The 288358-nt window shown below is 39.5% G+C and overlaps 1 protein-coding gene and 2 non-coding genes across 3 annotated transcripts; all 3 read right to left on the reverse strand.

The window, feature by feature from the left end:
- Positions 1-11157: 11157 nt before the first annotated feature.
- SPAG17 (sperm associated antigen 17) lies at positions 11158-225594 on the reverse strand. The gene is made up of 48 exons (XM_021690132.1): positions 225508-225594; positions 190557-190697; positions 189855-189938; positions 159580-159711; positions 146243-146429; positions 144514-144708; positions 141903-142084; positions 137916-138077; positions 136722-136794; positions 136404-136516; positions 132495-132632; positions 132293-132406; positions 131556-131706; positions 128299-128526; positions 127985-128203; positions 121758-121819; positions 121071-121184; positions 113197-113351; positions 108834-109012; positions 106946-107040; positions 94391-94630; positions 93302-93413; positions 91291-91449; positions 89972-90085; positions 77717-77892; positions 75238-75361; positions 72383-72561; positions 70350-70509; positions 62441-62658; positions 56862-57006; positions 54846-55000; positions 44796-44984; positions 42949-43094; positions 42513-42643; positions 40112-40239; positions 37704-37886; positions 36627-36740; positions 36048-36093; positions 34073-34172; positions 33806-33853; positions 30892-30991; positions 30045-30147; positions 27646-27774; positions 20177-20313; positions 18767-18951; positions 16732-16792; positions 13887-14031; positions 11158-11297 (listed from the first exon to the last, which is right to left on the reverse strand). The coding sequence occupies exons 1-48, from the start codon at positions 225592-225594 to the stop codon at positions 11158-11160; spliced, it is 6678 nt and encodes a 2225-aa protein (XP_021545807.1).
- LOC123324774 lies at positions 50302-50371 on the reverse strand. The gene has a single exon (XR_006540039.1). It is a non-coding gene; the product is annotated as a small nucleolar RNA U2-30 (small nucleolar RNA).
- LOC123324775 lies at positions 50532-50611 on the reverse strand. The gene has a single exon (XR_006540040.1). It is a non-coding gene; the product is annotated as a small nucleolar RNA U2-19 (small nucleolar RNA).
- Positions 225595-288358: the final 62764 nt, after the last annotated feature.

Below are 288358 nucleotides of genomic sequence, written 5' to 3' on the forward strand. Positions count from 1 at the left end.
GTCTTTGGGCCTAAAATGAGTCTCTTGCAGACAGCATATCGATGGGTCTTGTTTTTTAATCCAGTCTGATAGCCTGTGTCTTTTGATTGGGGCATTGAGCCCATTTACATTCAGGGTAACTATTGAAAGATAGGAATTTAGTGCCATTGTATTGCCTGTAAGGTGACTGTTACTGTATATTGTCTGTGTTCCTTTCTGGTCTATGTTGCTTTTAGGCTCTCTCTTTGCTTAGAGGACCCCTTTCAAGATTTCCTGTAGGGCTGGTTTTGTGTTTGCAAATTCCTTTAGTTTTTGTTTGTCCTGGAAGCTTTTTATCTCTCCTTCTATTTTCAAGGACAGCCTAGTTGGATATAGTATTCTTGGCTGCATATTTTTCTCATTTAGTGCTCTGAATATATCCTGCCAGTCCTTTCTGGCCTGCCAGGTCTCTGTGGATAGGTCTGTTGCCAATCTAATGTTTCTACCCTTGTAGGTTACATATCTCTTCTCCCGAGCTGCTTTCAGGATTTTCTCTTTGTCTATGAGACTTGTAAGTTTTACTATTAGATGTCAGGGTGTTGACCTATTTTTATTGATTTTGAGAGGGGTTCTCTGTGCTTCCTGGATTTTCATGCCTGTTTCCTTCCCCAAATTAGGGAAGTTCTCTGCTATAATTTGCTCCATTATACCTTCTGACCCTCTCTCGCTTTCTTCTTCTTCTGGGATCCCAATTATTCTAATGTTGTTTCGTCTTATGGTATCGCTTATCTCTCGAATTCTGCCGTTGTGATCCAGTAGTTGTTTATCTCTCTTTTTCTCAGCTTCTTTATTTTCCATCATTTCATCTTCTATATTACTGATTCTCTCTTCTGCCTCATTATTCTAGCAGTTAGCGCCCCCATTTTTGATTGCACCCATTAATAGCCTTTTTGATTTCTACTTGGTTGGATTTTAGTTCTTTTACTTCTCCAGAAAGGGTTTCTCTAATAACTTCCATATTTTTTTCAAGCCCAGCTAGTATCTTTAAAGTGATGATTCTGAACTCTAGATCTGACATCGTACTAATGTCCGTATTGAGTAGGTCCCTGGCAGTCGGTACTACCTCTTGTTCTTTTTGTTGAGGTGATTTTTTCCGTCTTGTCATTTTGTGCAGAGGAGAATAGATTAATGAGAGAACAAAATGCTAGCAGAGTAACAACGTCCCCAGAAAATATACTCTAAACAAATCAGAAAAAACCTGAAGCAGTGGGAAAAGAAAGGGAAAGAGAGAAAAAAGAAAAAGAAAAAAAAGAAAAAGATAAAGATAAAAACAAAAACAAACAAATCAAAACAACAACAAAAAAAAACCAGAATGTGATCAAATATGATCAGGCTGGTATATAGATCAGTGCCACACACTAGATTTTGGGTGTATTTTGGTCTGTTAGAAGAAAGTGCCTCCCAAAATTTTAAAGAAAGAAAAACTTATATATGTACAAAAATAAGGGTTGATATGATGAAGGGATGGAATATGACTGTAAAGATGGAAATTATAAAAAATTTTATAAAAGGAGTTGATAAGAAGTTGTTTGAAAAAAGAAAGAAGAGGATTTAAAAAAAGAAAAAAAAAAGGGAGAGGATGTGATCAGGCAGGGGAATAGAAAACACCATATACTAGAGATTTGGGGTATATTTTGATCTGTTAGAAGAAACTATCTCAAAATTTTAAAGAGAGAACAACTTATATATATATGCCAAAAATACGGGTAAATACTATGAAGGGATAGAATATGACTCTAAAAATGAAAAATAAAAATTTTTTTTTTTTTAAAAAGGGATTGATAAGATGGTTGAAAAAGGGAAAAAGAAAAATTCAAAAAGAAAAAAAAAGAAAAAAAGACAGTTAAAAAAAATTAACTTTTAAAAACTACAGAATTATGGTAAAAAAGCCATGAATTCTATGTGCAGTAGTCCCCTAGAGCTGGAGTTCTGCCGTTCTCATTGATGGGTAAACTTGGTCTTGGCTGGCTGTTCTCGCTGATCATCTGGGGAGGGGCCTGTTGCCGTGGTTTCCAAATGTCTTTGCCGGAGGCGGAATTGCCCCGCCCTTGCCCCCTCCCAGCTAAGTAATCTGCTCAGGTTTGCTCTCCGGGGCTTTTGTTCCCTGCGAACTTTTCCTACAGCTTTGGAGGCGGAGAGTGAAAATGGCGGCCTCCCAATCTCCGCCGCGGAGGAGCCGAGAACTCGGGGCCCCGCTTCTAAGTGAGCCCCCAGAGAAAAGCCGCCAGTCACTCCCATCTCCCCGGTCTCCAGCCGCACTCCGTGCTCACCCGGCCTCTGACCGCGCGTTTCTATCTCTGGCACCCGACCCCGGGTGGAGTCTCCAAACCCAGCAGATCCCTGCGGCGCACTCCCGCGCGGCTCCTCCCGGGGGGGAGGAAGGTGAGTCTCCCCGGATCTGCCGCTTGTTGGGTCCCTGCTGGAGGAGCAGGGGCCCGACTGTGCCGCGGATCACGGTTTATGGCAACCCCGAGCTGAGAGCCCGCGCCTGGGCTCCGCCTCTGCAGCCGGCTTCCCTGCTCCGTTACCTGGGAGCTCTGCCACACTCAGGCACCCCCGGTCTTTCTGTGACCCCGAGAGTCCTGAGACCACACTGTCCCGGAGGGTTCCACCCCCCGCTTAGCCACCAGAGTGACGTCTCTCAGTGGAGCAGACTTTTAAAAGTTACGATTTTGTGCTCCGCGGCTCTATCACTTGCCAGAAGCGGCCGCCGGAGGCCCCTCCCCCGCCATCTATCCTCCCGAATATCGCCTCGGATTCACTTCTCCGCACGTCCTATCTTCCAAAAAGTGGTCGCTTCTCTGTTCAGAGAGTTGTTGCTTTTCCTTTCTTCGATCTCCTGTTGAGTTTGTAGGTGTTCAGAATGGTTTGTTCCCTATCCAGCTGAATTCCTGAGACCAGACGAAATCCAGGTCTCCTACTCCTCCGCCATCTTGCTCCGCCTGTCTGGCTTTCTTTTGACATCCATTTGTGTGATAAATACTTCTCTGCCTCCTCACTTTCAGTCTGCAGGTGTCTTTAGGTCTAAAATGAGTCTCTTGTAGGCAGCATATAAAGGAGTTTTTTTTATCTGTTTTGACACCCTGTGTCTTTTGATTGGAGTGTTTAGTCCATTTACATTCAAAGTAATTATTGATAGACATGTATTTATTGCCATTTTATTACTTATTTTCTCGTTTCTGGAGATTTTCTCTGATCCTTTCTCGCCTTTGTCACTTTTGGTCTCTCCTTTGCACTCACAGTCCCCTTTAATATTTCTTGCAGAGCTGGTTTAGTGGCCACAGATTCCTTTCATTTTTGTTAGGGAAGCTTTTTCTCTCCTATTCTGAACGATAGCTTTGCTGGATGGAGTATTTTTGGCTGCAGATTTTTCCCATTCAGCACTTTTGAATATATCATGCCACTCTCTTCTGGCTTGCCATATTTCTGTTGAGAAATCAGCTAGCCTTATGGGTTTTCCCTTGTGAGTTAGGGACTTTTGTCTTGTTGCTTTTAAGATTTTTTTTCTTTATTACTATATTTTGCAAATTTAGTTACAACATGTCTTAGTGTTGACCTGCTTTTATTGATTTGTTGGGAGTTCTCTGTGCCTCCTGAATCTGGATATCTGTTTCCTTCCCCAGATTAGGGAAGTTTTCTTCTATTATTTCTTGAAATAAATTTTCTGCCCCCTTTTCTCTCTCTTCCTCTTCTGGAACACCTATGGATACAAATATTATTATGTTTGATGGAGTCACTAAGTTCCCTAAGTCTACTCTCATGTTCCATAATTCTTTTTTCAGCTTCTTTATTTTCCCTTATTTTCTCTTCTCGCTCAGTAATTCATTCCTCTGTTTCTTCCAGCCTGCTTGTCATCGCATCAAGCCTGTTTCCAATCTCATTTATTGCATTTTTCATTTCTGATTCTTTTTCAACTCCTTTATCTCTGTAGTAAGGGTCTCACTGATATCTTCTATTCTTTTCTCAAGCCCAGTGAGTATTCTTATGATTGTTGTTTAAATTTTCCATCAGTTATGTTACTTATATCTCTTTTGCTTTGATCTCTGGCCGTGGCCTTATCTTGTTCTTTCATTTGGGATAAATTACCCCGTCTTGGCATTTTGTCTAGTCTCTGCCTTTTCCTGTGTGTTAGAAAAGCCAGTTAGGTTTCCTGCCCCTGGTAATGGCCTTTATGAAAAAGAGGTCATGTAGTACCCAGAGCCTGGTGCTTCAGGGAGTGTCTCCAGTGTGTGCTGCCTGCACTCTGCTGTTGTGTTTTGGCTGTTCTGTCTTTTAGGCCAATCGTCTGCAGAGGCTCTCCTTGCCTGCTGTGGACAGTGTTTGGTTCCTGGCCTGAATGTGGTGAGTTTTAACTCGGTGTGCTCTGGTCTGCTTATGAAATGAATCCTGATACCACTTCCACAGAGGCGCTGCAGAACTCTCTGGTGGGGAGATGTGGTGTGGGCAGGGGTTTGTGCTGGTCTTCTGGGGTAGTGGCCCACCACGCTTGGACTGAGGCAGGCTTGACTAAGAAGGCAGTCCTAAGAGCTCAGGAGTGTGGGGTTTCATGTAAGCAAGTTGGACAGCCAGTGTCAGTCCTGAGCTGCTTCCTTCGGGTGGCTCTGTGTTTATGCTGAGGGGTGGTGGAGGGAAATGGCACCAGCCAGCTCCTTTGTTCCCAGAGAGGTGTCTCTGAATGTTGATAATCCCCCCGCACCCCCCCATGTCCCAGGCATTTTTTCACGTGGCTCTTTCCATGCTGTCTGCACCCAGGCTGTTTTCCTGCCTTCTCTTCTGGAGCAGCACAGTGCCCTCTGGGCTCTATCCCAGCCAAGCTTGCTGACCTTTAAAACTCCAGGCTTTAAGCTCCACTGGTTGCAAGAACTCACAAAATTAACCCCTTGTCATTTTCCAGGCCAGTGGCTTCCAGGAAATATCCCCTGGTGTGTTCCACTGGCTGTTCCTCTCTCTTGCCCTTCTCCATGACCACAGCTCCCTCCCTGCCAGAACAACCATGATTCATTTCTCCCCTAAAACACAGCTCCACACTTCCTGCTTCTTTGATGTGGCCTCTTCTATCCCTTTGGCTGTGGAGCTTGTTCTGTCAGTCTTAAGGTCGATTTCTGGGGTATTTATGCTGATTTTATCATTATCTAGTTGTGTTTGTTGGACAAGATAAGCCTAGGGTCCTCCTACTCCACCGCCATCTTCTTTTCTTTCTCTGTGTCTTCTTGAGTCAGTTTCAGTGGTTGGTGTCCTGTGAATTTGTCCATTTCATTTAAGGCGCTATGTTGTGGTGCCACCATTTTTTTTTTTGCCAGTCTCAGAGCTGCAGTTCTTGTGGTGTGGTTATCCGAGGGTCCCTAGCCACAAGTCTAGTACTATTCCTGACCATAACAACACAGTCACTGAAGTAAGGTAAGGAACATGGTGGTATTATTCGTTGTGCAGAATATAAGTAAAGATTATTTTAGCATATAGTTCCTGAAGCTTAAGTATGAAAAGGTAAGAGAAGAGATAGTATGGTGGATTCTAGGTGCTTCTAGTCTGAAGAAGCAGCCTTTTCTTTAAGCGTCTGTTCCTGCCACTAGGGAGAGGAGTTAGTTACCTATTGAAAGATATCCTAATTCTTGAATGAACAAAGGCTGAATCCATATCATGTCTGTGCTTCTTGGAAGTGTTCATCAGAAAATAGGAAACTGCAGCATTTCCCATTAATGTTTTTGATGTTTTCCAAACCAAAACAAGATCAGGAGGGTACTCTACTTGTATTTAAAAGTGTTGCTTTCCCATAGCTTTGCCATCAGTTAACATGGATTGTAGCAGGGAATTTAAAGGTGTTTCTGTCTGGTAGGTATTACACAAATCAAAGAGAAGGAGAGCTTATGACAGATGAAATGATGTGTATAGGAAGTGACTGAGCTCTAACTTTTGGTCAAAATACTTGAAACTCCTTAACCCTAAAGGTTTAAGGTTAACTGGTCAGTTAAAAAGTTAATTTTAGGGGTACCTGGGTAGCTCAGTTGTGGGATCAAGCCCCTCGTCAGGCTCCATGCTCTGCAGAGTTTGCTTTAGATTCTTTCTCCCTCTCCCTCTGCCCCTCCCTGCTTGTGCTCTCTCTCTCTAAAAATAATACATAAAATCTTAAAAAAACCAGTAAACTTTAAAATTTTAAGCCAAGCCAGTTTCTAGTCATTAAGTCAGCATTTATTGGCTTAGCCAGCCATTGGCTAGATATAATCCTTAGTACAGGAACCATGTAAGGAGTAATAACTCTTGCAAATCATGCAGTGTTACCTGTAGAAGCTGGTGATGCCATAAAGAAAAGCCTCATGATGGTTTATTAGGAATATAACATCTAAGCGTTTAAATATTTATATATGTCTCTATGTAAAGAAGATATGCTTAACCATTTTGAGATTCCCTGGCTGGAAGTTAGGTGCTTGGTATACTTGGTTATTAAATTGTTTCTCAGTTCAAGTGTCCTAAGTCCTAGCTCCCCCAAAGAAATCTCTAAATCTGGGAGGTGACATAGGACAGTGACCAAGGAGGCAGTGGTGTCTGTCATTGGGCCCAAAACTGTTTCTAGGGTTCCCCTTCTTATCAGCACAATTGATGAGCCTGCTCAATGTAGCCTTTCCAGGCCAGCCATGAACTCAGGAAGAAGCCACCTGGCCTACATACACTCTCCACAATCTGCCCCCTTTCCTCACAATTTAAGATCCTAAGTTTTGAGATGAGACTGAGGTTCTTAGCAGTATCACCTTATATTCTAAGTCCTGTCACTATTTCTGAAATGTTGTGGGCTCCAAGCAGCTCTCATGTGATTTTAGGATTGAGCACACATGGTCCAACAGTCACTGGCCCCAACCTTTGTTAGGTCAAGTTCAAGTTGCCCTTGTGTAATTCCTTCCCTGTGAGTGTGGGCAGGACCTAGTGACTGGCTTCTAAAGAACAGAATACAGCAAACGTAATAGGATGTCTGTTCCAAGAGTGGGCTATAAAACACTGCATTCTGCCTTGCTCACACTCTCAGGCTCTTGTTCTGATAAACCAAGCTGCCCTGCTCTGAGATTCCCTAAGGAGAGGCCCACATGACAAGGAACTTCATCCTGCCAACGACTGCCTGAGTGGACTGAAAGCACATTCATTCCTAGTTAAGCCAGAGTATCCAACTGCACTCTGTCTAGATTCTGGAACCATGGAAGCTCTGAGATCTTAAGTGACTGCTGCTTTAAGCCACAAAGTTTTGGGTTAATTTGTATGTAGCAATAGATAACTAATAGAGCTTCTATAGAGCGAATTACCTAACATGGTGATGTTTCAGATTCCTCATCTATAAATTAGGCACAATAGTGTCTACCTTCATAAAGTTATTGTGAAGTGCTTACTGCCTCAAACACAAGATATGGTACTACTGTTACTGTGTGAGCTACACAAGATCTAAAACTACAGAATGATTCCAGTACGTACACACATAGAAGGGATGGGAAAGAAATATACTAAAATGTTATCTGTTAGCTCTGGGTGATATAGAGAATGTTTACACTAGATGCTTGTCTTTAAAATAAAAGAATAAGTACAGTAGGCATCTTTCAATCTCATTAACTCTGTGATAATATGAACAGAGGCATAAAGACAACATCACTTTAGACATTTCTTCTATTAGGTAGATGCACAAAGTTACTTATGATAGATTGGTGCCAACAGGAATTATGTATCTATTCGAAAGCTGTTTTGTAGTTTTTAAGAGTTGTCTAGCTAGTGATGGTTTCACCACTTCTCAGTTTAGAGTAACTTCTGAAAGTCATAGAGTAGAACTGACATAAACCATGATTTCAGTGGTTCCCAAAGTATATTTTAAGACCCCTGGGGGTCTGTTAAGACCCTTTCAAGGAGTTTGCAAGGTCAAAAATATTCTCAAAAAATATTAAAATCTGTAGTAGTTTGAAGAGTGGTCTCCAAAAATTCACGTCTACTCAGAGCCTGTGAACATGACCTTATTTGGAAATAGGGTCTTTTTTTTAAAAAAAAAAAGATTTTATTTATTTGACAGAGAGAGAGACAGCGAGAGAGGGAACACAAGCAGGGGGAGTGGGAGAGGGAGAAGCAGGCTTCCCGTGGAGCAGGGAGCCCGATGCGGGGCTCGATCCCAGGACCCTGGGATCATGACCTGAGCTGAAGGCAGACGCCCAACGACTGAGCCACCTAGGCGCCCCTGGAAATAGGGTCTTTATAAACGTAATTAGTTAAGATGAGGTCATGCTAGATTGGAGTGGACCCTAAATCCAGTGACTGTGGCCATATAAGAATGTAATGTGAGGGGACACGGAGAAGGAGGCCACATGACCACAGAGGCAGAGACTGGAATTGGTGTGATGTAGCTATTAGTTAAGGCACACCAAGGACTCTGGCTACTGCAAGAAGCTAGGAGAGAGGCAGGAACAAAATCTCTTTCAGCCTCTAGAAGGAACCAGCCCTCGAACACCTTGGTTTCAAACCTTTGGCTTCCTGAACTCCCAAGAAAATAACTAACTTGTCTTAAACCACCCAGTTTGTGGTAATTTGTTATGGAGGCCTCAGGAAACTACTAGTGATACCAGGAAGTGGGGTGCTACTGGAACAAATGCCTAAAAATGTGGAAGTGGCTTTGGAATCAGATAATGGGTAAAGGCTGGGAGAATTTTGAGCAGTGCAATAAAAAGTCTAGGTTATCTTGAAATGACCTTTGGTAGAAATAAGGACTTAAAAACAATTTTGGTGAGGGCTCAGAAGGAAGCGATGGGGAAAGTAGAGAAAGCTGTCATCTCGGAGAATTTCTACATCATCATGAACAAAATGTTGATAGAAGTACGAACATTAAAGGTGCTTCTGGTGTGACCTCAGACAGAAATGAATGTGTTGTTGGACACTGGAGGAGAAGTTAAAAGGTGGCAGAGACCTTGGCTGAATTGTGTTCTGCTTTTGGGTTTAAGGTAGAACTTGTGAAAAATGACATTGAATATTTAGCTGAGGTTTCCAAGCAAAATATGGAAGATGTGGCCTGGGTTCTTACTGCTTATCATAAAATGCACGAGAAAAGAAATAATTTGAGGAAGGAAGTGGTTAGCAAAAAGGAACCAAAACATGATGAGTTCGAAAATTCACATTCTATCCATACTGCAAAACAATGCTAAGGCATACTCTGGAGCGGTCACCACGGGTGTGTGGTGGAGAGATTAGCTTTATGACCAAGGAAACAATCAGGCATCTCAGCAGAAGCCAAGAATAGAGGTCCGGTTATCCAGGAAGGATCTCTCGAGAAGCCTCATGTCTAATGATGTGGATCTCCTTGACATCCATGAAGACTGACAGATTTTTGAGAATGTTAAATCAGCAGAAATGCTGCTGGTTTGGCCTGACAGGGACAGAGATGGGACAAGATGAAGGAAGACTGCCAGACTTCTGGGATTCTAAAAGCAGGAAATGGGCTTTTTTTTAAGATTGTGTCCCAGGCTGAGGACGAAAAGGGTGGGGACAACAGGGCCTCTGAAGGTCTAGAGGTTGGGGCTGGTGAAGCCTCTGTGGGCCCAGAGGGCAGATCAAGCCACAAATGATTATTCTAAGGCCTTGAAACTTAATGAAATTTGCCTTACTGTGTCGCACACTTGCTTTAGCCTAGTGACTCTATTCCTTCCACTTTCTTCCTTTTGGGTATATCTATCCTATGCTTTTTCCACCATCGTGTTCACACATCCACCAATGGAAGGGAGACCAAGGCAGGTCATACCAGCATCTTACCCATACTTGATTTCAACGGATGAGATGTGAGTTGATGCTTATTTTGATGAGAATTTAGGTTTGGAGTTAATGCTGGAACGGGTGAAGAATTTGGGGAATGTTGGGATGGGATGATATATCTTGCATATGGGATGGATGTGAATATTGGGGGATCAGAAGCAGATTACACTGGGTTTGTCTCCACAAAATTCATGTCTACCAGAAACTGTGAAGATGACCTTAAGATGACATTCAGGATTACGGTAGCCCCTAAATCTAATGAGTGGCATTCTTATAAGGAGAGAGACAGAAATATATACACAGGGAAGAATGCCATTTGAGACAGAGGCAGAGATTAAAGTGATGCAATAATAAGCCAAGGAACACCCAAGAATTGCTGGCAACCACCAGACGTTAGGTGAGAGGCATAGAACAAATTCTCCCTCAGTCTCCAGAAGGAGCCCCCACCCCACCCCCGACACCTTGATTTTGGACCTCCGGCCTCCTGAACTACAAGAGAATATCTGTTGTTTTAAGCCATCTGGTTTGTGCTACTTTGTCATGGCCAGCCCTAAGAAACTAATAAAGATTTGTTAGAGTAGCATCCAAGATACTATTTTGCTTTTTCTCTCATGAGCATACAGTAGAGTTTTCCAGAGGCTGTGTGTTGTCTGATATCGTGACAGACTGAATATAGAGCAGGCGGGATAATCCAACTGTGCTCTATTAAGCCATACATTGAAGAAATTTGTAAAAATGTAAACAATGTCCCATGAATAATAAATTTTTGTTTTGGAAAATAGTTATTTTTCATTAAAAAATATCTATGTTAATATATTGGCTTTATTATGGTTTTTACATTGTAAATTTTTCCCAGTTTTCATTCCAATTTGGTAAATGTGATAGCTATGACCCACATGAATGAAAGCTCTTTGGGATCCTTAATAATTTTTAAGAATATATAAAGAATCTCGTGTCCAAAATGTTTGACAACCATGGGCTTAATTGTAAATTTTCAAGTCCAGAAGGACATCCTGGTGTTGGTGCTCCTGCTTTTTGGAAGGTCAGCTTAACATTGAAAACAGTGCTTAAAAGAACAAACTTCAGAATCACATTGAAGTAGGTTAGATTTTTACATCATCTACTTAAGATTCTCTGAACTTCACTTTCCTTATTTATAAAGTGGGAAAGATAATATCTATCTTATCGGTAGTATGAGGATTAGATATGATCATGTACAGAGGGGAGTAGCCATTATAGTTATTTAAAACAAGTATTTCCATCCCACCAGCTTAAGTGGCTTATTGGTTTCTGGCTGTAAGGAGAGAGGAGCAAACATGAGGTCTAAGGCCTCACATGTGAATGGTTAATGATCAAGTTCCCATTTGTTACTTACTGGACCTAATGTTGAGAAATTTTACGGGACATGAAGATTCCAAGTGTAGAGGAAGAAATCGTAGAAGTCCTGTGGACCGTGGGATTTTCTTTTCCCTGAGGAAAATCTTTTGGTCTGTTATCATAATTCCTACTTGTTAAAACTGGTAAAATACTTGTTAAGGCATATGACTTTCATGATCAAATGATTTGTATATACAAACTCATAACATTTTAGAATCAGAACCTCTTCTCTAGCATCATCAGCTCCATTTTGGGTACTTTTCTATGCAATGTGAATTCTACAGACTCAGGCTTATGGAATGAAGGATGGATATTGACTTCCTGGATTTCTCCTGTTCACTCGGTGTATGCTTCTCTGCTGACTGTGGCTAGTTTTCCTGTAGGAGCCATCAATTACCATAACCAGGTCCCAAATCACATCAACATCCAGATGTCATGCTTTTTTTGTGGGGAAGGGATAGATCTCGGGAAATGGGCTATGAATTCTCACTATTGATTTTATAAGTAGATAAAAGATCTAATAAAACTCTCTTCCCCCTCTGTCTGTGCCTAACTGATAGGTGGCTTTTAATCTATGAGCACGGAAATAGACACTTTATTAAGCAGAAATGCAAAATGACTTAATTGCTGCGACCGGCAGCAGGGATCAGGTACTCTGGATCAGTATCCAATAACCTGCGTGAAGAAGATATGAAGACTTGACTTAATTCCTAGAGGAAAAAAACTGGTTCTTTGGCTAGGTTCCTTCTATCACTACAGAAGAACCCTGCCATCACATTCCCAGTGAGGTCTTTCTGAGCACCCCACTTCAAGTTGGAATCCTCCTTAACACTCCCTGTGCCCCCTTTCCTACTTTTCATTTTTCTCCATTGTACTATTAGCACCATTATAGTCCATATTTTACTTATTTTTTGTACAGGCTCCTCCCACTGGAATGTAAGCTACATGAAGGCAAGGATTTTTGTCTTTTGTTCACTTTGCCTAGAGCAGTTCCTAGCACATTAGAGACACTTATCTTTGAAATAAGTGGACAAATGAATTGAGCAGCTCCATTTCTACTGAAATCAAGGTCATTTGACAAAGTTCCCCTAAATTTCCCCTTCACCTCAGAATGTCTGGATCCTTAGCCATCTTTGCCCACTCCCTCACCAAGACCAACCCTTCGGCTCTGTTCTTGATTATTCTCCTGCTCTCCTTTGGATCTTGCTGCTTCAATTACTTCCTCTCATTCATATTTTTTAACGTTTCTCTTCTGATCCATTCCCTTCAACCAAATCTAGCAATCTACTTAAATCTGAATTTTCCTTGACATCGCTATAGTATCTGTCAACTATGTCCATGTTTTCCTTGAAACTCTTTCTGTGGCTTCTGAGATATTTCCTGGCTTTCTAATTGCTTGCCCTGTCTCCACCAGCTCCTCTTCTTCCTCCTACTCCCTGAACAGACCCCAGATCTCTGCTCCTTTCCCATACCTTCAATCGTCACCTCTGTGTAGATGATGCTTAAAATGATTACATCTCCAGCTCTAACTCCTCAATTGAGATCCAGTCCTGCACATCCATGATTCATTACTTGAGCCTGAAACCTTGGAGTTGAACTCTTATGTCCTCCTACTTCCTTCTATCAATGGGTTCCACCTCAGATTTTACAGCACACCCCCATCCCCTGCCAAATGTCTTTCCATCCATGTCTCTCTCCCACTTTTGCCACATGATAGTTCTGTCCTTACACTTGGCTTACTGAAGTGGCCTTCCAGTGCCTCTTTGCTTCTATTTGCATCCAGTTGCTCTTCTTCAACATATCCAGCACAGTAACACTGGATTCAGTTTTATGAAAATATGCTGATTATATCATCCACTGGATCAGAAATCTTCAGTGATTCACTCTTGCTTTATAATGAAGTTTAAGCAAGGATTCAAAGTCTTCCACAACTTGATTTCAACCAACTTCCCACTGTGTTTCCTAATACTCCCCAAGTTCTCAACAAATTGAACTCCCTACCCTTCCCGACACCTGGAGCTCTCTTATTGCTGTGGATTTGTTCATTCTTTCTATTTTAAGTCTCCTTTCATTAAAAGTTTTTGCATTTATAAGACCCAGCTCAAATACCAAATAGATGAATAACTACAACACAAAGTACTATATGCTTCATGTCACTGGAGTACAAAATAATATAGGAATCAGGTGGGAAGAGTTTATTTCTACTTCTAGATTATATAAGGCTTTTAAGAAAGTGTCCAATTATCATTTTTATGTATGAAAACATACTTTGCATATAATAGTTTACTTGATCTCTGTATGGTATCCACATGCAAGAGACACCAATATGAAGGTGTGTGTGTGTAATCCCGTGAGTATCCATTTATCCTTTATCAGAAGAAGGTATCTCCTACTCCCTAACAAGATTACAAGTTTGTTTTGATGACAAAGACTTGCTTTTCAAAACCATTCTGATTGTCTGATACCCCGTAGACAGCCATTAACATTGGCATTTGTTCAACTCACAGTTACTACTGTGCAGGTACTCTGTAACAGGCATCTTGCTAGATGCTTCCAAAGATGAAATTAGCTTCCTCCTAAGAAACTAAATTCTATGGTCTTAAAAAATTAATGAAGCTATGGAGTATGCGTGTGAGGGGGTTAGGGAATAGCATTTTGACTTCTGTTTTCCCCTTGTTCAAATGTAATTTTTGCTCCACTTATGACCACTTAAATTGAGCTTTAAAGGATATTTGCTTCCACAGGTAAGAACAGGACGTCATGCTCAGTCATAATCTCAATATTGTGTGAGATGTGTGTTGATCCCTTGGCACCATCCCCTCCAACGGCCATGGCAAATAACTCCACCTTCAGTTCAGTCTGCAAACCAGCTGCCACCTATAGGACACAATGTAGCTTTAGAATCAGACATATCTGAGTTCAGATCTTGGTTTTAACCTGAATTTGGGCTAGTTACACTCTCTAATCTTATTTTCTCATCTATATGTTTGGCACTCATGAATGAGTGCCGTTATGGCATCTAAAAGGGTTACTGTGTAGATTAGTTAGGTAGAGTTGCGTTGAGCAAATGGGACCCAGGACAAACTGTTGAAGGAGAAAACCAGATGCTATTTAGGAAGAAAATGTCAGCGTACTGGTGGTGAACTGCAGGCAAACTTTATAATGCCCGTAGTTGTGCTATTTCTTGAATGTCAGCAGTGAGTTTCTATGGGCATCCTTGCAGATAAAGGTAAATTTAAACCAAGAGAGTACCTGAGCCCACAACTTCCCTGCCCTGCCCCTTGGTTTATAGTGTTCCTAATGGAGGACCTCTGATGTGACCAAGCCAGCAGAGGGAGACAGAATGAGTTTAAGTGCCAAACTGCTTAGGTCTGAAAGCTATGTGGAAGAGGTCTGGACAGACAAAGAAGAAACCCAATATCTAATGAAGAAGAAACATAGCAAGGAATGGGCTTCTTGCCTTGTTCCTTGAAGAGAACACTGGCCAGGAAAGAAAGAGCTGTTTGTGTTCCTAAGCTACCTCTCCAGGAGGCAGGTTAAAAAGCAGACTTGAGAACAATTATCTGGAAAAAATACATCAGAAACCACCACATGGAAAGCAATTAAGATACAAATATGTTTTTTTTTCTTCAGTATATTCTATAAAAATAATAGAACTGAAAAATGTTTCAACTTCTTCAGCAATGTGCTTGTGAAGGTCTGCTTACTGGAGGGTATCCAATGCTCTGTGTCTGAGGACCAGGCCCTTTGCCCTGGAGCCCAACGATGAGGGTGGGGCTGGGATGACATCACTCTGCCCGAGGCAGCTGGCATCCTGCCAACGACTCAGGTCTACCTGGACTCTGGGCATATTCATTCAGTGTTGGCAACTAAGCAAGCTGAATAGTGGTTAGACTTACATATGGAGAAGTCTGTAGATTTTATTTTTGCAGAGCCAAAACTGACTGGCAAAAAGGAAAAAAGTAATAAAAAAAAAAAAAACCTAACAGTAGACAGTGAGCTTCAAAGAATACACGCTGGGTTTTTAATACCTACAAAGGTTGATCCAACAGTCATTTTTGGCTGTTGGCATCGCCCCCACTTTAAATGAAAAAAATTTGCTAACTTCTCAGAACAGTGGAAGAAGAGCTCGCTTTGATTTTTGCTTTTGCTTTATGTTGCGAAGTTTCTGGAATCTTGACACAGTACAATGATGAAATGTGACAGAGAGGTACTCATGAATTGGTGGATCTAACCCCAAAGTATATTTCCGTTTGGAACTGCAGCCCGCAAACTACTGTTCTATAGACCATAAGATATAAGGGCTGGAAACGGACTAAGAAATTATCGGGTCCAAGCAACTTCTTTTGCAGATGAGGAAAGCAAGGTGCAGAGGGTTAATTAACCAACATCACTGAGCTGCTGGTAAGAGGCCAACTGATTCTGCACCCTATCAAATGGACCCTTCTGGGTCAACATACAACTGTGAATGTTTTAAGGTCTTGGGACTTTGTTTTAAGGTCTTGGGACTCAGTGAACACCACGTGCTGGTTCTGGAAGTGGACGCCCTTGCTTGGTATTCCCATGAGACTGTGTGTTCCTGTCTGTGATGAACAAGCATGTGTCTACCAGATGTCCTCACTTCATTCTGTCACTTAGTCATACATCGCAAGTCCCCACTATGTGTGCAGCTCTGGGAGCAACTTATATATGTCTACCCATTTTTAACACCCCCTGTCCCCTGTCCCTATCAGTGGTATTCAAAGTTTGTTGAATGAAATGGAAGGAATGTTAAGATGATGCACTGACCAAGAAATAAATGTTGAGATTTACAAGTGTGATTTTATTATGTTTTATGTGTTATTTTATATATTATATTTTGTCTATTTATATATTTGTAAACTTTTGTTTACTTGATACTACATTTCTGAAATTATAATTTAAAGCAAGTGGCAATATACAGATTTTTTTATTAAACACCCCATTTTGGGGAATGTAGCAAATAAAATTAGAATAGGTTGACATTTTAAAATTGGTATTTTCAGAGCTCTTTGGAGAAATGAGGCAGCTGATGACTTTAATATACTACTATTTCTTAGAATGTCATTAAATAATATTCTCTGGCAAATAGCAAAAGAACAAACCAAATTTATATAAAATACAAAAAATAGAATATTTATTTTTCCAAGAGATTTTTTTTTCATTTTGCAGAAAAATTTATTACAGGATACCTTTAGGTAATCAGCTTTCCAAGTGCATGTCAAATCATATTTAATTTTTAAAAAGGTATTTTTCATGCAACTGTGCATAACTGTAGTATTGGGACAAATGAGTGAACTTCAGAAAAGTTTCCATAGCTGGAAGTTTAACTATTTATGCAAAGGATCTGTCTCACGGCTATTACATGCAATACGCAAGGTCAAGCCACACGGCGTACCCAAAAGGCATCTTTTGCTTATGATACTAGAAAAGTTAGACTTACACATGATTTAAACTGAATGTGTAGAATGACTTAAAAAGCCCACTTCCCTGGAAACACACACACATTCACATGTGCACACACATGGACACACACAACAGGTAGCGCATAGGACTTACAGGCCCGGGTTTGTAAGTCACTTTCAGTCCTGTGCTGGGTGGGGGCTGCTTCACCCTAAACCTACCAGGCAAAAAGATGGGAATAAATGTATGCCATAAGGAAAAAGCAATGAATAAACCGGGATGTTATAAAATCAGGAAGGTGTTAATATTTGCTACAAAGGAGCAGGGGGTCCATACCATTAAGAGAGATACTCTGGTTTCTCTTCAGATCGCATAAATCTTTCGCCTTTTACCATACCATTAGGAGAACAACCTAATCATCACTTGGTAGAAGAATCTGGGGCCCATTTCACAACTGCCTTTCCAACAACAGTTTTCATCAGCGTCAAACAGACTCCAACCCCAGTTTCAACCCTCGGTTATCGGATGCTGCCGAGCCGCTTGGGCTCGGGCAGACTGTCATGAATGTTTGGCTTCTGTGTGTGTTGCAGCGTGGCCACCAGCATGAACACCGAGGCTGACTGCCAGCTCATTAAGCTGAAGAATAAAGGCTCTTTTGGAAAGCTCTGGAGCATGGGAGCCAGGCTTGCTCTGTCGTGGTATGGCGCTTGCATGTTTGGGCAGAAGAGAAACAGAAAAGGCTCAGAGAATGTTGGAGAACTTGAAAAGCCCTGTGCTCACACGTGGGGCTTTATTGATCTCTTTCCCTTCCTGTGGTTTGTGGGTTCTGCCTGAAGGTTAAAGACCTGGAGTAAATTAAAATGCCAGGGAAAGCCTACCTCCACGTTGACCTCAATCCCACTCCTTCTACCAGCAACTTTGCTGTGTGTGCTGTAGCAGCTGAATTTAACAAGCTGAGGAGTGAAATCTCGAAAGCTAAAATTCTATACTGAGTAGATAGGATCTGCGCGGATGAGTTTTATTAGTTTGAAGTTGATTCTCTATTTTTCCCCACCCACTCTGTTGGCAGCAATCTAAAAAAAACCAATAATGTCTGATCTGGTGGCCTGGTTGTGTCTGAGAAACAAACATAATTCCTGAAGCTGGGTATTTGCCTCAACTAAAATGGGATGTGGATCTTTTCAGCTGGATGCTTCTGTAGCTTTGTTCCATCTGATTTCCAATCTTGAGCCCAGAATCATAAACTGGAAGCACTTGCCACTTACACTGAGCATAACTCTGCAATTGAAATAAACATTTATTCCACTTTTTTGGGGGGGACCCACATTACACCCAAGTTTAATGCAAAATAGAATAGGGGAGCTTTTGTAATTGGGAGTTGTCCTGTATAGACATAGAATATATTGACCCAATGGGAAGGACTGAACTCCCATAGGAAGCAGTGACCACAGCTTTGCTGATAAAGCTCCGTGCCACAAACAGGTCCACAGAAGACTTGAGATCCAGCCTTGCTCTAGCCTACAAGACCTTAAAACATATTACTCTGATCCTTTATAATAGTCTCTAAGGTCTGTCTCTATAAGTTCCACAATTCTATTGATCTGGAAACAAAGGACTCTTTTTCTTGTCACTGAATGCCAGATACAGAGTATTTTCAACTGGGAGGACAGGTTGTGAGTTACGGTCAAGTCAGATCTTCAGAGGCAAAAGGGCCCTAATGACTCAGGTGATTTTTTTTCCCCTTTTGCCCCAATTATGCAGAAATAAGGTAATGAAAATCACTTTTGGATCAGAGAGGGCAAACAGATGTCAGCCGGTATTACAGTTGGTGGCGGATTTGAGAAATAGACTTTCAGGTTTTGTGCATTAGTTCCCATAACACTTGCACAACTCCCCCTTCACTCTTTGCTACTGCAGATCAGTCCTGAGTTGCTTCTGCCAAAGTATGAATAATGATTAATGGGAGGGCCAAGAAGTGCCCACCACATAGTTGAGGCTTGATAAACACTGAGCTGAGGAAGAATGAATGAATGAGTGAATGAGTAAATGATGAATGAATGATGTGAAGATTCAGGAGTCAAGGTATAATTAGAGTTCAGTTCAAATAAACATGCGTTGATGGAGGCAGCTGAAGACAAGTCCCAGCATAGGAGAAGGGGACCTGAGCAGACCTTTGGTGCCTAGGCCTCACCTGCAGAAGTCCACTCCCACGTTCTTGAGCTTTACGGTGGTGGCATAGATGTGTCCCTCTTTAAGCACTCCAAACTTCACTGATGGTGGGAGAAGGTGGAATCCAAAAGGGGATGAATTCACATTGTTAATGGCAGCGGATGCAACAGAGGATGTTTTCACTCTTCCTCCAACCGAATCTTGCACCTTTGCATTAAAGGAACAGTAATCAAATAAAAGAAAATCGATTTCTACGTTGTGTTCCCAAGATAAGAAAAGGGCTCAACTGCCAGAGGAAAATAACCGCTTGGCCGTGGGAGGAAATGAGCTTAACAGTCTTATGTAATCCTTGCAAGAGCGCTGTAAGGAGGTATTTTAGGTTTTGCTGTAAGGATAAAGAAGCTCAGGTTCAGAGAATTTGAAAGACATCATTTGCTCAAGTGGTAAGTGGCGGAGTAAAGTTTCAAACTCGAGTTTGCCCGATTCTAAACTTTATGCTCTTGGTGCCAGTGATTATCAAACTTCAGCTTCCATCAGAATCACCCGGGAGGCTGGTTAAGACCCAAATTGCTGACTCCACCCCCAGAGTTTTTCAATCAGTAAATCTGGGATGGGGCCCATGAATTTGCATTTGTAATAAGTTTCCAGGCCCTTCCAATGCTGCTGGTCGGGAAATCACACTTTGAGAACCACTGCCCTATGCCCTTGTTATTCCCCAGATCAGCAGCACAGAGCTCACCTGGGAGCTTGTTAGAACTGCAGGCTCTCAGGCCCCAGTCACTCAGAATCTGCATGCTAACAAGATCCCCAGGTACTCCTATCACATTATCAGTTACGGACATTGCAGTAAGTTCTGTGGTGACCATGAACACGGACTGCCATGTAAGCATCGAAGGCTGACTCTCAAAACTGGATTGGTTGGCTCAAGGCAGGGTTCCCAGCAGAGAGGCGAGGGAATCTTAATCTTAGAGGCCCTGAGGAAGGAAGGAGCTTGGTGCTTTTGGAGAACTAAGAGAAACCCACAATGGCTGAAGTGAGTATGGGGTATAATGAGGGTAGAGAAGCAAACAGGGCTTGTCATGATGCTGTCATTTGGATTTTACCCTAAGAGTCATGAGAAGGGTGGCCAGTGATCCCCTTAGCCAGTAGCGTGCTGGTAACCTGGCTCTTTGCAAAGAACAGTTGATCGGTAGCATTTGCTGATTTCCATGGTGCAAGAATCCCGAGTAGGCTGATTTCAAGCTACCAATAGCTTAAGAGCTGGCTCAGCCTTAGCTCATCTCTGTGTGACCTGAATGCCTTCATGGGGAGGTGATCTCGCACGTACAGTGAATAGCAGTTACCCAACCGCTAGAAATCAGCAACTTCAATGAGTCAGGATTACATAAAATGCCGGCTGGCTCTGGGAACTTGGTTCCCATGTCTGGTTTACCTTGGTGAGAGGTTGAGACTTGGGCTTGGAACTCAGCAAGTAGTGCGGCAACCTCACTTTCTCTTTCCTTGCTTGTCCTGAGACATCCTGCAGCAGTGACTGGGTTGGAATTTTCACGGGCGCACAGGATTCTGGGTCTGTTAGAAAGTTTAAATTATGCCACATGGACATTTTATTCAAAGACATCTGAGGTCCTACCAGAGTTTATGAGAACATAAACCAACTTGGGAAACGTTTCTCCTTTCCTTTTTAGGTGAATTCACATTGTTAATAAGTTAAAGAACTTACTCAAAGGAATAAAGGTTTTTTTTTTTTTTTTTTTTTTATCAATTCTAGTGTTGCATCTTTACATTTTACAAAGAGATTTTACCTAACGTCAATTCTCACAACACCGCTGTGAGATGGGCAGGGCAGACGTTTATTAGCATCATCTTTCTAAATAGAGAAAAGTCAAATTCTGAGAAGCTGAGTGACCAGATCTCCCCAGGGTTCGTTCCATTAAATCAACAAGGTACAACACAATAAACACTGACTCTAAAGATCTCTTAAAACCAATGGGAGAGAAATCATAAGTTTTTTTGGTTCAACTCCTACATTTATACTTCTAAAAAGTGGCTTAGTAATTACAGATAAATTAAGCCAGGGAGTTAAATCCTCAGATCACTGAACTTGGCAAAGGAGTGAGCAAAAGTAGGTAATTTACATAGCTGTAGCTGTATGCATTTCTCCAAATATCCAGGAGGTTGAAACAAAAACAGTATTTTAAATCATCATATTTAAATATCTTTTCACACATTCAAATCATCAAGAGAGGGAAGGCAAGGAAACAAATATTCTAGTGCCCATCATCTGCAGGCACCACAGGTATGTTTTTACATACAGCATCTTACTTAATCCTCATAAAATCCTACGAGCTGAGGGCAATGGTAATTATAATTATTGTACGTTCAGCACTCTCGCCATTGCCCACCTCTACCCCCAACTCCTACCACACATACTTCCGGTGCCACCACATCTCTGGCCCCAGCCTTCAAGATGGCACATAACTCATGTACAGCCAAAGCAGGCCCTTCACCAGGATATTCCCCACAGAAGGCGATGGGGATAATCCCAACTTGCCTACTGAGTTATGGATCTGGAAGAATCAAAATCTTGGACCTCTATTGTCATGGTACTTGCCACATGGACATAGTCTGTTCTTTGCAGAAGAGGATAAACCGAACAGGGACAAGTAGGGACGGGGCAAGATGGAGGCAGGGGGATACCCAGAGAGAGGGGCAATCAGACAAAAAGACACCCCGGAAAAGCTAGAACACCTGGATCCAGTCATCCCTGGGCTGGCACCATGTCCACTACTCTGTGGTTTGCTTTTGAGCACCAAGAAATGTCCCCCATTTTTCTGTTCAGTGAGTTTGAGTTTGAATTCAGTTACAAATCAAAGCGTCCTAACAAATAATAGTATCTCTCTCTCTTTTTAACAAATGAGGAAACTGAAGTTAAAGAACTTGTCCAAGAAACTAAAAGAAGTGGCAGGGCTGGAATGTGTGCCTAAGTGAGTCAGCCTCCACCAGGAATGTGCTCCTACTAGTGTGAGATAACAGAAAACCTATATATTGGTTTCCACCCCTGGTTCCTGGCACAGAACTCCTAAAACCCTGGGAATTTCCTAGATGATAAGAGTGCTAGGAACATCTTTTGTTCTAAGATTTGGTCTTTGACCCAGGTTCCTGACATGGAACTCTTAAATGTGTTGGACTTTCCTGGGTGATTGCAGTGTCTTTTGATCCGATGAGGCTACTCTTGGTGGGCTCCTGGATGGTTTCAAGATGGGGGCCGTTCCCCAGAAAGACCAAACCATGATTAGAAGCTTGGAACTTCCAGCCCCACCTCCATCCTCTGGGAAGAGGAGAGGAGATGGAGATTGAGTTAGTGATTGATCATGCCTGTGTGGTGAATCCTCCATAAAAATCCCCACAGTGCGGGGTTCAGAGAGCTTCTGGGTTGGTGAACACATCCATGTGCCTTGAGGGTTTGCACCCCAACTCCACAGGGAGAGAAGCTCCTGTGCTGGACCCTTCCAGACCTTACCCTATGTACCTCTTCATCTGGCTGTTCATCTGTGCCCTTTATCACATCCCTTATATAATAATATATGAGTTCTACCAAATTGTAAAACCCTAGAAGGGGGTCCTGGGAACTCCAGTTTATAGCTGGCTGGTCAGAAGCACAGGTGATAGCCTGGACTTGTGACTGGCATCTGAAGTTGGGGGACAGACTTATGGGACTGAGCCCTTAACCTGTAAGGTCTGCACTCACTGTGGTTAGTGTCAAAATTGAAGTAAATTGTAGGAAACCCAGTTGGTGTCGTGGAATTCCTTGGTGTGGGAAACCCCTCCCTCCCACATCTGGTCACAGAAGCGTTCTGTATGAATAGTGAGTTTTTCCTAGACAACTACCCCAGTGTATCCCAAACTCATCCGTGCATCATAAAGCTCCTGGGCTAATTCTAGAAAAATAGAGATTCCCAGGACACTTGCCAGACAAGCCCTATTATAGACCAAAACAGAATCAAAATCTCTGGCGAGGGAACTCAGTGAGCAGTTTTTTAACGTATTTTATTCTCTTTGGTCACCATTTCCGACATATGCAACCATTCTAATGGCTTGACATGTCTTTTTGTTTGTATTCCTACCATATGCATATACTGTTTTATGTGAATGCATTTTACCAGTCTAATGGGTTCTAACTAATCGCTCATACTGTTGTTATTAATAGTAAATACAGATACCACGTTTACACATGCCAGGCACTACTCTAAAAAAGCATCTTACAGATACTCATTTAATCCTGACAACGCCGTGATGTATATACCATCATTTCCCCCTTTACAGAAGAGGAAACGGGAAGAGCCAGAGGGCTTAGACAGTGTGCCCAAGGTTACACATCTCTTCTCGAAGGAGCCAGGTAGAGCCTGGATTCTTAGCTCTGCTCTGTACCATGCTGCCTCCCATAATACAGATGCACGATCACCCCACTGAGCTGCCCCTGGGCTTCAGCAGGGATTGAAAGAGGGGAGAGGAGTACTAGAGGGTCTTAAAGCAGCTGATACAGAGGTACTTTAATATTTGAATTGGGATGGTCCTCTAGTGGTATCATCTGAATATGACGTCTGGGCCTGACCCCCCTGAAGAAGCTGTCATGGCTCCCCATTTCTGCACTGAGGCAGACTAGAGTATCTATTCACAATAATTTTTTTCCCCTTCCTCTTGGGGCATGGCTTTATTTGCTTCCTCTCTGAGCATGTCTTCCCTGCAGGTGGAGCCTATTTCTCTGCCCCACTGACATTGAGCTCCGCTACAGGACTTGAGCTGAGCAGTGAGAGTATGGGTAAGGGGCAGGGGGCCAGCTCCAAGCAGAGGCTGTGAGGGGCAGTGCACATTTCCACTCACCTCTCTTGAGCTTCGCCCCTCTGCCCTGGGAGCAGCTAGTCCCAGGGGGTGGCAGCTCCTTTCATTTGGGAGCTCAGACACCCCCACATTTCACCTGCAGCCCTTGGAGTGCTGGTAAAAGTTTAAGAACTGCCTCTCTGGATAAAAACTGCCCTGGTTTGGACACTTTGCACATTTGCAGTATTTGCTGATTGCTCGCCTGGCCAACTCAAGCTCTTGGTGTGGTGTCACCGAGTGTGGATTTGGGAAGGGAGGTGCACACTCAGATCTCAGGGGCCTCGTGGGGCCCCTAGTGTGTCCACCTGAAGCCTGGAACAGAGGCTCCCACAGCCCACCCCCACACCCCAAACCCTTAAAATGCTTGTTTTAAACCACTATTGGGTTTATACAATTTTATTGCAGCAAATGCCAAGTACATTTTTATTTTACAAAATCCAGTCCTCCTCTACCTGACTCTATTGATGACCAAATAAGAACCACTGAACTATTTATGCTAATTTCCAGTTCATTTCTACCTTCAGGGTTTGGAACACATTACCTCCCCTCCTTTTTTTTTTGGTATAAATATTCTTTCCTTCTTCCTACATCCGGAGGGCAGCATAATAAAATATAGAAAATGAGGAGTCCAAAACCTCATTTTCTTGCCCTCCCAGATTCACTGTATGATTTTAGATGTTGCTTGACTTCCTCTAGGCTTCAGTTTCCTCAAGCAAAATGAGGGTTTTTCTCAGTGATCCAATTTTAAATCTTAAAACCTCTGAAATCCAATCTCTTCTAGGCTAGCTCTCCCAGAGAGCTTTCCCCCACTCTCTTCCTATTCTGAACTTCCTTAAACTGTATTGTTTAAATCAAAATGTAATCTACTACTTTCAGCGAGTTGCATTATTTTCTCTCATTTCAGAATCTCCAAGCCTAGGGGTGCGATAGGTGTCCTCGTTTCAAAGACTTTTTTCCCTTCTTCAAAAACTCCTGTTTCTTAGAAGCTCGTGCTATCAGACTGTATTCCCTATGCCGTCCCCATGTACCTGTCATCTACTGACCTCTCAATTGTTCCCTGGATTCCCTGGAGATCTTGACACCCTGGATGGACTTCCAGGCCACCTCTCGGTGACATCACCTGGACAACCCACCCAGCACCCTGCACTTCTCCCCCCAGAAACTCCCATGGTCGAATCTTGACCTCGCCAACACCAATAATGTTCCCATTTTCAGAATCTGTTCCTGCTTTCCTCTCTAGGTCACGACCTCTTAATCTTCTAGCTCATTACTCCATGGTATCTGGCACACAACATTTGACCTCGCTGACACCTCTAATCAACTGACACTGTCAACTGAAACAATCGGTCACCCCCTTCCTGCTTTGCTTCCTTGTTTCTCTGGAATGGACTTTCTATTCTATCATTATACCCACTCCTCTGCCATCAGACTTGCTCATCTGCCTCATACCAAACATGCAAACCCACCTGCCTGTGTACCCATATTCCTTCTCCTCTCTCCTGTCACTATGGATGAGGTGGCCCTACTTACATCCAAGGTCATCCCACTCAGGGATTGCCCCAAATGTCATGTCCTCTCACCTTCTATAGAACTTTGCTCTCCTACAAGTAGGCTTCCTCCTCCTGCATTGTAAATTCTCTCTCGCTATTGGATTATTGCTTGCAAATCAACATCCTCCCGTACATCTAATTTTTTTTTTTAAGATTTTATTTATTTATTCATGAGAGAGAGAGAGAGAGTCAGAGGCAGAGGGAGAAGCAGGCTCCCCGCGGAGCAGGGAGCCCAATGCGGGACTCGATCCCAGGACCCTGGGATCATGACCTGAGCTGAAGGCAGACGCTTAACCGACTGAGCCACCCAGGCGTCCCAACGTACATCTAATTTTTTTACATCTCTCCCTTGGTCACGCATCTGCCCCCATCTGCAATGCCATTTCTCTCTTCAGCAAATCTCTTGTGGGAAGCTGTGCATTCCTGCTGCTGGTTCTTCTTCAGCTGTTCCATACATAGCCCACAGCCCACTTCAGTTGGCTTCAGGCTCCTCCATGTCCTGAGAGCGCTCTTGCCAAAATCACCAGCCATCTCCATTTTACCCAGTCCTGTGGGTATTCCACATCTCACTGGGCCTCCTGGGGCCCTTTGAGCCACTGGAAACACTGATTTTCATGCTCCTGTTTTTCTCCTACCTCACTGGCTTCTTCTCAGTAGCGTTTTGTGGTCCCTCTTCCGCCTGATTTTTACATTCTACAGTTTGCCTTAGGGCCATGGTTCTCAAAGTGTGATCCTATACCAGCAACACTGGTATCACCTGAAACTTGTTACAACGACACATTCTCAGCCTGATGACTGGTCACGCGGTACATACCCTGGGAACCACCCTTGGTTTCTCTTATTCCTCAGCCACACATCCAGTGGACCAGCAAGTCCCGTTGGCTCTACCTCCAGAATATATGGTTCCAGTTAATTTGCTTCCCACCTTCTCTGCCTCCACTGCCCTTGTCAGGTCTTGGCCGGGGCTCACATGTCCTGCCGTGGTGGCTTCCTCCCCCACCACCGTTTCTACTTGTCTGCTCCCCCTTTCCTCACCATGAGCTATTATCCACACAGCTACTGGGATAATCTTGTAAAAATAGAAATTAGTCATGTACCTTCCCTATTCAAAACCTTCCAGCGGTGCTTGACTACAAACTACACTTAGACTAAAACCCAAAGCTCCTTATGCGGCATCACACAGTCTTATCTCTACCCCTCCCTCTGACCTCACCTTCCTTTGCTTCTTCCTTTGTTCATTTTCTTCTAGCTCTATGCCCATTTTTCTGCTTCTTTTCCCCTAAGGGTCTTCATACTTGCTGTTCCCACTACTTGCACCATTCCCCTCCCCCACTGGTTGCATGGCTGGCTCCTTCTTGTCATTCTGTCTAAGCTCAGATGTCCTTTCCCAGAGGGGCCTTCTCACCCCCTAATGAAATGCCGTCCCTCTCCCCAAGACATTCTCTATACATTATATATGGTTTTAGTCTGTGCTAAGCAATCTGAATTTATCTATTTCATGTGCCTACTTACATTCTACTTATTGTCTAAGTCTGCCCATAGTAGGCACAGCTCTATAAGACTTTAGCCTCTTAACTGTTGCATTTCTGGTGCCTAGAACATGCCTGGTGCACAACAGGTATTGAGCAAATTATCCACTAAATGAATAAACGTTATACAAGAGATAACTTTAAAATTAGGAAGGCAAAAGGGAAATCCCTTAAGTTACCCAAAAATGTGGCAAGATGTTCCCTCTGTAAGAGGTAATTAAGACCTACTGGCAGACTCCCAGCTCGCTTCCACTATGGACCATGTCCACAGGCATCAAGAAGTGCAAATTCACCTACACAATTTAAGTTACTCTGTTTTTCTTTTTTCTGACCAACCATAAAGTTGAATTAACTTCAGTGAAATCAGTGTAATGTGATTCCCCGGTACTATAATTGCTTTGTATTATTCCATACTTTAATTTCTGCTACCTCGATGAGATGATGTGCTGCACAAGCTAGAGACTCTATGTTTCTCTTCTAGCACCTGCAGACCAAGAAAGCACTGAAATGGTAGGTAAATCTGAGTCCAACTACCAAATTACTGACTGCTTCATAAAAGCTACCAGGTTCCTGATCTTTAGTAAATAAGGCAAGCTCTCAGATCCGTGAGGAATAAAATCAAATAAGGCAATAAATTAATTAAAATAAAATAAATAAAATAATAATATAAAATAAAGAAATAGAATACAATAACAATCTAGAAAAACATATTTCCCATCTTTTCCTTTCAATCTTGGACTTGTAGTCATTCTCAAAATATTTTTTGAGATACTTTGATGTGCTAATAAATCTTACAAAGTTCTTTAGCTCCAGGATCTGTGACCCTTTAGAATTTATTCTGTAACCACAAACCACACATTCAGCTACCAGTGCCATCTTCCCTAGTCCCAAAAGACAATGTTCAGTTTTGAGAAAGAATAGGATAAAACAAATGACTACCATACCTTCAGTAGGTTTTTCTAAATTTTCAGTTTGGTTCTGGCCAGCATTCTCCTTGATATTCACAGAATTCTTCAGTTTTGGAAGACCCAGTGGGGATTGTGGGGATTCCTCTTCTGAATCTGGCTGGCCATCTAGAAAATCCCAAACAAATACTATAATAAGTGATACTCTGGACAATGATACAGGGACTACTGATATTTTTATTCTTCTTTACAATAAACAAGGTGCTCCCCCATCCCCGCCTTTAGAAAGATGAAATGGAAGAAGGCCATTCAGAGGGAGAGATTCTTCATTATATGATGCAATGTCTGCCATTAAAGAACAGGACAGTATCTGCAAAGAACACAGTCCCCGGGAGTTAGCTGGTTCTATAAGATAATGCGGTAGTTATCTTGGTTGGACTATGAAGCAGAGACCAAGTAATTTAGCTTACTTTTACCTAGCAAGAGAAACTGAGATGTGATTTTTTTAAAAAGTTTCCAATCTTAAATCCATTCATTATTATGACGATGTAGCTCTTTATTAAACTATATCTAAGTACAACATGAAACAAATTTAAAATAAATCTATCAAGGGGTGCTTGGGTGGCTCAGTTGGTTGAATGTCCCACTCTTTTTTTTTTTTTTTAAGATTTTATTTATTTATTTGACAGAGAGAGACACAGCGAGAGAGGGAACACAAGCAGTGGGAGTGGGAGAGGAAAAATCAGGCTTCCCGTGGAGCAGGGAGCCCAATGTGGGGCTTGATCCCAGGACCCTGGGATCATGACCTGAGCCGGAGGCAGATGCTTAACAACTGAGCCACCCAGGCGCCCCGAATGTCCCCCTCTTGATTTCGGCTCAGGTCATCATCTCAGGGTCCTGGGATCAAGCCCAGAGTCCGGGATCAGAGAGGAGTCTACATCAGGATTGTCTCTCTCCCCATGCTCTCTCTCTCAAATAAATAAATCTTAAAAAACAAATCTAACAAGGACTGGGGATGCAAACACATTTCAACTTGTATGTGGGCCACCCTGGCTGAATGCTGGTGGCTGCCTGGAGGATTGTTGAGGAACCTGTGCATTGCCCCCTTTCAAGGGGACAGTAGGCTTCATTGATTAGAGTTGTCTGCCTGGGAGCAGATGGGCACCAGCACCATCAGCCTTCATCTCTGATTTCTCCCATCTTGTGTCTAAGTCATTGTTCCAGCCTTACTCTTTGCAAACTCTGTGATAATCAGATATTTTCTTTGGCTGTGCTCATTCCAGGCAGTTGAGCCTCTGTATTGTGCTGTGCACTAGAAAACTCCTCTATCTGGGTAGTTTAACTACCCAGTTTATTAAAGAGAAAGACTAAATTCCATTTCATCCCTAAATTCTCCAACATGCATCTCTTGAAATGGAGACATTGTTCTACATACCCATAACACCATCATCACACCCAAGAAAACTCAAAGATATTCCACAATGCCCTCGACTATATAGTCCTCTATTCAAACTTGTGTAGTTGCTCCAAAATATCTTTTATAGCTCTTTATTTTCTCAATACAGCATCCAAATTTATGTGTAGCATGTAGTTTATATGCCTCTTAAGTCTCTCTCTTTTTTTTAAGATTTATCTATCCATTTGAGAGAGAGAGAGTGGGGGGGCAGAGGGAGAGGGAGAGAAATCCTCAAGCAGACTCCCTGCTGAGTGGGGAGCCCAATGTGGTGATTGAACCCGGAGATCATGACCTGAGCCAAAATCAAGAGTCAGCCGCTTAACCAACTGAGCCACCGGGTGCCCCTAGTCTTTTTTAATATAGAAAAATTATCCTATTTTTTTTCTTTTAATGCCATCGACTTTTTTAAAGAGCTCACGACAGTTATTTCACAGAATATCTACATTCTGGATTTGTCTGATTGTTTTCTCTTGGTTAAATTCAGGTTAAGGATTTGGGGCAAGAATTCTACATAGGTCCTAGGCACTTCATATTGCATTACATGAGAAAACAGCTAATGCTAGGCTGTCAAAATTGGTAGAAATTTGATCACTTGGTTAAGCTGGAAAATGTTACAGCTCTCCATTGTAAAGACACATTTTCCTCCTTATAATTAGGTATTATGTGAGGTGATAACTCGAGCCTGCATTTTTGCCTTGTTCTCCACCAACCTTTCATTACTCCCCTGGTTTGTACATTAGTCAGGTCTTCTAAATGTTTTTAGGTAAATTTTAAGCATACAGGATGAAAACTACATTTTATTTATATCTTGGTTTCCTCAAATAACTCAGCCAAATTTGTAATCTACAAGTCACAATAGGTTATGCCATTAGCTAGTCCTGGCACAAAAGCTGGTAGGAACTGGTTATGTCTTAAGAGGCCATTGTTGGGCATTCTTCTTTTAAGCACATTAACAGGAATGACAGCGCCATGAACACATTACCTGGATGAAGATCGGATGTATTCTGAGGAGTTGCTTTGTTTGTATCTTCCTCTCTCTTTGTAAAAGGAGGCAAGTTTTTAGAAAGGGTGTCCAGATAATTAAACTGAAAGGAAAAACCAAAAGACTTACTTTAGACTTATGCAAGCCTGGAAGGCAATCGCCGCAAGCACATTAAATTGACAAGCAACGATGAAAGCAATTTTTTTTTAAGGCTCTGAAAAGAAAGTTTACAAACTAAAAGTTTTCCAAGAGACTGTTTAACTCAGTTCTAGATTTCGTCAATCTGTCATAACTTCCTATAACTTCTTCTCAGGCAGCTTTTGGTTAATAATAGAATCTGGAGAATCCATAGCAATATAGGGAGCTCAAAACACATGAAAATATTCACTTTGCTTGAGAGTGTCAAGGTTTCATAGAAGAGGAGTGCTCTGTCTCCATGGGCTTCCAAGAACTCATAATAATTTAGTGCTATTTCAGCAGCAGACGGGTGCAGACATTTTAATGGAATAAAAACTTCAAAATGGAATCTATAAGAGGATAAAAATAGGGAGAATTTGACCCAAAAAAGGGCTTAAAAGAGAGGGGAGAGGGTAATTAATAGTGACAATGCAAGGCAGAGAGGTGGAGTGGTAGTAATACATTGGCAGTGAACTTCTCCTTAGGTGTAAGACCTGAAATTAGTTTTCCCTCTCAAATCCTTGTGAGGACATGGATTTGATGAAAGGTAAAGTCAGTTGGGCTGATGCAGGAAAGAAACGACAGGAAAGGTTGATTACATAATGACATATGCATTGCATCAACTTTTGTAAAGACTCTTACTCAATTGTTGTTAATTACATTCAATTACCTGAGACTGACAGAACTTGCTCAATTCAGACTTGAAGTAGGGTGATACTACTTTGTTTCTAATTTCCCTTAGGTAGTTTTGTGTGTTTTCAATTTCCTTCCTGGTTGATATTTCCATAATGATAAAAAGAAGACACAGAATTTTAGCTTTAATTCCCACAGAAAATGGAATCACCAACACTAAAACTGGTAAGAATTAACTCATTAGAAATTTTTTTTTTGTCGGGGCGCCTGGGTGGCTCAGTTGGTTAAGCGACTGCCTTCGGCTCAGGTCATGATCCTGGAGTCCCAGGATCGAGTCCCGCATTGGGCTCCCTGCTCGGCAGGGAGTCTGCTTCTCCCTCTGACCCTCCTCCTTCTCATGCTCTCTGTCTCTCATTCTCTCTCTCTCAAATAAATAAATAAAATCTTCAAAAAAAAAAAATTTTTTTTTGTCAGTTTGCTTTGGTTCATTTTCTGCTCCTTCTAGAATCAGTCACATTTCCTACTTCAGAAATCAGACTTTCCTTTAAGATAGGAAATAATGATGCCAGGTGGTAGTGTGTTTTTACAGTTGATCTCAAAAGACTAAAATCCACACGGTTGACCTTTTTTGCATGTCTTTCAATTCTCTGAGGTTTAAATGCCAGTTTAATTCTACTGTTTTCTATAATTTCAGTAGGAGGGGTAACAAAAGCTAAAACCCAAACCTAAGGAATGGTTTATGACTAGTGTGATCAGTGATTAAGAAGTAAAATAAAAGCAATCATGATAACCCTGCTAGTTGTCTTTCCAATATCAGAACCCTATATTGGGGAGGTGATACACCAGCTAAAAACTTCACTTCCCAGCCTTTCCTATATACAGGGAAGGCCAATGACAAGAAACTGAAGCCACTGGGTAAGACTCCAGATAGCCTTTAAAGAGGGCTGATGCAGCAGAGAGGCTTTCCCTTTGTCCTTGTCTCATCTCTTTTCCTACTTCCTGGAATATGGATGAAATGGCCGCAGCTGCAGCAGTGATTTTGCAACCCTGAGGCAAACTTGAAGATGGAAATCATGTGCTAGGATTGATGAACAGATAAAAAAAGAAATCTGAGTTCCTGACAATGTTGTGGTGCTGCTTACCATGGACTGCCCACTTCTGACTTCTTTTACATCAGGAAAGGTAAGCTTCTTTCTTGTAAAAGCGCTGACTAGGGGGGGTTGTCTGTTAAATGTAGCTGAACCTAATCTTATCTGAGATAGTTCTCATTTTTAGGTCCTTATTACATGCCAGAAATTTTACCAAGTGCTTTACACATCTAATCTTACACTAACTCTATGAGTTACTTTTATTATCCCCATTTTACTGGTCAAAACATCAAGGTGTAGAAAAGGTAAGTAACTTACCTTAAATCACATAACTAGTAAGAGGTGAAGTCTGAATTAAAACCCAGGTTGCCTGCCTCCAAGCCCATGATCTTGATAAGTGCATATGCTAGTCAGCTATTGACCACCTAATGTGTGAGCTGAAAGATACTTCAGGTATTAAATGGCCCAATCATCCTCATTTTACAGATAAACACACTGAATTCCTGAGGTAAATTTTACTGAACTAAAACAACCAAATTTTACTGAACTAAAACAACCAATCATTCAGCTGTAAGTAATCAAACTGGAACTGACTCTAGGTCCACTGGCTCTCAGACTAGCCCCTTTCTCTTATACTAGCTGGCCTGTCAGAAAATACTGACCAAATCAAAATATCATCTTACTTAAGCAACTTTAATTTCCTATTAAAATATCTTCTCTCTACTGCCTCACCTGATTCATTCCTCAGTCTATGGCAGTGTGGCCTATTGCCTACAGTCTCTTAGAGCTGGTCTCACAAAATAAATCTCCCAGGTGATAAACCCAAATTCCTCTTTCCATTCTCCTTTCTGATTCCTCCACAGAATCTGACACTTGTTGATCACCCTCCATTTCCTGGAAACTCTCTCATTTCTTAACCCTCCTCCCCAGATCCATTTCCATGCTGCCAACACTTCTCTTTCTATGACACAAATCTAATTATGCGTTTTACTGTCTTCTTCAGAAACTTTCGTTGGCTTGCCATTATCTTCCTGTAGGTTAAAATCTGAAATTGTTAATGTTTCAAAATTTTTTTTAATGTGAACGGATAACACATGCACATAATTCAGAAAGTATTAAAGAGTATGTAATAAAAAGGAGGTCTGCATCCCACACTGTCCTCTAACCTCTCCATCTCCTTCCCCATAGGCAGTCATTGTCACCAATCTCTTAGAACTCCTTTCAGGGATATTCTATGAAACAATACATACCTTCTAGTTTGACCTTGAGTATAGGGGTGGCCCATAGACGGAGGGTCCTATCTTACCACTTCTCCCACACATTCTACAAGGTAACCCAGACATTTTTATGAAGAAGAATCTTCATCCTTCCTCCAGTCATTGTGGAGAGGAGCCATGCAAATGTGTGTGACAGTACCATATGAACCACTATATACTCAGTAAATATATCTGGCTTCCTTTCCTGATGGGGTGGTATCCTCAGCTAGGAATAAAAGGAAACCAAAGCACATAATGCTTAGAGCACACTCCTCATCTGAATTATAAGAACCTTGAAAGCTTATGACTAGGCTCTGCATTAAGTTCTAGGATATTTATTAGTATATTAGAATTAACAGAGCACAGAGAGTACCTGAGAACTTTCTTGCTTATGAAAAGGAGTGGATCTACGTAACGGTCAAATGGGCTTCCTTTAGAAATGGCGACATCCTCACTCATAAGCTGAGTAACCACTTGGAAAAATGTAGAAGAGATTCAAATAACAGCAGAGAGCCTGGATGGTAGGACCTTTCAACCTATCTCATTTCCATGACCCCACGAAACTGGTCCTTTTCACAGGCTTAGATATACTTCAAGATAGAATTACCTCTTTTGTGCCAACTTTTCTTTCCAGTGCTTTGCTTGTGTTGTGTACCTGGGGGAAAGGAAAGGAAAGTATGATGGAAAAGGGCAATGCTCTCAGCTTACAAAAATACAAGAAAAGCCTCCACTGTATGATAAATTGTTGACAGTGTAGGAGATGAAAGTCTGAGAGTTCATGGATGTCATCCCCCAGAGTTAGGATACTGTCTCTCCATTTCCTCAGTCACTGTATGCTTCACACTAATTGGAACACATTATGGGATGAGCTTACCTCCATTTCTTTTCAAAGAAACCTGAATCCAGTGTTTCTGGCAGATGTTTTGGAGCAGTAGGCAAAGATTGCTTGAATAAATCGGTTAGGTGGGCTGCAACTTTAAAAAGAGACAAATTTAACTTTTATCCTCACTTCTTGATGGCACAATGCATGGTCAGTGCCCGATTACTCACTTGAGAGGATTTCTAAGAGCCTACCTTTAATCTATCAAGTGTTTTCTAGAATTTCCATGACCGAGCTGTAATATAACCGTAAACCAGACCACTTTTAGGAAATAGCCTATGAGAGAACACACATCTTCTTGTCAAAATGTAAAATGTAGTGACTCTCGTTTCTCCCACAGCATTAGGGGAATCAGTGTTTTGCTTAACTGAATTTCTTCATATCTAAAACACCAAAACTTAAAAAAAATTAACCATTTTGTTAAAATTGTTTTTCTAAAAAAAATCTATGGATATGAACATAATACCATAGTTATTTGATAATTTGGGCAGTTATTCTGAGCCTATTCCTCAGAAGATGGTCTCAGTGGGATGTTAACAAAGATTTAAAAAATTAAAAAGGTTCCATGTTTTATGGTTATATGAGCTTGGGAAACATTGATTTATACAAGGTTAAATATGTTTTGTTAATTTACACTGTGGCTCTCTAAAAAATAAGGCAATATACAGGATTATCCAAACTTATTTTATCATAAAATTCATTTTTGGTGCAGCCATTTCATAAATGAGTGTTTTGGGAAATACTTTGGGGAGAATTGACCGAAAATCACCACTCTTAATATTTCAAGGGCAGCTGTGAGCATGCAAGATCTTGTTTGACTCTTGTGTCTGTTTGTATGTTTGAAAAATATATTTAGTTCGTCCTACATTATTAGGCAACCTACCCATTTACCTCTATGGTGATTGTTCCCTCATGCCACAGGTTACAAATTCAAATGCTACAAGGTAGAGATCCCAGATAAAGTATAGGGCATCTAGTTACATTTGAACTTCAGATGAGCAACAAATAGTTTTTTAGTATAAGTATGTCCCAAATCTAACATGGAATAAACTTATACTGAAAGGTTACTTGTCGTTTATCTGAAATTCAAATTTAACTGGGCCTTCTGTATTTTTATTTGCTAAATTGACAATCCTACTATAATGGGCTTCCCAGGTGAAAGAGTGACAGGAGTGGCAACTGAGGGTTGTGATCGATTCTTCTGTTCATGGTCATTCTAAAGGGGCAGCTGTTAATCTCTTCAGCCAAACGTCACTATGTGGTAATGTCACATTTCAGGAGATGGAAAATTCAGATAAACAAAAATAAGTGTGCAAGCCAAACACTGTGGGGGACACATAATACACATCTGTGGGCTAAATGAAGCCCATGCCTGCCAGTTTCTGACCTTTGTCATATGGCCAGAATAGAAAAGGAAAAAAAAAATCCCAGACCACCAAATTGTTCTGGGCTTGACTGTTGTGAACTATGAAGTCATATAACTAAGTTTGCTGGGGATGTATATTCCCCAAATGAATATGCTTTGAATGAGGCTATTTTCTTAGACTGCTTGAGATATATAGTGCAAAGTTTTGGTGATACCTATAGTTGCTCAAAAGTTCTGTGTGTGTGTGTGTGTGTGTGTGTGTGTGTGCCAGGAGGAGAGTGTTGGCTGGTTGACTGTGTCCCTCTTGTATCTTAGCTATGTTGGAAATACAAGCTGAGGTTAACATAAACGTCAAATGTCAACTGTTTCCTTTCAACAAATCAAAGTTAAAAATAAATTAGAGGCAGTCATAGTTTTCAAGGATCTCACAGTTCAGGCAGAAAAAAATATGTAAAAAATCATTACAATCCAACGTGGCCAATATGGCAACAGAAATATGTACGTGGTACTTTACTGTCAGATGAAGGAATGACTGAGAAGTATATTTAAGATTTTTAAATATTTTGCAGAAAAATATTAAAGTTAAAATATTAAAGTAGTTACCTTCAGTTACATGACTTTTTGTAGTTTTTTCCATTTTAGGGAATGACTGAAACGAAGATAGAATTCCTTAATGATGATGATTATATTACATACACATTCACTTTGCTTAAAAGCATTCTTCATGTGCTCAATAGATCTTTTATGGAAACTACTATAAAATGAATTAGTTTTTAATGCCAATACAAAATTTATTAGATCTTTTAGCCATTCCTTTCACTTAACAAATTTTTTAAAATGCAAATCATTTTAAGTTGTAGAAATTCCTCTTTCTTCCTTCTTCCTATTTCATTCATTTATTAATTCATTCAACATTTTGATGAACGTCAGTTTCTCAAAAGACAATATAAACTTTTATTTAAGAGCCTTCACAATTATTTATGATTTAAGGAAGAGCCTAAAAAGCATTTGGAAAATTCAGTACATGAGGAATCAGATTTCCCCAGAAATAAGAAATTACAAGGAGGGAGCAAAGGCTCCATAGAAGTGGCAGAAACAGCTTTAGTTGTAATATTTTATCTTGAAGCACCTAATATTGAAACAACAGTAAAAATATTGGTACATAAACTATTTTGTTCTCACCATAACTAGCTTGAGGAGATCTGCAGCGTTGCCCCTCTCCTCCTCAGTTCTGGAATCTTTAACAGTCATTTCCTGTAGCTTGTCTTCTTTCTTTAGAATATGGTTTATATAATCCTAAATCAGCAGAATAAAATAAATCAATATAAAACAGAAATAAGGTAGAAAGAGATGCCAAAATGGTCAATATCAACTTGAAATACTACAAAATGAGTAAGAATATATAAGATCACAATGCTCAACAAACCAGTTACTAGTTGAGCAATCTGGAAAACCTTTTCCTTAATTGTATTAATTAGCAAAGACCTGAAAAGTCCAAAGGCAAAGCTTGGAGGGCCACAAGATATTAGAACTGTATGAAGACCCCAGAGAGGTCCAGCTTCTAACTCTGTGCTCCAGTGTCCTCATCAATAAAATGTACAGACTTGGGTTAGATGGTTTCTAGAGTCCTCTCCAGGGATAGTCTTTATGATTCTTCTACGAATGTAAGTTTAGGCTTTGTCCATGCCTTTGCTTCCGAGAGAAATATACTTTACTTTTTCCCTAGGTACCTATTTTCATAAATAAATGGTCCCTTGCTCTATGCCAGGTGCTGGGTATATAACCATAAACAAAAAGCACATGATCTTGTTCTGAGACCGTTACCAAAGTAGACAGTGAGATGGTACAGATGTAGCTGGTACAATTGACTATATATTTACAAATTCTTAAACCATTTCCAAAAACCAACAATGCTTTTCTTCCATGGACAAGTATCAGATGAATAAACAGATCTACCTTTTTCCAGAGGTCATTAAACCAGTTTCCCATACAGTAAGAAAGAAGGGGGACTCTATAAGCAATCACATGTAAAAGTTATTTATCTTTTCAATGTCTCAGGGCCTCAATACTTCCTATACCTTATGGGAACCATTAAGTATTTTCTACCTCTCAACCTCCTACCCTCTGGAAAATTGACATTCATGTGTTGCATTAGATAACTAGTGGTAGAATTACATAATTTCAAGTTCCTCAGGAGACCAAGAGGAATAATTGCCCTGTTCCTGATTCTTCTGGATCAGGTTACCTGAATTCCATTACCTTAAGGGAAATCTGCAACTTCAGTTTCACCTCATCCTTTATGACCTCGTGCTGGATGAACTGGCGCATCTGTAGCACTTTGGGGCTCTTGAGTATAGGGGTTGGGGCACTTACTAGCTGTTTGGGCCCAATGTCAAGGCCCTTCCAAATCTGAGTGCCAAATGGAGGTCCGGGAGTTTTTTTCTGTTAACAGAACAAAGCAAAACCACCATCAAAAAAAAAAAAAAAAAAAAAAAAGAATGTTTTAACATTAATTTTATTTATTTATTTATTTAATTTATTATTATTATTTTTTATTTTTTTTTACTGAGCCCTTATTTATATAGATACTATGCAAGAAACTACTTGTTAGGGAATGCAATAGTAAAAAAAAAAAAAAATCCCTGCTCCCTAAAAGTTTCTCAAATATAAGGAAAATTGGTAACAGAACTGGGCAAGCTTTCCTCTTTATAGGTGTTACCAGGAATCTGGATATTTTAAAATCCTGCTGCGTTATGTCCCACTGAATAGCACTTAGGGGAGCAGTAAGCAATGTGGTATCATGGAAGTGGAGCTTAGCTTATGCCAAATGCATGTGACTATTGCTTACTACCCACAAGTAGCCTAAGACATTTGGAATAAGCGGTCTTGAACTTCCTGTTTTCATGTTCATTTTGACCTAGAGAGACTGAGAGAGAAATCATCCCATAGATTTGGGTGGTCTTTGAGCTCACTCTAGATCAAACATGCTTCCAGAGTCTTGGGCACAAATGTCTGCCTCAGAGCCGACTCATGTCTTTATGTTATCCTTGTAACTGATTTTCAGGAGTAGTGTGCTTTGATGCCCTATGTCCTATAGAGTGTGTGATGTGCTTCACTGTAAGCTGCTGTTCTGTGTCCGATACCTGGTCAGAGATAACCATGCAGAGGCTTGCCTGGGCAGAGCCACTACTACTGGACATAGGAGGTCATTGCTATAGGACTTGCAGAGGAAGAGAATGAGCTTCCTTCATGCATCTTAGATGTGGCATATTATTGGTCAACAAGCACTACTTTCAACTTGGATATAGCCTGAGTGAGCCATTTGGTGTGGCCTTTTTATTTTTCAGATAAGGAAGTAGAGGTCTAATGTGTCTTGTCCCAAATCCCACATTAATAATTGGTAGACTCAGGACTGGAATTCAGATCACCTTCATTCACCACGTTGGTTACAGTCACCAAATTAAAATATAGGACTAAGAGGTCTTTGTTATCTTTTTTAAAAAATATTTTATTTATTTATTTGAGAGAGGGCAAAGAGAGAGAGCACGAGGTGGGGGGGAGGGGCAGAGGGAGAGGGAGAAGCGGGCTCCTCACTGAGCAGGACCCTGGGATCATGACCTGAGCTGAAGGCAACTTAACTGACTGAGCCACCCAGGCTACCCAAGGTCTTTGTTATGTTAAGTGTTCATTATCTGTGCCATTGCTATTACCAGATTGTTTAGGGGAGCAAAATTCATTATACAGCAAAAACATTATCCTCCCTACCTAACACTAGTATGTCTCTCTGATCGTATTATAAATGTCTTCATTGATTTAATAATTTAACATCTGATAAATATGCTGGACATATTACACAAATTGCTTGCAAAATGAAATGTCAAATCTTGCACGATGCAGGACTTCATGATTCTTGCTCAAGATGTTTTCTTCCATTCTTTAAAAACACTTTAGGTGGGGCTTCTCTAATCTGACAAAATTACAGTGTTTACTTTTTAACATTGTAGTTGCAAATCCTTTGTATAATCTTTCACATTCTTCTTTTTTTTAAAGATTTTATTTATTTATTTGACAGAGAGAGAGCACAAGTAAGCAGAGTGGCAGGCAGAGGGAGAGGGAGAAGCAGGCTCTCCGCCGAGCAGGGAGCCGGACGTGGGGCTCGATCCCAAGACCCCAGGATCATGACCCAAGCCTAAGGCAGCCGCGTAACCGACTGAGCCACCCAGGTGCCCCTCTTTCACATTATTCTTACATGCTTCAGTCTGTGCATTAGTAAATTAGGGGAGAAAGGGAGTGTGAAAGACCTAAATTGTGTGTTAAAACTAACAGATAAGGAATGAGAGAAGGAAAGATTTCTGTATTGCATAATATCAGTAATTCCATGATAGGAGAGGTAGAACATGCATTACTCAGAGTGGATATTTTCATACTATAGGAAGATGTTTGAGCCTGCAATATAGGCTAAAAGAAATGAAACTGAGATTTAGCTAGTCAGGTATATTTCTCTAAAATCTACAAATGTTAAAGTCTTCAAATATAAATCTCCTGAGCCCATTAACAATTTATGTAAGAATGAAAATACGTGAATATATAGGAGAAGACCTGAGACTCCAATACATTGATGGATGGATATGCAAGGGTAATGACTTCCCAGAAGAAAAAATTTATACCTCAATAGAGGGAAATGTCTCCCATGACCTTGACTGGAGATTAGGAGGAACAATTGTATCTAATTCTTTCTTCATTAGCCACGGTGATGCTTCATGAAAAGGGCGAAGGACAGTGATGCTCAGGGTGCCTGGTTCAAAGAGTTATCAGAGGATCATTTGTCTATCAAAAAGATTCTGAGAAATTCAATAGGTTTTCACTAAATTCAACAAACACTCTTTAAAAAAGACTTATTTATTTATTTGAGAGAGTGTGTGCAAGTGGGGAGAGGGGCAGAGAGAATCTCAAGCAGACTCCCCACTGAGCATGGAGCCCCATACAGGGCTCTATCTCACGACCCATGAGATCATGACCTGAGAAGAAACCAAGAGTCCGACACTTAACCAACTGAGCCAAACCAGGCGCCCCTCAACAAACACTGCAATATGCAGTGATTATGATTAAGAACCTTATGATCTAAACAAGAAAAGTGAGGCTTTTAGCTACTGTGACACCTGGAGACTGGGTTTAGATCACATGGAATTATTAATTGATACCTTACCATTCTTTAAAAAACCACATCCAGGTCTTGTTGGTTCACTTGAGCACATCCACTGACCTACTTTGGATCATTTGTGTCTGCGAGATCCTGTTCTGGGCTACAGCAATAACCAGCTTTTCTACCCAGATCTACTCTGCGACTGAATCCCGCTAGCAGTCAGAGTGACTGATTACATTAGGCCATGATTTAAACATTTCTTTGACCTCCCACTGCTTGCCGGATAAAACTGATACCTCAGTATTTTCTCATCCTGCCTCAACTCACACCATTCCTCCTTCTATGTAGCTACTTTGGCCTTTTCCTCCCTCTTCTCTATGGCTTTTTGCTTTCTGCTTTGTACTGTCTCTTCCAAGAAAGCTCTCCCTCCTATTTTAATCAACTGCTACTTTCCCACCAGTTCTTAGCTCCACTGTCTTCAGGGAAGACTTCTAGACTACATCAGATTCCTGCTCTAATGGAAACATATTCCTGGGCGCCTGGGTGGCTCAGATGGTTAAGCATCTGCTTTCGGCTCAGGTCATGATCCCAGAGTCCTGGGATTGAGTCCCGCATCGGGCTCCCTGCTCCGCGGGAAGTCTGCTTCTCCCTCTGCCTCTCTCTCTCTCTCTCTCTCTGTCTCTCATGAATAAATAAATAAAATCTTTAAAAAAAAAAAAGGAAACCTATTCCTTTCCTTCAAAGACCTTATTCTAATTGATAATCATATAATCACAGTTATTGTGTGCTATACAATTAATGCCAATCTCTCTCATTAAACTCTAAGCTCTATGAAGGCAGGATCCATGCTGTTTTAGCTCACTACTGTATTCCTAATACCCAGCCAGTGTGTTTGCACATTGTAGGTTATCAAGTAGATGCTAGTTCAATAACTAACAAAGCCATTTGCAATGAATTCTCATATAGTTCTACACATGCACTGCACAACCAGTCAGAGCACCCACTCTCCATATTCACAAAGAACAAGGTTTACTATATCATGCACATGTGCATTGATACACTAAAAGATGTAAGTGTGCAGGGATGCAGGCATATTCATAAATAAGTGTAAAGTATATCCCACCAACCAGAGAACAGATAAAAAAGGAACATACATAAACCTAGATACAAAACATTGGTTTGTACATAGATGACATCCAAGTTTATGTCTATGTTTAAATACACATATGACATAAACTGATGTTTCTTTTTTTTTTTTTTAAAGATTTTTTTTTAAGTAATCTCTACATCCAATGTGGGGCTCAAACTCACAATCCCAAGATCAAGAGTTGCATGCTCTACCAACTAAGCCAGCCAGGTGCCCCTCTGATGATTCTTTCTTGATGCATTATGTGTCTCTAATCTTTAGCCACACACTGATTTCTTTAAAACTGATGAGAATAATATACACAATGAATATATATATATATATATATATAAACATCCTATATTTCAGGTTGGCTTTCTAACTCACACATCAAACATATTTTCTTTTCTTATTATATTAAATTCATCAAGGCAACACCTTCAAAATGACAAAAAAAAAAAAGAACTTACAAGCAATATCTCACTTTTCTTTTTTTTCCCTACCAAGATGAAAGGAACACATAAATAGAATCATAGCTACATACCTAAAATATCTAAAGACAGATTCAAATCTGCTTACAGGTAGGAGAAGGACTCATACACAGTTTATAGGCTGATGCTCAGATAAAGCTTGGAATGAACATAAATAACTGTAGACACAGGTTGACATGGCCAGGTGGCAAGTAGAGTTGAAAAGTGAGCAAAGGAAGAAAGTAGAGTTGACATGGGGGTGGACTGGATAAAGAGGCTGGGAGCTGGTAAGGAGACACAATGACTTCCAGACATTCTGGATTCCCTACCTGGTTGTTCCTGTACTGGGTCCTGGAGAACAACAGTAGAGGATTCTCCATATGCCAAGGATAGGTATTCTTCTATGTCACTGTCACGAAGAAGTTCCACTCCTGATCCATCAGCATAAACGACAAAAAACCTATTTGAAGCAATAAAATCAAACCACTTGAAGTATTAGTTAAAGTGCTCCTTAAACTTGGAATTTAAAATAAAAGTCAGTGGTGCCTGGGTGGCTCAGTTGGTTAATTGTCTGCCTTCAGCTCAGGTCATGATCTCAGGGTCCTGGGATCGAGCCCCGAGTTGGGCTCCCTGCTGAGCAGGGAGAGTCTGCCTCTCCCTCTGCCTTCCCCCTGCTTCTGCTTGTGCTCTCTCTGTCTGTCTCTCTCAAATAAGTGAATAAAATCTTTAAAAAAAAAAGTCATGGTATTATTTTTATCATATTACCTGGGCACGTGTTCACCATAGATTTGCAGATGATTCTTATAAAGGTGAGTAGATGATAAATTATCATAGCCTTCAGCTTTTTCACTTAGATCCTCTTCCAAATTGTTTTCAGGTACCATAGTTGATATGCTACCATCAGCCATAACCTAAGGGGCAAAGTATGTAAGGAACTAAAAGAAAAGAAATGTCATGAAGCTTGTGTTTCCCATTTGAGAAAGCATGTGGTCTTTTGGTATATTCAGACAATCAGGGATATTTATCTCCAAGGTAATATTAAGTACAGTTGGCATTAATAAAAGTGAAAACCCAGTGGCACATCTCTACTTAAAACCGCACCTAGACTGTGAATACAAACTGGAAGACAAACTGGAATATACTCAGAGGAAGGTGGCAAAGATAGCAGGGGACTCAAAACCTTATCTTTTGAGCATTAGTTAGGAACTGGGGATTTAAACATTGATGAGAGACTACTTATGTGATAGATGTCTTGAAATACTCAAGAAGTGATAGTATGGAGAAGTTTATATTCTGTGATTGCAAGTGCAGAATCAGGATTCATGATACTAAAGATTTAGTATCAGCATGAGATTTAGTATCAGCATGAGATGTAGTATCAGCATGAGAAGAAAGGTTCTAGCCATTACTACTATTTAGATATGGCATGGATCTCTCCACGAAGGAGTGTGGTTCAGGCTGAAAGACCATTGAAGGAGATGCCCAAGAAGAGCATTAATGCCTAGAAGAATGCTTGGCCTGAATGTCCCATGTGTTTAAACTTAGAGGGTTTAGGGCTTTAAGGTTCAATTTCAATTCACTATAAATTGAAATTTGTTAGCAGCCTGAACTCATGCTGGGAAGAGTCTCATTTTTTGAGGGCCAAAAAACCAAGCAGGATCAGGGCTACTCTGCATACCAAACCAAAGCTGGGGACTCTGTGCTATGGTTCCAAATCTGAAAAATAACTTCACCACCTATTAGCTGATACACAAACTTCTACTGTTGGGTGGAGGAGTGAAACAAGGAGAAATGCTTAGAGCAGGGGTTGGCAGACCATTTTTTTCAAGGGATAGGGAGGAAATATTTTAGGATTTGTAGGCCACACAGTTTCTGTTGCAACTACTCATCTCTACCATTGTATGCAAAAGCAGTCGGAGACGAATGAGCATGGCTGTATTCCAATAAAACTATATCATGACATTGAGATTTGAATTTTCTGTAATTTTTGTCATGAAATATTCTTCTCCTTTTGAGTTTTCCCAACCATTTAAAAATATAAAAGCCATTTTTAGCTCATGGGCCTATATAAAGAGGTGGCCATGGTTTGCCAGCTTTAGGCCTGGATGTAAGAGGATGGTTGTGGTGTTGAAGGACAGAGAAACAGAAGATAGAGCTCTACCATCTACTAGCTAAGTGCTGCTCCCACCTCCCCATCTTCAATCCTACTAGAATCCTCACTAATTGATACTTCTCACCATGGATTCTCTGCCTAGTCAAGCAAACTCGTTCTCAATTATCCTGGATACAGACCATTCTTATATCATTTCTTTTTGTTGGCATTATTTTTAAATGTTTAGTAATGTTTCTTCCCTTCCATTCTAATTCTTTATTTGGCCTTAACATTTCTACCATCCCAACTGTTTGACTTTCTATCCCCTTGGAAGTACACTTGAGAAGCAAAGATATTGACATTCATTATTGCTTATGCAAAGTATCAGCAGTAAGTGGATAACTAATCCCAAGGCCACCAAGGTATAAGCTTCATGGAAGCGCTCTAGTGTGAAATATCTCAAAAAAAAAAAAAAAAAAAAAAATCCAGCCCCTTTCTCCATTCTAATGATGCACTTTACCTGAAAGGTATTTCCCTCAGGATCCAGGACCTCACAGATAACCTCTGATGTGTGCTTCATGATGTACCTGCTAGCTCTTAGCTGCTCACGTTTTTGGAAAGGATGGTATATATCACTGCTTAATTCATGGCAATATATAGCTGAGCAATCCCTATCAATGTGGAGGCAGCCTATGTTTGGAGGTAACACCTGGAAGGGTAACAGAAAGAGAGAAATTATTTAAAATGTCTTGTTCAACATGAAGGATTTGGAAAATCATTTTTAGGAAAAAAAATTATACATAGATCTCAGCCATAAATTGTTTTTATCCAGGAAAAAAACAAACAAACAAACATTATCCAAGAGAGGACTTGAGCTTTGGGAAGGGCTCCCTGATAAAGAGGCAAACTGAATAATCAGGGTACAATTCCTTTTGTGTCCTCATAATTTATCTATTCACTTTAATATCTTTTCCAAGTACTTGCCTTGTGCCTTCTTATGTCAGATATTTAACATGAAATAATAAAAATATATTTTAACTGAAGTCAACACACTCGCCTCTATTAAAAATGTTTGGAATCCTTCATGTTCTTGGGCAAAATGTATCTCAAACAGTCAGAAGCTATAGGACAAATGCTTTTAAGAACTCTTATTTGTCTGCGTTCCTCTGGTGGCTGACACGGTCCTTAAGTATTAGCTTTCATGTAATAACTTCTGGTTCAGATAGACTCATTTTTGAGGCATAATTCACATACCATAAAGTATACATTCAATGGATTTTACTATGTTCAAAAACATGTGCAAATGTTATCACTAATTTCAGAACATTTTCAGCATCCCAAAAAGAAACACTGATGTCATGAGCAGTCACTCTGCATCACCCCTGACCCTATCCTGGCAACCAGTGATCAGCTATCTCTATGGATTTGAATATTCTAGACATTTCATACAGATGGAAGCATGCAATATGAGGCCTTTTGTGTCTGGCTTCTTTCACTTAGCATAATATTTTCAAGATTCATCCATGTTGTTGTGTGTACTAATACTTCATTCTTTTTCATGGATTAATAATATTCCATTGTATAGATATATAAAATTTTGTTTATTTGTGAGTTGATTGGACATATGTGTTATTTTCACAATCTTGCTATTATTAACAATGCTATCAACATCTGCATACAAATTTATGAGTGGATGTATATATTAATTTCCTTTGGACACCTACCTAGGAGTGGAATTGCTGGGTTATATGATAACTCTATTTTTAACTTTTTGAGGGACTGCCAAACTGTTTTCCAAAGTGATTGCACCATTATACATTCCTATCAGCAATGTATGAGGGTTTCAATTTCTCCACAATCTCACTAACACTTATTACTGTCTGTCTTTTTTATTCCAGTCATTTTTGTGGGTGGGAAGTAGTATCTCATAGTTTAATTTGCAATTCCCTAATGACTAATGATGTTGAGCATCTTTTCATGTGCTTATTTGTCATTTATATCACTTCTTTGGAGAAATGTCTATTCAGATCCTTTCCCATTTAAAAAAATTGGGTTGTTAGTCTTCATTGCTGAGTTGTAGTAGTTCTTTATATATTCTGGATACTCGACTATTATCATTTGTATGATTTACAAATAATATCTTCCATTCTGTAGGTTGTCTTTTCACTTTCTGCGTGGTGTCCTTTAAAGTGCAAACTTTTCTCTTTTTGATGAAAGTTTGTGCTTTTGATGTCATCTAAGAAACTGTTGCCAGATTCAAAGACATGAAGATTTGCACTATGTTTTCTTCTAAGAGGTTTGTCATTTGAGCTTTTACAATTAAGTCCTTGTGCTTTTGAATTCATTTCTGTGTATAGTGTAAGATACAGGTCCAACTTTATTCACCATTTGTTGAAAGACTATTCTTTTCGCCACTGAATTAGCTTGGCATGCTTATAAAAAGTTTATTGACCACAAGTTGGTAATAAATGAATACCTAGTCCTATTCTATTGATCTATATGCCTATCTTTATTCTAGTACCACACTGTCTTGATTACTGTAGCATTGTAGTAAGTTTTGAAATCAGGAAGTGTGAGTCATCTAACTTCGTTCTTTTTCAAGATTGTTTTGGCTATTCTGAGTACTTCGAATTTACATAAGAATTTTGGTATCAGCTTATCAAGTTTTGCAAAAAAGGCAGCTGAGATGTTAATAAAGAATGTAAGGAGTACTGCCATCTTAACAATATTAAGTCTTCCATAAACTTAACATGTGATGTTTTCTATTTATTAGGTCTTCTTTAATTTCTTTCAGTGATATTTTGTAGTTTTCAGTATTATTAAATTTATTTCTAATTATTTTATTCCTTTTATTCCTTTTTTAAATCCATATCACCTATTTCACCCATCCCACACTCACCTCTCCTCTAGTAATCATCAGTTTGTTCTCTATGGTTAGGAGTCTCTTTCTTGGCTTATCACTCTCTTTTTTCCTTTTCTGCATTTGTTTTTTTCCTTAAATTTCACATATGAGTGAAATCATAAGCTATTTGTCTCTCTCTGACTGATTTATTTTACTTAGGGTTATAATTATACTCTGAAGCTCCATCCATGTTGCTGCAGATGGCAAGATTTCATTCCTTTTTTATGGCTGAGTAATATTCCATAGTGTGTAATATATCTATATCCATGTAATATATATATTACATCTTCTTTATCCATTCATCTATCAATGGACACTTGAGCTGTTTCCATAATTTGGCTATTGTAAATAATGCTCAATAGACATAGGGGTGCATATATCCTTCCAGATTAGGGGTTTTGTATTCTTTGGGTAAATACCCAGTAGTGCCATTACTGGGTCATAGGGTAGTCCTATTTTTAACTTTTTGAGGAAGCTCCATACTGTTTTCCACAATGGTTGCACCAGTTCAAATTCCCACCAACAGTGCAAAGTGTTCCTTTCTCTACATCCCCATCAACACTTGTTGCTTCTTGTATTGTTGATTTTAGCCATTCTGACAAGTGTGAGGTGATCTCTCACTGTTGTTTTGATTTGTATTTCCCTGATGATGAGTGATGTTGAACATCTTTTCATGTCTGTATGTCTTCTTTGGAAAAATGTCTGTTCACGTCTTCTGCCCATTTTTTAATTGGATTATTTATTTTGTGTGTGTGTTGAGTTGTGTAAGTTCTTTAAATTTTTTGGATACTAACCCTTTATCAGATACATCATTTGCAAATATCTTCTCCCATTCAGTAGGTTTTCCTTTAGTTTTTGTTGATTGTTTCCTTCACTGTGCAGAAGGAATTTTAATGTTGTCCCAACAGTTTATTTTTGCTTTTGTTTCCCTTGCTCCAGAAAACATATCTAAAAAAAATATAGCTACAGCCAGTGTCAGAGAAATTACTACCTGTGCCCTCTTCTAGGACTTTTATGGTTTCAGGTCTCACATTTAGGTCTTTAATCCATTTTAAGTTTATTTTTGTGTATAGTATAAGAAAGTGGTTGAGTTTCATTCTTTTGCATGTAGCTGTCCAGATTTCCCAACACCATTTGTTGAAGAGAAGTATTTTATTCCTTTTGATGCTACTTTAAACAGAATTGTTTTCTTAATTTCAATTTTGAATTGCTCTTTGTTAATGTAGAAAAATACAATTGACTTTTATATATTGATCTTATATCTTGCAAACTTGCTGAACTTTTTTATTAGTTCTAATTGTGTGTGTGTACATTGTGTTCTTGGTAGATTGCCTTCCTTAGGATTTTCTAAATACACTTTTATATCATCTGTAAAAAGAGAGATGTTTTACTTTTTCCTTTCCAATCTGCTTGCACATTATTTATTCTTATTGTCTGATTGCCCTGGTTAGAGCCTTCGTACAATGTTGAGTTGGAAGGATGAGAGCAAACATTCATGTCCTGTGCCTGATCTTAGGGGGAAAGCTTTTAGTCTTTTACCAATAAGAATGCTGTTTGTTAGCTGTGGGTTTTTTTGTTTTGTTTTGTTTTGTAGATGCCCTTTATGAGGTTGAAGAAGTTTCCTTCTATTCCTAGTGCATTGAGTTTTGTTTTGTTTTGTTTTGTTTTAAATCATGAAAGGGTATTGAATTCTGTCAAATGTTTTTTCTGAGTCTTATGTAGATAATCATGTGGTTTCTGTCCTTTATTTTTTAATATGGTATATTATATTGATTGATTTTTGCATCTTGAACCAACCTTAAATTTGGGGGATAAATCCCACTTGGTGACAATGTATAATCCTTTTTACATGTTGCTGGATTCAGTTGGCTAGCATTTTCTTGAAGATTTTTATCTATCTTCATAAGATATATTGGTCTGGAGTTTTCTTGTGATAACTTTGGTTTAGGTAACAGGGTAATACTGACCAGATAGAATTAGTTGGGAAGTGTTCCCTTCTCTTCTGTATATTGGAAGAGTTTGTGAAAATTCTTCAGTATTAATTCTTCTGTAAATGTTTGGTAGAATTTACCAGTGAGGCCCTCTGGGCCTGGGCTTTTCTGGGTGCTAAGTTTTAAAATTACCAATTCAATCTCTTTACTTCTTATAGGTCTATTCCGATTTTTTAGTTCTTCTTAACTCAGATTTAGAAGTTTGTACCTTTCCAGAAATTTATCTGTTTCATCTATGGTATCTAATCTATTGATATTCATAGTATTTCCTTATAATTCTTCTCATTTCTGGAAGGTTGGAAAAAATGTTTTCTCTTTCATTCTTAATTCTAGTAATTTGGGTCTCTCCCTGCCCTTTCTCCCTTTCTCTCTCTCCCTAAAGGTTTTTCAATTTTGTTGATCTTTTCAAAGAAACAACTTCTGGTTTTGTTGACTCTCTCTATTGTTTTCTATTCTGTCTTTTATTTATTTCTATTATAATCTATTATTTACTTCTATATGTTTGCTTTGATTTTAGTTTGCCTTCTTTTTTCTAGTTTCTTAGGTGGAAAGTTAGGTTATTGATTTGAGATCTTTTATAGTATACATATTTAGGCAATATAAAACTAGAAATTTTCCTTTGTGCATTGCTTTTGCAGCATTCCATAGGTTTTGGGATATTAAGGTTTTATTTTCAGTCATCTCAAAGCAATTTTCTTGTGATTTCTTCTCTGTGTTAATTTTCACATATTTGTGGATTTCCCAAACTTCTTTCTGTTACTGATTTTTAATTTAATTCCATGGTGGTGGTAGAAAATATTTTGTATGATTTTGATCCTTTTAAATCTACTGAGACTTGTTTTGTGGTATAACACATAGTCTTTCCTAGAGAATGTTCCATGTGCACTTGAGAATAATGTGTTTTATTGTTGATGAGTGGAGTGTTCTATAGATGTCTAGTAGGTCTTGTTGGGTTATTCTGCTGTTTAAGTCTTTTATTTTTCTTTTATTATTCACTTTTATTGTTTATTATTTTATCCATTACTGAAAATGGGCTACTAAAGTCTCCCAAATATTATTGTTGAATTGTCTATTTCTCATTTTAACTAAGCCAGTTTTTACTATTTAAAACTAGACTTCTTTTTCTTTAATTCTGAACTCAGATCAAGTGTAGAAGCCTTTATAGTTGTAAAGGTCAGTAGTAAAACCTTTTCATCATTGCTCAGAACTCATTAGTCTCACACACACACATCTCCCCTTCTCCTTCCCCCAATCTCATTCATCAAGTCCTCAGTTATACACGGTCACCTTTACACACACACACACACACACACACACACACATCTCCAGACACAAGCCCTTATTATTTTAAATTACGTTTGCTTCTCAGAACTATAGAGATCATGCATCAGGTAGACTGCAAGGTCTTCTGATGCTCAGATTTGGCTAATTTCATCACTGATCCACTTCAGTAAGAGCAGATCTCAGAGAAAAAACTTGACATTTTAAATTGTATAATGTACAACTCTGGAAATACTTAGATGTTTGGACGTGTTGTTAGGTGCCTAATATGTTTATAGTTGTTATGTTTTCTTGATGGAGTGATCCTTTTATCATTATAACATAACCTCTTTGTCTCTGATAATATTTTGTTGTAAGATCTATTTTGTCTGAATTAGTATAGCCACTCTAGTTCCCTTTCAATTACTTATTGCAGGTCTATCTATTTTCATCCTTTTCCCTTCAAACTGTTTGTGTCTTTGACCATATAAGTGTATCTCTTGTCAACAGCGTATATGTGGATCATGTTTTTTAATCCATTCTCCCAATATCTGCTTTTTTATTGGGTTTTTTAATCCATTTATACTTAATGTAATTACTGAAGTCAGATTTATATCTTCCAATTTTTTATTTGTTTTCTATATGCTTTATGCTTCTTTTCCCCCTGTATTCATCCATTACTGCCTTTAAATAGACATTTTTTGCCGTTTTAGTTCCCTTGTTTCTTTTACTATATATTTTTCCATTATTTTCTTAGAGTTTCTTTTTTTTTTTTTTTTAAGATTTTATTTATTTGCAAGAGAGAATGAGAGACAGCATGGGAGGGAGGAGGGTCAGAGGGAGAAGCAGACTCCCTGCTGAGCAGGGAGCCCGATGTGGGACTCGATCCTGGGACTCCAGGATCATGACCTGAGCCGAAGGCAGTCGCCCAACCAACTGAGCCACCCAGGCGCCCCTTCTTAGAGTTTCTTGAAGATCACAAATAATGTCTTAATTTATAACCATCAAGATTGAAATAATACTAACTTAATTTCAATATTATACAAAATCTTTGCGCCTATATAGCTCTATTCCTTCCCTCCTACTTTGTGTTAGTATTGTAAAAAAAAATTACATCTTTATACATTATAAGCCATATTCCTTGGAATCTAGAAAGCCACATTCATGTGCAGGACTGTATGCATGCCTGGAAAAGAGCTCAGAAAGCCTTAATCTTTCACTCTTGCTGATCAAGAGGATCTGCATAAGCAGGGAGTAAAGGCTAAGTAGAGTTATAAACTTCCAGCTGGAGTACTGAAAAGAATACCCCAGTATGCAAACAGAGCCCTCAGAAGAGGATGATTCCAAGGAATGTGTCAGAGCTTTTCAAAGCCTTATATGGGCTTCTGTTCCCCAGCTGTTCCTTTTAATTTTTTTGTTCACCCTCTTGTTTGTTATTGCCACTTCAGGCAGCTGTAATGTTAAATAATTACCTCCATTTGGGGAAAAGTCTGTGGTGAGTGAGCTCAGAGTCAGATCAAATAAAGATAACCCTTGCAAATGGGGTTTCCAGGGAACAGCCAAACAGGTCAACAATGACAATATTTTGTGGTGAGACTTTTGGAGAGCTCTAAATCTATTCTTCCTCTTTCAGTGTTTGCTGGCATGCTGGTTTTCATTGCTATCATGAATGTGAGGGTGTTGATTTTGAAGGGTACCATGAAGCTGGGGGCGGGGAGGGGAATATGGCAAGTGAAATCACCATGAATCTTGCTGTACTTCCCAGGATCAAGTCTTTCTCTTTCTTTGCTTTTCTGATTGTTGTAATCCTTTGGTTAATTTCCAGAGTTCTGAAAAAGTTGATTTTGACAATATTTTCAGTTTTCTAGTTGTTTTTGTGTAGTAATGTATTTTCAGAGGTCCTTACTCTACCATTCTGGAAGTGTCTCATACTGACTACCCACCATTGCCCAGGCCCAGAGAACCCCATTTGACCTTGGCTAATTCTAAGACTTTTCTGTGGTTTCAGGCACATTTTAGAGTAGGCACTGGTGGCTGGTAAATTTGCAACTTTCCTGGCCTCCAAAAGTCCTCATCAGAATGGACCCAAACTGTCAGATTTGACTCCATGATTTACTGAAAGCTGCTCTGGACAGAGAAGGAATGTCCTGTAACATCCACTGTTAAGACACATACCATAGACCAGGTGAAGCAACAATATAGAAATGACAAAAGTAAACCTGATAAACAGGACGTGCATTTCTTTCTAGGAAGTTAACCTGGAGAAACATCTATGCTGAAGCCTACAGGCTCAACATGGCAAATATAGTGATGACCCACATTTTCTGCTAGAGATTGTTTTTGATTAACCCGATAGCCAGTTAGCAAATAGAATTCTCATTTTACATTCTCATATTTTATATATACTGCTCAAAGTTTACTATAAAATTTGCCTCTTCCAACTGATTTCACATACCGAGTAGAGGATATAACCACATTCCATTATTATAAGGTGTTTGTTTATGGTATTGCTAACAAAGACAAGGACTCTTGAAGTCCTCCTCCAAAGTATTCTTATAAATGCTTATTACATTTCTGTATCTTTCCCAAAGGAACCACTTAGGCTGGATCATACTGGCATAGAAGAATAGTCTGACTACTTTCTTTCAGAAGCCTGTTCCAGCACATACACACACACATACACACACTTTCCCCAGAAAGACAATAGGCCTTCTGGTCTAGGGAAACTGGTTTCAGTTCCTAGAACGAGGGACAGAGGAAGGTTTCCCATGGGGGCTAATAGACCCATATTTATCATCTTGTCTTCCCGAAACCCTCTAGCTGGGTGGATGGTCCCACCCCTACTTGTGACACATTATAGTCATAGAGGATAGCAACTGTTATACCTGCCTCCTATTTGATGTCTTGGTTAATCTTTTTAGTGCTGCTAAGGTACAATGGTAGATAATACCAAGATCTACCTCCTTCTTTTTTTTTATTACATTGCTTAAAATCCAGCCTCACTCATCATACTGCCCATTGTTCTCATGCTGGTGAGTGATGAAGTGATGACCAACCAATAGGGGATGGGCAGAGGGTATATTTGAATGCCATCTTTCAGTGCTATACAACTACAGAACTATAATAGGTGTTGGTAAGTTTATTTGGAGTTTTTTTTTTTTTTTCCAGTTGGGAACTAAGGTCTGTGTGTTTCTCAACCAAGAGTGGTCAACCTTCCAATCCATTCTTGGGCTGTGTTTTGGGAGATTGGGCAAACCTGGAAGGAACAAGTGGCTACACAATAGTGGCAGACACCGAATGTGTCTTAGTTGGATCTCTTTTCTGTTTATGTCTCTTTCTCCAGTGGCAACTGTCATTGGTTCTAAAATTCCTTTGCCCTCATAGTTGTAACCATTTGAGTTTGGGACTATAATAAAAACAAGACAAAAAGTGGACTCATCACACAATCTTAGGGGATTCTCATGACATCTGGTAGCACACGTGGTACTGGAATATGGATGCTGCCAATCTGCTGGAAAAAATGGACATTCTGAGTATTGTAGAAGAAAAATTGCACCCCTTAGCCAACTGCCACACTTCACAATCGTGTCTCATTTTCAGCACCTGCCTTGCTCCATAACAGTCTACACTGGAAGAAGAGGGAGTAGGATAACATTATTTGGAGAGATGGGAGGGATAAACTGGCTTTAGCAGCTTTCACAACAACAAATGTTTGTCACTGAGGTCTTTGTCAGTCATCTTCTGGTTTTGTGCTCTCAGTATCCTGTGACATTGTATGTGACATCTTGGCACTTGTGTCTCTTCTCCGGCAAGTGGAAAGATGAGGGCAAATCCTTCCAAGGCTAAAGGGACTACAGGCTGACACGAGGTGGTTGTGATTAATAGGGAAATGTAGGAAGGTATAGGAGTTGCTAACAGTGCTCCCTCCTGAGCCTTCAAGAACAAAGCTTTGCAAGCTGCTCTCCTAGGACCACACAGATCATATGCTCCCTCCCATCCTGTGGGGACTCTTGGTGAAGTGGCAATGGACTAGAGATGGGAAGGACGGGAAAGTGTGAATAAGGACAGAGGTGGCAGGAGGTGAAGCTGGTCGGGTAGGCACAGGACAGATCACATGAGTGCTTCTAACAGTGCCTGCCACCTACCACATAAAAGATCCCCAACAAATACATTCTGGTTTAAAACATTGATCCCAAAATACCAAAGCATTGTAAGACAAGCAGGACAGTGTTTTTCTGTAATGGACTGTAAAAAGAAGATGAATAAGTAAAAAGAGATTGAGAAGTGTGTTCTAAGAACATGAGACAAAAGGAACAACAGCTGTACATGGCAGGAATATTCACCGCCCCAGAGGAGTGGGTTTTCTTAGTTGAATGGACACTTCCCTTTGGCACTCCTCATCTCCCCCTAGACCCACCTGGTATGTTCCCTGTGGCTTTGCAATAATAGATGTCCCATCCCCAAAGGTGGCACAGCAGCTACTGTCCTCGCAGTTGGTGATGATAGTGGCGTAGTGTGAGTTTTCTATCCGCATGCACTTCACCTGCCTGGTGACAGTTTGAGGACTTTCAGCTGCAAGCAAATGCAAGGTAAGCATTTGACAGGATGCACACATTGGGAAACACACCTGCCTGCTGAGTTTGCTCCTGTCTCCTGGCCACCTGGACTAGAAGTTGAGACCAAGTGCTGAGAACTCACTCCACGGGGCTGGTGTGTGGCCTACTCACTGTCAGTGCAGAGTAATTCTTCCAGAATAACTCTTCCTACTTAATTTAGTGTGCTGTTTTGTTCTCACTACTGTTTTTATTTTGAGAAATTGAAAACACCCAGAAGAGCATAACAAATAATTTAACTATTCATATACTCACCAATCAAAATTTACACTCGTTAATAGTTTGCCATATCTGTTTCAACATTCTTAATATGTATATAAGAGAAAAATTACGGGTAAGTTGAAGTTCACTTTTCTCCTTATCTCTGGGTTTATTCCCTTCTCTTGAAGTCTACTTTTATCTTTTCTATAAATATATGAATCAAAATAATGTATCATCTTTTGTGGGCTTTAAATATGCATACATTACATATTACTGTATGTATCCTTCTACACCTACTTTTTTTCTACTTGACATCGCTTTGAGACCTTTAGCCATCTTGATATATAGGTGTGTGGGTATTTGTGTGTATGTGTGTACTTCATTCCTTTTAACTACTGTATAGTATTCTTTTGTAAAAATATACTGCATTTGGGGCGCCTGGGTGGCTCAGTTGGTTAAGCGACTGCCTTCGGCTCAGGTCATGATCCTGGAGTCCCAGGATCGAGTCCCGCATCGGGCTCCCTGCTCGGCAGGGAGTCTGCTTCTCCCTCTGACCCTCCCTCATCTCATGCTCTCTCTTTCTATCTCATTCTCTCTCTCAAATAAATAAATAAAATCTTAAAAAAAAAAAAGACTCCTGATATAATAAAGTGCATTTCAGGACCATTTAAAAAAAAAATACTGCATTTTATGTTTCTATTCTGCTGTTGATGGACATCTATTTCCCAGCATTTTGATATCATACTTGGTGTTGCAAGTAGCACCCTGAACCTATTTCCTTGTACAAATGGGTAAGAGTGTTGTTAAGAGTGTCTTTCTACATATACCCAGAAGTGGAGTCAGTGCATCATAGGATATGCACATTTTAAACTTCTATTTTTAAATTGCCCTCTCCAGTGGCTCTTTTAATTCTCTCTCTAACCAGTGGGATATGAAGGTTGGTCTTTTCCCACTTGCTTGCCAGTTTTGTTGCACTTAATTTGGCAAGGAAGCATTTAATGCATTAAACAAATAAAATCTGGAATTAAAGAAAAGGGAGTCAGGGAATAATTTGCCTTTAAAAATCTTGTTTAAATTTAGGTTAGGAAAGGCATTATGCTTTTCGAGTTTCTGCCCAGGTGTCTGTTAACTAGCATCTGCAGCTTGTTCTTCTCTCACACCGTCTCTCTGATAATGAGAGGCATGTTCCGAATTGAAGGAGGACCTTACTGAGGTCACCTATATGCAAATCAGGTTCCATAAGTATCAACAGAAACAGGTCTGAGAGCTAATGTCCCAGGCAATGAAGTCATGATCATTAACTTTTAGTTGCCACCAATCCACACTATATTTTAGCAGTGAAAATGGAAAAAGGTACTATTACTACCCATCTATATAGTAATAGATAGCCAACTAGATAGCCAACTGGAGCTTTTATCACTCCCACATCTGTTGAGGATAAAAAAAAGTAACAAAAGGGCCACAGAGGCCCTGCTCTAGACTGCACGTGTATTCTTTGGTTGAGAGAGTTCTTTAAAAAATTATTTTTCTTATGTGTGGGTTAAAAAAAAGCAGTGACATTTCTACTCATCTTATTCTAAAGACACAAATATTGTCACATGCTTGAAAAATAAACTTACTTATTTTGTGATCATCTGGAGGAGTAATATGATCTTCATAAACTTGATAAAAGGTTGTGATTCTGGTACCATCAGCATGATCCACTATCCGAGTACCATCTTTTCTTTCCACAATGACCACTCTGTCTTCTCGAGTTGTCATGACCTGAACATACAAAGGCAGAGCACGATCATTTGGTCAGGTGGTTCATCCCAAGTGCGTTTATATTTATACCTCATTGAATACCATCAAAATCCTGGTTATCCGTTTATAAGCTAAAGTTTGATCTCCTCTACTTGGTCAAAGCTTTGCAACAATCCTGGAAGGCAGGCAGTGCTATCCCCATTTTGTAGATGAGGGAATGTAGGTTTAGAGAAGTTAAGAAATTTGCTCAAGTTCACTCAGCAAGCGCCAGGGCTGGTGTTCGACTAAGGCTGTTTGACTTGGAAATTGATGCTCCTCCTGGCATTGTGTATTTGTGAGAAACAAAGTTAACATCAGGACTGGCCTGGCCCCGGTCTGTCTGGGAAAATGATCCCAGGTCCTGCCTCCTTGAAAATTACAGGTGTAAGGTGAGCATGGTCGGCGGAGGCTGCATTGCCTGTCATGCCATCTCAGTCTAATGTCATCAGAACAGAACATGAAAATTGGTGGGGAACAGAGGCTGTGGCTTCTCTGTGTTTCAAGCCGATCCACACGCTCACAGGCTCTTGTCTGTGGCTGCCGGTCGTGCCCCATGTGGGCTGGAGGGGTAAAGGAAGCTGTGCCTGTGGCTTGTTGCTGGGCCTCCCAGTTGGACGAGGGCGCCCCACTGATCACGCTGCATTTGCTGCCTTGTGTCCTTCCCTAAAGCGGAGCAAATGCAGGTGCAGATTAAAGCCTGGATGTTTGTTAGTTTGGTTGTCAATTTTAACCTGTAATGTCTTCTATTCCGGTGGAGAGGGTTACTGTGGAAGATGAATGGAAGGTCTGAGAAGGAAAATAGCTGTTATCATCCAAGGCAGGAAGCCAAAGGGTGGTAACCTGGTCAGCCCCGTATGTCCAGGTCTGTTCTGATGTGGAGTGCTGGCCATGTGCTGTGAACTGTGACAGGTGCTGAGGGTACGATATGGGACGAGACTAAAGTTTAAGTCCCTATCCTCCAGGAGTTACAGACCATAAGAAAGACACAGATCATATGCTCCCTCCCATCCTGGAAGAAAGACGGTCATTAAGGAAGACCCCAAAGGAGCCCTTGGAGGGATCACCTGGTCAGGAGACTTCTGATGTGGTTTGGCTTCCCCTCAGAGGAAGCAAGGCCAGAGCTTGGTTTGGGTGTGTTGGTGCAGGGGAGCAGCACGGGGGACTCAAAGGACCCCAGGAAGCAGTGAGGAGAAGGGTGGGAGATGAGGCCAGAAGGTGAAGGACCAAATGAGAGAGAGCTTTAAACTGTGATTAAGGACTTCAGCCTTTCTCCCAAGCAGAGCCAAAGCAGTACTAAAGAGTAGCAGTCACAGAAAAAAAATTCACTTAGTTCTGACAAGTGCTTCACTCTGAAAGAACAATCAGGCCCTTACATACAGTAGCTCAATGGTTGACCAGTGAAGCTCTACACCCCCAGTTGTGTGTGTGTGTGTGTGTGTGTGTGTGTGTGTGTATGTGTAGATGTGGCAGATACGGAGATGCGCGGCCTGTATCTCTCTTCAAGAGAGGACTTGCTCCCCAACTGTGGTGGGGGGGGAGCTATCAGCAAACAGCTTCCGGCTCTCAGCTCTTTCCGTGTCTGCCCCAGGTGCAGAGAGATGCTCTGCCTGACTCACAGCTTTCCAGAGTAACTGTGTCCAGTGACTGAGTGAGGCAGGGACGTACCAGTCTGCTTCCTGTTACCAGACTCGGGATGCTGAGGCAGAGCATACTGGCTCCTGAGCCCCTGCCAGTTGGCTGAGGCTTTGTCTGGTCTGTGCCTCAGCTCAGCTTCTCCCTCTGCCCGTTTATGCTTCCTTCCCTCCTTCCTTGCACGGATGGTGTCCAACTGGCAATAACAGTATTGCAAATTATGTAATGCATATTTCAATCATTGAGTATTTTCTAACTTGTACTGTCCTAAGTGTAAGGGACACAGTATTTCACTGAAGAGTCCAAATGGATGTGACAGCAGGTTTGTTAGCTGTGTTTTGATTCAAATATCTGTGGCTATTGGAAGCAGGTGATAATTGCCTTCTTATCTCTTTATAGTAGGCAGAAATCACTATATAGGAGAGAAATGCATGCTGTCATTATTTTAGGTTCTTATCATTGGAACTCTCAGCCAATGTGTTAAATGAGAAATACTGCTGAAGAACATAGTGGTTGAAGTCAGAATGGCTAAAATTAACAAGTCAGGGAATGACAGATGTTGGCAAGGATGTGGAGAAAGGGGAACCCTCCTACACTGTTGGTGGGAATGCAAGGTGGTGCAGCCAATCTGGAAAACAGTATGGAGGTTCCTCAAAAAGTTGGAAATAGAGCTACCCTACAACCCAGCAATTGCACTACTGGGTATTTGTCCCGAAGATACAAATGTACTGATCCGAAGGGGCACCTGCACCCCAATGTTTGTAGCACCAATGTCCATAATAGCCAAACTATGGAAAGAGCCAAGATGTCCATCGACAGATGAATGGATAAAGAAGATGTGGTATATATATATATACAATGGAATATTATGCAGCCATCAAAAAATGAAATCTTGCCATTTGCAACACCGTGGATGGAACTAGAAGGTATTATGCTAAGTGAAATAAGTCAATCAGAGAAAGACAAGTATCATATGATCTCACTGATATGAAGAATTTGAGAAACAAGACAGAGTATCATAAGGGAAGAGAGGAAAAATTAAACAAGACGAAACCAGAGAGGGAGACAAATCATAAGACTCTGAATCTCAGGAAACAAACTGAGGGTTGCTGGATTGGAGGGGGTGAGAGGGATGAGGTGGCTGGGTGATGGACATTAGGGAGGGTATGTGCTATGGTGAGCACTGTGAATTGTGTAAGACTGTTGAATCACAGACCTGTACCCCTGAAACAAGTAATACATTATATGTTAATAAAAAAATTTAAAAAAAAAGAATATAGTGGTTGAGAGCATGAGCTCTGGAGTAAAGCTGCCTGAGTTCAAATCCTAACTTCACAGATGGCTGGGCAACTTAGGCAAGTGGCTTTACTTCTCTGTGCTCTAGTTTCCTCATCTGCAAAATGAAGGCAACACTAGTATCTTCTTCAGGGATGTAATGTGGATTAAGCGAGATAATGTCGGCAAAGTGATTAACATTCAGTCAGTCATCAAGTCAGCAAGGGTTAATACTAGCTCTTTAGCCAGTAGAGATATTTACTATTATTTAGAATTATTCGAACATTTCAAAACATCACATAACACTGACACTTTCTGGTCACCATATGGTGGGAAAATTATTATTCTCAGTGGTGAGAAGAATACAGTAGCAAGAAAGTCACACAACCAGTAGGAGTGTGGCTGGGGTTCAAAACCAGGTCTGTGTCACCACGAGGGCAGTGCCCACACCTCTAATTTAGTGATACTTCATGTCAGGTGTCATGAAAAAACATCCATTTTCAATTTTGTTTTGTACAACCGTGTGATTTCTTGGCCCTTATTTCCCTGGTGGCTAAGCACACGGGATCTGGAATGCAACCTTGGGGTTCACATTCTGACTCTACTACTTGCTGTGTGCTTTTGGGAAAATTATTTAACCTTTCTGTTTTTGCCTCATCTGTAAAATGGAAACAACACAAGTCTGTTGTGAGAATAAAAGGAGAAGAGGGCTTGGCAAACAGCAAGCAATCAGTCAATATTATTATTACTGTTGTTTTTATTTATCTGTTAGGTGTCTGATGTTCAACGAATGCTTGAATCCAGGCTCTTGGACATTGGTTCATGCTTCCATAATGGTGATAGGTAATAATTAGGGAAATAGAGAGTTACTAAGAAATATTCATCGCATTTGCATATTATGCTAAATAATCTACATCAGGGGCTGAATGAAAGGGAGTTATTTGAAGTGACCAGAAAACCTTCCTGAGATAATACGTACTTTGAGTCTCACAAAAAATACAACTAGCAGACAAGGTAAGAGATTACAAAATTATTTCAGAAGTAGACTGAAGAAGAAAGGAAAACACATTTGTTTAGGTAATGTAATTCATCTCAATAGTGAGCAGTCATTTTGCTTTTGACCAGCAGCACATTGTTATAAACAAGGGTAGGAAGTCCCAAGCCCAGATATAAGGCAACTACCCATCATGTCATGGGTACCGCAAAGCTCCACATGAGATGTCAGAGGACTAGCTGAGGAATGGAAAGAGCTCAGTTTTCAGTCACCAACAACTGCTTCTAATTGGGATCCAGCACTTCCTGGATGTGTACTCTTGACTGCATTACTTAACTTGCTGAGGCCCAATTTCCTCACCAGAGTAGTATAATATTCATTGGTGTGGAGACTGAATGAGATAATGTACACAAAACCCCAACCCCCACAGGGTGCCTGGGTGGCTCAGTTTTAGGCGTCTGTCTTCAGCTCAGGTCATATACCAGGGTCCTGGGGTTGGGCTCCCTGCTCGGTGGGGAGCCTGCTTCTCCCTCTCCCACTCCCCCTGCTTGTGTTCCTGCTCTTGCTATCTCTCTCTCTGTCAAATAAATAAGTAAAATCTTAAAAAAAAAAAAAAAAAAAACCAACCCCCTAACAGAAGGCCTGCCACATAGAAGGTACTATTGTTCATCCCAGGAGTTTTGATTTCACATAATAAGCCAAACCATTCTTTTCTTTTCTTTCTTTTTTTTTTTTTTTGAAGATTTTATTTATTTATTTATTTATTTATTTATTTATTTATTTATTTATTTATATATATTTATTTAAGAAAGAGAGGGCACATAAGTAATGGGAGGGGCAGAGGGAGAGAGAGAATCTCAAGTAGACTCTGCATAAGTGCAGAGCTGGACATGGGGCTCAATTTCAAGACCCTGAGATTGTGACTTGAGCCAAAACCAAGAGTTAGACGTTCAACTGACGGCACCATCGAGGTGCCCCCAAACCATTATTTTCTATACCACTCATTTGTCACTTATTCTTAGGCTACAAATCTTTTGTCCAGTTGCTCTGTAATGTTGCCAAATTCTTGAATTATTTAATGTAAACATCTCCTTAAATATACTATACATTCTTTGAAGTCATGGATCATGAATAAATTTCTACCACTCATTTCAGTTGCACACAAAGAAATAGGAACAAAGTGTAGCCCCTCAGCTTCTAGAAGATAAGACATACACACAAATATATCCAAGATAAAGAAATATATGACACAATCTTATATGTATTAAATGTGATATAGATATTCATGATCTGTTTCTCATTTCAAAAATTAGTATTTCATGGTACATTTTTCTAGTCAAATAAACCACACAAAGGTTTTGTGTTTGCAAAGATGGATCCATCTGTTCATCCATCCACCCACTATTTACCAAGTAGTTACAAAAAATTAATTATTTGTCAGGTACTCTTCTAATGTGTTGTTTCAGAACTCTAATGATTTATAAAAATTTTGCAATATACAATAGTTTGCCATACCGTTCCGTTGACAGGATCTGTGGCCTTAAAGGATAATAATGGGGTCATGTCTGTTATTCTTTCTAATCCTTTGGTGCCAATCCGATTTCCTTCAGGTGTGGTTGTAAACCAGGTGCCTACATGAACCTCCACAGGAGTTACTCTTCGAACTGTCTCTGGGTGAGGTTCATGGCTTTCATTCTTATGTGCAATTGATGACTGATTTTTGTGACTTTTTCCTGCAGAAGTTCAAGTAAAATCAAACACAGTATAATTATAATATCAATTATATAGATTATTCATTAAGTTTTAACACACTGTAAGCTACATCAGACACTGTGGCATAGAAATTCTAAGTTGTATTCATCAATTATATTATTTCTCAAGTGGGAAAAATACCTATTCTGGTCAATTTCTGTATAATTTTGGGTATTGCCTATAGCTCCCTGGATTCCAGATTTGGGGTTTTGTACCCTAGTTTTTAAAGCTTACCTTTGCTCCATACCTCAGATTCCTTCTTTTGACTTACTGAACTCTAGCATTTTCCCAGATTTTTAACTCTTCATTCCCCTGATTTTGTCATTTTGTTAGTCTTAGATAGGAGACAGCTTTCTTTAGCTCTGGATCTGGAGAACTTTACCAACCAGGCATATACCTTTGGCCTCTCACTAGGGGAGAGGATTTGGGTTTTTTTTTTTTTGTTGTTTTTTTTTATTCATGAGAGACAGAGAGAGAGACAGAGGCAGAGGGAGAAGCAGGTTCCCCTCGGAGCAGGGAGCCCAATGTGGGACTCGATCCCAGGACCCTGGGATCATGACCTGAGCCGAAGGCAGACGCTTAACCGACTGAGCCACCCAGGCGTCCCAAGGGGAGAGGATTTGTACAATTCAACTACTACATGGATAATCATTTGACGCATCCCTCCTCCCAATCCCCCCCAACACCACCTATTTGGAAAGGAATACAGAACTGAAAAAACCTTATCGAACTCTGTGAATAATACCTCAATCCCTGTATCATGGATAGATTTGCTCCATTTGTATAAATAATGATGAGTGGATCTGTAGATGAGATTGGCCAGTGTTATCAAACCTCAATGATGAGGTAAACTCAGACCCAGAAGCAAATTACAAGGATTGTTAGCTCTAGGAAGATTCCTCAGATTCAGAGTATGAAATGTGCACCAGAGCATGGATCTTGGCCTAAGATGCAGATTTAACTAATGGGACGAGTCCAATAAGACATATGCAGGAAGCTAAGCTTTACCTTTGCCCAAATTTAATTTGGATTTATTTCTATTTCCAGAGCATTAAAAGAGAACTGATAGACCTAAAGAAATTATTTAGAATGACTCTCAGAGAGTCAAAGTAATAGAAATAATAAAAGAGAGGTAAAAGCCTCTTATATATGCAAAAAATGGAACAGAAACAACATTTAAAGAGGTAATTATTGAGAATTTTCCAGACTAAATGAAAGATACTAATCCATAGATTCAATAATCCCAATTTATTCTCACTTGGATAAATAAAAAGAAATCCACACCTAGCTAAATTGTATTGAAATTATAATAAGAAAAATAAAATATTTTCAAGGCAGTTAGATATCTTCACGGCAACAACAATTAGACTAAAAGCCAACTTTTCGACAGCAACACTGGAAGCAAGAAGAATCTAAGGAATTTTTGTCAATATGCTGGAGAGGAAACACCTATTAATCCAGAATTCTGTACCCAGTGAAATTATCATCCAAGGGTGGGGACAACATAAAGACATTTTCAGAAAATACCTGTTATACAATAAATGGATTAGAAGCTCTGGTTAAAAGACAAAAATTATCAAATTAAATTTTTAAAATATTCACCTATAAGTTGCTTACAAGAGATATATTTAAACATAAACCACTGAAAGTAAAATAAAGTATGAAAAAGTTATAATGCAAAGGGATTAAACAATAGCTGGTGTGGCTATAATAATATAAGCAAAATAGACATAAGGGCAAAAAAAAAAAATCCTAGAACAAAAAGCCACTGCCTACTGATAAGTTAAATTTACCATGAAGATATCTAAATTTGTAAGTTAATAAAATCACATCCTCAAAGTATATAAAGAAAAACCTTACAGAACTATTAAAAAGATATAATAATTTCAGAAATAAAGATTAAATTATAAGGAGTATAGCACCTGGATAGACTATTTTACCCTTATTTAAACATACTTTTGCTACAAACTAATGATGTACTATATGGTGACTAACATAACATAATAAAAAAATAAATAAAAAAATAAAATACTATTTTCACTCTCAAAAAAATAAAAAACAAAAGTAAATATTAGTATTATTATTACTAAAAAAATAAACATACTTCTGTTGAATAAATTGATATAGTAGATTAAAAATATCTGTGAAGTTATACAATAGGGATTGGCAAATTTTGACATGTAGAGCAAATACGGCTTGCTGTCTGTTGTTGTAGTCTGTGAAGTAATGCTTCTTTTGACATTTCTATATAATTAAAAAATCAAAAGAATACTATTTTGTGATACATGAAAATTATATGAAATTCTAATTTTAGCATCCATAAATAAGTTTTATTTAAATCCAATACACCATGTTCATTTAATTATGTATGGTCTGTGGCTATTTTCATGCTACAACGGCAGAGGTGAGTAGTTGTGACAGGGACAATATGGCTCATAAAGTCTAAATAAACACTGGGTGTTGTACACAACTAATGAATCATTGAACACTGCATCAAAAACTAATGATGTACTATATGTTGGCTAACTGAACATAATAAAAAAAAATTTACTATATTGCCCTTTGCAGAGAAGTTTGCTGAACTTGAAAATAGATTGGATAACACACCTAACAGTTTTGATCTAACAGTTATAAAGAGAACACTATACTCAATAACTGCAGGATACATGCCCTTTTCAATCATACACAGACTTTTTTAAACACTTGCCCATATTTGAGGCTATACATCATGTTTCAACGAATTTCAAAAAATTGGTTAAAAATCGATTATTAAAAAATCCTAGAAACACTTCACAGTTTTGGAAATTTAGAAACATGTTTAAGTAACTTGTGGGTCAAAAAGGAAGTCATTATGGAAATTAGAAAATATTTAGAGCTAAAAAAATAATGAAAATACTAAATAGTATTTCTTGTGAGATGGGAGAAGCACTTCTGGAATGGCAAGAAAGGACCTTCAAAAAGCCATTCTTCCAACAAAACAGTGAGAACACTGGAAAAAAAAAATCAAAATCAACTCTATGGGGCGCCTGGGTGGCTCAGTCGTCAAGTGTCTGCCTTTGGCTCAGATCATGATCCCAGGGTCCTGGAATCGAGCCCCGCATCGTGCTCCCTGCTCAGTGGGAAGCCTGCTTCTCCCGCTCCCACTCCCCCTGCTTGTGTTTTCTCTCTTGCTGTGTCTCTCTGTCAAATAAATAAATAAATAAATAAATAAATAAATAAATAAAATCTTTAAAAAAAACCCCAACTCTTTCAGAACTCTGGAAATAAACCAAAGAATTGCAACAATCAGCTGAATCTCAGGAAGAACCACTGCTTTGTGGTGTTACAACTTGCCCGATTCTCATCCTCCATCTTCCCCATCTCCAACTGTGCAGGAGCCTTGAAAAACAGTAGCCTTGGAATCACAGTAGCTGTGAAAGCCAACAGTGTGGCAGCTGCTGGAGGGGGCCAATAGGCCTGGAATTCTCCCTAAAAGCCCCATTCCTAGAGACTCATCATTGTTTGCTCTGAAAATTCCCCGAAAATCCTCACTCTGACCTGAATCAGAATTCACTCACTGTAAACAGCCTTATGCTGGGGCCCTTGTTGAAACAATCGGTGGCCATTAATCATCATGTGGCTGTCTCAGGCAGCAATAATAGTTGGGGCAAACAAGAGGCTGACCTAAAAACTTGAAAAGCTGGAGAATGAGATGACTGTAGGGACTTTGAAAAACTCTGACATTTTCCTGTGGCCAGATGAATGTGTAGGATTGTACTCATGTCCAGGAAAGACCTGAGAAACACCGAATCTCTCACCTTTGGCTGACCTTGAGGCTAAGGCTAGGGTTTAAACTGTGAGAGTGATGAAGGAATGCCCCAATAAGCTCCCTTGGCAAAGGCTGGGAGACTTTTTGGCTTGAGGCATGTAAGTGAATCCCCACCTAATCACTAGCTGATCACTAAGCTAATACAGCAGAGACTTTAGTAGCCACACAGGACAAAGGAGAAAGACTTGCAAGAATAAGTTCAGGAAAGTCACTAAACAAACAGCAATGACAGCAACAACAACAACAAACACCGGGGGCTGGGATCTTATTTCCAAAGTTGCTGCAAAGCAAAAGATATTGGAGTAAGAAAGTTCAAGGTTTCACGATACAAGGCCAAAATACAAAAATTCAATTGTATTGGTGTACACCATCAATGAACAACCCCAAAATAAAATAATTCCATTTATGATAGGATCAAGAAGAATAAAACACTTAGGAAAACTTAACAAAACAATTGCTAATAATTGTATACTGAAAACTATAAAAAAGTGCTGAATGAAATTAAAGAAGACCTAAATAAATAAAAAGATATCCCTAGTTCATGAATTAGAGACAATATTGTTAAGATGTCAATGCTCTCAAAATTTATCTACATGTTCAGTGGAATCTCTATAAAAATCCCAGCTGCCTCTTTTGCAGAAATTAACAATCTGATCCTAAAATTCATACAGAAATGCTAGAGAACCAGAATAGTCAAAATTACATTAAAAAAGTAAAACAAACGTGGGTGACTCAAACTTATAAAGCTATAGCAGTCAGGACAATGAGATGTTGGCAAAAGGATAAACATATAGATCAGTGGAGCAGAAATAAGAATCCAAAAATAAACCTTAACATTTATGGTTAATTGATTTTTGACTGAGGTGCCAACCCATTCAATGGGAGAAATAATTGTCTTTTTAATAAACTTGAAAGAATGAATTTGGACCCCTATCTCATATCATATAAAAAAATCATATAAAAATGGATGTACAAGCCCCTAATGCAAGAGCTAAAAATTTAAAACTCTTAGAAGAAAATACAGGAATAAGTCTTTGTGACTTTGGATTATGCAATGATTTCTTAGATACAGTACCAAAAGTACAAGCAACCAGAGGGGAAAAAAAACAGATAAATTGGACTTCAGCAAAATGGACACCATGAAAAGACACCAATAAGAATATGGAAAGATAGCCCAAAGACTGGGAGAAAATATTCACAAATCATGTATCTGATTTGTATCTGATCAGGAACTTGTATCCAAAATACACAAAATATACTTACAACTCAAAAGTAAGAAGACAAATAATCCATTACAAAATTGGGGCAAGGATTTGAATAGACATTTCTCCAAAGAAGATAGACAAATGTTCACTAAACACATGAAAAGGTATTCAACATCACTAACCATTAAGAAGATGCAAATCAAAATCAAAATAGGATACCACTATTATGCCCACTAGAATGGCTCCAGACAGAAAATAACAGTGTCAGCAAGAATGTGAAGAAATAGGAACCCCCTCATCCATGCTGGTGAGAATAGAAAATAATGCAGCTTCTTTGGAAAACAGTTTGTCGGGTGCTCAAAATTAGAAACAGAGTCACTATTCTAGCAATTCCACTCCTGGGTATCTACTCAAGAGAAATGGAAACATATGTCCACACCAAAACTTGTACAGAAATATTCATATCAACTTTATTTGCAATTTCCCAAAAGTGGAACAACCCGTATGTCCATCAAATTGATGAGTGGATAAACAAAATGTGGTGTATCCATACAACAGAGTATTACTCGACCACAAAAATGAAGTGCTGACACAAGTTACAACATAGATGACCCTTGAAAATATTATGCTAACTAAAAGAAGCTAGTCACAAAAGGCCTTATACTGTATGCTTTTCCTTATATGAAATGTCCAGAATATGTCAATCCATAGTAACAGAAAGTAGATTGGTGGTTCCAAGGTTCTGGGTAGAGGGAAAAAGAGAGTGTCGGCTCATGGGTACTGGTTTTGGGGAGAAGGTGAGGGGAGAGAGGAATAAATAGAGCACAGGTTTCCTCCAACTCCCCCGGGAGGTAAAATTATTCTGTATGTTATTGTAGTGGTAGATTGACTACATTATGCATTTGTCAAAACTCTTAGAACTATATAACGCGAAGAACGAACCCTAATGCAAACTATGGACTTCAGTTAATAATAATGTCTTGATATTGGCTCATCAATTATAACAGATGTGTTTAAAATAAGAAAAACTGTGAGCCAGGTAGGGAGGAAGTGTAGGGGAATTCTGTACGTTCTGCTCATTTTTTTCAGTAAACCTAATATTGCTCTTAAAAAGATAGTCTATTAGGGTTTTTTTTTTTTTTTAATGTATTATCTTAGATGGATGGGCTTTAAAGAAATCTGGAGCACACCATGCTGGAGGCAGAAGCCCTTTGGAACCCAGCCAAGCTCTAAGAGAAGTGGTTACCCTTACATCAAGTTTTCTCCCATCAAAAAAGGAGGGGAGGCTTTGAGCTGGGAAATTTGAAAGCAATGAGGACGCTTTCATTCCCTTCAACCAAGAACCCTCAGCTATTACTAAGGAAAAGTCTATTTCATTAAATTTTGAGTGTAACCAAAAAGGGAATTCAGTTTGCCTCTAAGCAAGGTTACTGGTTACTATGGGGAGATGTGTGAAATTGACAAAGAAGATTAAATCTTGGTCTCAGATCACCTAAGTCCTATGAGAAATTGAGAAAAATTTGCAACGCAGATGCCCAGTCTCCAATCCCAGCTCTACCACTTAGTAGCTGAGAGACCTCGAGGAAGTTACTCCACCTCTCTGTGTCTCCATTTCCTCATCTGTAAAGTGGAATTATTAAAATATATATCACACAGAGTTGTTATGAGGATTAGCTGATTTAATATTTTAAAGTATTCAGAATTGTGCCTGGTACACAAACACACATCTCCTACATATAAAGATCTCTTAAAAATAAATATGAAAGTAATGAACATCCCAATAGTAAACTAAGAAAATACGTGAATAGAAAAATCACAAAAAGAAAAAAATTGATAAATGTTTAGCCTCCCCAATAACAAAGAAATGCAAAATAACATAATAAAAAGATTATTATCTATCAAATCAAATGGAATAAGATTAAAAGAATAAGGAAATCCAGCATTGGCAAGGGTATGAGGAAGCAGATATTTTTATACTGCATTGGAGGTAGGGATGTAAATCGAGAATATCTCTGAGGAGAACAAATTCATAAATTAGATTATGGCAGGCACGGTTGACTGCTTACTCAAGAGTTATCCAGCTTCATTTTTCCCTAATAATAGTGCTCATCTCCTAAAAAAAATTCAAAAATGTCAGATGCTTGTTATCCCAGCCTAGGTCCTTGGCCAGGTCTAGTCAATAGGATATAAGGGGAGGTCTGCTGGTGGGGGGGAAGGGGGTGGAATCTGGAAATGTTTTCCTCCCTGATAAAAAGAGACACTTGAAAGTTCTTGTATTCACTCTCTTTGCTTTTTGCTTTGAGAGGTATCATATGAGAACCTCACACCTGGAGCTGGTGTGGCCTTCTCCCAGCTTGCAGCTTGGAGGAAAAGGTCAAGAGAACCAAAGAGATGCCTAGTTAGAATCTTGACATCATTGGTCTGCTCAACTAACCCTAAACCAGTAGCCCAGGCATTAGAGCTAATGCTGTGTAAGAGTATATGTTCATTATTTATTACTAAGAGAAAAAAGCAGTTCATGAAACAGTGTGTAGTGCTGTGATTCAATTAAGATGTATACGTATGTATATATGTGAACTTACATGAGCATATTCATAGAAAAGATGAGAAGTATAAGATTTATTAAATACATTATAAATTGAGAGGCTTCAATTATTACCTTTCTTTGGAATGACAATCTCAGATGGTGCTGTTTCTGACTTTTGCTGAAAAACTGTGTCCATCAAGTCTCCGCTGTGAGGGCTTGGTGGCATTTCGACAGGAGGAAAAACAGGACCTGAATCAGGACTACTGCTCACAGCACCATCTGCAAAGAGAACCTGAAGGAAAAGCAGAAATTCTTACATTCTCAGAAGCAAGAAAGAGGCTGGTTAACATTTAACAGGGTGTATCAAACTGGTAGAGGTTGAAATTAATCCAAAGGAAAAATGCTGTTTGCAGACCTCCAGACTCAGCACAAAGCATATTATAGGATGGTGGCTTTGGAGCTCAGAGACTACAGCTTAATAATGAGCATGATAATATATTCAATGTTTTCCATTTACCTTCTATTTTGTTTCTTTTCTTTTTATTTCTTGTCTTTTATTGGATTGACTTGAATTTTTATTTTTTTATATTTATTTGTTTAATTTTTATTTTCTCCATTCTATGCAACTAGAAAATTACCCATTCTTTTTCAATTTATATAATGACTACATTTAAAATTTTATTACATATTTAAATGTTTCATCTCTATCAACATCTATCTCTAGAATGTGTCGTGTCTATATGTATCATCAATACATCTATCCAGATCAGTATCTATAACCTACCAATGAACATGACAAGAACCCCCACCAGTGCTGCTAATGAGAAATCTAATGTCCATCCAGTTCTCATTCTATAGTAGGTAACTGGTTTCCTTTAGGAAGTTTTGGGATTGTCTATCTGTGCAGTTCCAAAATTGCACTATGACATATCTAGATGATCTTTTAAAGATAATTAGTATCGATCCTGCTTGGCACTTGGTTGTCCTGTTTAATCCGAAGTTGTTTTTTGTTTTTTGTTTTTTTAACTCTGGGAGAATTCCCTTGATCATTTCTTTCATTATTTTCCCCCTTCACTCCCACTATTTTCTTCTCCTGGAGATTATATTTTTCAGATCCCTTTTCCGCATCTCTTTTAACTTTTCTCTCCCTCGTAATCCACTTTCTCACCTTAATTTTTCACAATTGTTTTCCTTCTTTTTTTTCTCCTTTAAAGTTTTTAACTGAAGTATATTGACATACAATATTATATTAGTTTCAGGCATATTATATATATACATATATATACATATATATAATATACCTGAGTGATATATATATATATACACATATCACTGTAACACAGTGATTTGACACACAATAGTCATTTTTAATACCTAAGAACTCTTTATTTTTTTCCACAGCAACTTTTTTTATTGTTATTTTGTAGACTGTTAACTCTCAAGTCTCTGCCTATGTTACTTTTACTCTCAAGTTTTTTGTTTAACAATTTATTCTTATTTTTAGATGTTATTTCTTTAATTTTTTGATTATTCTGTAATTTACTTTCATGCAGTTGGTTTTTCTCTAAGCCTGATGATTCTTGGGTGCATGGTCATTGTTCTCCTTGAGGATCCCTTTTCACTTCTTGGTGGTGTATCCTCTGATCACAGAAGCAATTTCCCTGTGATCACTGGGGAGGGATAGTACAGGGCATATGGCTTCTGGATATTATGACTTCTGGTTCCCAACCTCCAGGTTAGCAGGTTTTCTCTTGTACATGCTTTAAACTTTGCTCTTGTTTCTCCAGCAGTCTGGTCTCATCTGACTTGCATTTTCTAGAAATTCTCCTAATCTTCTGATCCATTGATGGCACATTTTGTTGTTTTCCAGTACTGTTATGAATTTATTATTTAAAAGTGTTTTTTAAATTATTCTAAGGTGCCTTGAGATGGGGAGGAGATAAACACTGTGTTTAGTCTGCAGTCTTGAATCATATACAGAATAAGTTTGTTTGTATCCTGTATTGCACAGAAGACTATACTATTCTCCGTTTGTCATTTTAAGTGTCTCTCCATTTTCAAATGAGTTATCCCTTTTGCCTACCGTAACACTGTTCTTTACCCACAGCTTGTTTGTATTTTACTTTGCAGCAGGAAGGAGTAGTATTTATCTAACATTCTGTTACCTGTGTGGATCCATCCAACATGTATTTCACAACTGTGCCTTGCCTGGTGATAACTCTTGATGCCTCCTGATCCACTGGTGGCATCACCGTTTTGTAGAATTCATAGTGCTTCACCTTCTGGAGGTAGCTCTGCCGAACCATAATGTCCCAAGTGGGTTCCGCATCCGCAACATTCTGATCTTAAAAAAGAAAAGAAAGACAGCCTTCCTGTGAACTGGGCAATGCTGTGTAGCTGGCATTTTATCTTTTTGCTTAATTTTTTTCATTCTTCTGTCTACATCTGAATAATGGGGCAGTTTTCATATCATGACAGATGGCCCAGAGCACTGGTGTTTTGCCACCTTTGTTATAGTCAAGTGTAGTAAATACGGTCAGCTACAAGTACTTAATAGGTACCTTTCTCCATGTATAACCCATTCTTCTAATGAATTCCAGGACATCCTTGGCAAAATTAGGAAGGAAGCAGATTTTTGCTGTCTTAGATGTTCCTTTTTTCCCTGTTGGTACTTTTCTCCTGCCTTTGAGTAAGCTCTTGCCCCTGCATGCACAATGCTCTCCTGGGATCTCCTGGTTGCCTGGAGTGCCAGGGGAAGTTCCTCAGGCTTGCCCTTCCTAAATCATTCATCATCTTTCAAAGTAAACATAATCCCCTCATCTCTAACCAAATCCAGACTTTCTCAGGGTTCTATTCTTAGCTGGCAATCAAGGAGAAAAGCACCTAATAAGTTCCTTCAAAAGAAAATATTATTATTGAGAATTTCTGGCATCTAGAAACTATTCAGTTTTTGCTAACTGAATACTTTCCTCTTCTCAACTTATAAAGGGGCTTATCAACACGTAATGATTTCAATGACTGTATCACGCTGACCGAAAAATATTTTGGAATGAGGGCCCTTCATGATACCCTCTAAGTCACAGAAGTATTAGTAACAATAACATAATAAGCATTTACTGAGATGTTTATATATGTTAAATGCTTTGTATATGTGTTTTATTCAGCCCACCTCAACAACCCTTTAAGAGAGACACTCTCACTTTCCAGAGTCTCAGATGAAGAAATGGAGGCTTGAAAGGGTTATAGCTTCTCCAAGGTCACGCAGTCAGTAAGTGGTAGGGCTTGGATTTGAACTAGTCTCTATGCTTAACTATTTTCTCATGTAAAAACAACAGCTGCTACCCTGACCAAAAAACAAACAACCTCCTCCAAATCTAACACTAGAATAGTATGCTCCAGATTAGAAAGTCTTTTCGCATTTAATACTTGTAACAACCCTGTTTAGTATATGACACAATTTTATCAATGAAGAAATTCAGGTGGAGAGGGGTTATGACCTGTCCAAGGTCACCCAAGAAAGCTCATTCTTTTTTTTTTTTAATTTTTTATTTATTCACTTGGCAGAGAGAGAGAGAGGGAGAGCACAAGCAGGGGGAGCAGCAGAGGGAGAGCAGGGAGCCCGATGCGGGGCTCGATCCCAGGACCCTGGGATCACTACCTGAGCTGAAGCCAGATGCTTAACTGACTGAGCCACCCAGGCACCCAGAAAAGCTCATTCTTCTTATACTGTGTGACCTTCCCTTCCTCTGTCCAAAGCTGACCCAGAGTAGGTAATGAAACTAATAATAATTAAAAAAACAGGTGAAATAGATATTAAGCTGGGGTTTGATTATAGGATCAAGCAAACAAACCAACAAACAAATATCGGTCTTGTCTAGAAATATCTCTGTTAGTACACTCATAACATCTTTGACTTTGACTTTGGAAGACCCTTACTGGCCATTACACAGTCAATCCCATCATGGAAAACCTGGACCACTAGGAATCCTTGGAAATAGAAACAAAGGTTCATGGTCTATTTTTCATATTGACAAAGCCTAATGAAAAACAAAATTGAGACCAGCCAGATCAACTGCAACATTTAGTTTCTTTTCATTTGGGTGGCAAGTAAACATGACCTTGAATTAGTTTTCAAAAGGTATACTCTTTTTCTTTGATAGATACTCTTTTCAAATATGGTATATGTAAAGGAATTATAATAAAGAGGATATTTGGTTGTGAATAAAGGTCAGGATCTACTGATACAACAAAACATTTATCAGATGAAGAAACATGGTCCAGAGATAGTAAGGTAACTGAAAGGGCCATATATAAAACTCAAGTCCCAGGCCAGTGCTTGCTTTGTTGCATCTGCTAATTCTACTGCAATAGTGGGCCTCCATTTAAATGATATTCAAATTCAGTCACTAATGTAGATGCCACATCATGTTAATTAAAGAGGTCCTACTTATACTTATTTAGTCATCTTAATAAGTTAGAGGCCATGTACAGAAATAACAGACTTTATAAAATTACATCCTAATATCTGGAACAAACTGATTTCCTTCAACCACTTAACCGGCATTTGCCTCCACTTACTTTATGCTCACTGTCCTTTGATTTGATCAGACCAGCAAATTAATGTACCTTGGCCCTTTGTAGAGCCAGGAAGATAGGGTCCCACCCCGTAACAGTTGTTAAGAATACTGGCTTTGCCATCGCTGACCAAGAATGACCTTTAATCTCTGCCACTTACGAACTGAGGGACCTGGGAAAGTTAATGAACCTCCTTCCTGAAACCTCAATTTATTTTGTAAAATGGAATTATTAGAACTTAGCTTATAATAGTTGTATATTTTCATGTATATTAAGTACTTAGTGCTGAGGGCTCAAAAAATGCCGGTCATTATTATTATTAGCCTATTGTTCGTTATCAACAAGTATGCTTAACTGGTAGAAGAATACACACACTGTCAATGGTGATTTAACTGTTTTCTACATGATTTTTGCCCCACTCCCTCTCTGCTCCATGCTGGCTAACACTCACCTGTAGACTCTTGCCCAGTGAAGGTCACCAGGAGTCCATTGGGGCAAGACACATTTAAGTTTTGGAAGGTAGGAACATAAAGAGTCTCTTGTGAAACAAGTTCTGGTTCTACTTCTTCCTGTAAATAATTTAACACATGAATAATTGTTTGTCATTTTCTAAATGAGCTACTGATGTATTGTGACTAAGCCAGCACTTGCTGAGTGCTTAAGATATGATTTGCCCAGGACTAGTGGTCCCTGCAATGGAGCCTATAAAGATGCATGAGTCTCTACCTTTGTGCAATTTATATTCTGCTCATAGAATGGCACACAGCCTTTTGAAACAATTAAATTATAGTACCAAATGGTTAGCACATCTCTCCTCCCAAAAATGAAGATATCAAAATTAATGAGAATAATTAGGAAAGGATCATGGAGCAGTTGGGACTCAAAATAGGCCTTGAAAGATGCCTCTGTATGCAAGTGTGGGTGCAAGGGCTGACCAACATGCCCACTACCTGCTTGGTATATCTTTTAAAGTTTGGGTGTTAAGGATGTTATACTACTAGGAAATGTGTCATTATTTTTCTCTAATAAGCATGCATTACTTTTGTAGTGAGTAAAAACAATTTAAAAAGATGTAAAAAGATTATTTATAAACTAATGAAGTTTGGGTGTGTCTACTTTAAAAATCCTAGTTAATTTTATGCTAACTATGCTGAATCCCTTGTTTGGTTACTTGTACTCCAGAATGAAAGTTATTTAATTACTTCCAACCAACCCCAAACTGAAATGATAATAATCATGTGTTTTTCCAGTTGGCTCTCTTCTGTTAGCCTCTGAAATCATTCCAGCAGATCCCCTGTTGCTGCACCTATTTTAACTAGTCTTCTACTGTTTATTTTATTTATTTATTTATTTTAAAGATTTTATTCATTTATTGGAGAGAGAGAATGAGACAGAGAGAGGGAGCATGAGAGGGGGGAGGGTCAGAGGGAGAAGCAGGCTCCTCGCCGAGCCGGGAGCCCGACGCGGGACTCGATCCAGGGACTCCAGGATCATGACCTGAGCCGAAGGCAGTCGCTTAACCAACTGAGCCACCCAGATGCCCTCTACTGTTTATTTTAACTAGTCTTCTACTGTTGATCATTTAGGTTGTTCTGCCTTTGTTACTAACAAATAATAAATCTGAATAGTTAGCCAAAAATCAATTGAAAACACAAAGCAAGGATGCCTGAGTGGCTCAGTTGGTTAAGCATCTGCTTTCAGCTCAGGTCACGATCCCAGGGTCCTGGGATCGAGCTCCGCGTCGGGCTCCCTGCTCAGTGGGAAGCCTGCTTCTCCCTCTGCCTGCTGTCTCCCCTGCTTGTGCTCTCTCTCTCTCTCACTCTATCTCAAATAAATAAATAAATAAAATCTTAAAAGAATAAAAACACAAAGCAAAATTAAGAGGAAAAAAATTATGAAGTCCTGTAAAATGAACAATAATGTTCGAAGACATGAACCTGCCATGACAAATTTATCATTACACAAAAAACCAGTAATTATCTTCCAACCTTCTATTATTGTCACTTTTTAAAAATTGTGGGAGAACCGATGGGTTTGCTACCAAATTGCTTTCAGTAAAATTAATGAATTATCTGGGGTTATTCTGCTCAACACTGTGAAATTTTTACTTAATAAGGGTCAAATGTCCTGGCTTGAGAAAAGTCATCTAGTACAGCTAAATAAACATGATGCAGAGATCAAGTGACATACAAACACCCTAACGTTTAAAGGGCCAAGGTCTGAAATCAGTATCTCTGATCATTTTTTAACATGTTTTTTTTTCTTCTAATAAGTTGAGAATTTGTACATTGTACAAACTGTACAGCTGTCCTAGGAAATTTTCAAGATTTCATCAGTGGTTTCCTTCTTGTCTGTATTCTTGTGATCTGTATTCTTGTATTAGGAACACGCCTGGAGTCAAAGCCTCTGTATGTGTGTGTGTCTGCGTTTGGTGGCATGGGAAGCAGAGGGTGAACTGCTCTTTGGCCAGAAGCGGGCTGGCCTTCAGTCCTTCAGCCCATCAATATCCAAGCCCAAGTCTACCAAATGGAAGTGTTGCCACTATTTAATTAGAGGTGTTCCTCTTTCAGTTGTTGTTTATCTAATGAAACTAAATAAAGTATTTAGAGATTGGTAGGAACTTAACCAACCAAAAGCAAAGAATACCCAAGACCCAGACTGGAAAAAAGGATGAACTCTTCATTCTGAGTTTAGAAAGAAAGACCTGAGTCCATTTGTATATGACAGTATGTCTCCTGGTGTAGGGATCCAACTCCTGTGTGCAAATCTCTTCTTGTTCATTCAAAATGGAAACTTCGAGGAATGTTAATGCATCTGCACATTAACATACATGTGCTGAAATAACACTGTTGGCGTAACTCGTGATTTTAAAAACGTTAAAATTGAGGGAGTAGGGTTTAGGAATCCATGGAAAATCCTTGTACCTTTTTCTCTTCCTCTTTTGGGTTTTCCTCTTCTTTAAGAGATTCTTTGGGTTTTTCTTTGCCTTTTGTTTTTCCTTTCACTCTGCCTTGAGGAACAGTCACTATAAGAGGAACTACTGTTGTAGTAAGTGCTGATGGGATACTCAACATTGTTTCCAAATTAGGATCCTTATCCTCTATAACAAGAAGAAAGGAGAAAACAAGTAAATTGGACATTCATATTTTACATGTTTGTTAAATAAATAGATAAATGTTTGCATCGCAAACACGTTGCCATGCATTTATACCAGTTGGCAACAATTTTTACCCTTGCTGAACATGATTTTTCAGTTGGATAGATTTCAGGGGTAATGTGGTTGATTTAAAAATCAGAATTGTAGTTAAAAAATCTGAGGTACTTAATATTTTGATATATTTGATTGAGTCATTATTTCACTTGTTCTTGCCTTCCCATCTAGATTGTGAACTCCTAAAGATAACCATCTATTTGAGAAATATTTATTGAGAGGTTCTTACATGCAACATGTTTGGAGCAGTGAGCAATAATGACAAAATATATATAAAAAGACCTTATGAAGCCAAAATAGTCTAATGAGAGTTATACTCAAATAGCTTTAATACAAGGACATATTAAATAGGAAAATAATAAGGGATACAAACAAGGAAATTCAGAAACGAGGTTTTTCTAGTTGAGATGATAAAAAGAAGTTTTAGAAGTTGTAAAAGATTGATTTTATTCTGGGTCTAAAAGGATTGTCAGAATTCTCAAAGGCAAGCTGATCTCTGAAGGAATTATGTCACAATCTTCTGAACATCACTGGCATCTTAAAAGAATTCTATTCTCCTCTGGGTTCCAGGATAATACTCCACCTGGATTTCCTCTTCCTTCTCTGAACAATTTTTTTCTGTCTCCTTTACTGGTTCTTCCTTTTTTGTGAGTTCTTAAGTGTCATTAGATTCCAGGGGTTTTCCATTTATGCTTTTTAAAAAATTTTTATTTTATTATGTTAGTCACCATACAATACATCATTAGTTTTTGATGTAGTGATCCATGCTTCATTGTTTTCTTATTACAACCAGTGCTCCATGCAGTATGTGCTCTTTATGCTTACGCACAGATGTTCTCAACTCTGGCTGCTCATAATAATTACTCATTGAATTTTTTATAAAAAGCTCAGGCCCCTATCATGACCCATTGAATCACACTCCCTAGGGATGAGGCACAGGCATTTATATTTGTGAAAAAACACACGTGATTGTGATACACAGCCAGGAATGAACACCTTTATTATATATAGTAGATCTGAGTATCTCACTCACTACTGGGGGTCTAACTGTCATCTACATGCTGATGACTCCAAAATTTACATCATAAGGCATGACCTTTCTTCTCATCATCAGATTAATATTTCTGACTGCCTTTAGATATCTCCCTCTGGTTGTGGTACTGGAGACATTTCAAACTCAGTAAGTCTCTCTTCTCCTAGGAAAGGAAAGCCTCCTATATACTTAATCTCATTTAATGACCAATCAAGCATCTCATTTCTCAAGTTAGACAGTGAGGTATTTGTATCTTCTCTTTTTGACTGATCTCATACATCCAACTAGTCACCAAGCCATCAGAAATTTCTCTTGAATGATGCCACTCCTATCTATTCCTAACTTACCTCATATTCTCATTGATCTCTTATTTGATTTTCTGCAGCAAGTTTCCAAACTGGTATGGGACCTCCAATACCACCACTTCAGTGTACTTTCCAAACTATCACTAAAATTATATTCCTAATATAAAATCCAATCATGTCACTTCCCATCCTTTACTTAAACATCTTTGATGCTCATTGATCTTATAGGGCATTCAGTGCAGACATCCCACCACTCCAGCTATACTCAACTTTTCACCTTTCTATAAAGATGCTATGCTTTTACACAATTTTATGTTTATACACAAATGATTCTTACTGTCTAGAATTCCCTTTCCTTGTTGCTTTGTCTGGATAGTTCCCATTCATCTCTAAAATCCCACCTCAGATATTATACTTTCTCTCTGAAGTATTTTCTAGCTGTCCCCAGTACTATGTTTATATATAATTTCTAGCACTTTGGCAGTTATTTCTCTATTTATTCTTTTCCCATTAGACAATGAGTTTTTTTAAAAAGATTTATTTATTTATTTGAGAGAGAGAAGACAGGAGGAGAGAAGAGGCAGAGGGAGAGGGAGAGAAAGAATCCCAAGCAGACTCCTCACTGAATGTGTGCCCAATGTGGAGCTTGATTTCAAAACCTGGAGATCGTGACCTGAGCTGAAATCAAGGGTCAGATACTCAAATGACTGAGCCACCCAGGTGCCCCTAGACAATGAGTTTTTTGAGTAGATGTACCATGGTTTTAGTCATCATTGTGGCTCAGTGCCAGCAAGATTCCTGACCCATAAGAAGTACAGTATATAAATAAGTGAATGGCATCCAGTTATAGGCAGCTGGAAATGCCTCCCTCTCATCCCCCTCCATCTACTCATTCAATAAATATTTATTGAGTACCTACTACTATGTACTATGAATTGGGTAACCAATGATGAAGGAGACTACAAGGAACTTGTAATGGGTAGATCAAATGAAAAAACCCTTAGGTACAATGTCATGTGTTAAGTCCCTGATAGAGGAAATATAGTGCTCCATGGGAACCCAGAATAAGGACATCTAACACAAAATGCCTCCATAAAACTCATACTTTGGCTATACTGCACAATTTGCCTTTCCATAAACAAGTCATGCTTTTATGTTATTGAGCTTTTGCACACACTATTCTTGGTATTTAGAATTCCCTTCCTTTGATTCTTTGCTTATGCAATTCCCACTCACTTCCAAAGACCCAGTTCACATGCTACTGACACTTTGTCTGTGAAGTCTTTCTCAGAGCAAGTAACCTATAAGCTGTGACCTTGAAAGATGGGAGGAAGTTTAACTGTTGCAAGTGGTGGTGCACCCAGCAGGAGGAAGTGTTCTGAGCAAGTTACAAAGCATGAGAAAATGGCCAGAGATAAAAGAAAACATTCGAGGAACTAAAAGGCACAAAAAGAATAGGGTAACCAAGATGTAGAGACTGGGAGGCCACCATTATCATTCTCATCCTCTAAAGCTGCGCAGAAAGCCTTCAGGGAACAAAAACCATATAGAACAAACCAGAGCAGATTACTTAGCTTGGCCCCCTGGCAAGGGCGGTACAATTCCACCCCACGGCAAATACACTTGAGAATCAATGCAACAGGCCCCTCCCCCAGAAAATGAGCAAGAACATTCAGCCAAGACCAAGTGTACCAATCAATGAGAACTGCAAAACTCCAGTGATAGGAGAATACAGCACATACATAGAATTCATGGCTTTTCCCGATGATTCTTTAGTCTTTCCACTTTAATTAATTAATTAATTTATATTTTTTTCCTTTCCTTTTTCAACCAATTTCTTATTTTATCAACTCCTTTTTAAAATCTTTTTTAATTTTCGTCTTTACAGTTACATTCTATCCTTTCAATGTATTTAATTTTATTTTTGTATATATAAGTTTTTCTTTCTTTACAATTTTGAGATGTAGTTTCTTCTAACAAACTGACCAAAATACACTCAGGAGATAGTGTATTGTTATGTTCTGTTCACCTCTCTGTTTATATCCCTTTTTGTTGTTTTGGGTTTTTTTTTTTTTTGCTTTTGCTTTTTCTTATCTTTTCATTTCCATTTTTACAATTACATTCTATCTTTTCATTGTATTTAATTTTATTTTTGTACATGCGTAAGTTTTCCTTTCTTTACAATTTTGGGATCTAGTTCTCTAAAACACAGACCAAAATACACGCAGAATCCATTGTATTGCTCTATTCTGCTTGCCTGTCTGATTATATTCTCTCTTTTCTCTCTCTCTCTTTTTTCCCTCCCAGTTTCTGGTCTCTTCTGATTTGTTTAGTGTATATTTCTCTGGAATAGATGGATCATTGTTGCCATTTTAATATTTTGTTCTCTTGTTCACCTATTCTTTTCTGGACAGAATGACAAGACAGAAAAACTCACCTCAAAAAAGAGAACAAGAGGCAGTACTAATTGCCAGGGACCTAAACAGTATGAACATAAGTAAGATGTTGGAACTAGAGTTCAGGATAACAATTATAAAGATACTAGCTGGGCCTGAAAAAAGCATATAAGACACTAAAGAATCCCTTTCTGGAGAAATAAAAGAACTAAAATCTAACCAAGTTGAATTAAAAAGGCTATTAATGATACACAATAAAAAATGGAGGCTCTAACTGCTAGGATAAATGAGGCAGAAGAGAGAATTAGTGATAGAAGACCAAATGATGGAGAATAAAAAAAAAAACTGAGAAAAAGAGAGATAAACAACTACTGGATCACAAGGGGATAATTCAAGAGATAACATATCATAAAGCAGAACAATATTAGAATAACTGGGATCCCAGAAGAAGAGGAAAGAGAGGGGGGGAAGAAGGTATATTAGAGCAAATTATAGTGGGAAACTTCCCTAAGCTGGGAAAAGAAACAGGCATCAAAATCCACATAGAGGCACAGAGAACCCCCCACAAAATCAATAAAAATAAATCAACACCCCAAAAGATACCAATCTCAGAGACAAAGAAAATCCTGAAAGCAGCTCATGACAAGAGGTCTATAACCTACAAGGGTAGAAACATTAGATTGGCAGCAGACCTATCCATGGAGACCTGGCAGGCCAGAAAGAACTGGCATGATATATTCAGGGTAATAAATAAGAAAATATGCAGCCAAGAATACTTTATTCAGCTAGTATGTCATTCAAAATAGAAAGACTGAAAAATCTTCCAGGACAAACAGAAACTAAAAGAATTTGTGATCACCAAACCGCCCTACAAGAAATATTAAAGGAGATCCTCTAAACAAAGAAAGACCCCAAAAGTAACATAACCAGAAAGGAACAGAGACAATATACAGTAACAGTTCCTTTTCAAGTAATACAATGGCACTAAATTCATATCTTCCAATAGTTATTCTGAATGTAAATGGCCTACATGCCCCAATAAAAAGATACAGGGTATCAGATTGGATAAAAGAGCAAGGCCCATCCATATGTTGCCTGCAAGAGACTCATTTTAGGCTCAAAGAAACCTCAGATTTAAAGTGTGGGGGTGGAAAAAACTTATCATGCTAATGGACATCAAAGGAAAGCTGGGTGGCAATCCTTATATTAGACAAATTAGATTTCAAACCAAAGACTGTAATAAGAGATGAGGAAGGACACTATATCATAATTTAAAAGTCTATACAACAAGATCTAACAATTGTAAGTATTTATGCCCCTAACATGGGAGCAGCCAATTATATAAGCCAATTAATAACAAAATTAAAGAAACATATCGATAATAATACAATAATAGTAGAGGACTTTAACACCACACTCACTGCAATGGACAGATCATCTAAGCAGAAGATCAACAAGGAAAAAGGGCTTTGAATAACACACTGGACCAAATGGACTTGACAGATACATTCAGAACATTCCATCCTAAAGCAACAGAATAAACATTCTTTTCGAGTGACCATAGAACATTCTCCAGAATAGGTCACACACTGGGTCACAAATCAGGTCTCAACTGGTACCAAAAGATTGGAATCATTCTCTGAATATTTTGGGACCACAGTGCTTTGAAACTGGAACTTAAGCACAAGAGGAAATTTGGAAGGAACTCAAATACTTGGAAGTTAAAGAGCATCCTACTTCATCCTAAATAATGAATGGATTAACCAGGACATTAAAGAAGAATTTTAAAAATTCATGAAAACATCTTCTTCATCCATTCATCTGTTGAAGGGCATCTTGGGCTCTTTCCACAGTTTGGCTATTGTGGACATTGCTGCTATGAACATTGGGGTGCATATGGCCCTTCTTTTCACTATATCTGTGTCTTTGGGGTAAATACCCAGGAGTGCAATTGCTGGGTCATAGGGTAGCTCTATTTTTAGATTTTTGAGGAAACTCCACACTGTTTTCCAAAGTGGCTGTACCAACTTGCATTCCCACCAACAGTGTAAGAGGGTTCCCCTTTCTCCACAACCTCTCCAACATTTGTTGTTTCTTGCCTTGTCAATTTTTGCCATTCTAACTGGTGTAAGGTGGCATCTCAGTGTGGTTTTTATTTGAATTTCCCTGATGGCTAATGATGATGAACATTTTTCATGTGTCTGTTAGCGATTTGTATGTCTTCTTTGGAGAAGTGTCTGTTCATGTCTTCTGCCCATTTTTTGACTTATTTGTTTTTTGGGTGTTGAGTTTGAGTTCTTTATAGATCTTGGATACCAGCCCTTGATCTGTAGTGTCATTTGCAAATATCTTCTCCCATTCTGTGGGTTGCCTCTTTGTTTTGTTGACTGTTTCCTTTGCTATGCAGAAGCTTTTTATCTTGATGAAGTCCCAAAAGTTCATTTTTGCTTTTGTTTCACTAGCCTTTGGAGATGTATCTTAAAAGAAGTTGCTGTGCCCGATGTCGAAGAGGTTACTGCAGATGTTCTCCTCTAGGATTTTGATGGATTCCTGTCTCACATTGAGGTCTTTCATCCATTTTGAGTTTATCTTTGTGTATGGTGTTAGAGAATGGCCGAGTTTCATTCTTCTGCATGTGGCTGTCCAATTTTCCCAGCACCATTTGTTGAAGAGACTTTTTTCCATTGCATATTTTTTCCTGCTTTGTCAAAGATTATTTGACCATAGAGTTGAGGGTCCATATCTGGGTTCTCTATTCTGTTCCATTGGTCTATATGTCTGTTTTTGTGCCAGTACCATGCTGTCTTGGTGATCACAGCTTTGTAATATAGCTTGAAATCGGGCAACGTGATGCCCCCAGCTTTGTTTTTCTTTTTCAACATTCCCTTGGTGATTCGGGGTCTTTTCTGATTCCATACAAATTTTAGGATTATTTGGTCCATATATACAATGGAATATTACTCAGCCATCAGAAAGGATGAATACCCAACTTTTACATCCACATGGATGGGACTGGAGAAGATTATGCTAAGTGAAATAAGTCAAGAAGAGAAAGTAAATTATCATATGGTTTCACTTATTTGTGGAACATAAGGAATAGCATGGAGGACATCAGGAGAAAGAAGGGAAAAATGAAGGAGGGGAAATCGGAGGGAGAGATGAACCATGAGAGACTATGGACTCTGAGAAACAAACTGAGGGTTTTAGAGGAGAGGGGTGTGGGGGGATGGGTTAGCCTGGTGATGTGTATTAAGGAGGACACATACTGCATGGAGCACTGGGTGTTATATGAAAACAATGAATCATGGATCACTACATCAAAAATTAATGATGTATTGTATGGTGACTAACATAACATAATAAAATAAAATTTAAAAAATTCATGAAAATGAAAACACAACTGTTCAAAATCTTTGGGATGCAGCAGAGGTGGTCCTAAGAAGGAAATACATAGCAATACAAGCCTTTTTCAAGAAACAAGAAAGGTCTCAAATACACAACCTCATGTTACATCTAAAGGACCTGGAGAAAGAAAAACAAATAAAGCCTAAACCCAGCAGGGTATGAGAAATAATAAAGATCAGAGCAGAAATCAATGAAATAGAATCCAAAAGAACAGTAGAACAGATCAATGAAACTAGGAAATGGTTCTTTGAAAGGATTGATAAGATAGATAAAACCCTGGCCAGACTTATCAAAAAGAAAAAGAGAAAGGACCCAAATTAATAAAATCATGTATGAAAGAGGAGAGATCACAACAAACACCACAGAAATACAAACAATTATGACAACGTATTATGAGTAAATATATGCCAACAAATTAGGCAATCTGGAAGAAATGGATGCATCCCTGGAGACATATAAACTACCAAAACTGAAACAGGAAGAAATAGAAAACCTGAACAGACAGAGAACTCGTTCTCTGAGGCCAGCATTACCTTGATCCCAAAACCAGACAAAGACCCCACCAAAAAGGAGAATTACAGACCAATATCCCTGATGAACATGGATGTCAAAATTCTCACCAAGATACTAGCTAATAGGATCCAACAGTACATGAAAAGGATTATTCACCATGACCAAGTAGGATTTATTCCTGGGCTGCAAAGGTGGTTCAACATCTGCAAATCAATCAATGTGATACACTACAGAAATAAAGAAAGGACAAGAAGCATATGATCCTCTCAATAGATGCAGAAAAAGCATTTGACAAAGTACAGCATTCTTTCTTCATTAAAACTCTTCATAATGTAGGGATAGAGAGTACATACCTCAATATCATAAAAGCCATCTATGAAAAGCCCACAGTGAATACCATTCTCAATGGGGAAAAACTGAGAGCTTTTCCCCTAAGCTCAGGAACCCAACAGGGATGCCCACTCTCACCATTGCTGTTCAACATAGCACTAGATGTCCTAGCCTCTGCAATCAGACAACAAAAAGTAATAAAAGGCATCCAAATCAGCAAAGAAGAAGTCAAACTCTCACTCTCTGCAGACGACATGATACTCTGTGGAAAACCCAAAAGACTCCACCCCAAAATTGCTAGAACTCATACAGGAATTCAGCAAAGTGGAAGGATATAAATTCAATGCACAGAAATCAGTTGCATTTCTATACACAAACGAGACCAAAAAAAAGAGAAATTAAGGAGTCGATCCCATTTACAATTGCACCCAAAACTATAAGATACCTAGGAATAAACCTCACCAAAAAGACAAATGTTCTGTACTCAGGAAACTCAAAATGGATGACAGACCTCAATGTGAGACAGGAATCCATCAAAATCCTAGAGGAGAACAGGCAGAACAATTTGGCCATTGTTGATAATGCTGCTATACACATTCCTAGCTATCTTATGGTTTTTGGTGCAATCGTACATGGGACCGATTCCTTGATTTCTCTTTCTGCTGATTCATCATTAGTGTATAGAAATGCAACAGATTTCTCTACATTGCTTTTGTATCCTGTGACATTACTGAATTCATTTATTAGTTCTAACCATTTTTTGGTGGTCTTTTGTGTTTTCTGTGTAGAGTATCATCTCATCTGCAAATAGTGAAAATTTTACTTATCTTTGCCAATGTGGATGCCTTTAATTTAATTTATTTATTTCACCAAGTATTTATTTATTAACTTACTTATTTTTGTTTCAAGTTTTTATTTAAATTTCAGCTAACATATAATATAATACTAGTTTCAGGAGTAGAATTTAGTGATTCATCAGTTACCAGTAACACCCAGTGCTCATCACAAGTGCCCTCCTTAATCCCTATCACCCATTTAGCCCACCCTCCTGCCCACCTCCCCTCTAGCAACCCTCAGTTTGCTCTCTATAGTTAAGAGTGTGTTTTATGGTTTGCCTCTTTTTATTTTCCCCTATGTTCATCTGTTTTGTTTCTTAAATTCCACATATGAGTGAAATCATGGTATTTTTCTCCAACTGATTTATTTTACTTAGCATTATACTCTCTAGCTCCATTCATGTTGCTGCAAATGGTGAGACTTCATTCTTTTTATTTTTATGTTATTATGCAATTATTCCATTTAAAACAAAAATAAATCAAATAAATATATATCAAACAAATATATATATATATATATCTCATCTTCTTTATTCATTCTTCTATTGATGGACACTTGAGCTGCTTCCATAATTTGGCTATTGTAAATAATGCTGCAATAAGCATATGGTTGTTTATATCTTTCCAAATTAGTGGTTTAGTATTCTTTGGGTAAATACCTGATAAATTGCTGGATCATAGGGTAATTCTATTTTTAACTTTTTGAGGAACCTCCATACTGTTTTCCAGAGTGGCTGCACCAGTTTGGATTCCCACCAACAGTGTAAGAGGGTTCCCCTATCTCTGCATCCTCACCAGCATCTGTTGTTTTCTCCGCTATTAATTTCAGCCATTCTGACAGGTGTGAGGTGACATCTCATTGTAGTTTTGACTTGTTTTTCCCTGATGATGAGTGACGTTGAGCATCTTTTCATGTATCTTTTAGCCATCTGAACGTCTTCTTTGGAAAAATGTCTATTCATGTCTCCTGCCCATTTCTTAACTGGATTATTTGTTTTTTGGGTGTTGAGTTTGATAAGTTCTTTATAGATTTTGGATACTAGCCCTTTATCAGATATGTCATTTGCAAATATCTTCTCCCCTTCTGTCAGTTGCCTTGTAGTTTTGTTGATCATTTCCTCTGCTGTGCAAAAGCTTTTTATCTTGATGAAGTCCCAATAGTTCATTTTTACTTTTGTTTCCGTTGCCTCTGGAGACGTGTCTAGTAAGAAGTTGCTACGGCTGATGTTGAAGATGTTTCTGCCTGAGTTCTTCTCTAGGATTTTGATAGTTTTCTGTCTCACATTTAGGTATTTCACTCATTTTGAATTTATTTTTGTGTATGGTGTAAGAAAGGGGTTGATTTTCATTCTTTTGCATGTTGCTGTCCAGTTTTCCCAGCACCATTTGTTGAAAAGACTGTCTTTTTCCCATTGGATAGTCTTTCCTGCATTGTCTAAGAATAGTTGTGCATCCATATCTTAGTTTTCTATTCTGTTCCATTGATATATGTGTCTATTTTTTTGTGCCAGTACCATACTGTCTTGATGGCTACAGCTTTGTAATATAACTTGAAGTCCGGAATTGTGATGCCTCCAGCTTTGCTGTTCTTTTCAAGATTGCTTTGGCTATTTGGGGTCTTTTGTGGTTCCATACAAATTTTAGGATTGTTTGTGCTAGCTGTGTGAAAATGCTTTAGGTATTTTGATAGGGATTGCCTTAAATGTGTAGATTGCTTTAAGTAGTATAGACATTTTAACAACAGTTGTTCTTCCAATCATAAGCATTGGAATGCCTTTCTATTTCTTTCACATTATAAATATTTTCAAATGCAGTACTTATAAATGTGAAATTAGGAACATTTGTTTTAAATGGAATAATTGTGTAATAGCTTAAGGATTAAATCAAGAATAAGGAAATCACTGAGGAAATAGCAGCAATATAGTTGATAGAGAGTAGAGTGTAAACATCTTAATCTGAAATCATGATAAGCTATGTTCAGAAGGGATAGGATTTTTTTAGTGAATGTGTGTGATAATGGATTTAACACATAATTTGTTGGGCAGAGAATGACTTCAAGTGCTGGCTTAGAAAAAAACAAATATAAAATCAAAAGACAAAACCTCAAATAAAGCAAAAATACTAGCAAATCCAATGGGCTCTCTAACTCACTAGAGTACTACAATGTTTTGCACAAAGTAAGAAAAAGATTATAATGACCCAATGGAATGATGTTTCTGCAGAAAAGGAGCTACATAGTAAGGCAGACTATTGGAGCACCATGATCTACACATAGTTTGAAGGCTATATAGCATAGAGATTATATTTGATTTTGTAAAGCTATTTTTTTTAAAGATCTTATTTATTTATTTAAGAGAGAGAATGAGATATAGAGAGAGAGAGCATGAGAGGGGGAGGGTCAGAGGGAGAAGCAGACTCCCCGCTGAGCAGGGAGCCCAATGTGGGACTCGATCCCGGGACTCCAGGATCATGACCCCAGCCGAAGGCAGTCGCTTAACCGACTGAGCCACCCAGGCACCCTAAAGCTTTTTTTTTAAATGTGTGTGCTTATATCCCTGTAAAATGCATGGGAACCCACAAAATTTCCTAATTGGCTCTTGGTTAAATGACATATTATTTTGTGGTTTGTAATGAAATAGCTTCCAGTTGGAGAATTTGTTCATTAAATGTGGGGTAAAGATATCCTTCAAGATGTCCAGTGAATGGCTCCTTTAAGACTGTTAAGTTCTGAAGCACACTGAGCAGTTCCACAATCATAGGATTCATAAAAATACCATTATCTGGAAAACCAAGAGAATTCCTTGAGAAATCATGCTTTTTTTGGGCACCAACTAACAGACTTATTTGCTAGTTAACAAGGATAACTGAAATATATATAATTTTATATGTATATGTGATTATATGTAAAATGATATATATGATAAATTCTGTTTCAAATGTCAAAGCACTGTTATTTTCTATGTATAAGTGATTATATATGTACATATATGTAAACACACACATGTATGTACACACTCACACATATATTCCCACCTTCCAGGAAAAGAGGGGCATTAAATCAAAATGTGTTTATCAACACGTGAGCATATTGAGGATGGGCAGATGCCCTTGGTCATGGGACAGTTAGCCTTGCTGTTGTGCTTATTTTACCTGGGGCCATTCCACTTGGTCCATAGTAACTTATTGAGAGGCAGATCCCATTTTCTAAGGTGGCAGAAAAAGATCCAAACTTGCTGACAGCTTTATTATCTGCATCTGATTTTTCTAAAAGACAAATTCAAATTAAGGACATTTCCATTTTATTAAAAAGAAATGTAAGCAAAACAGTGAAAAGTGGAAATCACATAGATAAAAACATGGATATGATTAATTAAATTATTGATATGTATGTATGTACCAATGAATTATTATGAAATCATTAGAAAACTTTGTTTTCAAAGAATATTTAATGAATAGGAAAATGTTCATGATGATAAAGTAAGAAATACACTACAATAGAGGCTACTGCTGGGGTGGTAGAATTAGGGCAACTGTCATCTTCTTTAAATATTCTTATATTTCCTAATTTTTTATAATAAACCACATATTCTTTTATCAAACAAAACAAAGAAAAGTAACTTAAAAATTTCTGTTTTAAGTTCTTGGGTACATTCAAGCTTGTCAAACACTGTGCTCTTGAGTTTGGAAAATACTGGGGCCATAACTGAATTTATTAGTAAGATTTAGTTATTTATCTTATTACTAATTTGAGTTTAAAACATCTTATTAATTAACTCTTCTCCTTTTGCAGGTATAACCCATGTCACATTGGGCAGAGAGCATTGTTTCTCCAGGTGGTATTTCCTGGAGTTGTTAAATAGTGTTATCAGGAAGTTTCATGGTGTATAATCAATGGACATCCACCTGGAGTTCTCATCTACTAGGAGGTAGAGACTATCAAGACTAAATGTAGGATTTTTCTCTTGTCCTTGCAACCTAAGAAATTTGAAAGCATGGGGAGAACTAAGTGATAGAGCACAGAAGGAAACCCCAGCATTTGTAGTGAATATTGGAGAAAAGTTAAAACTTCAGTAGAAATCAATTAATGCAGACCTGAGTGCTAGAGACTGCACTTGATGCAAGTTGTATAAAACAAAATTCGGGCCAGAATGAACATTGCAAACACAATGTTGCTACGTAAATGTAGCCAGCTACAGACTCTGTATGACAACTGGAATCAAGAGCTGGGCATCCAGAGAGGGCAAAACCAAGTTAGCAGTCCACTATACATGTGCTGTGTATACAATGTAGGTACACGTTACCTTAGGGAAAATGTATATAAGCAGAATGGCAAAACACTTTCCTTACCATCTGGAAAAATGACCCTAGTTGCTAAGTGGAACTGATGCCTGTGTGTTGCTGTCAGATGGATGGGTTTGACACATTGCTGAAATATTAACCTCCACTGACACAGAGATGCAGCTGCTTACCTGTTTCAAGATTTTGCTCTTCCTCTCTTTTTTCTTTCTCATCTTCTGAAGAACAATTCTCCTCTTTTTTTTCCTTTTTCACAATTTTCTTAGGGTCTTTTAAATGAATTATAAAAGTGTGCTTGTCCTTTTTCACTGTCACCTTGATAAAAGTTGGCCCTGGAGAAAATCATGGGACAGAAGATGGGCTGCTGCTGCTGCCCCATTAAGGTCCTCTACAAGACATCTAAATAATGCAGCATAGAATGTAAGTAAGGGCATGGAAACATTTATGGACATCACTATTTTACAAAAAGATGCCTAAAGGAATAAAGTGATGGTGGAATCCCAGAAATAAATGGCAGGTAGATCAGGGAGATGTTTGCAGACTTTCTAATCAAATTACAGAAGAGAAAACACACTGGTTGAGGCTGATGTACACCTATACTCAACTTGATGATTAATAACACGAGTTAGTTGATGCAAAAGGGTTTTTACAGCTTTTAAAGAATTACATCAATGTTAATTATAGTAGTTGTTATTGTTAGCAGCAAATCAGAATTTTCCAAATGGCACATTCCCTCTTCTAGTGTTCTGACTCATTTTTTGTCTCCTTTCTCAGCTTTTCTCTTTTTTTATTCAGCTTATTCTTCTCAACTTTGATTGAGCTATCTTCTGTCAAAAATTGATAGGATTAGGATGAAAATACTGCACTTACTGTGACTCACCTGAAACAAATAAACGTGTGCATATATAAATTTCGATAAGTGCAAGGAATAGTCATGGAAAATAGAACATAGCATTATAAAACTTGAGTCCAGTAGTTTTCTCAATTATGTGATTCTGAGCTCCATTTTTAATTACTATTAATTGTACCCTATACCCAAGGATGATATTAAAAATATCAAATATGAAAACATATAATATAAATAAATATGTATACCTATACATTAATAACAATCCCTGTCATGTTTTAAATAAACAAACCTTATATAATAAAATGGTCTGACATTTGATGTAAGTTGCACCACCAACCATTGTTTAAATAATTTGAATGACTTTCAGGCCTTTTTATTTAAAAATTATTGATGTGACCTTTTGTTTGATGTGGCAGTTACTACCTAATGGTGCTTCCACTTGAGCCATGATTTCACATAGGGAACAGCATCTAACTTTTGCAATGACTTCCTTATTAAATTGATAGTTATTAGATGACAAGAAAGAAAGAAGAAAAGAGAGAGGGATCGAGAGAGAGAGAGGTAGGATGTCAGGCAGAGTGTGGGGGTAGGAGGAGCCTGTGTTGCTTCTTGCTGGGGTACATAACCTTGTGGACATTAAATAGGGCCCTGCTCAAATTCCCGCCACACTGACCACCTCACAGCTCTCAGAGACAATAAGCTATCAAATAAAGCCCAGGTTCTCAAATCCACCTGAGAGATCTTTAAAGCACAGTAAAAAGATAGGCCCTGCTAAATCTGCTTCTTGGGAAGAGTTATACATTTCCTTTAGAGGTTTTCCAGACTAGGTCCTCCTCACTGCATCCCTAAGGCTCCTCTCCCACTCAAAGACTTCTGAATCCAAAAGCAACTTCTCTGTAACAAAAATAACTGGACCTTGGCAGCAGAACCCCAAGCTCTATGCTCCAGAGCCCAAACTAGAAATTTGTTCTCAACTCACAGTATGTGCTTGGTTTCTGAGATAACACTATGTGCTGTAATTAATATTACTAATTAATTATTTGCTTATTGTGGTTACTATTATAATATCTCCAAATCGTATAGAAATATTTTAAGATTTTAACAACTAGAATGTTCATAAGAGTGTGTCCCAGGTAAACTCTCAGCTGGCTTGTGCCCTGCGGTCAATTATAACAGAAGCATGTGAGGTCTGGAAATGCTGACTGTGGTGTACAATAAACAAAAGTGGGCACATTACCACTCTCACCTATCATACCCAAGGGTACAAGGCCCCAAGTTGATCTGAAATGGGTTAGTATCTTCCAAGCTATTAACCAGCTGCATTCAAAATGTACCTTTTTCAAATGTTGTTTTCTCTACTTCAATCTGCCCTCCATCCGAAGGATACAGATAAGAATTTGTTCCTGAGATTTGGATGGGTATATCTCCCATATTATATCCACGAAACTAGAAGGGAAAACATCAGGCTTTGAGTGTGGAACTGCAATTGACAAAAATCAACTCATCAGTGTGAGCCAGTTAAAGTTGCTATCAGCTTAATTTCTGCAAAATGAATGTCTGTCACAGTGTCCATATTACCTTTAGCACCTCCTGTGATATTATAAGGACAGGCAGAATTAAAGGAGTCCATGATTTTAAAATCTGTTCACTGGAGCACCCTTACAGCTAGTGCAGATCAAATCACTGTACTATTGAAAAGCAGTGGGAGAAGAAATCAATTTCTCTTTCACTGGCTATTAATATTCTGTTTAAAGTGAACTGATACACTGTTGAATATTGACACTTTGTACTTTTTTCTTGACACTTTATCCTTCAGGAAGTCATATGGTAAAGACATTTTTTGCTAAGTGTTGCTGATAGAGCTCCAAGTAATTGTGATGCATGCTAAGGCTTGAGAAGTGGCTTAGAGTAGCAGCTAGAAAGGACAAGGGCTGTTAGATTTCTGTCCATCTTTTTCCCATTAGGTTTTCCTCATAAGACTGCCTAAGGGACAGACTGGCAAAGGGAAGATTTTACCAAAGCCTACAAGCAAAATACATGGGTGCCTACTCAGCAAGGCCTATCATCTGAGACAAATATAGCCAAACTTTGTGTTCACTTTGACCTTTCACAGTTGCTTTATTTACATTAACCTAAATGAATGCTTTTGTGTCAAATCTCCATTTTCCTGCCCTTAGTAACCTAGTTTCATGGCACTCAAGACAAGCTGGCCTGAGGGTATTCCCATCTTGGTGACTGGCTACATAGAAAGTCCTAGGTATAAGAATGTAGAGTACAGGTCTGAGATCATCTATGCTAGAAAAAACTCCAAGGCCTTCTGTGATGTCAGTGAAGACTGGGAACCTTGTGTTTCCACAGAAGCTGTGTTTCTCCCAAAACAATTAGTAAGAACCCAAAGAAGCTTTTTAGAACACTGATTTTACCGGATAAATGATCTCAGGTTCTGGTTGCTGGAGGGACTCCTCTGCTATTTCTGGAATCCTCATTTGTTCTTCTTTAGTTTTCTCCTTCAAAATAGATTTTTTCTTCAAAGGCTTACTCTCTTCTTTCTCTACCTTTTCCTTGCCTTTCTTTTTACCAGTTTCCTTACTCTTCTTTTCTGCTTTTTTTTCTTCCTTTAAGCGCTCTTCTTCTGCTAATCGATCTTGTTCTTCTTTCCATGCCTATAAACACATTTAAAAAAATTAACAGGATTTCAAAACAAATTAGATCCCATTCAGGTTCATTTTGGAGAATACTTCACATGCTTTTTTGTAAGTTGTGTCTCTGACAAATTAAGATACTGAGCTAGAAACCTTGGAGTTACCCTTGATTCTCTTCTTTCACCCAACTTCTGTGTACCACACCCTGCCAAAGCTCTTCAGAGATTTTTCTTTACTCAGCTGCCTCTCTCACCTTCTGTTGCACTTTTCTTTAATTCAGGTCTTCTTATCTTTATCCTGAACTATTACATCAGCCTCTTAGCTGGTCTTCCTGCTTCCTATACTTTTCCACATGAACCAATTCCCAATTTAGGTCCTGGTTAATTCAGCAGTATGGTGGACCAGATGTTCAAAGAAACATTCCTGGCATAAAATATTTCAAAATTGATAGATAAAATGTAAAAATCGTCATTGTAAAGCATAGCAGGGCCGGCAACAAAGTAAAAGGTATGAGAAAGCACTAGTTTAGTGAGGAACATGAGTACTCAGGACAGAAGTTTCTAAGGACTATATGCCCATCCCTGGCAGCCTAGAACTGAAGTTTTAATAGGTTATAGGGACTAGAGCAATAACCTGGGAGATCAGATCAAAGATATCTGAATAGAGCAGGAATTTTAAAAAATGACACCTTCATTGGGTGAACTAAAAAAATATCTTTCCCGGGACGCCTGTGTGGCTCAGTTGGTTAAGCAACTGCCTTCGGCTCAGGTCATGATCTCAGGGTCCTGGGATCGAGCCCCACATCGGGCTCCCTGCTCTGCGGGAAGCCTGCTTCTCCCTCTCCCACTCCCCTTGCTTGTGTTCCCTCTCTCGCTGTCTCACTCTCTGTCAAATAAATAAATAAAATCTTTAAAAAAAAAATATCTTTCCCTATAGAGGAAGACCATTAATTCTAGCTTGCTTCTTTGGCCTTGTGTTAAAGGTGAGGAGGGGTGGGGGGAGTCTCCCCTGAGAACTAATGACAAGGCTGTCCTCACATAGATTTGTGGCCAAAATATACATTACCTTAAAAATGTATTCTAAAAATGTTGTGGGTGGGTATGAGCTCACAAATGAAAATCACAAAACATGCAGAAGTAAGCCAAAAGCAAGAATCTGAAGAAGAAACTTTCTGTGAAGACATATCTGCAAAGACTGAAGATATTGGAATTATCAAATAGAGGATATAAAATAAGTATTTTAATCTGCTTAATCTTTAATTTGCTTAAAGAGAAAGAAGGATCCAAAGTATAAATAGGAAATAAAAAAGTATCAAAAATAAGAAGGTGAGTTTGAAAGCTCTGTTAGAAATGAAATAGAACTTTAGAAAAGGCAGCATTTTAATAGATTATGGCTGAGCCATTTCCAGAGTTGATGAAAGACATGGATCCTAACATTCAGGAAGGCCAATGAGTTAAAAGCAGGAAGTAACAGTGGTGTGCTGACTTCGAAATAAATCAGTCAGAGAAAGACAAATATCATATGATTTCACTCATATGTGGAATTTAAGAAACAAAACAGATGAACATAGGGGAAGGGAAGGAAAAATAAGAGAAAGACCAAGAGGGAGGCAAACCATAAGAGACTTTTAACTATAGGGAACAAACTGACGGTTGCTGGAGGGTTGCTATGTGGGGGCATGGGGAATGGGCATTACCTGAGTGATGGGCATTAAGGAGGGCATTTGAAGTAATGAGCACTGAGTGTTGTATGCAGCTGATGAATCACTGAATTCTACCTCTGAAACTAATAATAGAGTATATATTAATTAAATTGAATTTAAATAAAAAATTAAAAACAAAAAACAGTTGTGTGCTGGACCTAGCTCATGTTGACTTGAAAGAGTTTATTGTTAAATTTTCCAGAATTTTATGAGCTGGTTGTTAACCACAGCATTATTTAAAATTAGATCATATAAATGCACAATCAAATAACATTAAAAACAAAGACATTAAATACTCAAAACTTACCACCTTCCTAATTATTTTGTTACATTTCACTATTATCTATGTTCTTGAGGTTATTTATATGAATTGTAGCTGTATCATAGAAATACAATATAATGGTGTACTACTGCATATTGCTTCCAATTCTGCATTCAGTGATATCGTATTAATAGCCTGAATACAGCCATAATGGGCATTTTTACACTACACATATCAGCAAATGCTACAAATCAGGGACCAACTCACTGTTGGTTATCTAAACTTATGAAAGTGGTGAGAAAATGTTAATAATGCAGATTAAATTTAAAAGTGTCATGTTTGGAGTTGTTATTTTGTAACTAGTTAAAAATCTAGCTTATACTCCCTGTTTACAAGAGATGCGTAAAATATAAACACACAGGAAGGTGAAAATAAAGAGATGTAATTTGCCAGTCAATGCTATCTGATAGAAAGCATTTATCCCTTTGTTTCTCTTTATTAATTTTAGAATCAATTTTCCAAGGTTCATAAAAACTCTGCTGGGATTTTGATAAGAATAACATTGAGTTTATAGTATATTTGATTTCCTAAATTGAATGTTCTCACCCATGACCATTGTATATTTTCCCACTTATTTAAGTGTTAAATGGCCTCAGTAATATGTTTTAATTTTCTCCATAAAGATTTTGCTTATATTTTATTTTTCTTCACACCTTATAGTTTGTGTTGTTCTTGCAAATAATACTTGTTTTCTATTACATTTTCTATTTTTCTTTTTAGATTTTTTTACTTACTTATTTGAGAGAGCAAGCACAAGCAGGGAGAGGGGAACAAGCAGGGGGGAGGGGCAGAGGGAGAGAGAGAAGCAGACTCCCCACTGAGCAGGGAGCCTGAGGCAGGGCTCCATCCCAGGACCAAGGGTTCATGACCTGAGTCAAAGGCAGATGCTTAACTGACTGAGCCACCCAGGTGCCCCTCTATTACATTTTCTAATTGGTTATTGCTGGAGAATAGGACCTCCAATGATTTTTTTCCATGTTGATCTTGTATACAGCAACCTTGCCAACTTCCCTAATTTATTTTATTTTTTATTTAAATTCAATTAGCCAACATAACATCATTAGTTTCAGATGTAGAATTCAGTAATTCATCAGTTGCATATAACACCCAGTGCTCATCACATCATATGCCCTCCTTAATACCCATCACCCAGTTACTCCATCCCCCCACTCACCTCCCCTCCAGCAACCCTCAGTTTCTTTCCCATAGTTAAGAGTCTCTCATTGTTTGTCTCCCTCTCTGATTTCTTCCCATTTGTTTTTCCCTCCAATCCTCTATGATCCTCTGCACTGTTTCTTATATTCCTCATATAAGTGAAACCATGTGATAATTGTCTTTCTCTGATTGACTTAATTCTGTCAACATAATACCTCCTAGTTCCATCCATATCAATGTAAATGGTAAGATTACATCCTTTCTGATGGCTGAATAATATTCAATTGTATGTATATACCACATCTTCTTTATCCATTCATCTATTGATGGACATCTGGGCTCTTTCCATAGTTTGGCTATAGTGGGCATTGTTGCTATAAACATTGGGATGTAAGTGCCCCTTCGGATCACTACATTTGTATCTTTGGGGCAAAGAGCCAGTAGTGAGATTGCTGGGTCATAGGGTAACTCTATTTTCAACTTTTTGAGGAACCTCCAGACTGTTTTCCAGAGTGGCTGCACCAGCTTGCATTCCCACCAACAGTGTGAGAGGGTTCCCCTATCTCCCCATCCTCACCAACATCTGTCCTTTCCTGACTTGTTCATTTTAGCCATTCTGACTGGTGTGAGGTGGTATCTCATTGAGGTTTTGATTTGGATTTCCCTGATGCCAAGTGACGTTGAGCATTTTTTCAAGTGTCTGTTGGCCATTTGGATGTCTTCTTTGAAGAAATGTCTGTTCATGTCTTCTGCCCATTTCTTGATTGGATCATTTGTTCTTTGGGTGTTGAGTTTGATAAGTTCTTTATAGATCTTGGATACTAGCCCTTTACCTGATATGTCATTTGCAAATATCTTCTCCCATTCTGTCAGTTGCCTTTTATTTTGTTGACTCTTTCCTTTGCTATGCAAAAGCTTCTTATCTTGATGAAGTCCCAATAGTTCATTTTTACTTTTGTTTCCCTTGCCTTTGTAGAAGTTTCTAGCAAGAAGTTGCTCTGGCCAAGGTCAAAGAGGTTGCTGCCTGTGTTCTTCTCTAGGATTTTAATGGATTCGTGTCTCACATTTAGGTCTTTCATTCATTTTGAGTCTATTTTTGTGTATGGCATAAGGAAATGTTCCAGTTTCATTCTTCTGCATGTGGCTATCCAATTTTCCCAACACAATTTGTTGAAGAGACTGTCTTTTTTGCATTGGATATTCTTTTCTGATTTGTCAAAAATTAGTTGACCATGGAGTTGAGGGTCCATTTCTGGGCTCTCTATTCTGTTCCATTGATCTATGTGTCTGTTTTTGTACCAGTGTCATACTATCTTGATTACAGCTTGGTAATAGAGCTTGAAGTCCGGGACTGTGATACCACAAGCTTTGGTTTTCTTTTTCAACATTCCTCTGGCTATTCAGGGTCTTTTTTGGTTCCATACAAATTTTAGGATTATTTGTTCCAGTTCTGTGAAAAATGGTGTTATTTTGATAGGGATTGTATTGGATGTATAGATTGCTCTGGGTAGCACAGACATTTTAACAATATTTATTCTTCCATTCCATGAGCATGGAATGTTTTTCTATTTCTTTGTGTCTTCCTCAATTTTTTCGTAAATGTTCTGTAGTTTTCAGAGTACAGATCCTTTACCTCTTTGGTTAGGTTTATTCCTCGGTATCATATGGTTTTTGGTGCAATTATAAATGGGATCGACTCCTTAATTTCTCTTTCTTCTGTCTCATTGTTTGTGTATAGAAATGCCACTGATTTTTGTGTATTGATTTTATATCCTGCTACTTTGCTGAATTCCTGAATGAGTTCTAGCAATTTTGGGGTGGAGACTTCTGGGTTTTCCACATAAAGTATCATTCATCTTCAAAGAGTGAGAGTTTGACTTCTTCTTTGCCAATTTGAATACCTTTTCTTTTTGTTGTCTGATTGCCGATGCTAGGACTTCTAGTACTATGTTGAACAGCAATGGTGAGAGTGGGCATCCCTGTTGGGTTCCTGAGCTTAGGGGAAAAGCTCTCAGTTTTTCCCCATTGAGAATGGTATTCACTGTGGGCTTTTCATAGATGGCTTTTATGATATTGAGGTATGTACCCTCTATCCCTACATTATGAAGAGTTTTAATGAAGAAAGAATGCTGTACTTTGTCAAATGCTTTTTCTGCATCTATTGAGAGGATAATATACTTCTTGTCCTTTATTTCTGTAGTGTATCACATTGATTGATTTGCAGATGTTGAACCACCTTTGCAGCCCAGGAATAAATCCTACTTGGTCATGGTGAATAATCCTTTTCATGTACTGTTGGATCCTATTAGCTAGTATCTTGGTGAGAATTTTGACATCCATGTTCATCAGGGATATTGGTCTGTAATTCTCCTTTTTGGTGGGGTCTTTGTCTGGTTTTGGGATCAAGGTAATGCTGGCCTCAGAGAATGAGTTTGGAAATTTTCCACCCATTTCTAGTTTTTTGAAAGAGCTTCAGAAGAATAGGTATTAATTCTTCTTGAAATGTTTGGTGGAATTCCCCTGGGAAGCCATCCGGCCCTGCACTCTTGTTTGTTGAGAGATTTTTGATTACAGCTTCAATTTCCTTGCTGGTTGTGGGTCTGTTCAGGTTTTCTATTTCTTCCTGTTTCAGTTTTGGTAGTTTATATGTCTCCAGGAATGCATCCATTTCTTCCAGATTGACTAATTTGTTGGCATGTATTTACTCATAATATGTTGTCATAATTGTTTGTATTTCTGTGGTGTTTGTTGTGATCTCTCCTCTTTCATACATGATTTTATTAATTTGGGTCCTTTCTCTTTTCTTTTTGATAAGTCTGGCCAGGGTTTTATCTATCTTATCAATCCTTTCAAAGAACTATTTCCTAGTTTCATTGATTTGTTCTACTGTTCTTTTGGATTCTATTTCATTGATTTCTGCTCTGATCTTTATTATTTCTCATACCCTGCTGGGTTTAGGCTTTATGTGCTGTTCTTTCTCCAGCTCCTTTAGATGTAAGGTGGGGTTGTGTATTTGAGACCTTTCTTGTTTTTTGAGAAAGTCTTGTATTGCTATGTATTTCCCTCTTAGGACCGCCTCTGCTGCATCCCAGAGATTTTGAATAGTTGTGTTTCCATTTTCATTTGTTTTTATGAATTTTTTAAATTCTTCTTTAATTTCCTGGTTGACCCATTCATTCTTTAGTAGGATGCTCTTTAGCCTCCATGGATTTGAGTTCTTTCCATATTTCCTGTTGTGGTTGAGTTCCAGTTTCAAAGTATTGTAGTCTGAAAATATGCAGGGAATTATCCCAATCTTTTGGTACCAGTTGAGACCTGATTTGTGACCCAGTATGGGACCTATTCTGGAGAATGTTCCATGGTCACTCAAAAAGAATGTTTATTCTGTTGCTTTCGGATGGAATGTTCTGAATGTATCTCTGAAGTCCATCTGGTCCAGTGTGTTATTCAAAGCCCTTTTTCCTTGTTGATCTTCTGCTTAGATGATCTGTCCATTGCAGTGAGTGTGGTGTTAAAGTCCCCTACTATTATTTTATTATTATTAGGGTTTCTTTAATTTTGTTATTAATTGGCTTATATAACTGGCTTCTGCCAAGTTAGGAGCATAAATATTTATAATTGTTAAATCTTCTTGTTGAATAGACCCTTTAAGTATGATATAGTGTCCCTCTTCATCCCTTACTACAGTCTTTGGTTTGAAATCTAATTTGTCTGATATAAGGATTGCTAGCCCAACTTTCTTTTGATGTCCATTAGCATGATAAATGGTTCTCCACTCCTTCACTTTCAATCTGGAGGTGTCTTTGGGTCTAAAATGAATCTCTTATAGACACCATATGGATGGGTCTTGCTTTTTTATCAAATCTGATACCCTGTGTCTTTTGATTGGGGCATTTAGCCCATTTACATTCAGAGTACTTATTGGAAGATATGAATTTAGTGCCATTGTATTACTTGAAAAGGAACTGTTACTGTATATTGTCTCTGTTCCTTTCTGGTCTGTTACTTTTGGGTTCTCTCTTTGTTTAGAGGATCCCCTTTCATATTTCTTGTAGGGGGGTTGGTGATCACAAATTCTTTTAGTTTCTGTTTGTCCTGGAAGATTTTTATCAGTCTTTCTATTTTGAATGACATACTAGCTGGATAAACTATTCTTGGCTGCATATTTTTCTCATTTAGTACCCTGAGTATATCATGCCAGTTCTTTTTGGCCTACCAGGTCTCTGTGGAGAGGTCGCTGGTAGTCTAATGTTTCTACCCTTGTAGGTTAAGGACCTCTTGTTTTGAGCTGCTTTCAGGATTTTCTCTTTATCTCTGACATTTACAAGCTTTACTATAATATGTCGGGGTGTTGATATATTTTTATTGATTTTGAGGGGGGTTTTCTGTGCCTCTTGGACTTGAATGCTTGTTTTCTTTCTCAGATTAGGGAAGTTCTCAGCTATGGTTTGTTCAAATATACCTTCTGTCCCTCTCTCTCTCTCATTCCTCTTACTCTTGGACCCCAATAATTCTAGTATTTTTTGCTTTATGGTATCACTCATTTCTCAAATTCTCCCTTCATGATGTAGTAGTTGTTTTTCTCTCTTTTCCTCAGCTTCCTTACTTTCCATCATTTTGTCTTCTATGTCACTGAATCTCTTTTCTGCCACATTTACCCTAGCTGTTAAGAGTGTCCACTTTAGAGTGCATCTTAGTTAAAGCATTTTTAATTTTGGCCTGATTAGATTTTAGTTCTCTTATTTCTGTAGTAAGGGATTCTCTAGTTATGCTTTTTTCAAGTCCAGCTAGTATCTTTATAATCATTTTGAATTCTAGTTCTGACATCTTAATTATATCCATATCAATTAAATCTATGGCAGAGAGTATTACCTCTGGTTCTTTCTTTTTTTGTGAACTTTGCTGTCTAGTTATTTTGTCCAGAGAAGAATATATGAGTGAGTGAACAAAATAAAAAATGTTAGCCATGACCCCAGCGAAATATACACTAGACAAATCCAAAGAGATAGGAAACCCCCCAAAAAAAAAAAAAAGGATATAAAAAAGAATATAATCTCACAGGTGGACAAAACGGGTGATCCAGTTGGTCCTAGATGTATTTTGGTCTATCAGAAGACACTAAATCCCAAAATTGTAAAGAAAGAAAAACTCATATATATATTTTTATATATAAATATATATATTTATATATAATATATTTATATTATATATATTATATATAATATATATTAATATATAAATATAAATATATAATATATATTAATATATAAATTATATATTAATATATAATTTATATATTAATATAAATATATATTATATATAAATAACTCATATATATATCTCATATATATAAATAACTCATAGAAATATATATATAAAAACTCATATATAAATAAAATTGAATACAGTGAAAGGAAGCAAAAAATGAAGAATATAAATTATAAATGTAAAACTGAAAATTTAGAAAAGACTTAAAAAAGAGTTGATAAAATAAGAAACTAGTTGGACAGGAAAAAAAAAAGAAAAAGAATTTTAAATTGAACGACTAAAGAATCATGAGATGAAACCTCGAATTCTATATACTATTTTCCCCTAGTACAGGAGATTTCCATTCTGTGTGATCCATAAACTTGGTATTAGCCTGATGTTCCTGCTGGTCTTCTGCAGGTGGGGTCTTTTGCCTTGATTCTCCGGTGTCTTTGCCTGGGTAGAGTTGCACTGCCCCTTGCCAGGGGGCCAGGCTCAGTGTAAGCTGCATCAGATTGCTCTATGCAGCTTTTGTTCCCTGAAGGCTTTCCCCTCAGCTTTAGAGGATGGAAAAAAAAATGGCAGCCACCCAATCTCCAGCCCCAGAGCTGAATTATCATGGCCCCCACACTTCAGTTTGCCCTCAGGAAAAAGTACTCAGTTACTTTTGTGTGTGCCAAACTCTGAAGACTCCTAAGGTGCAAACCTGCACCAATCCTCCTGGGTGGAGGAGGAGGGTCACTGTGCTTGCCTGATCCTGTGCACATCCATGCTGCTCCTCCAAGAGGAAGGAGGAGGTCCTCACAGCGGTTCTGCCACTTGCTGGGCCCCTCCTTGGAGAGTGGTTGCCCAGTTGTGCTGGGGTTCACAGTTATGGCAACACTGAGCTGAGAGCCCACTCCCAGTCTCACTGAATGTAGTCTGCTTCCCTGCTCCAATGCTTGGGAACTTTGCCACACTCGGGCACCCCCATTCTTTCTGTGACTGTGGGGATCCTGAGACCACACTGTCCCACCTAGGATTCTGCTCTCCTTCACCACCTGAGCATCTTTCAGGCAGGGGCGTCCCTCACTGGAGCAGACTTTTAAGAATTCCAGTTTTGTATTCCATTGCTATATCACTTTCCAGTAGCTGGCTTACAGAGGCTCCCTCTCCCTGCAGTTTGTCTTCCAATATATCCCCTTAGATTCACTTCTCCACACCTCCTACCTTGCAGAAAGTGGTCAATTTTCTATTTGCTGAATTGCAGCAATTCTTTTCTTAGATCTCAGGTTGAATTCACAGGTGTTCAGAATAATTTGATAGATATCTAGCTGAATTCAAGGGACCAGATGAAACTACGGTCCCCTACTCTTTCTGCCATCTTCCCTCCTCCAAGTAAAAACCCTTCCTTAATTTATTTTCAAGCCAAACTAACCTTAATACTGATTCTTGTTAATAACAACGTGAAAGTCTATAGACTAATTTCATTTATCATGGACACAAAAAATCTAGATAAAATAGTATCAGACCAAACCTAGTTGTTTAGTAAAATAATAACATACCATGAAAAAAATGTGTTATAATTCTTAATCTATAATGTGCATAAAAGTGGTTCTAGGAGCTTATTAAAAATTAAAATTCCTAAATTTTACTCAAGAAGATGCAATTAAGATGGAGTAAAAGTATCTGTATTTTAAGTCTCTCTTCTCCCCAGAGACCCCTAGGCAATTATAAATATGTCATTATGTGGGATGAGGACAAAATTTTAGGAAATATTGAAGAGGAGTTTGTTTTAAAAATGCAAAGTTTATTCATATTGTTAAATAAATCTCCATAATTCAATATATCAATAAAATAAAGGAGGAAAACCAACATACATTTTTAAAATTTAATAAAATTAAGCAGCAACAAATAATAAACTTAAAGATTGGCATGTAATTATTTTTACCATTAAGACCAAGAAGCCAGGGAGGCTCACCAATATAAACCTACATTGTTTTGAGGTTTACTGCATACTGATGGGAGTGTGGAAGTCAGCTCTTGCCTACCTGATATTTAAGCTTACAACAAAGCTATTGTAATTAAAATAGTATGGTGCTTGCAAAGGAACAATTAAGAAGGTGACTGAAACAGAATACAGCATTAAAAAATGGATCCAAAAAAATAAATGGGTGAAGGGGTTTAAGAGGTACAAATTTCCATGTATAAAATAAGTAAGTCACAAAAATAAAAATAAATAAATAAGTACCTATTATGTTATATAGTCAACATTCCAATTCAGTTGTGGTGTGTGGGGAGGTGATTAATGTTACATTTAATAAAGTGGTACTAGTAAAATGACAATCCATGTGGGCAAAGAAAAAACCCCTTTCATTATACTACAAAAATTAATTTCAAGTAGATTTGATATCTAAATATAAAAAAATATATCATGAAAATATTCTAAGAGAGTACAGGAAAATTGATGTAAAATCAAGGTGGAATCATTCTGTTATAAGCCCTGAAACCATAAAAAGAATGACAGATTTAAAAAAAAATTTTTTTTGGAGAAGCTATAACATGCATACAAAAACAGCATAAATCCTAACTGAATAGCTGAATGAATTATCACCAAGTAAATGCTCCTGTAACCACCACCAGGTCAAGAAACAGACTACTTCCAACTCCTCTGAAGCCCTCCTCAGGCTTCTTTCCGATCACTTCCTATTTCTACTGTCCTAAAGGCAGCCATTATGCTAATTTGCAATACTTCAGCTTAGTTTTGTGTGTTTTTAAGCTTTATGTAAATGAAACCATACATAATGGATATATTCGTTTCATTCTCTTTTTTTGTGCTCAATATGATGTTTGTGAGATTCATCCATATTTCTGGGTGTAGCTGTTGGTCATTCATTCCCAAAGCTTCACCAGTATTTCATTGTATGGCTGAACCATACTAGGCACTCCACTGATGAATATTTGAATGTTTCTAGTTTGGGAGAAGTAAAAAATAATGCTGCAAGAACAACCTTGTCCATGTGTCTTGGTGCATACATGTATGCATTTTTATTAGGTATATACCCAGGAGTGGAATTATTAGGTTAAAAAGAAATTGTATGCTTGATTTTAATAGGTACGTCCAGTTTTCCAAAGTAGAAGTGCCCAGTTATATTTCAATCAGCAGTGTATGAGAATTCAGTTTGCTTCACATCCTTGCCAAAATGTGGTATTATGTCTTTCAAATTTTGGCCAAAAATGATTGATCTGACTACATAAAAGTAAAATATTTCTGTATAAATAGAAACATAAATGACACTTATTAATAAGGAAGTTGTTTAATACTTTACATATATCCAAATTATAGACTAATAATACTGCTATGAAAATAAGTTAGATCTCTAGATATTATCTGGAAGTGATAGTCATGATATGTTGGCTAAGAAAAAAAAGGTATGTGGCAGAGTAGAAAAAAAAAATACCAATCTAAATCAAAACCAAACAAATGAAGACCTTCTTTATATTTGTGCATGCTTGCATGTATGAGTAAAGAGCATACCAAATCGTTATTATTTCTTATTTTCAGGGGCTTAGGAGAGCCAAAGTAATTTTGATTTATTATAAGCCATATATCAATTTTGTAATTAAAATTCCGATTAAAAATTGGAAACAAAAACCAAACACCTGCAACAGAAACAGACAGTATACTAAGTATGAACAAGGCACTGCCCTGGATTTTGGTTACATAAAAATGAATGACACAGAGTCCTTTAAAGGTTTATCACCTGGAGAAGGAGACAGATCGGTGGAGAGACTGCTTTTTCATTGCAGATTCAATTATTTCTGAGAGTTTAGTTAAAAAGATCACTTCTGTTACACCACACCAACTCTCTACCAGACAATAAATTTGAATTTGTAATGATTCAGTGTCATTTGCCTTTCCTTGAATTACCTTGAGAGAGCCTTCTAAAATGAAAGGAATCTTGATTTCCTTCTCTTTTTCTTTTTCTTGATCCTCTATCTCTGTTTTGCTCATTCCTTTGTTACCTATAACCAGAGAAAATTAAACTTCTTAGTAACTCTCTACAACAAAGTTTCATAGAAGTACCAAATTTCTGGATTATAGAGGATCTTAAGAATGGTGTTTTTTTTTTTTAAATGTTTTATTTATTTATTCATGACAGTCAGAGAGACAGAGAGGCAGAGGCAGAGAGAGAAGCGGGCTCCCCACCTAGCAGGGAGCCCGATGCAGGACTCGATCCCAGGATCCTGGGATCATGACCTGAGCTGAAGGCAGACGCTTAACCATCTGAGCCACCCAGGTGCCCTGGATTATAGGGGATCTTAAAGGCTATCAAGTCCAACTCTCCATTCATTCATCCCTCACTCTCATTGTCTCCAGAGTGGATGTCTGAAGTGGAACTGAGCTCCTCCAGAGATGAGGAAGTCACCATTGTCCTCGTCCTTGTTGTTGGTGGAAGCAGTGCATTCCATCCTCACTGTGTTGCGACCTTGAAGCTTTAATTGAAGTGGTCTCTCTCTCCCTACAGCTTTAACCTAATTAATCCTAGTTTAACCCCTTAAAAGACCACACAGAACAAATCTAACTTATATTGAAGCCCTGCTCTTGCCATTATAGTCGTTCCATTTTGAAGATTTTCAATTTTCCTGACTTAAAAGGTCTCAAACTGAATGCAATACCTACCAAGTGTGTTCCCATCCCAAACTGACCATTATCTGGATTTCCCCCAGGCATCTAGATGGTAATTAAGCTTTTGATTCTGTTCAGAAGCAGAATAAAGAAAAGGCAGTCAACCCACAATTTTTCCTGCTCACAGACAAGTGTGGCCCTAGACTCTATTGTGAGAGGGTGGCCCTACCTCTCTTTTTTATATAGTCCCCATCCATCATTCCAGGCACTATCAGGAGGAAGCCCAGACTGATGGATGGATTGATTATATAAGCATTTTGGTGGATGGTGACTGATTCATTACCAACTTGGCTTTCTAATTTTTATTTTAAAAATCAAGCCAGCACAAATTCCTTTGGTAATTTACAGAAGTTGCAAAATCTTTGGAAAATATATAGCTTTGCTTTTTTATGAGAAATCACTCTCAACTTCTGCTATCAGAAATAATGAATGTTATTAACATGGAAAACATTACCTATGCATGAACCTAGTGAGATATCCCTATTTTCCAGACAAGTTCCCTCATTGCTTTACTTCTTTATCAAGTATCCTTCCTCTTTTTTTTTTTCACCCTCTTTCCCTTCCCCAACAACATCAAAGCCATGGAAATGAACAAAAATAAATGTATGTATCGATCCCAAATCCTGTCAAGTGCCTGTCAAAAGCCCCCAAGAATCCTTTTTCCCTTTATTTTTAGGTTCCTACCCCCAATTAGTCTTGGGACTCTTCTGCTTGCTCTTCTAAGAAAGGTCTTGTTTTAATCTCACTTTTGGAATCTATAAGTATTCTAATGGAGAGATACTGACTCTGAATTTGCCTCATATATTATCAATAAATCCTATATAGCTGAACCTATCAACCCTGCCAAAATAAAGACATCTGACATTTCCCTAACATTACATTTAATCTGCAGGACAGATCGAATTTTCTAGGTCTGGCAGGAAGTGGCATCAATATAAGACAAATATTCCATTATCCCATCATCAACCTCATCATATTTGGAATGCAGCTATTCTATTTTTTAGAGAAAGTAAAGAGTCACAGAAATTTATAGGCAACTCTTTTTAATATTTAAGTATCCAGTCTTGATTACATTAACAAATAGGAGGATGTCTTTGGACTTTACATGTAAGTTCAACCAGTTACTTACTTTTAGATTTTTTAACAGCATTAATTTTGCCAGGAGAAGTGATTTTGGCACCAGCAGATTTCAATTCCAGCTCAGCCTTTGTCCTAGCGATTTCCTCAGCCATTTTAGATTCCTGATATATGGCTTCTTCTTTTACGATCCAATCTTGAATGGATTTTGCCACAAGTTCCAAATAATTCCTTTAAAAAAAGCAAAAGAGAGCAAATGACAATTGAGTTACTATTAATTATAATCAATCAATACTAAAGATACCAACTGTGCAAATGAACTTTTCAAAAATGAACTGATCCTAAATTGCCCATGTAACAAATGCAATAGACTCAGATATATCCTAGATGTAATTTGTACAAAGTAGTCGAATACAAATATCCAGTGAGCATATGAAAAATGCCAACTTCATCCACAATTAAAGACATACAAATTTAAAAATGAGATGTTTCCAGCCCAGTAGAAGATTAAAAAATTTGATACTCTCAACACTGTTAACTGGAGAGTAATATGGTGCAATCTCTTTTTAAGGAAATTTTATAGCATAATAGAAACTCTTTTAATTGATGACAGCTAATGACTCACTGGATTAATTGAAATGCTCCAGTCTTTCTATAAAACTTACTGGCCTGCAAATTTCCACACCCTAAATACTGTGCCCTATACTGCTTGTGTATTAGGCTCACACCAGCCAGTTGTTGTTCACCAGGAGTAGGTCATACCTGTTCCCAAACTCATTCATTCTATTTATGCTGATGATTGTACTTATTTTCAATGAAATATTATGTATACTTATAACATATGAATGTCCCGAGAGAGTTGTTTCTGAGGAAATAATTTGAAATATTTAGGTTTGACAATCAAGATTAGTTATTGTCAAATTGTGTGAAAGTAAGGCCTAAGGCTTGAAAAATAAAATTAGAGGGATTCTATACTCAGGTTATTTCACAATTTTCTTTCATTCTTGATCCCTTTTAAAGAAATAAACTGAACACTGTAGACTATGAGTTATGGGTATGCAACATCTTCATTGGGAAGGGAAAAGACATCTCAAACTCAACCTGTTCCCAAACTGACTGATCTTCCTCTCCAAACTGCCCTGTCAAGGTCAAGCCTTTTGGCATCTTAGCTGATGGCAAGTCTATACTTCTAGTTGATCAACCCAAATGCCCTGAAGGCATCCTTGACCACTCTTATTTTCTCATACTCCCCTTCCAATCTGTTGGGAGACCCAAATGATTTTTTAAAACACGTATTTAAAATATATTCAAAATCTAATCACTTCTCACTTACTTCACTGTTATTTTCCTGGTTTAAGCCACCATCACCTCTTGCTAGGATGACTGCAGTAGCCTCCCAACCAGTCTCCATGTCCCTACTCTTGATGCCCTGTAGTCTATTCTCAACACAGTCACCAGAGAGATTCTTTTCATTCTTAAGTCAGATCATGTCTCTCTCCAGTTCAGAACCTTTCAATGAGTCTGCTTTTCAAACAAAACCTAGAGTTCTTGCTATTTTTCTATGATGAGGGAACACAGCCAAATCAGTATTCAAATGAGATGACAAAATGGAGAATATTTCAGCATGCAATGATTCAGGAATTCACCAGCCACAGATACTTTCTGAAAGAATTACTCACAAATGTGCTCCAGCTGCATTGAAAAAATAAATTCAAGAAAGAAGACAACATGGGATATAAATAAAAGGGCTGAGGAAAAAAACAGTACAATTTGTAATTAAATGTAAATAATTATTTGTGTTACTTGTCTGTGATTAAAAAATATTACTTAATAATTGGAAATAAAATTTGGAAATAAAATTTCAAAATGGAGGTAGGCTATTAGTTGGCAGTAAGTGGAAATATGCTAAAAATTTCAACATTTTCTGTGAAATGATATTAATACTCATTAACTCCAATTATGATATAAAATATTTAAATATCTGATTTAAAAGGATAACCTCTAGAAGGATACAAATAGAATGTATAACTTTAAAAACATCACACACTAAGAATGAACTAAAAATTCGATCTAACAAAAGGAAGAAAAGGGATTATTAATCCTAAAGTAGAAATATGCTTATTAAATGCTAAGAATGAGGCCAAAGACATTATTGATAAGAATAGAAGTGAATAGATTAATTCTTTAAAATACAAAGTTTTAGGGGCACGTGGGTGGCTCAGTCAGACAGACATCTGACTCTTGATTTTGGCTCAGGTTGTGATCTCAGGGACATGAGATAGAGCCCCCGTTGGGCTCTGAGCTGGGCATGGAGCCTGCTTAAGAGTCTCTCTCCCTCTGCTCCTCTCCCACTACTTCTGTGCTATCTCTTTCTCTCTCAAAATAAAATAAAATAGAATAAAATAAAATAAAATAAAATAGGGGCACCTGGGTGGCTCAGTTGGTTAAGCATCTGCCTTCAGCTCAGGTCATGGTCCAGAGTCCTGAGATCGAGTCCCATATTGGTCTCCCTGCTCAGCAGGGAGTCTGCTTCTCCCTCTACCCTTCCCCCCTGTTCATGATCTCTCTCTCACTGTCTGTCTCTCTCAAATAAATAAAATCTTTAAAAAATATGGGTGCCTGGGTGGCTCAGTTGGTTAAGTGTCTGCCTTCGGCTCTGGTCATGATCCCAGGGCCCTAGGATTGAGTCCTGCATCAGGTTCCTTGCTCTGCAGGAAGCCCGCTTCTCCCTCTCCTCCCAGCTTGTACTCTCTCACTGTCTCTCCTACTTTTCCTCTCAAATAAATAAATAAAATCTTTAAAAAAAGTAAATAAAAATAAAAAATAAAATAAAATATAAAGTTTTAAAATATTGTTATTAATTATTACTAAAATCTTTTAAAAGACAGAGGATCTCAGAGTAGCTGAAAAAATCCAAGCTGATATTTAAAAGACATGTAGCTACAAATCAAAATGATGCAGAAAAATAAAAGGGTGGCAGATGGCTGGCTAGGAAGCCGGAAAAGGTCCAGATCCTTGATGACTCTGGTGAGTAGCTGCACTATCCCCGAGATACTGCCCAAGTCCAGATTTCTCACTACAGAAGAAAAATAATCCCCTTATTAGTTTAACCACTGTAGTCAGTTTTCTATTAATATTGTGAAACATAATTCCTAGTTGACACATAAAATGACTGAGAAAGTTATATCAGTAATTTTTTATATAAAAGAGACTCCAATCAAACATGGTGAAATTCAAGGTCAAAAGCATTCAAGGGAACAAGAGGGACATTTTAAAATATTGCTAAAACTTACAATGCATTAAGAAGAATGCTTCTAAAAATACAGATTCAAAAATAAATTTAAACATACACACATATACACACAGTACACATGCAAAACTGACAGGAGAAACAGACAAAATTGTAATCATAAAGACAGACACTAATACATCTGTCTCAGGAATGGACATTTGAACATGAGAATAATGTTTGATTTTATTCTAACAGACATCCAAAATCCAAATGTCATGCATGAAGTTGTAGAACAATGTAAATTACCAAAAGTAATTGAAGAAGAAATAGAAATCCTGAATAGAAGATTAACTTTAGAAGAACTGCAAAGGTTGTAGATAATCTGTTCTTCATCTTTTCACACTATCATCTCTCCCATTGGGCCCTGCCATCCAGCCCCCAAGGAGCCACTATCTCTAAATGGTTTTCCATGTGAAGTGTTCCTACCCTTCCCAAAATAATGCACTATATTATGTAAGCTGTATATGTAAGCAAAGGATTAGCACAGGACCTGTTCCCCCAGTTAGTCTGTAAGTCCATTCTCTATCTTTCTGTATCCTTTTAAGCTAAAACAATGCTGTACAAATAATAAATACTGGATATATATTAACCAGCAGTGAAAAAAATAATGAAATATTCTCATCATTACTGAGAAGGGAGAACAAAGCTTTAAGATCGTGAAGAAATAATTAAGGAGCTTGGAAGAAAAAAAACTGATTCTTAGAGGTCTCAGTTTGCTGAGCAACTGGCTGTGTGTTGATAAGTCACTCAGTTGCCCTACTTTTGAGTCTTCCCTAGATCAAGTGGAGTTACCCAAAATCAGCATGCAGAATGTCATGTTTTATAGTTTCTACTTGAAATCTTTCGGACGCAGTTTTATTAGAACCTAAATAAATCAAGTGTAAGGTAATAGTATCCTCACTAGACTTAACTGGTCCAGGAATGATGACTGTCTTCTTTAGTGGTACAGCTTGGTGCTTATCACAGTGGCTGGTATGTCTCAAACATTCAACTTGGTGAACTAAATTGAAGTTTTCTTTGACTTGAACCACCTTGCTTAGACTAAGGAACTAAAAACCAAGTAACTAAGTAACTAACAAGCTAACTAAACTAAGATAGCTATTAACTAAACTAAGTTGGTTACCTGAATCCAACATTGGAATGAAGAGCAATATTCCAATGTTCACAATGCAGATGTTGTATATTCATTGGATTATGAAAGACTAAAAGTAGAGAGTTGTCCTGGGTATGGTAATAAGAATCAATCCACCTGTATTGCTGGTTGGCTTCTTGAAGAACCTGAAATCAAAATATTTGCATTGTTGTGTCTCCCCCCCACCCCAGAGGAAGGGTCTCCTGCTAGGGCATATCTCAGCCCCCTTATCTTCCTCTTTTTATTTCTACACTGTTAGTCTCACTGTTCGTGAGAACATAAGTGGTAGATTTTTTTTTTGGGAGCTGAATTCAGCAACTCTTATAGGAAAACAGATACTAGGTTCCAGGCATAGAGGAATTTGCTCAAATCTTTTTTTATTAAGGCTAGGGGATAATAATTAAGTCAAGCAGTTATTTAACATTTCCCATGCCTTCAAACAGATCATTTCATTTTATCATCATTAAAATCCCCAGATCAATAGGTACAATTATTTTTCCCATTTCAAACTACTAAAATCCTCATTTTCAGTGGAAATTGGGGCTGCGAGAGGATAAGAGATTCGTCCAACAACACAGAGCTCATAAGTTCTAGGGCCAGTGCTCACATCAGTCCAAGTGTCACCATTTTTGCATTCCAAAGAGTGCTCTCCATACCAAGCTGTAGTATAGAGAAACGAAGTGAGTAGTCTTTCTCACACATACTGTTCCAAATGACTTCTACCCCTGGCCTTTTCTAAAACATTCCACCCTCAGCATGCCCTGCAATTGCAGCTACCAATAGAGGGGCAGAGAGGGCAGGCACACTTGTGTCCTGCTTCCATTTCACTGCTAATCAACATAAGGAAACATGGTCACAGGAAAATAAATTAGATAGCTGTGGGTTGTTGTTTGTTCTCGTTTTCAACATCAATCTCATGTAGGAACTTTCAGTTTTCTACTCTTTGGGTGATCTGAAGTCATAGAACTGCACATCATGTTAGGAAAGGACTGTTTTACTTTTGCTTTCAATTTTACACTGGTAGCATTACCAAAATAATACATTGACTTCCCCAATCTAGTCCCCTGTATGAGAGTCTTTATGGAGTGGCATTTAAACTATTACATCTGTTCCCTGAGAAGTAATACCAGAAATACACATGTGGTGAATATTTTTGCGTGAATTGCTTTTGTTTGTTTTTGTTACAGAGGGTACTATCCATTACTTATTTTTTGGAAAAGCAAATTCCTTTTAGACTTTAAACCCCAAACCAAATATGTTCATTTCCGATGAATATATATCCTTCTTTCCATTAGAGAGCTCTGCAAAATTTGTTTTCATATTTACTTCGGCTGCTAGAATTTACAGCACTAACTTTCTCAGAGTTATAGTTGCTCTCAATCAGTGCTTGACAAGTTTTCATATAATATCTTTCCTCTCCTTTTTTTTACTATTTGGCTTTTACCTATTAGTCTATATTAATATTGGTGGTGCCATAAACTAATTGTTTTTTTTAATTAAAAATAAACACATACTTATTGCAGCATTATTCACAATAGCCAAGATATGGAGGCAACCGGGCACCTGGGTGGCTCAGTTGGTTAAGTGTCTGCCTTCAGCTCAGGTCATGATCCTGGGGTCTTGGGATTGAGTCCTGCATAGGGCTCCCTGTTCAGCAGGGAGCCTGCTCTCCCTCTCCCTCTGCCCCTCCCCTCTGCTCAGGCTCGTTTTCTCTCTCAAAATAAATAAATAAAAATCTTAAAAAAAAAAGATATGGAGGCAACCCAAATGTTCAACCATAAGTGAATGGATAAAGAAGATGTGATATATATATATCAAGATAGATATAGATATACATATATAGATATATATAAATAAATATATAATGTATACTATATACACAATACTATAGTATATATACTATATATACAATTAAATATATATTTATTGCATATATATATAATTAAATATTACTCAGACATACAAAAGATTGAACTCTTGCCATTTGCAGTAACATGGATGGATCTGGAGGGTATAATGCTAAATGAAATAAGTCAGTCAGAGAAAGACAAATACCATATGATTTCACTCATATGGAGAATTTATGAAGCAAAACAAATAAACAGAAAAAAGAGACAAACAAAAAAACAGATTCTTAAATACAGAGAGAAAACTGGTGGTTACCCAGAGGGGGGGTGGGTGGGGGATTAAGAGTACACTTACTGTGATGAGCACGGAGAAATGTATAGAATAGTTGAATCATTATATTTTACAGCTGAAACTAATATAGCACTGTATGTTAATTATACTTCAGTTAAAAAAAATACCTACTATGTGGCAGGTACTGTGTAGGTTCTAGGAAAACAAAAGTGAACAAAAGAAGATTTTCCTTTAAGATCTGATTAAGATTTTTATAGATCATCCTGGATTCAAAGACATATCCTAAGAAGATGAAATTGATGGAGTATCTATCTGATACATAGAATGGACTGGGCAAGAGCAGAAGTGGGGGTTGATGATTAGGAGGATCCTACGGCAGAACAACAGGATGGTAGCTGGACTGACGTAGCAACAGTGGAGATGGTGAGGAGCTTTGATGGCATCCAAGTGTGATGATGGATCAGACATGCAGGACACAGGAAAAGCTGAGATAAAGGATGACTCTTAGCCTTTTGGCTTGAAGGTGATACTTTCTGAGATGGGTGAGGAGAGAAACATGCTTAGGTGGGAAAATTATGAGCTTCATCTGAGACACTGAAGCTGAGATGCCTGTCAGAAATTCAAGTGGAATTTGGAGTTAGGTATTTTAGTGTGGAACTCAGAGAGAAATCATTTGGAAGATAAAATTTTAGGAGTCATTAGCATTAAGTCATATATATAGATGAAATCATCACAAGAATGTTTACAGTAGAGAGAAGATGGTTCAGGGCTGAGACTCCAGGCATTTCGATATTTAGACATTAGGTCCACAAAATTTCAAACAGAGCACTGAGGAGAAGTATAGTATGGCATCTTGGAAACCGAGAGTGAGGAGTATTTCACAGTGAAGTGACCAGCTCTGTGATCTTGTTAAAAGGTCAAGGAAGATGAAGAAAGATAAATGTCCATTAGATCTGGCAGGACAGTGATCATGAAGCTTCATGGAATGGTGAGGACAGAGCCAAGTGAAAAAAAATAAAGTCTGAAATAAATGTCCAGTTAAAGATGAAAGATTAAACACATGTGCTTCTTGACACCTCACTAAAAGAACAGTAAAATTTTGGGGTTTTAATATCATGAAATTGAGGGTCACAGGAGAGGAGACAAAGACAACACTTTAGAAGCTGGAAAGCAGAAGGATAAGGGATAACTGACAGCAGACATAGAAAACCAAATTCTAAGGTTAATTTCCTAGAGGTCAGAAGTAAACTCACTTGTGTGCAGAAGTGCAGAAAGGCTCAAGAAATGGCAGTATTAGGTACCTCTGAGAGTGAGGAGAAAGTGGCACTGAAAATAGGAAGATTAAAATATTTTTAAGAAGCTATTATGACCCCCAGAAGCCCTTGACGATTCTGAGCAATGGGGTGGCTGCCCATCTCCCCCGTTAGCAGACAAAGGGAGGATTATTACCTACAGAATGATGCAGTGGATTCGAAGAAGGGGACCCTAGGCACTGCCAAGGGAGAGATGTACTACAGAAAAAAAAGGAATTTCATAAAAGTATAAATTGATGTCCAAGAAATATAAGGTGACCCATGTGTGTAATTCTAAATTTTATAGTAGTCACACTTCAAAAGTAAAAAGAAACAGGTAAAGTTAATTTTAAAAATATATTTTGTTTAACCCAATCTGTCAAAAATATTATCATTTCACTATGTAATCAATATAAAAATTGTTAATGATATATATCACCTTTTTTCATATTAAATCTTTGAAATTTGGTATATATACTCATACCAAGTATATAGGATATACATTGTAATATATACGATAATAAGTTATATATATTATATTATATAAGTTTTTTTTTTTTTTAAAGATTTTATTTATTAATTTGACAGAGAGAGATAGCGAGAGCAGGAACACAAGCAGGGGGGGTGGGAGAGGGAGAAGCAGGCTTCCCGCCGAGCAGGAAGCCCGATGCGGGGCTCGATCCCAGGACCCTGGGATCATGACCTGAGCCGAAGGCAGACGCTTAACGACTGAGCCACCCAGGCGCCCCTATATTATATAAGTTTTATATATATATATACAGTATAGCAAACTTACAGGGCATCTCAGTTTGGACCAACTACATTTCAAGTACTTGGAAGCTACATGTGACTAGTGGTTACCACATTGAACTATGTAGATCTAGAGGTTGAATGGCAAGGAGCCTAACTGCCTTCCCCGCCCCCAACAGCTCCCAAATCCCTGACAGATAAATAATGTCTTTCGGTTAGGATTTTAGGATTTTTTCCCCTGGAGAATCTAAATGGCTTAAGAGTACAGACTAATACACCAACACTGATGGGTCTCCCAAGGAAACCACCCAGCCAAATATCCCAAAATGAAATCCATTTATTGACAAATAAATGGCCCTGAGCTCATGCAGCACTTCCTATGATATTTTTAGTGTCTTATTATTAACATGAACAAAAGGGCAAATGTCATTAGGTATTACACTCTAATATGAAAAATGAAGACCCCCGCAAAAAAAAAACCCAAAAACACTTGAGAAAAAAACAAAACGAACTTGAGGAAAAAGAGACAATGCAGGGAGAAAACACTAAGACTTCAAAGGACTTTAACATTCTCACAGAGATGAGAAGATATGGTATCAGGGAATGTGAACAAGATGCTATAAAAAGGTAATTTGCGATTATAAATAGAACTTTAGGAAATTAACCATGATGATAACAGAAATAGAAGGCTCAGTAGAAGAACTGGGTGAAAGTTGAGCCATATCTCCAGAACAAGAAGGCAGGTATTGGAAATTAGGAGAAGAAAAGTAAGCAAATTGGAAGTTCAGTCCAGGAAGTCCAGCACTAGAATAACAGGAGTTCCAGAAAGAAAGAAGAGAAAAAATGGAAAGGAGATGATGATCAGAGAAATGACTGTAGAACATTTCCCAAAATATAAAGACAGGAGTTTCTGGATTGTACCAGGCTTACCAGTATGATACTTGGAAATAGAACCGGCAACAGGAAACCAAGAACACTGGAACAAACAGAAGATCTTAAAATCTTCCAGGGAGCAGAAAAAAAACAGACTCAAACAACTGATCAGGAATCAGAATTTCATTTTTATTTTCTCAAGGACAATCCAAGAAGCTAGAACACTACTGAGGAATGGCTTCAAATTTTCAGGGAAAATGTCTTCTAACTTAGCATTTTATATAAATGTCACTCAGATGTAAGGGTAGAATTAAGATGTTCTCAAACATCCAATGCTCCCCAAATTTACCTGCCATCTATTTTATTTTTTATTTATTTTTTATTTTTTTATTTTATTATGTTATGTTAATCACTATACATTACATCATTAGTTTTTGATGTAGTGTTCCATGATTCACTGCTTATAACACCCAGTGCTCCATTCAGTACATGCCCTCTTTAATACCCATCACCAGGCTAACCCATCCCCCCACCCCCCTCCCCTCTAGAATCCTCAGTTTGTTTCTCAAGTCCATAGTCTCTCATGGTTCATCTCCCCCTCCGATTCCCCCCCTTCATTTTTCCCTTCCTACTATCTTCTTTTTTTTTTTAACATATAATGTATTATTTGTTTCAGAGGTACAGGTCCATGATTCATCAGTCTTACACAATTCACAGCGCTCACCATAGCACATACCCTCCCCAATGTCTATCATCCAGCCACCCCACCCCTCCCACCCCCCACCATTCCAGCAGCCCTCAGTTTGTTTCCTGAGATTAAGAATTCCTCATATCAGTGAGGTCATATGATACATGTCTTTCTCTGATTGACTTATTTTGCTCAGCATAATACCCTCCAGTTCCATCCATGTTGTTGCAAATGGCAAGATTTCATTCCTTTTGATGGCTGCATAATATTTCATTGTATATATATACCACATCTTCTTTATCCATTCATCTGTCAATGGACATCTTGGCTCTTTCCATATTTTGGCTATTGTGGACATTGCTGCTATAAACATTGGGGTGCACATACCCCAATGTTTGGATCCCTACATTTGTATCTTTGGGGTAAATACCCAGTAGTGCAATTCCTGGGTCGTACGGTAGCTCTATTTTCAACTTTTTGAGGAACCTCCATACTGTTTTCCAGAGTCCTGCCATCTATTTTAATTCAGGAAGCAACTAGAAGAGATAGTCCCCTACAAAAGGAGAGTAACCCGAGAAAGAAGATGACATGGGGTTCAGAAACCTGAGTATCTGGCTGGAAAGAGAGGCCAAAGCTGTGGCCAGGATGACAATAAAGAAAACTGCCAGGTCCACAGCCGCGAAGCAGGCCTGGAGGGCTAGTGGGAGTTCAGAACATATGGGAGAGAGGTGGCTTAGATAGTAAAACTGATAGAATGCCCATTAGGTTTGAATGTATTGAGAGGAGATTTTACTCTTTGGTAGAGAGCGTGGGGGTGAGTAATGACAAATGCGTAGTAAACTACACAAATGAAGAAAATGGGAAAACAAACTCTGGGGAAAACAAAAATTAGTATCAAAAAGGGAAATGTAATCATAGGGTATTTACATGGTTCAGCTATGAATAAATAACATTTATTCAAATGAAATATATATTGAATATTGGTCTAACCAAAAATGATGATATGGTTAACAGTGTTAGCAGATGGCAAGAAGTGCTCATGTGTGTGTAGGAGTGTATGAGTGAGTGTGTACTTGTTTGCGTGTGTGTGTGTGTGTGTTGCATGGGGGTTGGCAGAGCTGTTTTCTCAAGAGGGAATCAATTGATGATGATGCCCAACCAAAACTAAAACTAAACTTACTGAGTTAAGTAACACCAGAAATAGGTAAATAGGTAAATAAGTAATTAGGTAAATAAATACCTTGAAGGTTTTTACCTCTGGAATTTAAGCATAGGGTGGGAGAGAGCTGCTATTTTTTGTAAGACTCTATATAGAACTTTTTGGCTTTAACAATATGTGGATGTAAAACTTTGATATTGGTAAGATTAAAACTAAAAAAGATAAAACAAAAATTAGTATGGGTTTTTGCATAAAACATGTAAACAGAAAATGTACGATTCCTTGTTTTTTTTCATAGTGGTTAAGAGCACACGTTCTGGGGCCAGATTTCTTGGGTTCATATCCTGCTTCTCTCACTCACCAGCCATGTGACCTTGGGCAAAAGTTACTGCTGGTCAAGTTGTCTCAGTTTCCTACGATTTACATAGTTTCTATTTTATAGGATTGTTGCAAGGATTAAATGAGCAGATAACACTTACAAGCCATTGCTAGCATATAGTTAAGTGCTCAATAAATGCTAGCTATTGCAGGTTCCATTGACCTGTTAACTGTATCAGGTCAATACTTCGGTGCCTGGGTGCCTCAGTCAGTTGGGCATCCAACTCTTGGTTTTGACTCAGGTCATGATCTCAGGGTCCTCAGGCTCCATGCTCAGTGGGGAGTCTGCTTGAGATTCTCTCCCTCTTCCTCTGCCCCTCCCTCTGTTCTCTTTCAAATATATAAATCAATCTTAGAAAAAAAAATACTTCTAAATGCAGTGAAAACTTAATAGAAAGGATAGGCAATATGGGAAAAATAAGGTTGCTGTCAACTTGGGAATAAATTCCTTTTATAGCTGAAGTAAATGGGAATATTGATCAGAACGAGATCTGAGAGAGTGACCTAGAAGTGAACTGTTCTAAATCACCCCATGACTCCCCAAACCTGTCCAACCGTCTCCTAGAGACTCACGGTTCATTAATACCTGAAGCAGAACTTTCGGTTTAAAATGTTCAGTGAAACTCCAGTCCATTAGACTGCGTTGTTGCGTTTTCTTTATGTCCTCTAACTCGGCTTCCACAGTCATCTTCTTGGGTTTCTAAAAAAATCACAGGAGTGCAATTTCAGCTTTAATTTGTGCAAGTCCAAATGGAGCCCTCTTGGACTCCATCAACTAACCAGCATGCACTCCATCTAATTGGGGAAATCTGCATATGTATAAATCCATATGGCAACATTTTAGGAGAACTGCTGCCAGAAAGAGTATGCCTTTGAGTTTTTTTTTTTTTTTATGGGCAACATAATCTAAATATTTTTATTGTTAGGTTATACTCTTCTGAGTCCTGTTAGCAATTATAGGCAGGTTTTCTGAACTCACTTCAAGACAGCATTAGTTCTACATGGCTGTATGGTCAGCAGGTGTTTGTGAGGTTGCCAAGCCACACTGTCTAGAGAGGAGCATGGAGCTTGGAAGTTTTGCTTAAGCCGCTAGTGAAATTAACTCCTTTTTCTCCAGTTGGAGCTAGTCTGGGTATGTCTGAGCAATCCCCCTCCTCCTGCTGAACATCTCCTTTGTGTGTGTGTGTGTGTGTGTGTGTGTTTCTCACTCTGGGTCACAGTTTTTTCAGATCATCTTACTTGTATTTACACTTTTAGCAAAACAATTCCTTACCTTTTCAAGAGGCTCAGCCTTTGTGACTCCTTCATCTTTGATCTCATTGTTCCTGGTCTGTTCTGTAAATCAAAGACACCAACATCCAGTTGTGTTTGGGCTTTGTTCTTGCCTTTGTCAGTGCTGTGTCTTTTTGCTGCCCATATGATCTATGTTTCTGTGCTGAAAAGGTAATTCCTGAAAGGCATGTTTCATGCCTCCAAAAAGGTGTTTGTGTCAATAATTCTAAATCAGTGTCTACCTAGAAAAGTTATACTAAACCCTTTGAAAAGAACCCAGCTTCCTATATGATGCATTCCTAAATCATATCAGATATTCTGCCCTGACTATCTCCCTCACTTCTAAAAATGTACCTTTATGAGTTGCAAATACTCACTGATTAAACTATAGCTCTTGTGATTCTGAATCTCTCATATAGAAATGGTTAAACTATATAGCATATTCCAAGTTTGACCACAGAAATGGAGTGGGTGATGAATCTTGTGGTAACATATTTGTGATGTTACTGAATAGCTGAGCCAACTTGGCCTTTTATCACCCTTAGAACAACAGCAAATTGATCCCTACATAGTCATATATAAAATGGTTCCACCTTCACTCTCCAAACACATCCCTTTCACTCTCCTTTGCTCATTCCTCTCCAGACTCAGCAGGTTGCTTGCTGTGTCTTAAAGTTTTTGCACTTGTTTTTCTTTCTTACATGCTTTGCTTTTAGATAATCACCTGGTTCAAACACTTCATCCACATCGTTGCTCAAATGTTACCTCCTCAAGAGCCTTTCTGCCTTTTACCCTGTTTTATTTTGAATCATAGCATTTACTAGTGCCTGATATTTATTTGTTTATGTCTACCTCTCCATCTCAATGTGAATTCCTGGAGAATAAGAACTTGATCCTGTTTTCTATAACTGTACCCTGAGCACCCAGCACGTGGGAGAGATTCAGTACATTTTGTTTTGCTTGAATGAGGAAAATCTACATCACATAATAAAACTGGAAATGTATGTAAAGCTATAGAGAGAGCAGAACTGTGGAAGAAACGCAAAACAAAAGCTTGTTTTAGGGTAAACATTAGATTCAACTTCATTCTTGGCAAAGAGAACCATAGCTGCACTTATAGAGGGTGTAGTTAATTGCGTCTACCAAGGATAGGCCAATGTTTCTCTTTCTTTTAGGAGCATAGCTAGTTATATTTTCGCTACTGGTTTCATCTTGCCTTGGGCTGGTGAAGGTGACAGCAAGAATGTTCCATTTTGATTTACAGGAAAACTATAAAATCAATTCAGTTCAGTATTTATATAAATATATCTACTCAAGAGAAAACTCAGGCCAACTATAACTCTAAATAGACCATGATGTCCCATGTGTCCTTGAAGCAACTGATATGAAATCTGTGGAATAAAAATTATTCTATTCTGTGGTCTGCCAGATTTCCGGGAGATTTGATATTCCCTCCTGTGTTTAAGGATCTAGCAGAAAAAGTCTCCAGTTTAGAAAATATGTTCTAAAAAATTGTGCATCAGTTATTTTGTCAAAGGAAAGAGCACTCTAAAACTAATCTGAACTCTTCATTTAAGAGTACAGTAAAAATCATTTTTTCTTTCTTTCTGATTCTGCCTTCAACCGCATAATCCTTTGACAGTGTGATTCAGTAGTTTTTGACACATCTGGAAATGGATGCTTTCTCATCCCTTTGAAAAACAGCTTTCCTAATCTGTTTTACTTTAGAGATAACAAGATCCCTCTGCAAAGCAGTTACTTTATTAAAAAAACACCCAACAAGCATAAAGGGCACATCTAAACCTATAGCCTCACGGTTATCAACTCTCAGGTTTTTCATAAATATCCAATAGGCCCTGTCAAGTTCAAAAACAGTCTCAGATGGAAATCCAGTGTTTGGTAAGAAAAGCACAAATATTTAGTCCTTCACATCCAGGAACAGGTTTTTATATGTATTTGATGCGAAGATGGTTGTGCAGGAAATACATGGACAATTTCTGCTTTGCTTAAAATGATTTCAAGTGGCTGCTTTAGAAATATGATTCAGAGTTAGGGGGAAAATGCAAGATCAACAACAACAAATTCCCTTAGACGTTAACAGCCACAGTGAAATACCAAGGCTCAGCCACCCTCCCCTGTCCAACTGTAAGAGTTCCTTGATGTGGATCAACATACATCATATAGGATCCCTTATTGGTTGTGGGGGCTTAGTTCTCAAGATTGCTCAGCCTCTAGGATATACTATCCATTATAGCATTTTTAGCCCTGACAATTTAGAGTTGCTCTAACCATCTATTTTCCACCAGGATCTGGAATGCCAATTTACATGGTTTGACCACCAGGTGGCAAAAGTTGCCTGAGGAAAACTATACACCAGTTGCTCTAAAGAAAAAAACAAAATACAAAGAAAAAAACCTCAGGCCTTATATCTCTCCTGGCTTATTCTGGATCCACATGAACACAAAGTGACTTCTTTGTCATATATTTACATTCCCACAGGATGCATAATAGCATAACATCCCAGGTTGACTTATTTGGCTTAATTATTTTTGTGAGCTTGGCTAATAGGTAAGGGACTTAGAGAAATAGGGAATCAACCCTTTCGGTAACAAAATCAGGTTAAGTATCAGCAGGAAGAAGAGACGACGAGTATGACTAAACCACTAGACAAGGAGTTTCTGGGACTGAGGAAGCCACAAGACACAGTGGAGGAAGCATTGGTTTGGAGTTAGCTCTCTTTTGGAATCCTGACTTCCTACTCGTATGTAGTTGAACAAGTCGCTTAACCCTTCTGAGTCTTCAACTCCTCATCTTTAGAATTAGGATAATAGCATCTTACTCACAGACTTGAGGTTTATATCAAATACTAGTTAATACATATAAAATGTCTTAGCAGAGTGCTTGGAATATAGCAGGACAATACTAAAAAAAATGTTATCTCCTTCTCTCTGTCCCCCTCACCCTCACTTATCTGCTCTACTAAGCAAGCAGATTTTCCCTAATTCTACTCCATCGATGACTTTCTCTTTTATCATCATCTAAATTAATGAAAATGGCAAGATGACCATTCAGTCAATACTGACTTAACTGTTCTCTTGTGCCACAGACCACTTACTCTTGTTTAATGCTTTTAAAAATTATAAATTATAACACATGCAGAGAAGTACATAGACTATAAATGTGTAGTTTAATGGGTAATGGGAAAGAAAAGACCCAGCACTGCAGACATCTTATGTGTGTCCTTTCATAACCATGACTTCTTTGTTAAGCTATCATATTAATCCTGATGTCTTTGTGTGGATTATTTTGGGATTTCTACATTTACAATATTTACAAATAGTAATAGTTTTATTTCTTCCTTTTCAAACCTTACACTTTTATCTCTTTTTCTTGCCTTACTGAGTTGGCTAGCATCTCCAATGTAATATTGAATACAAGTGTTTATAGTAGATAGCTTCCTGGAGCCGAGGGAAATCTTTCAACTTTTCATCTTGATATATAATGTTTGTTGTAGTAATTTAAGAATAAACCTTATAAGGTAGAGAATTTTCCTTCTCTTGCTAGTTTGCTAAGATTTCTTTCATAAATTGCTATAGAGTTTTAAGCACTTTTTCTGCATCTATTGAGATGATGATATCATTTTTCTCAGTGTTAATTGATAAATATATTGATTTTTATAATGTATGTTTTTCCTCTATTTCTGTTATAAAAACAACTTGTTTGTTATGTATTATTATCATTTTGTATATTGCTAGATCAGTTTACTTATATTTTATTCAGGATTTTTGCATCTATGTTAATGAATGAGTTTGATTTATAATTTTCTTTTGTTGTACTATGCTTGACTGTGTTATTATAAGGTTTATGCTAGCTTTGTAAAATGAGTAGGGGGGGATATCCATTTTTTATTTCTTGGAATAATTTTTAAGATTAGAATTATTTCGGGGCGCCTGGGTGGCTCAGATGGTTAAACGTCTGCCTTTGGCTCAGGTCATGATCCCAGGGTCCTGGGATCGAGCCCCGCATCGGGCTCCCTGCTTGGCGGGGAACCTGCTTCTCCCTCTCCCTCAACTGTTCCCCCTGCTTGTGCTCTCTCACTCGCTCTGTCAAATAAATAAATAAAATCTTTAAAAAAAAAGATTAGAATTATTTCTTTTTTTTGAGTTTTGGTATCACTTGTAAATAAGATCATTTGGGTTTGGTATGTCTTATTCAGGAGGATCTTTAATTATTGATTTAATTTATTTAAATGATTACAACACTATTCATGTTTCTATTTCTTCTTGAGTCATTGTTGGTAAGATATACTTTTCTAGTGATTTGCTCATTTTATTTTAAGATTTAGTGGAATAAAGTTGTTCATATCCTCCTACTATTTTTTACATTTCTGTAGAATCAGAGGAAAGTCTATTTCTTTAATTCCTGATGATTTTTATTCCTGCTATGGCTTTATTACTAATATGGTTATTCATGCTTCCTTTTTTTGTGGTCTGCCTTTTATTTAAAAAAATTATCAAATTTTAAAAGTATTTTCAAAGAACCAGACTTTTGTAGTATTTGTTCTTCCTTATTACATCTATATTTTCTTTTTTTTTTTTTAGATTTTATTTACTTATCTGAGAGAGCACATGTGCGAGAGAGAGAGAGAAAGAGAGAGAACAAGCCAGGGAGGGGCAGAGAAGCAGGCTCCCCACTGAGCAGGAAGCCCGATGGGGGACTCGATCCCAGGACCCTGGGATCATGACCTGAGTCGAAGGCAGATGCTTAACCAACTGAGCCACCCAGGTGCCCACACATCTATATTTTCTATGTCAATAATTTACTTAATTATTTCTTCCTTTCACTTTATTTGGATTTATTTTGTTCATCTTTATCTAAGAACTTGAGGTTGATGTTTAGCTAATTAATTTTTCTTTCTTTTAAAAATGTATTCATTTAAAGCTGTGAGCTTCTCTCTGAGTATCCCTTGCTTTAGTTGCATTATAGAAATTTTGATATTCAGTATTTTCATTACCATTCAACTTGAAATCTTTCCTAATTTCTATTGTGACTTTTTCTCTTTGAAAATTTGGGTGTCTTCTCATTATTTTTCATAACTAATGGCCACCATAAGTTCACTGGGTTTTGAGAGTATACTCTGTAGTTTTGATCCTGTGAAAATTTGCTGAGATGTGTTTTATGGTCCAGTATACCATTAATATTTTTAAGATAAGCATACCTGTGACCTCTAAAAAGCTATAGTACTATGGAAACTTAATATAGCCATATGAATAATTATAATAAGTAGTAGGAAATGATAACTAATGCCATAAAGGAAGCACAGATTAATTATGACCATGGGAATGCTAAGGGAGCCATTTCGAGAGGGACACATCTAACAAAGCTTTATGGAAGTGCCACTGAAATCTTAATCATAATCAAAAAGAGAACTCCGGCTGGAGGGTATTGTGGAGGAAAGACACAGAGATTGAAAACAGCAGGCTGTGTTGAGGAAACAGAGCTTAATTCTGTTTGCCTAGAGCATGGCATGAGTGAGCAAAAGGGAAAAAGCGGAAAGGTTTTGGAAAAGTAATTTGGTACGACTGCAGAAGCACGTATAGCAGGCCAAAGTGTTGGGTTCTGTTAGTAGGGAGCCATTGAGGGTTGTAAGCAGGAAACGAACAGCTGGATTTGGGGTAATTAATCTGATAGCTGTGCATAAGATAGCTCAATAAATTTAGCCTAACAGTCTCCTATGCTTCTATACCTCCTAATATAACAATATTTATGATGGTATATTCTACAGTAAGAGTCATTACCTGAGCTATAAAGAAGAGAGAAAGGAAATCCTTGTTCTTCTTTGAGCATTGATTTTGTACCAAGCTCTGTAGTGGGCAGTTCACTATTTATTGCAGGTAATTTTTAATATTTTTTTCATATAATTACAATAACCCTATGAAATACTAATGAAAGTTTTAATTATGTTCACCTTACTGTATTTACTAAGGTAAAAGTGGACTAACAGGCCTTAGGATATTTTTAAAAACAAGGGTTGAAATAACAAGGACTGAATAATAACACTCAGTAGCAAAGTTTAATTTTAACTTAGATATTAAACAGTCTTCAGTTGAAATAGGGAGGCATTTAAATTTAGATAATGTTTCTTGAATCATTTTTGGGGTTAATACATCCTATAATAGTGTACACACACACACGTGCACACACACACACAGATACACGTTTGCTCACCTGAAGGCCCAGACTGGATCTGAGTCTTCAAACTAGTCTCCTGCTCTGACAGCTGTATGTTATCAGGGTCTAAGGGTTCCTTACTGTTCGGGTCAGAATGCTTCATATTATTAGAATCAGACTGACGAGCATCTGAAGGTTCTTTAGAGATCTCATCCTCTTGCACAAATGTTGACCAATTCTGATCCACAAATAAAATTTTGTCTTTGGTTTCAGTATCTAGTCAGTTTGAAGAGAATCCATTAGATATAATGCTAGAAAAATTGACAATCATAAAATGTAAGAATTCCTTTGATTCCCTCCATGCAGTGTACCTGTTTGGGGTTTGGCCTCTTGGACATTCATTTTCATGATGTATTGCTGCCTTATCTGTTTAGCAAATCTGGCAGGGTTGTCCCATGGTATGTTGAACATCTCAGAATCTGTCCCATACATCATCTCAGAAGGCATTAGCTTTCCTTCTTCATTAACCTCAGAGAGTTTCAGGCTCTCAAAAGTAAACACTTTAAAGGCTCGTTCTACTTCATTCCAGCTCAAGACTTCTGTAAGAAAGCAGGAACTATGCTGCTAGGAATGCTCTTTTTACCACATGGTACAGGGCTGACAGAGGGGCAGGCAGCCAGGGGGTCTGTCCACCACAATGACAAGGGAGCCACGTCACGCTGGGTGTTGACCTGACTTTAAACATGGGCTCCACAATTTTGCAACAAATATGGATAGTACCTAATAATAAGAAAGCTGCACAGTCAAGATATAATCTATCAAGACAATGCTCACAAATTGCTTCATAGCTTAATCAGTATTAGGTGTATTAGTACTAATTCACATGGACTCTCCAGGGTACCATATTGGTTAAATATGTTTAAAACTTATCATTTTTAAGCAAAAGCACCTTTGCTACTGTTCTAATTTGAAGTAAAAAAAAAATTGCTCACTTGTGTCTAACATATACTTTATATTCAGTAGGTTTTATTGTTCTTAGGGCTCAGAAAAGGCCTCTTTTCACCCACTTCAACTGGTGTAGCACTTTCCATAATTGCTCTTCAAAGATTATCAGCTTTCAATTGACCCTATTCATTTGTGCATTTATTTTCTCACAGCATTTATTTATCCATTTGCCCACTCCCTCCCTCCCTTGCTTGCTCACTCGTCTTTGTTTTCTATGTATTAGGCTTTGTCATAGGTCCCTGAAATTCAAAGAAAAGATTTGGTTCTTGCACTTTAGAAGTTCAGGGCAGAGGGGTGGGAGGTAGGTATTAGCAAATAATCATGGGATTCCATGAGGAAAAGTAAAATGATTGTGGCAGATCAATGATTCCGTGGTAACCTCCACTTTTTCTCCAATAGAAATGAGGACACAGGGAGGGCTCTTTTGGGAAAAACATGAGGCAATTCAGAAGAGAGACAGGGAAAAGGTAAAAGTTACAGAATTAAGGAAAGTTTGCTCATTCATTCATTTTGCAAACATCTTTTGAGCACATATTAGTTGTCAAGGATTATAGTAAAAGCTGGGACCACAGCAGTAAAGTTAGTAGTGAATTCTGGATCTTCTAGAGTATCTATTCTGGTGGCTGGAAACAGGGCAAATAGATAAGTGTATGCCATATCAGAGATGATAAGAAGGATAAAGCCAGGAGAGGGGGTAAAAAGTGATAGCGGTTAGAGAGGGGCTTCTTTTTTTATATAAGGTAGTCAGAGAAAAACTCTCTAAGCAATTAAGCAAAAATATGAAGGAAGCAGGAGAGTAAGTCCTGTGAATATCTGGAAGAAAAGGGATGGAGGCAGGAGAAATAGCAAGTGCAAAGATCCTGAGGCAAGGGGTTGACCAACAGGTTCAAGGAATCACAGCAAGGCCAATGTAGAATGAGTGGAGTGGAATGATGAGACCTTGACAGGTGATGAGCTCCAAAAGTGGGTGGCAGAACAGTGTAGATTATTCTTTGAGTGACGTGGGTGGCCACTAGAGAATTCTGAGTTAAGAGGGTACGTGGTGTGACTAACATTTTGGAAGGATGGTTCTGGTTACTGCATGAAAAAAAGGCTAGGTGAAAAAGTGAAAGCCTGTTGACCAATTGGAAAGCTACTGAAATAGTCCAAGTGAGAGGTGACAGTGGCCTGGGCTGCCATGGCAGCGAGGGATGTGGTGGTATTGGTTGTGGGGCATAAGAAACAAAGAGGAATCAGGGATGACTCTAGGTTTGGGAAGAAAACAGTTGCCATTTACTGAAATGAGGAGGACTATGAAGGGACAAATTTCAGGGAGTCAAGAGTTTGGTTTTGGATCTGTTAAGTATGAAGTGCTGATAGAGAGAAGAGGAGAGAAGAAGAGGAGCAAGGGTTTTGGAGGGGACACGTAAGCAGGATATGTGTGACGTGGCAATGGCAGCAACAGAAACAAGAATCCTGTGCTGTGTGTAAGACAGGGTGGAGAGAGCATGGAGTCATACCACAGGCAGAAGGAGAGGTGGAGTGTGGCAGGATATAGGCAAAGGACACACATTCTCAGGAACATCAGTAACAGGGTGGTTATGTAAACAAAGTTCTCCACATACCCAGGTGGGTAGGCTCTCCCCTGCTTTTCCATGAGGTGATGACATGACAGTATTCAAAAGATTTTGTTGTTTCCTTACCATTATGTCTACTTAAAAATCAAAGAACAAATCAAGAATAAAATATTTCATGATTTGCTTAGAGTGAGAAATGAAACGAGGTGCTTTTCTCTTTTCTAGGGTAAATGCTTTCTTGTCAAATAAAGATGTCTATAATTTCATGTTCCTTCTTGTAAGTAGGAATGTATCTGCTGATTGCTTCAAGTGGAAATAAAGTTGGTTTTTATTTTTTAAAGATTTTATTTATTTATTTGAGAAACAGAGAAAGAGAGAGCATGAGCAGGCTGAGGGGTAGAGGCAGAGGGACAAGCAGACCCCCAGCTGAACAGGGAGCTAGATGTGGGGCTCCATCCCAGGACCCTGAGATCATGACCTGAGCCGAAGTCAGACACTTAACTGACTGAGCCACCCAGGCAGCCCTGGAAATACAGTTTTTGAAGGAAATGACTGTATCTAAAATCTCAGTGAACTCTGCAATGAGAAGCTGATTTTAGATTCTCAAAATTACCTCTCCTTCCGCTGTCCTCAAAGATTATAAAATGACCCTTCCTTCTATGAGAGGAGGTGAACTTGAATCAACACACTCTAGGCACCACACCGCCAGGGGGGCTCTCTACTCTGTGCTTTTACCTAGGATAGGGATCACCATGCTTTCTGCAATGATGTCAAGGAAGGGATGTGGGGGTGGGTTGCGGGGAAAAAGAAGGAAGAAGCAGATTATTCTTGTCATGGAAACACAGTGGAAAGAAGACCCAGGGCATCAAATTGAAGAATGTTATGCATCATAGCTGTCATACTATTGCTAATGACATTATTCAAGGTTAGAGAATCAAAATACCCACCTCAGCCTCTGAAAGCTCTTTCAATAATTAAAATACTTTTTGCAAATAGGAGTGTAATCTTAAGAAGCACATATGACCATAAATGAATGAATTTAAACTAAGGCAAAAAAATCTACTCACCATTTGTACAGAAGTGCATGAGCTCATGAATTGTAGCTAGACGTTTAGTGCTGTTCCATGGCGGGGGCAGAGGGAATTTAAGGAATTCCCACAGTGGCAACTTGGACTGCATCTCCTGCTCAATTTGAACTGGGTCAAAATTCTTTTGGTCCTGATGAAAAAGAGCAACATGACAGAAGACATTAGAGTAAGCTGTCAAGTGCCTTATGCATATGGAGAAGGCAAAACCTGATACCTTCGCTCTCATTATTTGGAAACAGGGGAAATCAATGGTAATTGGGGAAGACAAACTGTTGGTATTTTGCTGAAGGTCAAAAAAGCTCGTTCTCACTTTGCCAGAGGTTCCTGGTGCACAGAAATGATGGATTCTTCACTTGCTGTGACAAACTGCCAAAGTCTCATATATATTCATCTCTCCCTTCTGAGATCCTTCTCTGGCTTCCACTAGTTTTTCACATTGTTAAGATAGCTAAAGCAAATAACTATAAGGTTTTAATGCAAATTTGGTGTACTCACAATCAATTAAATGGTTAACTGGGCCTCTATAATTAGACAAGTTTTCTTTGCTCCCATATGCACCTCTATTTCCTGAGGCCTCACTTTGCAAGCAGGTATCCATTTTGAATATTACTTTTAATTCCATCAGCGAAACTATCTAACCCCAATTTCTTCAACGAATGATTACAAACAAGGCTTTCTTGCATCACTTCTCCTCAGGGAAACCCAATTATTATTACCTTTAGAGCATACTTCTTGTAAGCATGTGCATCATGATAGTCCAATAGGAGAGGGCTTTGGGGCACTGCTTTGCTTTCATTTTCTTCTTCAGATAAGAATATTTCATGGAGATTCTATTCAAATTGAAATATAGTGACTTAAAAAGAGAATCCATACTTTTTCAAAGCATGCAAGCTCTCTGGATATCTCATGCCATCTGACCTTTTTCTCCTTCTCTGTGAGACAGAGAGAGGGCAGGATGGACACAATGTGAGCTGCAATTCTGTGGTCCAGCCCATCTGCTCTAGGAGGCGGCTGCACCAGGCTGGGCGGGACAAGGTCTTCTTCAGTTGCCACAACCTGTTAAAGTAAACAGGTGGGAGGAGTCAGTTTGATGGTCAGCTCTTTACTGACACATATTTCCATTGCTCTTAGTAAAAACAAAGCGGTCTCTACCAATAACATACGGTGATGACACAAAGTTGCAGCGTATACCAAAATAAAAAAGAAAATGTTTACAACGCATGCATTAAAGTAGATATAATTTTAACGTATGCATGAGAATAGATAACACAAAACACAAATGGTAAACAGGAAAATTTACTATGACAAAAATCAAAATAACAATATAATAAATTTTTTTCTTAATGATTTACTCTTTCTCTTAAAGCACTCGAAACCGCCCCCACCTTTGGATTCAGTAAGTATTTATTGAGTGCCTACCATATGCCAAGCACTGTATGGGGCATCTTCTCTTACATTATCTCATTTGAGTGTCACAGAGACATTGTGGAGTAGATATTATCTTAATTTTACAGGGGAAGAGCTAGGGTGACTGAAGTTAGTGACTGGTGCAAGCCGAAGGCTACTGAGTGGGAGGAACTGGGGTTCAGGTCAAGTCTTCATTCTTTCTTCAAAAGAGTGATAGATGGTGAGATCAGTAAAGGGTAATAGTCTCCTTTATAGGGGGAAACTGAGGTCTAGAAAGATTATGTGGCTTGTTCAATTTTACCTGGCAAACAAAAGAAGTTGAAATGTAATCAAGGTAGGCACCTTATTTATAGCTTTTCTCTTCACCTTATATCCTGCAATCATCCTCTGCAATTTCACATAGTTTTACAGGGTTTCTCAACCTTAGAACTGAATTAGACAGTTACTTGTTGTGGGTTCGCTTCTGTGCGATGGAGAATGTTTAGCAGTACCCGTGGCCTCGATCCGTTTGATGCCAGTATCACCCCTCCAATTGTGACAACCAACAATATCTTCAGACATTGCCAAATGTCCCCTGGGAGTAAAAATCAGCTGCTGTTGAAAACCACTGCTATAGATGGATAACAAAATAGCCTCCCATCCTTCACCTTTTGTCAACTCCTTACTTTCCAAAGAGCCACTCATATCTCCACTCTCTATCTCCGATCATCTCTTGGACCCACTCCAATCACAAAAGACCACTCAAAACTGTTCTACCTCTGAAATGTTAAACTCTAATATCTTGTCTTGGAAAATCCTATCCCATTCCTCTTATATTTCAATTTTTTTCATCCTATTATTATAAGCTTTTTTTCAGTCAACACTATTATTGGTTGCCTTCTCTGGGTCAGGCACTGAGGTCATCAGCTGCTGCCTGTAATATACCAGGTGCTTAATAAATGTTTGTTGCTTTTAATTGAGTTGAATAAAATAATAAAGACTAAGATAAATAAAATGATGATACTGCAAGCTCTATAGGGCTTTTCAGCTTTTATAAATTTATTAATATAATAAAACTACTGGTCTCCCAGAAACCTTATGGGGTAATGAAAGGCAACTGTGAGTGTGCTTTTCTAATTGGTTAGAAAAGTAAAGCAGACATAAAAATGTATACTGGAGGTAAAAAAGATGATAGAGTCTGAACAGGACTTTAAACATTTGAATATTCAGAGACATAAAGGAATGTGTTACATCCATGCAATAAGGACAATGACAGGCAGTTGTAAAAAGAAGTTGGAGAATTTATAAATTAAAGACATTTATTGTTGAGAAAAAACTTCAAGAGCAGACTGGACTCCACTGAAGAATGAATTAATTGGAAGTTAAGCTGGAATTCCCAAAAAGATAAAATTGATGGAAAATGTAAAAGACAAGGAGGAAAACCCAGAAGTTCCACCATCCAATAAAAGGATAAATCAATAAAAAATAATATTCGAAGGTATATTTAATTCAGCAAATACAGATTCAGTGTCTGCTGTGGGTTAGGTGTGGTTATGGTTCACTGGGCATACAGCAGTGAACAAGATTAGATTAATTCCCTGCTTGCATAGAGCTTGTATTCTAGTGAAAGGGGGAAGGTAAGACACAAAGCAAATAAGTTATTTTAAGAAGAGTGGTTGTTGATAAGAAAATAAAACCAGGTGATGTGGTAAAAATCACTTTGTGTTGTCAGGGGCTTCCTTTGGGTCAGGTGGGAGAAAGGCTAAGGAATACAATTTCCACTGGGAACTGAATGAGAAGAAGTATCCTCCAGGCAGACATGTGGGTGCAGAACTTTCTAGGAAAAGAAGTGGGAGTAAAAACCTAAGGTGGAATTAAGTAGTGTAGTTGAGGAAAACCCAGAAGGCCTATGTAGATGATGAGTAGTAAGAGTGTGTGTGTGTGTGTGTGTGTGTGTGTGTGTGTGGTGAGGGGGGCAGGAGATGAGATGACAGATCAGTCCAGACCCATAGTTTTAGGGTCTTCCAATGTAAGGAATTTTTATTTTATTTAGAATGTAATCAGAAACCAGATTATAGTCCTTTAGATTGTTAATGACAATGATAAAACAAAACCCTACCTGAACAAAGCCTTGTGTTATGAATTATAAAGAGAAAACTCTAATAGCTGCCAGAAAGAAAAAAGCAGATTATTTACAAAGAAAAAAGTATCAGATTGACATGCGATTTTTCAGCAACATTAGAAGAAAGAAGACAACAAAGCAATGCCATCAAAACACTTTTCCATTCAGATTGACTAGGCTCTAAGGCAGTTTCTGAGACTTACACTTGAGCAAGTTACTTAACCTTTTTATGCCTCAGTTTCCTTATTTGTACAATGGGGAACAAAAATAGTTTCTGCTTCATAGGGTTGTTCTAAGAATTAAATGAGTTTATTTATAATAACGCTTTTCAAACACATATAGAAAACTCATGAGAATTGACCACGTACCTCAGGTCACACAGGAAGCTCAGGAAATTTAAAAACATTTTTTAACATGCAGACCATGTTTACTGACCATAATACAATAAAACTAGGAATTGACAATAAACAATGGAAATGAAAATAAAAGATTTAGAACTGAAGAGATTGAAAGCATCAAGATGGCAGCCCAAGAAATACTCAAAGGGAAATGTGTAGCCTTAAGTAAAGCAAAAAGCCTGAAAATAAAAGAAGTAAGCTTTTGATTAAAATGAAATGCAAAATAAACACAAAGAAATCAGAAAGAAGGAAATAATAAAGAGAAATGAAGAAATTAATTAAACAGAAAGTAGAAAGGAGTTGATCAAGGAAGTAAAATGCTAGTTCTTTGAAAAGACCAATACAATAGATATACCATTGACAACCATGATCAAGAAGAGAGAGGGGACAAATAAATAACATCAGTCGTAGAAAAGGAGAATAACCAGATGCCAAACAAATTTTAAAATGCATATAAGTGAATAAAGAACTTTATACGATATTGAAAACACAAATGAAATTGGCATATTTATTTAAAAATACTAATGACTAAAATTGGCCTCAGGAAGAGAAAAATCTGATTAAATTTACAAGTATAAAAGAAATTTTAAAGATAAAGACCATTAACCACCCATCCACCTGGCTACCTCCTCTTTCTTGTCCGTTAAAATGACACCAGACACAGTTTGAAGGATACATCTCACGAAACTTCAGGGGATGTGAGATCAATTGTTCCAGAGCGTAGCAAAAGAAAGGGGATTAAAGCAGATGGTCAAAGTAAATTTAGTTTTATCTAAAGTGTTCCATAATCTTTGTAAAGGAGAATACACTCAGGGATTATGTGTGTAGTTTAAAATAGTCAAAACCAAAAGCAAAGAGAGATGAAGTGACGGACTCAAGGTTACCCAGCTGGGAAAGAATCTTCGGCATGTACCCACCTACCTGTTCCAGCATACAATGCACTATCAGGGGCACAGAGATGAATTCTTCTGGAATCGAATTCAGCAAGTCATTGTAGTATCTCATGTCTACTTCAGTTGTGCAGACAAAAGCCACTGTAAAATATACAATATATCACTGCTCAAATAAGATGTGTTCTCCATTTCTTCCATCAAAATTTTATCCATAAATTCAAACTGTCACCGTGCACTAATGAAAGCGGGACATGTAGGTGGAGGGATGTCTGAAAGCAAGATGGAGGACAGCCAGTAGTCCTTAATGCACTAGCTCACCGTGTTGGTCTTCGGGTTTCATACGTGCCTGATGGGGGCGCTTGTGGTTCCTCATTCTGTGCTTTCTTCTTGCCAGGGGTTGGAGCAACAGGTTGTGGTGCCTAAAAGTAGAAGAATTCAAAAGAGACGACTGAGATATCCGGCTGAGAGATGCTTTCGTCAAATGCGGGTATGATGGGGTCTGACAGGATTCTGAGATTGTATGATGTTCACGCCACAGAATCATTGGCTAATATTAGGAGCAAACGAAAGGGTTTTGTCTGAGGAAGGGAAGAAGTTAACAGGTATGGACACTTTTCAGTTTTCCCTAACAGAGCCTATTGAGCAATTGCCAGGAAAGGGATGGGAAGATGGGGCACTGGTCCCTGGGTGACTCAGAATCACACCATTCTCCCTCTTCGAGTCCTTCAATGGTTCCCCATCACCTTCCAGGAACAACCCAAACTCTTTAACTCAGCACCAAAGGACATCTGCTTCCATTTTCCAGTGAGAGTTTGTGTTGTTGTTCTCCATTTTGCACTACTACCTGGGAGCACAGACTTATCCTGTAGTCCTGGCTTGTGCCCTAATACTTCTTTCCTTTGACCCCATGTCTGTGTACATCCACCTTTGCCCCTTTCTTGAGAATGCCTTTCTGTCCCTTCTTCCACTAGGCTTTCCTGTAGGCAAATCACACATAGCCTTCACCACATCACTTACCCGGCTGGGTGAGGCTCTCCTGACTCCTCCCTCTCCCCTGCTGCTCCTCTCCAGGTCAGGTTAGGTACCAAATTTTCAGTGTTTCTACTGCAGCTTGAGCTGACTGTTCTCACTATGCTATGTTGAAACCACCGTTGACATGACTGCCATCCTCTTTAAAAGTTAACCTCAACAAGGGGGACAGGGGAGGAGTCTTGTTCATTATTGCCAGCACCTTGTGCAAGGCTAGCACATGGTAGGTGCTAAATATATACCATGATTAATTTATCAATAGCCCTCTTCTTGTTCCAGGTGCTGAACGTGGCTTCTAGCATCAACTCTCCATGTGGCAGGTAGTTAGGGAGTTTTAGTGTTGTGCCTGGGGGCCTCTCCTTGTTCCCACCCTCACGACTTAAATCCCAGCAGGCAGAATTTCCTTCCTACAAGTATTTATGTAATTTTTCCTTCGTGTGTTTTACAAATGTGAAAATCAATTTGTTCAGTTGATCATTCAGCCCACTAAAGACATCCCAGAATGTGCTACCTCAGTAATTGACAGGGCTTCCAAGATAGGTTTCTCATTAACCACTTGTGGGATATTGATAAGGTGCATGCTTTCCAGATAGTGTTGGTGCTGCCTCTTCCAATCCAGGGTGTCATACATCAAACAGGCAATATTTTCAAAAATATCGGTACCTAATTCCAGCTACAGGTGAGAAAATTAATGACAGTTAGTTATTAGTGTTTTGTTGTTGGAATCAGATGTATAGTTCATTTCCCTCTTTTTTTTTTTTTTAAAGATTTTATTTATTTATTTGAGACAGAGAGAATGAGATACAGAGAGCATGAGAGGGAGGAGGGTCAGAGGGAGAAGCAGACTCCCTGCCGAGCAGGGAGCCCGATGCGGGACTCGATCCAGGGACTCCAGGATCATGACCTGAGCCGAAGGCAGTTGCTTAACCAACTGAGCCACCCAGGCGCCCAGTTCATTTCCCTCTTAACAGCTAAACCAAGCACTTCCCCAAATCACTGAATCCCAGCCATGGTGAGTGAGTCTTCATTTGTTGAACCCTTCTTGACCATCTTGTTCACCACAATGCAGACTGTTCCCTTTGGAGGGTCGTATGGCTGCATAATACTGTAAGAGTCTAATGAATGCTTCAACTAAGTGAAATACATCCTGTCCATTAATTTCAGCAACGTGGCCTATATTCTGATGTCTCAATTTCTAAAACAACATATTAGATAGGTAATTTCAATATCTCTTCTTTTTTTTTTTAAAGATTTTATTTATTTATTTAATTGACACAGAGAGAGAGAGAGAGAGAGAGACAGTGAGAGAGGGAACACAAGCAGGGGTAGTGGGAGAGGGAGAAGCAGGCTCCCCGCTGAGCAGGGAGCCCGATGTGGGGCTCGATCCCAGGACCCTGGGATCATGACCTGAGCCGAAGGCAGTCGCTTAACCAACTGAGCCACCCAGGCACCCCTCAATATCTCTTCTGTGCTACCGTCAGAGGAAAAAACCCCTAAGATATAGATAGTCTACTGCTTTTGTATCTAATACCCACAAGTTTTATTATCTAGCAAGCAAATTGTAGATCAGATACCCCTATTACTTTTGCTTTTATTTCCAGAACTGGAAAAGTACTGTTATCACTAGGTCTGCCTGCCTGAAAGCAAAGAAGCATTAAGTAGGCTTATCCTAGATCTGAGTTACAGAGGTAAGGTAGGATGAGATAGCTTCTTGGGGGGCCAGTGAATCACAGTCTGGCAGGAGTCCAGGGAAGTGCGAGCTCTGCCCACCTTCAAGGTACAGCTGCCAGTCTGGGCTTCACGTGCCTACACTAGGACTGAGCATTCTTCAGTTAAGTTTCAATCTGCTAGTCGTCCACCCAAATTCTGGCACAGAAACACGTTTTTGTTTGTATTTATGAGAAATATGGTAGGACTTCTGCCCCTTCTGATCCCTTAGCTTAACTAGTTTATTCATTTTCAAAATCAAACAGCAGATCACTTGCTAAAAGCCAGAAAATTATTTCAGCAACCAAGGTCTTAACTTGAGATGTTGCAGATGTCTTACATGAGCAGTTAGCACTTCTTGATGGGCATTTATTTGATGTAAACCTTTCATTACCTTTTGTTCAGCAAAAATATAGCCTGCTTGTTTGCAGATAAAGTACAAAGGTACTGATGCTTTCTGTCTTCCAGAGAGGAAGAGGACTCCTTGGCTGGCTTCTGCTTTGGATATGAGGCTATTACCAACTTACATATATAGCTGAGTGTGTGACATTATGTATCCACACCATGTAGTTAGTTTATTTCTACGAGAAGTAGATTTATTACTTTTATGTTTCTCAGGTGATCTAAATTTTAATGTGAACTTTGTTCTTCAATATTAAACCCAGTGGCCTTTCTTTTCAAATCCAACTCCATGACTGAACTGTTTTCAAGGCTCTCTTTCCCCATCATCTTCAATGCTGGGTTGTTCACCCACAAATCATACCTTATATAGGCACACTTGGGCTCTAAAAAAAAATACTGCAGTTGGACTCAGACCAGTTGGTCTGACATGAAGAAGATATTCAATAAAAACTTGCGAAGTGATTGATAGGAGATCAATGTGTCCAGCTGGGCAGCACAGCCATAAATGGCTCCCCAGATGACTGAATGTTTTCATTCCTGATGATTACTTTCATGGCCCAACTAGATGCCCTCGATGGTAACTTTCTAGTTCGGAGGTCAGGAATATTGTACCATAACTAGTATTTCCACTGAGATGATAATATTTTTTCAACATAAAACTTTCTGAACTTTAATTGCCACTTAAATTCTTCTACTCTATATTTAAAAAAAATAGTCAATTCACTTTCTTTAAAAATGGAGTGATTAAAATCTTCCAATGAACATAAAATTGTAGACACTGGAGGAGGAGCAGGGTGCTGGGAATGGTGCTGGGTCTTTCGAAGCTGTGATTGTGTGCCTTGGTGTTACGACATCTGTGTACTGAAGGTGCAATGGGATGTACTCAGCTCTTGTCAGTCCATATGTGGCGGGTAAATAAAATACAAAGAAGAGAGCCCTAACTAGAGCAAGAGCAAAAGATACTTGGCCTGAGGCTGCCTTCGAAGACTCTTTTTATTGTTTCCTCTGAATTATGGTTCAGGAATTATATGGCTGTGATCTCCTATGCCCTCTTGAACCAAAAATGTATGCAAGTTCTTGAGATGGTATGACATGAAACAGTAAAGGACAGAAGGTAGTGCCTTCTTTTCTGAACTCAGGTTTAGGAGGCAGAAGTGAAAGACAAAACAGGAAAGATGAAGATATCTAGATGAAGGGGGGGACAGAGGCCAAGCCAAGGGAGCTTGGAGTAACCAGTTTTGCTTAAACCAAGCTCTGCCTTCAGCCACAGCTTCTTTATGCTTAGCTTCTTTTCCATGTATAGGACAAGGCTAATATTTATTCTTACTTTTGGCAAGGTATCAGGATTCAGTGTTCTGTTTCTACATAGTGACATCTAATGCTTTATGTTGACAGTCTTAATAACTCAAACTGATCTGTATATTGTTACTTATTCAAATCCTGTCCATCCTTCAAGGTTCAAATCTGGGTCTCCCTCTCCTCAGAGTTTTCCTTACTTCACCATGTGCACATCCACCTCAAGGTTATGCAATCAGAGACTCTGGTCGTGAGAAATGTTCACGCTCCAACCCCGGGGCCTCTGTTTGTTGGAACGGGGGATCAACCAGAAAGAGACCTGAGAAGTTTTGTGTAACAGCGATGCCTGGATATCTTCCACAGCATACGTGAGAAGTAGTCACTCAGCCTTCTTTTTAAAAACACCCTAGTGTATCAAACATTTGCTATTACGTTGTGATGCATCCCGTTTCTTCTTTTTCTGAATTAGTAGGAAATTTAGTGTGTGTTTCACATAACTGAGCACATAGGTGTATGGCACCTTGAACACCGCTTCTCTGTTTCATGGTTTTGGTCATGCCTTTCTGTAAGATCCTCAGTAGCAGGGACCAGTAAATGCTCTCAGAAAACACCTGTTAATTGTTGGGGTGGGGCCAAGTCATCCTATTAGATAGACCTTGCCCACCAAATATATTAAAAATACAATTTTGGCAATAAAATTAAGGACCCAGAAAACCAATATTTTGAACTGATATATTAAAAAAAAGAAAAACAATGTAATTTGAAAAACTGTAAAATTTACTATTATATGTTGTATATTAAGACTACTGCCAAGAACGTGGTTGATGTATGACTCAAAGCCACCTGCCACCAAATAAAAGAATTACCATCCTTCATTTCCATCTCCATCTTATTCTTTGCCATTAACTCATACACTAAAAGCTAAAGAACCAGGCTGTAACCATCACTGGGCTTTCACTGTCTTGAAGAAAAGGAGTCGAGCACAAAGCTATGTATATAGTCAGTGCTCAATAAATGTCTGTGGAATGAATGAATATGATAAATGAAACCACACTACCACATGTCCAAACTACTCACAAATCCATGTACTAACCATCATTTTGCCGTCCGCCCAGTCAGAAGGGAAGTTATTTGCCTTGACCATGTATTCAAGTCGAGCAACATCAAAGAGATTTGTTTCAGGTTTCTCATTATTCAGAATTGGTTCCAGGTACTTCCAGAAAATTTCAAGTTCTCTTATGGCATTCTCTTTCTTCGCTTTCTCCACCTCTGTGTCTAATGATAGCAACATGTTAATACAACAAAATGAGAATGTTGAATTTCTTCCCACTTTAAGTGGACATGGTGAGTTATATGCATTGCAAGATGTCTGTGCAGTAGCAGGAGAGGCAAATAAAGAAATATAATTTTGAGAAGGTTTCAAACTTGGGCAATACAATTATGAAACCAGAGGATTTTACTTCTGAAATTGATATTAAACATGAGCCTGTCCCACCCCTTCATTTTACACTTGAAGCCCAGAAACATTATGATAAGGTCACACATTTGCAGAGCTAAATATGTTCGATATTTCCATCATCCTTAGATTGCATCTATGTGGGAGCAGTTTTGCTGCCAAATCACTTTTTGACCATCTCAGTGTGTTTGTTTCATAATTGATTAGAACTGCTGTTGATCCAATTCTCCATCCCACATGGCTAAAAATAGACCGGATCAATGACTGATGCCTCAGTTAACCCTTGGTCACATTCAAATAACTACAGGCTTCTCTGGACATCTGTGCTCTGACTAAAATCATGACAGATTCCCATAAAGTTACACATGAAATTTTGCCTAAAATATTAATGTTTATTAGACCTATAACTAAGTAGGTTCTACTACTAAGACCTCAGGATTCTATCATAAAGTCTATTTTTCCGTGATTTTATTTCTATATATTAAATATTTTTTACAGAGAGGCTATGCACTTATGGAACATTTTCTCACTGGCTTCAATAAGTTATTTAATGTTACAACTATCTTTTGAGACAGTCAGGAGCAGCTGAGTCTGAATCTCAACTCCTTTACTTAATAGCTGCCTCTAGGCTGAGTGTCCTTTTGGTAAAATGGAAAAACAGATCTTCCTCAACTTACAGTGGGGATGGAGTTATAGCCCAATAAATGCATTGTAAATTGAACATTTGAAAGTGATATAATACACCTAACCTACTGAGCATCATAGCTTAGCCTAGCCTACCTTAAGCATGCTCAGAACATTTACCTTAGCCTACAGTTGGACAAAATCATCTAACACAAAGCCTATTCTATAATACAGGGTTGCATATCTCATGTAATTTGTTGAACACTGTACTAAAAGTGAGAAACAGAATGGCTGTGTGGGTACAGAATGTTGTCAGTGTATTGGTAGTTTTCCCTCGTGATCACGTGTGTGACTGGGAGCTGCCACCATCCAGAATCACAGGAGAGGATCATATGGCATGTTGTTAGTCTGGGGAAAAAATCAAAATTCAAACTTCAAAGTATGGTTTCTACTGAACGTGTATCTCTTTCACACCATCATAAAGTTGAAAAATTAAGTCATTGTGAGTTGGGGACTGTCTGTAATAACACACATTTCCAAGGATGGTAGTGGAAAGAACATAAATCAATGCATTCAAAGCCCTTAGAACTAAGTCTAGCCCCAAGGCAACTGCCCAATAAATGGTAGCTTTTACTATCATCAGTGGTAGTAATTTCTAACTTGGAAGAGCAAATTTTTTTTTTAAGATTTTATTTATTTATTTGAGAGTGAGGGAAAGAGAGAGAGCATGAGCAGGGGGAGGGGCAGAGGGAGAAGCAGACTCCCCACTGAGCAGGGAGCCCGATGCGGGGCTCTATCCCAGGACCCTGGGATCATGACCTGAGCCGAAGGCAGATGCTTAACTGACTAAGCCACCCAGGAGCACCCTGGAACAGCAGATTTTTAAAATGCAGTGTTATAGAAATTGGGATGTGGTTGTGTAGATTACAAAACACTGTGCAAATGATATTATTAATAAATAACAATAAAAGCAACAGTGTATGGCAGAAAATCTTGGACTTCCAGGTCACACAGGCTTACACCGAATCCATTTCTATCACCTAAAGTATGTAGTAACTTTCAGTTCCCTTCCCACAGTGGTATTCTAGCACAACTCCCTTAGATGAAGACCCTGTGGCCCCAAATGGCTGAATGCTCATGTGGATGGGACCTCACCCCACAGCTTCCTAGTCTAAAGCTGGGAAGACAGAGTGCCCTCTCTGATTTATCACAATAAGCCAGAAGCAAAGCAGAGCAAGAATCCAAGGCTATGACCTCCCTTGGGACACGTGGTGACTGTGGCTTCTGGAAGAACACATTATCTACAGTTGATCTATCCAGCCCACACATTCAGTAAAAGTTATCGGTTAAATGTTCCTGAGAAATGTAGTTAGATAACCAAGTCTTCTGACCCATAGTCCATGTTTTCTGGGGCTGCACAGGGATATAAACAGAGTATGATTTTAATTTGCAAAATTTACAGCACCTGGCTAGTGCAAGCAGAATAAAGAGCAAATCAAAGTCTTAAAAGGATTTAATAACGAATGTATTGTATGACTCTTTTTTGGACAGAAAATTCTATTTGTACTTTACAGATTGTGGATAATATTGAGAGATTTGGTCAGTTGTGTAGCAGACTGCATACCTTCTGGCTGAAGAAGAACTTCCTGCTGCAGGCTAACTGCTGCCAGGTGTGTCTGCAGAGGTTTATAATTCTCTGAAGATATTTTAATCACGCTGCTTATGGGAATGCCAAGCTCAGTCATAATCGCTAATAGCTGAGGATTGTTGAAGCCCACAACTAAAATGTAATGCTGGGCACCATCATCTGGCTCATCGTCTGTTCAAAATAAGGAAGAGCGGCCGTCATTTTAAAAGAGAACAGGTTGCACCCAGCCAGTTCGATGGCTACATACATTATGCATGCGTTTATAATACCTCTGGCTCGCCAAAAACAGTCCAGTTGGCTGGAATGCAGGCCTTTGACTGGTTTTCATTATTACCCTTCCAGTAAGAAGGCTGTGGCCATTTTACAAAATATTAAATCACTTTTGTAAATGAGATAGAGTCATAATAGAAAGACAAACATACATGGGGCTTGTGCTCATGGAAAATGTGTGCTTGGGTTTTTGTAAACAGAAAAAGGCTTAGGCTGTGATTTTTTTTTTTTTTTTTTGGTTCAATCTCTTTTGAGCAACATCTGGCTTTACTCCTGAATTACGAGTAGCTGCAGCTTTTTGTGGTATTTTATAAGTAGAGGTGTTTACAGGAGAGGGAAATATCGAATATGGACGTGCCCCCTACCAAAGTAGTCTGTGTATTTACGTCAATAGGTGTGAATGCTGAGTGTGGGTTACAGAGCAATAATATATTTCTTGCATTAAATTTTTAAAATATATATTGTGCACTTTCCTAACATTTTTTCCCTCTACTTAGCCCTGACTACACTGTTTTATTAATGTTAAAACACTGAGTTTCTCCTAGACTGTGAGATTCAGAGAGATAAAAATAATTGTTATACTTTCATAGTCATGCTAGATAGTACATGAAAACATTAAACCCCACAATAGCCCATTAAGATAAATTTACAAATAATGCAATATGCACAAACTTTTAATTTTTAAGTAATAATTTTTCTTCTATCCCTAAACAAATCTGTCTTGATATTGCCTATGGAAACCAAAATATCATGGCTTCTGAGTCTCGGGGATTTAGAGTGCAGCTATGTCTGGGGAGTCCAAGTGACAAGGGGTGTGAAAGGCCTGCCATCTCATTTAAATGGGATGCAAATAATAAGAGGAAGCTCCATTTGTGTCCAAGGGCAGATGGCAATGAATTACTCACAGGCTGCACAGGATAAACCAGTTTTACATCAATAATCAAAAATGAAAGGAAATTCTAGTTGCTCTAAGAGAAGCTAATAGTGGGAGAATTTGAGGTCAGGTCAGGAAGCTGTGTGCTCTGTGTGAGTCCCAAATTAACTGGTCTGATTTTATCACCATCGTATTTCATGCATTACAATCATCACTTTCTAGTTTGCCTCATAATTATGTCTGACTTTTTAAAATGTTCCGAATAAGGTAGTAAGCTACTTGGTGGCACAATCAGCTCGTTAGTTCATCCTTCATTTGTATTATGGAAACGGGCCCACAGCAAGACACAAGCTAAATAAATATTTGCTGAAAACATAAATGAATTGCAAAAAGTAATATTTTCCTATTAGGGTATCATGGGTGGTATGTGATTTCTGGTTTTATAAAAAGCGAAAAGCCTGGGAAAGATTAAGCGTCATTATTGGAATGATTTCTCAAGTTACTTTGTAGATTGGAAGGCAGGAAGTGAAAGGTAACCCATAGGAGGAGCATCTCACTGACCGATGTAACGTTTGGTGTCATCGTCTTCTCCCCTCCGTTTTAACAGCGTGGTTTTTTTCACTGTTGTGTTTGCCTCAGGCTGATCCTTTCCCTTTCCTTTGGCAACCTTGGTACTTGAGGTCTTCTTCTCCTTGGGAGATTTTGCTTTCCCTTTATCCTTTTCTACCTTGAATCTATCTTCTATTACCTGGAAAGAGAGAATACTTTTCTCCAAATCATATGGTGAGCAAACAACAGTTTTTCTACTGTTGGGCAAATTAATTCTTTATTTTGTTCAATTGCTTGTTTACTCATTTATTTTTCGGGTAGTCCTTCTTCATGCCAGGATAGTGGAGAATCCCAGGTTGGGCCCACGTTGTGATAAGCCAGATCTATGCATGAGGACTGAGGAGTGAGTACTAGGAGACCTTTTACACAAGTGGCTTTCTAGAAGAGAATTCATCCTCTAAGAGAGTCAAGCATGGGCCTATAAACTACCTCAGTTTTGGGGGGTAGGGCTAGTGGGGGATTCTGAGTACCTTGTGATGGCAGGAACTTAGGTTTATCTTGCAGCCTAACCCTGGGGAGTCTCGGTCTGAGTCTTAGAGAGAGGTTGGCTTGTTCATTAAAAACAAAAGTTTAAAAAAAACACATGGTGGGCGCCTGGGTGGCTCAGTTGGTTGAGCGACTGCCTTCAGCTCGGGTCATGATCCTGGAGTCCCGGGATCGAGTCCCGCATCGGGCTCCCTGCTCGGCAGGGAGTCTGCTTCTCCCTCTCCCACTCCCCGTTTGTGTTCCCTCTCTCGTTGTGTCTTTCTCTGTCAAATAAATAAATAAAATCTTTAAAAAAAAAAAAAAAAAAAAAAAAACACATGGTGCAGTTTAAAAAAAAACACATGGTGCAGCCCCTCTGGAAAACAGTATGGAGGTTCTTCAAAAAGTTAAAAATAAAGCTACCCTACAACCCAGCAATTACACGACGAGGTATTTATCCAAAGGATATAAACATAGTGATTCGAAGGGGCACATGCACCCAATGTTTATAGCAGCAATCTCCACAATAGCCAAACTATGGAAAGACAGAAAAAGCCCAGATGTCCACCAACAGATATATACATACATATATATATCACTTCTTCTTTATCTATATATATATACACACATTTATATATATATATCACCTCTTCTTTATATATATATACACACACATTTATATATATGTGTGTATATATATACACACATATATATATATACACACATTTATATATCTATGGAATATATATCTATGGAATATATATATATATATATATAGAGAGAGAGAGAGAGACCTATATATATATGTGTGTGTATATATATATATATATATATATATATATATATATATAAATAAGTATAATGGAATATTACTCAGCCATCAAAAAGAATGCAATCTTGCCATTTGCAATGATGTGGATGGAACTAGAGGATATTATGCTAAGTGAAATAAGTCAGTCAGAAAAGACAAATACCATATGATTTCACTCATATATGGAATTTAAGAAACAAATCAGATGAACATAGGGGAAGGGAAGGAAAAATAAAGTAAGATGAAAATGGAGAGAGAGGCAAACCATAAGAGATACTAACTCTAGGAAACAAATTGAGGGTTGCTAGAAGGAAGGTGGCTGGGGGGGAGGGGGCAATTGGTTGATGGGCATTAAAGAGGGCACTTGAGGGGTGCCTGGGTGGCTCAGTTGGTTAAGCGACTGCCTTCGGCTCAGGTCATGATCCTGGAGTCCCTGGATCGAGTCCCGCATCGGGCTCCCTGCTCGGCAGGGAGTCTGCTTCTCCCTCTGACCCTCCCCCCTCTCATGTGCTTGCTCTCTCTCATTCTCTCTCTCTCAAATAAATAAAATTTAAAAAAAAAAAAAAAGAGGGCACTTGATGTAATTAGCACTGGGTGTTATATGCCACTGATGAATCACTAAATTCTACTTCTGGAACTAATAAAAAAAAGTTAAAAAAACCCAGAAAGAATAGTTTTCTCTAAAATCTCCTTGATAAAGTTTTTCAAAGTTTAAGTAGTGTATTAACAAGTTTTAAAGGTTAAAAGATTCTTTGGGGAACCTAACACCAACAAATTATTTTTATTATAATGCTAATTAAAAATGTATAGACATAATCAATGGTTGCTATTTGATACATTCAAAGATGGGATCAACGCAAAACAGAGCAAACTCTTTACACATTGTTCTGGAGCATATTTAGACTGCCATATACCATGTAAAGACCCAATTTTCCCACCATTTTTTTCTTTTCACACAATTGCTGAAACCTTTGCTCATTATTTCATAATGTAATACACTTTCAATGCATTTGTTTATAAATACAAATAGGTTGTGTTCATTAAAACTATGTGTCAGTATTGGATCATAAGGTGGTCATACAGAAGATCCAGAATATGCTTATATTATTTGCTTTTTCCATACTCCACACAATTGGAACAACAAAATAAAAAAGAAATTATTGTAGCAACATCTGGGTTCTCTATTTTCCTGAGATCAAGAAATCAAATTTGAAAAATTCCATTGTAATACATTAGAGACAAGGAGAGTAGAAGATATGTGGCTTTGGCACCCATCTAACAGAATGTACCACAGAAGGGGAGAGAAGCATTTCTTTAGTCCATGTATCTTCTGGATGTTGAGCGCTCCAGAGAACAGTTTAGCTTTGGCACCTAGAAGGGTCAGAGGTACAAATGGATTCTCCACGCGGGCCTAGCGCCTGGGGATCTAGTGGTGGGGAAACTCTGTCTCCTTATTAGCAGCAGAAAGCATCAGAGGAGGCTGCCGATGTCCCTACTAGCTTTGGGTGGAGGCAGAAAGGAGTGCACAAGGTAAGGCGCAGAGGTCTGAAAAGCCCCAGCATTTCTTTCTGCACCAGATATAAACTGGTGCATAAGCTACCGCTGGGCTTGTCCCCTTGAGCTCCTAGCCTACTGGGGAGGAAAGAGGCAAAAAAAGCACATATGCAAACTGGCAAAAATATAACTACGAAGTTTCATGACTTTTATGAAGGGTAAAACCCAATGATAGGCACACAATTGAGGAAACCTCTCTAATAGGTTGGTTGGTGATGGAGGGCCTCTCTGAGGAGGTGACATTTGAATGAAGACCTGAAAGATGAGGAGTCATCCGTGGGAGAGGCAAGGAAAAGACAAAGTGTGTGCATGAAGGCCCTGAGTCATAAAGGAGATAGGTATGTTCAAGGGACTGACAAAGAGGTGAGGATAGCAGGAGAATAGTGGGCAAGGGAGAGAGTGGCCCAAGCTGAGGTTGGGGAGGCAGGGTATGGGCCAGGTCTTTGGAGGTGGGGCTAACAAGTTTATATGTTATTAAAAATGCAATGGGAAGACCATTAAGAGTTTTAAGTGGAGAAGTAACTGTGATTTTGCAAGATAAGAAACAAGAAGACTAGGAAGGAAGCTCTCTAGTAATGGTCCAGAAAAGACCTAATAGTGACTCAGATTACAGAGATAGAGAAGTTGGGGTGAGAGATGGCTTTTACTTAAGGTGAGCCGACGGACTCTTCAGAGGACCATGTTAACTTTGAAATGCCACCAAATGTCAGGAGGAAGTCAAGTACACATGTTGTCTTCTGAGAAGAGAGATTGGCTGGAGTTATAAATTCGGATGTATGTCACATATAGATAGTGATTGATTGACTGGAAGAGAGGAGATGCCCTAGGTGAGCAAGATGTCAGTGGATGAGTGCATGGCAGGGGCGTATGAGGTCCAGTCAGCAGATGTGTTCACCATCTGATGGAATGGCCCAGCAGAGAGGAAGACACTGAAGATGGCGGGGGGTGGGGGGGTGGGGAGGGGAGAGATAAGATCCTTGAGGAGGTAAGATGGGACCAGATCAAGAGAATGTGTCCATTTCCTTTGCTAGGAGGAAAGGCCATTTCTCAGTTTAATAAGAGGAGCAAGAAGGGAGGGTGGCTGGGTTCAAGAAAGAGAGAGGTCTTGATGGTGTTAAGGGAATGTTTCAATTTTGTCAAGTGAAGGATTGAGGCACAGTTATTGGCTGAGTACAGGCAAGTACGAGGTAATAGGTTTTGAACAGAGACGGTAACGTGAGTCATGTCAGAAAGTGGGAGGGCAAGCTTAGTGACGAAATATGGTAGAACTCTCTGCCAGTGTTGAGAGCTTGTTGGAAATTTTGAGATTGTTAATTTAAAATGAAACCAGAGCACAAATCAGTGCCCCTAAGTCCAATTAGCTTGGACGCATTGGCAAGACTCATGCAGGTGCTCAAACAGCCACACTTGGATCATGGTAAATCCACTGAAGTGGAACACTCCCATGTAGCTCCTTGGTGGACAGCTAGCCTTGCCACAGAGAAGTCCTAACTCTGCCATCAAAAGCTTCCAGAAACTTCCACAGCTGTGATTTTATATAAAATCTCAGGGTGATCTTTAGAACTGAAAAGGAGAAACTGTTTCAGGTTAAATTATTCTCAAGTTCACCAGAAGAATAAACATGGATATGGTCATACATCCATTCGCTTATTCTTTCTTTCCAAAAAATACTGCCGAGTACAGAGGACCTTTAAAACTAGTTTCTTTATCCTTTTCCTGATACGACCAGTCATTCAAGGGCTCTTTAGCCCTGCTGGCTCTCCTAGGTGGGGTATGAACACCTGTGCGGCCACATAGCTCCCATCCTTTTGGAGCCTCTTTGGCAAGGTTGGGGTTCTATAAGGTAAGGAACTCCCTGAGTCCTTGATTCTGTAAGGTTTCTTGGGACCCCAGAGAGAGCAGGGCTGATCACAACCAAAATGTAAAATTAGCAATAAATTACAGAGACTCAGCTCTGTAGTACGACAGGTGCTTTCTAGACATCATCATCTTTCGTTTGTTCTCCAAATGCAACCTGCGAGATGGGTAGTTTTGTTCACATTGTATAAATGATGACACACAGTTTGCCCTCAGATACCCCACCATGGTAGAGACACAAGCAGGTTTGACCTCAAAGCCTAAACTCATTTTATTTCTCTGCTTCTGTTAGTCTCAATCTTTGATTTCGTCCCACCTTCTTTCCGAGGCCTTCTGCCCTCTGTTTACTCTGTCTTTCCAGGGGCTAAATAACACTATTTGCTGGATGCTCTTTTGTTTCTCCATAGCTTTACCTCCCTCACCTCTTCTTTCTGTTGAGTGGCCTCTTCTTTTTCTCTATTTCTTTTTGCTTTTGCATTCCCTTAACAAGGTGAAGCTTGGTTGCCTGGAGAAAAGCATCTTTTTAAACACATTTCCATTGACACTGAAATTATCAATATTTACCTCCTTCCTTTCATGAAAGTATCTTAAAAATACCTATAAATCCTGATTCATTTAAGTAGCTTTTTTTAAATTATAAAAATAATAATCACTATTGAAAAATCTGAAAGCATATAAAGCTGACACAAAACCACCAGAGAAGATGAGTGAAGAAGATATTTAGTGCGTTCTTTCAAATTACGTTTATGCACCATTTTAACATCATTGTTACTGTTCTCGCTACACAATTTAGTGTTCTGCATTTTCCATTTAACAATGATGTTATCTTCAATGGGTAGAATTTCAAGAAGATTACATAGTAATCTATGTAAAGAATTTCCTTAGGTAGAGCGACTCTGTATGTACTTTCCTGGTGCAGAGACATCATACTGTGGAGAAACAGCAGCAAATGGAAGTACCTAGGTTATTCTGGGCCCCAGATCCAGGCAGAGAAGTCCTTGGTGGATTTCTGAACATGTTGCCCCACCCAGTCCCTTTTGCTCTCCGGTGTCTAACTCTAGTTGTGGTCCCCCACTTCTCCTATATTCCATCTATTCCTCATGCCTTCAAGTCTCCATACTTGAACTGAACCAGGACAGTCCCTTTGTCCCTGAGGTTCTTGACAATGATGACTGGCCCCTATTTTGGTCAAAAAGTGACACATCGTTTTTCTACCAAGCCCCAATCATAGCAAAATCACCTCCTGTCTTCTTCCCTCCCCTCTATTCTCTCATATCATAAGCCCCTCCCCCTGTGAGTTTGTATCTTGAGATTTGGAGATGGGGGTTGGTGGCAGGGAGTGAATCAGATTAGCTGAGCATTCACCAAATTCGACCCCTTCCTAAATCATAAACTAAAATTTGTTCACACCAACTTTTCTTCTGGCTGGGTAGCATGTTCTCATTCTACAGCTGTCTGCACAAAACTTAACTCAGGGGGATCTTGCCAATTCAAGACAAAAATTTAGGAGGGGTGTATCCTAAAGGCCCCTCTTTCCACCATGTTTGGGGAACACATGTTCCCCAGCATATGAAGGCAGAGTCAAGTTCCTTACAGAGGACATTTTCTTTCAAACACACTGCTACAAAAAGCATCTGGATGCCCCCTACTGTGAGAAGGCTGTGGCTAGGCACAGAGATTTCTTACCCAGTTAAGCTACATAACAGATGTGGGGCTCTTATTTTAGCCACAACCAAAAGAAGTATTAGCATGTCACATACTTAGTTGAGAATCAAGCGACACTTACCTAGAATCCTCAGTCTTGTTATTCTCACTTTTTTTTAAGGGGAAAAATACAAAATTCTCCTTCTCTCTAACAGGGTAACCTAGTTATTTGACACTTCAAAAGATTTTAGATTGTATTTTATTTTCTAAATGGCTCTTGATGCCAACATTCAAATGCCTTCAAATACCTTCAAAAACTTTGACAGATATTTGTTATGTTATCACAATAAAAGGGAGGCTAATAGTAAAAGTCAGTGGAACTGCTAGTAAATAGCTCTACTTTGTCATTTTTTATAGATAACAGCGCATCTACATATTTGTGTAGTACGTTGTACATATCTTCTGTCATAAGATTCCCACAATAATATTATTAAGGATATAGATAAGAAAACATGTTCATGGCGGTTAAGTAACTAAGTCAATATTATTATGTGGCTTATGAGAAACTAGGTCTGTCTTCTGAATGTTACTTCAGATCTCTTTCAAGAGATTACTCTGCCTCACAAACGATCTATTCTTATGGTCACAGATGATAAGAAGAAAATAGATGGGCTGAAAGAAATCTATGCATCAAGTATGGTTGAGAGTAGATTAAGCAATATTAAATAGATTTATTTTCATGAAACTCCTCCATCTTTAATAAGCTAATGTGCTGTCAAATCTCCAAGAGTTGTGCATAATACATGGTGGTTTCCAAGTCAGTTTGATGGGGGGGAGGGGGAGAGGGAAGGAGGCCTTTTTTTTTTTTTTAATGAAGAACTGGGTCTAAATGCTTCTAGAACCTACTTTGGAAACACAGGTTATGGGAACATTCTGAGGCCCAATTAATCCATTTCTATAAACCAATGCTAGAGAAATTATCCAAAATATGAAGAATTCTATACTATAAAGATGTTGATAACAACATTGCTTGTTATAAAAAATATGGAAATAACTGAAACGTTTAATAATAGAGGAATGGTTAAGATAATTATGGTAGTCATAGAATATCCTACAACCAAAAATAATGGTAGATGTGGATGCTGAGGTAATGAGTAAAATTATGATATATTTTAATTTACAATGATTATGTAAAGAAACAAATTCACAGAAAGAAACATGATCAGAATGTTAACATTAATTGTAATGGCGTCATGGCATTATGAACACGTTGTTTTTCCTTTTCTATCTTTTCTATTTATTCGTTCCCCTCTGCTCTCCTCCCTGCTCCCCTGCCAAACAGAAAACATAATGCACTTGAGTTAGGAGCTTGCCCTTCCAGACAGCTGCTGTTGTGTAGAAAAGGTGAGTCTAGGCATGTTGTGGGCTCACTTGACCCAATGATGCAATCTTCAGAACCCTGCGGAACATCCTGGGGTGCCATACTGCCGTCTTCGGGTGCCATTCCTAATGCACTGAATCAAAATATGGCCATGACTGTGGTTGGTGATGGTGTGGCGGTGGGGGGCTGATGTCTATCTGCTGTCTCTCTCCTGCAGGATTCTATGTGACTCAGAGGTTTTAACAGTGAATCAGCCAGTGTAGTCCTACCTCAACATACAGAAGGGCAGAGAGGAGGGTGAGGCTGTTTGGAATAATCTCAGGAAGTCTAGTTCTAAGAGATAGCCCCAAAGACCAGGTGATTTTTGGACAGGGGGAATGGGACCAGAAATGAAGTCAGAATTCCCCTGGGAACCAGTGGTTGCTTAGCTCTACGGGTTTTGTCTTTGGAGAGCTCTGTTCCTTTCCTTGACTTGTCCCCACACTTCCCCTCAGGATGTTGTAGGCAGTGTAATTAGTGGGAGCAGATGACTGATGATAGATCATTGAGCAAAGCCATGCCTCCTACAGGGAAACATCTCTGGGCAGGCACTCTACTGAGTGTGAGTCAAGTGTGCCATTGTGCATAATTATTGAGACACATTCTGAAGGCGTCTGTACAGTGGTTAGGAACATGATCTTTGGTGTCTGACAGTTTTGGATGTGATTCCCAGCTACACCTATGAGTAGCTATTTAACCTTGGGGAAGTTGCTTAACTTTTCACACCTTCAGTTTCCCCATCTGAAAGTCAAGAATAATACTCTGTACCTCATAAAGTCATTTGAAAGATTAAATGATATAACATGTGTAAAGAGCTTAGTATGATGGCAAAGAGTCAATAACGGTACCTAATATTATCCTTAGCTGTTGTAACTAGCTATTTGTATTTAAAAATACTACTCTATTTTAAATATAGGTGTTTCTTTAATTTTTTCCTGAAGTCCATAAAAAAGTTTTCGTTAATTAAAAGCACCCCAATTAGGAAAACACTTCTCTTCTACAGACCAGTTCGCCAGGGAGTCATTGATTATCTACCCTGAACTGATGAATTGTTTAGCTCTTTAGATCCAACGGTTTGTTGGTAGTATCCTCATTTTGATAATTCAGCTTCAAAGAATTCCATCTAGTTAGTGAGGCAAGTTATTCCTTTCCTGAAGCCACACGGGTCCCTCTAAACTGAGTTTCTGCTCTTCCTCTGTTTGATTTCTTAAAATAGTTTTTGAAGATTTTAACCACAACTGAATCAAAACTAACCAGCCTGTAATTTCCTGGTATGTCCCTATGGCCTTTCTTTTAAAACAAAACACACACACAAAATGGCATTACATTGGCTGGTTTCCAGTATTTTGGGGTTTCAACTGGAGTAAGCTCTAAAACGTCTGTGAAAGTTACCCTCATTTCTCTTCGTCTCTCCTTCGGAGCAGGCTTTGGGTTGTTTGTGGCTTCGGCATGATGTCTTGCCACATTTACGTACTTTTAATTTGGGGTTGCTTTAAGAAAAGTTTACCAATACCATCTCTGCATAGTTCTTGACTGCCGACCTTCCTTCTCTCCAATTCTAGTACTTTGGAAAATAAAGCAACATGTACTAAGTATATGAGCCCGAAAGAGACAGCACTGTTCTGCTTTTACAAGAAGGATATGCTAAAAATATTCAAGAAACTATGGACTGGTTATTTGAATTCACAAATTAAAAGCACAGTTAGAATATATTTGGATCTTTTCCTAAAACCTATGCAAATTTTCTGAACTGGACGCAGAGGCATAGGAAGACTAGATTTAGTTTGGCTCATTATTTAAATGATTAATTTTTGTATTATAGCCATTTTGCATCTCTATGAGTGTTTCCTTTTAGTTGAAGTCTCAATATATTTTATTTTATTTTATTTTTTTTAAAGATTTGATTTATTCATTTGAGACACAGAGATAGAGAGAGAGAGAGAAAGCATGAGCAGGGAGAGAGGCAGAGGCAGAGGGAGAAGCAGGCTCCTTGCTGAGCCAAGAGCCCTATGTGGGGCTCGATCCCAGGACCCTGGGATCATGACCTGAGCTGAAGGCAGACGCTTAACCATCTGAGCCACCCAGGCGCCCCTAATTCTCAATATATTTTAAATATATTCACAATAAAGTGCTTTGGCTTTAAATAAATGTTTAAGTTAATATATATTGTGGAAGTTGGGGTGAAACAGAAGTGAAAATGTGAACTACGCTATAATATTTAGATAATGACTACATTAAAACACTCAGAATAGAAACCAAATAGTTTATTTTAAAATTATAATGAATGTTATGAAAATGTATGTGCCTAGTATGTTGTTTCTCTAAATACTTGTTTCAATAAATGTTTGTTAAGTTAATAATTAACGACAGATTGACAATGATAGAACTAAAAATGCACAATAAATTGTTGCGATAATGATATGCGCAAGGAAGGAAAAGTCATTTCTAAACAAAACACTCTCATTCAGATTTTAAGATATAACAAAATCTAATTTGGGATTAACGGAATGAAAGAGTCATTCAGAAATTCTGAAATTCTAAAATATATTTATAGCAATAGAATATGTTTTCTTCATGTATATTTGGGAGGAACCAATAAGGTGTTTCCAAATAGATCAGAGTTTTCAAATATTTTCAACTTAATTGCAATTAGAGGCAGGCACTTGCCTTTCAGAAATTCATGTGCTAAAGGCTTCAAAACTCTTCCTCTAAAAAATATCTTTGCTTGTATTATTTTTTATAATATGAATTAGCCAGCAAACTTTCCTCATGGACAAAGCAAATGTAATGGTAAGCAGAGCCCACACTAAAGTGCTACAGATTATTAAAATCAGTGGAATCTATTTGGCAATTGGAGCTATATTATTCACCACTTATTTTTCTTTTTCGCCACCTATTTTTTTTTTTTAAAGATGTTATTTATTTATTTGACAGAGAGAGACACAGCAAGAGAGGGAACACAAGCAGGGGGAGTGGGAGAGGGAGAAGCAGGCTTCCCGCCGAGCAGGGAGCCCGAGGTGGGGCTCGATCCCAGGACCCTGAGATCATGACCTGAGCCGAAGGCAGACGCTTAACGACTGAGCCACCCAGGCGCCCCTTCGCCACCTATTTTTAAGAAAAATTTTGGTTGATTAAAACAGGATCAAACATATAATGATCTATTTATTTCACTGGGGGTAAAGGAAAGGGACCTAATTATATTAGCTATTTTTGTCCACATCTTCTCCCTAGTCTTTTCGGTAATTACCTGCTATGGATATTTTTTAAGCATTCATTTTTAAAAATATAATTCTGAAAATTCAGCAAAGGAGTTACAAAACACGATTTGGGTTGCACAGTTGTCAACAACATAATTAGCATTTGAAAGAAAACATCTACATACATTTCAGGTTGCTGTTAAAAGCTGAAGAGACAGTCAGTGCCCTTGTAGGAATCTCAGAATCCCATCCTGGGTTCAGGAAAAGGAAGAAACTGGGTCAAGTCCTCTTTTCTTTTTCACATTTTCTAATCCACAGCATGGGTCAATTTCCCATACTTTATACTTATTTTATTTTATGCCAAACTCACTGCCTGACAAGCATTAACCTCAATTGTTCTAACTGACTGGTTGGGTGGTGGTGTTGAAATGAACAGAGATTATATCATCCCTCCAACAACTCTCTTCATCTTGCCTTTACCATGAGTATTTTCTGGAGAGTACTCCGTTCCAATCAGTTTTCATCAATTTACTTAGCACTTACTCATATGGTTGCAACTGAGAGATTTGGGGCTGGTGTTTTGGGAGCCCAATCTAAGGAAGACATCAAATGAGACTATGTAATTGTTGGCTCTTGATTGCTCAGAGTTCTCTTAGGCATCTATTACATATATATATATACACACACATACACACACACACACACACATATATATATGCATAAATATAAATCTAAAATTCAAGCCCCAATTCCTTTAGATTTTTGAATTTTCAAAAAATAAACTAAGATTATTTCCATATCTTCAGAATCTCAGAACTGTATTACTATAGTTCACATTTCAAAGAAATGCTGAGCAAAATCACTGCAGAAATATTTTTATATTGTTGCTAGCTTTAAAGACTTTTCCTGAGCTGCCAGGATATTCCATGTACTGTTACTTAAAATTCGGGAATTGATTTCTAAAACTTATTCCTATTACAAACAATTGCTGACTTAAAATAGCTGGCAAACAAGTAAACTGATACTCTGTAGCATGTTAGGTATATTTCCCCCTGCTGTGGGAAAGCACAGAGCAAACAGAAGGTGCAGAGATTTTCACAGGACTCACAGTCTACTTCTTATAATTCAGATTCCCATGTGACATGGGAATTTAAAAACGCAAGAAAAGATGTTTCTATACTAGTTTCAATTTTTCCGATTTTTCTTCTGCCGAGTCTTAATGTCCCCAAGTATTTCTTAAGGTACAAATCTCCCGAACATGATGAAGAGAGCTTCGATAGATGGAAAACTAGACCATCATTTGTGTTCGTATGAGTAGAATTTTCCCCAGGAACAATACATGCCTCCCTAGTAAGATGCTATATGGGGAATCTTTCTGAAAAACATAAAGCTCTCTACTGCAAATCTAAGGTGGCATTATTATTTTGTCGTACAATTATCCTGTCAAGAGTCCAATTCAAATAGGAAACCTCAATTTGGGGGTCTCGAAAAGGTATTACTGGAACATGTTCCCTCTTCTCTTTCTTCTTCCAAGAACTGATTTTACCTCTTCCACCAAGAGGCATAAAGAAACAGCTTATGTGGAAATCCATCTCATATACACATGTGCCCACACACACATTACACATGTACGTACAAAAGCATTTGGCTTTCCAAAAACATTTCAGCATGACTGGGAAAATAAGAAAAACCTCTCTTATTTTGAGTAATGATAATAACAAACGGGTTTGAACCTGGCATCATTTTGCTAAAGGTATTTTAGGCTATTTTTTTTTCAGATGAAAATATGAACCTTTGGAAAACACACAGATTGATTTCCATCGGCAAATGAAAAACCTACATGTGAAGAAATAATCAGGTGTACGATATGGGAGTAGAAGTGATGGATTGCTGCTGAAATATTCAGATTATGATGAAGGGACAGATATAGCCTGCTAGTTTAATGGAAGTCCTACTGAATATCAGATAAAATATTTTAAATAGAGCCTGACTTTGCAGGTTTTTTCACATGACATTTACTTCTCCTGACTCCGTCTCTCCTTGAGTCCCTTCTTTGCCACTAGCATGGAAATAGACTACTAGGAAAACCACCTCAGGCATATGCTCTGACTGTTGTCCTATTTCTGCACGAGGGAATTTATTTTTAATACGTCTGCCTTTGAGAAAACAGAATTCCTCCAATGGATCTTTGCATGGCTTTTCCCTGTTGTCGAGGTGACAGCTGACTGTGTCAGGTAACACTTAATGGAAGGCTTACGAAGAGAGGAAGTGACCTGGAGAAACCTGGCTCCGTTTTCTCCCCCCGTTTGCCCTCTTTAGAAGACCCACCATCATACAGTACCTTCTTTTCATTTTCCCGTCGCTGCTGGTCCTTCATTTTAATCTGGAGAAGCTGAAATTTCAAGAGTTTCCCTATCAGTGGTAGAGTTAATTTCTCTCCGCTGTCCATAATTGCCTTTGCTGCTATTAACACCTATGAAGAAACACAATTAATAGGAAAAGTGGCATTTTGTAACCTTTGGCTCAGTCTGTTGGTGATGAAAAGATGAAATGGTATTTCAGTTTTGTAATATTTGTCTTACTGCAAAGGTGCCGCACTGCTGGCCAAAAGAATTAGAGAAAAATGTCCCATTGCCATAGAGGAGGGTATTTATCTTCTACTTTACAGAAATTGGGTTGTCTGAAAATGAACTTATTTTTCCAATGAGGCAGAGAGTGCTTCCCACGATGGTGCCAGACTCAGACTCCAAAAAAGGGGTAGAGGAAAGATATGCCGGGGCTCCCTATAGGATGACTGATAGGTCAGTTTCGTGCTACAGAAAGTCTATTGTTGGGCATAGCCAATCTTCTAAGCTGTCAAACTTTGACTTATTACGACAGCATAAATTAAATAGGGTTTTATAATAATGGAAATAGCCATGTTAGCAATCTTTTACTTCTTGGTGACCAAATTCAAATGAAAGATAAAAACTGCTTGACACAGAGGCGCCATAGGAAAGTTTCTTGCCCGCCCCCTTGCAATTTAATGTTGATCCTGTTGGTATGCAGCCTAATTGGGGTGAAATGAGGTTATTGAGTTTTCTTTGGGTGACGACAGCCACTAGGAACATACAGCTGTATTGTCCAGATGTGTGGCACTGACAGCCTGTTTTATGACTGTGCTTTTTACAGCTTGTTTCCCCTAAATTTCACACAACTCTCTAACATCTGGGCCCTTTTCCTTGGAGCCCTATAACCACTTTATTTACTGCAAAAAAATAAAATCATGTAAAATATACCATAAAACGTTGTTATGCGTTTCTCTGTATTCACGTCCTCTCCCTAATAAAATTCACCTCTGCCGGAAGCACTGTCACAAAAGTAATCTGGTCAAAGTATTTTTCGACTTTTGTTTTTAAGCAAGATTACACTTTATTTATAACCTTGAGATGAATTAGGTGTTACTAAAATGTTCTGACATGTTGCTTTTCTCCCCCCCCCCCCCCCCCCCCACCCCCCCCCCCCCCCCCGCCCCTTCCAGCAATTACTCCTTGGGGCGCATATGCTGTCAATTTCAGACCCTCTGTCTCAGACAATGACTGTGCACACGCATCTCATCAGGCTGCATCTTGTCTGAGGTTCATACCAGCTCTTGGTCAGGGCTTTCCTGACCGATCCGGTTCCTGATGACTTTTCACTTTGCCAAAGGAAATAGTGGAAAGAAGGGGAGATGGCTATTTTGCTTCTAACTGCGGAAGGCCCTGTGGATTATTCCAAGCCAGAATGTAACTGGACCTCTTAGAGACCGTGTTGCATTGCAGAAGGGGAAGGGACAGGGAAAAGGACTCCTCTAAAGCTGCTGTTTCTGAAAACCAAAGGAACAAACCGAGTGTCAGAAATCTTTGCATGTGTCTAAGCAAACACCTTCCCCGGAACAGAGCGCTTGGCTTTTTATAGCAGTTCCGCTCCTGCTTCCACGATTTAGGGAAAGGGACCTGACGGCTGTGATTTCTGGGAGCAGGAAAGCATGAGGGTACACCTGCAGGGCCTCACCATTTAATGATGACCAGATTCAAGAGGGGAGTCCTAAAGGAACAGATGGTCACACTTTAAATGAAAGCTGTCCAATTGGGTCCAACCCCAAGGGTAGATGTATTTGGTTTGAAATGACATTTTTCAGTACCAGTTCAACAGTGTGCTGACAGTCAGGCTGTTTTGTGACATCTGGTTCAAAATACACAAATTTGGGTTTTAAGAAACTCACAGCAGTCTAGTACGGGGCGTTTCCCGGTAATACAAATATAATGACATCGTTGAAGGGAAGTCAACACTGGAATGGGTTACCCAAGAGTGGTGTGGAGTCTCTTTTCCTGATGACCTGTGAACACAGGATATTTACCTTTGTCTGGGATGGTTTGGGTGAAGCCTGCCTGGCGTCATGGTGATGGATGGGATGTCTCTGGAATTGCTTTCTAATCCCGTGTCTCTGTGAGTCTACGAATGTTACCTCACTGTGTTAAAATGTATTCAAAGCACAACAAAATGTCCCAAGAGAAAGGTATTTTGCAGGCCATAAAAGTTATTTCTGGTCCATCTGAAACTGTCTGTACAGAGCTTGTTTAAAACAAAAATCTGGCATGGCATCAAAATAATCGTGATATCCTACTGGGAAATGGGGAGATTAGTGATGGGAAGTGTCACTGGAATCGCTGGTACCTGTGTTCTTCTGATGCATGGACACACAGTGAGTCAGAGAAGTGGCGGGGCAAGGCAGCATTGAGGAGGGCCTGATGGACGCTCCCTCCTCCCTGAACAGCCCACGGGCAGCCCATGCAGAGGCAGGCTCCATGCCAGTAACGCACAGCAGTGCACATGGCACTGTGAGCAGGGGCAGAAACCAGGCACGTCTGTCCTTCTCCAGGGCTGCTCAGAGGATACTTGACTCCCGCACGTGCCATTTTCCCTGTGTGCTTCCCCCAAAGGGAATGACGGTGTGAATCCTCAGGACACCTTTTTTTTTAAAGAGTTTATTTATTTATTTGAGAGAGAGACAGAGGTAGTGAGAGCACAAGTGGGGAGGAGAGGCTTCCCGCCGAGCAAGGAGCCCAATGCGGGGCTCGATCCCGGGACCCTGGGGTCACAACCTGAACGGAAGGCAGATGCTTAACCGACTGAGCCACCCAGACGCCCCAATCCTTGGGATAATTCATGAAAATGAAAGTCTCTACTGAACTCAGAATCTGAGACTGAAAATTTTTATGGTTTGTGGGTCACCCCCAGGAGAGGCAGAGAAAGAAAGTTATTTACAAATTCATTTCTGCTGAAAAGTCTTTCTTCTCACACTCCATGATTCACAATTCTACCCCATCAGGAGTCAGTGGTTTGGTCTCAGATGAAAAACAATTCCTTAGAGGGCCTTTATTCAAAAGATGAGTCTTTGAGGGAAGAAGAAAAAACTGCATTTAGAAGGAAGTGCAACTCTTCATGGAACATTCCAGAAAGACTTTCCTTCCTCACCTTACTTGAAGTAATTGACATAATAAACAAACCTTTAACCTTCCATCATTGTAAAGGCTACTCATCCAGTATCTAGCCAATGTGTGTGCACGCACATGCACGTGTGTGTGCGTGTGCTGGGGAGACACACTGACAAGGGTGGTAGGTATTGGGATGATAAAGGATACAAGAGAAAATGGGAACAATCAGCTGGTCAGCGTTGGGGAATAATCAGACAAAAACCGGAGCTTCCAGAGTGAGGCAGAAATATAGTCCTAAGTGGGTTAAAACCTGGGTACTCATCAAGCCTAAATACCAAATAAATGAGCCTGGCATGAGCCAGAAACTTAAAAACAAGTCTTATGGGCAAACGAGACTCATTAAAATGGAGTAAAACTGTTGCCAGGTGAGGCCTGCATGTGTCTCCTGGACCTATTCGGGCCAGGCCCTGGGGCCTGCCAGGGCTGGGGCAGGGGGAAGTCCAGGCCAATCAACCAGAGGTGTTTTGTTCTGGGAAAGCCTGCTGTAAGAGGAAACTTAGCTTGGGAGTGCAGCTGAGGAAAGAAGACACATCTGCATTTTCACATCTGTGAAGATCTGATTTTGAGGGTAGATGCCCTTTGTCTGTTAGAAAATGCGTGATTCTGAGCATACTAAGAAATAAAAACATTTCGCTCTTTATCACTGACCTGGCTCAAAGACTTATGTCATATTTACTATCTAATGAGCTGGTCCAACAAAAATATATCAAATGGGCCAAATTCTTTCCCTGCCTGGGGATCAGGCCCACCCACAGACACCTCCCTTTCCCTCCTCTCTGTGCTTCCTCCCACGTTAGCAGTAAGCACAGCATCTGCCTGGACAACAGTTAGAACTGCTTCACAGATGCCCATGGAAACCTAATGCATGCTTGTGTGCAAGTGTGGGCACATGCAAACGCATAGGCCTACACGCATATGTATGTGTACGTGTAGATATGACAGATGATACATAGGTAGATAGACGGATGGATGGATAGATGATAGCTAGGACTTCATGAGGTCTGCGGCCTGGTTTCCCCCGTGAGCTTACAAGGACGCATACAGAGCAGCTTGAATCATTGCCAACTGGGTCATGCTCAATACAGGTGAGTTCTGAGGCAGGATAAAGATTTTGGATCTGCATTTCTCCTGCTTGGAGCAGGCCACAGAAGAAGGTGGTGGAGGGGAGGGAAAAGTGTGGTTATGAGGGGCGGAGGAGGGTGCGGTGATGGGAGAGCGATGAGCAGAAGGAAGATATCCCTCTAGGAACTCCAAGTAGCCACCAGTTCTAAAAAAAATCTTTTCATTTCAGGGCCCTCCTTGGGGGTCCATGAGGTTTGTTACAGCAGCAGAAATAATGCACAAGGGTATGATTTCACATTGTACCTATTATCCTTGAGTCATGACTTAGGGTTCGTTTGGATATGCAAAGACCTCTTGAACAGGAACACAAGCCAGTACCTTGACCCCATCCAACTAGCACAGGACTGAGCAAACAGGTTTTTGACGCACAGATCTAACTCTTCTAGGGATGTATGTATTCCTTCATTCATTTGTTATCACATAGCTTTGAGCAGTTCATTTCCTTAATATATGACTGATTAAGTGTGATAGTTCATCATCACTGTGAAAAGTCCAAACAGTACCAGAAGGATGTACAATGAAAAGAAAATGCTTCCTCAACCCACTCCACCATCCCCTCTTTCCAGAAGGAAACCCTTGCGTATCCTTATGTAATTTCCTGTACATAAATAAGCATACATATGTATATCCTGTATGTTTTAATACAACTGGGATCATGCTTTCACATGGTCGAGTGGCTTGCATTTTTACATACAAAGTTATAGGACAGCTTTCTGGGGTGACATGTATTGTTTATGTTTATATTTTTAAATTATTTTCACAGTCTCCTATTGTATGGACATTTGGGCATTTATTTTACCAGTATCCTAATGATGGACATGTTGGCAATTTCAGGTTTTTCCTTCTATTGAGTGCATGTGTATTTTAAATATTTATGGCTCCTTCCAAATTGACATTTGAAAAGTTCATAGCATTTTTGTTCCTACCACCACTCTGTGAAGGGATGTGTTTCCCCACTCCCCTCCTTAACGCTGAGTATTCTCCAGCTTTTCTATCTTGGTCTAGATCAATGCCGACAGATCTTTCTGTGATGCTGGAAATGTTCTGTGTGCTGTACAAAATAATAGCCACCAGCCACATGTGGTTATCAAGTACTTGAATACTGTTCGTCTGAGTGAGGAACTGAGTTTTTCGTTTTATTTTTTAGTTGATTAAAATTAAAATTTAAATAGCCACATGTAGCTAGTGGCTACTGTTTTGGTCAGAGCAGGTCTGTGTGAGAGCAAAAGGTAGAAAAAAAATAGTATTTCATTTAAATTATGTTTAATTATCCCATCACTCTGTCCCTTTCCTCCAAAACGGAAAGGAAAGATATCCTATCTGGCACCATCTTTGCAAATTTTATTAACGTAGGCAATGGTTAAATACACTTATTAAATAATAATGGTATATTCAGATTTACACAGTGCTCAGGGTGAAAGGTAATGGAAATCTATGACTCCCCTGCTAAGGTATTTGTTTCTGGCCACCAGGGAAATTTGCCCCAGTAAGGTGAAGATGAACAGGGCTGGCATGGGGCAAAAATGGGAAAGATGCAGTTTGCTTCTGGCTTTTTTGTATTATCCTTTTCTCCTCTGCTGCGTTCCTCCTCCTTCTAAGTACCCGATGCCTTTCTGCCTTCCAAATCCCTCTTGCCACTGAAATAGAAAAGCTTTCACTTGGTAACTCACTTTGAATGAAGTTCATTCATACCAGCGAGTTAGCTGTATTTTAAGATTTTATCCCTTAGTTACAGGATGAAAGGGACTAGAAACTGTGAAATAATTTCAAATAATAAGTAATAGGTGCGGCTGTTTAGAATTTAGGGTGGGAGGTGGCCGTTCTCGCCAGCCTGAAAGCTTGCAGTGCCTACGGCTGGCTCGAAGGTAAATACGGGTGCTGTGTTCCTGGCGCTCTCTGCTGGGAGGCCCGGAGTGACCCCAGCATTAAGGCCTTGACAGGTTTCCCAGGCACCCGCCCTCGGGGCTCACTGCTTGGAGTTGCTGATGGATTCCAGGACTGGGTCATACAGAGGAAAGAATCTGAAGGGAAGATGGAAATCTCCCTCGGGTCAGGATCCGGGGAGCATCAGAGAGGGTGAGTGAATGGGTGGGTGGGGCAGAAAAAGAGTAAGGGGGCAGCTGGGGACCATGTTGAAGAATAAAGACAAAGGAAACAGCTCCGGGAATAAGACCGGGGACTTGTCTGTGTGTGCATGTGTCTGCACGTGCGTGTCTGTGCACACACGTGTCTGTGCACGCACGTGTCTGTGCGCACAGGTGTACACAAGACTGTGTGTTTGTGTGCACAGCTGCCTTGGGGATGACTACGATGATTAAGATACTCTGTATCTAAAAACAATGTCAAAACAGATTGTGGAGATTCAAGAATCAATAAAAAAGAAAAATACTAACACTATTGATTGGCACTGTAAAAAGAAATGCTGTTGACTAGTACCATTTCTATCTAATTATCCTGCAGAACACAGGGTATTACGTTTATCATTAAACACATGTCAGATTAAAGAAGTATAATTTATTCATCAAAGTGGACTGTGTAACTGTTATGTGCCATCTTCAAAATTTGCTGCTTAGTAGCGTCATTATTTGCTTATGCATTCTGCTTTAATCTTATATGTTATATCCGCTTAAAACATTAAAAGGTCAGAGGAACCATTGCCCTAATTTGTGTTTTCTCGTGAGCGTGTGTTTGCATGTATGTGCATGTGCACACGTGTGTGTGTTTTACAAAACTTCCAATGTTTAGATGGGCCTGATTCTGCACATTTGATGAAAAGGATGGATGAGCAAGGGATTTGCAAATGACTGAACGGTCCCACTTATTTGGAGATGCCCTCCCATGGAACAATCCTATTGGGAATTTTAGCACCTGCGGTACAAGGGCTGAGAAACCAGCCACTGGAAGTGACCATGACTTACGTGCAACATAGTGAGAAAACACAGGCTGTGCTTGCATCCCGGTCTTCTCAGACACCACTGGGAGGCCCTGGGCAAGCGACTGAATCTCCCTTAAACCTCAGCTTTTTAATCTACAGCAGGGTTTCTCAACAGTGGCACCATGGACATTTGGCGCCAGGTAATTCTTTGTTGTTGGAGGTTTTCCTGCGCCTCGCAGGATGTTTTGGTGCAACCCTGGCTTCTACCCAGCTGCGACAACCAGAGGTCTCTCCAGACATGGCTAAATGTTCCCTCGGGAACATTCTCCCTTGAGAACCCTGATTTACAGAAATAGAACATAACTAGAATGGAATGAAATGACGCCTAAAAAGACATAGCACGGTGAGCGATATTCACATGGTAAACCCTCGCTAAAATCAGCTCTTACTGTGATTGTGCTTATCACCAGGAAAAAAAAAAATTGGAATTCTTGAAGGCCTTACAGCCCAGGTTGGGAAAAAAGGAGAAAAGGAATGGGGTGAAGCACGTTTAGGCTCCTGGATTGACAGTGACCTTAATTTATTATCAGCTGGTGATAACCTGGCTTCTCCTTTCATTTAACCCTTTCTCTGCTCCGATGAAAACAAATCAAGATCCATTCAAGATAAAGGGTGGCACAGTGTATAATGGCAAGGGAGGGGGGAAGGAGGAGGAAGGTTGCTGTTCTTAATTTCTTCTAAAATTCGAGCTGGAGGAATCCTACGAAGAGCGTGCTGCAGTCCCCCGGCGCACGTTTCCTGCTCCCTTGGCTCCGCTCCCTCCTCCATTCCTTCTGCCTTTACTGAGTACCCAGCTATATTGCAGTCACTGCACTACTTGATCCTCTACATGTCTGGTCTACCCAATTCACATTCTTTAAGTAATGAATAATTTCCAATGAGACATAATTGGAAAAACAGCTGGAAGGGTAAGGGTTTCGGCAAGAGGAGGCGGTGGAGAGAGACAGAAAAAGAGGAAAGGGAAAGAATGGGTATGACTGAAACATATTTTCTCACTTTGAGCAGAGGAAAAGAAAATAATCAAGCAATATTAAGCTGTCCATACATAGGTTTAAAGGTGACGGAAGAGGTAGGCTCTGTACGGATCGCACTGCCTGTCTAATGCAAATGGAACGTCGTGAGGGTGCTCAGACCACAGCTTGGTGAGAAGTTCATAATGATGATAAATATCCATAGCAGGTGACTCCCAGATCATTTTCAGCTGTCCATAATTAAACTGGTATCCATCTCTCGACAATGTCAGGGCTGTAAAATAATTCCAGTCATTGGACCCCTTACATCTGTGCTGAAATGAAATAATATTTGGCAGTAACAAGAAGTCACTGAAACTAAATAAACAACCCCTTTCAAGACTCCATAAAAGTCGGTAACATAATAACTTTTGACAGGGATTAAGACTCTTTGGGGCTGTAAGGAAGTTTCAGAAGCAGCAATAACAAATACATGGAAGGTAGAACAGATCTATGCTTTCACAGGCATGTACAATTTGAAATGTGATGGGTTTCCCAAAGGAGATGTGCATTTCGAACATCTAATATGCACATGTCAAAAAGCGCAGGACTCTATTTCAGAAACGTTTGTTGGGATTACTCTTCCAAAGAAGGATAATGCAAAACTTCCCTCTTCTTATTAAGGAGTGTTTTGGTTTTTGTATTTCTACAAGACATGTAAAGGCACATGAAGTTGCATGTGATAATGTATGGGAGAACGATAGAGAAAGTTCAGATGCGCATTAACTTTAGGTGTGTATTAGTAACACACGGTTCCAGAATCATGGTGATCACTTTTTTTTTTTTTTTTTTTTGTAGATCAAGATCTTTTCCTTAGTTCCCAAATGCTCCCACCCCTCTGAAGTCATTCTTGGTTCTTTCAGCTTGTAATGAAAGCTACAACTGAACAATCCCACAACGTTTTCGAATCTTTCCTAGGGGGTTAGCTCTCTTGTACTGAATTATTGGCATCCAGGGTTTGTCTCCTCGAGGAGTTCAGAGGTCGGATCCTTATCCTTACCTAAGTCATCTTTCTAAATCCCCTCACAGAATAGGTAGGTTGTAGACATGTAGTATGTTCACTCTTTCAATCGGCGTGTCTTCTGAGTTATTATTTTCAAATGTTTTTAGCTACCATTACAAAGCTGTAGGAATAAATTGTAAGTAGGTTCTCAATCTAACACACAGATGGCCGTATAGCACACACTATATACAGGGCAAGGATTGTTCTAACAACCGCACTAATTTTATTTTAATCTACGAGCTGCACTTCAGGTATTCTAACTCATTTAATTCTCGCCTTTCCTTTCAAGTGGATACTCTTATTGATAAAGAAAGTGAGGCCTGGTGATCACACAGCAAGTAGTAGAAATGGAATTAGAAGCCAGATGATCTTGTTCCAGTCCCTCTCCCCATCACCATATTCTGTGACCTTACAGTTGGGCTTCTCACCCCTTAGCTGGAGCTGCTGGGCTCCCATCTAGTGCCTCAGCCCCTCCCCAGTCTCCACACCCAATCCTCATCTTAGCTGGAGGGATGAAGGGCTTCTTACTTTTTTAAAGATTTTATTTATTTGAGAGAGAGAGAGAGCAAGGGGAGAGGCAGAGGGAGAGAGAGAATCTCGAGCAGACTGTGCACCAAGTATGGAGCCCCGTGGGGCTCGATCTCACGACCCTGAGATCATGACCTGAGCTGAAACCGGGAGTCGGATGCTTCACCAACTGAGCCACCCAGGTGCCCCTGAAGGGCTTCTTAGACCAAGATTTTATGTTTAAGTACTCTTGACACTCTTACTAGTTTGGCTCTAACCTGGTTCCTCCACTCTGAATAACTGAGTTGCTTTTTTTTTTTCCTAACACCTAGAGGGGACCTGAGACTCAGAACTCTTGGTCCTAATGGCTCTGAAGGAGGGCAGAATACACCACCCCCAAATATGCCACTTTGGCATAAGGATTATTTTGAGCTAAAATACTTAAAAAACAGCAGGCACAAGAAGGGCCTTCTGATCTCCCCTTTTCTTAACGAAAACAGGAGATAAAAGCTTCCATGTGAAAGATGCCTTCCCCACACCAGAGGAAATTAAATATTATCATCATCAAGGATGAGAAGTTGAGACAGAGAATGCTATACAAACAGGTCTTGTTAACATAATTCTTACTTTCCTTCAGCCTCCCCATAGAGTTTACCTGCTTTTCCCCATTGCCTCTCTGTTCAACTTAATATAAAGGCCTGTAGGTTTTGCCATTTTTCTTGAGGATCTTCATTTCCTTATGAGGGCTCCCTCATCACATAAAACTCATGTCAGTGTGTGTGTTTTTTCTCCTGTCAGGCCCAGCTAAAAGAGAACTCCAAGAGGGCAAAATGCGACAGTTACCTTCCTAAGGCTCCCTCTGTGCCTTGTCCCAGGGCCCGAGGAATAACTTGGAAATGCAGAAACTCAGGCTGTCAGCTGCCTCCATTTCCTAGCCTCCTCCTCCTCCTTAAATCCTAAGTCATTCTCCTAAAACCCTGCCTCAGTCTGAGTCCCGTACCTGAGACCCTGCTAGTCATCAAGAGACCTAGCTATCTAAATATGGCTGCTCTCTGCACTTCCGGCCCCGGGACACCAGAGCATTACATCCATCGTTTGCCATTTGGCTTGGATACCACATTCCACCTCCCAGGCTGGAGGTGCTGGGTGCCCACCTGTCATCCTTGCTTTCTTCCTAGGAGAATCTGACTTTGTTGCCCACTTCAGAAGACAGCCTGCAGTGGGATTTCTGCTAATGTCCTGCTGGGTGAAGAATGTTTTCAATGTGTCAGCACTCTCTGCCTTTTCCCAGCGTACTTTGTTCCTCCACCATTAAGGCAAAGTTGTAGTGTTTCTCTAGCTTGATTACGGATGGTGTTCTTGAGGGCTGGTGTTGCCCCCTAGCTTTCAATCGATCCCAAACCTGTCCCACAGAGAGGGCTTGTTTTCCAGTTCCCCTGTCCCTTCCTCATCTCCTTGGCTCATTAGTTAGAGAGGAGGCATATAAAATATGGGTATCTCCTGGCCGGTCACTGGCAGCGCCCTTTATGAGCAGATGGATGCCACACCGTTCCCCATAAGTGTTTCTCTGGTGTGCCCTTTGGACCACCCACCCCAGAATCCCTGGGACCCTCATTAAAGATACAGATGGCCAGGATCTACCCCCCAAACTACCAAATCAACCTCTGGAGGTGAGGGCCTGAGAATATGAAATTATAACAAGCATTCTAGGAATTCTTAAATACCCTGGAGTTTAAGAACTAGGGCAAAGGTCATTTATATTCTAACACTAGAATGGCCAACAGAGGAGTTCCCCAGGGTGCGGTACTTTCAGAGCTAAAACAAAAAGTCCCAGGCAGGCGGGATGTTTGGTCAGCCTGAGAAAGCAAGTTCAAGGTGAGCCATCCTGAGACTGTCTGCTACAGAGTTAGAGGGTCATGAGTCTGACTTTCTCCTTTGATCTGCTTTCCCCGTCCAGGCTCATCAACCGATGGCCTTCTCAGAGCCTCATGTTCACCCCAAATCCTGAGTCAGTCTATCTGAGGCAGCAAGGGTATTGACTCTCCCCTCGGGCAGTATCATTTGACAAGGTTATTCATCTCAGAGTCAGGACCCAGTAACCTAGCAACAAATATTCATGGGGCACCAGGATGTAGTAACTTGCCCACGGGCACAGGGGTTAAAGGGTGGTACTGATGGTGAAATATAGCACCTTCTAATCAGATATCTGCTTCTAACTTCTAGAATTGGCTAATATTTTCTCCAGGGAACTCCAGAAGAGTCTGAAATGCAACACCAAGGAGTTTTGAGTCAGACCACCAGTTTAGACACTCCCTTAAGATTTCCATTCCTTAGGCTCAGACTCCGAATCTCACACTCCTACTGCTGGGTGAAGGTTTTGCTCTAAATCCTCTCAGTAGCTCCAGATTAGTTCCTCTATCTGAACCCACTTCGTGTTGCTTTCCTTTTCTAGCACTCCCTGCCAGCACACTGTCTTCTTGGTCATCCACCAAATACACATCAGAGCCTTCTCGCACACAGCCTTCTCCTGCTTGGGAGGCTCTTCCTCAGATATCCACATAACTCCGTCACCTCCCTAAAAAGGTTTTTATTTAGATGTTTCCTTCCCAATTTTACCCTCGCTGACCGCCATATTTAAATGAGAAACCCGCCCCCTACTGCCCACACTCCCAACACTCTATGCTTCTTTTCCCCCATAGCATTTATTACCATTTAATATAATACATACTTTATCTTCTCTATTATTTCTCCTTCCTGTAAGGGCATCAGTTTTTATCTATTTTTTTCTCACTGATTTGAATTCAAAGCCCAGAACATAATAAACACTTAGTAAATAATTACTGGACCAATTAAATCAGATGGCCATTGTGAACCGTGTTTTAAAATGCTTAATCACAGGGCGCCTGGGTGGCTCAGTCGTTAAGCGTCTGCCTTCGGCTCAGGTCATGATCCCAGGGTCCTGGGATCGAGTCCCACATCGGGCTCCCTCCTCGGGGGGAAGCCTGCTTCTCCCTCTCCCCCTCCCGCTGCTTGTGTTCCTGCTCTCGCTATCTCTGTCTCTGTCAAATAAGTAAATAAAATCTTTAAAAAAAATGCTTAATCACAAATTTCACCACGATCTGGAGGCCCCACTGCCATGATTCACCCCTGCTTGGATTTTCCTGTTGGCCTAGATCCTATCTGACTTAAGTGGGGCCTTCTGGCGGGTGTACTGTCCATGCTGTTTACCCTTCCTCAGAGCCTTGTTCTAGAGACAGATTGTTCTTGTGGTATAATCCTGGTGATGTTTCCTTTTTCACCATCCAGCTGTTGAGGTGGAGCCATTCTTAGTTATGAATTAATTAGCCTGGCTCACACTTGAAGGATCTATCTTGTCATTCATTCATCTGATAGTTTACAGAGCACCCACTACATTCCCCATACTGGATATCTACGGACAAAAGCTGCAGCCTCTGCCCACAACAGGCTCTCAGTCGGGATGGGAGGCTGACCACAGTGTGCACAGAGCATGTTCTACGGTATCCTGTGCCCTGCCCGGGGACAGAGGTGAGAGGGCTCTGGTGGCCATGGGAGGGCACCTCCTCCAAACTGGGAGAGGCAGCAGAGGTTTCCTGCAGGTGTCACTCCTGAGGGAGTCTCGAAGGATCAGTGCGAGTGACTGTGATTGGGGCTAGGTGGTGGGTGATGGGAGGAAGGGCAGAATCCCAGGCAAAAGGCCCGAGGCCAGAGAGAGAGTCAGATTCAGGAAACCAGAAAGTGGCTGGGTGTGTGGTATGGGTTACTGGAGGACGGAAGGGGCAGAGGGGCGGGGAATGGGGGGAGGGCTGAGGGAGAGGTGATATTGGAGAGGCCACCAGGGGCTTGAATGACATAGTAAAAGAATTTGGGCTTTATCCTGGAAGTAACGAGGCACAGAGAGTTTTACGCAGGTGAGAGACGTGGTCAGGTGTATAGAGGTCTCCTTGTGAGTCCTGGCATTTTCTCTCCATTGCCTACTCATATGGAGTCCAAAACCCCAGGCCTTACGGGGGGTCGTGGTAACCCATGGCAAACTTCAGAGCGCTTGAGTGTGTATCTCAGAGTTTACATTCTGTACCTTGCTCCTCCAGCTTTGACTGTCATCTGGTCCTAGTGCTAGAGGCATATATATTTACCGGAGATACTCTAATTTGCCCAGAAGCTAGAGACAAAGCTGTGGGCAGGCAGGCAGCACCATGGACCTTGCAGAGCAATGAAATGAGCGAAGCCTCAATACTTTCTGGCCCTCCTCAGATCAGTTACTTCAGCAAAACCCAACCGGGTGGCCTTTGGGTATCTTGACCTTTGGATATTTACAAAAGCAAGGGCCTTTGATGGCCTGTTCCTCTGTTCTTCCAGCTCCCAGAACAGCACTGGCATAAGTGCTCGAAAGGAAAGAAAGAGTGAGTGGGATGAAAGCAGCACTGAGCAGTGGAGAATGTAAGGAGGAGCGAGAGTAAATGGAGTCGAAGTCCGGTTCCGGGTGGATGGCGAAGCGCATCCAGGGTAAGATGGAGAGCCCCTCGTGGAGGAGGATGGCCCCTTCCCTGGCCCTCTGGGCAGCATATGGACGCAGGGAGGCTGCATTTCTCCAAGCACAGGCTCAGACGTGCCTGGGTGCTAGCACAGAAGGTGTGTTCCTGGACTTGCCTGAAGACACCCTGGATCCCCATGACCACGGCCGGGATCTGGAATTGGCATTTTTAACGAACTCTCCAGGTGGTTTTGAGGCATGCCACTTTGAGCACCACTGACCCAAGGAGACAAGAAGAGGGTGGAAATCGGATTGTCTCACACCAAAGAGACTCCTCCGTCAACTCTTCCCAGACTTCTTATCTGAGATCACTCTCCCTGCGTCCCGGTGCCCCAGCCCTCAGTCTAATTTCTGTTGAGGCCCCTCCCGTGCCTCTATTAGCAGTCTTGTGTATGTCTCCTTCTCCTGCAGGGCACTGTTGAGTTTGTGCAGGGTTTGGGTGATGGCTTCTCCCTTTCATCCCTCACAGCACCTAAAATCTGTTTGGAAATCACTTAAAGCAAACATCCCCCATTCTGCATTTAGAAAATAGAGGGTCCCGCCCATTATCAGAAGAAATCTGAAAATGGAATTACATAATCATTTCACTTTAATGAATTCCATACTCACAAAATATAGCCAATAAAAATGCGACAAATGTTTGACCTTACAACTTTTGCTTATCGAATTGACTAAGATAAAAAAAAATACAGTGTTGAAGAAGGTGTGGTTAAATTGGAACTGTTAGAAGGAATGTAAATTGGCACAAATTGTCTCGAATGCATTTTGACAATATGTGTCAAGAGCTTTAAAAAGACTTACATGTTTTGACTCAGTAATTCCACTTACTGAAATTTTTCATAAGAAAACAATCAGGTTCATAACTGTTGGTAAACAGTCTAAATTTAGCAAAAGGGGGAGTGGTTAAGTGAATTATTGAATAGAGATATGCTTTGTATTATATAGACACTGAATACGGATTTAGAAAGAGGTTAATGTCATAATATGTGGCATATATATATATATAGCATATATAATATCATTCCCATTTTTAAAAAGAAGCACACATCTCTGAATGATGGAATATTCTACAGATACTTTTGACTTCCAGTCTGACTGATACTTCCAGTACTTCTTCCCTACTGCTATATGGACTATGCTTTTCCTACATTCTCCACATTTTCTACAATTAAAGTGTATTGCTTTTATAATAAAACAGCGAACAAATTATATACATGATGTAAATGCTATACACCACCCTCCCACAGAATGCTCCTTCCCGCACACTGATGCCAACGTCTCTACCTCTCTGCATATTGCTTCTCAGCTCAGAATCCCTCAGCAGCCCCCACACCTCCGAGATAAACTGTACATTTCTCTGCAGGGCATGCCAAGCCCTTTATGGCCCGGCCTTGATGCACCTGTCCAGTCTCACTCCTGGCTGCTCCTTCCACGTCATTTATAGCTCCTTGGTCGTGCCACACCATCTTAGGTCTGCATGATTTTGAATGAGCTGATTCCGTTGCCTGGAATTCCCACTGTTTCGTTACTTTGTAAAGTCCCTATTCATCTCAAGGTTTTTTCCCTAAAGCCTTTCCCTCAAGACTTTAGGAAGATTTAGGCATCGTTCTGTGCACTCATTGCACCTTTAAACCTTCTTTGTTATTATATGGTAATAGAATTGCTCATTTTTGTGTCTGTTTTCCAAGTGGAAGGCTGGAATTAACTTTGTGACTGGCATGTGGTAAACAATCAATACAGTACTGGCTGAATGAAAGGATCAGCACGCAAATCCCGCAGACCTTCACATTGTGCAGGCTGTGCCTTGTCAAAGGGCACCCTGCGGTGGGTGAGTGTGCGCTAACCCCCAGCCAGACCTCCTTCCCCAAGCCAGTGCGCTCAAAGACTGGGAAAGCAAATGGTGCTAAGTTGCTAATTTATTTATTTATTTATTTATTTATTTAAAGATTTATTTATCTATTTTAGAGAAAGAGAGAGAGAGAAAGAGAATGAGCACAAGTGGGAGTGGGGGAGCGGCAGAGGGAGAGGGAGAATCTCAAGCAAACTCCACACTCAGCGGATCCCAACTGGGGCTCCATCTCACCACCCTGAGGTCATGACCCGCACCTAAACGAAGAGTCAGATACTTAACTGACTGTGCCACCCAGGCGCCCCTGTCATATGTTTGTCTTATACATTTTTGTCTCTCTCTCTCTGTGTACACACACACACACACACACACACAATGTACATGGAATAAATGCTCAGTTTTTTTTTTAAACTGATGGGATATGTGATCACAATGGTTTAGGATTGCTAGCCTAGAGCACTGGGGTTTTAGTGATGAGTAACACAGGGCTTCTAATGCTCATGCCATTCACTACAGAGTAGGGGCAGTCCAGACAAACAAACCACCACAGTATAACAGAGCAAGATGAATTTTGCCTGGGAGAATCCAAGAAGATTTCATACAAGAGATGGCATCCAAACAGGGCTATTTAGCTGATAAATGGAAACATCTAAGTCTAAACTGTACATATTTCTCTTCAACTCAGTGCACTTTGCACTTACCAGCGAAGGAGTATGAAGTGAATTGAGTGTTGTAAATGACGGAAAGCGGATGAGCCCGAGTTTGTTCAAAACTGTAAAGAAATGGAGCCACGTGTGTTCGTTATGGGGCCAGGTAGAAATCCTAGATTTCACAATCACATCATAATGCCTGATCAGATTCTACCCCACTTTCTATCTATTCTCAAAACACCCCTGAATCCCAAGGGCTTCTAGAGAAAATTCTAAGTTAATTTTCACCAATTCATGTTTTCATTTTCCCTATCTAATTTGGCTTATTGTTGCATTTTGCAACTTTGTACAAAGTGGTCATTACTCTCAGGGCGGGGTGGGGGGGGGGGATGTTTGTTGCCTGGGGAATGATGTGAATGATAAAACCTAACTCCGATTTCTGAGGCCAAATGTATGCTTGCAGAAGCCTGCGTTTGGCCCAGTTCTTTTAGAAACTTTAAGACAAGGGGAAACGTTTCCTCAGTAATAGCACTAGAAAAACCTCCCAGAGCTTGCTCTTTTGCTTAGGTGAATCCCTAAGTGGGTTAAACATAACCATTAGCTCCTTGACCGTAGGGACTGTATCTCTGGGAAGTGACAGCGTGAACTTTGAGTCTGGAGTCAGAATGTCTGGGTTCCAACCTGGGGCTCTGCCACGATTAGCCGCGGGCGGTGGGGCAAACCACTTAACATCTTTGAGACGCTCCCCATTTGCCACCTGAGGATAGTAAGACGTACGAGGCTGTGGTTGGGATCGGATTCGACGTTGGGTGTGAGAGTATTTTGTACTCAAAAGACTCATTTTCCGAATGTGAGCTGTGGGTATTACTCTTGTTTTCCTTAAGGGTCCCAGCGAAGAGCATTGCCTGCAGGGGAAAATGTCATCTTCCGCACCACAACGACCGACCCATGAGTGTGGAAGAGGTCTAGTTCCAACAAGCTCACTCACGGTCAGGCAGGAATTGCTTCTGGTGACCGTGACTTGCGCCATTACCCGCAGCGTTGGACCTTGCTGACCCCTTCCCACCTCTCCCCGTACCAAGGACATTCCCCAGGTGTCCAGCTTTTAGCTCCGATAAATAAAAGCATGCCGATAGGGTGAATGGATATAATGGGTTAACATTCTGAAAATGCAGTTTCATTTCATTTAAACCAGGGTTTTATGGACACTGTGCCTGAACTCCACAGGCGGCTATGGGGTCTATTTTTGGACAAGCAGGACTTCCAGCACCTCTTAAATCACATAACAGGGCAATTGCCTACTCCACCTACACACAGGGCGGGCCTGCATACATAAAATAGGACACGGGCCGTGGGTGAGACCGAAAACTCTTTTCCCTCCTCATCTGATGACTAATACTTGTCTCTGCTTTCAGAAAGGGGAAGCACCATACACAGAGCTTACGAATGCAATACATTTTCCTTTGCTTGCTCCAAAAAAGGGGAAAAAGGAGTGTGTGTGTGTCTTTGTGTGTGTGTGTGTGTGTGTATTCCTCCAATGATTGAGGAATCCTGAAATGAACTTCTATAGGAAACCTCTGACAATGTTCTGCAGATGGTTTTGCACAGGGAATTGAAACAAGTTGGCAGGAAGAAGAATTCTTTCTGTATAATTCAAAGCAGACATTTTACTGGGGGAAAAGCAAATCAGAAATTTGCTGTCAGTCTTTGAAATTTTATTTGTTACAAAAAGTAATATATTAGCTCTTTGCATTAAGTCCAGATAGGATCTGTCCTTTTGTTTTTTTTCTCAGTGATAGTCCTAAAATGAATCTTCGAGAATGCAATATAAGACTAGCTCCTCATAAAGGGTGTAGGACCCCTCAGTGGTCACATGCCACGTGTTATTAGACTCTGCTCTGCTTCTCTGTAGCTCCAGAGATAAATAAAAGGATAATATCATAAGACTTCAAATAACTAAAATAATTAGCTATTCCTTCTGACTAATAGGATAATCTAATGAAAGATTTCTTGATGAATGAGTGAGGCCAGAGTGAATCTGTCTTTTCCACATAAATTCTTGATAAAGACTAATTAGGATAATGATAAACTTATTAGTTTGGGAGTGTCTGGGGTAGTACGGGACTCTATGTTGGGCATTCCGTTGGCCTGGCTCTCCATCAGAGTTCTGTAGATTTCAAATGGTTATGCACATTACAATGCAAGTAAGTATGAAGTTGAAATATGAAATTTTAAAGGCAGGGGTTTGTTGAACAATTTCACTTTTTCTCGGTAAGAATTTCTGTAAGATTGGTTTCTTATGTTTCAACATACTAAATTTGTAATTACATGCATTTTATATATTTCTTGAAGCAATGTAGTAGTCATATTTTAGCTAGCTTACATTATCTTGCTCCTTAACAAGGTTTGAGGGTTGTTTTTGGTCAATCATGTTTGTGAAATAGAAGAATTGATGCATTTTTCATATAAAAATATCTATCTGGAATTCATTCATTCAAATTAATATTCATTGAGTATTTAATATGCACAGTAGCTTTTCAATAAATATAAACGGATTTCTCATAGTCAATTCTTTCACCTCGAGTTTGGCATTTCTTCTTCCTTTCCTTGCAACCAAAGATTGAGGAAAGAGTTAGAATTTCAGAAATAAAAGTCGTATTAAAAACATGTAGAAGCATGAAAATTGTTACCATACTTCAATTCCAGCAATACTTTCTCTCCCTCTAAGGAAGCAGGCTTTCTGTATAGTTTGTTGCATCTTTGACTGTTTTGGTGTGTCCTGCCCTTCTGCTCTCCTCTTCCAAAATACCTTGTCTGGGGACCATTACGCTTTCTGCTGGAAGTTGTGAACGATAAGTGAGGTCAGCTGCAGGACTCAATGAAGAGCAAGTTCAATTGTAACTGGGGATTAAATCTATAACTCTTCCATCAAACTTGCTGCAAGGTATTAAAATGAAATAGCAGGAAACAAATACATTGTTTACTAAATTATCCACTAAGAGCTCCTGGGGTTCAATTCGATCTTGTGCCCATTATCCAGCATACAACAGAAACTCAGTCAACGTCTGCTGAGTAAGGAGAGGGCTAGGATGAGGATCTGCGATATGCATTAACATAGGGTTACGTGAGAGACTGAGAGAGGAAAATTCGAGAGGAAGAGGGATGGATTGAGAGGATTCTGGGCTGTGGTTTTGCAAACTTTTTTGGACCTGTATTTATAGCAAACAAATATTTGCATCACAAATCACACACATACAAACACAGCTGCAGCCAACTAAATGTCTTTGTGAACCACGGGGTTATCAGCCGCAGTTAGGAAATCGCTATGTAGGACATGGAGCCCACCTAGGGAAGATGGAAGGGACCAAAACTGCTAGTATGTCAGAAGTGCCGCCGAGCCACTATTGCTGAAGGGGGCCGTGCTTTCCTCCCTGCTACCCCTACAGGGACTCTCACCAGCCCTGCATTAATAAGCGAGGTCTTTTAGACAACAAGCACCTCTTCCATGCTTACTTTGCACCAGCATTGAGCCAGGCATGCAAAGATACGAAAAGGGAAAAAGACTAAAATATCTGATTTCCTCTTTGATATCTCCTCTTAGATGTCTCTCATGCCTATCAGAGTTACCCTATCCCAAACTGTACTTTCAAACTTCCCCCAAATTTAAACTCCAATATTCTCTATATCAGAAGATGTTTTTGCTCAGTTTCTCCCGCCACTTTGGAGTCTCTTCTGATGCCGATGTCTCCCCCACCCCTCACATCTCACACTGGCACCATTCTGCTGAGTCTTCCCCTTATATACACTGGAATCTGTCTGCACTCTCCGTCTCCCCCTGGATACTCCTAGGGCCTCCTAACCGGTCCGCTCACTTCCATGTGTCCCTCCTGCCCTATCCCGATTTGGTCTTCACTTAGCAGCAGGAGAACATTAAACAGAAGAACTCAGATTGTGTCATTCTCCCCCTTTGAAGGGTTTTATGGCTTCCTATTTCCTACGAAGTAAAAATGCAAACTCTTTCCTAACAAGGACCACCTTGGTAGGTCTGGCCTCTGCCCCTCTCTACCTTGATTTCTGTGTCCCAGGCTCAGTGGCCTCTTGTTCCTCTAACAGATCCACATCTTTCCTTTCCTGACTCATGTTCTTTGGACCTGCTCTTCCCTCTGCCTGAGTATTCTCCCCTACCCTTTTCAGTTGGCTCCTTTTTGTCACCCAGCTCATCTCCACTCAGTCTAAAGCATTTATCCCAATTCATAATTATGCATACATTTGTTTGCTTGTTTGATCTTTGCATAATGCCTGCCTTCCCTAATCAGATGTAAACTCTGCGAGGGCAGGGAATTCTATCTGTTTTATTCACCAAAATAAACTCAGTCATAGATTTGGTACATAGTAGACACTCAAATATTTGTGGGATGCATGAAAATGAAGCATTTCCTAAACCTTGGCCATTGAGCATTCCTTGATGATTCAGCCAAAGCTGTGTACCACCTGTACTATGCAGGTAATATTTTTCTCTAAACTTACTGTAAAGCAAGTTAAAAAAATAATTTGGCTCGATCCTAAGCCATGAAGTTGGGGACATTGCACGTTAGTATTCCGTTTTTATTTTTAATGCACATTAAGATATATGTTTAACAAAATATAAATTTTGTATCTATAAAATGTCTAAAATTATCTTGTGGGAAATGCAAGAATAAACAAGAAATTTTTAATGAGTGAGGCTTGCTTTCTGTTAGGTGTAGAGTAGAACCCTGGACTATGAGTCAGGAGGACTGACATTCATTTTAACTCTGGCTGCTGACAGGGAACAAATCATTTGAGGTTCTTAGGTTTCCATTTTCCCATTCACGCTACGGAGATACTACCAGCTTTTCAGCTCAGCTTACATGAAGGTGTGAAGATATAATGAGACAGTGGTTGCAAAATCCTTCTTTTTATCTAAATGTAAGATTTTATTATTATAATTATTACTTGAGAAATGGTACTACTGTTGTTTATTCCTTAGGGTGTTCAGTCATATTTATTCCTTATGTGACATAACAAAGAAGATAAATGTATATTAGTTTCCATCATGGCAATGAACACTAGTATAATAGAATAACCCAAATACCCTTTGACCCTCAGTTTGCCTTTTTTTCCCCTTATTCACCTAGCAGTTAACTTATCTTTCATTAGTTGTATGCCACTTAGTGAAAAACCTGCTCATAATTTGCATACCAATGCTCATAACAGCGTAATTCACAATAGCCAAGAGATGGAAGTAACCCAAGGGTTCATCAATGGTTGAATAGATAAATAAAATTTTACACATACATACCATGGAGTGTTATTCAGCTTGGAAAGGAAGGAAATTCTGACGTATCCTACAATATGGATGGACTTTGAAGACATCACGTTAAGTGAAATAAGCCAGTCACAGAAAGACAAATACTGTATGATTCTACTTCTATGAGGTATCTAGAGTTGTCCAATTCGTAGGGAGAAAAAAGTAGAGTGATGGTCATCAGGGGCTAGGGGAAGGGGAAATGGGTAGTTGTTTACTGGATATAAAGTTTCAGTTCTGTGAGATGAAAAGTTGTGGAGACTGGTTGTACAACAATGCAAATATATTTAGCACTACTAAACTGTACACTTGGAAATAATGAAAATGGCAAATGTGACGTTATGTGTTTTTTACTATAATAAAAAATTAAAAATAAAATACCCTGCTCATAGATGTTTCTAGTTCTTTCATGCATCCTAAAGTACAAAACCCCAACATTCACTATGACTGAGAATAGAAATTTAAAAAATAGGAATAAACTATAATAGCTAAACTTTAATGGACACTCACTGACTGTATGACAGGAACCATGCTAAGTGCTTTATATTCACTATCTCATTTAATCATCACTACAGCTTGATGAGGCAGATACCACCATCAATACTGACTTTACAAAAAGAAAACAGGTACAACAGAGTTATGGGACTCGCCCGAAGTTACATGGCTAGCAGGTAGTGGAATTAGAGCAGGAGCCCAGGCAGACTGGTTTGGATCAGTGCATCTAACCATTAAGGGTATGTCTCACCAAGCTAGTAGAAGGCACTCTGGAGATGAAATTCACTCTCACTAATTCACTTAGGTGTCTTTCTTTCCACACCTGCATCTCTAATGCATATGTATTAACTTCCCTCTCATTTCCCATCCTTCCCTCTTCCCTCTCCCAAAGACTTAGTCACCTTAACCATATAAACCTAAACTGTTAGTTAGAATTAAAAGTTCCAGGTGATCCGAACATTTGGGCAGAAGCCCCTCATCAAGGTGGCTCAAAAATAGGACTAAAATTGTTTGGCACCTTCCTCATGTGCAGATACACCATTGCCTTCACCAGAGCAGTAGGAAAAGCCATAAACATATCACAGAACTACTGTGAGGCTTAAGGCTTAATTCTCATTACTAGCAGTAGCTTGTATTCAAGAAATGTTAAACCACAACAACCACTTGCAGAACCCCAACTATCTACCCTCAATTTTTATGTGATACCAGCGGAAGGAAGAGAGGCTTCTGGGTCGTTGAGTTACTTAGCCTGTCTGAGGCTCCACTTCCATCGTTTGTAGGTATCTCTCAGCAGGCTGTTGAGAGGATTAGGTTCGCTAATATGTATGAAGTACCATGCACACAAGACCTGCGATAAACTAAGTCGTCAGTAAATCCTAACTAGTATCATTACCTTGTACAAAGGCAGATTATTCACAGTCTTAGACAGAGAAATAGAATGGTGGAGTCTTCCTGATTCCTTCCCCGACTTCCTTCCAGTCATAGTGGATGTGGAGTGTAGACTGTTGGAGAAGCTCCAGGATCCACCCTGGCCAAGACGGCGATGGCTGCTCTTCACGAGCTGAACCTTCTGGTGGTTACTCCTCCACTGATAGCCCTGTTCTGGGATTCTCGACGAGATTCTTGTCTTGTCCGGCAGTTCTCCCCTGGACTGAAGGTCCGACCAGCACCCCTGTCACCAGCACTTGGATGGTGTGGTTTCCTGGGACTGAGTCCCGGAGGCCTCAGCTTCTGATTCCACTCCTTGCCAGCGACTACTTGCCTACTCCTGAAACGCATGGGTTTGGCCAGCTGCCTGTGCCCCAGGATGGGAAAGAGCTGGGGGGGGGGAGGGCATGATTGGGATGCTCTTCAGTGCCTTTGCTTGAGTTATGCTTTTCTTTGAAAACAGAACTCCAGGTTTCTGATCTGAGAAGCAAACATATTTGCTCCCTAGGAGCCCATTCCTAAAGCAACGGAGGCCTGACCTTCCACCCCGTCACTGACTCGCCTGGACTAAGCTTTCTCTGCCGGGCTGCTCTGGCCTTCTCCAGGACCGTAGAGGCTCAGGGTTGTTAACACGTCTGACTGCTCCTTTTCCCATATTGACAAAATTCATTCGGTTGCAACTCTTCATAACTCTTTACCCTACAACCATTTCTAGCACTGTCATTTCTCCTCATTTTCCCTTCTTTGGGTGAGAAATGCCTCCAAAGCACAGATTTTGGCACAATAACTCCCAGATTGTTTTTATAGTCCCAGTGTAGTATTTCTTTGTTACAGCTCAATATTCCTAAATTTTGTTCCAAGGCTTTATTTTACATTTATAAATATCAGGTTGTATTAATTGGTTCCAGCTTTAAAAATGTTCCATCAGAGGTTATTTTCTGCTATTTTGATAGTGGTTTCAAAACCCGGAACACCAAGGCCCTGATGTGGGCCATGTTCTGCAAGCATCCCTCAAGGACTGGTGTGGAACGGAAAAGATACACAGATCCTGGGCCTCGCTGTGTTCTTTGAAGACTGTACTGGCCATAATAGCTTCAAAGAATTTCAACAAGTTCCTAAGACATGACCTTCCCTTTCCGAAAACCACGTTGGCCAGGCTTGCCTTAATCAAGCTGTGCTTTTCTAAGCATCCTTTTACTTGATCTCCTGCAGCAGTTTTTAATACTTTCCCTACAAGTGAAGTTAAACTAACTGGCCTGTAATTTCCTGGTGTGTCCCTAAGCTCTATGAAATAACAGCATTAGGTTGGCTTCTTTCCAATTCTTCCTGAATTTTTTTGTTTTGTTTTAAAACGCAGGATTGAAAAGGCCAGAGAATGCTTCCTGTCTCCCTTTTCCTTCGTTTCTTCCATGACATACTGCTTTCTGGTCCCAGTAGATCTGCCATTTTAATAACTTCAAACCTCTTAAATGTTTTCACATATTATTTGTTTCTATCTCTGAAGCATGAGTTTTCCATTTTTCATTTTGACAAGCCTCCCCCCCCAACCTGCCCCAAATAAAGGCTTACAATTCCATTGAATAGACTGTTAATTTGAAGTACTGTTAAAAAAAAATGAGTTTCATATTAGAAATGTGGACAAGGAGGCAACTAGATTATAATTAAGTCTGTGGTCTTACTTGTGAGTTATTATGAATACATGTTGGGGAAGGAGCCGAAGAATATATCTACATGCATAGGAATAAGAACCAACAAAATGAAATGATTACATCTGGGGATAAATTAATCCAATGTAGCAGCAAAGTATCTTAAGAACGGGATGAAACTAATTAGATCTTTATATATAAAATTTGCAATCTGTATCTTTTTAAACTGCATTTGATTCATTACTTTCAAATCCAACATCAGAAGAATTTTTCCATATTTAATGATCTCCCAGAATGATCTCCTAATGAAAAAGAAATTAATTTATCTTAATTAAAATATACCAGTTAAAAAAATAACATCTTATTTTTTTACTGGTAGGAGTTAAGAGGAAAATTAATAATTATTGGTATTCATAGAACTACACTGTATCACATCATCTTTCAGATTGTCCAGGTTGTTTGTTGTATAGAATTGATTAATTTTTAAAATAAGTGAGTCACTACCTAGGGCATACAAACGTTTATTCTTTATAGATGTTTTTTGTTTCAGCAAGCTTTTGTGTTTTTAAGTTTTTTTGTGGTGACCTAATTTGTCTTTTCTGACTAAATCACAGATAGGCAAACCCACGGCCCATGTCTGGATGGTTGCTTATTTCTGGGTTGGAAGTTACAATGATCACCATCATGAAGCAAAGCCAAACATAGAGTGGAGTCTAAAACTTTTAGGACAGTTGACCCTGACTTCAGAGAAGTTGAATTAACAAACCCCTGTCCAATGGGTAGTTTTTTCTTTCTAATTTATCAAAGTCACAAAGTCCAAAATTTGTACATCTCCTAATAAGGCATACATATTGCATATCAGATTTAATCACAGGTGGGAGAACCTTTGCATGTATGGAACATGTAGACCTCTCTCACGGGGAACATTTCAGTCAGCTTTGAGTGATCCTTAATATTTTCCTTTTTGGTTTTGGACAGGACTGAATAAACCTACAAACGAACAAGTCAGATTCTCTCTGTGGGCCATCAGACACACGCAGCCAAATATTTGTGCATATTTAGCAAATAAATGTCAATCTTAAAGAATGGATTTTATTGAGTGCTTGAAATATTTTCTCATAGATATCTGTCTTCAGGATTTTAAAGTTGTAATTAAAGTACCTATAGAATTTACCTTTCCTATTGAGTATATCTTATACCATGCAATTATAAATTTAGTACATATTCACTCTTCTCCCACACCTATGCCTTTGCTTGAGCTGTTCCCTTTTCTTGGAATGCCTGCTCCCACATTTGAATGTCAAGACTGCCAAGACCTACTCATCCAAGGGTCGGCAGCTTAGAGCCCAGTGGAAAAGTACTGGGTTTGTGGTAAAGAACACTTGAGTCTATGGATTTAACTATGGCTAAACCCAAGTTCTTCAGTATTCTAATTAATAAACTTCCTACCTTCTCTATGCCTCCATCTCCCTATATGTAAAATGGCGATATTTATATCTCCTTTTAGAATTGTGATATGGGTTAATTGGAATTATTTATTCATTTACTTACTAGAGAGAGAGAGTTGGGGAGGGGCAGAGAGAAAGGGAGGGAAAGAATCCTAAGCAGTCTCCATACTCAGCAGCATGGAGCCCGACGTGGGGCCAGATGCCACAACCCTGACATCCTGACCTGAGCCAAAATCAAGAATCAGACGTTCAACCGACTAAGCCAACCAGGCGTCCCTGGTATAATATATAAAAGGTCAAAATTAGCTACCCTTCCTTTCCCTCCCAATGCCACCTTCTCCACAAGGCTTCTTTAGATCCTACCCACAACCACACTCTAATGGTAATCTCATCTTCCTTCGAATGCCCATAACACTTCTTCTGTCCCTCATGGACTTCAGTGTGTTATGTTGTTCACTTCTTTTATTTTTTTAAGACTATTTATTTGAGAGAGAGAGAGAGAACAAGCAGAGGGAGGGGCGGGGGGAGGAGCAAACTCCCCACTGAGCAGGGAGCCTGATGTGGGGCTCTATTCCAGGACCCTGGGATCATGACCTGAGCTGAAGGCAGACACTTAACCGACTGAGCCACCCAGGAGCCCCTTCATTCCTTTACCAAACATTTTTTTGACCATTTACTCCTTGTTAGTATATACCTTTTCCTCCCTCCCTCCAACTAATCCTTAAGCTTCTTGAGGTTAGAGTCTTTATAATATTCATATCTCCCCCATTGTCTATAAGGTGAACAAGAATGTACTTGTTAATTGTTTGGTATTTGGTAAAATACCACTATTTGGTAAAAACTGGTGACTATATAATGCAGACAATATCTGTGTATACATTTTCATATAAGTCCACATCCTCAAATAGGATTACAAGCTGGAAATTATGTTCATATGTAAGGCCAGTGCATGGGATCATCATCATTTTCATCCTCATTATTATATACTACAACTACTACTAATAATATAATAAAGTAATAGCTAACATCCCTGAGACCATGCACAAAGGAGAATATTCTCTTCCCATTCCCATATGAGTCCTTAGAGTAGTTCCTGCTGGAGCAGGACATGGGTTTCCAAAAAGAGAAGGTGAATGAACAAATGGGCTATAGCTGTGTCTCTGTGGAATTACATTAGCACAAATCCAAGCACATTTTCAAAGAACTGTGGTTTATAAATAAAGACTCTTTTTCGTATATACAATCCTATGGCTAGATGAACTCTAATGTTTCAGGGGAAATTACACAATTTCAAAATGAGGCTGTGTGTATACAACACCAAGCCATCCAAGTGAAAGCCTGAGCAAATCACTTAGGAATGTGGTCTTTGCTAGCCCAGACATTTCAAGTCATTATTGGAAATATGTAATGTGGTTCTGACGCTATTTTACTACTCATGGATGAACTGCACTATGGTGACAGTTCCCTTTAATTTGCTGCTCCTAATTGACTGCAGGCAAGGAAACCAGAAAGCCAAACTGGTTAGAACTATGTTTAAAGTGAGAACGACTAGGCTCTGATTTAAGGCCAATGAGAGTAGCCTACAAATAGAAGTAAATGTAAGGGTATGGCCTTCACAGTTCTTGGTTCTTGAGTTCTCCCTCCCAAATGGAGGATACAGAACTCTATGAATTTCGCATGCAACATAAACAACTTTCTTAGATTACCTTTTCTTCCCCAGTGCAGAGTTTCCTTTGAGAAAGAAAATACAAGACTTCGCACACAGGCTCCTGAGGAGTTTAACTGTGGCAAGTGTCCTAGACTGTGCAAGACTTCAAGCAGAAATAGACTCATGAGTCTTAAAAGTTCACGAGTCCCGAAAGCGTTTGGGTCTGGGCCTCTCTCGTGGTCACCACTCACAATCACACCCACCTTGGGCTTCTCAGTAGGCACTGCCTGCAGCTTTTCAATTCACTTGGGATGATGAGGTACCAAGTGACAGAGTTCCCGAACAGGTCCTAAGTGTGAAGGGACTGAGATTGGAAATGTACCCTCTTCTCCAAATGTGCCTTCTGTCGTTGGCTGATGCTGATCAGGAGCCTGAATTTGTTTTATGTTCTATATCTGTTTTTACCGAAGCAAATTGATGTTGATGCATGTCTGGTATACCCAAGGTCCAATCTCTGTGGTGCTCATCCTGCCTTCCCTTTTTTTCTGGAACCATTCAGGAAAGGGTGTGTGAGTGGGTGTGGGAGGCTTATTGCCCAAATGCTCCCCTGGAAGAATGTGGTAGAGCCAGATGTGAAATGGACCTCCCCTGAGTGAAGGATTCACAACCCAAAGTCACAGCACATATTGGAAAGGAATGGCTTTCTAACTGAACTCTGGATTTGTAACATTGTGCTATCCCACATCCAAGTCAAAATGTCTGTCCAGATTAGACATCAAAACTGGCCTGTTATCATCTCTGATTTTTACTGAGCATCTTTGAAGAAGAAAGAGTTCTTTGGGGGGCTAATTGGTCCCAGGCCCGAGAATTGGACAGGGATTTCTATGGCTACTTTAGAAGAAAACTTCCAGTATTTTAAATCCAGGTATCACATAATGTTTCAACTGGAGCACGCACATTTAGCACATCACAACAAAAGCTAGAAGGTATGTTATTTGACTCCAAAAGCATAGAATCAGTTTTTCGTGATAGTGAGAGTAGTGTAGCAAGAGTTAATGCTATAAAATCCACACTATTGTCAAGCGTAAATAAATCCAATGAAACTTGTTCAGATAGTACTCAGGCAATACTAAAGAGCCCATTAAGAAATCATCCAAGACCTGAGACACATAAAAACTTTATTAGATCACTGAAATAAAGTGCAAACTAGTTTGTCTTAGAAAGATCCAAAAATCTTTATGCTTTCAGTCTGAAGAGCCGTAAAACAGTGCCTGACAAATTTTAAGTGATATTCTAATTAATCAGTGGATTTTTATAGCTTCTTGTGAGCTGTAAGTTAGATATTAACAAGGCAGTGTGAGAGGCAATCCCCTTGTACCGAGCATGAGTTCTAAGTCTTTGCATAAACCCAGTGGTCAGCCAGGCCAGACTCTTGTGTTAAGCATCTGCTAGAAATAGAATGGACGATTAACCTAAAAATTGTCCTTATTTTCATGTTGGTTAAAGTAGGATAGAAAATGTGCCCAAATCTTGCTGACTGATGGAAAATTTTAACAGCTGTGTCTCCGTCTTGTACAGGAAACACTTTCTACGGCATTTTTACATTGTTCCTTTGGTGAAACTAACACTTCGTAATACACTAATCATACAGCTCCCTTTAATACCATCACTCACTCAATAATTACCATGAAAAAGTATGACCCAACTCTTTTGTATATAAAAATTTCTAATTTATAGTCTTTAATTGGATACAGTGATGGTGTAGACAATCTAGGACAATTTTATTCCTAGAGAGGGATTTTGTTGGAAGAGAGGCAGATTTTTTAAGTGCCTGCCATCAGGCAGCTCCAATGAGGAGCAAAGCAAGAATTTGCTTTCAAAGAATGAATTAAAAAAAAATTTTAACGTGAATATAAGATTATTACTTCAATTCTCATTTTCTAAAAATAACAAAAATCTCTTCAATAAAGATGTTCACCTACCTCATAATATAAGGGAGCACTACTGCCTACAGGTTTCTTTGCCTTTTTAGATGGAGTTTCAAGAAATGCATTTGATTCATTGATCTGTAAGAAAATTAAATTCATCTATAATGAAAAAGAAAGGCATACTTAAGGAACACTTAGATATATGTAACTTTCAAATACCTGGGTGGCTTGAAAGGTTGGGAAACCTAGCAAGGAAGAGATATTCATCAACGAGGCAAAATATTTTATAGTCACTTTGGTAAGCTGTTAGTAATGTGTGAGTATGGGCCACCTGACAGGACTTTTCTATGTGGTCATTCCTCTCTGCCCTCTGACAGCTAGGTTTCTCTGTAGACTTAATTTTTCTTGCTATGGATTTCCCTGGAACAGTAAATAGTTTAGTCTTTTATTATTATTAAATCTTTTATTGAATAAATAATTCCTCAGAGAGCCTAGCATGGAGCCTCGTATGGCCACAGGAATTTTGTCAAATGAATGAGTGCTGAAAGGGCCTAAAATGGACCTAAATAATGGGCCAAAATAATTCTTCCAGATTAAACAATGCAAATTTATTCTAGCTAAGTTTTGTTTAAAATAATCCACCCCAATTTACCAAACAGCCCAAGAATATGATAGTTGTATTTATTTTATTATTTTATTCTATTATTTTAAGCACAAAAGTCTTCACGGGGCCTCGAGATGGGAAAGGACAGGTACCTGCTGGAGAATGTCTTGCCAGGACACGATACTGAAGAATTTCCGCTGAGGGACCTGGACAGCAAGGGTGAGGGCTCTGATGAGAAGATCATCTTCAGTCCGGTTTCCAACTACAAAAGCGACGGAGCCCTTCCAATCATTCTGTTAAAAAAAAAAGCAGAAGGAATTAAATTCTAAATATTCCTGGGTAGGTAATTTTGTGTCAAAGGCTTCCACTAAAACAAGATAATTTTCCTTTTAAACTTTACCTTAAAAGACAAGAGCTGACCACATACTGTATGTAAGGTCCTGATTCAAGTAGCCGCAAGGCGGCAGTGTTGTGCCAAATTTCATGCAACTAGACCAAAAAACCATTTTCTTGGGAAACTAGACCTTTCATTTTAAGGAAGACAGTGTTTAAAAAATGACATGCTTTCACTAGAATGCTGTCCAAGAATAATTTGGTACTGGGAAGAAATAGTTCATTCATATGTTACAAATATATATTAAGATATAATCTTGAAAGCAGAAATCTTTATTTTTGTTCCCTGATACAGTCTAAGACTCTAAATCGTGCCGAGGCATGGGAGGAGCTTGATCAATACTTGCTGAATGTTGGGTAATATTGAATGAGTTGCCAAAGGGGCCTTATATGGGGTAAAAATGTAATCCCTGAAGTTTTTGTAAAGCACAGAACTAGGACATATCTTTTCCTCCTCGTGTAACACAAGAATCTCATTGCTAATTCACAAATGAGTCCTTTCCCTTCCCAGGACATAGGCTAAAAAATTACACTTGGACACGAAATGTTGCATCAAATAATTTAAAAGAAATGTTACCAAAGACAATATTCTTATTCAGTAATCCCTTTCTCTATTATAATGATAATTTCTCTTGGGAAGAAGCATTTCCCCGGAGATTAAGAATGGAGTTTATTGAATTATCCGCTGTGTGGTGCTGAGAGTCAAACTCATGCATACCAGGGTCTATGACTTTCGCACACTAACAATCGTATGGGGAAATGGAATAAGCAAACATGATAAAGACATTCGGAAAGAGAAATAAATAATAAAGGAGGGCACTCTAGCCATGTGACCTCTCCAGCCCTTACCAACCCCATTTATAGCATAAAGGGGTTGGACAGGGCAAAATCTAATGTCCCTCTGAAGATCTGATTCAAATAGAGTAAAACTGCCTATCGGTGGATTCCAAAACAATGCCTAAGATGATGTGAAGAGATTTTACACAAATGTAATGAAATGCATAATTTTCTGTGGTTCTCTCTGTTTTCTGTCCAGTCCATGGTCAGGGTGATGACAGAACTAGGGTATAGGTCGGAGAAAAGACCTTAATGCAAATTCCTCCTTACCATCCAATAATCAGTATCCTTAAATGTCTCTTTACTTCTCTCCATGGAAACTTACTAACTACCTAACAAAACCTGCTCAATTTTCAATTCAAAACAAAAACCACCCATGAAAGTATAAAAATGTGTATTTTACCTACAAAGTGTGTGTGTGTGTGCATGTCGGTGTGGCTCGATGTGTTTCCCTGTTACATTGAGTTTAAGACCTTTTTTGTTTGTTTGCTAATTCACCATAAGAAGACTGAGCATCTGTTTTTTTGTTTTTTAATATTCTGACTCTGAAAAGTAAGTATGACATTTATAATGTATTCTTTTGGGGAAAAAATGCCACTATCGCAAAATGACCTTTCCCAAATTGGATGCCTTTCTTTTCTTTGGTCTGCTCCCACAGTCAAAACTGCAACTATAATCATCGGAAGAGGAAAATCTCTTAAATTCTCATAATAATGCGACATGGTTAATGTTGCACAATAATACACATGGTTCCTAACCAGGCACAACCCCAGACTTCCCATCAGTTACACTTTCCCACACGGAAGATTTTTTTGACCACCTCTACCTCCCCCCCTCCCTGCTGCAAATGTCCTTGCCTGGATTTGAAAGCTAATGGTGACAAGGAAGGGCTGCCTGTCCACTCTTTGGGGGGACACATCAGAAAGAGGACATTCTAGCCCACCACCTACCCATTAGTATCTGGTGTCAAAGGCAGGTGTTGACTATTTCAGACCAGAAGAAAATAAGGGAGGAGGAAGAAGGAACTGACAATTATTGAAATCTGCCATATGTCAGGCATATGTTATCTCACTGAATCCCTGAGTAATCCCTTTAAATAGATGCACTCATACTTTATAGATGGAAAAACAGAGGCCCAGCAAAGTCCAACAACTTGTTCAAGGTCATCTCGGCAGAACCTCATGGAGACCACATTCGTGGCTTACAATTTTGTGATCGTTTTAGAACAGTTTTGAGAGCAAGTCTTTGGGGTCAGAACGCCTTTCCATAATCCTTAAATTGCAGTTCATGGCTATCTTATTCACAGTAAACATAACAGATGAAGATCTGTATCACATATTAAAGTGTATAAAACCTTCAAACATAGATCATGTAGTAAAGCCTTAAGGCATCTTAAGGTTACCTTTTTTTTTTTTTTTTTTTTTAAATCAATGACAGTTTTATGAAGGCTCAAAGACGTTAAGGAAATTTCCTAAGTTTGTCTCTCTCCAAGCAGAGTGTTCTTGTTATTTTGGTCTGGATGCACCTTAACACAAGATTTGTTCCTCCAATTCATGGTACTATACTGAAAATTCTGGGCCCGATTTCTCCACTGGAAGGGGTCTGGAGAGTAGAGTCCAGCTGAGACTCCGTTTCCCATCTGTACTCACTTGCCCCAAAACTCCTGCTCCTGGAATAGGATCTACTTGGCAAAATGGGACCCATGAAGGACTTGGTTTGAGTCATGGATTAGTGTCAAATCACATTCCCAGAAGCCAGGTAAGCATGAAATGGACTGATCAGACAGTAATAATGCAAATCAAGAATGTCTGCAGAGAATGATGCACTCACTAGCGTGCTGCACTAGGGGGCAGTGAGATGTCAGGAAATGCATAATATTCAACTAATGAAGAGTAAGCCATTGCCCTGGGGTCTAATTAGGAAGAATCGTTAAATGAACAATGCTCTGCAAATATAATTTCTGAATTTTTCTCTTACTACTTCAGGATAACTGTAGATTCCAAATTTCCACTAATTGGCAGCAGTTTTAGAAATAGGAAATTGTTTTGGAAAAACTGGGACACAAATCAGATTTGGTAAAAAGCTATTAAGAACACCCCTCCGCCATGTATCCCACCCCGACATGCACTTAAACACAGTCCTTAAATTTGGGTTCACAGGGCAGCCGGAGAAACTGAGTATAGAGAATACAAATGTGGACCATGGGTGAGAAATGAACGTACAACGTGTACATTTGAGTCATCACACTTGTGAGTCCTGAGGCGCCAGCTACCTGTGGGTGAGTGTCACACAGCTCAAGAAGTTTGGATTAACTCTTAGCATAAGCCTAGACAAAGAAAACATTAATCATTTTAGAAAAACTACACTGGATGCATCTGATGGTGAAGGATACAGGGTTTTAGTCTGGGCACACCACAAAAGCCTTAGGAAATGAGGTCGGCTCTCTGCTGACTGGAGGTATATGCTGGACACAGTTATTGCTGAGTCTCGCTTTCTAGCAGTTATTGATAAAGTCATTCAAAGGATGGAATGAAGTCATGTATGGACACAATCCCTTACCTTTTATTTACTTTACCAGCCTCACCTAATTGAAGCTTGGCAGGAGGGCGTCTTAACCCAAACACAGACATACTAGTCTTCCAAAACAAGAAAGTATTCATGTAAATGCAAAGACCCCGGCTGTCTCACACACACCTACTGTCCCAGAGACACAGGGTAGATTTATGACTCTTTTCTTTCATATATTGTGAACTCTCCAGATTTTACTGAGGCACTTCTGTATTCTAAGATGATTATAACAACCCTTTAAGACAAGTGAGAAGTAGCTTTTGGACAATGGGCAGGTGATTGCTTCCTTCTAGTAGCACAAGGCATCAGCTGGGAGGGGAATGGCAGGACACACATACTGTCTTCCCCTGCCTTTGCTGGCGTGTGGCAGGGGGCCTGCTGCCCTCAAAGACCTGAAAGGAGATTCCCACAGTCCGCTCCCCAGGCTGATCAGATCCCGAGGAGCTTGATGAACCAACAGTGGTCCCAACTTTTATTTGGAGAAGATGTATACAAGCCCCAAGTCAAGTCAGCGCAACAGTAAAAAAGGCAAACTGTGTGCAGAGTTATTTAACAACTGTCCTGATATGCAAACGTATACTTGATGTCGCTCCTCTGCTGCAAGGATGACCTTCTTGTCGAGTAGGTGTACTGCCAAATGGAGAGGGATTAGCAACTCTCTCTCTCATACCAGGTCTTCCCTTCAAAAGGGGTCTTGGATCTCCATCAGCCAAAGAGTTAGTGTGGGGGGTTGGCCGGCAGAATATTTTTATGACATAGAACTGGCTGCTATAATCGTATTTGTTAAAAAGGGGTTATAACTATAAAATAAGTTGGGAATAGCAATTACAAATGGGTGCACATTGTTATCTAATAAACAGGAACGATACAACCGCCCGGGATGTGCAGTCATCTAACTCCTTTGACTGCCTTTACTAAACAAATTCTTATTATAGATTCTTCTCTAATTATAGATAGCTCACAATTTGTTATAAATACTATAGCTTGACACATTGTCAACATACTATTAGAGCTGCTCCTTATTTAGGAATTAGTTCATGTGGCTGTCACATTTTCTCAACTAGATTATAAGCTCTTTAGGTCAGAAATTCCATTTTATCGCTTTTGTACCTCATGGTGCCCAGCAGAGAAATGGGAAATAAAGCAGGGCCCTCTCTATAAATAACTGTTGTGTAGTATTTTAAAGCAATAGAGAATGTGCTTGGACACTAAGGATTTTGACCCCGAGAATCATAAAGCCCTAGAAGGTAACGTATCAAGAAACCGTGCAGCGCGTATACAGAGTCCACAGCCCTGAAGTCTTTTGGGAGGAAAACGGGCTGCCTCTGATCCAACCTGATTTCTGCCAGGCGTCAGTGACAAGGGTTTGAGGAGTTAGGCCCTGTGGCCCTTCCTCTACCAAGACAGGTTTCCTGGGAGTGGCCCGACAAGCAGCCAGATGGTAGTGAAAGGAGGCAGCCCTGGCAGGTAAGAAGGGAAAAGCCCAAGACTCACATACAAATGCTCATTGCTATAAAGCCATCCCTCCTTCTCTTTCTTTCCTACTGTCTCCTGTCACCCAGCAAGAGGGACCTCAATGGTCTGCTCCTTCTTCCCCTCCACCTAACCGCCGACAGGCTGCAAGTACTGTGATTCCTTTCTCCTTCAAGGTGCCTCTGAAATTCTTATGAGTCGGACTTTATGGCAGTGTGGGGTAGGGAGAGAGGAAAGACAGAAGCTGCACATGGTATCAGGGCTCTACATCCAGACTCTGCCAGATGTGCAGAATTTGGACCTGACACGGCCTCCCGCCGCAATGTCGATGCCCCACCCATCCTAATCTTCCCCTCCATCAGGAGTGTGCTGGATCTGATTGCCCCCACGCTTCCTGACTCTGGCCAGTGGGGTTGCGTTGACACCATGAAATTCACCATGGCGGAAGTGTGGAAACTATAGCAATGCCAAGTGCCACGAATCAGAGCTTTGCCCTGGAGAACAGGTTGTTAAAACGTTTAGCAGCACATCACGGCTCCCTTCCCAGGAAGTCCTGTGAGTCTAAGACTGACTTAGAAATGATTTTGATTGAAACAGTGAAGACTGTCTCTGGGAAAATATCGAGGGCAGAGCAGATTCTCTGCACCTATCACATTCCCCATCCCAATACACATTCTGCAGTGTGTGCTGTCTGGAGTGATACTGTCTGCTGATGGATGCTGCTTCAGGTGGGACCCAGCTTCACTATCCTTCAAAATGGACTCTATGAAATGCAAGTGACAAGGTAAGGACAGAGAGGCCACCATGGGAGGAGCAGGGCCAACCGACTCCAAGGCTCTCCTTTCCTCCTGAACATCTTGGGGTTACTGTCCCACTCAGGCATCCGAGTCACTGGGACCACTGCCTGGGAAGGGGTCCCCGAGCACCCACAGATAGTGAGACCCCCTCACACTTCCATGACCCCCTGGAGGAGGTCATTGTGGCATAGTGATTAAGAGCCTGGGCTAAGGAGGCAGACTTCCTGGATTCAAATTTCAATGCATCATCTGTGTGTCCTTGGGCAAGTTACTTAACTTCTCTGTGCCTCATGGATACATGAGGATAATGACAGTACCTGCCTCACGGGGTTGTTTTGAAGATAGAATGAGAAAACCTATAGAAAGCCCTTCTGAGCAGCACCTAGGAATGATCACAGCCATCGTGGATATTATTTTTTTTGTGTGTGGGGGGGCCTTCTGCTCTTGGTACTTATTAAAACAAAAATGGTTATTCCATACATGCTGTTCCAAATGTGGAGAACTTATGAGTGAGTCAAGGAAAAAAATCAAACAGAATATCAACCATTGTATCATGAAAAAGAAAGTCTTTATTTGAATGATAGTCAATTTGCAGAATAACTTGCTCTTTGATAATGATAAACTTATTAACTGATATATTTCTAAAATATTTAGGTGCTTGGAAGAAAGGGCAAAAGTCATGAACATACTATGTTTACAATTCTAAAGGTATATAATTTTCAGAGCTATGGGGAAAAAAATGTGAGTGTGGCAGAAGGGAGCTGTAAGTGATTTTGTGCTCAGTAGAGTCCGGGCAGAGACACCGACCCACCTCCAACGGTGAAAGAGACATGGGTTGGAGTCAGGGGAAAAGTGTGGAGCTGACTAAGGAGACAGTGAGCTCCGAGGCAGCCACGCAAAGGGCTGGGGACAGACAGCTGCACTGCACTAACTCTTATTAGAGACAGAGACCGGCTCACTGGCTTAAAAAAATAAGAACATGGATCACATGATTGGTATTTCACTTGCAAATATTATCTGATTAATTTTATGGATGCAGGCCTAAAACACAGATATCAGGCAGGGCTAGTTCTTAAAAACAAAAGCAAAATGAGTGAAGTTTATTTTTGGTACAGAGTGTTTGGGCACCTCTTTCTCCAGATAAGACAGGCTCCCTGTCCTGTTGTTATATTCTGGCTGCCCCAGGCCCTTTATAGGGCTCTCCAGAATTCAGCATCCCCTTCTCCTGGACAGAATACAATTTATCCACATCACCTCCTAGTCAGCTCAGGGCCTTAATACTTGATTTGTTAACTAGATAAATAAGCATTCCCTGCAGCATTAGTGACTGTGACTGTCTTAAAGTATTTTTTCCCCTCCGTGCTATCTGCATTTTTAAAACAGAATCTTAGCAACTCCTGGACTAACTCAAAGGGATGCCCTGCTAATGGGGGTATGTTAGCAGTGGTCTGGGCCAGTGGGAAAGGCTCCCCTAGAATCATACCACCTAGACAACTTCCTACTTTGCCCATGGGCCTGGCATATAGTAGCATTCAATAAATGTCTCTTGAACTTAGTAGTCAAAACCACACACTAAAGAGAATTGTTACACACGTTTAGTATGGAAATGACAACTAAGTATGTGGCATTTTATCAGGTACACTCAGCACTTTGGAAGGAACCATGCCTCTGAATCACTGAGCATTTGAATTAAAGAAAGCATATTCCTTTGAGACATAGACAACACTCTAATGTCTTCTATTCACTGATGAGAACTCAGCAGTCCAGAAACATCTTTACTGTGCAAGCACATGCTATCTGGCTGGTTTTCCTTGTCTTCATAAATATTAAATGTGATCACTAATTAAAATTATTGAAGTTCTGGAGCAAAAGACACAGAGCTCTGAAGAGGTTGTCAAATTCTGCCTCTGTGGTTTCTTAGACAAATGACCTTGGGCCTACTTTGTGACTCAGTTTCTCACTTGTAAAAATCGATCTAATAATATAACCTTCCAAAAGTTTTTGCAGGGTTCTAATAAACAAATACACCTAGGATCATTTTGCACATTGTAAAGTACTGCGCAAAGGTAAAATATTAATGTGTGCAAGGGAACTATTATTTCCCTTTGAAAGTTCTGCAAAAATGGGTTAAAAGTGGTGATCACTTCTTCAATTTTGGATTTGGATATGTCCTGCGGATCTTCTTTGGATGGTTTAGCCTCACAGCTTGGCTGTTTGATTGTTTTTCTTTCGTTTTTCAGAGTACTTGGCCTATCCCACCAATCTAGCACATGAGCCTAATTCGGTTTTGCTCCATACATCAGAGAGTTTTAAGACAGCTATTAAAACACCACATGGAAAAGCTTTGCAGGGAATTCTACTCCACAGAGAAACCACAGAAACCACTACACACCTTAACTCTCTCCCCACCCCCAACAGTTGGCTAAAATTACGGCTCCATTATGTTCGTACAATCCAACCAGTTTTATTGCTTGGAGCAAAATCTGAGGTCCAAAATGAACTTCAGAACATAAAGAGTAAGGCAAACCTCAAAAGGAAACAAGCTTCTTTGGGTTTTCAAACAAATATTACATATCAGAGGCATTCTTCTAACGGAGGAGACCAAGAAAAGCTAAGAGGAGTCCTGCTAATTGCTCCACGAATGTAAAATTGGAATCAGGGACTCACCCCAAAGAGAAGAGATCTCTTTTCATCATCAGATATTAAAGGCTACAACCTTTCATCAAACAACTCCATCCTCAGACATGAGACCCTCTCATCCGTCCCTCAAGTCTCTTCAGTATTGAGTTACTATCGCCCACATTAAAAATTAAGACATATTTTCAAGACTCAATATTAACTCATTATTACCCTATTGTAGCCCTTTCCTTTGGTTTTTGTTTTTTTTCCCCCACCTTCATTTCTCTATTTTAAATGTCATTTATCCACTGGACATTGTGGTATGTTCTATAAATTTGTATAGCCTTGGCACTGGGACTACTCAGAGGAAACAAACAACCAGCCAATACTCTTTCTAATGAATCCTCTATGCCCTATAGCTGCTTTTTGGTTAATTATGTGTCATGGACAACTCATTTCCTTGCAGTTAATACAAGTGTCCTCATTTACCATTTGTTTGCTACATAACCGCTGATGGAGTTTTTTGTTTGTTTTGTTTTGGTTTGGTTTTTTTTAGCCACTGCTGGAGTTTAATTTCTACATCCATCTAGAGTGAGTACAGAATCCCCAAGACACTTCTGACTACTACAAGGATACAAGACTGTCTTGATTATAAGCACTCTACCCTATTCTCCTCCCAATTCAATGAAATATCCAAGGAATGCCAATATCTTGGCCACCAAATGATGATGCAGGGAAGAAGGGGTATCTAAGGATGGTCCTGGGGCAATGCCAGATCTTCTAGATACCCAAGGTCGATCATGCTTCTAGAGAAGTATGGGTCAATCTGAAAATCCCAAGAAGGTGTCTCAGAAAAGCTATGAGGGTCTGCTTGGGAATCTGTGCTCTGCCTTAATTCAACAAGAAATGAGCAGCGGTTCCATTCAACACGCATTTATTAAATTAGTGTGATTAAATGTCTCTGATGTAAGAAACTATAGTGGTTACACAAAAATGACTAAGATAGGAGTTTGGAAAGTAAGCAAACAATGTTTATGTTCCACAATAAGTTTCTTAAGAGACCTTTTCTTTGTTTAGGCTACTTAACAACACCAGTTGCTCTGACGGGGCCCATCAAGGGAGTTAGGATTTGCAGCTTTCCAGAGCTGGCATTATGCAATGATCCTGACTTTTCCAGCCTCCCAGGAATCAGGAGTTTCTCAACGAAGGCAAGAGGTAGTGGAGATCTGTCTCTGGTGAGAAAACCGGGGTAAGACCACCAAACTGACAAAGGGTAAAAAAGATTCAGCAATATCAATCTGTCCTGACGGGAGGGGAGATTAGAGCATGGATGGCTGTCTGAGGCAGTTCTTGAGATCTTTTTCCTAGAATGCTCATGACTTTCTTCAGATCTTCACACCACTGCCACTGTTTTAGGGATGAGTTTCTTGGAGGCTGACAAGAAAGTGGGGTGGAGGAGAGGCAGGAAAGAAGGTGTCACTGAAGTCAGGGGAGGAGTGGTGTATGTCGTCAAAGGCAATTAGAAGGTTACCAGTGACCTTAGTAAGAGCAGTTCTATTTGAGTAAAACTGCTTCCTGCTCATTCCTTCATTCCTGCAATACCATACGCCCTCATAATTCACATATCTCCTTTACCATATGAACCTCGTGTAAGGGCTGTGTGACTAAATATTCCAAGTTAATGATTATGATAAATTTCAAGCCCTCGATCTGGATATGGTTATTAATTTTCTCCAATTACACAGGTACATGAAGTCTATTTATTGGTTGCATCAGGGCAGTAATTCATTATAATTATTCCTCTCCTATTGATTCCCTAATATAGTCCTTACAATAGCTCTTTCAATGGTGTAATAAAAAGAGCACTGGTTTTAGTATCAGAAAACCTGGTTATTAGTCCTGATTCCAACCACATGGGCTTGGAAAAACATTCAGGTAATCAGAATCTGGACTGTAGTAATACAATGCTTATAGTAGAGAGTCATTCATTCATTCAACCAGTATTTACTGAGGAGTTACTAAGTGCCAACACTGAAGTGGGCATTAGGAAGAGAATGCATAGGCATAGGGCATAATCACTATCCTTAAACCACATCAGCCTGGGAAAGGCAATACACAAATAAAAGTGAAAAGAGATTATTTATCAAAGTATTTCATAGCTATCAAACACTGTACTGTGTATTCATTTTAATTACTATATTGTTCATCCAATTAACATTTACTATGTGGGTACCTATGTTGTATGTGCTGCCCTGGAAATGGAGGATACAAATTTGAATAAGAGCATTTAGAAGAAATGAACTAAATCTGTATATCTCAACATGGTAGACTTCAAAACACAATGTGGAATAAAAAAAATTGCAGGATTGGTAAATAGAAAAGTGTTTTTTAAGTGTATACTGAAAAAAAAAGAACTAGCAAACTAGCAATTGTCAATTTTTCATGATACAATTTTCCATGGTACAAATGTGCTTGTTATATTATCCTTTGAGCTTGTCTGATTTTTAGAAAGTCTGGAAAGAAGTCTGCTCTCAAAAGACCCACAGTCCAGCGGGGGAGACAGAGGTATGAAAGTCACAATGTAAGGTGATATGCATTTTACTAGACCACATCTCTCCCTGTATCTTACAAAAAGTTTCATGGGCAGATGCCACTTGAAGAAATAGTGGAAGGAATTCTTTGACTAGGTCTCCTGCTTGTCCACTTTCTGTCTACACAGTAGCCTCACTTCCTCTGCCTCAGAGAAGCAAGACTTTCTTGCTTAGGTTTCCTCCCCTGTTCACATTTCATCTCAATACATCCTTTGTGAGTCTCAAGAACTTGCTCCTTTTGCTTGGGCTGAGGAAGATTTTGATCCCTTCTCTGCTGTTCTAGGGCCAATGACCCACTTGCCTTTGACCTTGGCTATAACTTTGTTCCTTCGATTCTCCCATCTCTCCCTCTCCAGTTTTCTGGTCCTTCCTCCCCTTTCCTTTCTACAGTATTTCACACATAGATAAGTATCTTTACCTAATTCCAGTCTTCCTGCTAACCATTTCCCATCTGATCTTCTTTTCTCCATAATTGAACTCCCCAGAACATGTGACCTATCCTTGAGGCTCCCATATCCTGATAAACCCCATGTTCTTAAAATTCTGTAATCTTGTTTCCAACTCCCTCCTTGACCACCATTACCACCACCACCCACCCTATTGAAATTGCCTTTTTGAAGGTCACTAATAATGTCCTCATCACCAAATATGGTTGTTTTGCCCTATTCTCCCTACGTCTCCATAGGTGGGAGAATTTACCCTTCTCCCTGATCTACCTTCCAGGACTCCACCCTGTCCTCATTCTATCTTTACTCCTTTAGATGTTCCAACTCCGACCATCAGGCTTTCTTTTCTTTCTCTTTCTTACATGAGGATCTTTTAGATATTCCACATAATTCTGTTCTTAACCTGTTCTTCTCCTGGCACGTACTCTGTATTGAATATTTTAGCTGCTGCCATGGCATCCACTACCACCTCTCTACTGACAACCCCTAAGTTTGTGTTTCCAACATGGACTGTAAGCCTATTTTTGACCTCCTGATGAACATTTTTACTTTGATGTTCTACCATCATCTCAAACTCAGCATGTCTAAAAGCTGAGCTCTTTGCCTCTTTATATCCTAAAACCAAACCAAACCAAACAACATCTCCCCTATCACAACCGGTAAAAATCATCCAAGTTCACTCTGCTAAATTTGACTGTTTCTGAGACTTTCCATTTCTCTTAGCCATCATAACTTCAAATCCTCTCCCATTCCCCTCTTGGATAGGCAACCACAGTTACTTTGTTCCCAGAGTTTCTTGAATCTGCCCCTTCCTTTTTATTCTCATAGCTATTCTCCCAGTTCAATCTGTAACTCCCTTGAGTCTGGACTATTGAAAACACCTTCTACAGAGTCTATTCAAGCCTCCAGCATCTTCTATCTCCAACCTATTAATTTTCCTAAGACATCAAATTCATCATTTCACTTTTCCTTCAAAGAAAGTATTTTAATTGTCTAATTCTTGGATTCTAATGGGATATGATACAGTCCAGACTCCAAGGACTGGAACTCAAAGCTCTTTACATTCCCTTCCTCACATATTTTTAATACCATACCAACCATTACTTTTCTAAATTCTCATAGTTCAGGCAAATTGGTTCTGTGTAAATTCTTGAGCTTCAACTTTCTCATGTAAATAGGAATAGTATTTTTAGGGTTTTTGTGAGGATTAACCATGATGGTGTGTGTAAAGAACCTAATACAGTGTCTCATTGGTGGTTAACTGTGTATCACAAATATGCTATTTGTTTTCTCAGTTCTCTGCTCACCTGGTCTTTTTATACAGAATGCCTTCCTTCCAGGGAATGCTTCATTTGTCCCAGCCCAACAGTGACCTTTATGTCTTCTCCCTGCCTATGAAAACTCCCTGTCAGTACTATTTAGTACTATGCTAGTAATATAGTTATATACATTGTGATCACTATATTAATGTATGTCTTAAACATTAGTATGCATCAGACTCCTGCTTGATAAAGCACAAATTACTGGGCTCCACCCCAAATCTCTGATTCAGTAAGTCTAGGGTGGGACCTGAGAATCTGTATTTCTTATAAGTTGCCTGCTATTGCTGTGGGTTCTGGTCCAGGGATCACATTTTTATTTATTTATCTTTTTAGATTTTTTTCGAAGGGGGAAGGGGCAAAGGGAAAGGGAGAAGGGAGAGAGAGAATCTTAAACAAACTCCACAATCAGCACAGAGCCCATTGTGGGGCTCCATCTCACGACTCTGAGATCATGACCTGAGCTGAAAGTAAGAGTTGGTCGCTTAACCAACTGAGCCACCCAGGTGCCCCAATGGGATCACACTTTTAGAATGACTGGTGTATGTATATTTTCAGAGTGTAAGCTCCTGTGTAACAGGAATGCTGTATTTTCTTTTTTCCACTGACTCACCCTCCCCTTTCTATATTCTCCAGGTAGTACACAGGACAGTAGTTTAACATGGAAGAAAGAAATGTTTTTCAACTGAATTTAATTCAAATGCTATATTCACTAGCTGGTGTAATCAGTCTTAAACCATTTCCAATATTTAAAAATCTACTGAAAGGGAATGACTTAGTGAATGGCGGGTAAACATACTATTTATTAATAAAGAAAAACCCGTTAGATATAAATACAGGCAGACAAGCCTCAATTCTTCATGTTAGTGAAGAGATATAAGAACTCCAGGAATTTCAAAAAGGAAAATTAAGGGTGCCTGGGTGGCTTAGTCAGTTAAGCAACTGACTTTGATTTCGTCTCGGGTCATGATCTCAGGGTTGTGAGATCGAGCCCCAAGTCAGGCTCCATGTTGGGTGTGAAGCCTGCTTAAGATTCTCTCTCTCTTCCTCCCTCTGCCCTATCCCTCTCTCTTCCTTTCTCCTCTCTAAAAAAAAAAAAAAAAAGAGAGAGAGAGAGAGAGAGAAAGAGAGAAAAAGAAAGAAAAAGAAAATTATTTATATTTTCCTCTGGAATGCATTTTAAAAGTTATATTTTGGGATGGGCCTATCTTACATTTTGGAAATTCATAGTGCTCTAAGTAATTCCCCCAGGAAGGGATGTTTCTGTGTCAAGGACCACGCCCTACCTTCTCTGAAGCAGATGATGGATGGAGGAAGGAGGATTAAGAGGAAGATGTCAATAGATGTTGGCGGGGATGCGGAGAAAGGGGAACCCTCCTACACTGTTGGTGGGAATGCAAGCTGGTGCAGCCACTCTGGAAAACAGTATGGAGGTTCCTCAAAAAGTTGAAAATAGAGCTACCATATGATCCAGCAATTGTACTACTGGGTATTTACCCCAAAGATACAAAAGTAGGGATCTGATGTTTATAGCAGCAATGTCCACAATAGCCAAACTGTGGAAAGAGCCAAGATGTACATCAACAGATGACTGGATAAAGAAGATGTGGTATATATATACAATGGAATATTATGCAGCCATCAAAAGGAATGAGATCTTGCCATTTGCAACGACGTGGATGGAACTGGAGGGTATTATGTTGAGTGAAATAAGTCAAACAGAGAAAGACATGTATCATATGAGCTCACTGATATGAGGAATTCTTAATCTCAGGAAACAAACTGAGGGTTGCTGGAGTGGGGGGTGGGGTGGGAGGGATGGGGTGACTGGGTGATAGACACTGGGGAGGGTATGTGCTCTGGTAAGTGCTGTGAATTGTGCAAGACTATTGAATCTCAGATCTGTACCTCTGAAACAAATAATGCAATACATGTTAAGAAAAAAAAAAGAAGAAGGAGGTAGCGGGAGGGGAAGAATGAAGCGGGGGAAATCGGAGGGGTAGACGAACCATGAGAGACGATGGACTCTGAAAAACAAACTGAGGGTTCTAGAGGGGAGGGGGGTGGGAGGATGGGTTAGCCTGGTGGTGGGTATTGAGGAGGGCACGTTCTGCATGGAGCACTGGGTGTTATGCACAAACAATGAATCATGGAACACTTCATCTAAAACTAATGATGTAATGTATGGGGATTAACATAAGAATAAAAAAAAAGAGGAAGATATCAATAACAAAATAGGATAAGGAATGAACATGGGGAAAACTTTCAGAAGATAATGAAAGGGTAATTCTGTCTCCAGACCTGGGGAAGATAATGGCTGGCCACTTAATAATGGCCTACTCTCCCCGTAGCCTACCCACATCTCAGCTACTTCTGGACTGAAGGCATATTATGTAAAGAGGTTCCTGCTCCATAACTGACATTTTCAATGTTTAGAATTGACTTGTGGGCAAGGTCTATAAAGACTGACATAAGAAAGATCTGGAAAGGCATCCAACTTACCTAGCTTGGCTTTGTTTTAATCCTACCTTTTCCAATCCAAGCTAGGGTATACAGTATTTTCTGCTGAATTAATTTAAAACAATATGTCAGTGGAATCATATCTCTAATTTCTCTTTCTACAGTTGCATTGTTAGTGTATAAGAAAGCAACAGATTTCTGTGCATTGATTTTTTATCCTGCCCCATTACTGAATTGCTGTATGAGCTAGTAATTTGGGGGTGGAGTCTTTTGGATTTTCCACATAAAGTATGATGTCATCTGCGAAAAGAGAGAGTTTGACTTCTTCTTTGCCAATTTGAATACCTTTTATTTCTTTTTGTTGTCTGATTGCTGTTGCTAAGACTTCTAGTACTATGTTGAACAACAGTGGTGAGAGTGGGCATCCTTGACGTGTTCCTGATCTTAAGGGAAAGGCTCTCAGCTTTTCCCCATTGAGGATGATATTTGCTGTGGGTTTTTCATAGATGGATTTTATGAACTTGAGGAATGTTCCCTCTATCCCTATACTCTGAAGAGTTTTAATCAGGAAAGGATACTATATTTTGTCAAATGCTTTTTCTGCATCAGTTGAGAGGACCATATGGTTCTTCTCTCTCCTCTTATTAATGTGTTCTATCACATTGATTGATTTGCAAATGTTGAACCATGCTTGCATCCCGGGGATAAATCCAACTTGGTCATGGTGGATGATCCTTTTAATGTATGTTGGATCCTATCAGCTAAGATTTTGTTGAGAATTTTGGAATCCATATTCATCAGGGATATCAGTCTGAAATTCTCCTTTTTAATGGGGTCTTTGCCTGGTTTGGGGATTAAGGTAATGCTGGCCTCATAGAATGAGTCTGGAAGCTTTCCTTCTGTTTCTATTTTTTTGAAACAGCTTCAGGAGAATAGGTACTACTTCTTCTTTGAATGTTTGGTAGAATTCCCCAGGGAATCCATCAGGAATGATTCCATTTACAATAGCATCAAAACCCATTAGATACCTCAGAATAAACCTAACCAAAGAGGTAAGGGATCTATACTCTAGGAACTATAGAACACTCATGAAAGAAATGAAGAAGACACAAAAAGATGGAAAAACATTCCATGCACATGGATCGGAAGAATAAACATTGTTAAAATGTCTATGCTACCCAGAACAATCTATACCTTCAACGCCATCCCGATCAAAGTTCCAACGACATTTTTCAAAGTGCTGGAACAAACAATCCTAAAATTTGTATGCAATCGGAAAAGACCCCGAATCGCCAAGGAAATGTTGGAAAAGAAAAGCAAAGCTGGGGGCATCACATTGCCGGATTTCAAGCTATATTACAAAGCTGTGATCACCAAGACAGCATGGACTGGCACAAAAACAGACATATAGACCAATGGAACAGAATAGAGAACCCAGATATGGACCCTCAACTCTATGGTCAACTAATCTTTGACAAAGCAGGAAAACACATGCAATGGAAAAAGACAGTCTCTTCAATAAATGGTGCTGGGAAAACTGGACAGCCACATGCAGAAGAATGAAACTCGACCATTCTCTAACACCATTCACAAAGATAAACTCAAAGTGGATGAAAGACCTCAACGTGAGACAGGAATCCATCAAAATCCTAGAGGAGAACATAGGCAGTAACCTCTTCAACATCGGCCACAGCAACTTCTTTCAAGATACATCTCCAAAGGCTAGTGAAACAAAAGCAAAAATGAACTTTTGGGACTTCATCAAGATAAAAAGCTTCTGCACAGCAAAGGAAACCGTCAACAAAACAAAGAGGCAACCCACAGAATGGGAGAAGATATTTGCAAATGACACTACAGACAAAGCACTGATTTACAGGATCTATAAAGAACTTCTCAAACTCAACACCCAAAAAACAAATAAGTCAAAAAATGGGCAGAAGACATGAACAGACACTTCTCAAAAGAAGACATACAAATCGCTAACAGACACATGAAAAATGTTTATCATCATTAGCCATCAGGGAAATTCAAATCAAAACCACATTGAGGTGCTACCTTACACCAGTTAGAATGGCAAAAATTGACAAGGCAAGAAACAACAAATGTTGGAGAGGTTGTGGAGAAAGGGAAACCCTCTTACACTGTTGGTGGGAATGCAAGTTGGTACAGCCACTTTGGAAAACAGTGTGGAGGTTCCTCAAAAAATTAAAAATAGAGCTACCCTATGACCCAGCAATTGCACTACTGGGTATTTACCCCAAAGACACAGATGTAGTGAAAAGAAGGGCCATATGCACCCCAATATTATAGCAGCAATGTCTGCAATAGCCAAACTGTGGGAAGAGCCGAGATGCCCTTCAACAGATGAATGGATAAAGAAGATGTGGTCCATATATACAATGGAATATTACTCAGCCATCAGAAAGGATGAATACCCAACTTTTACATCAACATTATGGGATTGGAGGAGATTATGCTAAGTCAAGTAAGTCAAGCAGAGAAAGTCAATTATCATATGGTTTCACTTATTCGTGGAACATAAGGAATAGCATGAAGGATATTAGGAGAAAGAAGGGAAAAATGAAGGGGAGGAAATTGGACGGGGAGAGGAACCATGAGAGACTATGGACTCTGAGAAACAAACTGAGGGTTTTAGAGAGGAGGGGTGTGGGGTGAATGGGTTAGCCCGGTGATGGGTATTAAGGAGGGCACATACTGCATGGAGTACTGAGTGTTATATGAAAACAGTGAATCGTGGATCACTACATCAAAAACTAATGATGTATTGTATGGTGACTAACATAACATAATTAAATTAAATTAAATTAAAAAAATAAAACAATACATCAGGCACAAATGTTTTTGTTTCTATATGTTTATTTGTTTAACTGAAAACTTTCATTGACCAAATTAAATTGGATGATTTTAAAGACTTTTTAGTAGCTGAAATTCGAAGGAGAGAGGAAACTTTCAATCTTGCTTTTGCTGGAACACTGGCTTCTATAATATAAGAATAATTAGAGATGGTGATGAGGCCAAGAAACAGATAAAGCAAAAGGAAGAATCCTAAAGAAGCTGAAAGCAAACTTTTAGTGAAGCTGCAATTGGATAAGTGAAGTGACTCTTTGTGGTTTATACCATGGAGGATGAGCTGGTTTCCTCAGCTGTTTTGGTGATGGTGCTAATGAGGCTATAACCAGAGGTCCAGTTCCCATATGGACTTCACATGACCAGAAATTCTGCTCCACATGACCAAAACCTTTGGTCTCTAGACAAGATTGATCATTATTGAACACAAGAGGGACTAAGCAAAAATCTTCTGAAGCAAAACAGGTCATCATTACTTTAAATATAACTTAAAGCATATATGCTTCTGACCTAAAGTGTCATCTTCATCACAAAAAGTAATACAGTGTAATACATCTATAGTTATTTCCATAGCAAAGGTTGAAAATATGGTCATAATAAACCATTTTCCCACAAACATTTTCCTAGGTTGGTGCTAAATGTATAAGATACGCAAGACAAGATAAACAACAGACATTCTTTAATGCTTTGCTTTATAATTACAATAACAAGTGTAAATAAAGAAACCATTTTTATTCTTGCTCTACCTTCTAGATATTTGATGTGAAGATAGAAGTGGTTGAACTCAATATTCCTAGACTTAAACTAGTTTAATCAAAACTCAAATATTATATACATATATGGAGTCATGTACATTTTTAGAGATCATATTTTTTTTCATTGGTGTTTATATAATTTTGGGGGTTCTTTCTCCATTTCTATTCAATCTATGCTGCCTGAGAAACTGTTATATTTGCCTGTGCCACCCAGGGCCACACACCATATTTAGCAGAAGATGCAATAAAAACAACACAAAGAATAATGATTTTGAGGGGTGAGAACAAGGGGAATCCAGGAAACAGAATTTATTTAATTTTAGAAAGCATTTCACAAGTTTTTATACCCCAAATATTGGGTTACCGTGGAAGTAGAGGAAATGTTTTGTCATTGTTAGAGAACTGGCTTAAAAACAAAGGTAAGGTTAAGCAGGCACTTCTCTGGATGAAGTGGTATTAACAGTGGGGAGCCCTAGGGATCGTTCTTGGAAAGGTCTTATTTAACTGCTTTTATACCAGATATGAAAATAGATTACAATGAAATATAAAATTGTGGAGTCTAATGCTGGGAGATATCCTTCATTGTCATTTAGTCTAATTCCTTTATTTTGCAGAGAGAAAGAAAAATTTATGACATCTTGGTCAAGGTGACACAGAAGCAAGAAACACGTTCTGATTTCCAGACAATGGGCCTTCCTCTGCCACCCTGTCTTGCCTTCATTATCAGATGTGACAATGACACAGTGCCATTGAGCACTGCGAGGAGATTTCACAAAGCTCTCTGAGCTGAGCAAGCACATATGTCTGATGAGATCCAGTGTGGGAAGTCTAAGTGAATGCTTTGAGGAAAATAGAAATTAGTCACAAGTTTAGAGGCTTTGATGATCAATGATAGCAAATGTGTCGATATGTAATGCTTCCCATAACCATCAACTTAATGTGCTACAGGTCTATTGAAAGGCCTTTGCTCATCATATCTGGGAAAAATGGTAGGAATTAATTAGAAAACATTACCCTACCATTGCACAAAAGCAGAGTGTCTTTATTCTTGGCAAGCTGTGTTGAGTTTTAGGCATAAAACCTAAAAAAGGATTGAATAGCTGGAAAGATTCACCTAGAATGGCAAATAAACTAGTCATGGGGAAGAAGGGACTTCAGTGGGAGGACTGACTAAAACAAACTTAGGATAGAGAGGTGGAAAATATACAGTATGTCTTAGTCTTTTCAGGCTGTTAAAATGGAATACCACAGACTTGATGGCTTATAAATAACATTTATTCCTTACAGTTCCAGAGCCTGGGAAGTCCAAGATCAAGGAACCTGCAGATTCAGTCAGGTGAGAACTCACTTTCTGGTGTATAGATGCTTATCTTCTTACTAAAACCTCATATGGCAGAAGGGGTGAGGGATCTCTCTGGGGTTTCTTTAATTAGGGCACTAATCCCATTCATGAGGGCTCCACTCTCATGACCTAATCACCACCTACAGTCCTCCTACCTCCAAATACCATCACATTAGGGATTAGGTTTAAACATACGAATTTGGGGGTGGGGGAAACAAGGCATGGTTTAAAACAATAATGGAATTAAAAAGATCGATAAGCGGCTTGTACTCTCATATTACTGATGGGAGTGTAAATTGCTGTAAACCCTTTGGAAAACTTTATGGTAGTAGCTACTAAATCTAAACCCATGCCTATCTTATGATCCAGCATTTCCATTCCTAAGTATATGCCCAAGAGAAATGAGTACATATGTCCAAAGAAAAATTCATACAAGACTTTCATAGCAGCATTGTTTGTACTATTTCAAATTAGGGATGATCCAAATGTCAATCAGCAGAAGAATGCATAAATAAATCATGGTATATCTACACAATGGAACACTACAATGCCATACAAAAGAATGCACCATTTATATTGCAACAGTATGTATGAATTTCACAGACATTATATTGAACAAAAAGGGTACATTGTGTATTAGTTCATTTCTATAAAATTTATGTGAAGTTCATTTATATAAAATTAGTTCATTTATACAAAATTATTTAAAGGCAAAACAACTGATGATGATAGAAGTCAGAGTAATGTAAACTCCCTGGGTTCTAAGTATTGACAAGGGAAGGCTTGCAGAAACCAACTGTAGGGCTCGGTGTGTTCTACATCTTCACCTCGATGGTGGATTACAGGGGTGTATACATATGTCAATAAATACTGGACTGCACACTTAATATCACTGTTTGTTTGGTTTCTGGCAATAAAAAAAGAAGAAAAATGATGGAGAGTGGGAAGAACATGATTTAAAGGAGGGTAGTTTTAGTACAAATAACAGGAAAAACTACTGCATTTGTTTTGTCATTTCTCCAATTCAGATTGACTGAGTATGTTCCAGGCTCTATGTTCAGAGAGGATACCCAAAGATAATATGACTCACTTCTTGTCCTTGAGATTTTCACAGTCATGTGAGAGAACAGACCCGTGGCTAAAGTGGCTCAGTTGGTTAAGCAACGGCCTTCGGCTCAGGTCATGATCCTGGAGTCCCAGGATCGAGTCCCGCATCGGGCTCCCTGCTCGGCAGGGAGTCTGCTTCTCCCTCTGACCCTCCCCCCTCTCATGTGCTCTCTCTCTCCTCTCATCCTCTCTCTCAAATAAATAAATAAAATCTTAAAAAAAAATGAACAACTCAGGAAACAACAGATGTTGGCGAGGATGTGGAGAAAGGAGAACCCTCTTACACTCTTGGTGGGAATGAAAACTGGTGCAGCCACTCTGGAAAACAGTATGGAGGTTCCTCAAAAAGTTAAAAATAAAGCTATCCTATGACCCAGCAATTGCACTACTAAGTATTTATCCAAATGATACAAACATAGTGATTCGAAGGGGAACCTGCGCCCCAATGTTTATAGCAGCAATGTCCACAATAGCCAAAATATGGAAAGAGCCTAGATGTTCATTGACTGATGAATGGATAAAAAAGATGTGGTATATATACAATGGAATATTGTATTACTCAGCCATCAAAAAAGAATGAAATTTTGCCATTTGCAATGACATGGATGGAACTAGAGGGTATTATGCTAAATGAAATAAGTCAGTCAGAGAAAGACAAATACCATATGATCTCACTCATATGTGGAATTTAAGAAACAAAGCAGATGAGGGGACGGGAAGGAGAAATAAAATAAGATGGAAACAGAGGGGGAGATAAAATGCAAGAGACTCTTAACTCTAGGAAACAAAAAAAAAGGTTGCTGGAGGGGAGGTGGGTGGGGTGAATGGGGTAACTGGGTGATGGACATTAAGGAGGGCACCTGATGGAATGAACACTAGGTGTTATATGCAAATGATGAATCACTAAATTCAACCCCTGAAACTAATAATACTAATACATTAACTAACTTGAATTTAAATCTAAAAAAATAACTATGATAACATGGTAAGTACCATCATCATGGACTCTGAGAAACAAACTGAGGGTTTTAGAGGGGAGGGGTGATTCTTTCAACATAAAAATCCATGTCACCATGGAAACATGGTGAGTTGAATGTGGGAATGGGAAGTCAGGGATAGTTGCATGGAGGAAGCACATTTGAATTGTGACTTTAAGAAAGAGAAGAAGCTCAACAAGTGGTGTAGGGGAAGGAAGGGTAATAAAAAAAATCCTATATGTGTGAAAGCACAAAATTACCCAGCAGGTATGAGTTGTCTAGTTGTCAGGCATGACAGGGAGTCTGGATAGGGGAGGGTAAGTGAAGCTGGAATAGAGCTAGGAAGATTGAGAAGGGCCAGTAAGTAATTGAGACTGAAGCAGGAAGTGACACGGTCATATTGGTATTACAAAAGGACAACCCAGGAGTCCACAAAGGGTACATAGAGGGGAGAAGAGGAGGTGGTGCCAACAGTCACCGAACACACACAGATGTGCCGATCTGCTGGTTGAACTGAAATGCATGCTGGTTGGTAGATAGAATAAAAGTAACTGTGCGAAGTGGTAAAATTAAGAATGCAAAATCTAATAAACTGTTAGTAAAAACTGCTCATTATAAGATGTTGCTATGATCATTGATAACTGGGCTTGCTGACATTGTGACATCAAGGGAACTTCTGCAGCAGGGTCTGTGGATCTGGGCTGTGTCACGGTAGACAGCAAAGCTACATTGCACAGCCTTTAGTAAGCATTCTGGGCTTCCGGAGGATCCCAGTTAATCATCACCCTCAAGCTCAAACTATTGCTTCTGACTTGTTTAGTTTTTACTTTTATTCTTATTTTTTAATTTTTAATTTTTTAAAATTTATTTTATTTTATTTTTTTAAAGATTTTTTTTTTATTTATTTGAGACAGAGAGAATGAGAGACAGAGAGCATGAGAGGGAGGAGGGTCAGAGGGAGAAGCAGACTCCTTGCCGAGCAGGGAGCCCGATGCGGGACTCGATCCCGGGACTCCAGGATCATGACCTGAGCCGAAGGCAGTCGCTTAACCAACTGAGCCACCCAGGCGCCCGCTATTTTATTTTTTTTTAAGAAGGGTCCATGCCCAGTGTGGGGCTTGAACTCACAACCCTGAGATTAAGACCTGAGCTGAGATCAAGAGTCAGACACTCAACTGACTGAGCCACCCAGGTGCCCCCGTTTTTACTTTTATTTAGATTAGAGTGCAATGCAATTCTGTGTGTGTAGTTTTTGATATAACATATACATTTATGATAAATATTTTAAGTGGAAATCCACAATGAAGAAACTTCAAAGCCTGGATATGTTTCCAAAATTTTAAGTATCATGAACAGGTAAATATTCTGGATTTTCATGAGATCAAAGAAGAAAACAGTAATCAACCACAACCTGAGGCATGTTCTGATACTGTGTAAAAATCATTATGACATTAAAAACGTTTGTATTTCTAAAATGAAAACAACTTGATTCTTTCAACATAAAAATCTGATTAACTTATTATTACAAGTGATATAAATGTTGGATGGAAATAGAGCTCAAAGGTTATGCTGTTAAAAGTTGAACAGGTGAAACACTTTTTAAAATCAAACTGCCTATCATGTTTTGTTAAAGGTCATGATTCCAATAAAGAAAATCTGCAATCATTAATGAAGGAAAATTTAAAGAACACAGGAAGTCCGTTTCGTGCACTAATGAGCTTAAAATAAAAACTTTTTTTTTATCAAAGTGTGTCAATAGGTAATTACAAAACATTTTTAAATATATCATCAGAACTTTTAACAATCTATTATGTAATTAAACATAAGCGAATGTTTTGAGACATGAAATACTTAGGCGAAATTAGAAAAATAATTAGTATGGGTATATCACAGCAATGTAGCCTGACTGTGGCAAAGCCTTTATCTACTGAAATGATAAAGGAACCTTTTGGAAAACACAGAAATCAAACCAGTAAAATTTTAATCACTATTGATAGAGCTTTAAGAGTTTCATGTAAAAGGGTTCTGATAGTACCTAATATACAAAATTCAAGATGCTGAAGGTGGTTAGATATTTTTTGTCGATCTGCTGGAGCAAGATGAGAAAGCATCTGTGATACCTCAAACTATTTCAATGGGTACCAAGAAAAATGGTTTCACTGAGAAGTATTCACATAAAAACAGTGCCAGAGTGGTAACATAGAGACCGTCTGGAGTTTCAGTCCACAATTTAGAAGAAAGTTCCAGATGTTTTGTTTTCACCCCAGCTCAATACATTCAATATATTCAGCTGATGCAATAAAAGATGTATACCAAATAAATCAGTATTAGTATCTTCTTTGTGAATTTTCTATATATTACCATATATTAAACAAACACCAGAGATAATTAAATAATATATCTGAAGAGAGTTCAGGATTGGACATTAGAGAAATAGTAGGACCCCAATGGGCAATCTATAGAGCTAGAGCTGCAACCACTGAGACGAAATCATGCCAAGCCTTTGTGTTTGTTTAATGTAAATCATGAAGTGGGAGTAGTTAAACATTTGAGAAGTGCAATTAACTTTTAGGGATTTGGTTTTAATGAAATATTCTACTAGAAATTTCAGTACGTTCTTTAGCTTTATAAGAGAGAAATGAAAATCTGGTGCCCATATAAAATTAATAAAGCAAACAATAAAGAAGCAGAAGATACAGAGAAACAAATGAACAAAGGGTACCATCTGAAACAAAATGAAATAATTATGAGAAAAACAATCATATTGTCTAATAAATTACACAGAAATGGGTTTATTATTTTATGACAAAAATGAAAAGTATGATGAATTAATAACCTCTTTCAATTTATTTAATCCTAAACTTTAGCCACATTATGTATAGGGTGATCAAAAACTTATAAAATTAAGCCAACTGATTAAATATGATAGTCCATGATGGTTTTGTGACTTAATTGATAATAAAGAAATTAAATATATAAAAACCCAGACAATATTATGAAGGCTAGAAAAAAATTTCAATATAACAATTAGAAGTTCAAAAGCTGGAATTATAAAAAGTGCAAAAGTATAATTGATTAATTTTAGTATGATGAAAGATATTATTGATATTAAGAGACATTCTCTACATACAGAGAACTACAAATTACATAATGACTACCAGTATAAAAGGAAAGTTATAGGAAGAGCCTATGTACATTGTTCATGTCACCTCATGGCTCAGACAAAGGCAAATTTTAGGACGTGAACCCCATCAACCAAAGGCTGTACCAACACTTCTGAAAACCAACAAATGATTTTGAAATCACTAGAAAAATGTGATGACTGGTAAGTACTAAAAATTATACCATCTGGCAAGAAGTTTCATAAGGTACACATAGTTTAGTTTTCATAGAGAATAAAAAGTGATTTTTAATTTTTAAAATTTATATGTTGATTTATATATAATTGTGACAGTTAACATATTTTTAAATTTTCACCCCTGAATGAAGGCAGGTGAGAAAGAAGTTTAGAAGGTTATTGTAATAGTGTTGGAAGTTATGAGGGGTGAAAAAGAAGGAACTGAAATAGAGAGGTAATAGTAATAGTACTTGCTGACCAATAGTACTTGCTGACCAAATTAGAAGAAGAGGTGCTAGGGTGTTTCTAACTTCAATGAACACGATAGTACCAGTTTTGAACATACTGAATTTGAAGAACTTGTATAACATCCGTATGAAAATATATAAAAGAGTAATAAAAACAATAATAATTATGTTATCATAAGATAATATTTATAAATATTTATATTGGGGTACCTAATGTTCCATATTCTTTCAGATACTTTATTTGATTTTCATACCACTCCAGTAAATATAGTAATACGATTATTACTAAGAGCTCCTTCTTACTGAGCCCCTACTCTTCCTCCATTCAGCAGTGTTATTTGAACCCCTCTGTATGTCAGCAGGATAAATCCCTGCCTTCGTGGAGCTGACGTTTTCATGGAGGAAAACAGACAATAATGAAATATATGCAAAGTAGAAGGTCAGGAACAGAGTTAGGGTTAAGTGGGTGGAATGTGATGGTGTAGTTTAAATAGGATGGTCAGGGAAGGAGATATCTGAACAGAATCCTGAAGGAAGGGAAGGAGTGACTCACATGCTTATCTTGGGAGGGGTCATTCTCGGCAGAGGGCACAGCAAGGGCAAAGATGGCAATGTGCTTTCTGAAGGATCTGAAGATCAGCAAAAAAGCCAATGTGGTTACCATAGAACTGAGTGAAGGGGTGAGTCATAGAAGATTCGAGACCAAGTCAAAGTAGTTGGCAGAGGACACACACACACAGAGTCTTTTAGGGACGTGGTAGAACATTTGGATTTTTCTCTAAGTCTTACATATTAAAAGAACCACTCTAGGTCTGTATGGTGACAAGACTCTAGGTCAGCAAGAATGGGAGAAAGAGACCAAGTTCTGAAGCTCTTGAGCTACTTGTAGCTTAGGCAAGAGATGATGATGGCTTGGATTAGGTTGTACCAGTGAGGGTAGTACCAACAGGATAGATTTTAGATACATTTCCAAGGTAGAACCAATAGGATTTACTAAAAGTTAATTGTTAATTGTGGGTTGCATAAGAGGGGGAGAAAACTTATGAATGCAAGATTTTTGGCCCTAGTGACTCACTGGGTGAATGGTGAGACCACTCAATGAGAAGGTGAAGAGCAGGTTTGAAGGGGAAAATCTGGGGTTTGGGTTTGGACATGTGAAGTCTGAGATACTATGTGCTAGATGCCTTTAAATCCTTTCGACAATTGATCTAATATCTGCAAGGGACGTATGACCATTGTCCCTGTTTTATGGTTGCAAAAACTAAGGCTTTGAGATTTTCTTCAATTTAAGTTCTTATAACCAATGGGTTGGGAGTAATCTTAGAGCTGTCAGGAGGCTGAGACAGTGTAATATACTCAATGTATTTAATTCAAAAGTATTTCTTGAAGATCACTATGTACTTATTTATCACTCTTAGGTGCTGTGACCAGGAAGGAAGCAATTAAATATGTTAACCTTTTGCTACCTTCCAGGAATTTGCAGTGTTGAAAAGGAATGTAGATATAGTAGATGACGCTGAAATTGTTGGACCACAGCTCAAAGTAGGATAGCAGTAAAGATAACAGTCCCTGGAGTAATTTAGTAGAAGGAGAAAAGTCAATGAGGGACAGAACTGTGTGACTTGAGGTCCTTTCTGGAAGATATGAAGGAGGATTTTAATGAGAAGGAGTTGGATGGTCTTCAGGCCAAGAACCTGCATGGGTATAGTCAGTATGTGCCTGAGGATACCACGGAGACTATTCAACTGGAGTAGAGAGAGAAAAAGATGGATGGGCAGAGAAAGGCCAAATTAGGCAGGGCTGTGAAAGCCAGGCAGAGCATCTTGGATTTTATCCCATAGGTAACTGGGAGCCCATGATAGTGTCTAAGGCTAGAGCTGAACCATGGTCAACATTCACCATTTCTTAACCAACATTTTCCTAGAGGGTTGCCAAACTCATATTGGCAACACTTATATTTTACTTACATTTAATATTTTTCATTTGCAATAAAAGTGATCACATATAACATCTAGGTGGATATTTTGACATGCTAATTCCTTTTGGTTCCAAACTCATTCAAATAATACATTTTTGTCCAAGAAGGTGAAATTATAATGTGAGGTTATGAAAAGTCCATTTCCCTCTTAACATTCTTCCTAGCAACTCAGTTGTTTTCATTGGCTTTTATTAAAACAACCTTTGTGTGAACTGGCAATTTGTTTTGTAAATATCAATGAAAGCATATTTCAGAAAATATAGTAATAAAAACCAACCCAATTTCAGAAATATGCTTGCTGCCAGACATCAGTCTTCAGCTCATGAGTATTTCCAGTAAGTCTTAAATACACATTAACATGAGAAATAGCTCACTGTTTAAGATCAAAAAAGTTGAAAAATCCTTCACTGACTCTCAAATACTGTTTAAGGATTCTGCCCAATAAAATGTATTTCCCTTTTTGATAGAATATATTTGTAATGGTTCAAGCGGTTCATTTAATTGAACATTTTCCCCCCGAAAAAACTGACTTAAACTCAGTTTATTATCATCTTAATATCTACATGTTTTATAACTTTGTTTAACAGGTTTGGGATATTAACATTTCAGCAATACCTATCCTGAACCCTTATCCCCCTATTAAACCTTTACAAGAATTAAAAACTTTGTCCAAGACGCGAAGGAACTCTATTACTATTTTTCAAATGTGCACAACTCAGCTATTGTCACTGAGCTACATTTAATAAGAGAAAAATATTATTCCTCAACTGAAGTCCAGTAAGGAGAGACCACTAGCTAAATGTTCTGAAGAACGTTCACTTGAATGCCTCCTGGCTGGCAGATGAAACATCTGAGAAGTGAAATGGTATCATTGCCTCGCTGTTTTCTAGGCACTGTCGTAGTCATGCTATGTATCCGCTGTGATGCTTTTTTATGTAAATGTTTTCTGTCCCTTCCTCTTCCCTTAGAACACATCTCCACAGTCTACTGACTATCCCGGTTTCCACAATATAGATTTCTTCATGTTTCAAAGTAAATCAGTGAATTAATTCCATTAATATGGTTTGAGTGTGATACCTTGTGCCCACAATTATGCTAGTCATTGTGGAGTAGGTACAAGGGGTATAAAGATATGATTTGCTATGAAGCAACTCACATTATACTTGTGTTCTATAAAACATGAATCAATAGCACATAATTCAAGGCATTCTGTAACTAAGTACTGAGTTATAAGATAAAGCCTAGAGCCAAAGTGAGGGAAGATAAAGCACTGCATGCCTAAGAGCCAGACATTGAAGTGCTTAGATTGTCAGCAGTGTGAAAGGGGCAGGTTAGCCCAGATACCCTGGGAGTCTCCACCTCTAAGTAAGCATAGTAAAGAAGGGCATTACCATGCAGGGCAGAAATTTGTGTCTCTGATGCAAATATGATTACTTACTTGAAAAGTATCATACATTTCATTGTATAAAAACATACATTGAAAATGAAAATATAGAAATTGGAAGCAAGACCTCCTGAGTCTCAGTAAGGACCTCAATATATTATGGTAGATTTTCCCAAATATTTTTAAGTATATAGATATTTATATTAAAGAAGAATTTAAGTCTTAATCAAGAAGTAAAATCTCAGTGATAAATGTAAAACAAATGACAATAAGTGTCTAGTCCTTTACGTTGGGTATTAGGGACGTAAAATCATAATTACAAAATGAAATCAGTGAATTAGAATAGCGAAGCTGACTGGGTTAAGGGGTATGTGGATTGCATAAACTTTTTTGCTGTTTGTTTTTTAAATTTTTTTGTGGTGAGTCACAGTAAGCAAATGGAATAGTTGCTATGCCTAAAGATGGTCTCATGAGTTATGGCTGCCTTTTTGCTACAAATAAAAATGAGACCTAAAACCAGGAACAAATGAAAAGAAATAACCATCTTCAGACAATCTGAAAATATGAAAGCAGTTAACAAAATTAGCAAAATCCCCAAAACTCTGCCTGTGAGAAAGCTAAATTAACCCAAACAAACTTTTGGGGAACCTGGAATTGTGAAGAACACATTTGAGAAAAAAGTCCATAATATCTTTTTTTCACCTTCTTTTTTTATTATTATTAATTTTTATTAATATATAATGTATCATTTGTTTCAGGGGTACAGGTCTGTGATTTATCAGTCTTACACAATTCATAGCACTCACCACAGCACATACGCTCCCCAATGTCCATCACACAGCTACCCCATCCCTCCCAGCCCCCACCACTCCAGCAACCCTCAGTTTGTTTCCTGAGATTAAGAGTCTCTTATGGTTTGTAAAAGTCCATAATATCTTAAAGAAAAAAAAAAGAATTTGTATCTGACTTCTGAATATTTTCTATAGTGTTATCATGCTGTCACTTACCATAGAAAACATTGTGAGTTCTTTTACCCTGTGTTGACACAAAAGCTCTGACCATAACACAAAATTCCTATTGAAACATATAGCTCAGTCATTTTGAAGCTATGTGATGTTACCCAGAGACAGGCCTTGTCAATCTGTAAACTCCTAGAGAGAATGGCTACATTGTTTGGATAATTGTAGAAAATTTTCCTAAATTGTCATGAACAAAGCTTCTACTAATCTCCACTTTCTCAGCATCACCTGTCATATAATAGGCTTGGAAGAAATGGAAAAATCAGAATTGATTACAAATTCTCTTAGACCACAGTGATATCAACAAAATGGCAGACTAGGCAGTTATGTGCCCTCTGTACCCTCTGGAAACATTAGAAGAACAACTAGAGACTAAAATAACTTTATAGGAGCTCCGAAACCAGTCAAAAATCTAAAGCAACCAAGCGAATGCCCAATCAAGAAAAAGCCACATTCGATATGGTAGCAAATTTTGTGACACTTGTACTCTCCCTTGTCCCACCCTTTCTCCATGAGAAGGGACAGCCTTTTCAACAAGTGGTGCTAGGAAAACTGGATATTCCATGCAAAAAAATTATTAAGTTGGACCCTTACCTCACACCAAATACAAAAATTAACTCAAAATGGACCACACATCTAAATTCAAGATTAAAACCATAACAATCTTAGAGGAAAAACTTCATGACACTGGATTTGGTAGTGATTTCTTGGATATGACACCAATTACCCAATCAACAAAAGAAAAATTAGATAAATTGAACATCGTCGAAATTAAAAACTTTGTGCATCAAAGGACACTGTCAACAGAGTGAAGAGGAAACCCGTGGAAAAGAAGAAAATATTTGCAAATCATACATCTCATAAAGGTTTAATATCCAGAATATATAAATTAGTTCTACAATTCAACAGTAAAAAAAATCAACAACTCCATTAAAAACATGGGCAAAAGGGGGCGCCTGGGTGGCCCAGTCAGGTAAGTGTCTGACTTTGGTTTAGGTCATGATCTTGGGGTCCTGAGATGGAGCCCCATGTTGGGTTCCCTGATTATGGGGGAGTCTGCTTCTCCCTCTCCTTCTGCCCCTCCCCCGCACTCGTGCGTGCACATGTGCATGCTCTCTCTCAAATAAATAAATAAATACATAAATAAAATCTTAAAAAAATATATGGGCAAAAGAATATATAAATTCGGGGTGCCTGGGTGGCTCAGTCGGTTAAGCGTCTGCCTTCAGCTCAGGTCATGATCCCAGGGTCCTGGGATTGAGTCCCACATCGGGCTCCCTGCTCAGCAAAGAGCCTGCTTCTACCTCTTCCTCTGTCTACCACTCTGCCTACTTGTGCTCTTTTTCTGTCTATCAAACAAATAAATAAAATCTTTATTTTATTTTATTTTTGGGGATTTTATTTATTATTTGAGAGAGAGTGAAAGAGAGCATAAGCAGGGCGGTGGGGAGCGGAGCCGGGAGCCCAATGTGGGGCTCGATCCCAGGACCCTAGGATCATGACCTGAGCTGAAGGCAGACACTTAACCGACTGAGCCACCCAGGTGCCCCAATAAGTAAAATCTTAAAAAAAAATAAATAAAATAAATAAAAATGGTTGAAATGGTAAATTACATGTTATTATATTTTATCCCCCCAAAAAATAGAAATAAAAATATCTTAGACCAGGATGTCTCCAGACAGTGCCTTCTGTCACCGGGTGCTTAGGTTAACACCTCTTCCTCTCGCTGTGGCCGATAGAAGCTGCCTTGACAGGTGCATGAAAAGATTTTAATTTATCTTTAAAAGCATCTTTAACTCCCTAATGCTGCCGGAGATCATAAATATAATGTCTATATCACGTACAAGCTCACACTAAGATGTATTTTTATTTTTTAATTTTAATTTAATTTAATTTAATTTTAATTTTTTTAATTTATTTGTCAGACAGAGAGAGAGGGAACACAAGCAGGGGGAGCAGCAGAGGGAGAGGGAGAAGCAGGCTCCCTGCTGAGCAGGGAGCCTGATGTGGCTCTGATCCCAGGACCCTGGGATCATGACCTGAGCCGAAGGCAGACGCTTAACCAACTGAGCCATCCAGGCATCCCTAAGACGTATTTTTATATTCTTATTGCCATTGTGCCTAAATATTTTCTTTTTAACTAATTTGAGATGTGATATTTCATGTATATTAATAAGATAAATGTTTTGATACATAGATAGCAAAGTTAGTAAATGACTATTTGATTGATGGAATTAATTCAGGAGCAATGTACACCAGAAGCAATCTCATCTACATCTCTCTTGCTCAATTTAAATGCCCTAGAAAGAGCCAAGATGTCCATCAACAGATGAATGGATAAAGAAGATGTGGTAGATATATACAATGGAATATTATGCAGCCATCAAAAGGAATGAAATCTTGCCATTTGCAATGACGTGGATGGAACTGGAGGGTATTATGCTGAGCGAAATAAGTCAGTCAGAGAAAGACATGTATCATATGACCTCACTGATATGAGGAATTCTTAATCTCAGGAAACAAACTGAGGGCTGCTGGAATGGTGGGGGGGGGGAGGGAGGGGGTGGGTGAGTGATAGACATTGGGGAGGGTATGTGCTATGGTGAGTACTGTGAATTGTGCAAGACTGTTGAATCTCAGATCTGTACCTCTGAAACAAATAATACATTATATGTTAAAAAAAAAAAAAGAAGAAGAAGATAGCAGGAGGGGAAGAATGAAGGGGGGGAAATCAGAGGGGGAGACGAACCATGAGAGACTATGGACTCTGAGAAACAAACTCTGAGGGTTCTGGAGGGGTGGGGGGTGGGGGGATGGGTTAGCCTGGTGATGGGTATTGAGGAGGGCATGTTCTGCATGGAGCACTGGGTGTTATACGCAAACAATGAATCATGGAACACTACATCAAAAACTAATGATGTAATGTATGGTGATTAACACAACATAATAATAAAAAAAGAAAAGAATAGAAAAAAAAAATAAATGCCCTAGATTTATTTAAGGCATATATTGGCCTCCTTACCCAAAATAATCATCCTCCTTCCTTCTACCTGCTAGAATTCTACCCATTCTTTAGGGCCTAGCTAAAGGCAAGTTATTTTAGAAAACATTTCTTGACAATCCCAGCCCACACTTGTCTTCCTAACTTCTAGTCTCTATCTAGTCATTTAGTGCTTAGTAACAGACTGCCTTGTATTATTTGCTATCACTTTGTGTTTTAGAACCAACTAAAACGTACTAAAAAATTAGCAATGGGGGGGTCTGGGTGGCTTAGTCCGTTGAGTGTCCGATTCTTGGTTTCGGCCCAGGTCATGATCTCAGGGTTGTGAGATCGAGCCCCACCCCGGGCTCTGCACTCAGCATGGAGTCTGCTTGAGATTCTTTTCTCTCTCTCTCTCAATAAACAAACAAATAAATAAATAAAATCTTTTAAAAAATTAGCAATTAGTCCAACCTGAAAGGACAGCCCAAAATACTGATACAAGGTAGATTCACTGAAACCAAACTGTAAACTTATTGGTTCCCTTTCAAGTCTAGTGCAGCTCCATGTGAACACACGAATTCAAAATTACTACTGATGTGGATTCTTTAATCAGTTAATTCTAAAAACTGGCTTATGGAAGAGTGAAAGACTTCCCTTTCTCTCACCCCCAGTACACACACACACACACACACACACACACAAACACACATGCACACACACACACACAACTATACCTACTGGCACACTATATTTCCCTGAGTAGCAACCGTACAGAAAGCAACTTTGGGTGCCAAGGCAAAACTATTTTTTGAGTACCCACTATATGCAAAGCACTTTGCTAAACCCGGTGAATAAGGAATTCATTCCTCTCTAGGTATCTTTAACCCAAATTCAGAGTCTGTTACATTGGTGGGTAAGGCATGCCTCTGGGCATTGGACTGTTGGGTAAATCCAGGAATTTTCTTCTTGGAGCAGACCAGAAATCAAACTGAGAAAAAAAAAAAGACGAGAGGAGGTGGAGGGTCATTGTCTTCCCCTACTATTAAAAAACATGAACTCAACAAACTGAAGAAGTTCAGCCTTTAGAGTTAAGACTACATATTACTGTGAGTTCAAATTCTTTCTCTTAATATATAAGATTTATTGAAATGATACTGTTTGAGCAGAACTGAGAAAGCTGAGTATTATTTCAGGTTTTCAAGCCCTAAGGAAAAATAGTGCCTTTAGGTTTTCCATTCAGCTAGGAAAATTATAGCTTCATATTTGCAACACTAAAGCTAATGCAGTGTCAGCACCTCCATCAAATTCTGTTGTTCAGCAGTTTATAATTCAAGCAGAAAGTTTCACTCCAAGCCCAAACTTGGCCTACACAATCTCAAAGCAAATGGAGAAAAAGTTATTTTGGCTAGGGCTGATTTATAAAAGCAGAAGAGAGGGGTGGGAGCAACGACCGGGCTTGGGAGAACGGAATCAAGAACTGTTTTCGGAAGGGGCGACGGTGGGGTCTGGAAGAGAGGGCGAGCCTGGCGGCGGCGTGTGGAAGGTCTCACGGGGCTTTGGCACTGCCGGGGTCAGGGAGGACTTACAGGGCTCCGGGCTCACCTGATTGAAGTGCGCACCGATGAGCGAGGGTTCCCATATCTTTGAACTGTTGTTCGCAGTCCCGCCTTTCTCTTTCTTGGGTGCCATGCAAAGGACGGGAGGAGCATTGGCATCTAAACTGGGCTCAGGCCCCGACTAAGCGTCCCCGCTGCCATAGTAACCGAAGCCACGCCCAGTTCCTGAACGACTTCGGTTCCCCTCCCCCAAACCTGTTCTGAAGCCACAGGCCAACCGCTTCCGTCACCATAGCAACCGAGCTTCCCAGCCCGCGGCAACCCCGAGGCGGGACTTCCAGACCCCCTGATTAAATTTTAGGGTTTTCCAGCGGTACAACTGTGCGAATGGGAGAGGTCAGGCCGAGGCCGGCTTCGCTTCGCCCCTCCGCTGCTGCTTGGAGCCTCTCCCGCCCGAGGCATTGTCTAGAAACTCAAAATCCCTGGAATCCCGTCCATGACTTCGACACCAAAAGTTTTTCGACCCTGGGCAACCTCGAATGGAGAACCGATTCCCTCAGGAGACATCCCATGTCACTTTCTCACCCATTCTAATCTGCCCCAACTGCTTCCTTATGTGCAAATTTATCTCCCTGAGCTCCTTCCTTGGCTTCGTTCTTGGGTCCTCCTCCCACGGACCTAAACAAGTCGGATCACTTTTCCAGGAGATCCGTTGTATAACTGTGGTTGCGATTAAGATCTTTTCAGGTCTTTTTCTCTGTCTAATCAGCGCCAGTTCTCCCAAACCGTCCTCCACTGGTAAGTAGTCTTTCTTCCCCCCGCCCCCACCCCCAACACTCACCACTACTACCTAAAATATGGTGGTCACAGTCCCCCAAATAATAATGACAGTAATAATAGTAATGGTAATAACAACAGCTCCTTTTTCGTGATCACGGCTATATCCCGCACATAGTTCTATCATTTAATTCTTACAACCACCTTCTTGCAAATCCCACGGTGTGTGAGTGACGGCACTAGGGTTAGAATCCAGGATTGTCCGGGTTCCCAAATCCAGTGCGCTTAATTAACCTCTACAAATGTTTTAGGACTGCCAAAATGAGAGATGCCCCCCTTTGGGGGGCTAGACTTACTTTCATTTATTTTTTATAAATAAATAAGACTGATTTAAGGACAGACAGGGGGCAGAACTCAACCAAAGGTGCTTTGCTTTTAGTACCTATAAAATGCAATGTTTAGCTATTCGCCTGAACCCTGCGCTTGCCGGGAGGTGAGATGCTTCAACAATCCCAATGGACCAGGGATGGCTAAGGAGACGCATGTGACCTGCGGCTTAATTTCATTCAGCACAACCTGCCAGCTGACCTTCTACGGAGTAAGGTGTTGTAATGCTTTTTATTGCTTTCTTTGAGGAATAAATTTATGTGTGAGGGCCATGGTGATATCCAGCCACTATTATCTTACTTCATTGGGGGAGGGGGTGAGTTTAAAGATGCCACTGCTTCTCAACTCCTATTCATAATTTGGACCAACAAAGGGAAATTTCTCCTCCCACCTCAGTTCTTTAATACAGATTATTAAAGAGAAAGCACAATTTCTAGAAACAGTCTTTTCATAGGAAATTTACAAAAAACATCGACTTTTCCTTTCTTGCTGCAATATGTGTATTTATCTTCTGGGTTGGACTAGATCCATGTAGCCTAGTCACAAGTCCTATCTCTAAGCCCTCTCTTGTGAGCCCAGAGGAATCATGCCAGAAAGAGAGTTTCCTGAGAGTCTTCATTGCAACCACGTAGGCTGCCACTGATCCATTATCATAGAAATTTCTCCAAAATTTTGTTCGTCATTAAAATTTTCTTTTCTTTTTTTAATTTAATTTAATATTTTGTTATGTTATGTTAGTCACCATAAAATACATCGTTAGTTTTTGATGTAGTGATCCATGATTCATTGCTTTCGTATTAGATGAAAACTGTCTTTGGGTTACAGTTTGAATATAAAGATGAATCCCTGACAGACAAAAAAATATATATATATAAGGAATCATTGATTACACATCATTCTTCATTTTGACCATAAGTCTTCCCATGGGTTTAAACCGTCTGGGAAAAACGTCTTTCATTTTTATTAGAGAAGCAGTAAAAAGTTTGTTGGCCTTCCAGTTAGATTTTATAAAAAATTTAACTAGATGTTTATGTGTGTCATACTATGTTACTAATTTTCTTTCTTCTTGAATGTGAATGCATATTTCAATATAAAACATTATGGACAATCAGTTCAGCCAAATTGCTAGCAGATGATTAATAAAATAGGTTGCAGATAAGAAAGAGAAATGAAGGAGAAAAATGGAATGAGGAGAAAAAGTAAAATTATGTGTTCTTTAAAATTGCAGAGAAAGTGTCACTTGCTTTGTCTTATAAGTGACAGCTGTCTAACCCCAATTTTTGCAGCAACAAAATTTTGGTGACATATATTGTGGTAAAAACTGATGAGCTCTTCATCAAACATTTCATTCTCTTTCCCCCTACTGTGAGAGTCAGACAACATTTTTCAGCCTTCCTTATTCTTCGATGGGAACATGTGACTGAGTTCTAGCCAGGGGACACAAGTAGAATGATATATGGGCATATCTAAGCCTAGCCTTTAAAAATATCTCCCGAGCATTATTCATGCTCTGGTATTGGGGTGACACTGAAAGTCTTGCATTTCTGAATGATCACTGTGGCACAGAGGTTCCAAAGTCTCCCTTACCCCTGAGCTCCACCCTGTTTTCTCCACCAAAGGCCTTGCTTGGGACCACTAAGTGCATGAGAAATAGACTTTTATTTTCTTAAGCTGCTGAAATACTGGTGTTTGCTATAGCAGCTAGAGTTACCCTAACTACTCTAACGTTTTTGATAGTTTTCATCTGAGAGTCAGCTTTTAATAAATCTAATGGTAGCCAGCCTTCCCACAATGGCCTGAGAAAATGAGCTCGTGACTTTCAAGTAGGCGGGATGCAGTGCTGGCCACTGTGGGAGGCTAAAAAATCCAATACTTGCCCTTCCGGCTACTGCAGCTAGTGGTACCCACCCTCTTGCACCCTTTACCTTGCCCTCCACCTGCTTCTACAGTACATTCTTTCACTTCTTTATCAAGTTAATAAATTCCTTACTTTAAAGAAGGGGTTTGCATATTTGAGTAATACAATGAATCAGTCTGCTTATATCACGTACACCAATGGAGATTTTCGCTCATTTTTCAGAAAACGAACCGAGACCCTTCACTAGAAAGACATCTGTGAACATAAATTATGATCTAGCAAATGATTTAGAGGAATTAAACATTTTAAATGTCAAAAATAAAGATTTCAGGATGGAAAAATGTACTTCCAATATAATCTTTTATAGTTTCCTTTGTAAAAGTCCTAACAGAAGAATTTTTATGTAGATTTTTTTGAAAAAACCTATTTAGAGAATTTGAAATTAAAGTTTTATGCCTCTTTCCTACTTTTGGCCTATTTCATTATTCTAGGGAAAGTGGCACTGTGGATAATTTATGATACAAAAGGGGAAGACATTATACAGTAACCAAATTTATGGGAGGTTTCATCATAGAATTGGTCTGTTTATTTTCAGAAAATAGGTGTGAATGACAGTGTTCATAGTTTTGAGAAGTGAAAGCCATTCAGCTAAAAAGGGACACTGCCAAGAAGAGAAAAAAAAGAGCATTGCCATCTGTCACACATTTATGCTTTTTTGGTATAATAAATTGTTTCCCCAACTAAATATAAATTGAAACTTTATAAGTATATACTTTACTACATAAATTTTCCCATATGTCAGTGGCTAACAAAACTAGACTATTTGGAGGATTTTCTTTCACATTGGCAGGGTTACTCCTGGCTTGTTTCAAGTAATTTTTGCATTTAATATTGTTTTGTTCACCAAGGACTGTCTACTTTTAGGGATGCACTGTTTCTTAAGGATACTATGATTACAGAGTAAGTTGTTTTTAAAAGTTTTATACTTCAATCTTATAGTGTTCAGTGAACTCTTATTTAGGCTTGAAGTCTAAGCATTATTTCTCATACCTGAAAGGATCGAGCCAGCTCTTGATGCATCCAGTGTCCTTACTAGGTAACATTAAGAGCTATGGACCAATTCACTTCTAGGCCAACATTTCAGGCATTCAAAGAATATTTAGCTAGAACAATCTGCTTGCCTTTGGCTAAGAAGGTCTCACAGATGTGCACTGATTTTTCACACTGGCATCCTACATCTAAGAACACTTCTCACAATATGTTTGTGTTATTTACCATCATAATCTTTGTGCTTCCAATCTTCAAAATACAATGTCGTAACGCACTGTCCCTGAGTTTTTATTGTGTGTGATGCAGAGGGCTTGATCTCTTTCAGCTACAAGTTTCAAAACATATGGAGAATACTACACCTGCATTCTATGGTCAGCATTAGCTTCCTATTCAGTTGTGAGTGCAATTTAAAGTGTTGACTTTAATCTTTAAAGCCCCTCATTGTTTAGAAGTCAGTTACTCCAGATATCACATCTCTCTCTATGCATCATCATGGCAATTAAAATCAGCTGCAGTTTCTGCAGGTCAGAATCCCAGTGAATTGCGGGGAGCTTGGGAGTAGATCATTTTCTAAAGAAGAACTTCCCTAAGAACCCTCTTGAATGATAAAAACAATATCCGAAGTTTACAGTTTTGGCCTTGAATGTCTTACCATATATCTATAGGTCTCTGGAACTGTAATTAAGTGATGCTGATTTAATTTTTATTTTATTTTATGTTATTTGTGGCCAAGAGTTTAGAATACCAAATCTATTTTTTAATGAATCAGAAAAATAACAGTTGTGTATATTAAAAATAGAAAAACTAAAATTCATCTGTTTCATATTTGTTAGTGTGGGAGTTTTCACTCCAGTATGCTCTCACTCAAATTTTTCTTTGAATCTAATTTTAAATGTCTTCAGTGAAGGGATTTGCTGTAAATCCTTTGGGGACTGTTTCAAAATCCATAACTCATGGTAAGTCATTTCTCTAAATGCTTAGCTAAATGTTTGATTTCTTAATGTTTTATCAGTGTCTGTCACTTATAAATTTGTGCTATGTTAAATAATAACTTTCTTTTTACCGTGTACAAGGTTCAAAACCTATGGTTGAGGTGAGCCTACATTAAATCATTTGCCAGACCACAGAACAATCTTTTGGGAAGAAAAGATATTATATGTCTATATGTGTCCATATCTGTATCTGTATCTGTATATTCTATTGCTTATGTTTCTCTGGAGAACATTTACTAAATACACTGGTCTTTAAGACAGTATTTTATTTATTTTAGAGAGAGAGAGAGAAAGAGAAAGAGAGAGAGCATGTATGAGTGGGGGGGTGCAGAGGGAGAGGAAGAAAGAGAATCTCAAGCAGACTCCCCGCTGAGTGTGGAGCTTGACTTGGGGCTCCATCTCATGACCCATGAGATCATGACCTGAGCTGAAATCAGGAGTCAGGGCTTAACTGACTGAGCCAACCAGGCATGCCAAGAGGGCATTTTTTTTTTTTTTTACATTTCCTGTAGTTTAATATGTGGTGAATTCTTTGAAAAATCACATTTATTACAACACAGTTTTTATTATATGTATCTTATTTGACATCCTTTTTTCAGATATTGATAAGCATTGGCTTCTAGGTGAAGTATAAAGAAATATTCACAAAACTGGCATCTTTTATGTTTTTAAGAAATTTAAGAGGAGATTTCATTGAACTGTGGAGTCTTTCTGGTAACAATATAATAGTATGGAAACCTTATTATTGAAATCTGCTTTCTGTTTGGTGAAGATTCTGAAAAATCTTTTCTCCTGAAAAAGGAGGAGGGATTTGCTAACATTAAGGAAAAGTTCCTACACTCCATGTCTGTCTCTTTCTGAATACACGTTCTCAGAAAACATCCAGTGAAGGCTCTGCCTCATGGCTGATATAAATGGAAATAAGGAAAGAATATGAGGGAAAAGAAAAGATTTCTTCCCAGCATTAGGAAGAAAAGGAAGATTATAAGAAAAGACTCATTCAAACATAAAATAATTTCAGCCAAGGCACAAGTCAATCAGAATAAATATTGCTTCTGAAGGTCATAGTAGATAATGGCTGCTTTCTCTGCCTCACACTATTTCTGAATGAATCTATTCAGGTCTTCCACCATTTCCTTTATGGGAGCCCACCATTTCTAGGTTTGCCTATCAAAATAATGGCTTCATTGACTCTTTCTTAGATTTCAACTCTCTGCTATATATTAAACAAAACAAAACCTCATTCTTTGTTATGCTTTGATTGTTGTACTTCACTTTTTCTCTTATGCATAGCAGTGCCTTCTTTATGTTCTTAAAGGTTTTTTCCCCCCTTCTGCTGGCTATAATCTCTAGGCTTCTAATTTTGTTCACAATCAAGTTATACAATTTGACGATCATCCACATTTTAAAACTTCTACGATTATTTTTGTTTCATGGTATACACTCTACCTGAGCCAGCTGTTTTAATCCTTTAGAGTGTGGCCATTTTCCCTACTATACTTTTCTGGGTAATAACCATTGCCAATTTATCCCACTAAGTAAGTTCCTCATTTTATTGAAATTGTTTTTATAAAGCTTAAGTTACTCACATTTATACCCATAATCTCTCTCCCTCCCCCTTCACTCTAGTAGGAGTTTGAAACCCTATTAATCTATTTGTTACCATAGTTTCCAAAATGCCTCAATATTAGCTTTTTAACTTGCCATATACTCCACCCTCAACACAACAGATCTATTAAAAAGCAGAGAATCAAATCATGATGCTAAGAGACACTTCTTGAGATCATCTTCTACTAAGAAGGAAAAAATTATTTCTCCTAGGCTCTGTTCCCTGCTCCAGCACTCGCTGGCTGTGTGACAGCCTTGGACAAATTATTTAACCCCTCTTTGTTTCAGTTCCTTTATGAAATGGGATAATCATGTTTGCATTATAGGGTTGTTGTGAAGCTTAAAGTACTTAGTAGATATAACTGCTTAAAAGAGTTGGTGTGTACTATGCCCTCAATAAATGTTACCTAATATTTTTTGAATGAAGTTTTTACCTTAGAGTAGTTTTAGACTTATAGAAAAGTTGCAAAGTTAGTGCCTGGAATCCCAATTTACTCCACCCAGTTTCTCCTATTGTTAGCATCTTAAATTAGTATGTTACAACTAATGAACCAATATTTATATGCTATTGTTAACTAATAGTTTTTACCTAATGTCCCTTTTCTGTTCCAAGATTCCATCCAGGATATTACATTTCATTTAGATATTCTGTCTCCTTAGGTTCCTCTAAACTGTTAAAATTTCTCAAACTCTCCTTGTTTTTCAGGACTTTGATAGTTTGAAATAGTAAGATATTTTATAGAAAGTCTCTCAATTTTGGTCTGTCTGATGTTTTTCTTATACTTAGACTGGGGTTATAGGATTGGGGAGAAAGAATGAAGACATAAAGTGCCAGTTATGAGTATGGTATCACATGATACCAAGGGTACATGCTATCAACATGACTTATTGAGGGTGTTAACCTTGAACACCTGGCTAAGGTAGAGGTTGGTAGTGTTCTCCACTATAAAGTAGTGCCCTCCACCACCAATTTTTGATGCTATATTGTTTGAAAGGAAGCAACTATGTGCAGCCCACACTTCAGATATGGGGAGTTGTGCTCCACCTCCCTGAGGGAGGCAGTGTCTACATAAGTATGTGGAATTCTTCTGTATCAGAAATCTTTTACTCCCTACCACTTATTTATTCAATCATTTATTTTTATCAGTAAGGATTCATGAATATTTAATTTATTCTTCAGGCTATAATCCAATACTACTTTATTTATTTGGTGCTTAGCTTAATTGTTCTAGCTTTGACCATAGGGAGTTCTTTCACTTGACTCCTGGGTCTTCTTGATGTACTCTTCCCTCTTTGTTTTTTCTATCTCTCTCTCTTTTTTAACCCCTTCTTTACTTTCTGGCACTACCAGATGTCCCAGGCTCATATTGCATATTCCCTGCCCCAACCCTAGAATCAGCCATTTCTCCAAAGAGCCCTGGTTCTTTTTACTGGAGAGTGGAATTAAAGATCTGAGTGTTGGGAATGCTTGTAGCTACCAGAGTGTTGTTTGTTTCTAGGTGCTTTCACTAGGCAGAATTAAGAAATAACCCATGAGTAGAAACATATACACACAATTATCTCTATATACCCATTTATGTAGCACAAATTCATACTGATGTTTATCACTCTAATCCAATACCACACGGTGCCTTCTACCTTGCTCATATTTTATCAGGTATGCATACATTCACTCATTCATTCATGTTGAGTGTCTTCTATATGCCAGGACCTATGCTCAGAACATGGTGGATGCTCTCCATACTCTCATGAGGCTTAGAATTCAGTTAACAACTTAAATTTTTACTTTAGTGTTTTGGTACTACCAAGGATTGACACCACTCACACTCACAATAGTCTATTTTCACATCTGTTTTTTCCCACTATACTCCAATCCCCCACTTTCAAAACTGTACTATCTCTATTGACCATCCATTTCCTTCTCTACCTTCGTTTCTCTTCCTTCAACTCTTTGTCCTCTGGGGTTTTTTATTCTCATTAAAACACACTCCAGCATAAAAGTGACTGGGACACTTGATAAGCATATTAGTACTTCCTGCTTGTGTGGCACATTCTTAACTTCTTTCACATCTCATTTTGACTACAGAATTACTTAATGATCAGGTTATTACTACATGTCTCCAGAGGCAAGGGAAACAAAAGCAAAAATGAACTATTGGGACTTCATCAGGATAAAAAACTTTTGCCCAGCGAAGGAAACAATGAACAAAACTAAAAAGCAACCTATGGAATGGGAGAAGATATTTGCAAATGACATATTAGATAAAGGGCTAGTATCTAAAATCTATAACTTATCAAACACCCAAAAATAAAAAATCAAGTCAAGAAATGGGTAGAAGACATGAACAGACATTTAAACATACAAATAGCCAACAGACACATGAAAAAATGCTCAACATCACTTGGCATCAGGGAAATACAAATCAAAACCACAATGAGATACCACCTCACATCAGTCAGAATGGCTAAAATTAACAACTCAGGAAACAACAGATGTTGGTGAGGATGTGGAGAAAGGAGAACCCTCTTACACTTTTGGTAGGAATGCAAACTGGTGCAGCCATTCTGGAAAACAGTATGGAGGTGCCTCAGAAAGTTAAAAATAGAACTACCCTATGACCCAGCAATTGCACTACTAGGTATTTACCTAAAGGATACAAAAATACTGATTCAAAAGGGTACATGCACCCCAATGTTTATAGCAGCAATGTCCACAATAGCCAAAATATGGAAAGCCCAGATGTCCATTGACTGACGAATGGATAAAGAAGATGTGACACACACACACACACACACACACACACACACACACACACACTGGACTATTACTCAGCCATAAAAAGAATGAAATCTTGCCATTTGCAATGATGTGGATAGGACTAGAAGGTATTATGATAAATGAAATAAGTCAGTCAGAGAAAGACAAATACCATATGATTTCACTCATTTGTGGAATTTAAGAAACAAAACAGATGAACATAGGGGAAGGGAAGGAAAAATAAAATAAGAGGAAGGCCGAGAGGGAGACAAACCATAAGAGACTCTTAACTATAGGAAACAAACTGAGGGTTGCTGCAGGGGAACGTGGGTGGGGGGATGGTGTAACTGGGTGATGGATGTTAAGGAGGGCACTTGATGGAATGAGCACTGGGTGTTATATGCAACTGATGAATCACTTAATTCTAGCCCTGAAACTAGTAATACACTATATGTTAACTAAACTGTATTTAAATAAAAAATTTGAAAATAAATAAAAAATAAAAACCCATTTTACTATTAAAAAAAAGAATGATCAGGTTATTACTAAGGTGTTTGTCCTTAGCAGCATCTTGTGATTGCTATACACATGTATGAATTTGTATGGGATGCATCATAGAGGAGGTCCCACCTGGTCTATTCATTCACCTGACTCCTGCTATCAGGAATTGAAGGCCATGGGTCATTCTCCCATGCAAATAGGGAATAATCTCTACGGTCTCCAATTCAGTGCTTTTGTTTGCTGCTTGCTGAAAAGAAAATTTCTTGGCATTTTCATATATTGTTACAATTAGTAAATATTTTAATTCTTGTAAGTTAAATTCAACCCAATCCTCCTCATTGTCTCAGGGGAATTAAAATTATCGCTGTTCACAAAGGAAATTCACTTGTAATTCTCTTTTTCATACTGTCCTAGTTTTGTTTTGATAACAAAATTATATTAGTCTATCAAATGGATTGGGAAGTATATCTTCTTTTTCTGTTTGCTGATAGAGTTCGAATAAGATTAGAATTATCAGTTCCTAGAGTTTTTGGAAAAAATTTATTACAGGTATAAAACTGGGCCTGGTAAGGTTTTTCTGTTTTTGTTTGTTATTTTAAAGATTTTTATTTATTTTTTTGAGAGAGAGAGAGGCAGAGAGCACGAGAGAGAATGAGCATGAGGCAGGGGTGTGGGAAGGGCAGAGGGAGAGGGAGAAGCAGACTCCCTGCTGAGCAGAGAACCTGATGTGAGCCTCAATCCCAGGACTCTGGGATCATGACCTGAGCTGAAGGCAGATGCTCAACCAACTGAGCCAGCCAGGCGCTCCGTTTGTTTGTTTTTTGAAAAAAATATTTAATGTCTGATTTCATGTTAATCAAATTTGATGTTCTTCAATGGCTTTAACATTATTTAGGTTTCCTCGTTATTCTTGAGTTAGTTTTAAGCAGTTACACTTTTCTTAAAAAATTTGCATTTTTGTTTTAAAGTTAATTGTATGAAGTTACAGTATTCTCCCATTATTTTTAATTAATTAATTATTTATTTGACAGAGAGAGAGACAGCGAGAGCAGGAACACAAGCAGGGGGAGTGGGAGAGGGAGAAGCAGGCTCCCTGCTGAGCAGGGGAGACTGATGTGGGGCTCGATCCCAGGACCCTGGGATCATGACCTGAGCCGAAGGCAGACGACTTAATGACTGAGCCACCAAGGTGCCCCTCTCCCATTATTTTTATAACTGAAGGTATGTAACTATCTCTTCCTTCATTCTGAAGGTTGTGTATGTGTGCTTTTTTTTCTTTTTTCTTGAGTAAACTTCCCAGAGATTTGCTAATTTTATTAGTCTTTTCTAACAACTTTGGGGGGTGCTTGGGTGGCTCAGTCGGTTAAGTGTCCAACTCTTGATTTTTTTTTTTTTAAAGATTTTATTTATTTGACAGAGACAGATATAGTGAGAGAGGGAACACAAGCAGGGGGAGTGGGAGAGGGAGAAGCAGGCTTCCCCGCAGAGCAGGGAGCCCGATGCGGGGCTCAATCCCAGGACCCCGGGATCATGACCTGAGACGAAGGCAGACGCTTGACGACTGAGCCACCCAGGCGCCCCTCCAACTCTTGATTTTGGCTCAGGTCATGATCTCAGGGTCATGAGATTGAACCTCAAGTCTGGCTCCGCACTGAGTGTTGAGTCTGCTTAGGATTCTCTCTCTCCCTCTCCCTCTGCCCACCTCCCCCCCCCATCTCTCTCTCTCTAAAAAATAAAAATAAAAAATAAAACAACTTTGGGCTTTTTGATTCTGTCTATTGTATGTTTGTTTCTTATTTTAGTATTTTTTACTCTTTGTTATTTCCTTCTACTTATTACATTGTATTCTATTATTTTCAACTTTATAAAGGTGGATGCTTAGTACATTAATTTTAGTGTTTTTTTCTCTGCTAATATAATCATTTAAGACAACGTTTTTTCCTGTAAGTACTATTTTAGCTTTATATCACAAGTTTTGGTAAGTACTATTGTATTTTTGGTATTGCTTTATATTTCTAAGTTTCATTGTAATTTTTTTTTGACCCATAAGTTATTAGAAATGCAATTCTATGTTTCCAAATGTGTGGATTTTTTCCAGTTATCCCTTTAATATTCATTTTTTACTTAATCATGTTATGAGTAATTTATTCTGAATGATGTTTATTCTTTGAAATTTATTGACATACATTTTATGGACACATCTGTGCTCAATTTTTGTAAATGTTTTATGTGTACTTAAAATGAATGAGTATTCCTTATTGATGGAAGTAGTGGCCTCTGTAAAGAGCTAAGATTGAGTTCATATTATTCATTTTTTTCAATATTCCTACTGATTTATTGTCCAGTTAATTATGAATTATTTAGAAAGATATTAAAATCTCCTTCCTTAAAGGTAGATTTTTAAATTCATTCTTGAAGTTTATCAAGTTTTGTTCTATATCTGTTGAAGCTGTGTCATTTGATTCATACAAGTTTAGAATTATTGTGTCTTATTAGTAATATGCAACTTTCTATCATTGTGTAGTGATTCTCTCATTTCTAAAGAATGATTTTTGCCTTAAGGTCTATCATTTTTATATACTGATTACTATGACTGTCAATTGATCTGAATTTATTTCTACTGTATTATTTTGTAATTTCTCTTTGTTCTGCTTTTCTAGTGATCTGTGTTTTTGTCTCCTTTCTTGTCATTTTATTAATTTTTTATTTGCTGAGGCTTTTGTTTAGTATTTCATTTATATCCTGTACTAGATACAAGTTAAACACTCCATGTACATTCTTTTAATTACCTTAGAAATTTTAACATACATACTTAAATTATCAAAGTCTCCTCTGAAACAAAACAAGAACTTTGGACCGCTTTAAATTCCACCAACCAGGGCGCCTGGGTGGCTCAGTCGTTAAGCGTCTGCCTTCGGCTCAGGTCATGATCCCAGGGTTCTGGGATCGAGCCCCACATCGGGCTCCCTGCTCGGCGGGAAGCCTGCTTCTCCCTCTCCCACCTCCCCTGCTTATGTTCCCTCTCTCGCTGTGTCTCTCTCTGTCAAATAAATAAATAAAATCTTTAAAAAAATAAATAAATAAATTCCACCAACCCCTTGTCATTTGCACAGTACCATTGATCAGCAATTCATTCGATTTTGTCCTCTCCCCAAAAAGATAGTCAATGTTTGCTAAGATGCTTAGATTTGCCCACAATTTGGGCTATTCTTTACGCATCATTTCTTCTTTCATCTCACACGTTTCCTCCTGTATAATTTCCCTTCCTTGTGCAGTTCAACCTTTCTAATTTATTTTAATGATAATCTGTTGGTGATAAAGTCTTTTAGGGTTCCTGTGTATGAAAAAGTATTCATGTTACTAAGTTGTTAAAAGGTAATTTTATTTGACATACAATTCTAAGCTGATAATTGCTTTCTTTCAGAATGTTGAAGAAGTTATTTTCCAATTTTCTGGCTTCCATGGTTGCTGACAATCCAGCAATAAGTTTAGTTGTTGTTTCTTTATGTAGCCATTATGTTGTCTCTGGTTTTATCAGGACCTTCTCTTCATCTTTGGTTTTCTATAGTTTCACTATGATGTACCTAGTTACGGATTGCTTTCTATTTATCCAGCTTGGGATTCCTTCTGCTTCCTGAATCTGTCAATTAATATCCCTAATAAATTCTGGGAATTTTCTCAGCACTTATGTCTTCACATATATCCTGTCTTTCATTTTTTTCTATTGTTTTCATTTGAAACTTCAAGATGTATGTTTGATCTTCTTACTCTATTCCTCACATTTATTGATTCTCTTATATTTTCCATATCCTTGTTTCTCTGTACTGAGTTTTCTGTAATTCATTCAGATTTATCTTCTAATTCACAAATTCTCTCATCTATGTCTAACTTGTTGTTTAACAATTTCTTTGTTTCTTTCCGTTTAATTTCAGACCTAGTATGTCTATGTGACTTTTTTTCATATCTGCCTGGTCATTTTCTTTCTTTCTCTCTCTTTTTTGTTTTTGCATGTCTTATTCCTTGACCTATTTGATATTCTCATTTTTTCCTAAAGATTTTACTTACTTATTTATTTATTTATTTATTTATTTATTTATTTAAGAGATTGAGAGCAAGAGAGCGAGTGCAGGAGCAGGAGGAGGGGGAGGGGAAAAGGAGAAGCAGACTCTCCGCTAAGCAGGAAGCCCGATGCGGGGCTTGATCCCAGGACCCTGAGATCATGACCTGAGCCAAAGGCAGATGCTTAACGACTGAGCCACCCAGGCGCCCGATATTCCCTTTTTTTCTATTAACATAGTAAGCATACTTATTTTATATTCTTATTTGATTGTTCTATCATTTGAAGTGTTAAGTGTGTCTGAATAGATCTTTGCTGTTTCTGGTCTTATTCATAGAGCATTGTTTTTTTGTACATTTTTATTATTATTATTTTCTCTGAGTGTGTATTAATGAAATACTTGCGGCCTGAATTGAACGTGTCTTTCTCTCAGAGGTACATGTATGCTAATTCTAGACTTGAAGTTTTTGGTCACAAACCTACAAACCTATGAGGGTGGGCTTGTAGTTTTGCAGTCTCAGGAGAGATTTATTTTTTACCCATTACCTAAGGCTTTGACAAACAAGCTTCTTTGCCATCACCCTATCTGGAGTGGGATTTATATATGTATACATTTTGGCTATTTCACTAAAGGTGTACTGCCCCGTAGTTTCAGTTTTGCTTGTGGGGGTCCCTACTGATGACCTACCTTGGGTAGGCCCCAGATATTATTTCTAGCCCCTTCACTACTGGCAGAACTGATAGAATGAAAGTTCATGGTCACTTTGGTGTTTCCTTATTTTTCTGGTTTCCTGAATTTACTTTGTCTCTGAGATTTTCCTTATATTCTTGTCAGCTCAATAGTATATTTTAATACTTTTTCAAATATAATTTTATTCAGAATGTTGAAGTTTTTTGTAAGGAGAAAGTTGTTCATTGTATTTAGTGTCAGAAACATAAGTATTATAATCTGTTTTCAACTAATATCCATCCTAGACAAGGCAGCTTTCAAATTGAAACAACAAAATGATGGAGCAAGAGGTAACCTCTTTCCTTTTAAATTGATTATGCCCCCATTTAAGAATGCCTGTCTGACCAATTGGTGGACATCCAGTAATTTTGCTTCCACATATGCAGCCTCCTGTGTATTTCTGTGTTTTAGGAAGAATCATTTTTTGTGTGTGAATAAGATTTATGAATTGATTTCCCTGAAACTGATATTTTTTCTTTGCTTATATATGCTGAGAATGAAGTAAACTTGTCCAATGATAGAAATACTTGAATGTGAGGGAGAGAACCTATGTAAGGTGGTAAAATCTCTAAAAAAATATGACCACAGGAATATTCTCAGGAAGAGTCAAAGGTAATGTCCTTTATTCTAATCCCCCCAAAAAACTTTGAGATCCCCCCAAAAGACTTTGAAAAACCAAAAATGCAACAGAAGGATCTTCCAAGAGTGAGACTGAATAAATCTTCCAAGCATGGAGTAAGTGTCGTTGTAATCAAAGACATTACCTACCACATGAGAGGGATACTGAGCACATATGCAGTGCATAGGAAATCCTCCAGTCAAAGGTCACACGTTAATAGGCAACAAACTATACAAAATCACTTACTGGGGAAACAGCATAGATATAAAATGCAGATTTGAATGAAACCACACCCTGGATTTACTCCTTTTTCCTGGTGTATGGGGCCCTATGTTGCCCTTGGGAAATGAACAATGCACTAAGAAATATTAAGGAGGAGCTTGGTGGATGGAAACAGATGGAGTGGGCAGCTGTCAGTATAACGACTCTGTGAATTGCATTGCTTGAGCATTTTGAAGTGGGAGAGAGCAGAAGAGGAAAGCATGAAGAACAAGAGGTACGGGGGCTTAAGTTTGCAGAACAGAAAGGCTAGCTGTGGCAACCAGATGGAGAGACGTCTGGGGAACTTGTTTGAATATTCTCTGGTTCAATAAGGAAAACCGATTTTGGCTTGATTCAGAGCCCCTTTATAATTGCAATTCCCTCCCGCCCCCGCCCACCCCTCACACACATTTATTTCCAGTGACAATATGAGATAATGGAAGATTTTTATGTTCAACTTCCTGTTAAACTTCCTTAAACAAAAAATATCTGATTTGTCTAAATAAGTTGCATTTCCAACTCTGAAATGCTGGTATAAAGGGATCTGCTCTAAAATTAATCTACCTGAAACCCACAACTATAATAAGACTAGTTTTATACCTACTAAATTCTACTTAGCAACCCAGGAAAAGAGAAGGGACAGATATCTTCCAAACCTCCCAAGTGAAAATTCAGAATGTTTCCAGAATTACATGAAGTAGAATATGTTTTTTTACTTTACTTACCTCTTTCATTCTCACTGGAGCCTTAATATAGTTATTTGTCTGAAAAGAGGACATGTACTTTACATAACCTAATCCTTGCTGATTGGAATTCAAGCTGAGGTGAATATGTGTGCTTAAACTTTGCTTTGCAGAAATTAAGTTCAGCTCAAATGTGCAATCCAGAATGTTGTGGCTCTGAAATCAAGAGTTAATCATCCCTTTCCCATGCATTGTTTATTGTCACCATAATCCTAATTAAAGTAATAATTCTGATCATAGTTGATAGTTACAATGAGAAGACTTTTATGTAAGTTTGTGGAGAGAAAATGAGACAATCACTGAAAATGAGACAAAATTACCGATTCTTGCTTCTGTAATTATTCTCGCAAATACTCTGAAAAATATCATGTACTCCACGGCATTAGCAGCAGAGTTTAAAAATCCTCCATAAAATCAACATTATCATAGTGTTTGGCACATATAAACATCAATAAATCTGGCCATTATGGATTTAATTTTTATTATGATTATTATTGGCCTTATAAATAGGTTTCACCAGTAACTGGTAACCTGTTTGTGCTGACAGTCTTTGATAAACAAACACCAACTCACATATATAAAACACCCATTTTTTTTCTTTTTTCTTTTATTCTGGCCACTAATGCCTCTGGTTCATCTGCCATTTTATTTTTTTAATTTATTTTTTTATTTTTTAAATTTTATTATGTTAATCACCATACATTACATCATTAATTGTTGATGTAGTGTTCCATGATTCATTGCGCATAACACCCAGTGCTCCATTCAATACGTGTCCTCTTTAATACCCATCACCAGGCTAACCCATGCCCCCTCCCCCCTCCCCTCTAGAACGCTCAGTTTGTTTCTCAGAGTCCATGGTCTCTCATGGTTCGTCTCCCCCTCCGATTATCTGCCATATTAGATAGAAGCCTCCCACATTCTATCTCCTCTCCTGATCTCTCATTCCCAGTGGAGTATTTATCTTATTTTTCTGCTGCTGATGCTGTCTCAGTGTTGGGAAACAGAATTCTGTCCCTTCTTCAACCCAGGAAAAGGGAAGGGATGAATATTTTCCAAATCTTCCAAAGTTGAAAATCTGAATGAATTTCCTTAGAAACAAAGTCTAAGTGGAGATAACCAAAATGAGTAAGTGACATTCAGGCCTACAAAATGTTCCCCATGCCATGACAATAAAGAAGCTAATCAATGAGAGGACCAGATGAAGCTGTGTTTTGATTCAGAGAAAGGAGCCCTTGAACCCTGCAATTTCAGAGAAGAGCTGAAAAGGACTTGGATGAGGAAAGAGAACATTACTGGTAAGAGAGTTGGTACAGGCAATACCTCAACCACAACAAAAGTGTGTGTGTGTGTGTGTGTGTGCACGTGCACGTGCATGATGTGTTGATCAGTTGGGGTGGGTTGGGGGGGTACAGTGATGGGACCAGGATGATTGGAATCAAGAGTGTGTTAAAATAAAGACAGGCAGGATAGAAGGTTATAGCCAGTGTAAAGTCAGATTATAGAGGCTCCCCTCAGAAAATTTCAGAGATTGGGGTGCCTGGGTGTCTCAGTTGGTTAAGTGACTAACTTGTGATTTTGGCTCAGGTCATGAATCCATAGGTCTTGAGATCAGCCTCCTGTCTGGCTCCCTGCTCAGCAGGGAGTCTGCTTGGGATTCTTTCCCCTTCTCCCCCCGCCCCCATTTGTGTGCGTGCTCTCTCTCAAGTAAGTAAATAAGTAAATAAATCTTAAGAAAAAAAGAAAATTTCAGATGCACATCGTGATGAGTTTGACTCCTGGGTCTTGAATCGCATTAGGTTTTCCAGTAGGTCAGCCTAATCTCCATCCATACGCTCAGCCCTAACCCAGGTCAAGAGAAGACAGTCATGTTTTTGGGACTAGAATGATTTTGTATTCTGATTTTAATAATCAAGCTTTTGTCTTATTCCTGGGTCTGAGACCTGCCTCTGTGCCATGATCCTAGTGTTTGGGTTTCTATCTTGTTTCCTCATTCCTGGGGCCTTACCTTGTCCAGATTATAGAAAACAATGCCTTCCTCTTGTGCTGGAATTCTTCCCTGTTTAGCCTCTCCTGCCCCTTTCCTTTTTATCCCCTCACTCTTACCCCCTTTTATCTCGTATATATTGGCTTCTTTTCATGAAAATTGGTTCCTGTCACTCACGCCAGAACTCTTTCAGATTCAAACAGATTCTTCTTGAAAAGACCACCTGTAACCTGCCCTATAGACTATCCTAATAATGGGTGGGTCTGTAACATTTCTGTTGCCTCTTTGCTTCTTCTCTGCTGGTTAAGAGATTATAGCAATGTGGAGATAAATTTTCCTTTTGTCATCCCCTACTCAAGAAACTTTCATAACTCCCTATCACTTCCAAAATGGAATTCAAGTTCCCAAGACTGGGAGTGACTTACTTTTGAAGAGAAGATAACATGCTTTGTTCCTATTTATTTGTGCCTAGAACTTGGCACATAGAAGGCACTCAGTAAGTCTGTTGAAAGGATGGATTTTGTTTGCTTTCTAAGTCTTTCTCTATAATCTGGTCTCATCCTACCTGACCCCTGCCCCCCCGCCACCATCTTCTTCTTCTTTTTGACACATACATTATATTCCATTTAAACTTGTCTTTGAATAGCTCTTCCCACCATCCCCTTCTTCCCCTCACAACATCATGGCTACCATTATTTCCATGCCTTTGCTCATTACGATCAGCCACTAAATTATCCCTTCTCTGTAAATTTTTCTCAGATTAAGCCTTGCATCCTTTAAGAAAGCTTCGTTCATTATTCTTGCCAACATTAACAACTTCATTTTTTTCATAATCATTTTATGTGTCTTAATAGAGTACATGCTTAGGGAAAAAATTCCTCCGACATATTTTATTTCTCTTTTTTTTCCCACCATGCTCAGGTCAGCATTGGGCACATAGTTGTAGTCTGGTTATTGATTGCTGGAGGCCTTGGTCCCAAACACAGAAAAGGCAGTTTCCTCTCTCTAAGGGCTCTGGTATTTCATATCTCCCTTGCTGACTGGGTTTTGTGCTTAGTAGGTGCCAGAGGCAAGAGGCCGATGTTCAAATTCTGGCTATAGCTATGTGTATTAGTTAACGTTCTCCACAGAAACAGAACCAATAGTATACAATCTGCTTTACTCAGTCAGTCCACCAATTCAAAGGCTAACCTTTTTTGGAAACACCCTCATGACACGTCCAGAAATAATGTCTAACCAAATATCTGGGCACCCATGACCTAATCAAGTTAACATAAAATTAATCATCACACTGTACAATTTCGGGTAAGCTGTTTAAGTTTGTTAGCCTCAGTTGACTTGCAAATAATAAGTAATAATAGTAATTGTCCCATAGTGTTCAAAGGAAGATAAGATGTGATAATGTGTATGAACAGAGTTTTATAAACTATAAAGTGATTAGTAAATATTAGGTAGTTTTAGGGGCTCAATAAAACTTACTTGAATGAACATATCAGAGAATTACCCATCATTCCATGTGTGGTGTCCAGATCAGGAGGCTCTGAAATTTTTGACAAAATCGTTTGACAGAAAACTCACAAGACACTAGCCATCTCATTTGTATTTACGGTGCTCTTTTAAAGGTCTTTCTTGATGTGTTATTTTCTAAATTTTCTTCTTCATTTTAATTAGTTTATAAAGGGTTTTCCAGCTACCCTCACCATCTCAATAAACACCACATACTTCACTGTTTATTTTTTCTCACTTGGGTCATTTTACATGGTCATTTCTTACTTGGGTCATCCTCAGTGGGGTTCACCACCTTCTAAGGAGAGGCTTTGCTTAGCCCCTCTCTGGAATCCTCCATGGAGATGCTATGACAGTTACCAGGGCAGGTTAGCTATTAGGGATCCCCTCACATGTTTCCTCCAGGAACTTTCTGCACCTCCTCTTCCCTGCTGTCATTCCCATGGTAGGAATACCAAATGGGAAGGGCCCCCATGTTGGTGAGACCAACTGCTGAACTGCAAATGATAACTCATTCTGATGTGGCGTTGACAGAGGAAAAAAGCTGAGGGAGGCATGCACCGAGAGGCAGGTGTTGGCACTGGTCCAAGGAGAAGTATCTGGACAATCTTTGACAACAGCACATGCCTGGTTTAGGATATTTTTTTCTCCATTTGTTATGGCCAGCTCTAAGAATAGGGAAGAACTTGGCAGAAGAGTCCCAGAGGGAAGGCTGTTCTACTCAGCATTTCTAACAATCAACTACTGAGATATAGTCCCTTCACGTGCAGCCACACTGCAGGGTGTGGATGGTGCATATGTGTACATGTCTTATCTTTTGGCACAGTAATTTCAATTCTAAGCTGTAAACAAAAAAAAATTAGTTACGACGTAGTTCATCAGTGTGTCTATAGCAGATTGGAAGATAATCTACATTTCTATCCAAAGGAAATTGATTAATTTCATAAATTTCATTGATTACATCAATATGAAGAAATATTATGCACTGATCAAAATGATGTCTCAGAAGAGTATTAAATTACACAAAAACTCTTCAAGGTATTTTAACTATAAAAAAGCAAGTTACTAACATGGTTGGTTTTGTACAGTTTGCTCTCAAGTGCATATGTGCATGAGAAGCAGTGTATCTTAGGGGCTAAAAGCACATTCTCAGGAGTTAGGCTGCTTTGGTTCAAATGTCAGCTCTACCACTTAATATGTGTGTGGCCATGGGCAAGTCTCCATGTCCCTCCATGCCTCAGTTTCCTCATCTGTTAAATGGAGAGAGTAATTTTGTCAATCTCATGAGACTGTTCTGAGGGGTAAAATTAATCCACAGAGTGCATACATACAGCCTCAACTCACAGCATCATAAATATCTACTCCATAAGAGCAGATATTAGCTATTCTTACATAATTATATATGCATAGAAACAAGGGAAAGATACATATCAAAACAAGAGTGATTGTCTCTGCATGGTATGATTATGGGTTACTTTTATTTTCTTCATTTTGTATATTTATACCTATAAAACTTCTGTAATAAATATATAATACTTTTCTAATTTGAAAACATAATGAAAATGATTTCAATGGGAAGATTATTAAAATACAGAACACTGGTTTTGCTTTTTACAAGGAGGATACTACAGACTATAAAAATACAACCTGCAAATAAATTAATCTGAAGTGCAAAAAGTTCTATTAGGTCATTTTTCTGGATTCAAAATCCTGTTCAACCCTAAATATTTATTTGGAGAGGGCATTGTAAGCTATTGTCCTTTAGTAATACCACACTCCAATTTTTTGTTTGTTTTTGTTAGATGAACTCCATGGCTTATAAAGATTCAAACAGACAGATATACAGAGAGAAGTCTTATGGAGAACTCTGGTGCAGAGACAGATGGATTGAAAGCCAGAGCAGAGAATTAGGATCTTGTGCCTGAGTTTAAAAAAAAAAAAAGAAAAAGAAGGGAGAATGAGCATAGAATCACATCTCTGATAGAGTAGGGAGCATCTTGTGTTGAGTATAGGATAGTAGAAGTATTGTCTATTTTGGAATCAGAAAGACCTGGGTTCGGTCCTTAACATGTCCCCTTGTTACCCTCACTCCTCTCCTCACTTCCTCTCTTTTCCTTTCCATTTTTCATTTCTTCATTCATTCAACAAACTTTCTTTAATTTGTTGTAGGTATTTTGTAAGCTTTAGGAATAAGAGTTATAGAGAATGGGTTCCATATCTTCAAGGAGGGTAGGGATCTGGTGGAGGTGATAATTTGATAGACAATGACACCATGGTGTGTTCTGTGCTTTGGTTTAGACAGTCATAAGATGTTGCAAGAGCAACAGGACCGTTACTCACACCTGGTTTGGTTACAAAGTGGTTGGTAGTAGGCATGTGGGAACAGAGTGCTTCCCAGAAAAGGGGTCACGAACTGAGTGGCAGGAAGTTAAAAGTGGTTGAAAATGGAAGCGGGGACAGCACATTGGATGCACACAGGGTTGTTAGACAGTAGTTCCAGGACCAAAAAGCGCTCCATAGGATAGGAAAGATCGGTGTCAGTGGGGGAGCAGAAAGAAAGGTGGGCAGAAACCAGATTGTGATGGGCCTGGTGTGTTAAGATGAGGATTTGCTTTTATTCTGAAAGCATGGAAAGCTCAGAGCAGCTTTTTATTCTTGAAAATTATGGAAAGTAACTGGTAGATTTGGGGCAGAAAGCATCAAGATCATTTCTGCATTTGGCTATGTGATCTTGGGCAACATAACCTTTATGAGCTCCATTTCCATAAAATCTGTAAGCTGACTAAACTAGAACCCACTTTGCTGGGCTATTGTAAAAAGGTGACAGTGTCTAGAGGGCGCCTAGTGCAGTACCTGGGTTTATAGTGATGATAGGCTGGTTGTCTCCAAAAACAAAGAGCTATGGCTCGGTAAGCAGGGAGAATGTCGAACTTGAAATAAGGTCTGTCTTTAAATCTCGATTCCGCCACTTCCTGGCTCTGCGACCTTGAGCAGGTTCCTTGACTTCTCTGAGCAAACAACAACTTCACAAGAGTAAGTCAGGATAGTGCTTGCCAAACAAAAATTCTCTCTCTGTTCTTCTCCTTTGGAGGCTGCAGGCTTTTGGAAGAAGAGCATCCCAGGGTGGGAGATCATGCTCTGAGGCGTAATCCCTGGAGCCCTGAATAGTAAACCAGCCTGTGTGGAGCCACATCTGGAGGTGCCCGCACACCTGGGGGAAGGAAGGAGAGGTGCCGGCGTGCCTGCAAGGGAGTGAGCGCGAGTGTGTGCACAGAGCCCTTCTGGAGCACGACCTCGCCGAGACGCCTGCTGAGCCATTACTTAAGGGCCTACACAGGTGTAGACCAAATTCCAGGCCTAAATCAAGGAAAAGTATTTCCACATGTTCCCATGCAGAGACCGGCGGAGAGCGAAAGCCGCTCAGAGCAAGGGAGGAGGGTAGAGGCGGAAGTGAGGAACCAGCGGAGGAAGGCAGAAAAACAGAAGGGCTGCCAATGTAAAGAATTCATTAGAGGAAAGTCATATTGTGACCTCCCAGATGAAGATGAGTGAAAATTCTTGTATGATTTAATATTCTATGGAAAGAGTCCAAACCATACGCTCTCTGTGCTGGCTGAGGTCTGCTACCTTCACTTGGGGGGAGTCCTACTGCCCATTACTCTGCATACTGCTGACTCGGTTCGGGCCACTCTCTAACGTGCTGGCAGGGTCAGGTGGAGAGGCTTGACTCAGGCTGCAATCGTGGACGCCTGGGCAGGGCGAGTATGGAAGAACTGGAAGCTTGGCTAGCCGTCTGCGTGAGGAAGGGCAGCAGCCCGGCGGAGTGCCCAGCAGGCCACCCGGCAGCCTTACTCCCTGGGACGCAAGCGTCAGCTATGTTCGTTCCTCCAGCGCGCTCCTGCACTTGGGTTATCCAGGGCTTTTTAAACTTAAAATATAGTATGGGAAACATCTTCTTAAGAACCGGATGAAGCAATGACACCCCTTTGAAAAACAACAACAAAAATCTGCTCTAAAATAATAATAATGGGGGCACCTGGGTGGCCCAGTCGTTAAGCCTCTGCCTTCTGCTCAGGTCGTGATCCCGGGGTCCTGGGATCGAGCCTTGCATCGGACTCCCTGCTCAGCGGGAAGCCTGCTTCTCCCTCTCCCACTCCCCCTGCTTGTGTTCCCTCTCTCGCTGTCTCTCTCTCTCTCTGCCAAATAAATAAAATCTTTAAAAAAAAGTAAAATAAAATACAATAAAATAATAATAATGGGAAAGGGAGGGAAAACTGAACGGGAAGAAATCAGAGAGGGAGACAAACCATGAGAGACTCTGGACTCTGGGAACCAAACTGAGGGTTACAGAAGCCAGGGAGTGGAAGGATGGGGTGACTGGGTGATGGGCATTAAGGAGGGCGTATGTGGTGACGAGCACTGGGTATTATACACAACTAATGAATCAACACTACAACAAAAACTAATGATATACTATATGCTGGCTAATTGAACATAATAATAAAAAAATAAAAAATAAATTTTAAAAAATAGGCCCTGGTTGGAAGTTAGAATGGGGTCGTGGGGCCTTACCCACAAGCTTCTCTCTGCTTACGCAGATCCATGCCTGAAGGGCTTCACAGAGAAAGTGTGAAAACTATAGGTCTAGCCCAACTCCCCCAGTTTGTAGATGAGGAAATGGAGACACGAGAGATTAAGAGATTGTCCAAGTGCCAGTAATGAATTAGGGGTTGAGTGAGGACTGCAATCACATTCCTCTGGTACCTTTCTCAGGGCATTTTCCTAGCCCCAGGCTCATAGCCCTTTGCTTTCAGAAGAGAGGTGGTTACAGTGATGTCGTGTCTAATGAGCTGAGGGTTACAAGAAGCAGTGGGAGAATTTGAGGAACCTGATGCCCTCTCTTCTGTAGGAGCCTTAGAGGAAGCCTCCACACCTGGTCCTCACTGGGTGCAAAATACACATCTGTTGAATTGAAATGAAAGGCTGTGGTTTCAGGCAAGAGTCCCTGGGAGCCCACAACCTCTCCACCTCCAGTCTTAGACATTCCCTGGATCTAAGGGACTCTGAGGAGCCGCCTCCTCCCAGGAATGCTCTATGCTGCAGGAAATGGGCCCTGGGCTTTAGACTCAGGCAGAAAAACCTCAAATTGCTGCTTTATTGTTTAGACAAGCAAATTCATAATAAGGTGCTGCATCTCTCAAGTGTGAAAGAGAACCAGAGTAAAGCCTGCTTGGGACTCTTGCTGAACTGGTAAGTCTCCTTCCCAGTCAAAGAACAACTGGTTTGACACATGAATATTTATTAGCAGTAAAAAAATTTAAAAAAAAATCGTCCTTTGAAGATTCTTGCTGAACTTCTGACTTTCCCAAGGTATTCAGTCAGGTCCTTGGTTTCTTCTTCAGCTGACTGGATCCCCTCCATGTGGTGTGTCCTGGACCATCCAGAAACAAGGTTGCCTGCTGAAATCATCACGGCTCTGATGAGACAGTGGTACTCACCAAACATTCCATCTGCTCCCTCGCCCTTGCCAAATCCCTTGCATTTAGGTGGGGCCATGATACTAGTTCTGACTAATGAAATGTGAGCTGAGATGGTGAAAAGCCCATGTGCAAATCTCCAGGCTCTCCTCCTCTGCCACCAGCACTTTCCAGATGGTGAAGCCCCCAGCAGTCGAAGACCTGAGTAATTTTGATAAGCAAAGTACCATCCCACAATGGACCCATGCTGGACATAGATCATGAATGAAGTGTAAACCTTTGCTGTTTTAAGCCACTGAGATTTCGCGGCTAATTTGTTATGTGGCATAACCTAGCTAATCATGACTAATACTGAGGAATTTGGGTTCGAAGCAAGGAAGCCTGCAAACTTGCTCTGGCAGGAGCTACACTGGTCAGTCCCAGGCTTTCAAGCAGCAGTGTGCTGGAGTGGGCTCAGAGCAGCTTTGGACCACTGATGGTGTGCCCTTTCCCCCCACTTTGCGTTCAGTGACGTTGCTTTGGTAACTTGTGGTTCTCTCTATTCACTCTGCAGAAACTGGCCAAGGCTGATAATCGTGTCATTCTCCCCCCCAGCCCTGGCAAACTGGCTGCTAAACATTTACCAGCATGCCCCTGGTTTCAAGTCTCTGCAGAGAGATTCAAGGTGGGGAGTAGGAAATGGGAAAGGAGGGCCTTTAGTAAATAAGAACCCCTTACAGCCCTAATTCTTTCCCATTTTCTGTGAGGAGAAAATTTGGTAGAGAGACACTCTGCTAGATACGGTTTTCTCTAAATCATATAATGAAGCAGTAAAATATGTTTTTGACAGCATCCCCTAAACAAGAATCCGGAGCTCATTTTATCTCAGCTGTTACCTTTGAACAGGATAACAAGGCCTGAGGCATCTTCGACCAATAGTCCACCACACCTCGCAGGCCTCTGTGCCTTTCAGATTTTCAAGGGAGCTGCTGATAAGGAGGCTTTTATTCTGACTTTGCTACTTGCCTGCATGTAACCTGGGGAAGGTACTCAATTCAGTATTCTTCCCCCCCCCCAAAAAAACCTGTTTTATTATTTTATTATTATTATTATTTAAGATTTTATTTATTTGACACAGAGAGAGAGCACGCGAGTTCACAAGCAAGGGGAGTGACAGGCAGAGGGAGAGGGAGAAGCAGGCTCCCTGCTGAGCAGAGGATGTGGGATTCAATCCCAGGGCTCTGAGATCATGACCTGAGCTGAAGGCAGACGCTTAACTGACTGAGCCACCCAGGAGTCCCTGTTTTATTTTTTTAAAGAATATTTTCCACGTATTTCTTTCCCCTTTCTCACCACTATCCTTCTTCATGAATATGAAGCAAACAGATTCAAAGTTGATTTGCTAGAAGTTTGATATTAAATTTAAAAGCCTAATGAATTACCATTTTATTGAATGATATTTAGTATAATTGTTTGAGGGCCCCAAATATGAAGGATTTAATTCCTTAATATATTACCTATATTTCCACATACAAAAATAAGTACCATCTGTAAGAAACTCCTCGCCTTGACTGCACACTCATGACAATCCCCACTTCTCACAATAGTCGTAAGCTCTAAGAACTTCACGGAGGAGAAGTTTCCAAGAGACTAGAAATGCCATCTGTCCCCTCTTCTCCACAAGTTGAAGGATAGGGCTTGCTTAGCTACATAGTATCACAAATTAGTAGATGCTGTTCTTTCTAGTTGCATTTCTACTTGCTCTTTCTGGCATTTTCTCAGTTGTTTCAACTGAAATGTGGGTGGTATGGGGGGGGAGGTGCTTACATACTGACTTAAGAAAACTATTTCATAAAAACTTGACTTATTTTATGAGGAGTTATGAAGTCATTTTGGTTGACATATTACATTATTTGGCTTGAATATTAAATATCATTGGTGAATAGCTTATGTTTCATTGCACTGGCAACTGATACCTGCTAAAAATAAGATACTGGGATGCTTTTCCAGCTTATGTCATTCTGAGAAATGGTCTTGCCCTGACCTTTTTGACCTCAATTTCTTCATTTGTAAAATGAGGGGTTTGGCCCAGTGATTTATGGGGTCCCTCCCAAGTCAAATTTTCTTTAATTCTATGGGCATGTCATCATATATTCATTTATGCAATGCACATTAACTGCCTACTACATATCAAGCACTATGACAAGCACAGTAAATATAAGGTCCCTGCCCTCGAAGAACTTAGGGCTTAAAAGGAAAGACAAACAATTAAAAAGGCAACTACAATACACCAAAATAAATGCTATAGTGTGTGGGGGGGAAGGTGGGTACAAATGGAGGACATGGGATAGGCACCTAATCCATTTTTGAGGAAGAAAGATAACAGGGCTCAGGAAGAAAGAGCTATTAAGTATCTGTGGGGCTGAAACGAGGGTGGAGCAAGAGAGGCAGAGTTAAGCAGAGGCGTGCAAGGCTGTGCACAGACACTCACCCTCATCCAGGATCATGAGTGTGTAACCTGGGAGTAGGTTTGAAGTTAGCCATAAGGAAGACAATAGAAACTGTTCTAGGCAAAGAGAACAGCAGGTGCAAAGGCTTAGGGGCAAGAGACAGAAGTTTAGGAAACTTCAAGGGCCTTAGTGTGTCTAGATTTGGGAGCAGAGTTAAGGGCACAGATGCGAAAGATGAGAGGTAAATAGGGCTGGTTTGTGAAATGTCTTATAAAAATAAAGTATTTGAACTTGCTCCTTAGGCTAACAGGTATCCATTAGGGATTATTTTTCGTGAAAAGGGAGTGGTATGACTAGACATGCTTTTTAGAATATTCCCTCTAGCAGCCATGTGGAGATAGGGATAGGGAATTATATAGAGAAAGAGACTGGGGGCCGACAGACCAGTTGGGTGGTGGTGGAAATGGGGATGGGGAGAAGTGAACCAAACAGCCTCTAGAAACGTTGAAGAGTCAGAACAACCTGGAACTGGGTGACTCCTTGAGTAAGTTGGGTGTTAAGAGAGAGAGAACTAGGATGCTCAGGGATCCTGGTTAGAGAAAGTGAGTGGAAAATGGAGCTGGTTCCTGAAATATGGAACACTCCAGATTGAACAGGGTTGAGAGGGGAGGCGATGAGCTCAGGCTTTGACTTGTGGCGTGTGAACTCTGAGGGGAGAAGTCTGTTAGATGGCTGCTGTACGGGTTGGTGCTCTTCAGAGAGACATGGGTGTGGCTATGGATGGGCCGGTCTGGCATCTTCCCCGTAAGTGATGCGGTGATACAGAAGAGCAACGAGAATGGATGAAATTGACGGGGGTGGGGGGAGGGGGAGGTACAGTGAGAAAAGAAGGCGGAGGGGACACTGCGAGCCCCCTGCCACTCTTCAGTAAAACCATTACAAGAAAAAAAAGCACATCTTTGGACCCATCACTGGGACGTGATGGAGGCTGGGATAGTGAGCAGTTGTGTTGCCATGCCTTTGCTGCAGTGAATTTCCAAAGTCACTAAAGAACTTGTGTTAGTCTGTAGTTACAGAGTCTGTTTGCTGCAGCTGGTGACTCTGGACTCTGACTGCCGAGAAGGAGCACAGGGTCCCTCTCTGTCTTGCGGTTTTGAGAGCTGATTATCAGTGCTCATTCCTGAGGAGAGGGAAAAATTGGGCAGATTTAAATTTCTCTTTCTAAGTTATAAAAGTAAAAAAATTAGTGACTTTTTTGGATTCCCCCATCTCAATGTTCACACTTGAGAGAAAATTGCTTTCTCCGGGAAGTAAGTAATAAATCTCTCTCACCGATGGAAGTCACTACATCCTGAAATAACAATCATCAGCTGAAAAGGAGAAAAAAATAAGATAAAGAAAAAATAAAACATTCCTTCTCTCCATGAAATGCTCTTTCTCCTAACATGTGACCCCATCGGACTATAGAGAGCCCCATTATGCAGACAACTCGGACTTCTTCGGGCCTTGCCCAGAAACATAATTGGCTGTGACCAAATGACCATGGCAATCTGCCCAGAGTGTGAAAATGTTTGGTTAGGGTCATTGCTGGAGGGGCTCTGCTGTGTAAGGCAGGTTAAATGAGCAAACCAGGCCAAGCACACACAGATGTGGCCAAGGTTTAGTGTGAAGAGGAAGAGAGGGGTGGGGGGTAGTGAATGAGATATTTGGACATGTGCCCTTTAAATCTTTTACATCTTCATTTTGCAAGCTGTGTGTGTGTGTGTGTGTGTGTGTGTGTATGAGACAGAGAGAGAGAAATGGCTGAGTGTGTTGCTTTTTATCCTTTACTTATATTTTGCCCTTATATTCAGGCTCTCTAACTTTTCCTCTGCTTCTGGTCTTGCTTCTTTCATATCCATCTTCCAAACTGTCACTAGAATGAAATGCACCCCAGGACCTGCTTCAGACTTTTCAAGGGCATCTCTGCTCCTACCGCTGTGGGTCTATCCACCCTGAGCAGAGGGAGGAAGTGCCTGACTCCCAGGAGACCTGGAGCAATTCTCCCAGAAAGAGGAAGCTTCTGAAAATTTCACTTTTAATTTAAAAATTCAAACACATTTTTCTTCATTTGTTCCATAATATATCCATTGTTTTAATAAAAATTATTGTTTTAAACTACTTCTTGTTGAGGAAAGATTAATGCTCCAGGAAGATGCACTGCTTTGTCCCAAAAGTATGTGTCATAAGCTTGAGAACTGGGCCCTGGGGAACCAGTCCATTGTCCTATCCAAGTCTCCATCAGCTGGCCTCCCTCCACCTGAAATTCTACACAGCCCAAAGAAAGTTCTTACATGGAGGTGTGGCAAGGTATTTATTTTCTGATTGTGTCTATTAACATATATCTGATTTGTAGATAAAATCATTCTATTTGATATGATAGCACAGAAGTTAGGAGAGAGCTAGGCAGTTCTAGGCTTGATTCCTTGTTCTGTCAAACCAAAAATATAATCTCATGGAGCCTCAGTGTTCTCATCTGTAAGATGGGGATTATAACTGCAATTGTCTTGTGGGGTTGTTGTGAGGATGTGATGAGATGTTCATAAAGTAGACAGCATGTGCCTGTCACAATACATATAAACTATTGGAATTATTTGCTATGGAAATAATTTTAGAGGTGATTCAGATATAGTTATAGGTACTAAATGATCACAGATAGATACGACTGAGTTGGTTATATTAGACAATTTGCAGAAAAGAAACAATTAAAAAAGACTACTCTGCATTCTGCCAGTGGATACTTCAATAATACTAAGATCTAAAATACTAATTAAGAAAGGATTTTAGAGTTCATTATAAGTGTGCATTCAAAATTCTAGAATCATATCACTTTTGGTTGAGGTAGTTATGTTTAATTCTGGTGACCACACTATCTTGATGTTCTGTATAAGATAGTTTATTGTACTAATATGTCTTTCCCCAGAGCAGAAGTATCTTGAAAACTTAAGCAAAGAATATAAATAAATACGAACATCTGGTAGAGGAGCTGAAGCAGATGTGCAGACTGAGGCACATCAAAGAAATGTGCATTATTATCTTGGTGACTGCCTATGCTGCATATTATAAACAACTTATAGAAATGGAAATTAATTGCCAGAGGTGTTAGTGCATATAAAAAGGTACCCTGAAAGTAAGAGATACTATTTAAACAATGAATATTACAGTGTATATAGTTAATGCTCATATGGATAAAAAGAATCAATAGATGAGGGACTTAAGACACAGAAATACCAAGTTTTTGGCTCTGTTTACTGGAGAATGATTTCCTTAAATGTGGAGATAAGAACATCTCTCTGCAATTTTCTCACACAGCACTGCACACGGTGGACAGATCACTGTTCCTGAACTGATAGGCTAGCTGTGGTGATAAACTGACACTAATGTATACTCACAGCTATACGCTCATGGGACTGCAGAGTTAGAATGATCATGTGACATGACATTTTTAATGCAGGGAGCAGTGAAATGGCCTTATTCCCAGAATGATTCTATCTGATGTCATGTAAGTTATAGTTACAGACCTTCAAGTCTGAGGTCAAGAATAGGGCAGAAAAATAACAGGACTTTAGATTTATTGGTAATAAATCCAAATATATTAGTTTCCTTTGACACAGTGCAAGACAGAAAAGGGTAGTGTACCTGCTGCTGCAAGTAATTTCTCTAATATCTTATTGATGACTTATAGATTCTTTCTGGAGTCCTCATAGGCAAGTTCTGCAATAAGTATGTAGGTGTGATGTCTTTCTTCTCATGATTTTAAAGGTCCAAACCCTGAACTTTGGGTAGGTTGAGAATTACCTTCAAACGCGGTGAGTCTTCACTAGTGGAAAACCAAAAAAACAGGGGCACCTGGATGGCTTAGTTGGTTTAAGTATCTGACTGGGCTCAGGTCAAGATCTCAGAGTCCTGAGATTTAGCTGCATGGGGCTCTGAACTTGCAGAGTCTACTTGTCTCTTTCCCTTCTCCTCACCCCCTCAGCTTCTCCACACCTCCCCGCCCCGCACCCGGCTATCCACTCTCAAGCTCTTTCTCATAAATACATACATACATACATACATACATACATACATAACAAAAACAAAAAACACAGCCCTTCAGTGTGTCCTGCAAACTGAGGATCATGAATTTAGCAAAAATAGTCCAAAACACCTTTTCAAATGTTAAAATCTGACTGGGAAGACAAAGCGTAGTCCTAGGACGTATTAAACAATACAGTTGTAATCCAAGTAAATCTGGGTGCCTAAAGGCACTGTGCAGTATCTCTAAATGTCACAAATATGACCCTGTAAAGCACTGAAATATAATAAAAAGCTTTTACTGAATGTCTCTTGAACCAGTAGCAAAAGAGAAATTTTTTTTAAATTCAGAAAACTTCCCGAAATTTCTCTCTACAAAACTCGAGACTAACTGGCTCTCTTATTTAATTCATCACTGGCCCCTTTCTCACTCTCTTTTTTCCACTTTCTGGATCTTTTCTGTATTCTCAGGCTAGAATAATGCTTTTTCTTATGTAGCATGACCTACAGCATTCTCTGCTTCTTAAGTTCTGCATCTGAGCTTGTGACTGTGCTTGGGACCATAAGGGCTCGACTGTCAAGCAATGCAACATAGGATCCTCCTTGGAAGGTGGGAGAAGGAAAAACTGTTGGCTCGTCACTTCTGCCCTAGAGGGTAGAATGCTAAATCAAAAAATTTTAAACAAGTTGCAAATGTCTTAAATATGAGGGTTGAATTTCACTCGAAGTCATTGAGTTTCCTCATCTATCTTCAATTTCTTCTCTCTTCAAGCATATTAGCAATAACTGAAAGAACTGGGCCTTTTAATAAAATTGAAATGACTATATGAAATTTAAAATGAGATGCACAGATCCATTTATCCAATTAAAAGCTACCCACTGACAACTTTTCCATTCAGTGGGGTGTGTGTGTGTATGATTGTTGTCACTATTGTCCTTATTTTGTTTGAAAATATTTGAAATTTCAATATTTGACTTTTTCCTTATGATACGAAAATATCTCTCCTTTCTTTAATGTTTAGTTAGCTCTATACATGATCTTAAATTCTGCTTTCTTGCCCCACATCGACACCCAGAGACTGGTTTTTATTTTGCACAGAAATAAATTTTAACTTAAAATAATTTCCACACCTACTTTGTTTAAAGAAGAGCCATGAAACATTAAATTTAATTTATGAAGCCCTCTATTTGTGTTCCAGTCCTCTGCACATACGCACTGTGGTAATGCTGTTCTCTATATGCCAATGACATTAGAGTTTCTGGCAAAATTCAATGTGTAATCAATTATCACCTGTCATGAATGACTTTTAAGATCCAGCCAGACATTTTAAAAATACTGCTTAGCTCCACTGAGAAGGGAAATCTCCCTCTGAAAGTGGGATGGCCCTCATCCTTAAATCTCTTATTCAAAGGAGTTTGGACAACTTTCAGCTTAGTCAATATGAAATAGAGGCCAGCAACTTACATCTTAAAAAACACAGAATTTTAGCTATTTCAAAACTGCTTCAAGAGTATGCTTGTTGCTTAGAGAAGAAATGATAACAAATCTTTAATCTTTTTTTTTTTCTCTGTAGGGGAGCAAGAATCTCATATGTACCAGTTACAAGCCCGCACCTCTTTTTTCCCTCGCTTTTATGCTTGTTTTGATTGCAAACCATCAATTGAGAAGGACTAGGATTCCAGTAAGTATTGTACTTTCTTTTTCTTTTATTTTTCTTAATCAATTTTCTCAGAGGAAATAAAAATCACTCATTATCCTCCCAACCAGAGAACATCCCTAGTCTCCCAACATGCCAGCTTTTCTGGGCTTAGACACATAATTTTGTCTTCTCAGCTGTTATCAGATGGCTTTGTGATCTGCTTTTCCCCTAATTAATAACATATTGTGATCACTCTTTATATCACATTTGGTTGACTTCTCACTGTATCAAGAGAAGGAAGCTGTAAGGCAGTCCCCCCAAACTGCACAGAGTTTCAAGTGCAGTGAGATAATTCAGGGTGGTCCACGCTCATCAACATTTACTCTTACAGCCTCGTACACTCATTCCTACATATTCAGCAAGTGCCCAGCCCAGTGAGGATCACACCTGGTTTGACCCCGGAGTGTAGAGTCTGGGGAAGCAAGCCAGTGCTAAGTGATTGAAATTGATTATGTAGAGACACAGAGAGAATAGCCTGTCACTTGGTGACACCAGCATTTGCCTGCTTAAAGAGAGGTCAGAGCACTGTTACTTTCAAACACAGTCATTGTCCTAGCACCAGAAAGCTGAGAAGCTACTTCAGATCATTTATTTCCAGAATGTAGGCATATTGGTATTAACGGGTTAGCAAATGCCTAATGGATAATGCTAAGCTCATTGTCTTATCCACAGGAGGTGTGCAGTTATTGCCATCAAGACATGATCTGCCTGAACCATCTGCATATTGATAAACATAAAGCCATTTTTTCCCCAGTCTCAGCTGCAGTAAGTTCCCCGGTGAGGAATTCCCTATGGATCCCACTGTCTGGCATTGCTGGGCAGACTCTCTGAAAATGACTGCATCTGTGCGGGTTGATTCCGTTGCAATGTTGAGGACTCACTATTCTACTTTGTGAGGGGTCTGGACTAGATGGTCAGATGACCTGTTCCAGATTCGGTATCTGCACTGCCTCTGGTTAGATCCTCTGGCCTGCCTTTAAGGAAACAGGCTTTCTTAGACCTCCAGGGGGCAGCCCTATACCAGCTGTTATGAGGGACAGGGTTGGATTGTTGGGAGGAAGAGGATAGGATTTCTATCCCTTGCTCAGGCAGACGGCGGCACCAAACAAAGAGTTGCTGACGAAGACACCTGCACAGCACCCTTCAGGACAGGCATGGGGTGGGGCAGAGATGAGCCATCTTTTATTATTATTATTATTATGTTATGTTAATCACCATACATTACATTATTAGTTTTTGTTTTGTTTTGTTTTACATCATTAGTTTTTGATGTAGTGTTCCATGATTCATTGTTTGTGCATAACACCCCGTGCTCCATGCAGAACGTGCCCTCTTTAATACCCATCACCAGGCTAACCCATCCCCCCACCCCCCTCCCCTCTAGAACCCTCAGTTTGTTTCTCAGAGTCCATGGTCTCTCATGGTTCGTCTCCCCCTCTGATTTCCCCCCTTCATTCTTCCCCTCCTGCTATCATCTTCTTCTTCTTCTTCTTCTTCTGCTTCTTATGTCTACACTTTGCATGTGTGTGTGCGTGTATGTGTTTGAGTGTGTCCATGTGAAACATACATACACACGACTTAGGCTCAAGCAGCCCTGCCAGGACTGGGAACTCATAAACGAAAGCATATCTCTAAGAAGTACATCTCAGGGAAATGGTGGCAAATGATGATAATTTAACCTTTGCCTCACCTTAAACCATCAGCCCAGCACAGTGTTACTTCCATAGAGAGCAGGTTTTGTAGTGATTACTGTCCACCTTGCCAGGACTGGGAACTCATAAATGAGAGCATACTTCTAAGAAGTACATCTCAGGGAAATGGTGGCAAATGATGATAATTTGTAGACTTGTGTCTACAAAGTGACACAAGTGGTTTATTTATGTGAGAGAGAGGGAGAGAATGAAAGTGGTAGGAGGCAGAAGAGGGACAGAGAGAATCCTTAAGATGAACAGACTCCCTGCTAAGCATGGAGCCCGACACAGGGCTCTATCTCAGGACCCTGAGATCTTGACCTGAGCCGAAATCAAGAGTCGGCTGCTTCTCCTTCTTCTTTCTTCTTCTTCTTCTTCTTCTTTTTCTTCTTCTTCTTCTTCTTCTCCTCCTCCTCCTCCTCCTCCTCCTCCTCCTCCTCCTTCTTCTTTTAACATATAATGTATTATTTGTTTCAGAGGTACAGGTCTGTGATTCAACAGTCATCTTTATTGGTGGCTAAATAACCAAGGCGCATAGTTGTGAGTCTCAGTTCTGACATTTTTAGAGATTTTCAGTGAGTTCTAGGGACGTGCAGGAGCTTGTGTCTACAAAGTGACCACCAGCAAGTGAGCTTGCCATAGGACTCTGTTTCCCAGGGTTTGAGGGCATAAAAAGCATGCATATTCATGGTATATTCATGCTTAATAGCCATAGTTTTTCAAGAGCAGATTCTAGAATCTATAGGAGCCAGAGGTTTGTGAGGACTTAACTCTTGGTTTGGTCCATTTTTAGCTCTATAGATTTGCACTCCTTTCTTTAGGGAGACAAGATCAGAAATGATTCTCTATCGATAGATCACATTTTAAAGTGAATTAAATGGCAGAAATATTTGTTAAGCATTCCCTATGGGAATTTGAACAACATTGAGTCTCTTTTGCTTTCAATGAATTTATATTTTAGCAGGATATCCAAGAACGCAAAATAAGCATCACTGAAGCACTCCCCCTTTTGGGGGAGAAGTGTTGGATGCCTAGGAGGCTTGCATGATAGAGCTACACTAAAAGAGACCTATTCTAATGTTGGAGAAAAATTGGAAGTTTTCCCCAGTTCCCAGTTATAGGAGAAAAATACCAAGTGGAATATCAAAAAGATGGATAGTAATCACTACAAAACCTGCTCTCTATGGAAGTAACACTGTGCTGGGCTGATGGTTTAAGGTGAGGCAAAGGTTAAATTATCATCATTTGCCACCATTTCCCTGAGATGTACTTCTTAGAGGTATGCTCTCGTTTATGAGTTTCCAGTCCTGGCAGGGCTGCTTGAGCCTAAGTCGTGTGTATGTATGTTTCACATGGACACACTCAAACACATACACGCACACACACATGCACAACAAATTGCTAAGGTGGTTCCACTCAAGGAATTCAACTGCAGGGAAGCACCTGGTTGATGTTACCTTTTAAAAAAACCAATTAAGATGTCATTATTGCACATAGCAAGAAGTCTAGAGACAAGTCAGTTCTTAGTGGAGACCTCTCTTGGAAGATGCTGCAGAAGAGCAACTTAAATTCTCATCTTAATAAATTCCAAGGTACTTAACATGTACACCTCATGACTGCCCCTTCCCAGATGGAAGCTGATCCAACTAGTCTTGGAGGTCTCCCCAGCCAGGGGACTTAGAAATGGGTTCCCAGGCTGAGCAAAGTGAGGCTTAAAATCTCAATTATTATGTCCATTTCATTTTTTAAAAAGGTTTATTTATGAGAGAGAGAGGGAGAGAATGAAAGTGGTAGGAGGCAGAAGAGGGACAGAGAGAATCCTTAAGATGAACAGACTCCCTGCTAAGCATGGAGCCCGACACAGGGCTCTATCTCAGGACCCTAAGATCTTGACCTGAGCCGAAATCAAGAGTCGGCTGCTTAACCGACTGAGCCTCCCAGGGGCCCCTTTTATGTCCATTTCTAAGTGAAAGGCTTATGCATCTATGATCTTGCTTCATGACATCATTTTAGTAACAATACTTAATATTTAGCATTTTGATACCCATTATATGAATTAACCTTCACAACCACCCTATTGTGATGATACTACTAACTCTATTTTCCAGAAGAGTAAACCGGAGCTCAGAGTATTTAGATAGCTTGCCCTATGCTGAAAGGGGGACAGGGAAAAAACCTGACCTTGAGCACAGGTACTTTTCACAATAAATCTCATGTTTCTTCTCCAGCATCATCCTAAATGCCCATTCTTCTGTCTTTGGTATGATTTCCTGGTAGGCTTTCATAATGTGTACTTAAACATGAGACAAAGGATGCCCATAAAATATGATTGATCAAACAAGGCACATTAAAAATTATCCTCACCACTGTATTGTCACACCTCTACACACACTCAGCTGACGCTTTGGAGCCAGTATCTATGCTCAGGAGGATTGCAGTTTCCTGTTTGTGTACTGAATTCGGTGGTTCCATGAGGATTAAGATAGAACATTCCCTGTCTCCTCCCACTTTGTCTGCCATAGGTTCTCTGGCCCTTAATGGCAGGACTTTCTTTATATCTCCAGCACCTGACTCTGCCGCCCCCACCCCTTCTCCTGAGTTGGCACTGTTATTAGGAAAGCAGCCAGGTGGCAATCGCCATATCACCCTTAGCCTACCTGAACAGCCTGTCCCCATGAAAGGCTCCTGTCTCCCATCTCAAACATGGCCACCCCAACCTGGGCATTAGAGAGTGTCAAGATTTATCCCTTCTCTCCCCACACCACTGTATCTCAGGCGGTCAGGAAGTCTCCCAGCTCATTCCTTGTCACCAGATTCTCCTCCCCCAAACTGGCCTGGAGGCACAGGTCACTTCAATCCCTGACACGGTCACCATGCCCTCTGGAACTCACTGTCTGTCTACAGCAAAATTCCCCTGATCTTCAACCCCCTCACTCTCTTATCTTAACCCAAACCTGGCTCTTCTCTGAGGACACTTTTCCATAGCTCTCTCAGGCAGTGTGCATTTCTTTTCCTACACCCAGGGTGCCTGAGTTGGCTTCCTCACTCTTCATGCATAACTCTTCACGGGTTCTTCTGGACCATTCTCCTCCCCCCCCCTCCCCCGCCCAGCTCACTGGAAGTTCATGCTCTCAGGCTCTGATGTCTACTACTGTTTCCTGTGTAGTCAGGTCACTTGGTCACTTTAGGTCACTCCCTTTATCCCCTAAATATTTTAGCACCTTGCTGATGCCCCACTCTTTAAAACTACTCCTGTAATAATTCACAACATTTTCAAATCCTTCGGGGCAATTCATGCCCTGAACAATCTGTTCCTCTTACTCTTACTAAACCACTCATTCTTTTTTCTTTTTTCTTTTTTTAAGATTTTATTTATTTATTTGAGAGAGAGAGAGAGAGTACGAGTGGGGTGAGGGGCAGAGGGAGAAGCAGACTCCCTGCTGAGCAGGGAGCCCAATGTGGGGGCCTGATCCCGGAACTCCAGGATCATGACCTGAGCTGAAGGCAGACGTTTAACCAGCTGAGCCCCCCAGGCGCCCCAACCACTCATTGTTATAGTTCTACCCCAGCTTAGTCACTACCAGTAACTGCAGCTCCTCCAGATCTCACTTCAAGTACTCCTCCTGGTGACGGGCTCTTCCCATCTATTTAAATCATTCCAGCTAGTCTCCTGTCTCCAACAGTCCCCAACTCCACAGGAAGCTACTCCATTTTCACTGTCAGTCATCTTTTCTTATCTCTACTTTTTCTACTGCCTTGGATTCTGTGGTTCATCATTACAATTCCAGCCTTACACACACATTCAAGTCACTGGTTCCTCTCTCCCTCTATGATACTTGTCTAGGAAAACCACAACTCTAATTCAAAACTGTCTACTCCATATCATTCCCCAAAAGCTGAACATAGCTGGGAGAAAAACATGCAACTGTATGGGCTGATGTCACATTTAAGGCATGAGCACAGGCTGCAGGTGGGCCCCAGTGCTGCCCAGCAAGTCTGTAGTCCATTTCCCTTTACCATTCACTCCACTCCTCTCCCCCATAGCTGTGTCACCTCTTCACCATTCTTTCTGAAACCTCCAGGATCTCCTCCAACTTCCGTCTTGGCCATTACCTGCCTTCTCATTTCATGAAGAAAACATGAAACCTAGGAAAATATGTATATCTGTTTCATATTTTCCTTCTTCTGTCCTATTATTATGGATGTCTTAAAACCATCTACTTATGCACTTGAGCTCATCCCCTCTCTTCTACCCCAGGGCATCTCTTATGGGATGAACTGTGCCCCTCCAAAGTTCATATGCTGAAGTCCTAACCCCCAGTACCTCAGAATGTGACTGTATTTGGAAATAAGGTCTTTAAAGATGCAATAGTGATGGGTATTAAGGAGGGCACGTATTGCAATGAGCACTGGGTGTTATACACAAACAATGAATCATGGAGCACTACATCAAAAACTAATGAAGTACTATATGGTGACTAACATAACATAATAAAAAAAAATAAAGATGCAATTAAGATTAAATGATGTCCTATGGGAGGGCTGTAATCCAGTATGACTGGTGTCCTTATAAGAGGAGAAGATTAGGACACAGGCACACGGGGAAGGTCACATGAAGACAGAAGACAGCCATCTACAAGCCAAGAAGAAAGGCCCTCAGCAAGAACAACACTGGTGACACCTTGATCCGACTAACTGGAGGCTGCCTTCTAGCCTCCAGAACACACAATAAATTTCTGTTGTTTCAGCCACCCAGTCTGTGGCGCTTCGTTATAGCAGCCCCAGAAAACTAATATAGCTTCTTTCCTCAAATCTTTCATATTTCTCCGATATCATCAAATTTTTCCTTTCAACTGAACTTGATGTCAGCGTACAAACAAGCTATTTACCCACTGTATTCCACTGTTAAAACAAAACTCTGCCTTGGCCTCACACTGCCTTCCAGCTCTGCTCCCTTTACAGGAAAACTCCTCAAAGGAGTGGTCTCTAGTCCCTGTCTCCATTTATTCTCCTCTCAGACTCCTCTGAATCAACTCTAGTGGGACCTTCAGTGCTACCACTCCATCAAAACAACCTTTTCTAAATTCACCAGTGACCTCACAAAAGTGGGCTTTTCTCAATGCTCATCTTACTCAGTATATCTGATATGGTTTCTTTTGAAGGACTTCTCTTGTCTTCTGGGCTTCCTCTTTCTGGTTTGGTTACTCTGATCTCTGTCTAGCCACTCCTTTTCTGTTTTTTTGCCTATTTCTCCCAATTTTTGCTAACTCTTTTAATGGTAGAGTTTCCAGGACTCAGTCCTTAGACTTCTTCTCTGACTACACTCACTCTTAGGTAATCTTATTTTAGTGTCTTGGCCTCGAAACCCATCTCTAACCTGATGACTCCCAAATTAGTGGCTTTAATTCTGATTATCCCCTGAACTATAGAGTTCTCTATTTGCATGTCAATAAAGATTTTGAGCTTGACTTGCTCAAAACCCAGCTCTTGATTTTTTAACTGCCCTCCAACAATCGCACCTCAGCACCTCCATGGCATCCCCTCTGGTCCAAGCCATCATCCTTTGTCCCTTGGACTAGTGCAATAGCCTTCTAGCAGCTTGCTTCTTCTATCCTTGCCCTGAATATCAATTCTGCAGCCAAAATGATGCTTTTCAAACTTGTCAATCCATGTCTTCCCTGACGTCCACAAATCCTTAACTAGCATCCCATCTCACTCAGAGAAAATCCCAACTCTTTACCACAACCCAAAAAGGTGATGTGATCCGACCTCCTGACACCTCTCTGACCTCCTTGTCTCCCATGCCCCCCTTGCTTAATCTGTCCCCTTTGCCCAGGCCTCTCTTAGTTCCTACAACATGCCATACACCCTCTTGCCGCAGGGCCTTTGGATGTGCCACTTCCTCTCTCTCTCATGCTCTTTCAGGGATTATCTTCATTGTTCTTTCTCTCATGTTTTTCAGGTCTTTTTTCCTCAGCTGTCTCCTTAGAAGAGATTTTCCCAGTACTCTTTGTCTCTAATTGCTCCTCTCTCCTCTCCACCTTCTCTCCTGCCCTGCCCCCCCAACTCTGCTCTGTCTTCACAGGGCCCATCATCCTCTTTTTATATTTGTATTTGTTCAATGGATGACAAGAAAAATATAGGTATGTGCATAAAGAATTTTGGTATGTTTCAGATGATTTTATTAAAAAAACAAAATTTTCTTGCAATTTCATTTCTCTGAATGATGGTTGAGAATTTTGTTGCTTAGAAAAATGGCCTTTGATATAGTCCCCAACTTTGGTAAAAACATTATTTTGAAATATAAAGGGGACACAGCCCCTTCTTTATGAGGAAAACTCCTACATACTTAACACCATCTTCAGTGACAAGGAATCCAAATCCAAAAGGTTTATGTTCTTTTTTTTTTTTTAAGATTTTATTTATTTGACAGAGAGAGACACAGCAAGAGAGGGAACACAAGCAGGGGAGTGGGAGAAGGAGAAGCAGGCTTCCCGCGGAGCAGGGAGCCCGATGAGGGGCTCGATCCCAGGATCCTGGGATCATGACCTGAGCCGAAGGCAGACGCTTAACAACTGAGCCACCCAGGCGCCCCAAAAAGGCTTATGTTCTTACAGAAATCAGGCTAAGCCTAATGACATTCAGGAAACAACTGAAAATATTTAGACTTTTGTTTAAACTATAGTGAAAAGGGACTATATCAGTTAATGTCTTCTAGACCTTATCCTGCTGCTTAAAGTTTTCTATGCTACTTTCTAGTTATTTGTGGATTTATTTTACTATGACTTTATGATTACAGGGAATGTTTTGTAGGTGGATGCTTGCTTTTATTAGATTCTCAATTTTAAAAAAAGTGGAAACAGAAGTAGAAATTGGTAGTAGTAATGAGGAATGTAAGCAAGGCCAAAACAAAATTTGTGGTGTGAACATCATTTTTGCAGGCATGGTGAAAACTCTCTGCAAAGCAGACTTGCAAGAACATTTTATTCTATTTATTTTATTTTTTTAAATATTTATTTATTTGAGAGAAAGATTGGGTGTGTGTGTGTGTGTGCATGTGCATACGTGGGGGGGAAGGGCAGAGGGAGAGAATTTTCAAGCAGACTCCCCGATGAGTGGGGCTCAATCCCATGACCTGGGGCTCAATCCTATGGGGCTCAATCCCATGACCCATGAGATCATGACCTGAGATGAAACCAAGAGTCAGTTGCTTAACCGATTGAGCAACCCAGGGTGCCCCAAGAACATTTTAAATTAGAAAGTTGATAACAAGATGAAGAAATTATTAAGTAAGGAAGCAAAATACTTGTTGAAGAAATCAGACATCATTTTCTAAGAGACATCTCTCAAAAACTACTGTTAATGGAAATAATCAATATAGATTTGTCAACTTTAAAAAAGAAATGTGCATTCTGTATGTATTTCATAAACATTGGTGATGTAAACCCCAGGGAGGGGTGTCTGGGCGGCTCAGTTGGAAGTTACCAACTCTTGGTTTCAACTCAGGTCATAGTCTCAGGGTCCTGGGATCAAGCCCCACGTGGGGCTCTGTGCTCAGTGGGAAGTCTGCTTGAGGATTCTCCCTCTCCCTTCCCCTCTGCTCCCCCCACCACTTGCACTCTCCCTCTCGAACAAATAAATAAATCCTAAAAAAAAAAGCCCAGGGAGTTAACCACCATCAGTCATTGTTACTGTCTTTTTATTGCAAAACCAAATTGAACTCTCATCTAGTGAGCATTTATTTCCTAAAGTTGTACATACATGTCCAGGCACATCAAATTGTATACATTAAATATGTACAGTTTTTTGTATATTAATTATACTTCATTGAGGCTGTATTTAACATGAAAAAACCTGGGGTTGCCTGTTCTTTGTTGTTAAAAGGTCTCTGCCACTTTAAAAATTTGGAATTTGAAGTCATCATTTCCTTGTGAATAACAAGCTTTCAAATTTTTATTATAATGTTTATTATTAAATATTAATAAATATTAAAATATTTTCTCTCTCTTCCTCTAAATGCTTTACCGGATCAAAGAAAATGATTGGTTTTACCTGGTTCCTCTGAGCACTGCGGGAACTGTAGTAGTCCCTAACTCTTTCTTGGATGTAGTAATAATACTAGAAACTTGGAAAAAAGAAATATATTCCTTAAAAAAATACTCTCTTAGAAGTCTTCTGCATAACAAATAATAATCATAAATAGCTATAATAATATAATATATAAATAATAAATTATTTATTTACATATATTATATATATATTATATATTATATTTGTTATATTAAGTTGTGAATTATATAACTTCATAATCTACAAAGCCCATCATTAACTTTTTGTCAATTAATCCTGCTAATAATTATGTAATGTATGGCTTAGATACACTTTATAGATGACAATATTTAAGTTCAGCAAGCTGAAGCTACTTGTTAGAGACACACAACTAAGCAGGACAAAGTTAAAGTCCATACTTATTCTGTTTATCTGTAGAGTTTGTACCCCTTTAATTTCCCCACCTATAATGAAGTAATTTAAGGAGATAGAAGACCTAAACATGTGCTGCCATCACTGTTTTCACGGTAAGCAGGAAGTGGAAGGAGAAGAAAGCCTGTATTCCTGAGACCAGCAGCCCAGACGGGAACTCCAAATCCTGGGGTGGCAGCAGCATGCGTGAGAGCCTACGGAGTTGGGCAGAGAAGACATTTAAAGACAGGTATTTGCTCCTGAAATGTTTGATTTTTAGCCCTGACCTCAAAAGCAGTGGAAAACCATTGCTCAAAGCCCGTCTTTCACCAAGTTTCTAGTCTCTGAGATCAACAACTGCAAGGCTCTTTCTACTTCTGGTTTGAGGGATTGCATAAATATTCATTTAGAACTGCCACCTCTGCCTGACAAAGTCTCACAGATGAAGTGTAAAACCGAGACTCCGGCCATTTGTGCTTATTAAAGGCCCCGTGGTACCTTTTACAGGAATTGGGTGATTAACATTCACAGTTTTGGCCTATTTCCAACCAGGGGAAAGGAACTGAGTTCCCACACTGCCCGTGTGCCCCTGTCGTTGTCACTGGGTGGATGGTGGCACGTACACAGTTATGGGATTGGAGACCCTGGAAGACTGGTCAGGGTAGACTTGGGAAAATCCCAGTCTCACTGTGTTTTGGCTTAGGACATCTGAGGACCACCTGGACGCAGGAAAGCAAATTGACTCCTATCTTCAAAGGAGTGGAGAAGCAAGGTTTTCAGAGTAATTTCCTTCAATCAATTTCAGCTTCACTTCCCGGGACTGTTTTGTGGAACCAACACTTTTCTTCTCACAGTGAAAGAACTGGCCCGAGGCAAGGAGCAGATGCATTTTCCAGAACACCTGGTAGATACCCACTGACAGTGGTGGCTTTGCTCTAGGTTCTGAATGGCAGTTTTAGGGCTCAAATATCACACCCATATTGTAACTCGGGGGAAGGTGGCACAAAATAAACAGCCTCATAATTCTAAGTTATTGCTGCAAGTGTGGGGGAGGGGAAGAGTAAGAGGAGCAGGAGAGAAATTTTGCAGTTTGGAACCCATTCAGATGTTATGTGTTTTGAATATCAAACCTGGTATTCTGGTTTGCATATCCTCAGCAAAAGGGCCAATTACTCTTAATGAGATATAAAATGGCTCGGTGGACATCAACTTGTACTTACTGAGTGACTTATGAGGTAAGTGTAAATGAGTCTGAGACACTGAACCTTTCAAATGATCCAAGGTTCACAAATGGAAGGGAAAACAATATGCAGAACATGGAAAGGACCTAAAATATTTCTAGAACAAAGCAACCCCTTGGCTGTAAATTGAGTGTTAACAAACACACACGTAACCCTAAGGTTTTGACTTTGGAAAATAAGTGGTCACTGGAAGGGATTTTAATTTGGTGGATGGTAACGGGAAGGACTGATGGCCTAATCTCATGGGATTAACTCCCTGGGCTTTTTCATCACTAATATTGATAAAGTACATACAGAATGCACATTTCTTCTCGAAAGATAAAGGAAGGTGACAAACCTACATTGCATAAAGTCTTAAAACATGTTTGGGTCTGAGGCTACAGAAAGAAGGCAGAGGCAAATGTTTGGAAACTTAAGTGAAATAAAAGGGGGAGAACAGGTTTGAGGATTAAGCTGTTTCCACCCATGTTTCTTTGGCCTATTTATTTTAGGATGAGGCCTAGCTATTCTTGATTCTCTGGGGGGAGTCTATTTCCTTTTATTTTCCAATCACAGGCACTGCTTAACACCACTTAAGCCAATAACTCTCTAGATCTTACACCATGGGCCCAACTTCTGGCAAAGTCCAATCATGCCTCTCTTCTGCTAGTCCACAGGTCACTTTAGCTATTTCAAAGGCCAGAAGAGGTTGTAAATGTGTGACAAGTCATTAATTATTCAGGAATTGGTTGTCATTATAGAAGCAAAAAACCCAAAACAAAAGAGACCCCCTCCAAAAGTTGATTTGGTTAAGGAATGTGCATGGGAGAATTTGGATAGATGTAGATATACACTAGACAAAAAATGTTTTTCACACTACTTCTTTCCTCATGTTCCTGTATTCTGGCAAAAGGGCCAAGGGAAATGTTGGTTGAAAGAGTGAAGGGGGGGCGCCTGGGTGGCTCAGTCGTTAAGCGTCTGCCTTTGGCTCAGGTCATGATCCCAGGATCCTGGGATCGAGCCCCGCATCGGGCTCCCTGCTCAGCGGGAAGCCTGCTTCTCCCTCTCCCACTCCCTCTGCTTGTGTTCCTGCTCTCGCTATCTCTCTTTCTGTGTCAAATAAATAAATAAAATCTTAAAAAAAAAAAAAAGAAAAGAAAGAAAGAGTGAAGGGGCATCTCTCTTGTGTGCCAGAGAATGACCATTTTCTATTAAAGCTCTACTTTTGGGGGCTTAACTAATTTATCAAACAGATATTTACCGAGCAAGTACCAGGCACTATGTTAAGTGCTAGGGATATAATGAAAAGCAAAGATAAGACAGAAGGCACTAAATAAAGAACCTCTTGAGATAGGCATGGACACCAGGCAGATCAGAAACAATCTCAAACAAGGTCAGCAGAAAGTTGAAAGTAAGAAAACAGGATTTTACCCTGCTCTTTCCTGCAACAACAGCTGTGGCCTCTTGCAAAGCAATTAAGCCTGTGGGTAGGATTCCTCTCCCATCTCATCTCAGCAGCCTTGCAGTCTTGGAAGGTTCTTGAAGAGAGACTTAATCGATTGCATTCCTTTGTTTTTGCTTTGGCATCTCAGATGGTGGCATTCCCAAGGCTGATTAGCTTGAAGTTCCTTCCCTGTGAAGCCAAAGCCACCATGTAATTTCCATTATACCCGAAAATGATCCTGACTTAAAGCATAGATGGAGTCCATAAGCCATCGTCTAATCATACTTAAGAATTATCTGGCCTGGGCTGTACGTTCTTCCTTTCTTTAGTAGTAAAATCATTCTTAAAAATATGTCACTCTTTGTGGACACTCAAATAAGCGTGATGACAGCCTAGTTTAGAATTGAGTGGTTCACTAAATGTCGGAATTCTGATGCTGAATTGTGTGACTTCGGGTGAGCCACTTAAGTTTCCTCCTTTCATTTTTTCTTTTGTGTTCTTCCAGTATCTTTGATGGGTCGGTCTTTGAAACTGGATTTAGAATGGGGTAGAGAGTATGTGGATGGGGAGGGGAAGGGTTGACAGAGATAAAGAAAACCTGCTCCCTGCTCTGAGAAGAGCACAGTCTACTGAGGAAATAGACTTAAAGCCAATGATTAGAACACCACCAGGCAGGACTGTCATGGAGGGGTGTGTAGGGTGCTGTGGGAGCACACAGGAAGGAGACTCATTGCTTCTGGGAGACTATGTAGGGAATTTGACAAGGCATCCTAGAGGTAGGTAGCCATGAGCGGAATTTTGGGGAATGAAGAATTCCTGGGTGGAGAAGAAAAGACACACCTAGTTGTTCAATACTTAACAAGGTATAGTCTTTCATTCTATTTACCTCTCAGAAATATATTGAGAACAGATACATAAAACATGGTAGACTTGGGAGTCCAAGTCCTCTGTGAATGCCAAAGCACTCAAGCCACACCAGAAAAATGATGCCACATTAGTCTTAGAACTTCTGATGGCTTCTCCACCCCATGCCAGGGAATGCTTGTTAATCTTTTTTCCCTTGGCAAATGAGAAGACCCGCTCACAGCTGGCCTCTTTATCCCAGCCTGGCTCACGCTGATGCCCGGACTGCACAGCTTGTGGCAAAATGATGGCTCTCGGAGCTGCTGTGGGAGAGACCAGTGCAGTGTCCAAGGAGTGAGCAGCCTCCTCCCCAGAGCAAGCCTGCAGTCCTCCTTGTCCCATCATTTCCGTGGGAGGCCTTTCCTACTCAGCTGTCTAGGAGACATGAGCTCAGCTGCTCAGTTAGCTCGGACCAGTCTTACAAGTAAGAGTCTCCTTCTAGTCCCTGTGAGCTTATAGCCACCAACACATTCATTGCCTCTATATAGGTAGGGCTGCCCTGAGGATCGAGGGCAAAAGAACATGCCGACATGTCTAAGGCAGCCCAAAGCCTCAGAGTGAGGGATTTTGTGTCTAATGAGTCAATGGGACAAATATCAGCTAATACCAGCTGGTGCTCAGTTATCCGGAGGGCAGAATTTAGATTCCATGGTTCTTCACAGCTAGATCTCTGAGCCTGGATCCTCTGACTTCAAATGTATGTAAGACCCTCACTCAAACTGGGAGACTACATTTATTATATGGGAGTGGGGTTTTAAAGGGTGATTTAATAGTATGTGTTTCTAAGAAAGCATTATATAATAAGATAGTTGTTACTAAGCTGCATTTGTGAATACTCTAGTCATCTTCATAGATAGTAGCATTGATATTAACAACTTTATTGTATAAAAATAGAAAAAAGAGTCAGAGGCAGGTTAAGTGCAATGTGCATTATTCAAAATGGTGTAGTCCTCCTTCTTGCCCATTACAAAAACCACAGGAGCTTCAAGAATAAACATCAAAGGAAAAAAAATACAGGAAGCAGCTGGGTTGGGAGATATAGTTGGTTTATGAGGCAGGATGGCCAGGTGTTAGCCTTTTTCTCCCCCTTTTTGTTTTGTGACCTACAGCTTGTTGACATTATTTTTAGGACCTTAATTTCTATGTCTCTCAAATTAGGGGTAGCAATGCTTGTGTCATATTGATGTCATAGAGACAATTTAAGAATGACAGGTGTGCATTAAAGACTTCCCTGAGGTAAGACGTGCAAAAAGGTGGTCCATCTCGAAGCCGAAGGGCTGGTGGGGTCTACATGTTTGGCTGTGATGACATGTTTTCCTACATGAGACCTGTGTGAGTGCATTCAGGGCTTAGTGCCTGTGTAAGATCCGCAGTCTTCCACTATTGTTTTCAACCCAAATGGAAAACAACCTCCCCTCTTTCTTGTTTGCCACCCCAACTCATGCTGCCTTAGGATCCTAAAACATAGGAACTGGGCTCAGCTTGGCTCAGTTATTCACCAGGACAGGCATTCTGAACCTCCTTTTTCCTTCCCTATCTCCCTTCAATTCACCTATTCATCCAACAGATATTTATTAAGCACCTCCTGTGTGCTAGGTACTGTTCTGAGCAGGTAGTCCCTATTCCTTTGGAACGTATAGTGGCATGGGGAAGACAGGAAATAACTAAACGGATGTAATATTTTCAGATAACAGGTTTATGTGCAAAGGAGAAAATCAATGGGATTTTGACTGAGAGAGAGAGAGCGACTGGGGAGCTGAACTACCCTAGCTTCAGACTCTGGAGGCCCAGGGTGGGGTCCAGGAATCTCTGTTGTTAACCAGAAGGTCAGCAGATTCCACTGCAGCTGGCCCCTGGACGATCCATCTAGCACCACTGCTGTAGGGAATGCTCTAAGTGTGTGACCCTCAGGGCTGTGGTCTCCTTTGTGAGTGGTGGGAGTGGAGCGGGGTGTGTTTCAGGGTGAAGGTTAATTGCTCTGTGCAGATTCCCACCTGAAGCTCCCTCTTCCTGGTGCCCTTTATCACTTCCAGCCACTGCCTTCTGTGTGGGGATGGGCCTTGCCACCTGTTGGCTATAGCCTCAAATTCAGAGGGTTATTATGTCCTTATCTGAAATGACACAGAGAGGAGGAAGGGGAGCTGAGATTGTTAACACGGTTCTCCTTATCTCTCCTCTCCCAGATCCTTTTCTGACCCCTCCCTTCCCCGGATCCTCCCCCCACCCTCTCAAATCCTCCATGAGCAGCTGCTGGCCTCCTGGCCCGAGGGCCTCCTAGCCAGCTGTCTGACGTCACACATCAATCCTCCATCTTTACTGCAAATCTCTACTGATCCCATTTCACATTTCCAGGACTCTGGCCATAAAGCCCCTTTCTCTGGTGTAATTAGTAATTAGAGGAAAAATGTTAGCTAACAGACACTCAATCCCCATCTGTCAAGTGAGGAAATTCCCATTCAAGAGGAGGCCTGACTGCTCTATCCAGGTGATAGAGCACTTGTGGTGTCCTCTTCTGCACTAAGTGGTTCTAATGGGATGTGAGAGTTTTGTTTTCAAGTGTCTATTTGGCTGAATACATGTCCCTCTGTATCTGTATAATCTAATTCATAATTTAAAGAATCACTTCTTCCTTTCCCTTATCTTCTCTTCCACACTGCTGCTAGTATTAAGTCAATGGGAACATCATTAAAAGAAGTTCCTCTTGCTAAAGCTACTTCCTGGGTTGTCCCTGGTACCTCCTCATGATTACCTCCTGAGAAGGCTGGCTACAGCTGCCAGCTGGCTGATGAAGCATCACAACTGTGAAGACGGGAGGTAAGAAGTGGCCTCTGCAACACTTGCAGATTTGCCTAAGTGGGGACATTTGTAGTTGAGGGCAGTCTTTGCTTATTGTTTCTGTCACTTATAAAAAGATCTCATGAAATATTCTTCAAACCCGTACTTTGTAGAGATTTAGTTATTATTCAGCTAAACATGGACCAATGGCACAGTATGGATACCCCAACAAACACACAAATGAAGCTCCCCAAATCCAGTGTGTCTCTAGAGAAGTGACAGTTTGCTGTTTTTAGTGTGGGTTGAACCACATCAGGCTGGCTAGATTGCTCCCAAGACCTAAACTCAATGAGAACATAGAAACCCCAAAGTGATTCAGAGGCCAACCATCAAGAAGGTAAAAGAATTTTAGACCTTGTCATTTGAAGAGCAGTTGAAGAATTGGAAGATTCAGAGAAGGGAGGCTTTGGAAAGAATGTTAGCTGCTTTCAAATAAAGGGTTCACATGCTGTAAGAGGTTGGACTCATTTCGTAGCATGCAGAGGTCCATGTGAGATGACAATTACAGGGAGGGGGGTTTTAGCTTGATATGTGGGAACTGGAGTCAGAAGGTCTGGGGCTGAATTCTGCTTCTGCCACTTATTAGCTGTCTGATGACGGGCAAATTTCTTAACCTCTCTATGCCTCAGTTTTCTCATCTATAAATGGGGGATAATAATTGTACTTTATGAGGTTGTAAGAATTAAATGAGTTAATACATATAAAGTATTGCAACAGTGTCTTACACACAGTAAGCACTGGCAATTCATATTACTACAAGAAGATGTGGCATGATCACCTGCTAGGAAGCTCAATGTATCTTGAAGTATTTTCCATAAAAAATGCCTTCCTGAAGATGCCACATGAGAAAAGCGTTCTGATATCAAATTGGTTGATCCCCAGCCATGAGATGCATGATACACAGAACAGTAAAAGAATGCAAGTTACTTTTGTTTGACCAAGTATTTCCCATTTCTCCCACCATGGAATCCTCCTTTAGTGGAGAAATATATTGCTAAATATATATAAATATAAATGTACCTGAGTAAGAGCCGAATGATAAAACTGGCCAATCAGTTGTGCTGGCTGAAGAGTGGTTACATTTGGGGGCGGGGGGGTTGCTAAGATTTGATTTCTGGAAAGGACTTCTGCCGATACAGGGGGACGTATGTGAGGGGAGCCAGTGATGCTGCTCTTAAACACCAACAGTAAGTGCATTACTTCCCCGATCTCTCTGCCTTGAAACAAAAGTGTAGGAAGGAAGCGATGGAGAGAACACAGAACATTTCATTCACTTAACATTCACAGGAAAGATATTTGTTTATGTCAGCCTTGGGATAAACAATGGAGACACAAGACAAGGGAGACCCTGTCCCCCTGCTCAGAGGTAGAGCTATGAAAGCATGAGCTGAGCACAGGCTTGAAATGCATTGTGATCACTGTCCTCGTGGAAGTTGAAAAATCAAAGGCCTGAGAGAATAGGCAGGTGGGAAAACTAATAATTCTGACTGAAGTAGAGCGGTTTATGAAGGAGAAGGTGGGTTCATCTCAGATCTGCCCTGCGGGTTGAAGAAGGCATACTTATTTACAGGTGGAAAGATAAATGGGGAGGAGGTACTCATTAGAGAAAGGTAGACCAGGGAGAACGACCTGAGAGAAAGGTGCCAGAACAGACAGATTGAATTTTTTGCTCAAAGACAAGAAGACACAAAAGTGATGTCCCATTTAGAGATTACCCAGTTAAGGGCTTAATAACCAAGAGGCCCTGACATTTCATATTTGCTTCTATTGCTTGAGACAACACTTTAATCAACTATTCCCTTTTTTGAACTATTTGAATCTTTTCATTTGCAAAATGGAGGAGGGATGGAGTCAGTTTCTAAGACCACCTCCTTCTCTTAATAGTCTCTGATCCCATGACAGATAAACTGGGATTCTCGATGCTCTATGTTCCTATCATAGTCTGATACCAGCCAGCCCATTCTGTGAAACTGTAAAAACTTCACCTCAAATTAACCACCTTTAACTACCTAATTATTGGTTTTGCACTTTCCCGACCTCTTCATTTTTCTTTCTCATCCCTTACTTTCCAAGGGAGAGATTTGAACTCAGACTTCCAAGTGTGGCTTCCCCTAGGGGTGCAGAGATCATTCATCTTCTATTCACTGGCATGATGATTATGTCTCCAGCTAATTCTGTTGCCACAAAACATTGCAAGCTCATATGTTTTTGGTTACTTGCTCCCAAATGCATTACTTTGCATTTTTCCAAGTTGAATCCTGTTTCATTCTTTTCCACCCATACTTCTATAATCTCTTAATATCATTCATGTGTTCAATGCTTGCCCACACTGGGGTCTGCTTCTTCTAGCCTGGTACCATTTGCATGCTCCATTAATCTTTTTTAAAGAACACCGCGTCTAGTACTTCTCCCCATGTCTCTTTGCCTATTACCTCACAGCCCAATGCCTGGTCTTAAGGATGGCACTCAGATCCTAGTGCTTGGTAAGAAATATCACTTTGTGAATGCATTTAAACATTCCAAGTGCTGCTGCTTTATCTAATAATTGCTTAGTTCTTATGGATTTTAACATCCTGCAGTTGGACGCTGTCATGAAGGTAATATTAACCTAATACGCCCATTTTACAGAAGAAGAAACAGGCCCAGAGAAGTTAAGTGTACAATTGGCAGGGTGGGGTATGGAAGAAACCAACACTTAAGCTTCCCATCTTCCAGACCAGGAGTGGAGAGGGTACATAAGAACCTCACTAACTTGAAGGTGGTGTAGGAAAGACCAGGAAAGGGGAGAAATGAAGAAGGGATAATGTTATAGATTTCCTTGCTCTGAGCAGAGCTTCACAACTGTGGTACCAATTAAATTGTCAAGCCCTAAGAGTCTCCTTTGCCTGGAGATGCATTCACCACACACATCCTATACCCTTTCCTTTTTCATGAGCCCCTAAGAGGCCTGCAAGGAGGTGGGGCTCATCTATCCTCAATAGCTAAGGAGCCATGCTCTAATGAAAAATACTGTTCAGAATCCTTTTCCTCCTTTCCCCACTTGGTCTTATGGTATTTATTATTAGCTAGATTCCTGGGATTCTCCTCCAGTCTTCATCAGCCTTCAAAAAGATAAGTGGTTTCTTCCATACACTTTTTCATGCTCCACAACATAGTTTATTGTTTTCTGTTAATCTTGGTGCATTCAGGATTTCCAAGTATATCTGCTAAAATGATTCACAGTTCATCGTACATTGTACCATTTTCATGGCTTCCTAATTTACCAATCATTCACCTGAGTTGTGTAAGAGGTCTAAAAGCTTAGTTCATTATTTTCTGTTGCCTGGTCATTTTTCACTGACTTATTTAGAAGAATTTTTTCCCAATGTCTTCTCGCATCATAACAACTATAAACAAAAAATCTTTATTCTTTTTAGACTGTTATGCTAGTATTAAGTCATTCTGGTTTTTTTCTGCCAAGTTTTTCCTCCAAGTCTTGACTGAGGCTGGGCCTACATGACACCAAAACATCCAAATGAAAAAGAAAAATTCAGTTGAACCACTCAGATGTTTCTCCACCAAATCCAGATGTTTGGCAAGTATGGACAATACTTCTGGATAATGAATGATTCCCCCTACAGTCAACATTTTCATCTTACTGCTTTAATTAGTAAAGACACAGCTCAACTATATGCACTCTATAAAGAATGGTAGTTTCTGGTAGATTCAACCCCTGTGTGAAAAGAACCTTTGGGGGTGCCTGGGTGGCTCAGTCATTAAGCGGCTGCCTTCGGTTCAGGTCATGATCCCGGAGTCCTGGGATCGAGCCCCGCATCGGGCTCCCTGCTCGGCGGGAAGCCTGCTTCTCCCTCTCCCACTTCCTCTGCTTGTGTTCCCTCTCTCGCTGTGCCTCTCTCTGTCAAATAAATAAATAAAATCTTTAAAATAAAAGAAAAAAAAGAAAAAAAAAAAAAGAAAAGAACCTTTGACTCACTAGCCTGACCAAGGTTGGGGTGCAGTCATTTGTCCTGGGTGGATGTGATGGGTTTGTTACCATGAAGAATTGTGGGTTAGGAAGTGGGTATCATTCTCAGCATAAATAAATCCAGATGCAAAAAGTTCAAGGGAATAAGAATCAGGAACTTGAATCTTCCTTGGCTGCAGAATTGTGGTAAATATTTCAAAATATCCACACTATCCAATTCATTCAGTTTGCATAATTTGCTTAACTCGCCCCTTAATATAATTAAATGAAAAACACATATTTTGCATGTAGACACTAAGTGTCATTCTGAAAGATTTGAAGTACTACACACATGGTGCCTTTTATGTTCTCTCAGTATTCCAGTGAAAAGAGTTTTTATTATCTTAATTTATCAAATAACTAAAGTGAGGTAGGCAGTTTCACATAAAAGGTAGAAAACATTTTAAGAGTAGACCTGAGTCTAGAATTATAGATTTGAGGGACTTGAAAGGTCTTTTAAGGAAAATCCTCATCCTGATCCCCATTTAGCACATTTGTTGAGTGGTTATCCAAGCAGTTCTGGAGACAGGGAATGACCTTATTCTTTTTTACATTTACCTAAGAATCTGCCTCTTTGTGGTTTCCATTTGCCAAACCCTGACTTCCTCCTTGGCCCCACAGAACAAGTCAGGCTGTCTTTGGTATTTGAAATAATTTATCCCATCCCACTTGTCCTGAAATTTCAGCCAAGACTTTTCTTCTCTAGCCACTTCTTCCTTCCTGTCATAAGGTCTGAGGTTCTTCCCCAGATGTGTTCCAGTTTGTTTCTCTTAAAGTACTAGACTCAAGGAGGGCCGTGCTTCCTTGAGGCTCCCCGCCACCCCCCCCAGCCTCTGATTCTACCTGGGGTAGGCCAAATTGAGATGACTTCTACTGTAGGCTCTGCTTTACCCCTGAGTCATCCTCACCTCAGAGGCCTGATTTTCTGACAATGAATAGAAACTTGAGTAATGCCTCCTTCTAACACAGCAAACTGCTTCTCCCGGCAGGAGCAGCTACCACCCAGCTTCTCCTGGCAGAGCTCCAGGACGAGGTGAGGGCTCTGAAACTTTTACACAGCGCTAAAGAGGGTAGGGACTCTGACAGGTACCCTGGACCACCTAATGATGGAAAGTTTGACCTAGCAGGCAGTTAATGAACAGCAGTGATTCTGGTGCTTAGGGCAGAGGTGAGGAGCAAAAGAACATGCCCCCTCTTTGTACCAAGGGATTGCCCCCTTTTCTCACCTGGGCTCTGCTGAGGCTCCCACACATCTGTAGTCTCTTTACAACTTTGGGCAGCCATCCTTGAGGCCCCAGAGGTGAGTCCCCTGGGAAGAACAACTGAATTTTCCTCCCACCTTTTGTCTTTCTGCCAGATACGACGTAACATTGCCTGGTCCAGAATTTTAACTCCTTTGAAATGTGGTTTGTACTGCTAGCACCTTGGGTTTATAAAAGAAGGGTGAAATTTCTGCCTTGTATTGTGACTATAAAAACCCTTAACCTAATTTTCCAGCAGAGCCAATTTCAAATTAAATAACTTCGTGTCAGGAACATCTGGACAAGACTCTGATTCTGTGATAAATCAGCAGCTGCTGTGGGCGAAAGGTCACTCTAATTCCAGATTCTCTGCCTAGAAAACACTGAGGCAATAAATAAAATTACTGCACAGATTCTGTAAAAGCCACAGGGGTTCACACAGGAGAGAGAGTGGAGGCAAGCAGGATGGCCTTGGGTGGCAAAGTTGGCAGCCCTGTGAAGTTGCTGTTAGCCTGAATGAGTTGACGGTGGTACAAACCAGAGGGGACTGGTTAGTCTCTGTGCCCCCTCACTGCACAGTCCAGTACATCACTGCAATCCCCAAAACAGATCCCATAGGTTGTATAGGTAAAAAATTGATAGGGGAGGTGGCAGGGAAGAGGGTAAACATCACAGACTACCTGACAAAACTTCATAAAATCCTATTGCAACATCTCTGCCTATGCCCAAGAATCCCTTTATGGGCCTTTGCCACTTCATCTTTCTTGTCTCTCCGGTTCTCCTGCTCAAGGCCAGCCTTTCCATCTTCCTTTCCTCTGGGTAATGACCGACCCCCGCCCCAGCACCATTCCAGGCTCCTCTCCATCCTTTTTTTTTTTTTTTTAAAGATTTTATTTATTTATTTGAGAGGGGAGGGAGAGAATCTCAAGCAGACTCCATGCTGAGTGTGGGCCCAATTTGACACTTGACTCAGCTCTCCATGCTGGCTCCATCTTGTGACCCTGAGATCATGACCTGAGCCAAAACCAAAAGTCAGATGTTTAACTGACTGAGCCACCCAGGTGCCCCTCTCCATCCATTTCTTATACAGAGCCTTGTCCTTGTCACAACTTCTCAGCTTCTGATCAGCAACTCCACACGCATGGCTCCACTCAACAGGATAAAGACTCTTCTAGGGTCCCCTTGTCTTAGATGGCCGGGGCGGTAGGGGGTTGGTGGGTTTATCACTAGCAAAACATTTTCCTAGTCATAAACCATTTTTCCCTGACACACAGGTAAATTATTTAAGACTGTGTCTAGCACATAAAACTGTACAAAAAAACTGTAGCTTCTAGCACACTCCCATTAAATAATGTTATTTTAAAGGGCAAAAAAAAAGCTCTGATATTCATATATCTGTTCTCTTTAAACTTGAAATTTCCATCAATAGACACTGTTGATTTTCAATTTTAAGGACTTCAATCCTTTGTGGTTCCCAAACTTTGGTGTTCAAAATAACCTAGTGAGGGCCTCACAATGGCTCCTGCAAGATTCTAATTCTATAGATTTGGTCAGGGGCCCAGGAATCTGTATTTTAATAGACTCTGCCTATGACTCAAATGTAAGTGGTCTATGGCTCACTTTTGAGAATATTGTCCCAGGACTCCAATTTCTTCCTATTATCAATACACTCTTTCCTCTCATCCCTACTGCCAGATCAATTTTCTTGAAGCCCTGTTCCAATCATTTCCATGCCCTGTGTACCATTCCTTATCACTATGCCCTGCCCTAGCCACCCAAATCTCTCTCTGAGTCTTACCTGAATTTTCCCAAATCACTCAACCACCCTCCCTGCTCCTTCCTTTAATTCCCTACAATGAATACTCAAAATAGTAGCCTCAGATGCCACAGAGGCATCCTTTAGTAATAAAATCCAGAATTTCTCCTCTGCTCAAAACTCTCCATGGCCTTCCATCTTGCTCACAGGGAAAGTCTTTATAATTATTCCCAACGCCCCTGAGATCTGACCCCAGTCATCTCTCTGACCTCATTTCTTACCACTCTTTCTCCTTCACTCTGTCCCAGCCACAAAGACCATGGCAAGACTGCTATGTTTTCTGTTCCCTCTTTCTCCATGAACATGGGGGTGGGCTTTGCCAACAAGAATGAAATTCTTGGGTGTGGAGCATCAGGTGAGTGTCTGAGAAAGCCATGGGAAGGAAGGCCATGTCAAGTCAAAGCCTCACCCCAGACACAGTTGCCCTGATGGCTCTGGCTGAGTTTCTTCACTGCCCTTCCTGGACTGTGAGCTTTCTAGCACTGTTACCCTCACCCCATTCTTTTGTCCACCATTATCCTCCTCTTCTCAGCTTATGCACAACATAAGAGCTCACTAAATGTTTGTTGAAGAAGTAATGATTTTATTGCTATATAAAAAGACTGCCTTTGTCTGTCTACCCTTGATAGATATAGAATCTGTCTACACATGGACCAATTGTTTTTATCCTGTCCTTTGGACTCCAGCTTTTGTTTTCATGCCTTAGGGCCCATCAGGCTCCAGAAGTCAGAGAAGGGGAGTGTGACTGGATTAGCACAAGCCCATTCCAACTAAAATAGGAAGTACAGATGGAAACAAATTTCCTTTTGGTAAGTGGGTAGCAGCATCCCACTTTTCATAGAATCATTGGATAGCATCCTTAAAATGGTATCCAGGTTTATTTTTTTTACTGATGCATAATTTCCTGGCAAATGGTTGACCAGCCTCTGCTCAGACATCCCCTCCTTCTAAAGCAGCCCTTTGGCAGCTTGAATTAGTTTTTAAGATACCCCTTATACTAACTCAGATCTACTTCCTGCCACTCAGGGTTCTAGTCCTACTGTCTAAAATTATACATTTCTTTGATTATGTAACATACCCTTTGCATAGGTGCTAGCACATACTAAATACTCAAATAATGATATTTTTTCCCCACATGGTGGTCTCCACTCTCATAATCATTAAATAAAACTATCATTTCTCTGTGGGAAGGTAATTAATAAAATAATTTCCTTTTAATAAGAGCCTTTTCTAATTCTGGATCCTACCATTTGGAGACTACTGAATGTGGCTCAAAGGATAACAGCCATCACCAGTTTATTTCCACTACACCAACATGGTACCCCTTTTCCTCTAGGTGACAAGAATGTACCTCTGTCTGGTGAAAAGGCCAGAGTACTTTGTTGAGGTGGTAGTTATGGGTTCCCAGGATAACTTTAAGGGACTCAGCACTAACCAGAGTATGTCTGTCCTAACTGTAGGAGTTTAAGAATCAGCTATTATTAAGACTTACCCCCTCACCTGTTCAAGTTGTGCATTTGGATTTCACTGACTTTCTGGTTCCAATGATATTAACCAAGTTTTGACTAAGCTTCCCTCCTCTTTTGGTATCAGATGAACAACGACCATAGCCTTGCTAGGTTTCAGTGTATTCTGCTGTAGTCTGGCCCTTGAAACCTTTACTCCTAGATGACACTGAGTAGCAGCTATTTAATTTCAAATAGAAATATTTGTTGGATTGAAGATATAAGGAGCAGGAGAAAATCACTGGTCTCTACAGCAGTTCTTTCTCATGGGGATATTTGGCCTATCATCAGATATATGTCAGGCCCAGACTCTGCTGCTGTGTTTCAATGTTCTTAAAGACATTGTTGTCTGTATTACTGTATCATGAAGGACACTTTTCCATACAATGTACAGAATAACATTTCTTAGGGCAGAGGAAGAGAGATGCCCCACTTGAACAGTTGGTTTGTTCTTGTCTTACAGATACTGTCATTCCTGTAATCGAGTATCTTTCCTTCTTTTTTTTTTTCTGGTTTCTAGGAAGCTTAGAGTCTGATTTGCAGTAAACCTGTAATATATATACAGGATCTTATGGCCTTCATGTTCTATATCAATCATTTTCTATGTTAATCATTAATCATCTTAATGTTCAAGGTCTATTCTTCCTTTACATTAATTTTTTTTCACTTTAAAAAACACCTTTGTGCTATGTCTCTCTCTCTCTCTCTTTTTTTTTTTTTTTGGTAATCTTCCTAAAGTTCTTTGAGAAAAGGGCAGAGTTAAAGTACATAATAATCCTTTGCCATAACAGGTGTTCCCACTAGGCTCATCACAACACCAGGCACTATCTGCAGAGAATCCAAAAAAAATCCAAGGGCCTAGAAATGCAGGACTTCCCTTACTGAAGGAACAAAGAAATAAGACCAAAGCACTTATGCAGACTGTAGCTAACAAGTGGTACTAATGCCCAGAAGCCCACCCTGAAAGAAGCCTGAGAAATGCAGATAGATTTCCCAGGGACACAACTACTTAAGACAAACTTAGTCATCAGTAAGACAAGTCTCACCCCTGTGTGAGTGTTTTCATCCTGTGGATGCAGCTAGAAGCTCAGCTGGTCCCAACTGGTACAGCTGTCTGCAGCTGGGGACTTGAGTACCCCATAAGCCAGCAGCTGGAGAGAGAGAGGCACTGTAGTTTGATTCTCTCTGCTCAGAAATGCCATCAGCTTTACACACCTCTTTGGCAGAGGAAGGTCCCCACACACCGTGAGTTCATTCATTCATTCATTGGCTTCCCACCATGAGTCAGGCATTGTGATAGAAGTCTAAGGAATACAAACATGGGTGAGGCACAGACTTCAAGGAAAGGTCTACAAAATAAGCCTGGTATATAAATAGCCCTAATATAAGGTGAAAAGTGTTAAGCACCAAAAGGAAGCATAGGTAAACTGATATGGGAGTTGAGAAGAGAAAGAGTTCCTTTTAGCTAAAAGATCAGAGAGACTTTCAAAGAGTTTGAACTGTATCCAGAAGTGAGCACTGCAGGCCCAGAGAACTATAAGAGCAAAGATAGAGAAGTGGTTAAGTGCACGGTATGTTTGGAGAACAATAATTAGGTCAGTCTGGCTGGGGGAAGTTGAGTGAAGGTAAGAGGTAGTGGGACATGAAGCTGAAGTGGCATTAATAGTGAGATTGTAGGGGCACCTGGGTTGCTCATTCAGTCAAGCATCTGCCTTCTGCTCAGGTCATGATCCCAGGGTCCTGGGATCGAGCCCCACATCGGGCTCCCTGTTCAGCAGCGAGTCTTCTTCTCCCTTTCCCTCTGTGATCTCTCTTGTTCTCACTCTCTCTCAAATAAATAAATAAAATCTTTTAAAAAAAATAGTGAGATTATAATTTATGGGAATTGATCCCCTAACAATGGCTAGACACCAGAGATGGAAATTCTAACAAGGGAACTGCCAGAATATTCTCAGCAAGAGATGACACCAGGAAAAAAATGCTAGATATTTCAGAAGTAGTGTGGACAAAGTAAGTCACTGTCAAAAAGACAGACGTTCTCAGTCTCTGTGTTATGCTATCTCCTCCCCATCTCTTCCACACCAATATAATCTTTCACACAAAGTCATAAGAAATTCCCACTGCTTGCAATCACCAGTGAAGCTAGTTGTTCCCAGCCTGCCAAACGTTCTTCCTTGGGAGGGATGGAAATGCCCAAAGTAAACTGGAAAGTCAAGGCAATTTGCAGGGAATATGTTGGAAAAGCAAATCTAAAGAGTTCAGACCCATTTTTATTACTTTTTGATTCAAGTAGTTAATTACTTCAATTATTTACTTCTTTACAGGGAGAGGTTGAGTGCTTGAAAGCAGGCTCTCCACCATTGCTGACCCAAATGTAACAGCAGCGCTGAGATGAATGAGCCTTTGGACTCCTGTAAAAGGTCTGCTACCATTGGACTTGAGAAGGGGCTGATCCCTTTCTTTCCAAGAGTTAATAGCCAAGTTGATTCTGGATTCCTCTCTTGATTACATCACTGTTCTTTAGGACCAGGGACTCTTGGGTATAATTGGAGCTTCAGATCCTCAGAAAAGCAATTTAAATCTGAGTGGCATCCCACAACAACTGTGATTACCTCATGACTACAGTTGATCCAGATTCCCGAGCTTTAGCCAGCCCCACCCACAGCCTCATTTCCTGCCATGCCTCCACCTTGTTGCCATGTTATTCAGAATAACTTCCCCAAGCATCTGCTGTTTCTTGTGTCTGTGCATTCACACACATCATTCTTCCTGTGTGGAAGGCACCTTCCTGCCCTTCCCAACTTGCTGAGTCCTCCTTGCCCTTCGAGTTCAGCTCATTTGTTCCTTACTTGAGTAGCCATCTTCGATCTCCTATCTCATTTGTGCCTATCCTCTGTGATACCAAGTCACCCAGGTTTACCTCTAATGTAGCACTTCATTCAATTCTTAAATTGACACCAGGTACTAGGCTGGATCCTGCATATATCAGAAGTAATGAGAGAGAAAGACTCTGCCAGTGTAAATATATGGAGAGAACAACCTACTCATAAGTGGTGACAGGGCAGAACAGTGAGCAATACTCTAATTGTTGGCTTTTTTTCCTGATTCTCCTGCTGTACTGTGAGTTCCTTGAAGGCAAGGAATTAGTTCAGTAATCTCTTATTTATCAGGTGCTTAATAAATATTGAAAGAACAAATGGAAGTTGACTATTAATGAGGAAGACTCCAGTCATTTCAGGACTCAACCACTCTAGACATCAGGTCTTGAAATTACAGGGAGATGAGCAGTTGTCTCACTCATTTAGCATCATGTTGGAGTCACTTGGGATTGTAAGGGGCTTTAAAGGGAATCTGACTATTCACCTGGGTTGCACAGAATAATCCCAGTTGACACCTGTTGTTCCGGCATCCTGTCTGGGTTAGTATTTATTCCAGATTTTTTTTCAATGACACTTAGTTATTTTATTAAAGTAAGCTAGGATGAGTTTGGTAGACCTCCACTTCTTATTCCTAGATTTTTCTCATTTAGTAATATGTGAGAAACATAGTTAAAAAACAGAGTTCTCACCTTAATACATATTAAAATCTAAAAGACACTAGTGATGACCTATCTCTCTTTTCCTGAGCCTCCTTGGTACAATGTAACTAACACTCCCTTTTCCTAGGACAGCACACAAGGTGTTTGTTGATAGACCCCAGTGCCCTTTGCCATGACTTAAGAGATGCTCAAGACTACTAGAAAATGACAGAAAGTCATCTTGAGTGAGGTCAGTAGAAACATGGGAAATTATTAAGTAGGTGAACCTGAAATATGTGCAAGAAATACAGGCCTTACAGTCTTGTCATAGAGTAGAGAGAGCAGTCTGAGTTCTCTTGTTATACTGGTTTTGTTATTTATAGTATGGCAGTAGTCTACAACTATTTTTATTGTTTGGCAATACTTTCTTATTTTGTACTAAATCCATCAGTAGCAGTTAAGTTAAAAAATGGAAGTGCAAGTTTAATAAAATATTAAAACTGAATTTGTTTCTCAAGAAAATTGATGATAAAATAGAACTTGCAAAACAGTTTGTAAACATTTACCATAGGGGATGGCAACCCATGAAAACCAGAAAACACAAATCTGCTTAAGAAGCACCAGCATCTACTTTGGAAGTCTGTTGTTATTTTAAGACTGTACCCAAAGATGACAATTTAACATTGATTTACAAGTGAAATTATACAGCACTCTGGTAGAGAGCTAAGTGAGATCAATATAGACATTATAATCTGCACTTGCAACT

The sequence above is a fragment of the Neomonachus schauinslandi genome, chromosome 4 (genome assembly GCF_002201575.2).
Source record: "Neomonachus schauinslandi chromosome 4, ASM220157v2, whole genome shotgun sequence".
NCBI lineage: Eukaryota > Metazoa > Chordata > Mammalia > Carnivora > Phocidae > Neomonachus > Neomonachus schauinslandi.

Coding starts and splice junctions, on each gene's coding strand:
- SPAG17 (XM_021690132.1), bottom strand. CDS start 225,594: ATGGCACCCAAGAAAGAGAAAGGCGGGACTGCGAACAACAGTTCAAAG. Junction 189,939..190,556: donor GGCAAGACATTCTCCAGCAG/GTACCTGTCCTT, acceptor ATTTTCTTACAG/ATCAATGAATCAAATGCATT. Junction 142,085..144,513: donor AGTTCTTCTTCAGCCAGAAG/GTATGCAGTCTG, acceptor TGCTATCATTAG/ACACAGAGGTGGAGAAAGCG.